We start from the raw sequence: 267,471 nt of genomic DNA on the forward strand, positions 1-267,471 counted from the left end.
CATGTGTGGATGTGAGAGTTGGACTGTGAAGAAGGCTGAGCGCCGAAGAATTGATGCTTTTGAACTGTGGTGTTGGAGAAGACTCTTGAGAGTTCCTTGGACTGCAAGGAGATCCAACCAGTCCATTCTAAAGGAGATCAGCCTGGGTGTTCTTTGGAAGGAATGATGCTAAAGCTGAAACTCCAGCCACCTCATGCGAAGAGTTGACTCATTGGAAAAGACTCTGATGCTGGGAGGGATTGGGGGCAGGAGGAAAAGGGGACGACAGAGGGTGAGATGGCTCTGTCATCGGTGGATGGCATCACCGACTCGATGGACATGAGTTTGAGTGAACTCAGGGAGATGGTGATGGACAGGGAGGCCTGGCGTGCTGCGATTCATGGGGTTGCAAAGAGTCAGACACGACTGAGCGACTGAACTGAACTGAACAGCATTTATTACACTTTGAAATCTTTTTTTTTTTAATCTTCCTACCAGATCAAATCCTTAGTACTTCATTCACTGAATGAAGAAATAAATCAATAGCTTACTCCTTCTGTACCTGGAGATCCTAGATAGTACTGTGTTATACCAACAGGTATACATCGAAAAGCCATAAGCGCTACTTAGAGAAATATGTATATTCTCTATTTTACTCTCATATTAATTTATTACATTTCTTTAGTGGTTCCAGGACAGGATGACTTAAAAACACCAAGGCTTCTCAGGGGACAGCGCCCTGCTCTACCCAGGCCGACCAGCAGGGGACGGTGTAGGTGGAGGTCTCCTTCCGCGGGCTCCGGCGCCCTAGACGCAGAAGTTGGAGAAGTGCAGTGAAGAGGCGGAGCCAACCGGAAGGGGCGGGGTCACCTGCGAACCTGCCCTTCCAGGGAGGCTCTTCTCCCTCGCCCCGCCCCTTCCCCCGCCCGGGCGGCCATGGCCATTCCCGGCATCCCCTATGAGCGACGGCTTCTCATCATGGCGGACCCTAGAGATAAGGCGCTTCAGGACTACCGCAAGAAACTGCTGGAGCACAAAGAGATTGACGGCCGTCTCAAGGAGTGTGAGTGCACCTTTCTTTCCACGTAATCTCGTACCTGGACCCGCTTCTGTCTCTGCCGAAGCGGAGGCCTTTTGCCGAGTTCGGCAACCGAGTCCCGGGGATGAGAAGGCCTCAGTCCAGGGACAAGGCGCTTTGTCATTCCGCCCAGTACTTGGGAAGCCGAGCCTTTTCGGGCGTGGAAATGATCTAGTCTGGTCCAGGTGACATACAGAACATCCCCAGTTCTGAGATAAAAGTGGAAAATGACCCGACAAAGAGTGGGGAAGAAGTTGGTCAGAGATGTTTCCCAGGTTGAAGTGCAAGGAGTGCAGTATTGGTGGAGCCCCGGAACCCGGAGCGCGGAAAAGACTTGAGTCAAAGAAGCTCAAGCAAGAGATGAGATTCTAGGGGGATTGGCTTGTTAGTGGAGTAGAAAACCGAACATGGGGTTTAAGGGATAAGGCGTATCAGTCAGAGTAGCCCTTTTCATCTTTACTCGTGTTTTGAATTGTACTGCATTAATTACACGTTTCCCTTACCTCCTGAACTAAATAAAAGAGTTGCATTTTTTTCTTAATGCACCGTCACCGACGTAATAAATGAAAACCTTAACCATACTTCTGTGGAGCTTTATTTAGGTTAAAAAGCCAGAGGGTAACAGTGCATGTAAATAGATGAAGTGAGGAGGGTCTAACTCTTATTCGGATTTGTAATCTCAGATTCGGAAATGTCAGAAGGTCAATATCTGTTAAGAATGTTACCTAAAATGTGCTCAAAGAAGTAAGTATTGCCGATCAAGAAAATAAAAATACGTGCTTTCTCTGTAATATTTCGTTTTGAAACATGTCATCTACAAACAGCATTGTTACTTTTGTGTGGTTTGATTCAGTGGATATAAAATATATGTAAAGTGAAACAGACAAAAATTAAGATTTGGTGGCTTAAACTCGCGAAGATTACTTAATTCAAAATGTTCAAATTATATTATTTCAGTAAGGGAACAATTAAAAGAACTTACCAAGCAGTATGAAAAGTCTGAAAATGATCTGAAGGCTCTACAAAGTGTTGGGCAGGTAGGTAATGGAGTTCGGGATGTAGAGGGTGATGGTGATTTATTTTTTTAAGCTCTTGGCAAAAAATAATGCTCTCTTTTTTCTTTATTAGATTGTGGGTGAAGTACTTAAGCAGTTAACTGAAGAAAAATGTAAGTGTATTAGATTGTTAGTAAAGAGAAAAAGAGCAGGGTTACCTCCTTTCTGTCACCAGCTTTGAATGCTTATTGCTTAAATGATTATAATGAAGGTGGATGATATTCTTGCATAGACTGAGTTTTCTTTCAACTCTTGTCTTTTGGAGAACAGAAATAAAACTCAACGTGCCATCAATGTGGATATATTTAGTTTTTACTTTCTATGTTTCAATTTGTTTTTTCATTTCTTTCTTCCCCTTTAGTCATTGTTAAAGCTACAAATGGACCGAGATATGTTGTGGGTTGTCGTCGACAGGTAACATTTTATATTTGTATAGTGCTTCATAATTGACAAAAGTGCTTTGAGATAAGTTATTTAATTTTCCAGGTAGGCAAGTTAGAAATTATGCCCATAACTCCCGAAGGTGGCTTGTTCAGATATAGCTAATTATTAGCAAAGCCTAAACTCAAACCATGGGAGAAGGCAATGGCACCCCACTCCAGTACCCTTGCCTGGAAAATCCCATGGATGGGGGAGCCTGGTAGGCTGGGGTCCATGGGATCGCTAAGAGTCAGACATGACTGAGCGACTTCACTTTCACTTTTCACTTTCACGCATTGGAGAAGGAAATGGCAACCCACTCCAGTATTCTTGCCTGGAGAATCCCAGGGACGGGGGAGCCTGGTGGGCTGCTGTCTTGGGGTCGCACAGTCAGACATGACTGAGCAACTTCACTTTCATGCACTGGAGAAGGAAATGGCAGCCCATTCCATTGTTCTTGCCTGGAGGATTCCAGGGACGGGAGAGCCTGGTGGGCTGCCGTCTTGGGGTCGCACAGAGTCGGACACGACTGAAGCAACTTAGCAGCAGCAGCAAACTCAAACCATGGATTTGACTCCTGATGAAAGCTCAGCCGTGTCCGACTGTTTGCAACCCCATGGACTATACTGGCTATGGAATTCTCCAGGCCAGAATACTGGAGTAGGTAGCCTTTCCTTTCTCCAGGGGATCTTCCCAACCCAGGGATTGAACCCAGGTGTTCCGCATTGCAGGCGGATTCTTACCAGCTGAACTGTCCTGGTAGTCTACTTTTCTGCTTGATTGCATTAGCTCAGTCAACTCTACACACAGAGAAATCAAAGAATCTTAGAACTGAAAAATAATTCAGATTATTTTATTTTAATGTCTCTTTTTGAAGAAGACTTAAAAGTATTAAACCTTATAAATTGCATTTTAAACATTCAGAAATATTACTTATCAACTTTACTATAGGTTGAATTGATTTTGTGTGAATTGGTTTAGATTAGAATAAGCAAATGGCAACCCACTCCAGTGTTCTTGCCTGGAGAATCCCAGGGACCTCGGAGCTTGGTGGGCTGCCATCTATGGGGTCACACAGAGTCCGACACGACTGAAGTGACTTAGCAGCAGCAGAATAAGCAAATTGAGATAACTCCAAGTTTTATTTTGCAGTCAAAAACTGACAAATAGATTTGAATTATTTAGTAACCACTGAAGCCAATTTATGTACTACTCTATTCTTTAGGAAATGCCTTTAGCAGATTTTTAAAAACTCATTGGAAGAGCTTTCTCTGAGTATTTGTTATATCAGGTTCAGGTTTTAAAACATTGACCCGACATGACTATAGAATGGAATTTTACCCAGGGACAAGGTTCAGTCTTAAGATTTTGCTTACATATAAGTGGGATGATATTTTCTAAATCAAAATTTTAGATGCCTAATCCTATAAAGAATATTTATGTCCCTTTCAGGACCCTTTGGATGCCAGAAGTTGGCATTTACAGATATTTCATGATTATATGAGGGCAATAGAGCATTTGAATGCTGAAAAATATTAGAAAGGCCAGAGTATATATTGCCTATAGATATAAATGAAATAACTTCTTATTGATCTCTGTTTAAGCTCTTGTTTCAAGTACAGTAGTCCCTCATCCGTGGGGGATATGTTCCAAGACTCCCAGTGGATGCCTGCAACCTAGGCATGTAACCAAACCTATATGTGCTGTATTTTTTCCTATATATACATACTTATTATGATAAAGTTTCCATTTATAAATAAGGGAGGGGGAACTACTGTATCTGGGAAATACTTTTAGTTTAATCCATTATATTAAACCTAGTATTTAGCTTGCTCCCACTTCAAGTTGCTCTATCTTATCCAACTCTTCGCAACTCTGTGGACTGTTGCCCTCCTCTGCCCGTGAAATTTTCTAGGCAAGAAAACTGAAGTGAGGTGCCATTTCCTCCTCCAGGGGATCTTCTGACCCAGGGATTGAATCCATGTCTCCTGCATTTCTCTCCTGCACTGGCAGGCAGATTCTTTACTATTGAGCCACCAGGGAAGCCTCCCACTTCATTTTAACTGGCACTAAATCCTAAACCAAGCACTCTCTGCAAAATTCTGTGAAAAGTGTTCAGTAATTTGTGTGATTCTGAAATTGTATTAACAAGCAGTTTTCTAAACTATTGAAAAGTAACTCTTTTTGACAAACAGCCTGAGCATGATTGAATCTCTTTGGATAGATTCTATCCAGTTCTACCCAAATAAGTTACACTGCCTAAATATGCCAATAAATTATTTAGTATGATTCAACTTAACATAAAATATATTTACCGTGGTCTCTGACATGTAGCAAAGGCATAAATGAAGGTTGCTGGGATTTTTTTTATTCTTTAGGATTTTACTAAATCTCTAGAGGGAAACAGTGCATTTCTCCCTTATCTACTGTGATCATAGAGTATATTCTTCTCAAAACCATAGTTTTTAAAATAAATTTAATGGACGTACTTGTAAGATGCTTTCCTTTCTTTCTTCACAAATGTTCACTAAGGAATCTGTATATATACTTTGCTACCAGTTTCCAAAGTCAAAAGTCAGTGCCTAAATCAAAATGATGAGCAAAACTATTAAATAGTGAGCCTTTGAAAGTAAAATATTGCAGTCAGTTCCTGCTTCAAAAACAAAGTCGTTGCCTCCTCAAATTTTGTGTATTAGGGGTTTCACAGTGAGACTGCACAAAAGGGCACTTTTTTAAGAGGCAGAACTCCATGTTGTTTATAATCTAATATTAGTGTTCTCTCTGAAGGGTAAAAATGATTATTTGGCTTCTAACTATGCTCTTGTTAGACTGTTATACCCCCTTTCAAGTGTTTATGTGACACTTTCTGTTTTATAAAATTAGCTTGACAAAAGTAAGCTGAAGCCAGGAACAAGAGTTGCTTTGGATATGACTACACTAACTATCATGAGGTAGGTATCTTATACTATTTAGTTAACCTTTTATTGTCATGGAGGGAAGATTTTATCCAAAATAGATGCTTCCTGAGATCACTGAATATTTTGCCACTTTTCTGCTTTTATTAATTTCAGATTAGTTTAAACATGATTTTATAAGATCTCCTACACGTTCTTGTATAAGCAAATCATTTATACTCTTTGTAGGCTGAGACAAAATACATCTTTTAAAAGAAAAGTACACACTTTATCATTACAGATATTTGCCAAGAGAAGTGGATCCATTGGTTTACAACATGTCTCATGAGGACCCTGGGAATGTTTCTTATTCTGAGATTGGAGGGCTATCAGAACAGATTCGGGAATTAAGAGAGGTTGGTAGTGTATGCTTTGTTCTCTGAACTTACCAAGGAATAGTACTGGTTTTAAAATGCCTGAAGGCCAGAGCCTGTGGTGTCTGGGTCTCTGGAGCCTGAGCGGCAGTCGGGAGGCTGAGAGGCAGATGGCAGCGCTACCAGCTCCTCTCCCTGCCCTACCTCTGTCCTAGTGGCCACGCCCTACCTGTGTGGTGGTAGGTGGGCTGTCTGTTAAGACGCATCATGTACATTTGTATCAAAAATAAATAAGTGACCATGAAAAAGAAATACCTGAAGGAAGGGAGAGGATGTAAAATTACTTTGTCCAAATAATGTTTACTGAATACTATACAAATAGTATTTTTGCTGAGAGAAAAATAGCTCTGAAGCTCTAGCTATAAAAATTACAGGTTTTTGTAATTTGGAGATAATTTGATGTTAGAAAAATCTTACCCTTTTTTTTTTTTATGACAAAGAAGGGGAAAAAAACTAAGAATAATTGACATATACTGAATATATTAAATAATGGATATAATCCAATGCTCATGCCATCTGTTAGTTTGATTATCTTGTAATTTACTTGGGTTGGAGCACATTTGGATGGTGTGTGTAATGTAGTTTTTTCCCATAACCTCGTTATACTATTATCCTTATAATAGAGTAAGTTATCTGTGTCTTACATATTTTATTTTGTTAAAACTGTTTACTGTCATTTAAGAAAAATACTGGCTTTGGATGGCTTAAATGGTGTGCTGTTGTCCATGGGGTCGTAAAGAATGGGGCACAGCTTAGCGACTGGATAACAGAAACAATTAAGTTCTTAGGTGAAGAATCAAATCAGGATTGCCTTGCTTCACAGCACAGATAGCTTCTTAACATTTCTCTTTTAAGCAGATTAAATTGTCGTATTGATTTCATCCTAATTTAGGATGGAGATACTCAGGAATGAATTTGGTTAGTCAGAAAAGCTTACATTATCTGATTTCAGCACTTTAAATTTCCTCGAACTCTTATTAAAGGTACAGATTCATAAGCTCTCTGCATGGTTTTGATGTAACGGATTAGGGGTAGAATCCACAGGAATTAGCATTGAAACAAGCATTCTGGGGGCCTTGCGTTACTGTCCAGTGGTTAAGACTCTGTACTCCCAGTGCTGGGACCCTGGGTTCCAGTCCTGGTTGGGAAACTGAAATCCTATGTGCCTCATGGTGTGGCCTAAAACGCAAAAATAAGCAAGCATTCCAGATGATTATGAAACCAAGCTTTTTTATTTTTTTTTTTTAACCATACTTGAGGAAGCACTGGCTTAAGCATAAATAAAAGCCTGTTATTTTCACTTAGTAGTTAATGAAAGGGCAGAGAGAGAACTGGTGCTTCATGAAACACTGAAATCTTTTACAGTGGTTTGCTGCATCAGCCATAGGAGCAGAATCTCTCTCTGTGTCTTCTCCTCTCTCTCACACACACACATACACACACACCACAGACATGCAATCCGTTTTCCATCTGCAGACAGTTGAGAATATTAATTACACACACACACCATGGACATCTGTAGACAGTTGAGAATATTAATTAAACACACACACACACAGTCCATGAACATGCAGTCCCCCTTTCCATCTGCAGACAGTTGAGAATATTAATTGCCCACAATTTTGGTATGTCTTAATCATACCTTGGAGAAGGCAATGGCACCCCACTCCAGTACTCTTGCCTGAAAAATCCCATGGACGGAGGAGCTTGGTAGGCTCACTTTCATGCATTGGAGGAGGAAATGGCAACCCACTCCAGAATTCTTGCCTGGAGAATCCCAGGGACGGGGGAGCCTGGTGGGCTGCCGTCTATGGGGTCACACAGAGTCGGACACGACTGAAGTGACTTAGCAGCAGTAGCAGCAGCAATCATACCTTAAGTGCAAAACTACTCAAAAAAGTTTCTCTCTCAAGTTACTGGTAAACAGTGGCAGACTTCATTTTCGGGGGCTCCGAAATCACTGCAAATGGTGACCACAGCCATGAAATTAAAAGACACTTGCTCCTTGGGAAAAAAGTTATGACCGACCTAGACAGCCTATTAAAAAACAGAGACATTGCTTTGCCAACAAAGGTCCATCTAGTCAAGGCTCTGGTTTTTCCAGTAGTCATGTATGGATGTGAGAGTTGGACTGTGAAGAAGGCTGAGAGCTGAAGAATTGATGCTTTTGAACTGTGGTGTTGGAGAAGACTCAAGAGTCCCTTGGACTGTAAGGAGATCCAACCAGTCCATCCTAAAGGAAATGAGTCCTGAATGTTCATTGGAAGGACTGATGTTGAAGCTGAAACTCTCAATACTTTGGCCACCTGATGTGAAGAGCTAACTCATTGGAAAAGACCCTGATGCTGGGAAAGATTAAAGGCGGGAGGAGAAGGGGATGACAGAGCATGAGATGGTCGAATGGCATCACCAACTCATTGGGCATGAGTTTGAGTAAACTCCAGGAGTTGGTGATGGACAGGGAGGCCTGGCATGCTGCAGTCCATAGGGTTGCAAAGAGTCGGACATGACTGAGCGACTGAACTGAACTAGTTACTCGGACTGAAGAGTTTAAATTGGACAGTCAAATCCTCACCTTTTTGGTCCCTCACTTTGCTTTCTTTGAATCAGTCTTAGGGCATTGAGCTGACTGTGGCTCAATAGCAAGGAGAGATAAGGGAAAGCCTTCCTCAGTGATCAATGCGAAGAAATAGAGGAAAACAACAGAATGGGAAGGACTAGAGATCTCTTCAAGAAAAATAGAGATACCAAGGAACATTTCATGCAAAGATGAGCACAGTAAAGGACAGAAATGGTATGGACCTAACAGAAGCAAAAGATACTAAGAAGAGGTGGCAAGAATACAAGAAAGAAGTATACAAAAAAGACCTTCATGACCCAGATAACCACGATGGTGTGATCACTCACTTAGAGCCAGACATCCTAGAATGCAAAGTCAAGTGGGCCTTAGGAAGCACCACTACGAACAAAGCTAGTGGAGGTGATGGAATTCCAGTTGAGCTATTTCAAATCCTAAAAGATGATGCCGTGAAAGTGCTGCACTCAATATGCCAGCAAATTTGGAAAACTCAGCAGTGGCCACAGGACTGGAAAAGGTCAGTTTTCATTCCAGTCCCAAAGAAAGGAAATGCCAAAGAATGTTCAAACTACTGCACAATTGCATTCATCTCACACACTAGTAAAATAATGCTCAAAATTTCCCAAGCCAGGCTTCAACAGTATGTGACCCAAGAACTTCCAGATGTTCAAGCTGGATTTAGAAAAGGCAGAGGAACCAGAGATCAAATTGCTAACATCCGTTGGATCATCAAGAAAGCAAGAGAGTTCCAGAAAGACATCTATTTCTGCTTTATTGGCTATGCCAAAGCCTTTGACTCTGTGGATCACAACAAACTGTAGAAAATTCTGAAAGAGATGGGAATACCAGACCACTTGACCTGCCTCCTGAGAAATCTGTATGCAGGTCAAGAAGCAACAGTTAGAACTGGACATGGAACAACAGACTGCTTCCAAATCAGGAAAGGACGTCAAGGCTGTATATTGTCACTGTGCTTATTTAACTTATATGCAGAGTGCATCATGTGAAATGCTGGGCTGGATGAAGCACAAGCTGGAATCAAGATTGCTGGGAGGAATATCAATAACCTCAGATATGCAGATGGCACCACCCTTATGGCGGAAAGTGAAGAAAAACTAAAGAGCTTCTTGAAGGAGAAAGAGCAGAGTGAAAAAGTTGGCTTAAAACTCAATATTCAGAAAACTAAGATTATGGCACCCTGTCCCATCACTTCATGGCAAATGGATGTGGAAACAGTGAGAGACTTTATTTTGGGGGGCTCCAAAATCACTGCAGATGGTGACTTCAGCCATGAAATTAAAAGACGTTTGATCCTTGAAAGAAAAGCTATGACCTACCTAAACAGCCTGTTAAAAATCAAAGACGTTACTTTACCAACAAAGGTCCGTCTGTTCAAAGCTATGGTTTTTCCAGTAGTCATGTATGGATGTGAGAGTTGGAATGTGAAGAAAGCTGAGCGCTGAAGAATTGATGCTTTTGAACTGTGGTGTTGGAGAAGACTCAAGAGTCCCTTGGACTGCAAAGAGATCCAACCAGTCCATCCTAAAGGAAATCAGTCCTGAATGTTCATTGGAAGGACTGATGTTGAAGCTGAAACTCCCAATACTTTGGCCACCTGATGTGAAGAGCTAACTCATTGGAAAAGACCCTGATGCTGGGAAAGATTGAAGGCGGGAGGAGAAGGGTATGACAAAGCATGAGTTGGTTGGATGGCATCAACAGTGCAATGGATATGAGTTTAAGAAAGCTCCAGGAGTTGGTGATGGACAGGGAAGCCTGGCATGCAGCAGTCCATGGGGTCACAAAAAGTCGGACACAACTGAGCAACTGAACTGAATTAGAACATTAAGAGCAGAACTTATGGTTTTATTAAGACTATGACAAATGGCAACCTCAGAAAATTTTAAATAACATTTCTTTCAGTGGCAATTTTATCATTATTTTTGTTGTATTCAAATGCAAAATAGTGTGGATCTTTTTGGGATTTTTTTGCTTAACTGATTTCTTGTATAATTTTTTTGTTGATGCAGAGGTTATATTCAGTGAAATTATAAATGTACAAGTGTTTAAATGTACAGCTCAAGTATGTTTTGACAGGTTATATGCCTGTGCAACCATCACTTCTGTTAAGGGTGTGGTTATTTTAACAAGTGTGTTAAATAAGTAGTACAAATTACCACATGCTTTTTTTACAAAATGAGTATTTTTATGTATTTATTTGACTGTCCTCATCTTAATTGTAGCATGCAAGATCTAATTCCCCAGCCCAGCCTTCTGCATTGGGAGTGTGGAGTCTTAGGCACTGGACCACCAGGGAAGTTCTGCCACATGCTTTTTAATTAATTTTTAAAATATTTTAAGCTCTTTAGATTTAAGAGATATCATCTGCCTGATAAAAGACCTCTAATATAAATGGTTTTGTATAGCACCGAATTCTAGATCTTTTATGAATTATGCATGTACGTAATAGCTCATATTGTACTTAAAATATTTGAAAGTATGTTAAAATGTTAACTAACTGTTTAAGAACCTGTAACTTCTTTTCCAGGTAATAGAATTACCTCTTACAAACCCAGAATTATTCCAGCGTGTAGGAATAATACCTCCAAAAGGCTGTTTGTTATATGGACCACCAGGTTGGTATTAAGCTTCATCTGTCTCAGTATGAATCAATGAATAAAACAATAAGATGGAAATATTTAATGTTGCCATTTCAGCCTTCATTCTGTTCAGAGTAAGGAAGCAACTGGAGATGTGTGTCTATAATTTTATTAGGCTTGCTTAGTCTTACGTTTCATAAGTATATATCTTAACATGTTGTGTGATTCTAGCCAGTTTTCCCATGTGGTTCACAGACCCATGGGTATCCCAGAGATACTTTCAGGGCATCTGCAAGGTCAGAACTTACTCTTGTAATACTAAGATGTCAACACAGTGAAAAAGGCAGCTAACATCTGTGTTGATGGTACAAGGCTGCTCATGATGTAGCATGAATCAGTTAAGTCAGTGGCACAAAATGTTACAATAGTCATTGTCTTTGTGGCCATTCAACATGTGCAGTATGAAAAGAGGCCAGTTTCACTTTAAAATGTCCTTGATTAACTGGTAAAAATATGAACTTTTGATCCTTGAATAATGTCTTGTATTTTGTGAGGAAATGGAAAATAAAGTACTTCTGTTGCGTTCTTAATAGGGTAGATATCTCCAGGAAAACCATTTGTGCTGTTATACAGTTGCCTGCTGAATTCGCTGCTTTTCACAGAGTGCCATTTTACTTGAAAGAAAAATTTACAATTAATTATCAGACTGGTTATTGGTAACCTTGCAAATATTTTTTAAAAAATGAAGTTAGCCAATCATGTTAAACAACTGACCCCATCTGTAACCATTGATAAAATTGGAACTTTTCACATGAAAATTTTTGAAAACTTTATATCTGGTACTATGAGCTTGACAACTTTTTCAGTGTGTTAATACAGGACAGGATGAGATTGGTGATGTTATTAGCAAATGTGATTTTTTAAATATTGTATAATGGAAAATGCCAGTATTTGGAAGATTTTAATAACCCACTGAATCAGTAGTTTCCAAATAGCCAATACTTACTATTACAATATCATACCAAAGTAAAGATCCACTCAGTGTGCAGTATAGACTAATGGATTTTAATATGCAAGTTTCCATCATAGTTTGTTAGTACGTAGGGTTTGGTATATTTCTAGAGTTATGTATTTGGTTGGCTTAAAATAAAATTAGAAAGGATATTTTGAATAAAATGGAAATTCTGTTCAGGACTTAGCCTCCTTTTGCAAAATTTACTATTCAAAGGATTACATTCTTAAAAGCTTTTGAAAATTTATCTTATTTTCCCTCAAATTTATATTACTTTTCAAAAATTACTTCTTTTTTTATTCCCAGGTACAGGAAAAACACTCTTGGCACGAGCTGTGGCTAGCCAGCTGGATTGCAATTTCTTAAAGGTAAAGGGAAGATTCTTTGTGTAGTTGTTGAAATTAAATTTGAATTGTCTTATGTTTACCTTAATGTTTTTCCTTTAATCAGGTTGTATCTAGTTCTATAGTAGACAAGTACATTGGTGAAAGTGCTCGTTTGATCAGAGAAATGTTTAATTATGCCAGGGACCATCAGCCATGCATCATTTTTATGGATGAAATAGATGCTATTGGTAAGAATAACAGTTTTTAAAATTTATTTTAAACTTTACTTGAAAGTGTTAGGAAAACTTTTTTTAATCTAAAAGAAAATTTTCCATCTCTTTTCACCTCTAATTGCAACTTCTGTGAAGTAGCAAGATGAATGTTACTGTTTTTTGGTTCTTAAAGTTTAACCAATCTTAATAAATAAACTTTAACATTGAGAAAATGAGAAACATACCAAAATCAATTCTATCAGTATAATTTTTGTTAATTAATTTTCATCTTAATACTTTAAACCCTAGAACTATCATTTTCATATTGTTTTCTTAAATGATGCTTAAAGAGGAAGAGTAACACATAAGTTTCCATATCATTATTTCAGGTGGTCGCCGGTTTTCTGAGGGTACTTCAGCTGATAGAGAGATTCAGAGAACTTTAATGGAGGTAATATTTGGTAAAAGTGGTTTAGAAGAAAATCAGTATTTATAAAATGAATAAGTATACATTGGATATTTGAAAGTCAAAATATGTACAATGGTTTAAATGAAGAATGCACTTACATATGAACTTAGAAAATATTGCCAGGAATGAGCACTTTTCTGTGGCACAGTCTCTAGTAAGAAAATGAGTCCTAGAAAACAATAGGGATATCCACAGATTTTCATTTGATTTATTGCTGGCTGTACTGTTCTGTTTTTTGAGCAGACTGGCCATTTAATATTTAAATTGTATATTGTATTTATGTTGTGAATGTGATCTTGTATTAGTTTTATAAAGATATTTTACAAGTGGCAAATATATTAAAACTGATAACAGTAAATGAGTTGTGATTATGTCTTAGGCTATTCTGAAAATTACTAATACTTTGCTCTATTGTTGACAACGAAAGAAAGCTAAAATTGTTTTGATTATTGAAGATGGATGCTGGGATATTGAAATGTTTATTAAAGCTTTTTCCCACTTTTAAGTTCTGTGAAAGTGATGGCAAGATTTTAAACACATTTTCCAACTTCTGTAAATAGATAGGTAGCATAGGTAATACATTGTCAGTTTGTGTCTTAGTGGGGATATTGGAAAACTGTTTTTTATAAATGTTTCTGGTCTGCTCAGAATATACACAGTAGTTCAAAATTAGTTGTAGAGTCTTTTAGAAGCCTTAAATTGAATTATTTTTAAAGCAACACATGCTAGTTTTATTCATGTAGCTGATACGTTATTAGCTAACATTTTGGGAATGTTAGACATGTTGACATGAAGAAATAGACATATTGTTAGATTAGCTTTGTTTTAAAGATGTTATTGAATGCAGTTTTTTCCAGCATTTACTCAAGAAGACTTTAGAAATCGAAGGAAATATATTAGGTGTCTCAGTATTTCTATGTATAATAGAATTATTTGAAAAGATATTTAATGGATTTATTATCAGATTTGTAGAAAATCATTGTGTCCAGTTATACTAATGTAAATTTTATATCTGGCATACCATAAGCACTTGAAACATTAGTTATTATTTTTACTTTAAAATTAATTCTATCAAAAAATTCGAACATTGGAAATCAGAGCCACATAGTTTAGTTTCATAATTTTTGATTAGATGGATGCCTTCAGATTTATTAGACCTAGTCTGAAAGCTGTAGAAAGGTGTATAGTTAAATAATCTATCTTGGAACTTTTAGCATGAAAGATATATCCCTTTATGTAAGAAAAAAATATTCCATCAAATGATCATTCTGTACCTCATATATCTATCTGTAAGCAATACATTTCATGGCTTTAGGCATATAAAAGTTCTGTCTTGAGTTTTTTAATGGTTGGGATATTTTATAAAATGTATCTTTGATTTATATTCACAAATACATTCTTAGCTACTGAATCAAATGGATGGATTTGATACTCTGCATAGAGTTAAAATGATCATGGCTACTAACAGACCAGATACACTGGATCCTGCTTTGCTTCGTCCAGGCAGATTAGATAGAAAAATACGTGAGTTAAATTTCTTTGCCTGTTGTCCATTTCTCTTCGTCTATGTCTATTCTCTATCCCAAACCTCCTCCTCACCCCCTACTCTATTTAACAAAGAAAAAACCTGACTGTAATAGAATTTTTTATAATTTTCTGATTTTCAGATATTGATTTACCAAACGAACAAGCAAGGTTAGATATATTGAAAATCCATGCAGGTCCCATTACAAAGCATGGTGAAATAGGTAAGGAAATAACTTATTTTTTATATATTCACATTTCGTAACCGTGAAGCAAAATACTACTGGATATTACCGATAGTCTACCAAATTGAGTTTTAGATTCAGGAAACACGGTGGTCTTGAATTCAGCTAATAGTTATTGAGCATCTGCTCTATGCTGAGTTGTTCTAAGTGCCTAGGATATAGCAATGAACAAAACAGACACGTTCCTGCCATCATATGACTTGTCAGGAGAGACAGGTGAAGTGAGTAAAATATTCAGTTGACTCTTGAGCAACGTGGGATTGAACTGTGTGGATCGGCTTATATGGGGATCTTTTTCTCTAGCAAATGCTGTAGTACTACCTGACTGGCTTTGGTTGAATAAACAGATGCAGAATCATGGATATGGAAGGCTGACTATAAGTCATGCACAGATTTTCGATTATGCAGAGAGCTAATGCGTATACCCTTTGTGTTCTTCAGAGTCAGCAGTCTAGTATGTTCAGTTCAGTTCAGTTGATCAGTCATGTCTGACTCCTTGCGAGCCCATGGACTGTAGCACACCAGGCTTCCCTGTCTATCACCAACTCCTGGAGCTTACTCAAACTCATGTCCATCAAGTCAGTGAAGCCATCTAAGCATCTCATCCTCTGTCATCCCCTTCTCCTCCCGCCTTCAATTTTTCCCAGCATCAGGGTCTTTTCCAATGAGTCAGTTCTTCGCATAAGGAGGCCAAAGTATTGGAGTGTCAGCTTTAGCTTCAGTCCTTCAAATGAATATTCAGGACTGATTTCCTTTAGGATAGACTGGTTGGATCTCCGTGCAGTCCAAGGGACTCTCGAGTCTTCTCCAACACCACAGTTGAAAAGCATCAATTCTTCGGCACTCAGCTTTCTTTATAGTCCAACTCTCACATCCATACATGACTACTGGAAAAATCATAGCCTTGACTAGACGGACCTTTGTTGGTAAAGTAATGTCTCTGCTTTTTAACAGGCTGTTTAGGTAGGTCATAGCTTTTCTTCCAAGGAGCAAGTGTCTTAATTTCATGGCTGCAGTCGCCATCTGCAGTGATTTTGGAGCCCAAAAAAATAAAGTCTGTCACTGTTTCCACTGTTCGCACATCCATTTGCCATGAAGTGATGGGACTGGATGCCATAATTTTACTTTTCTGATTGTTGAGTTTTAAGCCAACGTTTTCACTCTGCTCTTTCACTTTCATCAAGAGGCTCTTTAGTTTTTCTTTGCTTTCTGCCATAAGGGTGGTGCCATCTGCATATCTGAGGTTATTGATATTTCTCCCAGCAGTCTTGATTCCAGCTTGTGCTTCATCCAGCCCAGCATTTCACATGATGCACTCTGCATATAAGTTAAATAAGCACAGTGACAATATACAGCCTTGACGTCCTTTCCTGATTTGGAAGCAGTCTGTTGTTCCATGTCCAGTTCTAACTGTTGCTTCTTGACCTGCATACAGATTTCTCAGGAGGCAGGTCAAGTGGTCTGGTATTCCCATCTCTTTCAGAATTTTCTACAGTTTGTTGTGATCCACAGAGTCAAAGGCTTTGGCATAGCCAATAAAGCAGAAGTAGATGTCTTTCTGGAACTCTCTTGCTTTCTTGATGATCCAACGGATGTTAGCAATTTGACCTCTGGTTCTTCTGCCTTTTCTAAATCCAGCTTGAACATCTGGAAGTTCTTGGGTCACATACTGTTGAAGCCTGGCTTGGGAAATTTTGAGCATTATTTTACTAGTGTGTGAGATGAATGCAATTGTGCAGTAGTTTGAACATTCTTTGGCATTGCCTTTCTTTGGGACTGGAATGAAAACTGATCTTTTCCAGTCCTGTGGTCACTGCTGAGTTTTCCAAATTTGCTGGCACATTGAGTGCAGCACTTTCACAGCATCATCTTTTAGGATTTGAAATAGCTCAACTGGAATTCCATCACCTCCACTAGCTTTGTTCATAGTGATGCTTTCTAAGGCCCACTTGACTTTGCATTCTAGGATGTCTGGCTCTAAGTGAGTGATCACACCATCGTGGTTATCTGGGTCATGAAGGTCTTTTTTGTATAGTTCTTCTGTGTATTCTTGCCTCCTCCTCTTAGTATCTTTTGCTTCTGTTAGTTCCATACCATTTCTGTCCTTTATTGTGCTCATCTTTGCATGAAAATCTTCTCTTGGTATCTAATTTTCTTGAAGAGATCTCTAGTATTTCTGATTGTATTGTTTTCCTCTATTTCTTTGCATTGATCACTGAAGAAGCCTTTCTTACCTCTCCTTGCTTTTCTTTGGAACTCTGGATTCAAATGGGTGTATCTTTCCTTTTCTCCTTTGCCTTTAGCTTTTCTTCTTTTCTCAGCTATTTGTAAGGCCTTCTGAGACAACCATTTTGCCTTTTTGCATTTCTTTATCTTGGGGATGGTCCTGATCTCTGCCTCCTGTACAATGTCACGAACCTCCGTCCATAGTTCTTCAGGTACTCTATCAGATATAATCCCTTAAATCTATTTGTCACTTCCACTGTATATTTGTAAGGGATTTGATTTAGATCATACCTGAATGGCCTGGTGTTTTTCTCTACTTTCTTCAATTTAAGTCTGAATTTGGCAATAAGCAGTTCATGACCTGGGCCACAGTCAGCTCCTGGTCTTGTTTTTGCCGACTGTATAGAGCTTCTCCATCTTTTGCTGCAAAGAATATAATCAATCTGATTTTGGTATTGACCATCTGGTGATGTCCATGTGTAAAGTCTTCTCTTGTGTTTTTGAAAGAGGGTGTTTTCTAAGACCAGTGTTTTCTCTTGGCAAAACTCTGTTAGCCTTTGACCTGCTTCATTTTGTACGCCAAAGCCAAATTGGCCTATTATTCCAGGTATCTCTTGACTTCCTACTTTTGCTTTTCAGTCCCCTAAAATGAAAAGGACATCTTTTTTGATGTTAGTTCTAGAAGGTCTTGTAGGTCTTCATAGAACCGGTCAACTTCAGCTTCTTCAGCAGCATTGGTCGGGGCAGAGACTTGAATTACTGTGATAAAAGAGATCATTCTGTCGTCTTTGAGATTGCACCCAAGTACTGCATTTTGCACTTTTTGGTTGACCATGAGGGCTACTCCATTTCTTCTAAGGGATTCCTGCCCACAGCAGTAGATATAATGGTCATCTGAGTTAAATTCACCCATTCCAGTCCATTTTAGATCACTGATTCCTAAAATGTTGATATTCACTTTTGCCATCTCCTGTTTGACCACTTCCAATTTGCCTTGATTCGTAGACCTAACATTCCAGGTTCCTATGCAGTATTGCTCTTTACACTTTCAGACTTGACTTCCATCATCAATCACATCCACAACTGGGTGTGTTGTTTTTGTTTTGGCTCCGTCTCTTCATTCTTTCTGGAGTTATTTCTCCACTGATCTCCAGTAGCGTATTGGGTACCTACCGACCTGGGGAGTTCATCTTTCAGTGTCCTATCCTTTTGCCTTTTCATACTGTTCATGGGGTTCCCTTCTCCAGTGGACCATGTTTTGTCAGAACTCTCCACCATGACCCGTCCATCTTAGGTGGCCGGTACACTCATGTGTCAAAGTTCTTTGATTTAGACAAGGCTGTGGTCCAGATCAGTTTGATTAGTTTTCTGTGATTGTGGTTTTCATTCTGTTGCGCTCTGCTGGATAAGGACAAAGGCTTATGGAAACTTCCTGATGGCAGAGACTGACTGAGGGGGAAACTGGTTCTTGTTCTGATGGGTGGAACAAGCCCTGGGACAATGCTCAGTAAATCTTTAATCCAATTTTCTGTTGATGGGCTGTGTTCCCTCCCTGCTGGCTGGCCACACTATGGTGGAGGTAATGAAGGTGGTGGTGACCTCCTTCAAAAGGTCCTGTGCACGCTCTGCTGCACTCAGTGTCCCCGACCCCACAGCAGCCACCGCTGACCCATGCCTCTGCCAGAGACTCCTGGACACTCGTGGGCAAGTCTGGGGCAGTTTCTTGTTGGGTCACTGCTCCTTTGTCCTGGGTCCTGGTGCGCACAAGGTTTTGTTTGTGCCCTCCAAGAGTCTGTTTCCCCAGTTGTGTGTAAGTTCTGGCAGCTTTATAGTGGGGTTAATGGTGACCTCCTCCAAGAAGGCTTATGCCATACCCAGATCTGCTGCACTCAGAGCCCCTGTCTCTGTGGCAGGCCACTGCTGACCTGTACCTCCACAGGAGACGCACAGACACTGTTCTGGCTCAATCTCTGTGGGGTCTCTGGGTCCTGGTGCACACAAGGTATGTTTGAGCCCTCCAAGCGTCTCTGGTTGTATGCGATTTGATTCTAAACGCAGTTTTGCCCCTCCTACCGTCTTGCTGGGGCTTCTCCTTTGCCCTTGGACGTGGGATGTCTTTTTGGTGGAAACCAGCATTCTCCTGTCAACAGTTGTTCAGCAGTGAGTTGTAATTTTGGAGTTCTTGGAGAAGATGAGCGTACGTCCTTCTACTCTGCCATCTTGACTTGCCTAATAAATAGTTACTGGATGATGATAAGTAGTATGGAGAAAAATAAAGCAAGAAAAGGGGAATAGGTAATGTCAGGAGCAGGTATGAACATGTATACAGTTTTGAATGGAGGTAGGGAGGGGGAAGCATAGGGAAGGCCTTACCAAAGTGATTTTTAAGTAGTGACCTAGAAGAATATTTGGGGAAAGATCATGCAGAAGGATCATCAAGTAAGAAGACCTTGAAGTAGATGCATTCCTGGGCCAGCATTGAGATCAGAGTGTCTGTGGCAGAGTCAGTGGGACAGTAGCAAGTGAAGTGGGCTTCCCTGGTGGCTCAGCAGTAAGAATCTGCCTACTATGCAGGAGAGGTGGGTTTGATCCCTGGGTTTGCGGAGATTCCCCTGGAGAAGGGCATGGCAACGCACTCCAGTGTTCTTGCCTGGGAAATCCCATGGACAGAGGAGCCTGGGGGGCTACAGTCCTTAGGGTTGCAAAGAGTTAGACACAACTGAAGTGACTTTGCAGCAGCAGCAAGTGAAATAAATCATAGAAGTAATGGGAATCAGGTTGTGTAAAGCCTTACTGAGGCCACTGAGTAGGAACTCTGGCTTTTGTTTTTAGTGGTATGGATACCATTGGAGGATTGTGAGCAGAGGAATAAAATGACCTTTTTATTATTTAACCTTCTGTTGCAGAAAATTAGAAATACATAAAAGTAGAGATGAGTATAATCTTATCAAGTATTAATTCCCCAGCTTCAGTAATTAACTCTTGGCCAATCTTGTTTCATCTGTAATCTCTTCTACCTCTTAATTTCCCTTTGGCTTTTTAAATTCCAGGCATTATATCATTTGTAAATTTTTCAAATTTCACTTACCTTAATTAAGATCATTCTGGCTACAACTAGAGGGACAAGGATATAAACAAGAGGATCAATAACGTTATTTCAGTAATGCAGGCAAAAGATGATGGTGGCTTGGTTTAAGGAGGCAGCAGCATCTTTTGTACTAATGTGATTCTGGACATATTTTTAAGATAGAGGTCATAGGACTTGCTAATGAATCAGATGTAGAGTGTGAGCTAAAGAGAAGAACCAGGAATGACATAGGTTTTTGATTCATGCAACTGGACAAATGGAATTGCCATCAATTAAATTTGAGGTAAGACGGGAAAGATTAAGTTTTAGAGGGAGAATGAAGAATTTTATTCTGGCAGTATTTAATCTGAGATGCCAGTTAGATAGCCAAATAAAGATGTTGATTAGTAATTCTTGGTGCATCAGTAGTTCATTGGAGAGGTCTGTGCTGGAGCCAGAAATATGGGTAATGTCAGCATAAAAATGGTTCTAAGGAAGTGACCATGGATAGAGAAGGGTTTTAAAAACTGAGCTAATTGCAGCATTAAGAAGTTGAGAGGAAAAACCATCAAAGGAGACTGAGAAAGGATAGTCACAGAGGTAGGAATTAACCAGGAGCTGGTGGTATCCTGGAAGATAAATGAAGAAATTATTTTAAGGAGGGACTAATTTCCTGTCAAATGCTGACAGTGGGCCTGATAAGAAGAGTTCTGAGATTGATTTACTAGGTGAGGATCATTGGTGATCTCAAGAAAAGAAATTGGAGTGAGAGCCTTATGCAGATGGATGTCAGAGAGATGAGGACATGAGGCATTGAGTTTAGACACTTCTTTTAGGACTTCTTTAGCAAAGGGGAGAAGACACGGAGGTGCAGCAGAAATGGAGAATAGGAACTGGGGGAGTTTTCTTTAAGATGGAGGAATTTACAACACTTTTTTTTTTTTTTTTTTTGCTGATGATAATGATCTAGGAGAGAGAGATAAGTGAAGACTAATTGATGAATTGTCTATGTGATTTCAAATAGAGATTCACATATTCTAGATTGCCTGACAAGGATGTCTTATCACAGATTTTCACATTGTAGTAGCCTTTGTTGCCTCTTTTCTTCCTATCCTTCATCAAGTCTATAATTGCTTACCCTAATCAGCAGCTCTTCAAGTCTCATATGGACAGAAAGGTCATGTAGCTATTACTGATATCATAGATCTCACCACTTGTAACTTTCACAGAAACCAGAAAATGTAGCCAATAGTCATGCTAGCATTTAAAATTGTGTGTGGTAAAATGATGTCTGATGACTTATTTTTGGTGTAGTTTGTATTTATTTTAATGATTCAATTCCATTGTGGTTACAGTTGGTTTTGAATGTTCTGAATTTGTTCAAATTAGATACTTGGTTACAGTTTTAGAGTCATAACTTGACAGATACGTGAAGTTCACATGTGTTTAATTGTGTCTCTGTGTACAAACAGGTTAAGATGCTTTCAGATCTTGATTGTTTCTTGGTTTTAGAGTTTTACAAGTACATTTATTTCTGCTTGGTGCTGGTTTACTTAACAGAAGTATTGCTTTTAGTTGTTGATATTGTGGAATATTGACACAGATGTTGCCTAGCTGACTTATTTCAAAGCAAGCTCTTAAGTTAAATTTTCTATATGGTCATAAATCAAGTAAAGGTCTACTGTAACTATTTTTTTTTACAACTAATTTCCAGTATTTTTCTTAAACAGATTATGAAGCAATTGTGAAGCTTTCAGATGGCTTTAATGGAGCAGACCTAAGAAACGTTTGTACTGAAGCAGGTAAGGCTTTAAAGTACAGTTTTTACTCTTGATTTTGATTTGTTTAATTTACTAAAAATGTGCTTGTGTTTGTCTAGATGCAGAGCCTGGACTTTGCAAGGTTTTGAGTGCTTGTTATTTTCTGGGAATTGATTCCAAGAAGTAGGAGAGAACAGGGCAAGTGAGATGCGAAGAGGGAAGGCTGTTACAAGGGTACATCGCTAAAGTAACTGTTGTAGGCAGGAGGTGTTTGATTCTGATGAAGCTTCAGAGAAACATACAGAATTCTTTCCAGGATTGTCTGGCTGAAATATGGGAGACCAGAGCATTTATTTACCAGCTCTTATCCTCTATTCCTCCATGGGATGAGATCCCCTTGGGAAGGTTAACTTCTTGGCACTTAGAGATGCCTCTGGGTAGGGTATGGAAAAACATGCATGTGATAGCATGCTGTCCCCCTGGAGTAAGTCTGAGACCGTTCAGAACTGCCACGCCTGCAGAAACTCAGCCGGGCCAGCACTGGGGGTCACTCCATCCACTGCGAAATGGTTGACAGGCCTTCTGACACTGGTCAGCCAGTAGTTCAGTTTCAAAGCTGGATTTATGAGTTTTGTGTTCATGCAGTTTGTGGAAATGTAGTAGTTTTTTAGTATGATTTTCTCTGTGAATTGTGTGATTTTTATTTCTGGTACCAAGTGGCTTTAAAACCCTATAGAGTCACTTAGATTTGTCCTCCACACAAAATTTTTAATTAAAATTAATATCTACAGTATATTTTAGACTTTCATAGGTTGCATATGAACAGTTTTTAAGTATTACAATATGTGATTTCCTCTTGTTTTCATTTTACCTTTAGCCTTATTTTTACGTTTCTTGTAAATTCACCAGTGTTTAAAGAGGCTGCTCAGACATGCTTCTCCATAGGAGTATCTTCGGGTATACTGTGAATTAGTATCTAGATCAAAATCTGCAGGTCCAGAAACTCTGAGTAGAAGTCACAGTTAATCATGCTCACAAAGACTTACTAATAAGCCAAAATATTGAGGTAAACTCAGTAACCTACACTAAAAGCAAACTAAAAGTGAAGTCGCTCAGTCATGTCAGACTCTTTGGAACCCCATGGACTCTAGCCTACCAGGCTCCTCCGTCTATGGAATTTTCCAGGCCAGAGTACTAGAATGGGTTGCCATTTCCTTCTCCAGGGTATCTTCCCAACACAGGGATCGAACCTGAGTCTCCCACATTGCAGGCAGATACTTTACCAACTGAGCCACCAGGGAAGCCCACAACTTAAATTATGATTCATTCTCCTTTCAGAATCTACATTGGACCAAATTATTGGAAGATTATTTTGGTGAAACTGAAATCTAAACAAAAGCAGTATCATAATCTTAAAAGCTGATACCATTAAGTTATATTCTTTCCCCCACATTTTTTAAAGTTTATTTTTAGCTGTTTCCCAATAAAGAACTGTAACTTGTGTGTGGATTAAAATTTAAGCTTTTTATGCTTCTCATATGGAGACAAACTGAATTTCTTTGGTTTTCTTTTTATTCAGCTTCAAATTTTTTTTGTTAACATATCTTTCTGTGAGTTAAAATATATTTAATTCAATTATAGTTGTCTTTTTCCATTCAGATCCTGAGATTATCTTTCTTTTTGAGAATGTATCTCAGATTCACTCATTCACTAAAAATTATTTGGAAACAGTAATATGCACAGGGTTTGGAAAAATAGCTTGCTTAATTAAATTACAGCCTTCTAAACAGGTTTTAAAACTTCACTATTAAAAAAACTAGTCATTTCCATTCACCTAATTTCTGAGGATAGCACAGAATAACTATTGCCAAGATTTCTTATATAGAAATCTTAAAAGGGAAGACAGGAAACAACCCTTGAAATTTTCTATTGCAATCCAGTCATTTAATGTTAGTGAAAATTCAGTATAAGCAGATTCTCAGTGAAAATAGTAGTAGGATTCATTTATTTAGTAGATTATTTTACCAGTTTTAACTTATTATGAAATTAGGTTTGTCTAAAAATCTGGGACCTACATCTATGACACAATTAACGTTTTTTAAAAACACATACAAACCTTTACCTCCTTGTCAAGTAGTATTTGACAAGTAACGTGTCAAAATTTGAAAGCAAAAATTGAATTGTGGTATTTGAATTGTGAAAGTCATATTATCAATTTGTACATGAAAAAGGTAAATTTTCTTATATGAATATGCCATTGGCTTTTGTTAAAGCCCACTATTGACTTTAATTCTTATTCTCTAAGTTTTTGATTATTAACAAGGAAAAGATATCAAAATTACTGGAGTTGTTTTGTGTTTTCCCAAACCATAGATGGGAGAAGGCAATGGCAACCCACTCCAGTACTCTTGCCTGGAAAATCCCATGGACAGAGGAGCCTGGTAGGCTGCAGTCCACGGGGTCACAAAGAGTCGGACACGACTGAGCTACTTCCCTTTTACTTTTCACTTTCATGCATTGGAGAAGGAAATGGCAACCCACTCCAGTGTTCTTGCCTAGAGAATCCCAGGGATAGAGGAGCCTGGTGGGCTGCCGTCTTTGGGGTCGCACAGTCGGACACAACCGACTCGACTTAGTAGCAGCAGCAAACCATACATGTGCTTCCTCCTTCCAGGGGATTGCTGCATGTAGAGTTAGGAAAGAGCTGCCTAAAATGTGTATGTATGTATTGTTGATACTTGGGTTTTGTTCACTGGCTGACTGGTGACTCAGACGGTAAAGCATCTGTCTGCAATGCAGGAGACCTGGGTTCTATCCCTGGGTTGGGAAGATCCCCTGAAGAAGGAAATGGCACCCCACTCCAGTACTCTTGCCTGGAGAATCCCATGGACGGAGGAGCCTGGTAGGCTACAGTCCATGGGGTTGCAAAGAGTCGGACACGACTGAGTGACTTCTCTTTTACTTTCACTTTTGTTTTTTCAAGATGCCATTGGATACAGGGACTATGTGAGCTGGAGTTAAGTATCCAGATAATTTTCTCATTGTTTCCTAATTTTTGGTTTGGAAAATAATGCTCACTATAGCTATGGAAATTAGTTGAACAATGATAGTGGTTTTTAACAAATTGGAACTGCTTGCTGAGAAGTAGTACCTCTGGGTTCCTTCACATTTATTCCATAGAATAATATTACATTATTTACTTTTCTTTTAAAGGTTTTTAAATTGAGATATAGGTTTAATTGATATATAAACTAAATTGACATTTAGTCTCATGTGTACAACATAATGATTATTTGTATATATTATGAATGACCACCACAGAAAGTCTAGTTAACATTCTGTCATCACACATAGAAAAATATTTTTCTTGTGATCTACTGTTAGCAACTTTCAAATATAAAATGCAGTGTTAATAAGTATAGTTACCATGCTGTACATCTCCAGGACTTACTTTTTTAAGTGGAAGTTTGTACCTTTTGACCACCTTCACCCATTTCACTTACCCTTCTTCGTTATTTTATAATAAATAATCACATATTAAATATAGCTTCATTATTTTATAATAAATAATCACATATTAAATATAGCAGTCATGTTGTTTTATTCTCCACAGGTATGTTTGCAATTCGTGCCGATCATGATTTTGTAGTACAGGAAGACTTCATGAAAGCAGTCAGGAAAGTGGCTGATTCTAAGAAGCTAGAGTCTAAATTGGACTACAAACCTGTTTAATTTACTGTAAGGTTTTTGATGGCTGCATGACATCTACTGGCTTAATTTTAAAAAAGTTAAGGAAAATAATGTATTGGCAATGATCTCATTAATAGCATATGAATAAAAATGTGTATGAATAACATTGTAAAAATTAGTAATTCAGTAATTCTGCTTTTAAGAAGTACAGAGGAAATTTGTATGTTTGTTAATGTTGCATTTATTGCAGCAGAAGTCAGAAGAGTATGTTGAAGCTTTTTGTATTTGCTGTGTGAGTATTTTGTAAAACCTTGAAAATGGTTTGACATAGTAGTACCAGGGAGCATTTCTTATGACTTATTTTATATCACTTGTTTTCCTCATCCTAAAAAGTTTAATAAAATCTGTTTAATTTAGTTCTCCTACAAATATTCTTGTCTTTTATAAGACTACATTTACAATGGTCTATTAGGTTCTTTAGTAAGTATAATAAACTAATAACCAAGATGAAGTTGTATTTAGATTGTAGATTTTTGAACTTTAAAACAGTACCTACACTCAGTGTTCAAGACCATTTTATTACATGTAACATAGGTGTGTATGTGTGTGTGAGAGAGAGAGAGTCTATATCTGTATATCCCTCCTTCCAGAAAGTATTTATTTCTTTGCCTACTATGATTAGGCTGTATGATAGTTGATTGATATCGTACATGCACATCCATACCTTTTTTTTAAGATTATGATTAAAAGTAATGTTTGCTATTAAATGTGACTTGGTTTTCTTGATTTTTGTAAGATGATAATTTCCTTTTGAGGAGGTTTGTACACTCTTCTCAGAAAAATTTACACATAGGTACACACAATTTTGCATATATTAAAACTTACAAGATGTATTATTTCCCAAGCTCACCCATGGACTCCATAGGTATCTATGGATACCAGGCTCAGAGTGTCTGATGTAGGGGATGTTGATGTCAGAAGTGTTCAAAACAAAAGTTCTGTTACCTATACACAATTCTTTCTCATATTATGTGGCAATTAAAGCTTTAACAAATTACAATAGGAAATCATCATTGGGCATCAATTAAGATTATGTTATTAAAGGTGCAGTTAAAAAAAAGAAACTGTCTTCAGTTTAGTAAACACTGAAGAAGTGAGTATGACTCAGGTAAGTATAAAATCATTCTTCTAATAAAAAACTTGCTAGCAGAGTAATATGTACCTTTTTATAACTAAAAGAGAACTGTTTATAGATAGTGATAAAGAAAATGGAGCCCTCAAACTAGCCATTTAATACTCAAAATTAAACAGTTCTATTTCTCTATATATTTAGCGTGTTTCATAAATATGACTATAAAAAGTAATAGGATGTCAGGTTTCGGTCAAATAACAATGTGCTCTTTTTTATTCTTTCCATTGTAATTCGCAGTTCAGTTATTGAATGATTTTCTCACTTTTTTACTTTAGTGGGGGGGGGTGGAGTTTTTAAAAGAGTAAGTTTGGTGTACAAATCTTGAATGTTTTAAGTGTGGGTTCTTCCACTAATTTTCTTAATTTTCATCTGTTTAAAAAACAAAAAAGATACCATTATCTCCCTAGGCCCAGAGAAAGTGTTATATACCTGAACTTTATAAACAATATAGTATTAACTGATTCAAACTCCTTTTAAAAAGATATCGAAAGCCATGTAGTTTATAGTTTACTAAAACGTTGAAGTCTAATCTTAAAATTAAAGAGACCTTCAGTATTATGTACAAATTAGTGAGCTATCAATTTTTCTTACTTAAGATTTTTTCTTGATATTTTCCAATTGTCGTATTCCCAAGTATTGTTAAAAGTACACCGTTTCGATTTGCTTAAAAGTGATAGTGTTTCATTCTCTGTGTAGCATTACATAATTTTCAGGTGAACTCTTCATTACTCTTTTTTGGTTATAACCTCACCACAGATTGCGCAGGATTCTCAATAGAGGAGAAGACTATAGTTTCCTTTCGTATGCCAGTTTATGGTGGCTAGGATGTCTTCCCGGTTCTTACACCAAAGTAGGGATTTGCGTTGATTCCAGAAAGGGCATTGTCGTTTCAGATTATCCCACTGCCTTTCCCAGGACAGTCCTTCCTTCTCCGTCCTGCGGCAGCCCCACCTCCTCCGCACCCGGCAAGCTCCCGCCCGGGCGCCTCCGGGGCCCCGCCCCCCCGCGTCTGCGCGCTCGCGAAGGGGCGGGGCGGCGGCGCGCTGACACCTGGCGGCTGCAGCGGGGGCGGGCCGAAGGCAAGCGTAGGCTGGGATTGGCTGGGGCGGCGGGGGGACGGCGGGAGGGGGAAGGAGGGTAGACGGTTGTAGGGCTCGTGTTGGTGCCAGAGCCTGGGCGGCCTGAGGGGCGCGGAAGCACGGGGGGGAGGAAGACGGCAGCAGCATGGCGGCCGGATACGAGCCGCCCAACCTTCTTCCCGGCTGTCGCCGCCGCTGTTGCCGGAGTCGCCGGGACCCTATAGTCTGCGTGTGTTAGTTGTAAGCCCGCTGCCTGCCGGTCAGTCCTCCGGTCTACCTTTCCTTTCACCGCCACTGCCTGCCCGAGGGTCGGCCGGCGGGTAACTCCCACTCCTACCCGGCCCCACCCACAAACCCGAGGGCCAGGACCATGGAGGACGTGAAGCTGGAGTTCCCCTCGCTCCCACAGTGCAAAGAAGACGCCGAGGTGAGTCTGTCAGTGACTAACACGCACAGGCCTCAGTGGCTCTTCGCCGAGGGGCGGACCCCAGGCCCCAGCCGTCGGAGCTTTCACCTACTGGTACCCCTGTTGCCTCCTGAGGGCGTCTTGGGACCCCGGGGCGGAGTCTCTCGCTCCGGGGCCGTCTGCCCCGACCATGGCTCCGGGAGTTCCTCTTCCCCTCCGAAAACGCCGGGGCCGGGTCTGGTCTACTTACTTCAGTCCTTTCTTCCCCAGATTCGGCGTCGAGGACTTACTTGAAGTAAGGTAACCCTTTTATTGCCAAAGCAATGCAAGGGTATGTTTTTAATCTCATTTTGAGGGGTAATCTTTGGTGTCATCGATTGACTTGTGGGACACATGAGCCCACGTGTGGAATTGATGTGGGGCCTGAACTTGGAAGTGTGCCTTCAACAAGTTTCCAGAAGCAGTTGGTTTGTTTTGATTTGATTTGATTTTGGGTGTTCTTGAGGCAAGCCGTGATCATCAGAGTAAAATGGCACGAAACTAGCTCATTTGAATCTGAAAACTTCAGTCAAAAAACTTGCCCTTTGGAGGGAAATTAATATGGGGATTCTTTATAACTTGGTCTCCTGATTTCTAACTCGGGGTTCTTTTTATCCCATCTTACATCTTCCCTCCCTAACGTTTGTATTGAGTTTTCCCCCATCTATTCCTAGTTTAAAATTCTTTATGGTATTGCTGCTGCTAAGTCACTTCAGTCGTGTCCGACTCTGTGCGACCCCATAGACGGCAGCCCACCAGGCTCCCCCATCCCTGGGATTCTCCAGGCAAGAACACTGGAGTGGGTTGCCATTTCCTTCTCCAATGCATGAAAGTGAAAAGTGAAAGTGAAGTCGCTCAGTCGTGTCTGACCCTAAGCGACCCCATGGACTGCAGCTTTCCAGGCTCCTCCATCCATGGGATTGTCCAGGCAGGAGTACTGGAGTGGGGTGCCATTGCCTTCTCCGCTTTATGGTATTGGAGACTACTAAATTAGAAATTTTCTGAAGACAAAATGCGCTCTAGTAGTCTCAAGAAAGAAATGTTAAATTTCTACTTTTAAGAGATCATTCAGTTTATGGCAGGTATTCATTCTATTGAATGTCTTCTTTTGTGGTTGGTTCACTTTTTTTGATTTGGGGGATCATTGCTTGTGATAATAATCCTTGAGAATTTCATGTTTTAGGAGATTCAAATAGAAAAAAAAAGTAGAATTTAGGTTAGGTTAAAAATGATTTTATACTTTTTTCTTTTATATGGAATAATGTGAATGAAGAGTATGCTTTTATATCCTTGAAATGATTCAGTAATTTCAACACTAGGCAACCTTAGAAATAATGTAGAGCTTTCCCACTTTTAAGATGAAGAAATAGTAGCTTACTAAGAATAAATGGTATTCCTAGTGCACCTTGGTCTCCTTGTTCTCAGTTCATTGTCCTTTTAAATACACCTCAATTCTTCCCTGTTCTCGTCTTAATAGTTCTAGTTTAAAATGTTTACAGACTTTGCATCTAATCTCTTATTGAATAATAATATATCTTATCCTTGCAAAGATTGTAAAATTCTTAGGAATGCAGCTTCTTTCCTGCTTGCTGCTTTTCTTGTGTTGGAGAGAAGTAATACTTAACCCTAGTACATAATGATATTCATATCATCCACTGAAAGCCAGTTCGTTCCTTATTCTGTAGCATTGGATGTTTGTTATCTCTCAGTTACAAGTGACAGAAACCAGAGGAGCTTAAGCAACACAGAAAAGAAGTAACAAAATCCAGAAAGTTTGGAGTGCAAACTGGTCTCAGAGACTTGACTAGATGGTATTAAAAATGCAGCAGTACAGCCCCTGCCTTTCATTAATGCCTGTCTCTATTTTCTGTCAAGATCTGTTCTTTTTCTTGGGCTTCTCCACAGGTATCAAGTTTGACCATCAGTTGCTTGAGGGTCAGACCCTTAGAGCATTCACATTAAGGGGGGAAAGGCACTTTTCTCTAAGCTTTAGTGTTCAAAATCTAGTGGATTGGCTTATCCTTGGGATCAGTCAGGAGAGCCAGGAAGGGGTGAATATAGTGAGGGATCCAGTCTAGGTCACATACTTCTGGGCTGAGGGGACTGAAGTTTATCATTGGTAGTCCTCCCACCAAGATGATAGGAGCATTTCACAGAAGATGGAAGATGCTTTCTGGCCAGACAGAACTGTAAATAATCGTAAATAGGGCATCTAGTTAATTACACATGGTAAAGTGACTAATTGGAGAAGGCAATGGCAACCCACTCCAGTACTCTTGCCTGGAGAATCCCATGGACGGAGGAACCTCGTAGGCTACAGTCCATGGTGTCGCTAAGAATCGGACACAACTGAGCGACTTCACTTTCACTTTTCACTTTTCATGCATTGGAGAAGGAAAAGTGACTAATAAAACAATGTTAATTTTTTAATTTCCAGTGAAATATGTAAAGTGGCAGATGTTCTTACACAATTATGGTGACCAGCCAGCATAATTTTTTCCACATAGGAAGCACTCCCAATCACATTCCAGTCTTGCTTAAGTAAAAAAGAAATTCAAGTACAGTAATTTCAGTGAAGACTGTTAATGATTGATGTAATCAGGATATGATAACTTTATGATCCTGTCACCTCTATAAAAATTTTTACCTCCAAGTTTCTTGAAATACTGGATAGAGCACTCTTCCCAGAATGGTTGCTAGCAAAAATTTAGGTCAGCTTGCAAAAAGATTGTCATTCCTTTAAAATTGCTGTAATTTCATGTTGTTTTGAGGATGAAGTTCAAACCCTAATGTCATCAGCATGGTCCTGTGTGAACTGGCATCACCTGCCTCTCTTAATCATGTTATGAGCAACTCTTCCCCTTGCTCCATTCGGGCCCTATCTATAGTCACCTTCTCTCCGTTTCTGGAATGCTTCTATGTTTTTCCCCCTACCTTAGGAGCTTTAAGCTACAATTTTCCCCTGCCATGACTGCCAGCACATTCCCCTTGCCCTCTCCTGATTAACTATTTATTTTTGGGCTAGATCCCACATGAGGCATCATTTCTTCTGAGAAGCTTTCCCTGATTTTGCCAGTTCCTCGTGTCCACTCTCCCATCTCCAGAGGAGTTCGATCCCCAGGTTTCTAAGCTTCTGTAGCACTTGCTGGACTTCCCCAGTGGCTCAGCTGTAAAGAATCTGACTGCACTGTAGGGTACTCAGGTTTGATTACTGGATTGGGAGGATTTCCTGGAGGAAGAAATGGCAACCTGCTGCAGTATTCTTGCCTGCGAAATCCCATGGACAGAGGAGCCTGGTGGGCTAGAGGAGTCCATGAGGTCACAGAGTTGGGAACTACTGAGTGACTAAACAACAAGAGTAGGATCACTCAAGGAACTTTTAAAAAATAACCAAGGCTGGACTCCTTTTCTGAGTTAATTGGTTTAAGATGGAACTAGATAATTCCAGTGGCAGTTAGGTTTAGAAATAACTGATTTGGAAGCATCTTACTTAAATACTTCTTTGTTTTTCCATATCCTCCCAACCCTCTCATTTTTAAAGTAAAAATTGCTTTTGGTCCTTTGGTTTAAGCAGAGCTTGAGCTAGGCCAGAAGGAAAGAGCTTACTCTGAAGAGGATCTTTTTTGGGGGCAGGGAGCGGTGAGAGAAACTATAATACTACTTTTTCTGTTTTCTGAAGTGTCCCAGCTCAGGTATAGTATTCTAATTTTTTTTTTCCTTAACTGCCCCAACCTGTTGTTTAAACAGTCCTCTTGGTATTTGTAAACATTATGTTTCAACCAGCCTAAGTTGGTACATTTATTTGTTTATTGGTCTTTGAACATTTTTATAGCATTTTTTCTGTCCCCTAAGTGTGATTTTATAGGTCATGTAATTGCATTTGCTTGAGAAGTAAGAAGAGAGCCTGAAAGATGTTTTAATATGTGGTATCTTATAGCTCATATTGATTGAAGGATTTTCACTTGTGAATTCCCATCAGAAGCATGGTGTGTTTCACAATTAAGGATATTTTGGCTTAACTGGCTTGCTTTGGTTTGAGAAACATAGTTGGACTGCTCGGCTAATCAGCAGAGTTTGGGAAATTGATTCTACTAATTAATTATAGGAGTAACTCAAAATACATCATATCAGTTATAATGAGAGTCTGCCTTATTAATACTACCATCTCTAAAGAGATGAATTTTTGAAACAATGTGAGCAGGCTGAGATTAAGATTGAGTGTGATATATATGCAAGACTTGGTTATTAGATACATGTTCAGACAGATACATGTCTGGTAGAGCAAGACTGTGAGCATAAATGACTTTCAAAGTCCTGATCTAAAGGCAGAGTTGGTAGACAAGACAAGTTTAAGATTTGTTCTGTAGGTAGTAATCAGGCTAGATAAAGAAGGTAAACTTCTGAGATCAGGATCTGATGCTGGCACCAGGAAATGCTCCAAATGAAATTTTCTATGAGAAAAGACATTCTAGGTTTCAAAGGAACCATGCCTGTTACAGCAAGTCATATAACAGGTGAATAAGAGTAATTTTTATCTGTCCAGTGAATAGGAGTAATTTTTCATTCTCTTCTATACAGCTTGCTTCTTACTCCTTTATTATCTCTTCTATAAATACAGTATATGTGTTCTATCGAATACAACCTTATGAGAAGCTCAAAATTTATTTGAAGCCTCTTGTTTCACTTAAAAATTCGTATAAATTTTGGATTCTATTCATATGGTCATGTTTATTTTAACATGAATGTTCTAAGTTAGTGGTCAGTGAAAATATTTTTTTCCTGAGGGGGGGGGTGGGGGTGGAATTTATGATAAAATTGACACCAGAAAGAAGCACATGTTTATCCTGTGGCTTTAAGTGCCATCAGGTATATTGCCTCATAGTCCCTAGAATATATGTACACCACTTCTCTATATATGGTCCTCTTTTTTTCTTCTTTTGTCACACATAATGTAGAAATTTCAGTTTTGGTAAATTCAAACGTACATATTTCTTTAATCACATCCTTTCTCACAACTCTGACAAGTTTTTTCAGGAATATAAGGCTGCTAGAGAATCTTTAAAAAAAAAAAAAAACGATCCATAGAGTCTAGTGCCATGTATCTCCTCAATGCATATTCTGTATAGGTACTGTGCTCAATGGTTAAGGGTTCTGTGACTAAAATGACAAGGTTCTGTGACTAAAATGACAAGAGTATTTGACTTGTTTAACATTTTTTCAATATAAGAAGGTTATAATATATTGGTAAGTTATAAAAGCAGATAAACATTCAGTTTGTACAGTTTGATTACATTTGCCCCTCTACTGGCTTGTAAATTACATACTTTTTTCTATTCTATTAATCTCTATAAGCTAATCATATAGTCTATATTTGTTAAAATATAACTATATGTTTGCTTATAGTTCCTTCTTACATTGAGAGACTGTATAGTGTAGTGATGAATAGAATGGACTCTATAGAGTCAGACTACTTGAACTTGAAGTCAGGTTATGTATGCTCTCAGTGCCTAAAGTAGAAATGTAAAATAGAGACAGCAGTACTTTTTCTTCAAAAAAACATACTTTAGATGTTCTTTTAATAAGAGTCTGCTGGTAGTAGACTCTCTTTTGTTTATATGGAATTGTCTTTTATTTCACTTTTGTTCTTGAAAGATGATTTTCTCAGTATATATCCTAGACTAACAGTTACTTATTTCACCATTTTGAATGTATTACTCTTCTGGCGTTTCATTCTTGTAGTTGAGAAATCAGTCAGTTGAATTGTCTTTTCTTTATATGTAATCTGTCGTCTTTGTCCGGATTCTCTCTCCTTTTGATAGAGATTATAAAATTTACATAGAGTATAATGCAGATATTATGTACAATCAGTGAGTTTTGTTAAATATATACACCAGTGTTTACTGCTTCTATCAAGATATAGACCATTTCTCCCAACATAGGAAGTTACCTCATATTTCCAAGCAACGCCTACCACACCCCACATTAGGCAATGAATATTATGATTTCTATAACCATAGTGTAGTTTTGTCAGTTCTTGAACTTCATATAAATGGAATCATGCAAAAGAAACTGTTTTGTTAATGACTTTTTTCACTGATCATAGTATCTGTGAAGTTCATCTCTGTTGTGTTTATGAGTTGTTGATTCTTTTTTATTGCTGAGTACTGTTTCATTGTATGAGTATACTATGTATAGACGTTTGGGTTACTTGGGGTTATGATGAATAAAGCTACTTTGAATATTCTTGTACAAGTCTTTTTGGTGGACATATGTTTTCATTTCTCTTTAGCAAATCTTTGTTAAGAATTGCTCAATTAATAGAGTAGGTGTATTATTAGCATTTCATTTTATACTCGCATCAGCAGTGTTTGAGAGTCCCACTGGCTCCACATCAACACTGACTTATATAGTACTGTCACTTTTTAACATTAGTCATTAGTGGGTATGTAGTGGTTTTAATTTGAATTTCCTTAATGACTGACTAATGATGTTGAACATGTTTTCGTGTGATATTGACCTTTTAGTTATTTTCCATGAGATGTCTCTTCACTTATTTTCCCATTTTAAAAATTAGGTTTTCACTTTATTGTTGGTATTTTGTATTTTGGATACAAGTCTTTTGTTGAATATATGTACTACAAATATTTTCTTTCAGTCTGTGGCTTGATCTTTTGTATTCTTAGCAGTATATTTCAGTTGATTAGAATTTTTTAATTTTCATTAAATCAAATTTACTAAATTGTTTTTCCTTTGTGCTTAGTACCTTTTGTGTCCTCTTTAAGACATTGTTCCTTTCCCCAGGTTGCAGATATTCTTCTATGTTTTCTTCTAGAAATTATATCATTTTTGCATTTATGTTTACACACAAACACACATATACTTTTTTTTCATTCATTCAACAATTATTGAGTGCCCACTGGCTTCCCCAGGTGGCATTAGTGGTAAAGAACCTGCCTGCCAATGCAGGAAATGGAAGGTAGGTTTGATCCCTGGGTTGGGAAGATCCCTGAAAGAGGAAATGACAGCCCACTCCAGTGTTCTTGCCTGGAAAATTCCATGGGCAGAGAATCCTGGCAGGCTACAGTCCATCGGGGCTGTTGAGAGTTGAACACAACTGAGCTCCTAAGCACACAGGAGTCAAACATTGTTTGGGTCAAGTCTCATAGACCCACACAAAGCTGCATCTCTTTGACTGATTCACTATGTGCCGAGCACTGTCATCAAGTACTGGAAGTAGATTACAGCAATGAAGACACATGAGACATTTGTGTGTGTCTGTCTGTGTGTATGCACATGTGTGCATGTGTGGTCAGGATCAAAATTTATTTTATTTCCCAGACATTTATTCAGTTATTTCCAGCATCACTTGTTGAAAGACTTCTTTCTCCATTGAATTACATTGGTGTCTTTTCAGGAAAATTAATTGGCTGCATATATGTAGGTCTTCTGGCCTCTATTCATATTTTCCATTCTTCTATTTGCTTTTAGTCTGGAAAAAAAAAATCTTCTTTCTGTGTTTGCTGTGCTGAGCAGTTTCCTCTTTTCCTGTTTACCTGTGCATTTCTTTCCCTTATGGGCTGCCTATTTCTAAGGTACCTTTAACTCGTTTTGGGAAATTCTTATTAATATTGTGTGCAATATTTCCCCTTTATTTTTTCACCCCTCCTTCTAGAACTTAGATTCTATGGATGTTAGACCTTTTACTTCTATCTTACCAGTCTGTTAACTGCTCATATTTTCCAACTCTGGATTTAGGTCATTTCATTAGTTTTGTTTTCTAATTCACAAATTCTCTCTTTAACAGTATCCTTTCTTCTGTTTAGCCTATCTGATGACTTTTCATTTCAATTGTACATTTTCAGTTCTACATATTCCTTTTGGGTCTTTAAAAAATTGATTTCTTAATATTTGATTATACTTAAGGGTACTTTTTTTTTTTGCATTCCAGTCCCCTATAATGAGAAGGACATCTATTTTGGGTATTAGTTCTAAAAGGTCTTGTAGGTCTTCATAGAACCGATCAACTTCAGCTTCTTCAGTGTTACTGGTTGGGGCATAGGCTTGGATCACCGTGGTATTGAATGGTTTGCCTTGGAAACGAACTGAGATCATTCTATTGTTTTTGAGATTGCGTCCAAGTACTGCATTTCAGACTCTTTTGTTGACCATGATGGCTACTCCATTTCTTCTAAGGGATTCCTGCCCACAGTAGTAGATATAATGGTCATCTGAGTTAAATGCACCCATTCCAGTCCATTTTAGTTCGCTGATTCCTAGAATGTCAATGTTCACTCTTGCTATCTCCTGTTTGACCAATTTGCCTTGATTCATGGACCTAACATTCCAGGTTCCTATGCATTATTGCTCTTTACAGCATCTTCAAGGCTGTGTATTGTCACCCTGCTTATTTAACTTCTATGCAGAGTACATCATGAGAAACACTAGGGTGGAAGAAGCACAAGCTGGAATCAAGATTGTCGGGAGAAATATCAATAACCTCAGATATGCAGATGACACCACCCTTATGGCAGAAAGTGAAGAGGAACTCAAAAGCCTCTTGATGAAAGAGGAGAGTGAAAAAGTTGGCTTAAAGCTCAACATTCAGAAAACGAAGATCATGGCATCTGGTCCCACCGCTTCATGGGAAGTAGATGGAAACAGTGTCAGACTTTATTTTTCTGGGCTCCAAAATCACTGCAGATGGTGATTGCAGCCAGGAAATTAAAAGATGCTTACTCCTTGGAAGGAAAGTTATGACCAACCTAGATAGCATATTGAAAAGCAGAGATTTTTTTTTTGCCAACAAAGGTCCGTCTAGTCAAGGCTGTGGTTTTTCCAGTGATCATGTATGGATGTTAGAGTTGGACTGTGAAGAAAGCTGAGCACCGAAGAATTGATGCCTTTGAAGTGTGGTGTTGGAGAAGACTCTTGAGAGTCCTTGGGCTGCAAGGAGATCCAGCCAGTCCATTCTAAAGGAGATCAGTCCTGGGTGTTCATTGGAAGGACTGATGCTAAAGCTGAAACTCCAGTACTTTGGCCACCTCATGTGAAGAGTTGACTCATTGGAAAAGACCCTGATGCTGGGAGGGATTGGGGGCAGGAGGAGAAGGGAACGACAGAGGATGAGATGGCTGGATGGCATCACTGACTCGATGGACATGAGTTTGAGTAAACTCCGGGAGGGAGTTGGTGATGGACAGGGAGGCCTGGTGTGCTGTGATTCATGGGGTTGCAAAGAGTCGGACACGACTGAGGACTGAACTGAACTGAACTGAAGGGTACTCTTATAGTGAATGTTTTATCATATCCACAAAGACAGCAATATTTTTTATTGTTGTAATTAATATCTGAAGTTTTTGTGGATGTGATTCAGTTGTATGGCTTCTGATACTGGCTTATTTCCTCCTTTTTTTTTTTAATGAATTTTTAAATTGTGAGTTCTTAGAACTTAACTTTTGAATTATTTCTGATTTAGGTTTAGAGTATGTTCCTCCAGAGAGAAAATGCATTTACTTCTCCCAGGACACTCATTCAGGACCACTTGACATTAAATTTTCACTTGGTCTCATGAATCAGACTGGTTAACACCCCTCCCACTATTACCACCACCACCTACTCAGGCCCAAAGATAGGAAAGGCAGGGGTACTCATTTTTATGGGGATGAAGTAAGCTTCTACTCCCTCCAGTGTGTCTTCACTGAAGGTATTGCCCTTTGGGGACCCAGTGTTTTGGTCATGATCTCGCTTTCCACTTTGAGCAGGTCCTAGGCTTTCTCTCAAATGCAGTGCCATTTAAAGCAAGACCATGGTGAGAATGTGGAACAACTAAAACTCCCATCCATTGCTGGTGGGCGCATAAATTGCTTTTGGAAAACTTTTGACACTGTCTGGTAAAGCCAAATATAGGCCTACTCTGATTGTCATTTAATTGCCACATATATTCAAGAGAAATAAATGCATATGTCCATCAAAGGGCATATAAAAGAGTTTTCACAGCACCTTTATTCATAATTGCCAAAACCAGAAAGCTACTTAAATCTCCATGAACAGGAGAATGAGTCAGTTGTGACTGCACAGCAATAAAAAGGCATAAACTACTGACATACACAACAGCATAGATGAATCTCATAGACATTAGGTTGAGATAAACCAGACCTAAAATAGTACTGCTGTATGATTCTTTCCTGGTGGTTCATTAGTAAATAATTCTCCTGCCAGTGCAGGAGATGAGGGTTTGATCTCTCGGTTGGGAAGATCTGGAGAAGAGACTGGCAACCCACTCCAGTATTCTGGCCTTGGGAATCCCATGGACAGAGGAGCCGAGTGGGCTCTGGTCCATGGGGTCATAAAAGAGTTGAACACGACTTAGTGACTAAACAACAAATGATTCCACTTACATGAAGTTTTGGGACAGACAAAACTAAAATCTGTAGTGATAAAAGTCAGTCTGAAGACAGGAGATACTGACTGAGAAGAGGAAAGAGGGAACTTTCTGGGATGATGGAAATCTCCATCTAAGTTGTGATTTTGTGGGTAGGTATATTTGTAAAGAAAGGCAATGCCAAAGAATGCTCAAACTACCGCACAATTGCACTCATCTCACACGCTAGTAAAGTAATGCTCAAAATTCTCCAAGCCAGGCTTCAGCAATATGTGAACTGTGAACTTCCTGATGTTCAAGCTGGTTTTAGAAAAGGCAGAGGAACCAGAGATCAAATTGCCCACATCCGCTGGATCATGGAAAAAGCAAGAGAGTTCCAGAAAAACATCTATTTCTGCTTTATTGACTATGCCAAAGCCTTTGACTGTGTGGATCACAATAAACTGTGGAAAATTCTGAAAGAGATGGGAATACTAGACCACCTGGTCTGCCTCTTGAGAAATTTGTATGCAGGTCAGGAAGCAACAGTTAGAACTGGACATGGAACAACAGACTGGTTCCAAATAGGAAAAGGAGTTCATCAAGGCTGTATATTGTCACCCTGTTTATTTAACTTCTATGCAGAGTACATCATGAGGAACACTGGACTGGAAGAAACACAAGCTGGAATCAAGATTGCCGGGAGAAATATCAATAACCTCCGATATGCAGATGACACCACCCTTATGGCAGAAAGTGAAGAGAAACTCAAAAGTCTCTTGATGAAAGTGAAGGTGGAGAGTGAAAAAGTTGGCTTAAAGCTCAACATTCAGAAAAGAAGATCATGGCATCCGGTCCCACCACTTCATGGGAAATAGATGGGGAAACAGTAGAAACAGTGTCAAACTTTATTTTTCTGGGCTCCAAAATCACTACAGATGGTGACTGCAGCCATGAAATTAAAAGACGCTTACTCCTTGGAAGGAAAGTTATGACCAACCTAGATAGCATATTCAAAAGCAGAGACGTTACTTTGCCAACAAAGGTTCGTCTAGTCAAGGCTATGGTTTTTCCTGTGGTCATGTATGGATGTGAGAGTTGAACTGTGAAGAAGGCTGAGCACTGAAGAATTGATGCTTTTGGTGTGTTGGAGAAGACTCTTGAGAGTCCCTTGGACTACAAGGATATCCAACCAGTCCATTCTGAAGGAGATCAGCTCTGGGATTTCTTTGGAAGGAATGATGCTAAAGCTGAAACTCCAGTACTTTGGCCACCTCATGCGAAGAGTTGACTCATTGGGAAAGACTCTGATGCTGGGAGGGATTGAGGGCAGGAGGAGAAGGGGACGACAGAGGATGAGATGGCTGGATGGCATCACTGACTCGATGGACGTGAGTCTGGGTGAACTCCCGGAGTTGGTGATGGACAGGAAGGCCTGGCGTGGTGCGATTCATGGGGTCGCAAAGAGTCGGAGATGACTGAGCGACTGATCTGATCTGATATTTGTAAAAATTATTTGAGCTCTACATTCAGATTTGGTCGTTTTAGCACTTCATTCTTACATCCATTTTAAAAGCCGACTCACGGGAAAAGACCCTGATGCTGGGAAAGATTGAAGGCAAAAGGAGAAGGGTGTGGCAGAGGATAAGATGGTTAGATAGCATCATCAACTCAGTGAACAGGATTTTGAGAAAATTGTGGGAGATAGTGAAAGTTGCTCAGTCATGTCCAACTCGTTGCCACCTCGTGGACTATACAGTTCATGGAATTCTCCAGAATACTGGCGATTTGCCTGCCATGTGGGAAATCTGGGTTCAATCCCTGGGTTGGGAAGATCCTCTGGAGAAGGGAAAGGCTACCCACTCCAGTATTCTGGCCTGGAGAATTCCATGGACTATACAGTCCATGGGGTTGCAAAGAGTCAGACTCCACTGAGTGACTTTCACTTTCACTTTCTGGGAGATAGTGGAGGACAGAGAAGCCTGGCCTGCTGCAGTCCATAGGGTCACCAAGAGGTGGACATGAGTTAGGCACTGAACAACAGTGCTGCCCTCATAAAATGAATTTGAAAAGTGTTCCCAGTTTTTTTGTTTTTTGGAAAAGTTTGTAAAGGATTGATATTAATTTTTCTTTGAACGTTTGGTTGAATTTACCAGTGAAGTTGTCTGGTTCTGGACTTGTTTGTTGGGATGATTTTGATCAGTAATTCAGTCTCTTCGTTGTTTCTTCAAATCTTATTGAGTTTTAAGAGTTCTTTTTATGTTCTATATAGATATAGTTTATTTATCAAATACATTCCTTACAAGTATTTTCTCCAGTTCATGGCTCCAAGTTTCAATTTTTAACTATGAATGCTTCTTATAAAGAACAGATATTTGTATCATGATGGAAGTCCAGTTTATTGAATTTTTTCTTTTATGTATTGTGATTTTGGTGTCATATTTAAGAAGTATTCGCCTAACCCAGTCACAAAAATATTCTCATATGTTTTCTTCTAAAAATTGTTATTTTGGGTTCACATCTAAGCCTACAACATTTTTGTTAAGTGGAAGATATGAATAAAAATTTGTTTTTTATTTAAAAGAAAAAGAACAGAAACATAAGACTGAAAAGACTAGCAGATTTTCTCAGGATGCTGTGTTTCAGTGTTTACTGCCCTTACTGGGTTTGTGCTTTCTTATGTTTGTGAGTGTGTGTCTGTCTGGGGACTTTCCTCACTTCTTAGTTCATCTGTGCATTTAAAGATACTTTTGAATCAAAATTAACATGCCTCAGATTGGCTATCATTGGCTATGATACTGCCACTGTGCAAAGCTAAAGATACTTTGAAAGATGTATTTTAACAGTCATTTTGTAGATGGTTTCTCAGGGTTTATAGGCCAGTTCTACATTGTTGAGACCAGTTTTCAAGATTTGAAACAAAAAATGTATTTTGTTTCTCTTTATTAAAAAAAAAAAAGGAATGGTGATGGTCATTGTAGGAGTATATATTCTCTTTCCATTACAGAAGTATAACATTTCTACCTTCTGTGTTAAAAATACTTTTCTGACTTGGGGAATCTGGGTGGAGGGTAAAGGGAATTCTTTGTACTGTTTTTTTAACTTTTCTGTAATTCTAAAATTTTCTAAAGAAATTTAAAAAACCTTTTTGCAGTTTTAACTTTAGAAACCTAATTACTATTTTTAATTCTGAGTTTTAAACAACTAAGCTAGAAACTTTTAGAATGTAGTCCATTTACAAATGAAGACTACCTGTAGTGTATTTGATTTCTCATTTCAATTCACTGTAATTGCTTTTATCTTCTTCTAACTTTTAAAATATTTTCTGTCTTTGCCATTTTGCTTTGGCATTTTTCATGGAGAAGGAAATGGCAACCTACTCTTGCCTGCAAAATCCGATGGACGATGGATGGAGGAACGTGGTAGGCTACAGTCCATGGGGTTGCAGAGTCTCACACGACTGAGCAACTTCCCTTTCTAGCTATTTTATTTTGGTCTGCATTCCAAGAATGAACTCTGTACTGACGTAAAGTGTATCTTTAAAGGGACTTGAACTAGACAGAATCAAGCCCAAGTAAGATATGGGAAAGGCTATTTGATAAGCATCTAGCAGTTTAGATCAGGCATGGCAGATAAATACCTATCACATTCTGTTCTTTTTTCATCCGTTGCAGATGTTGCTCAATGATCACAGCACTCTTTTCTTCCTTGAATTTTTCTCCACAAAAGGTTTAATTAATAGCTGTCTGAAAGTGAAAGTTGCTCAGTCGTGTCCAACTCTGCAACCCCATGGAGTATACAGTCCATGGAATTCTCCAGGCCAGAATACTGGAGTGGATAGCTTTTCCCTTCTCCAGGGGATCTTCCCTACCCAGGCATCGACCCAGGTCTCCTGCATTGCAGGCAGATCGTTTACCAGCTAAGCCACAAGGGAAACCATGAATACTGGAGTGGGTAGCGTATCCCTTCTCCAGCGGATCTTCCCAACCCAGAAATTGAACCAGGGTCTTCTGCTTTGCAGGCAGATTCTTTATCAACTGAGCTATCAGGGAAGCCGATAAAGTGAAAGTCACTCAGTCGTGTCCGACTTGGCAACCCCATGGACTATACAGTCCATGGAATTCTCCAGGCCCGAATAGTGGAGTGGGTAGCCTTTCCCTTCTCCAGGGGATCTTCCCAACTCAGGGATCAAACCAAGGTCTCCCGCGTTGCAGGCAGATTCTTTACCAGCTGAGCCACAAGGGAAGCCCAATAGCTATCTACTGTCAGTTGATTAGAGGTGGCAAAATGACAAGGTGTCTGTTTTACATCTCTGATTTAGAATATCATTTTTGTGAGAAACATCTGGAATACCTATACTTTCAATTACTGAACTATTCGGTCTGTTATAAAGTAACATAATCATAATTTTGGAAGCCTGACTACTTAAGAGTCACCTTAATCGTTGTTTCTTATCACTTAAATTTTCACGTATTTATGAAGCCAGTTGATCTGCTTGTGTTTATAGAATATTCGCCAAGTATAATGTATTTTTAAAAAATCCGTACACTTGTATATCACATCTTTGACCTTTACTTGGGTGACATTTTTCATAATGTTATTTACTTTTCTTATGTTTTCCTTCCATTTTTAAGGAGTGGACCTACCCTATGAGACGAGAGATGCAGGTATGACAACCTCCTTGTTTATTCCAGCCAACCTGTATTACTGTTACTATCATTATTAAATAATTTAACCTAATTTCACAAAGGATTTGAGCCCTATTGACTCATAATCTGTATGTTCATCACTGAGTATTTTAAATACTCATATTAACTTTTAACATGTTAAAAGTTAATTGTGGCTCTTAAAAAGATGGGAGATGAAATTTCTTAGAATCATTGAAATAGTTACATATGTATGTGTTTAATGAGTCACTTTGGTTTTCTTCATCTGAAAAATTGGGCACAGTATTTGTATTATTTCTGAAAGCAGTTTGCTTTCTGTGTTTGTGTAGTTTAGATAAACTCTGGAGAGTAGACTGTAAAGCATATCACCGTTTTGACTTAATTGTTTACATTTGTGTCTGATTTCCAGTCAACTTCAGTTAATTTAGTGAAATTCTCCAGAAGATTGAGTTGAATACTCACACTATGTGGAGGAGGAAATGGCAACCCACTCTAGTATTCTTGCCTGGAGAATCCCATGAACAAGGGAGCCTGGAAGGTTACAGTCCATGGGGTCGCAAAGTGTCAGACATGACTTAGCAATTATAAAGATACAGAAAACGAACTAGTGGTTACCAAAGGAGAGAGAAAAGTGTGGTGGGACAAATTAGGTGTATGGGATTAAGAGATTAAAAACACCTATGTATAAAATAGCAACAAGTTTTTATTGTATCAGATAAAGAATTATAGCTATTACTGTATAATAACATTTAATGGAGTATAATCTGCAAAAATACTGAATCACTATGCTATACACCTGAAACTAGTATAATATTGTAAATCTACTATACTGAAATTAAAAATTTTTTAATTTTAAATAAAGAATAAGCAGGTGAATTTTTCACAGGGAATTGATAAAGACTATTTTCTGGATGGTACAAACCAACATTTAATAAAGGGAATTTATGGAAAAAAAATACAGTATGGAATGAATGAATTAGTGATAGCTTGACATTGTACAGGAGGCAGTGATCAAGACCATCCCCAAGAAAAAGAAATAGAAAAAGGCAAAATGGTTGTCTGAGGAGGTCTTACAAATAGCTGAGAAAAGAAGAGAAGCTAAAGGCAAAGGAGAAAAAGAAAGATATACCCATTTGAATACAGAGTTACAAAGAATAGCAAGGAGAGATAAGAAAGCCTTCCTCAGTGATCAGTGTAAAGAAATAGAGGAAAACAATAGAATGGGAAAGACTAAGGTCTCTTCAAGAAAATAAGAGATACCAAGGGAATATTTCATGCAAAGATGGGCAAAGTTGGGCACAATTACCGGGGTCCAGCCCCGGTTGGGTCCAGGGATTCCCTCGGGAGGACGGCGTTGGCGATTAAAAGGATAGATAAAAGGAGAAAGATCAGAGGCTTAATATAACTGGTTTACGCGGAAAGCCAATAAAACCTGTGACACCAGGCTTGCACTGACCATGGAGGCCATAGGCGCCCTCTCGAATAGCAGAAGGTACCCCACCTTAGGCACCTTCTGGAGTGGGTCTTAGAAGCCCGGGCAAATAAATGGTCTCAGAGGGCCCCCACGCTCCCAATTATTTGTCCTGAAGGAAGAACAGAGAAGAAAATGAGAGAAAAGGAAGCAAGAAAGAACGACACGGGGAGACCAAGCTTTGAGCAAGGCGCGTAGCTTTATTTTCAAAGGGAGCTTATATACCTTAAATTGTGCATAGAGGATAATAGGGGGTGTAAAATCATGCAAAGTCAGCAGTCTTTGATCCTTATTGAGACCAAGTTTTCTTTTCTGCAGACTTATCGTATACAAATGGTTTAGGTGATTTACATCATCTTCTGGCCAGAAGGCCTGTTAACATTTTATGACTCTGATAAAGGCTTGTCAACCATAAGACTTATTTTCTCTAAGAGTAATTATTTTAAAGTTTGGCGCTATCCTCTGAAGGCGTTAGATAAAGTTGCATTCCTGTAGGGCAGAGGTGCAGTGGGTTTACAACAAGGAAAGAATTTATTACCTTAAGGGTCTAAAGTTGTTAGCACCAAGGCCACTACTTACATTTTTCTATATACCAACTATATTAATTAATACACTTTTAAGGATACAATACAGGGGATTTGGAAACTTGGCAGCAAGCATTGGCTCAACAATGAAATCTTCTACTAGTTCTATTCTAACAATTTCTAACTCTCCGAGAGGCTCTATACTATTTGAATATCTTAAGCTTCCCATGCCTCTCAAGGTTGGGAGGCTGTAAACAATCATATTCGTAGTCCAGATAAACCTGTCAAGCAAGTTAGCCATCTGAGGGGTTTGAATTGAAACACTCCTATTATGCCCAGGAGGCTAATTAGCTAGAGCTCTAAGTTGATTTCCTTCAAAGAAAGGTGGTCAGGGATGGCCCCCCGTTAATGTCAGAGGAGTTGGTGAAAGTCGTAAAATAGTAAGACAGATTCTGGTTTTGGGGTAGACGCTTAGGCAGATCCAGGGGGGGCCCTCAAGCCCTGACTTGCCTTGCCCGTCAGGGCTCTCCTGTATGACCTTGTCATGGGTAGGAACTCCCGTGCTGGCTCCCGGCACACAGTAAAGGACAGAAATGGTATGGAACTAACAGAAGTAGAAAATATTAAGAAGAGGTGGCAAGAATACATAGAACTATACAAAAAAGATCTTCATGACCCAGATAACCACGATGGTGTGATCACTCAACCTAGAGTCAGACATCCTGAAGTCCAAAGTCAAGTGGGTCTTAGGAAGTATCACTGTGAACAAAGCTAGTGGAGGTGATGGAATTCCAGCTGAGCTATTTCAAATCCTAAAAGATGATTCCGTGAAAGTGCTGCAGTGAATATGCCAGCAAATTTGGAAAACTTAGCAGTGGCCACAGGACTGAAAACAGTCAGTTTTTATTCCAATCCCAAAGAAAGGCAATGCCAAAGAATGTTCAAACTACTGCACAATTGCACTCATCTCACACGCTAGCAAAGTAATGCTCAAAATTCACCAAGCCAGGCTTCAACAGTATGTGAATGGTGAACTTCCAGATATTCAAGCTGGATTTAGAAAAGGCAGAGGAACCAGAGATCAAATTGCCAACACCCGCTGGATCTTCAAAAAAGCAAGAGAGTTCCAGAAAGACATTTACTTCTACTTTATTGACTATGCCAAAGCCTTTGACTGTGTGGATCACAACAAACTGAAAAATTATTAAAGAGATAAGTATACCAGACCAGTCAGGAAGCAACAGTTAGAACTGGACATGGAACAACAGACTGGTTCCAAATCATGAAAGGAGTACGTCAAGGCTATATATTGTCACCCTGCTTATTTAACTTCTATGCAGAGTGCATCATGCGAAATGCCGGGCTGGAGGAAGCACAAGCTGGAATCAAGATTGCTAGGAGAAATATCAATAACCTCAGATATGCAAATGACACCACCCTTATGGCAGAAAGCAGAGAAGAACTAAAGAGCCTCTTGATGAAAGTGAGAGTGAAAAAGTTGGCTTAAAGCTCAACATTCAGAAAACTAAGATCATGGCATCTGGTCCCATCACTTCATGGCAAGTATATGGGCAAGTAGTGAGAGACTTTATTTTGGGTGGCTCCAAAATCACTGCAGATGTTGACTGCCACTATGAAATTAAAAGACGCTTGCTCCTTGGAAGAAAAGCTATGACCAACCTAGACAGCATATTAAAAAGCAGAGACATTACTTTGCCAACAAAGGTCCGTCTAGTCAAAGCTATGGTTTTTCCAGTAGTCATGTATGGATATGAGAGTTGGACTATAAAGCAAGCTGAGCGCCAAAGAATTGATGTTTTTGAACTGTGGTGTTGGAGAAGACTCTTGAGAGTCCCTTGGATTGCAAGGAGATCCAACCAGTCCATCCTGAAGGAAAACAGTCCTAAATATTCATTGGAAGGACTGATGCTGAAGCTGAAACTCCAGTCCTTTGGCCTCCTTCTGTGAAGAAGTGACTCATTGGAAAAGACACTGATGTTGGGAAAGATTGAAGGTGGGAGGATAAGGGGACAACAGAGGATGAGATGGTTGGATGGCTTTACTGACTTGATGGACCTGAGTTTGAATAAGCTCCAGGACTTGGTGATAAACAAGGAAGCCTGGCATGCTGTAGTCCATGGGTCGCAAAGAGTTTGGCTACAACTGAGCAGCTGAACTGAACCTACATAGCGAAACTTTTTGTTTCGTTTTTCATCTCTGCCACTCCCAAGGTCAAGGAGTGTCTCTCCTCAGGAATTCCTTGACCTCTAAAAAACCTGTTTCTCTTAGTGAAAATTCACTTGTTAAAAATATGTGATTACCAATGAGGTATTTTATTTGGTGCTATGGGGAATGCAAATATGAGTAAAATTTAGTTTCTGCATACAAGAAGCTATGAAATCAAATCTATACACAAATAATTCTGATATCCCATAGAATTGAAGTATAAAATTGTGTTAGTATATAGGGTATGATATATCCCTACTGAAGAGTTTCTATATTGAATTCTCATAGAATAAATTTTAATTCATGGTTCAGATGTTATTTATTTAAATTGCTGAATCTTAAAAAATAAAAATAAAATAAATTGCTGAATCTTGTGCTACTTTTCATTTGATTGAATAAGATTTTGTGTAATTCTAAAAGGGTGATTTTTTTTAATACCTGTTTTATTTCTAGACTGTAGCAGAGAATAGAAGTAAAATTAGAGGTATTTTAGTAATCGAAAAGACAACAATACTAATTATACTAAAAGACAAAAGTACTGATTCTCAGACTGCTTATAAAAAAGCACTATGGAAGTTCAAATACCTGACTTTTCAGAATTAATTTAAATTTTAAATGTGTCATCATGTTATATAAAGCACATCTGCATTTCTCTTCCCAGTCATTTGCTCAGTGTTGCTAGAAAATTCTCCCTAAATAATAAACTTTTTAGCAAATTATTATAACAGCTATGAAAATACTTACATGGTACGTGTTTTGTATAGATTTAAATTGCTGGTGGTAAATAGCTCAATATTTTTTTCTAGGAAATTCTGCCTGGTTTGTTTTTAGGCCCATATTCTTCTGCCATGAAAAGCAAGGTAAGAACTTTAAATTAGATTCATCAATAGACCTTATTAACCAACTTTTTCGGGTGAGTTTTTGTAGTAGAAAGAGTTTTGTTTGAGGAAGGGCCACTGATATTGCATATTAGCAGTAATTGTGACTCTGGAGTACCTACTTCTTTTGAAATTTTAATGGACCAGTGATTCTCAAGTGTTTAACCACAAATCACAAGTGAGGTTTTATATTTTTATTTTCCTCATGAAATCCATGTGCTTAAAATACTTGCCCTAACTGACCTTTAATAATTTATTTACCTTCCAAGATACCTGGAATTGCTAATCTGGATATTGGACATCTGCAATTGCTAATCATAGTTTCTGAGAAATATGAGATGTAATTAAATCCCCAAATAAGATTATTTTACATATTAGTTAAAGGGTAAAATAGAATGTGCGTGATGAGCGTGTACAAATACATTCATAGAACCCACATATTTTAATTGAAGTGACTCAAATTTTATTTCTGTTTTTCCAAACTATGGAGATCTAGAACCTCCAGGTTGTAAAGTATTGTATTATATATCTAGGTGTCCTGTATATTTACACTGAAATGTATTTCTTTAGTTACACAATTGAAAGGGTAGATCTCATTCAGATATATGTATTAATAGCAGTGTTACCAATTCCTAGAGGATTCAGCCCTATGAATTATGGCAATGCTAATTCTCTTTGAATTATAATATAAAACATTATATCACAGATGTTTTCCCTAATACCCTGCCTATTTAGAAGTCGGTTTGATACCTGCATAGGTTTTTTTTAAAAACTTTAGAATTAAAAACTTTTTTGAAATAATTTGGTAATATTTATGAACTTTAGGTGATGGGACGTTTTGTTTTTTAAAGTTAATGTCATTCATTTTGAAACTGGAAAGCTTTTTGACTGTTGAGGCATATCTAAGAATAATAGTAGTAATTTGATGGCCTGCAACTAAGTTGAGAAGGTGGGATGTTGATAAAAATATATATCTAAATAAGTACTTAGAAAAGGATATGGTAGATAACTATAGACTTAAATGTGATCTACTTTGTAAAAACACAGTTATTGCCCAAATAATGTAATATTCACAAATACTGGGATTCAGAATGATTTTAGACTATTTGCTTTTGGTATTCTCACTGTGCTTTATAAATATATATATTATACTGTTTGTCATATTAATTTGTAAGTATTTGTTTACAGATACATTGTCTCAAAACCTCTTCCCTCCTAACTTCACCATGGTCTCATTAGATTGCAGAAAAGCTTCTATGGCAAAATTTGATTATTTCCCACCATAAATCATTATAGTTCAGCCCATATTTCTTTTCATATCATCTTAAACAGTAATAGCAGAAGAGTAATAGAAATAAAAAATCCTTAAGGAATAAGCTCTTTATAAACTCATTTAGTTTGGCCTTTTATTACATTCAAATACAGTTTTAATAAAAGGGACATATTTAGGGTCTTTGTAGGTAGTGAACTGTTTCTTTTTATAAAATTTTTTCTGTTTGTGAGATAAGGTTATAGTTTGCTTTGTATAAATAAAAGTCTGTTGAAAACGAAAAAAAAAATTTATGTGCTATTATATTTGGGTTCCGTCTTAAGGTTTGTTTTTACTTAGTAATCTAATGTGCCTTCCAAGTTTGTTAAAACAAACAGGTTTTATCCCTGATTATATATGTCTTCTTGTAGTTTCTCATATTCATAGAGTAGGTACGAAAAGTTCACATATCATAGATCAGTGATAGACAAGTGAATGAATATTGAATTCACTTTGGAGGTTCTATAAATGTGAATATGAAACATTGATTTATTATTAATCCTACCAAATTCTTAACCTCCTTTCCCCTGTCTCAGGATGTATTCAGGAAATACAAAGATAACTGAACTGTAATCTATGCCAGACATAGGAAATTTTGCTGCAAAAATTAACATTTAGAAACAACACTTTCTTGGCTTAGGCTGCTATAATAAAATACCATCGAGTGGATGGTCTCAGCCACAGACATTTATTTCTCACAGTTCTGGAGGCTGGGAAGTTTGAGATGAGGGCACCATCATGGTTAAGTTTTGGTGAGGGCCCTCTTCATGGTTTGCTGCCTTCTTGAGGTAGTCTCACATGGCAGAGGGATGAAGCTCTGATCCCTCTTCCTCTTGTAAGAGCACTAATTCCAGCATGGGTACTCCACCTCATAGCCTCATTTATATCTAATTACCTCCCAAAGGCCCCACAAACTAATATTACCTTGGAGGTTAGGGCTTCAACGTAGGAATTTTAGGGAGACACAAGCATTTGATCTGTAATAAGTAGAAATTATTCTTGAACTTTTTTATGCATTATTAGTATTACTGTTCTATTAATATAGAAAGGGAATTAAATATATAGGATTATAAACTGAAAATAGAAAACACAGGCTTATTAATAATTCTGATTCATCATGATTTGTTCATTCATTTCTTGAACATGTAATTATTGAACAACAACTGTGTTCCAGGCACTGCTTTACACATAGTTAGCATGAATCAGTGAACAAAGTCACTGATGGCATACATATTCTAACTATTTAAATAACATGTTGTCTGTAAATTTCACTGAAGCCTATGGTCACTTACAAATAAAAACTTAAGTTTTTAGAGTTATCATGTTAAATTTCTTTAAATATAGAGCCACAAAGCACCACAGAATACTTTGGAGTCGCCAGTTTTAACTTTAGGAGAATTTTTAAAACCTAGAAGTTAGTTTTTGTGAATTGTATAAATTAATTCTGGCTTAAAATAGAAAAAGTATCCTGGGAGATGCAGAGAGCAGTCTAGAGATTTGGGCTCCAGCACTGCTATTAACTAGGTCAGAAATGTTGAATAACTGTTTATGTTAGAGTAGTTCTCTCTAATAAATAAGAATTGTAACCAATATATATAACTGCCATTTACTAAAAAAACTTGCTATGTGTCCCAGCCACTATTCCAAAGATTATCTTATAGAATTCTCACAACTATTCAGTGAATAGGTAGTGTTTTCCTAGTTTTCACATGAGAAAATTGAGCCACAGTGCTCAGGTCATTAGCAGAGCTGGGATCTAGAGCTTGGACTCCATAGCTCATGACTCTGTACGTAGCCCATGCCTTTAACCACTATATAGTATTAAAAATAAATAATAAAGAGTATATAAATGTAAATTATAAATAAAGTATGTTATACATAATATAAAGGTCAAAGGGTTAATATATATAATGAAGGTAGAGTATTGTTTCCCAAATAAATTATCTTTAAGGTCATATCAAACTCTAAAATTATAGATATAAAATAATTCTATAAGCCTTTTGAGAACATGTAGTGTGTTTATCTTGAATCATTGAAATATTTTGCTGATGACTTTAAGCATGTTATTATGAAATTAGCTTTGATTCCCTGTATTTAAAGCTCAGATGTGGCTATACTAACTATAAAGTTGAGTCCTATGTATTTTCAGATCTCTATTACAGTAAGATGATGTTTTGTATTTCAAACTATTTCTCTTTTTTTTAATAGCTACCTATACTACAGAAACATGGAATAACTCATATAATATGTATACGACAAAATATTGAAGCAAACTTTATTAAACCCAACTTTCAACAATTATTTAGGTAAGAATTGTTGATATAACATAAAAATGTTATGGGTATCAAACATGTAATGTTTTTATTTTAAATTGATTTTATTATATTGGACTTCTGTATATATATGTTTTATAAAGATGGGTCATACAGTACATCATTTAAAGAATAAACTTCCCTTAAAATATTTTAAATAAGTAATTTATGCACATAATGTAGAATTCTAAATGTTCAAAAGAATGTATACTGAAAAGTAGTTTCCCTATTCCTGTCCTATAAATAGTCTATTCCCCTCACTACAAGTATCTATTGTTACTTCTTTTTGAGTATCTTTTTAGATTTATGTTACATATATATTCACAGATCAACTTAGGCTTTTTAAAAAAAATTATGTATTTAGGAGATTGCTTCATATTATTACTTAGCTACATTCTTCTTTTTTTTTTTTTCTTCATTGCATCTTCTGGCTGGTAGAACCTCAGTTCCCCGACCAACTGGGCCACATCAATGACAGCCTGGATACTAACCACTAGCCCACCAGAGAATTCCTGTGTTGTTCTTTTTAAGTAGACAGTAATCTATTGTATTACTCCACTAAAATCTATTCAAACTATCTCCTATTGTTAGACATTTAGATTGTTTCCAGACTATTGCTAATGTAGTGACTATCCCTCTATGTCATTTAATTCATATGTGAATATATCAGTAGGATAAATTTGTAGTAGAATGACTGGATTAAAGAATGTGAGCATTTAAATTTTAATAGATGTTACAAATTGCCCTCCATTGAGTTGCATCAGTTTGCATTCCCAGTGCAAAGTAAATGACAGTGACTCCTTCCTTGGTATCTCTCTCAGACAGAATTATAAAATATTTTTAATTTTTTCCAATCTTGTTCATTTGCTAGTTCATGTCTGACTTTTTGCAATCCATGGACTGTAGCACACCAGGCTCCCCTGTCCTCCACTGTCTATTGGAGTTCACTCAAATTCATGTCCATTGAGTCAGTGGTGCTATCTTAATCATCTAATCCTCTGCTGCCCCCTTGTCCCTTTGCTTTCAATCTTTCCCAGCATCAGGGTCTTTTCCAGTAAGTTAGCTCTTCGCATCAAGTAGCCAAGGTACTGGAGCTACAGCTTCAGCATCAGTCCTTCCAATGAATATTCAGGTTTGAGGTTTTTTAGGATTGACTGGTTTGATCTCCCTGCAGTCCAAGGGACTCTCGAGTCTTCTCCAGCACTACAATTAGAAAGCATCAGTTCTTCATCACTAAGTCTTTATGGTTCAGCTCTCATATATGTACATCAGTTCAGTTCAGTCGCTCAGTCGTGTCCGACTCTTTGCAGCCCCATGAATCGCAGCACGCCAGGCCTCCCTGTCCATCACCAACTCCCGGAGTTCACCCAGACTCACGTCCATTGAGTCAGTGACGCCATCCAGCCATCTCATCCTCTCTGGTCCCCTTCTCCTCCTGCCCCCAATCCCTCCCAGCATCAGAGTCTTTCCCAATGAGTCAACTCTTCGCATGAGGTGGCCAAAGTACTGGAGTTTCAGCTTTAGCATCATTCCTTCCAAAGAAATCCCAGGGCCGATATCCTTCAGAATGGACTGGTTGGATCTCCTTGCAGTCCAAGGGACTCTCAAGAGTCTTCTCCAACACCACAGTTCAAAAGCATCAATTCTTCGGCGCTCAGCCTTCTTCACAGTTCAACTCTCACATCCATACGTGACCACAGGAAAAACCATAGCCTTGACTAGACGAACCTTTGTTGGCAAAGTAACGTCTCTGCTTTTGAATATGCTATCTAGGTTGGTCATAACTTTCCTTCCAAAGAGTAAGCATCTTTTAATTTCATGGCTGCAGTCACCATCTGCAGTGATTTTGGAGCCCAGAAAAATAAAGTCTGACACTGTTTCCACTGTTTCCCCATCTATTTCCCATGAAGTGATGGGACCGGATGCCATGATCTTCTTTTCTGAATGTTGAGCTTTAAGCCAACTTTTTCACTCTCCACTTTCACTTTCATCAAGAGGCTTTTGAGTTCCTCTTCACTTTCTGCCATAAGGGTGGTGTCATCTGCATATCTGAGGTTATTGATATTTCTCCCGGCAATCTTGATTCCAGCTTGTGTTTCTTCCAGTCCAGCATTTCTCATGATGTACTCTGCATAGAAGTTAAATAAGCAGGGTGACAATATACAGCCTTGATGAACTCCTTTTCCTATTTGGAACCAGTCTGTTGTTCCATGTCCAGTTCTAACTGTTGCTTCCTGACCTGCATACAAATTTCTCAAGAGGCAGATCAGGTGGTCTGGTATTCCCATCTCTTTCAGAATTTTCCACAGTTTGTTGTGATCCACACAGTCAAAGGCTTTGGCATAGTCAATAAAGCAGAAATAGATGTTCTTCTGGAACTCTCTTGCTTTTTCCATGATCCACTGGATGTTGGCAATTTGATCTCTGGTTCCTCTGCCTTTTCTAAAACCAGCTTGAATATCAGGAAGTTCACGGTTCACATATTGCTGAAGCCTGGCTTGGAGAATTTTGAGCATTACTTTACTAGCATGTGAGATGAGTGCAATTGTGCAGTAGTTTGAGCATTCTTTGGCATTTCCTTTCTTTGGGATTGGAATGAAAACTGACCTTTCCCAGTCCTGTGGCCACTGCTGAGTTTTCCAAATTTGCTGGCATATTGAGTGCAGCACTTTCACAGCATCATCTTTCAGGATTTGAAAGAGCTCAACTGGAATTCCATCACCTCCACTAGCTTTGTTCGTAGTGATGCTTTCTAAGGCCCACTTGACTTCACATTCCAGGATGTCTGGCTCTAGGTCAGTGATCACACCATTGTGATTATCTGGGTTGTGAAGATCTTTTTTGTACAGTTCTTCTGTGTATTCTTGCCATCTCTTCTTAATATCTTCTGCTTCTGTTAGGTCCGTACCATTTCTGTCCTTTATCCAGCCCATCTTAGCATGAAATGTTCCCTTGGTATCTCTCATTTTCTTGAAGAGATCTCTCGTCTTTCCCATTCTGTTATTTTCCTCTGTTTCTTTGCATTGATTGCTGAAGAAGGCTTTCTTATCTCTTCTTGCTATTCTTTGGAACTCTGCATTCAGATGCTTATATCTTTCCTTTTCTCCTTTGCTTTTTGCTTCTCTTCTTTTCGCAGCTATTTGTAAGGCCTCCCCAGACAGCCATTTTGCTTTTTTGCATTTCTTTTTCATGGGGATGGTCTTGATCCCTGTCTCCTGTATAATGTCACGAACCTCAGTCCATAGTTCATCAGGCACTCTATCAGATCTAGGCCCTTAAATCTATTTCTCACTTGCACTGTATAATCATAAGGGATTTGATTTAGGTCATACCTGAATGGTCTAGTGGTTTTCCCTACTTTCTTCAATTTAAGTCTGAATTTGGCAATAAGGAGTTCATGATCTGAGCCACAGTTAGCTCCTGGTCTTGTTTTTGCTGACTGTGTAGAGCTTCTCCGTCTTTGGCTGCAAAGAATATAATCAATCTGATTTTGGTGTTGACCATCTGGTGACGTCCATGTATAGAGTCTTCTCTTGTGGTGTTGGAAGAGTGTGTTTGTTATGACCAGTACATTTTCTTGGCAAAACTCTATTAGTCTTTACTACTGGAAAAACCATAGCTTTGACTGTAGGGACCTTTGTCAGCAAAATGATGGTTTTGCTTTTTAATATGCTGTCTAGGTTTGTCGTAGCTCTTCTTCCAAAGAGCAAGTGTCTTTTAATTTCATGGCTGTGGTCACTATACCATGCAGTGATTTTGGACTCCAGGAAAATAAAATCTGCCACTGCTTTCACTTTTTCCCCTTCTGTTTGCCATGAAATGATGGCACTGGATGCCATAATCTTAGTTTTTGAATGTTGAATTTTAAGCCAACTTTTTCACTCTCCTCTTTCACCCTCATTAAGAGGCCCTTTAGTTCCTCTTCATTTCCTGACATTAGAGTGGTATCATCTGCATATCTAAGATTGTTGACATTTTTCTTGGCAGTCTTTGATTCCAGCTTGTTGTTCATCCAGCCCCACATTTCACAAGATGTAGTCTATATATAAGTTAAATAATCAGGGTGACAATATACAGCCTTGTTGTCTCCTTTTCCAGTTCTAAGCCAATCAGTTTTTCCATTTCCATTTCTAACTATTGCTTCTTGCCCTGCATACAGGTTTCTCAGGAGGCAGCTAAGGTGGTCTTGTATTCCCATCTCTTCAAGAATTTTCCACAGTTTGCTGTGATCCACACAGTCAAAGTTTAAAGAAGTAGAAATAGATGTTTTTTCTGGAACTCCCTTGCTTTCTCCATGATCCAGTAAATGTTGTCAATTTGATCTCCAGTTCTTCTGCCTTTTCTAAATCCAGCTTGTACGTCTGGAAATTCTCAGTTCACATACTGTTTAAGCCTAGCGTGAAGGATTTTGAATATAACCTTACTAGCATGTGAAATGAGCAGAATTGTATGGTAGTTTGAGCATTCTTTGGCATTACCCTTCTTTGAAATTGGAATGAAAACTGACCTTTTCCAGTCCTGTGACCACTGCTGAGTTTTCCAAATTTGCTGTCATATTTAGTGCAGCACTTTAACAGCATCATCTTTTAGGGTTTTAAGTAGCTCAGCTGGAATTCCATCACTTCTACTAGCTTTAGGCTTCCCAGGTGACACTAGTGGTAAAGAACCTGCCTCCCAAAGCAGGAGATACAAGAGACGCAGGTTTGATCCCTGGGTTGGGAAGATCCTCTGGAGAAAAGAATGGCAACCCACTCCAGTATTCTTGCCTGGAGAATTCCATGGATAGAGGAGCCTGGCAGGCTGCAGTCCATGGGGTCTCAGAGAGTTGAACATAATTGAGCAACTAACACACACTACTAGCTTTGTTCTTAGTAGTGCTTCCTTAGGCTCACTTTACTTCACACTCCAGGATATCCTGCTCTAGGTGAGTGGCCTCACCATTGTGGATATCCAGGATATTAAGACCTTATTTGTATAGTTATTCTGTGTATTCTTGCCACCTCTTCTTAATCTCTTCCGCTTTGGTTTGGTCCTTACAGTTCTGTCCTTTATTGTGACCATTGTTGTGTGAAATGTTGCCTTGATATCTCTAGTTTTCTTGAAGAGATCTCTAGTCCATTCTGTTGTTTCCTCTGTTTCTTTGCATTGTTCATTGAAGAAGGCCTTCTTATCTCTCCTTGCTATTCTCTGAAATTCTGCATTCAGTTGGATATACCTTTCTTCCTTGCCTTTCACTTCTCTTCTTTCCTCAGCTATTTGTAAAGCCTCCTCAGACAACTACTTATCCTTCTTGCATTTCTTTTTCTTTGAGATGTTTTTGGTTATTGCCTCTTGTACCATGTTATGAACCTCCATCCATAGTTCTTCAGACACTCTGTCCACCAGATCTAATCCCTTGAGTCTATTTGTCACCTCACTGTATAATCATAAGGGAGTTGATTTCGGTCATAACTGAATGGCCTGATGGTTTTCCCCACTTTCTTCAATTTAAGCTGAATTTTGCTATAAGGAGCTCATGATCAGAGCCAGTCAGTTCCAGGTCCTGTTTTTGCTGACTGTATAGACCTTCTCTGTCTTCAGTTGCAAAGAACATAGTATGATTTTGGTGTTGACTATCTGGTGATGTCCATGTGTAGAGTCATCTCTTGGGTTTTTGGAAAAGGGTGCTTACTATGACCAGCGTGTTCTCTTGGCAAAACTCTTTTATCCTTTGCCATGCTTCATTTTGTATTCCAAGGCCAAACTTGCCTGTTATTCTGGGTATCTCTTGATTCCCTACTTTTGTATTCCAGTCCCTTATGGTGAAAAGGACATCATTTTTTGGTGTTAGTTCTAGGAAGTGTTCCAGGTCTTTGTAGAACTGATTGTCTTCAGCTTATTCAATATCAGTTGGTTGGGGCATCGATTTGGATGACTGATGTTGAATGGCTTGCCTTGGGGACGAAGCAGGATCATTCTGTCATTTTTGAGGTTGTACCCAAGTACTGCAGTTTGAACTCTTTTTTGGCTTTGAGGACTACTTCATTTCTTCTAAGGAATTCTTGCTCATAGTAGTTGATATAATGATCATCTGAATTAAATTCACCCATTCCAGTCCATTTTAGTTCACTGATTCCTAAGATGTCAGTGTTCAATCTTGCCATCTCCTGCTTGACTGTGTCCAGTTTACCTTGATGGATGGACCTAATATTCCAGGTTCCTATGCAGTATTTTTCCTTATGGCATTGGACTTCACTTTCACTACCAGACACATCCACAACTGAGTGTCATTTCCACTTTGGCCCAGGCACTTTATTCTTCCTGGAGCTATTAGTAATTGCCCTCTGCTCTTCCCTAGTAACATATTGGACACCTTCCAACCTGGAGGCTCGTCTTCCGGTGTCATATCTTTTTGTCTTTTCATAGTGTCCGTGGGGTTCTTCTGACAGAAACACTGGAGTGGTTTACCTTTTCCTCCTCCGGTGGACCACATTTTGTCAGAACTCTTCACTCTTCACTATGACCTGTCTCTCTTGGTTAGCCCTGCATCTGGAGTAAATTGCCCTTCAGCTTTGTGATCTCCTGGAGTAAAAATTGTGTTGTGTAGTTTTAGTTTGCCTTTCACATTTATCTTAAAATGATGAGGTTGAGCATCTGATGGTTTTTAATGTTCTTTATTTTGGCTTCACTTAAAAAACAAAGCATATATTACACATGATACAAAGACCAAAGGGTCAAAAAGGTATGAGAAGAAAGGTTTCTTTCCTTCCCTAAACCCAGCTACCTAATTTATCCCTGGCTAGCAGGCAGGTACTGTTAACTCTTCTTTGGATATCATTCTAGAAGTATTAGTATAAAACCGTATATGTTAGAAATCTTTTAATGTTCTGCTTTATTTTTGTAAAAATGAAAGCAACCTGAATGTCCCTCAGTGTAAAATACTCTTAAAATATATTTTGTGAATACATAATAGACTATGTAGTCAGGCAAAAGAATGGAATATTTGTGTATGTGCTGATATAGACTAATCTTTACAATTTATTGCATGAAGGAAACGATGCAGAGCCACATGTGTACTCTCCAAGTGTTTAAAGTATGTGCAGTACATTAGGCATTATTCTTGTATAGGAAACTTCTGGACTGACAGACTAGAAACTTGACAGTGGTTATTTCTGGGAAGGGAAATTTAGGGTCTGGGATGGTAGGGAAACCTAGTTTTCATTGCAGATATCTTTATGCTGTTAGAATTTTTTACTGTGCATACACATTTTTCAGTTAAAGAAAATTAGTTTTAAAAAGGGGTTGCATGTAATCTAAAATGAAATAGATTGAATTTTTTCCAATTGCAGAAGATACACTTGTTCTTTATACATATTTATGAAAATACAGAATAACACCAAGAGAAATATTTAAAAACCCAGCCATAATTCCACAACCCAGAGGAGCTTGACATTAACATTTTGTTAAATTTCCTTCTAAATTTTTTGTGTTATGTGTGTGTTTCATGTATACACGGGCTTCCCAGGTGGCACTAGTGGTAAAGAATCCACCTGCTAATGCAGGAGACATAGGAGACACAGGTTCGATCCCTGGGTCAGGAAGGTCCCCTGGAGAAGGGCATGGCAACCCACTCTAGTATCCTTGCCTGGAGAATCCCCATGGATAGAGGAGCCTGGTGGGCTACAGTCCATAGGGTGGCAAAGAGTTGAACACGACTGAAGCAGCTTATAGTGCACGCTTGCATGCACATCATGTATACACACATTTAGACTTGTATATATTAAAGAAAATGACAATGTTATATTTTAAAATGCCATACTATACCTTTCTAATTTTTGTTGTTAGTGCCAAAACGTCCTGGGTATAGCTTCTCTGTGATAAGTCCTGAGTTTATTGAAGTTGCTACCACCAAAGTAATTATTAAAGCAATATTGACTTTACATTTTGATTTTATAACTCAATTACTTAACTAAGTTGTGTTAATAAACAGATGGTCTTGGATGGGTTAGAAATGAAAGTTTTCTTTGTTTTTTGGTTGGGGGTGGGGTGAGGGGAGCAGTTGTTGAGGCTGTATGACAAGGCTTGCAGGATCTTAGTTCCCCGACCAAGGGAACTGTCCCTGTCCCTGTCCCTGACAGTGAAAGCACTGAGTCCTAACCATTGAACTGCCAGCAGATTTCCAGAAATGGCAGTTTTTCACAAAAGTAAGGCTTGTATATTGAAATGACTTATTTTAAATGTTTTTCAAGTGTAAAATTTGAGGACAGGTTAGTTGTCCTCTGTTGTAGGTTAGTTCAGACAATGAATGTTTGACTCACGGCTCTGTCAGACTGCTGCATTCTATTTCTGTCAGTTTTTTCTCTGTCAGGCTTTGGTCTGTCTCTGAATTGTCCTCTGTAGGGTTGTGAGGAAGGGTGGCAGGGCCATCCAAAGAAAACTCTTCTAGTCTTAGGGAAGTTGCTAGAAATGGAAGAATAACAAAGAGGAGAAAATAGGTAATTTTTGTCTTTATTTTCTAGGTCTACTCTGATCTAGAGGAAAATTTCTTACCATTTATGATTTTTCTATTTTAAGAAGATAGATTTTTTTTATACGTAAGATATCAGAGAAATGTTAATGTGTTAACTGTTATTTAGGGCTTTAAATGCTGTGCCTTCAAGCATTATAAAATATATGGCTTGGTCCTTGGGAATATGATATTTTGAAAGTTACTTTCATGGTTGTCAAGAAATTTTTGTATTTTTTATATATGAAGAGTTTTATCTGAAAGTGTGCTTAATCACACAATATTCTATTTTCAGATATTTAGTCTTGGATATTGCAGATAATCCGGTTGAAAATATAATACGTTTTTTCCCCATGGTAGGTAACAATATTTTAATATCATTTAATATTTATGATTTGCTTTCTTAATTGTGGTTTTAAAACTTAATGGGACATGATTTTCTCCTATTCTGCTATTACTTGTAATGTCTGAAAATTGTGGGATTGTATTTTAAAGAAAATTGACTATTTTAAAAATCTTTTTTATGATCTCAAAATATTTGAGAAATTATATTTCAGATTTCTTAAATGCAAAATATTTAAACTTATAATAATGGTATTTGTGGCATTTTGGAAATTTTTGATGCAAGGTAATTTTTATTCAAATAAGCAGAAAAATATTTTCAGTATATTTTGTTTTGTGTATATATGTTTGTATTTTATGCTTATGTTACTCCATATATTTTATTATAACACACTGTCTTTCCTTCAGACAAAAGAATTTATTGATGAGAGCTTACAAAGTGGAGGTAAGTAATTTTTCTTTCATTTAACTTATGTTTATTTTTAGGAAATTATTCATTATAGTTAATTTTTAGTTATTTAAGACTAAATTCATTTAGTCTTAAATGAATATGAAAATTATAATTATGTATAATAGACTTTCCAAATTTCCCAAAACTTACTTCATTTGGATAGACTTTCTTAAATATCTCTATAGAACTATTTTCATATTGTCAGCTTTAAATCTTTTTAATCTAAAAGTCTATTGTAATCTCCACACAGTTAATATAAATAAATTCAAGGATTTGAAAATTAGTAAGTATCCAAGTTGTATATACAGAATACATAAAATGCTTAAGATAAGATTTATTTTACTGTGGTATGATACATGGTTTCAGTATATTTTAGCTGCTGCATCAGGTATCTTTCTATCAGAATAACTATTTCTTGTTTTTCAGGAAAAGTTCTTGTCCATGGGAATGCGGGGATCTCCAGGAGGTATGATGTTAGCAATAATCTTTCTTTCTCCAGCATTTAATTAATGAGTATGTTTTCTGTTTTTTTTTCTAAAATATTTTCCCCCTCTTTAGTGCTGCCTTTGTTATTGCATACATTATGGAAACATTTGGAATGAAGTACAGGTAAGAAAGTATTCTGAAACCTAGCCAAAGTTTAAATTCTCATTAAAATGAAGCTTAATGGAGACAGTTTGGGCACTGGAAGTTAATAATCTCTTGATTTTTGTCATCTAGTTATGGTTGATTAATCAGTCCCTTTTATCCTGTGGTTAGTCTCTTAACCTCTGTAGCTGGTCTACCTTGTATAGATCCACTTAGGCTATTTTGTTACTTTATGAAGCTAGTTCTCTTATTATTTTAAAAACCCAAGATAATTACAGTTGGAGTAACCCTTGGAAAACTGCTTGCTTACTACTAGGAAATTGGTTTATCTAAGTTTTAAAATTCTTATTAGACAAAGATGTAATTGCTTTCTTTGTTAAAAAGGTTAATTTATTATGTTTTCCTTTAACAGTAGTTGGGTGAAAAATTGCTTAAGAATTGTTTTATTGTCTATTCACAATTTATTATTTGTTTTACGCAAAATCATCTTTTCCAAGCATATTGCATAGACGAAAGGGAGAGAGAGGCTAATGTGCTTTTCACCCTAAAACAAAGCTGGCCAATGTACAGTATTTCCTTTCTTAGAGTGTCTAGTACAAGTTACCAATCTACTGTAGTCATTGATACTCTTGCACTCATGTCCCAGACTGATCCATTACCAAATTCTGTTTTATGTCCTAAAATTTTCCTTGATTCTGGCTCTTTCTCATTATTGAATCTCCCTAATCAAGCTCTAGTCGTGTTTCATTATTTAATCTCCCTAATACAAGCTCTTCCAGTAGTTATCTTAGTGGTCTTGTGTTTTCTTTCTTTCTCTAGTCTGTTCTGTTCTTCACACTGCAGTCAAAATGATTGTTTCAAAAGATAAATCATATTTCACCTTACCCTAAAAAGCTCTCAGAGGTTTCTGATCCTTAATAATTCTAAATGTGGCCAGTGAAACTTCACATGACATGTCTGTATAAACCTTCCGTTCTTATGCTGTGTACTCCGTTAACCTTGTCCATTTGAGCTGTGTTCAACATTGGATCCACATGCCTGACACATAGTGGACATTCAAATCTTTTATTTCATTTGGTATTTTTATCTTAAAATTATAATGGAAAAATTTGCTTAAAGGTGTTCTTAAATATTATTTGAATACAAATGTTTTGTGTTTATTTCATTGAAAAGATTAATGCTTGGTAGATTTTGTTTTATATATATTTTTTATTATCTGGTGCCATGTCAGCAAATAATAACTTAATTTATTGGGTCTCTGCCAGATGCCAGATACACTGCTGGACACTTTTATCTCAACAACACAAGGAAGTCCATATGTTTCTAATTTAACCAGTAATAAAATCTGAACATGGAGTGTATGTGACACATGCTATACATGATATGTTATACTTACTATCTTCCATATTCATAGTAGTGCTTAAAGATAGGAATTGTTATGATCCCCAATTTACACATGAAAAAAATAAACTTAGAGAAGTTGAAAAGTATCCCCTAGAACACAGCTGGGGAGCAAAGGATTTTCCCACTGCAGTTCACTACCTTTCTGTAGTACAAGCTGTCTGATTATGATTTTCTGTTTTAGGTAAATTGTTAGGTAAGTTCCTACTTTAGATAAATTCTGGAAAAATTGAGATTAATTCATGAAATAATATTACCGCCTTAGTTTTCCTATTTTTTTGTTTTCAGAGATGCGTTTGCTTATGTTCAAGAAAGAAGATTTTGTATTAATCCTAATGCTGGATTTGTCCATCAACTTCAGGTAACTTCTCTATTTTTCCTCTTTAAGGCAGTCAGCTGCTGCTGCTCAGTTGCTTCAGTCGTGTCCGACCCTGTGCGACCCCACCAGGCTCCCCCGAACCTGGGATTCTCCAGGCAAGAACACTGGAGTGGGTTGCCATTTCCTTCTCCAATAAGGCAGTCAGAAAGTATGATAATTAAAAGCTTGTATTCATATGATTTAGTTGTAGTACTTGGTAAATACTTAAAAATTGCCATAATCTGACTAATTTCTTTGTTCAAGTTTAAATCTATTTAAAAGTATTTTTTTTAAGCTGCCATTGACAAGAAAAAAAGGATTAAAACCACATTGTTAAATCTAAAGTAAAATAGTTGATCTTAGACGTGTCTTCCATTTTCCCTCTATTTTGATTACATACAGAGCATAAGAAAATTTTGGTTCTAAGTGTGTTACATATAGCAGCTTTTTCTATTTTATATGCTTTATCTTCTCCATGTTCTTTCACACTTTGATGATGTGTAGAAGATACACTAAAAAGAAAATAAAACTGAATTATCTGATTAATTTTTTCCAAGATGAAAAATCATAAGTCAAAGAATGTGCTCTGGCTGATTGCATCCAGTTATGCAGGAATAAATCTTACATTGAAATACCAAGAGCACTACAAAATGTGTTAGTTACCAAACTTAATTTACTTTGTTTTTATTTTTAATTCACTTTTGGTTTTTATTTCATTTTAAAAAGAGAAAAATAGTCATGATTAAAAATATAAAAATTCAGTAATGCTTAAGAAGAATACTTGAAAAGTAAGTCTCCTTAATAGTGTATCTTGAAGATTATATATAGCTCTACCTTAATAATATTTGTGTGTGTGTGTGTATATCACAGTTTTATGTGACCAGTTCCTCATACATTGGAGAAGGCAATGGCACCCCACTCCAGTACTCTTGCCTGGAAAATCCCATGGACGGAGGAGCCTGGTGGGCTGCAGTCCGTGGGGTCACTAAGAGTTGGACACGACTGAGCGACTTCACTTTCACTTTTCTCTTCATGCACTGGAGAAGGAAATGGCAACCCACTCCAGTATTCTTGCTTGGAGAATCCCAGGGACGACGGAGCCTGGTGGGCTGCCATCTATGGGGTCGCACAGAGTTGGACACGACTGAAGCGACTTAGCATAGCATAGCATGCTTATACATGGAGCTTTAAGTTGTTTCCAGTCTTTCATGATTTTAAACAACATTGGAAAGAATGTCCTAATAGGTGTATCTTTGTTTACATGTGTGAATGTACCTCTAAGATAATTGATCAGAGTGGAATTGCTGGGTCAGAGGGCATTTGAAAGTTGATGTTGCTAAATTGCCTTTAAAAAGACTCCAGGGAACAAAGAGTACCTACTTACCCATACCTAGTCAATACCAACAGCAAGTTTCATGAAACTTTTGGACCATTGTTGTCATGGTGGTAAAAGTGGCAGCTGCTTGTAGTTTGCCCGTTTTTCTAACATGTTGTTGGTCTTTTTCTCATTGGTTTATAAGGATTCTTTGTAGAAAATTTATCTGTAGCCAGTGATTTGAAGGCTTCCCTCGTGGCTCAGATAATAAAGAATCCACCTGCAGTGCAGGAGACTTGAGTTTGCTCCCTGGGTTGGGAAGATCCCCTGGGGGAGGGCATGGCAACCCACTCCAGTGTTCTTGCCTGGAGACTCTCCATGGACAGAGGAGCCTGGTGAGCTACGTACAGTGCATGGGATTGCAAAGAGTTGGACACGACTGAGCGACTTAAGCACAGCACAGCCAATGATTTGAAATGCCATTTTTATTATATACCAAATTTTAAATCCACACGAGTCTGTTTCTGACTTTGTATTTTGTTCCATTGATCTGCTTATTGCTGCCTTTGTATCAAAGTTTTAAATGCTATAATATTTGTAAGTAGTCTGTATTACTTATATTAAGTAATTTAATCAAGATTTCCTCATTAATGTTCTTTCCGAAAATTTCCTGGCAAGTTCTTAACACATATTTTGTGGTGTGATCTTTACTGGAAAGGGTGCAGAAAGAATTGACACCTTTAAATTTTTCAAAGAGTATGTTTCTAAGAGTATGTTCCATTTATTCAAGTCAATTTCTGTGTCCTTTAGTGTTTTAAAGTTTTCCTTGTATAAAATATATGTTTTTCTTATGAAATTTATTCCTAGCTATTTTCTTTTACTCCATTATAATTAAAATTGTTTTTTCAAATATCTTTCTAGTGTGTTTTCTAATTGCTTATTTTTTTTTTTTTATAGGAAAGCTGTTTATGTTTTTAATTGGCAACCTTACTAAACTCTAGGACCAAATTTAAAGAATTTTCCAGTTGATTATCCTCCATTTTCATCTTCAAATCATAATAATTTTGCCTCTTTTCTAATTTTTTTTCTTTCTCACTTGATGGTCATTGTATCACAACAATTGGATAAGTAATAGTGGTGTGATATTCATACTTACTTTATTCTTGATTTCAATTTCATTGCTTTTATTATTGCACTGTGTGTGTTTCAGTGATTATTTGCTTGTGCATATTTAAAAGATTTTTTTATCGGGAATAGATACTGATTTTTAACTTAAAACATTTTTTTATGAAATGACTCTAGTTTCGGTCCTTTAAGTAATTAATATGGTGAATTGAATCACATAATGCTAGACCTAGACCATTCAGGTATGACCTAAATCAAATCCCTTCTGATTATACAGTGCAAGTGAGAAATAGATTTAAGGGCCTAGATCTGATAGATAGAGTGCCTGATGAACTATGGACTGAGGTTCGTGACATTATACAGGAGACAGGGATCAAGACCATCCCCATGGAAAAGAAATGCAAAAAAGCAAAATGGCTGTCTGGGGAGGCCTTACAAATAGCTGTGAAAAGAAGAGAAGTGAAAAGCAAAGAAGAAAAGGAAAGATATAAACATCTGAATGCAGAGTTCCAAAGAATAGCAAGAAGAGATAAGAAAGCCTTCTTCAGTGATCAATGCAAAGAAATAGAGGAAAACAACAGAATGGGAAAGACTAGAGATCTCTTCAAGAAAATTAGAGATACCAAAGGAACATTTCATGCAAAGATGGGCTCGATAAAGGACAGAAATGGTATGGACCTAACAGAAGCAGAAGATATTAAGAAGAGATGGCAAGAATACACAGAAAAACTGTACAAAAAAGATCTTTGTGACACAGATAATCACGATGGTGTGATCACTGACCTAGAGCCAGACATCCTGGAATGTGAAGTCAAGTGGGCCTTAGAAAGCATCACTACGAACAAAGCTAGTGGAGGTGATAGAATTCCAGTTGAACTATTCCAAATCCTGAAAGATGATGCTGTGAAAGTGCTGCACTCAATATGCCAGCAAATTTGGAAAACTCAGCAGTGGCCACAGGACTGGGAAAGGTCAGTTTTCATTCCAATCCCAAAGAAAGGCAATGCCAAAGAATGCTCAAACTACCGCACAGTTGCACTCATCTCACACGCTAGTAAAGTAATGCTCAAAATTCTCCAAGCCAGGCTTCAGCAATATGTGAACTGTGAACTTCCTGATGTTCAAGCTGGTTTTAGAAAAGGCAGAGGAACCAGAGATCAAATTGCCAACATCCACTGGATCATGGAAAAAGCAAGAGAGTTCCAGAAAAACATCTATTTCTGCTTTATTGACTATGCCAAAGCCTTTGACTGTGTGGATCACAACAAACTGTGGAAAATTCTGAAAGAGATGGGAATACCAGACCACCTGACCTGCCTCTTGAGAAATTTGTATGCAGGTCAGGAAGCAACAGTTAGAACTGGACATGGAACAACAGACTGGTTCCAAATAGGAAAAGGAGTACATCAAGGCTGTATATTGTCACCCTGCTTATTTAACTTCTATGCAGAGTACATCATGAGAAATGCTGGACTGGAAGAAACACAAGCTGGAATCAAGATTGCCAGGAGAAATATCAATAACCTCAGATATGCAGATGACACCACCCTTATGGCAGAAAGTGAAGAGGAACTAAAAAACCTCTTGATGAAAGTGAAAGTGGAGACTGAAAAAGTTGGCTTAAAGCTCAACATTCAGAAGACGAAGATCATGGCATCCAGTCCCATCACTTCAAGGGAAATAGATGGGGAAACAGTGTCAGACTTTACTTTTCTGGGCTCCAAAATCACTGCAGATGGTGACTGCAGCCATGAAATTAAAAGACTCTTACTCCTTCGAAGGAAAGTTATGACCAACCTAGATAGCATATTGAAAAGCAGAGACGTTACTTTGCCAACAAAGGTTCGTCTAGTCAAGGCTATGGTTTTTCCTGTGGTCATGTATGGATGTGAGAGTTGGACTGTGAAGAAGGCTGAGCACTGAAGAATTGATGCTTTTGAACTGTGGTGTTGGAGAAGACTCTTGAGAGTCCCTTGGACTGCAAGGAGATCCAACCAGTCCATTCTGAAGGATATCGGCCCTGGGATTTCTTTGGAAGGAATGATGCTAAAGCTGAAACTCCTGTACTTTGGCCACCTCATGCGAAGAGTTGACTCATTGGAAAAGTCTCTGATGCTGGGAGGGATTGGGGGCAAGAGGAGAAGGGGACCAGAGAGGATGAGATGGCTGGATGGCATCACTGACTCGATGGACATGAGTTCGGTGAACTCTGGGGGTTGGTGATGGACAGGGAGGCCTGGCGTGCTGCAATTCATGGGATCGCAAAGGGTCGGACACGACTGAGCGACTGATCTGATCTGATCTGATGCTAGACTTGTTAATTTTGAATCATTTTGATTCACAAATGAATCTCACTTTGCTATGGTAGACTGTATTCCATTAATGTGTTGCTAGATTCTGTTTGTCAAATTTTTTTTTTTTTTTAAGATTTTGGAATTAGTTGAATAAGTTATACTGGTTTGTAATTTTTTTTTTCTGTACTACCATCTTCTGGTTAGAGTGTCTGTCACATTTTTCTCATGTTTAAAATGAAAACTTGCTTTCTCTTTATTTGCTCTAGAACAATTTAAATTAGATTGGAGTTACCTGCTTCTTAATGTTTGATATATAGTACCTGTGAAATCACTGGACCTTGATTTTTTCAATTTAATTCAGTTATTCATTATTACATTCATTCATATATTTTGAGGGTGAACCAATTCTTGGACAGCTTTCTTCATTTGGTTAATGGCTAGGTCTGATTTTCATAGCCTGTTTAGGTCACTTTGGATGATTTCATAATCTTCTATATAATTTCACTGGATTTGAGATAAAATTGAGGAAAATAATGTTTTGCATTTTTTGATATCTTCTAATTTCTTTGGTTATTTTTTTCATTCTTTTTTTCTAATTTTGTATATCAGTGCTTTCTTTTTCCCCTTTATCTGGTTTGTTTATATAATTTCTGTATTTGAATTTCTTCTTGCTTTGTGCTTTCCTTAGGTTTTTGTTGTTTTTGCTGCTGCTGCTGTTATTCTTTTGTGGATTTTCTCAGTTGCATGCTTAGTCGCTCAGTCATCTCTGACTCTTTGTGACCCCATGGACTATATATCCCTCTGTTCTTGAGATTCTCCAGACAAGAATACTGGAGTGGGTAGCCAGTCCCTTCTCCAGGATATCCTCCCAACCCAGGGGTCAAACTCGGGTCTTGAGCTATAAGAATTCAAGACTGTAAATTATCCTCTTAGCATTTCTTTAGCCATATGACTCATTGGAAAAGACTCTGATGCTGGGAGGGATTGGGGGCCGGAGGAGAAGGGAACAACAGAGGATGAGATGGCTGGATGGCATCACTGACTCGATGGACATGGGTTTGGGTGGACTCCGGGAGTTGGTGATGGACAGGGAGGCCTGGCGTGCTGTGATTCATGGGGTCACAAAGAGTCGGACACGACTGAGCGACTGAACTGAACTGAACTGATTCTATATATCCTCTATAAATTTTGCTATGTAATGTTTTTATTCTTGTTATAACTTGATATTCTGTCATTTCACTTTTGATTTTATTTTTACTTCACGTTTGAGAGTTTTTTTCATAAATCATATAACTAAATTTTAAATGTTTTCTTTGTGGTATAATAAACAGTTGTTATTATGACTATTGGAAAAGAAGATATATTCTCTGTTTTCAGGGCATAAAATTCAGTCTGCAGTCGTCCTTCTATATCTGTGAGGAATTGGTTCCAGGGCCATACACACTCCCTCACCATGGATTCCAAATCTCATGTAAAATGGCATAGTACAGTCAGTTCTGTGTATCTGTGGGTTCTTCATTCATGGATACAGAGGGTACATTGTATTTGTTCACTTCATCTTTTGGGGGCTTAGAGGTGAACTGAAACTCCCTTTGTTCTGTTTCTGTTTACTTCTTTATTTCCTCTAGTTTCTTTGCCAATTTTAGTGCTGCATTATTTCATAGATAAAATTCAAGTTAGATCTTCATTGTAGTTATATGTTTATTGTCCAGTTATTTTACTTTGAAATTAACCTTAATATTGTGATCCTTTTTTGTTTGCATTTGTCTTGTGAGTTTCTTCATTGCTTTTCTTTCCACCTTTCTAAATCGCTTTGTTTTACATGCATTTCTTGTATGTGCCCTATGGCTGGATTTTGTTATTTTGATTTTTTACTCATATTTTTCTTTAATAGGTGAATTTATCCCACTTTTTTGTACTAAAAATGACATACACTTTTGTCTGTCATTTTATTTTCATATCATGCTTTCTCAAAATACATCTTTTTTGAACTTTTCACTATAAATTGATGAATTTTTTGTTTGTATTTTGATACTTTTAAATTTATAAGTTGTTTACTTAATGGGCACAATCTAACTTTATAGTATATACATATGTTCCTTGAGTTATCACATTTAAATAACTATCAATGGATTTCCAGTATAAAAGATAAAAATTTATATACCTCTACTTTCCTCCTTCCCCTCCACAACCTATTTTGTTGATACTAATCTTAGTTCTTCTAGGAGATACTGCTTACACTTTTAAAAATATTTAAATATGGTACCTCTTTTTACTTAGCAATATAGGATCATCCACTTAAACTATGTCCTGTTACATTTCCCGGCTTTTACTTTTTCTACATTGTTACAAATTATAATATTTGCATTCTATGCTATAACCGCATTTTCTCATTGTTCATGCTGAGTTCTATATTTAAGTAGGATTTTAGCCTCCTTATTCAACTCCTGGAGTTTGAACATTATTTTCAAGAAGAGTTCTTCGAAACTTAAGTCCTAGCATTTTGGAAAATGTTTTTCTCTTGCTCTTATGTTTGTTTTGGCCACACTGCATGGCATGTGGGATCTTAGTTGCCTGACCAGGGATCAAAGCCATGCCGTCTGCAGTGGAAGTATGGAGTCTTAATCACTGGACCACCAGGGAAGCTCTGTTGTGTTTATGTTTGAATGGCACTTGGCTAGATTAAAAAAATTTTAATACTTTTTCTCTTATGAGTTTCTACACAGACCTAACATTGAATAATTGTCCTAGAGAAGTCTGAAGGGAGCTTAATTTTTAAAATTCTTCCCTCTTAGAAGACTTGATTAGAAGGAGGAGCTGTTTTCTGGATGAGCATAGGATGCTTTATTAAGTATATCTTTTTGATTGTTCTATATTAATTTCCTTTTAGTCATAATATGCCCTTACCACTTAGAGATTCACATCTTCCCTTATTACAGAAAGTTTTCTTCTATACGTATTTGGCTATTGTTGTTCTTTTTCACTTGCCTGTTTTTTTCTCCCAGAGACATATTTTATATTGTTTTCTTTTTTTCTTCCATATCTACCATTTTCTCTGTATTTATTTTCAACTTTGTTTTTTTGTCTTTTGGCTTGATTTTTGGCAAGCTTTTCTTTCCATTCCCATGCTTTGTTGTTTCATCAGATGTTTATTTGACATTGTTATAAGCAGTGGCAGTAAAGCAGAGAACAAAACAGACAAATCCCTGACTTCATAAAACTTATTTTAATGAATTAGACAGTAAACCAACCTAGTGGGCTGCCATCTATGGGGTCGCACAGAGTCGGACGTGACTGAAGCGACTTAGTAGCAGCAAACTAAAATATAGGAGGTTATGGAGAAGGAAATGGCAGTATCCTTGCCAGAGAAATCCCATGGACAGAGGAGCCTGGTGGGCTTCAGTCCATTGGGTCACAAAGAGTCAGACGGAATGACTAAACTACAACAACACAAAAGTAGTAGATCATATGGTAATAGGTCACAGAGGAAAATAAGAGAGCCGTTAAGGTCATATAAAGAAGTGAGACATTAATTGCATTTTTGAAAGGTGATAAGAAAAGGCCTTATTGCAAAAATGTTATTTGACCAAAGACCTGAAGAAATTAAGAGAATGAGCTATTTCGGTACTTGGGGGAAAGCATTCTAGATAGAAGGAATATGTGCAGGTGCCTTGAGATGGGAGTATGCCTAGTATTTTCAAGAAGTGTGAGGAGGTCAGTATAGCTGGAACAGAGTGAGCAAATGAATAGTAATAATAGATTAAACCTGGGAGGTAAGGGGCCACGTGATAGGCATTTATAGGCCATTATAAATAAGGCCTTTAAGTGAAGGAATAAACTGGGTCATCTGTGTTAAATGTAGTATACCATGTATATATACTGTAAGGGTTGTTGGGGTTAGGGCAGAAGCAAATACATAAATTACGAGGCTATGGAGTGATGGGAGTTAGGAGAGAATACGGATTTAGACAGAGGTGATTGTTGATGAAAAGAGATCAGATTCTGGATTTACTTGACAGTATAGCTTACAGAATTTGCTGTTGGATTGGAGAAGAGAGACTGGGATGATTCTAAGCCTTTTAGTCTGAACAACTGGAAGAGGAACTGTTGCTTACTTGTATAGGAGAAACTGCATGAAATTTGAAGGGAATAAAATTGAGACTTTTTGGTCATGTTAAGGTTAAGAGAGCTATTAGATAGTGGGCAGGTCTGCATATAAGCCTGGTGTTTATGAGAAAGAACCTTATATATAGGGGTTTTCGGTATATGGATGCTATTGAAAGCTTTAAAACTGAGTGAGATCACCAGAGAAGGGAGTGTGGGTAGAAAAGGACTTCAAAAACAGAAACTTAATGTACTCCCAACATGTAGAGATTGGGGAGATGGGGAATCAGCAGAGGAGGCTGAAAAGAGTGGCCAGTGAGTTGGGAAGAAAACCAGGATGGTCTGGTGCTTGGGAAGTCAAGTGGAGAAGGCATTTTAAGAGTAGGAGATGATCCTTTGTTTCAGAGGTTGATAATAGGTTAAGTAAGGGCTGAGAACTGACATTGAGTAGGAGCACGAAGTGATCAGTGCCCTTGACAAACAAGTTTTTGTGGAATGGGGCTTATAAGCATAATGGGAAGAGAGGAATGTGAACAGGCAGAACAGATATTTCCAGAAATTAAAAGGGGAAAACGGAAAAACAGTAGCTGGAGGGGAAACTGGGATTAAGAGGGGCATTTTGTTTGTTTTCTAATATGGTAGGAAAGGGCATATTCATGTGCTGTTGGGAACAATCCAGGAGAAAGAGGTACATTAATAATGTGCTAGAATTGCATGGTATGGTCCGTTCTCCTCTTTGTTGATTCTCTTACAGTCATTATTTCTGTGGTTTATTTTCTTCTTTCTGTTTTTCTATTGAGCTCTAAGAGTTACGTCATCTCTTTCATTGTTAAATTTCTTCCATGAGTCCTTTTATCTCTTCTTTGAACTTGTTTCAGAAATGCCGTTATCTCATTGATTTTATGGAGAATTATTCACAATTTTCACCTGCCTCGTGTAATTTTCATGCAGTTTTCTTCATATATGGACTTTGGTTATAATGTTGCTTTTTTCCCCTTAGAAACACTTTTACATAAGACTTATATTGGTTCATTTTTGATTATTGGTCATCTTCGAACTGGAGGCATTCTTCTTAGATAAGCCATTTTCCCAATAATAAAGTTTTGGGGAGAGATTGGGAAATATAGGCAGCTTAAATTTTCCCAGTTGTTTTGGAAGACCTTCTCACCAACAGTTTTTCCCACTAGTATGAATCTACTCAGTGAGTGGAGAAAAGGAGCCCCTCTGTCACAGGTTTTTCCTTTTTAGGTTCATAAATACTACATGCACATTGGAGTCACCTGGGGAACTTTACCCATACCATTAAATGAGAATCACTGGAAAGGGGGCAGCCAAGGAGAGGGGTAAGCTGAGTATATATATACTGGTTTTAAGACTTTTCAGGTGATCCTCAGGTATAGTCAGCCTGAGAATTAGTGATTTAGTTTTTACTTTTAGCTGACCAAGATTAGCAGATGCTTGGCAACAGTTTCTCCTCCACCAGGCTTGCTTCTTGCAAAAATGCCAGGTGTGGATGTTCACATTTTCCTTGATAGACCCACACATACTTCATACTATGCAGGGGCTTCTAAGATTTGTCTTAGGTCTGCCACCCTTTTTGGAGAACTCTAAATTGTACCCACTTTGTTTGATATATGCAGCCAGGTATTTTCTGTGCATAGCTTAGTCTGGTTCCATTTTTTTAATATTATTGTGAAATATAATACACATATGTAAGTGCATAAAGTGTAAACAAACATCCATGTAACTACCATCCAGATAATGAAATTGAACATTTTCCAGAATTCCAAAAGTCCTCTTGAGGCCTCTTCCTAATTCTCTTTCTTCTGTCATAAAGGTAGGCACTGTTCTTTTTTCCTTACTCTTCTTTCTCATATTCAGGGTTATCGATGTTTTATAGTTTCATCAAATCAGGAGTTCTCTATATATCTTGTTCTATCTCCTCCCTTTAAGGAAAGAAGGTACATGAATGCTTTTATTATTTCATCTTTAACTGGAAGTCGAGGACTATTGATTTTAAGAAATTAGAACCAGATACATACTTGAACCAGATATATGCTTGAAGATTGAAGGTGGGAGGAGAAGAGGACAACAGAGGATGAGATGGTTGGATGGCACCACCAACTCAATGAGTTTGAGCAAGCTCCAGGAGTTGGTGATGGGCAGGGTGCGGTCAATGGGGTCACAAAGAGTCAGACATGAATGAGTGACTGAACTGAATATACTTGAATCCATTAAGTACTTTATATTAGTCTGATTTTTTTAATATTTTATTTCATTTTCTTCTTAAGTCAGAGATCTGCCCCAGTGGCAGGGAATATGTCCTGATTGCTAGTTCAGTGTGTGATACCCTAGTGCAGGCTATTGGCTTGATTTGATTTATAGTCTCATCAGTATATATGAAATTATAAGATAGGAATTTTAAGCATTTCTCTTACAGCCATATGGCACTGGAGTTTTCAGTATAAACTAAGAATACCAATAATGCATGCATTAACCACTTTTTAAATTTCATTTTGTTTTGGGTATCCAAGAATTTAAATGTATACTCAAGTTAATTGTATACTAAAGTTAAATGTATACTCAAGTTAATTAAAATCTTTTCTAGGAATATGAAGCCATCTACCTAGCAAAATTAACAATACAGATGATGTCACCACTTCAGATAGAAAGGTCATTATCTGTTCATTCTGGCTCCACAGGTAAGGATTTTTTCATTTTGGAGAAATTTGGGGAGATAGATGATATGAAAAGTAGAAGAGAAGATGCATCTGTCACTCATTAGCAAGTTACACTGAGCAATTTAAATTGTTTAGAAACTTTTGGATGGGCTATTGAATTAAAATAATTTCTAATTTTAATTTTATAATTAATTATATATTATACTGAGCTTCTGTGTGTATGCCACTAGTTAAGTAGAACATGCTGGTTGGAAGATCAGATTTCCATTTTGTTGACCTTTAAATCTTTAAGTAGTTTAAAGTGAAAGTGTCAGTTGCTCAGTGGTGTCCAACTCTTTGTGACCCCATGGACTGTAGCCCACCAGGCTCCTCTGTCCATGGAATTCTCCAGTCTAGAATATTGGAGTGAGTTGTCATTCCCTTCTCCACAATTAAGTAGTATAACTGTGTTGGAAAGATTAAAATAATAAGAGGGGTCTGGTACCGGAGGCCCTAAATAGACTTAGGTGATCTTATTGAAAATAAAAGGTGGCTAGTAAGTGAAAGCAGGGTGACTCAGTTTCTCTGTTGCCATAAATATCTGTCCTTTTTTCCTCCCTATTTTAGAGTGTTTCCTCCCCCATTTAATGATTCAGGCATGCTCTCAAAATCTTTTAACGTTTACATTCCTCTCCAAGACCTTGCTACCCTTTTTTGTCTCCTTTCTTTTTATTAGAGCATTCATGGAATTTATTAGTTTATTATTTTTCTCTCCCAGAGTTCCTTTCAGTCTTATTTGCACCAACAGCCTTTTAAGTTAGGAAAAATAGGTTACATACCTGGTTAGTGTTGGATTTAGAAATTGAACACTGGTGATCTCATCCACAAGTCCAGCACTATATTGTACCTCCTTAGTTGATGAAACTATGTAACCACACTTCAAGCTTAACTTCCTACTTGTCATTGACTCTTTAGTTTGCAACTTCTATGTAATCATTTTCCAAAATGGGAGGCTCTGTTTCTTCAGTAACAAAAATTCTTTCTTTTTATAATACCTTTAATCTCAGTATAGTTCAGGTCTGTATTGGCCTCCCATCCTACATGTTCCATACATTGTGGCCAGACATATTTTCATGAAAGATAATTCTAATAGTGGTTTTCTTCTTGTCTAAAAGTCTTCGTTGGCTTAATTTTTTACTGAAGCAAACACATCACAGATAGTAATTAAAGGCCCTTTTGATCTTTATTTGTATCTCTCACTGTACCTCTATATATGTACTGCAGAAAACTGAGCTACTAATGGTTACCCGTGTGTATTCTATTCTCCACCTAGAAAGCATCACATCCAGTCTCTCCATAAAAACTTGGTTCAGATGTCGTTGCCTCAAGAAAACATGATGATTAACTTATTCTTCCTCTAACTTCTAGTTATTCTGCCATAGAACTTTATCTGTACCTCCTCACTTTCTGCCTTGAATTAGCTAGCTATGTCTCTCAACCTCCTTTAGTAGAATGCAGATGTAGCACTGCATCTGAATCTGTTATAACAGCTGTATTTAGACTTAAGGCTTTCCAGGTGGTGCTAATGGTAAAGAGCCTAGCTGCCAATGCAGGAGACATAAGAGACACAAGTTCAATCCCTGGGTCAGGAAGATTCCCCTGGAGGAGGGCATGGCAACCTACTCCGGTATTACTGCCTGGAGAATCCCATGGACAGAGGAACCTAGTGGGCTGCAGTCTATAGGGTCACAAAGATTGGACACAACTGAAGCGACTTAGCACGTATGCACACATTTAGACTTATTTTAATGACTAGCATATTTTCTTCTTTATTCCATCAGTACTATATTTCTGTTCTTTTTTTATTAATCTTGTAGTGAAATACTAGTTTCCCTTCGGAATCCAATCCACCCTCTGGACTAACACTAACCATGATTTAGCACAACTTTTAGGGCATAAGTTTAAGGTGATGTAACTATTTGGCAGATAACGCAGCAAACCCTTTACCAGTTCAGTTGTTCCCTAAAGTTTTCCTCCATTGAGACTCAAATTTCTTGATTATGATTGTTGGGCATATACAATCCCACACATACTCTGTGTGGGAAATTCCTGTACTAGCAGACTATGATATGAGGAGTAGATAAAAGAAATTCTCTTATCTGCTACATGCCTTCCTTCCAATTCTACACTTGTTGATAACAATCAGTTTCACTGGAAAAACATTTTTGACAGCATCTGTGAAGCAAAAGGATAATTACATCTACAAAATAAAATTATACAAATTATAACTTCATAAAGTTATATGAAGTTCATAAGTAATATGTTCAGAGTCACATGTTTATGATGGATGCCTAGAAAATGGTAACCAAATATTTATGAACCATTATTTTAAAAATTAATGTTCATTATATAAAATACCTTAATAATTATTAAGAGGGATGATGTCACGAAGATACAAAGTTCTTTGGGTTATTTGTAACAAAAGTATTTTATCAGTACAAAGGTTTATTAAAAATTCAGTCATGAAATTTTCATTGTCATATATATAACACTTCATGAAAAATGAAGCCTTTCCTAGCTGTAACATTCTAATGAATGAATTTATTTAAGTTCCCATTATACCATATGTTGTGTTCATGCAATAACTTTTAGGCAGTTTGAAGAGAACACATGAAGAAGAAGATGATTTTGGAAACATGCAAGTGGCAGCTGCGCAGAATGGCTGATTCAAGAGCAGCATTATAGAGGATGTGAATTTCTATTTGAGGAGAAAAATACTACAGACAGTAATAATGTAAAATGGTAAAAACACAAGTAGTTTCTTTTCAATTATATGTTGCTTCCAGACGTGTTTCTCTGCGACTTGTTGAGCAACATTTTAAGATGTTGGACTTCTGCAATAGATGGCACTGATGGTTTTACTCCTTTTTTTTTTTTTTTTTAAATTCTTTACAGTTTTATTATAAACCAAGAATTTTGGACTTGCAAAGAGGTATTATTGCAATAATGCACTTTTCATACTTGAAATTTATTTGTATGATATAAAGTTGTTACTTTAAACAAAATGCAAGTTAGGGGGGATTTGTTTATAAAATCTGGGTAATTTATAACAAAAGAATTTCCTAAAGTTTGCTAAAAATTCATTTTATGTTCTACATATTACATTTTAAAAATAATTTTACAGTTCAATTTTATGATGGAGCCTCTTACAGAAACATTAACAAATGTAGGAATCTGCCACATTTCTTTTTTAGTATAATTCAATAGTTTATCTTTTTTTAAACTTCTTGATCCCTTATTAATAATCTTTAAATCATGACAGCCAACTGTCCTTATTTTAACATGATCCAAGTATTGCTTCCTTTCCTATTACCTTCCTAATTTTATTCTGTAGAAAGAAAAAGTTTAATGAACAAAGGAAAATGTTTGCTTTATAATACCAGATGTTCACCAATACAAGGAGAGTTTTCAACTTTCAAGTGACTTTCCTTTAGCGTTCTTAAAAGCCAAATGTTCTGTTTCTTCTTTTCGGAGTCGTGTAGCCGATTTTTTCTTTGTCCAAAATGGTTCTAAATATAATAAACCAATGTAGCACTATTTTTCCTAAACAAAGCCCCAAAAAGAAAAGTGCCTTGCTTCATTAGAAAAAATAAGTAAATAAATCCTTATGACCTCTAAATTAGTATGTAGAACAGTGAAAAGTTTTGAACATTTTTCTATAATTTTTTTTAACCATAAATTAAACTGAAAGTCTTAAGGCTTGAAGAAACCTGAGTAAAATTATTTGGAATATGGAACATTTTACTCCTTCATTTTATGTTGTCTTAATGATTCTGTGAGATTGTTCTGGCTCAGACAGTAAGTTTTCTTTGAGGATGCATTTTTTGTAGAAAAGTGATTGTGGAAGACTTCAGTGTATACAAATTAGTGTTGTAATCAGTTCTTTCTTTACATTGAGTTAATCCAGATTTCCCCCATAATTTGCATTAGCAAAGTCACTTTATGGATCCTAGGTTCTCCATGTTTTTATTTATACATATAAAAATTGTTCTTAAAAAAACATTTTTACTACTTTAAGTATGATGTTGGGGAGGAGAGGAGTGTTTTAACTTTTTATAGTTGATGATTTAGGGTAGCACGAATGAAACTCCTTTGTATTTCATTTTTCTCAGTCCTCTCTTGAGGTGCTTTACTGATGAGAGTGATTTCCATACCTTCCTTTGGTACCAAGAGGTACCCCATAAAGTAACCTATTATACCAACTTACCTACTTTGCTTTCCTCCCTAAGGTGAAATAATACAGTAAGTTTTTTTATCCAGCATAACAGGAGAGTGGAAGTGAATCAAAACTGCTTTGTTAATTAAGCGTTAATTCTGTTGACCCAGGTGGTTTTCTTCTGATTCCTCTTCCCTTCCCCTATTTTACCACCCTAAAAACAGCATATTGTCAGTCCCTTGAGGTCTTGTATTCTGTTGTATGATTGGTGTGTTATATCATTTGGTGTGGTGGTCTAGTATAGTCAAGATTTGCATTGAGTGTTCAGAAATTCCAGTTGGTAAAGTGCCAGATAACACAGCTGCCCTGTATATAGATTACTATTGGGTAGGTCAGCAAAGATCTCTTTTGCAAACTAATAATCTATGATGCTCCTTCCACAAAAACTGCTTAAAAGAATCTTCATAATAGTCCATTTAGATTTTAAAAATGAGACAGTTAAGATTTTCTAAATTAATTTCTTAAAATATACATATCTTCTCTAATAGTCTGGCCAAGGATACAGGTTTGGTTATTGAATTATATTTGGTAATTTTCCACTTTTAATCACTGTAATTTTTATGTTGTCACTAAAGTGCCTGCCCAGCACTGTAAAGACAGACACTAGAAAAAGGGACTTCATTTTCTTGAGGACAAATTAATATGGACAAAAAGTTTAACTTTTCTTTCATATAAGAACACTGCAAGTTTAAGTATATTCTTCCATCCAGTGTTTAACTGGTTCTTCTGGTAGCTCTTCCTATTCTTTTTATTTGGTTCCATTTCTATAATTCCTCTATTTCCTTTGATGTTTTGTGATAGCTAATTATAGTACATTTAACCAATCATGATTTATTTTATAGAATATTTGAATAATATATGAGTGACTCAGCACCCAATTATAAGCATTAAATATTAATCTGGGCACAGAATTTAAAATGATATCACATCAGAACATAGGAGAACTGCTTTATTGTCCATTTTGAAAGTATGAAACTTAAATATTGAAAATATTCAACTAGAATGGCAGTATTCTTACCTTGTAATTTCAGTCCATTGGTCTGTGTTAATTTCATATCAGATGTATAAAGAGCAGTTACCTTTGTTTATTTGTATCTACTCTGTGGTGGAAATGTTAAACCATGATAGCTTTTGCTACCAACTTTCAACCACTTAACTTTCAAAGCAGTATATTTGTTTTGGGAGGATTTTGTGCTTCATCTGAGTTTAGAAGTAATGTCAGAAAATGTTAAGCATGTCCTTTTAAAGAAAATATAAGGTTTCTAATTGTCTTATTACCATGGTAATTTAAGTGAATTTAGAAGTATTTAACTGCAATCTTGAATTATAAAGTTGGGATGCATATATAGAGATATATATCAAAATCTCAACTTGATGTAAAGTAAATGAGCAGTTACCTGGCGGATTTTTTTTTTTTCAAATAACTGTTTAATCCATAATTCCATAGCAGACTTAGCTTCACCTCAATATTTTTGTCCATTCATCAGTGCTCCAATAAGAAAATGATAGGAAATAGCTGAAAATTACTAAAAGATCTTTTTTTTTTTTTTTTTTTAGAAAAATAAGTTGCTAGGGTCTTTGAATGCTGGATTTTTTTTGTCTTACCCATCCATGGCAGCTAAAAAAAAAAAAAAAATCACTCAAAATATTCAGGTTTACATGTTAGCTCTCTCTCATAGGGAGTTGCCATACCTCACAGTTCAAAGTGTATTCTATAGATCAGTAACATTATACTGACATGTAATTGCAATTTACTATGCAGCAAAAATGATTCAAGAAAAAAATAACCTACAGTGTCTATTTACCTTTGTATAGACAATTGCTTAAGTTACTCTGCTTTTAACATTTGTACTTGGATAAAATGCTTATTATGTATGTATAGGAATGTCACAGTGCAAGATGCTGCTAGCTCAGGCACAAAGTATTAAAATTATTTTGTGAAAATTGGTGGTTGTATTAAAACTGTTGTGCCATTATACCTCAAAAAAGATTGAAAAGTTCATTTATACTGCTTATGCCATAACCGCTTTACTTAGATTGTTGTCTTCTAGGTAAAAGTAACCCAGTTTTAATCCCACACACATATTAAATCTGAAGGACAAATGAACACTGGATAATGAGAAGCACTTAAGGGTATTTTCTAAAACACTGTGATTACACACATAAAAATTAAGGTCAGTACAGGGAGGTCCCAAGTTTAGGCTCAAGATATTTTTTAATGATTATTTGAACAAGTTTGGAGTTGAAAGTGAGGGAATTTGTGTCTGAAGGCAGAGGTAAGGCCATTCATAGAACAGCTTCCAGCTCATTTAAAAAAATCCTTCATGCTTTTAGTTTTCCCCTTGTTAGCCTACCTACATAATATCCTTCATCAAATCTGAGATGTCATCATCAGCACCACTACACTATCTTTTTGATCCCACTAAAAGGCAAAAATATTGCTGAATAAATCATGACAAACAATTGATCATAAAATGCATCCAGATTTCCAAATGCTACATGTAAAAAAAGATGTGCATTTTAGTCAGTAAAATACAAATATATAGAACACATGGAACAAAATAAAAATCACAACTGCCACTTCATTATACCTTTTCAAAAGTGAAGAGCACCCAAAAATGTATTACTGAAATGTATCTGCAGTTTTTTTCATACTCAAGTTTACCCACAGGATGCCTTAGTAAAATCAAGCTTTTCTGGTTAACTAAAGCTACGTGCAGATCATCAATTCCTCAGGGACACAATTTTTATGTGTTATACCTTACCTACAACTTTTGTTTCCTATCGGGGGAATTTAAGATAAGACTGTAAGAACATTATTTAAAGGGATTTATTGAAATAGCCAGCTTATATTACTTCACATTGTTTAGTGGTAAGAATTATAATAAAACATTTGCCTTTTATTAGGGTCCCAGCCACGCAGGGATCTTAGTTCCCCAACCAGGGATCAAACCCATGCCCCTTGTATAGGAAGCAAGGAGTCTCAACCACTGGACCACCAGAGAAGTCTCTATTAGGTTTATTTTTTAACATGGGTTTTTAATTACCAGGATATACCTAGTGAAGCTACTGTTACCAAGGTTATACGACTCCTTTTTCTTAAAAAGCAAAATTAGTTTTGTCGCTTTCACTAGGGACACACCAATTCATGTGCTTAGGTCATCAGCAGGTAAGTAGCACACCCTCTATTGGTAAAGAATTTCTGTTATTTAGAAAGTTAACTAGCTTTACTGCATGGAGGGAAATAGGAAATCTCGTTGAACCAGGTGTGGGTCAACAGGATGAGAAACAGGTGGTTTTTACTTTCTATGCTCCTTTTACAAAGAGTACACAAAATTAAAATTTTACAAACCCTGACTCGACCTAATTGTTTCAATAGACAACTCAAGAAAAGCACAGAAAACGTTAGGATTCTAACAAAATTATTCATATGAACAGGTTTAATGTAACATGGAATGCAGAAGATAAGAACCAGTTGTGAAGTATCTAATTCTTACTTACTTAAAAAAAAAATTAAAATCAAAATAGGATAGTGACAAGAATAATAGTACCATTATAGTCACATTAAATAGAAAAGCTTCCATCAACATTTTAAGGATGTAATAAATGTAGTATGATACATTTTAAAATGTTCCACAACTTTGTAATCCGTTTTTCATAAAAATGTTAGAAGACAGGCTTTGGACACCCCATGGAAAGATGAGAAATAAGGTTAGAAATATATAATATACCAGGATTTATTTACTAACTCACTGTTAAAAAGTACCTTATATTTCTCTTAGATATTTAAACATGAATAATTATTATATTTCACATATAAGACAGGTAGTACTTCAGCTACATTAGAATTATAACAACTTTTAGATGTATATTTAATTGTCACGTTTTATAAGTTAATCTTCATTTCTACTTCTTTTAAAGGCTCACCAGGTTGTCTGCCAGTACAGTATTAGGATAGGCAAGTGTTGGACTGTACTACATTTAGTTATATCTAACATCCAATTTCATGTAACGTGTGAAATGACATACCCATAAGTGGTATTTAGATATATTTCTTTGAAACAAAAATATTAATTTTATGAAGTGATAAGAAACAATCTTATTCACTGTATGCTTTTTTTCTTTTAATGAGCAGTACAGATAGCAGACATAACTCCTTACTACCTATACTCTGACTACTAAGAAATGAAGCCAAACTTTAGAAAAATACAATGCAAGAAAAGATTCAAGTTAAAAATATACTCCTTTGGTTAAAAATCATCCCCTTAATAATTTATTTGTAATCTAAATTCAGCATGTCCCACCAGCCCAAAGTAATCTTCTAAGTGTCATTATACTTGTATCACAATCCAGTATTTATGGAGGTCACCTGGTCGCAGCAACAAAATATTTTAACTCAAGGAACAGAGGATAGGCTTGCTGCATCAGCTCCTTTGATAGATGTCTTTCTTAAAAGATTTTACTTTAGAAACCTCCGACACATGTAGTTTTCTTCAGATACTGTATATCCAAACTTTTTATAGAAACCAACATTTTGTGGTAGACATTCCAGGGTAATCTTATAACAGTTCAGTTTCTTGCTTAGCAAAGTAAGGGTTGATAATAACCTGAAATTTTAAAAAGGGTTGGGGGGAGAGGCATAGAGCATTTGTTAATAAAAATGGATATTAATAACAATGTGAGTGAATAGTTTACAAAACTTTGTTTACATTACAAATAGGTTTATATCATGGCCTTTCTCACTATATTCATTTAAAATTCAAGTTACAAATATATAAAGCATTTAAATCACCCAAAGCATTTTATTTTGTTCCAGATATACTTTATGTAGTAATCTCTGGTCTATTAATAAAAAGAAAACTCACCCCAAACCCTCTTTACAAGTAGATTTTAAAATTGTTAACACCAAAGACTGGCAGCCTTTTAAAAAATATGGCCAAAATTAGCCTTTGTATCTAAATTCTATTCATACTATTTAGTCAGTGTTGAATAGTCAAAACTATTCAGTCAACATTCCCACATAAAGTGGATAAATAATTGCTTTGTTCTTTATCATTTTAAAAGCTACCTAAATATCTGTGAAAGAATGTATCAGGTTACCTATGGATTTAGTCTAATATGAAGTGGAAACAAAAACATATACATCTTTATAAATTCTTAAAGAATCCAAACCAAGTATAAAAATGTGATTCTAACTGCCTTGAGAGAAAACTAGGAATTTCTCAGGTTGCCCATACAGAAAAAAACCTCATCATTCTGAAGACAGAACCTCTTGCTTGAAGTTACACAATTACAAAAGGTATGGCTAAGTGAACGTGCATCAGAAATACTAGAAATTGGTCTGTTTTGTTCACTGATAGGTATCAAATACTTTGAATAGTATCTAGCACATGTGCTTAATATTTACTGAGTGAATTCCGTAAAACTCAGAAAATATTAAAAAGCAAATTCTAACCTATGAAAGTTAAAAGACTTAGATAAATGTATAGAGGATTATACAGTGAAGGCCGGTTCTAAAAGTCATATGACTGAGAACATGTCCTGTGTTTTTAAACGTGATAGACAAATTACTTGACTCAACAAAAGTTTCTTCTTCCTAGTAATATGAAAAAGTGCTACTATTAAAAGTTAATAACTTTAAGATGTTGGCTGTTTTAGCAGTACAGTTCCAATTTCCAAACTTTATGACAAAAGTTATATATAAAAATACTTTTCACTAAATTCAGTCTAAGCTCGAGTGAGAATGGGTTCATAATTAATGACACTTAAAAAACTTCAAACAGGGAAACATTTTTAACAAGTATCTTGGCAAGAAAATGTAAACTGAAACACAGAGAGTAGCTGCTTTATCCACGGTTACCTTGTTTCTGCCTACTTACAATTTGCCAAGCTGCTTTCCTCTGCATTCATCACTAACAACAACATCTTCTACTCGTCCTCTCTGAAAATATACACAATGTTTAAAAGACTAAGCATGTAGGTTTTGTTTTTAGTTAAATCAACAAATGATGGTAAGAATTCACTGATGAATGTTTTATAAACCTTAACTTCAAAAATTGCAAATTTTTTAAACTTATTATAGAAGAAATAATATAGTGAATCAATTTGTGGCCTAATTCACCCATATCCCGAGCCATCCCATCCCATTATTTTAAAACAAATCTCAGAATCCACATCACCAAAATGTAATCTTGTTACTAAAGGTACTACATCCATTATCCTATTCCTGCTTAAAAGCAATTTATTTCAGACATAACAAATACAATATACTAACTTCTAGTACAGAAACCACACCAAAATTCATACCTCACAGAATACATTCCAAGTGTTTATCATATTCTCACTGGGTTATCTAGATCTTGTTTTCTTTACTATTTCCTGTGAATCATGAGGAGTGAAGGGACTCTACAGGCATTAGAAGGGTCATGATTAGAACATGTTATTCTGAACTCTTTACCACTGGGAAACTGATGGGAATTTGTGTTAATGTAGTACATTCCAAGTATCATTTTTGAAAAAAATTAGCATTAGTGATTCCAAACACTAATTCCACAAATTCCACAATGCTGACTTGATTTTTCTACGTCTATACCAATTCTCTTCAAGAAAATTAGAGATACCAAGGGAACATATCATGCAAAGATGGGCTCGACAAAGGACAGAAATGCTATGGACCTAACAGAAGCAGAAGATATTAAGAGGTGACAAGAATACACAGAAGAACTGTACAAAAAATATGTGATCACTGATCTAGAGCCAGACATCCTGGAATGTGAAGTCAAGTGGGCCTTAGAAAGCATCACTATGAACAAAGCTAGTGGAGGGGATGGAATTCCAGTTGAGCTATTTCAAATCCTAAAAGATGATGCTGTGAAAGTGCTGCACTCAATATGCCAGCAAATTTGGAAAACTCAGCAGTGGCCACAGGACTGGAAAAGGTCAGTTTTCATTCCAATCCCAAAGGCAATGCCAAAGAATGCTCAAAGTACCGCACAATTGCACTCATCTCACACGCTAGTAAAGTAATGCTCAAAATTCTCCAAGCCAGGCTTCAGCAATATGTGAACCGTGAACTTCCAGATGTTCAAGCTGGATTTAGAAAAGGCAGAGGACCCAGAGATCAAATTGCCAACATCCGCTGGATCATGGAAAAAGCAAGAGAGTTCCAGAAAAACATCTATTTCTGCTTTATTGACTATGCCAAAGCCTTTGACTGTGTGGATCACAATAAACTGTGGAAAATTCTGAAAGAGATGGGAATACCAGACCACCTGACCTACCTCTTGAGAAACCTACATGCAGGTCAGGAATCAACAGAACTGGACATGGAAGAACAGACTGGTTCCAAATAGGAAACGGAGTACGTCAAGGCTGTATATTGTCACCCTGCTTATTTAACTTCTATGCAGAGTACATCATGAGAAACGCTGGGCTGGAAGAAACACAAGCTGGAATCAAGATTGCCGGGAGAAATATCAATAACCTCAGATATGCAGATGACACCACCCTTATGGCAGAAAGTGAAGAGGAACTAAAAAGCTCTTGATGACAGTGAAAGAGGAGAGTGAAAAAGTTGGTTTAAAGCTCAACATTCAGAAAACAAAGATCATGGCATCTGGTCCCATTGCTTCATGGGAAATAGATGGGGAAATAGTGGAAACAGTGTCACACTTTTATTTATTTGGGCTCCAAAATCACTGCAGATGGTGATTGCAGCTATGAAATTAAAAGACGCTTACTCCTTGGAAGGAAAGTTATGACCAACCTAGACAGCATATTAAAAAGCAGAGATATTACTTTGCCAACAAAGGTCCATCTAGTCAAAGCTATGGTTTTTCCAGTGCTCATGTATGGATGTGAGAGTTGGACTGTGAAGAAGGCTGAGTGCTGAAGAATTGATGCTTTTGAACTGTGGTGTTGGAGAAGACTCGAGAGTCCCTTGGACTGCAAGGAGATCCAATCAGTCCATCCTAAAGGAGACCAGTCCTGGGTGTTCACTGGAAGGACTGATGCTGAGGCTGAAACTCCAATACTTTGGCCACCTCATGCAAAGAGTTGACTCATTGGAAAGACCCTGATGCTGGGAGGGGTTGGGGACAGGAGGAGAAGGGGACGACGGAGGATGAGATGGTTGGATGGTATCACTGAATCAATGCACAAGAGTTTGGGTGAACTCCGGGAGTTGGTAATGGACAGGTATACCTGGCATGCTGCGATTCATGGGGTAGCAGAGAGTTCGACGTGACTGAACTGATACCAATTCTAACACCTTACAGAACAATTTTTAGCAAACAATTCATATTAATAACATTTTCTGTCTCACAACTCTTAAGAGAATGGGAAAATGACTAAGTGATTTCTAGAAAACAAAACTATTCCAGGCTATATTTTGCTCTCTCATTTTGCAGTAAAAAGCAGTGGGAAAACAGACTTGTCTGATGGAAACTCAAAGTTGATATCCATTTTACTCATAAGCATTAATGTGAACACATACCTTAGCACAGGAATGGATGAATTTATGTTCTATTATCAGAGTTGCTGTAGCAACTATCTGGCCTAAAGTCACATCTTCCACAACTGTAACATAGTAATCCCCAGATTTCTTCATGTGCTCAAAAGATTCTGTGGAAATTGGAAAAGTGTGTTATATGGACATTAAACTTTATTAGGTACCAAAAAAAAAAAAATACTAGAATTAACCAAAATAATTTAATGAATATTTAAAGCTATTTTATCACAGTAAATTACAACTTTGTGTCTAGAGAAAATGTCAGTTATTAAGCATGACCATGTATTTGAAACATCAGCAGTCAGTACTGACTAGAACATAGTCCATACATTTAAAAGATCTGCTAGCAGAATGAAGGAAGGCTAATACAGCTATTTTATAATCTGACAAAGTAGTTTTCAGTTTTCCTCTTGTGATCCCAAATGTTTCATGATTATATGACCCGTTTTAGAAATACAATCATCATTTTTGTTTGCTTTGAAAGCACCCTGTGAAATAGATAAAAAATAAGTCTCCGTTTCCCAGTAATTTTTCCAAAGCCACATAGCAAATAGGAGCAAAAATGGAATAAATACCTTCCCCTCAAACTGACTTATATTGATGAAATAACATGATTTCTCATCTAGTATTCCCACAAAGAAGAATTTAGGAATAAAAACTGAGCCCAAGAGTATTAACATACTGTTTATTTCCACAGTTGTATTCTAGTAATGGGTCTGAAATGGGATGAAATAGATTCAAAGAAGGAAAACAGAATCACAAAATAATAACCTTTACTTCAAGAGGGTCATATAGAGTACAAAATAAAATTACCTATTGAAGAAAATGAAGAAGATAGGAAGACAGTGTTAAGAGCACTGGATGGAATTAGGAAGGTTGTAGTTTTTTCCTTACCAAAAACTCCCTGTGATTTTGGGTAAGTCAACTGACCCTTCTGGGTTTCTATCGTCACATATTTTTATTACATTTTTGACAATGAAGTTTCTGTGAAATAACCTAACTACGTGGAAGGAAAATACTATAATGAAAATCTCTAAAACTGCCACCCAGGTCCTATGCTATAGTAATTATCTAAAAATAGCCAGGTATTTTGTAAAACATAGTAGTAGTTACTTTTGGATTCTAGAATAGATTGGCCACATTAAACAAATAATAGCTAATTTGTTATTTGAATATTTTCCAGCTATTTGAACAAAACAAGTAGACAGTGAACAGAGTTTGAAACAAAAATATAATCTTGTTTCATTTCTTTTTCTTCAGGAAAAAGAGGCTGTAGGACTTACTCATAAATTGTTCTGGGTTGACAACTCCAGTCTCTGTCAGCTGACCTAGTACCTTAAAAAAACCTAGTTTTGAAAAACAGATTTCAAGTCATGAGAAGAGCAAATATATATTAAAAGAAGCAATGTGTCAAGCTGGTGGGCATTATTTTTTCAAAACTTTATGTAATGAACCATTCTTAAATTATTTTAAAAGATTAAACAAACCCATTCTTTCTATATAATCAATATGTAAAACAATAATAGATTTTACTAATGTTTTTGCCTGCATAAGATTTTTGGAATAGTGCTGACCTTAAGACTCAGTATATAGAACCAGCATATACAGTTTTAAATGTAATTTGCAGTAGATTCAATGCAAGGGATGTCAAATTTTCCCAAATACGTGCTTTGGTTTTACTTAAAAATGCAAGATTCTCATTGTGATCAAATATGATATTATTTGTAAAATATAACATTGTTGAGACAACAGTTTTTTTTAAAGATTCCTGATTAATGTTATGTTAATATGAACAGCATAGAACTTTGGGAATCTTAACTTTTATATATTGAAGAACTGATTTGACCAAAATAATTTAAGATTTCCTGCCAAAAAAATGAAAACTGTAAAAAGTTGATTTTTGGTTACTGAAATTTAAGGATATTATTTTGGAGAATTTAGATAGTAAAAAAAGGAATATATGTAGACAAAACCTTTTGCAACTATCCGAGGCAAATTATCTTCATTCTCATTTTCCATCCAGCTTCTTAGAGAAGATTCTTACTTTTGTGTCATTATACAAGGTAATTTCCCCCTTTTTGCTGCTTAATTAGGAAGGAGCACTGTTGTATATAAGTCATTTGAAATGGTGTAATTCAGTACTGTAGTACAGTAATATCTGGCCTATACACATTGTAATTAAGTTCTCAGTCACTTTAAAATTTAAGCACAAAAAACTAATATGAAAGTCAAATATTTAAAAAAATTATCAGCATCATCATGTATGTGGAAAAAACAATGCTAATTATAAGTCTAAGTAGCATTTATAAACTGAGCCCATACCTCTATTTAAATCAGCAGTACAAAGAGGCCTCAAAACCAAACCTTCTCCAGGATGTGTTGGGGAAATGGCTGGAGAAAATGTAGCTGTATTCTGACTCCAGTCCACTTCTTTGAGTAGACTTGGGTCAAACATAGGAGTTTCATCAGGTTTCATCTTTGCAGTAAGATCTAAAACAAAATTTTAAATGTTAAGGCATTTTATTTAATAGAAAATTTTTGATTGGCAAAATTGTCAATTTCTTAATAAAAATGAATGGCACTTAGAAAAAATCTTTAACAGGTATGCCAGGTACTTATTTTAGTCTATCCTGAATGTAACATCAAATGCCACAGCTAGAGCTATATAGAAAACTCAGAAATTCTGTCATATAGTAAATGAACAACTAAATTTAGAAGTTGTTACACTTTTAAACTCCATTTTTCTAACAGGACTTTTAAAACATTTTTTCCTATGGGCCAGTGCTACTAGCGTAGCATTTTGAATATCTGACTTTTAAATGACTTTTTTTTTTTTTAACATTATTGGATTAAGGAATAATTTGTTGGTTTTATCTGATACTAAGGAAGACTACTGAGCATGTAGCTTTAAAAAAAATATGAACCATGAACAGAAGATTCTCTGCATTCACTGGAATATTTGGTCTCAGCTATGATAAATTCACACTAAGTATCTATTGGATTTTGTTTTCATAGCAGGTTTTCTAAAAATCTAGAAGTTGCTCAGCTGCATCTAAGCAACTTTTTAAGAATAGCCTGTGTTTTTCATGCTATTGGAAAATGATTAATTACGGTATTTTTCTCTTTTTTTGAACATTCAGAAATGGTCAGGTTCTTACTAGGTGTAGTCTTAATAAAACTGAAACTAAATGAAAGCTAGAATGCTAGAATGAAAAACATGAAGCATAGAAACAGGTGGGGGGGCACGCTTCTGTAGAAGAGGATTGCTGGAGGGAACAGTCTTCCAAACAATTACCAGGAGACTGTGTGGTAACACTAAACTTTCATTTCTAACACCACACCCAGTTAAACCAGAGTTGGTCCTTGACCAGCACGGGTTTAGGGTGCAAATCCTCCATGCTGTCAAAAATGCACAGTAGAAAATTCGCATATAACTTGTACTCTGCGCTCCGTATCTCATCTATCTATATGCATAATATACTACCATAAAACAAAGCAATACAGGAAAAAATTAAAGTCCACTTAATAACAGAATAACTTCCACCAATAACCCAACTCCCAGATGTTCTCTTATTTCATAAATCACAGTATGTCTAAGGGCAACTACTTTTAACTTTTCCATAAACCTAGATTATATTGCATAACCCGATGTAACTATATAGGGAATGCTGCAATCTAGCAGAGGCTTTGGGAAGGTAGTGTGGTGTAATAATAGAAGTTATTATTTGTTCAGCACTTATTATGTGCCAGGCATTGTTCAAAGAACTTTACACGTTACTCACTCACTGTAACAATCCTAGAGTACTGATGATGATCTCCATGTTAACAGATGAGGAAATGCAGGTGTAGACAAGTAACTTGCCCAAGGTCACAAAATTATACCAAAGCCGAGACTGAAACGTAGATGAGGAAAGACCATGAGCTCTAGAGTCAGACCTGATATTCAGATGTCAACTGTCTGACCATGGCCGTGTAAATTAAACAATCTGTTTCGTCATTTGTAAAATGGAGATGAAACTGGTGAAGAAATGGCTTAGTATATACAGACACCTACCAGTGCCTCGCACACTACACATGCTCAACAAGATATAATTTAGCTACTAATCTAAAATTTATTTTTGTGTATGTTCATGTTAACTTATTTTTATATATTCATGTTTTTTCACTTTTAAATTAATTCATGAGTCACACTGCTGGGTACAGCGGCTACAAAAAGGTTATGCTTATGTTAAACTGAAAACATTCTTGGAAAGGAAGAAAACTTGCTCTAAACACTATGCTTGGATCTAAGAACAGTAAAGAAAGGAAATTGTGATGATTAAAACAATCATTCATAAAATTTAACCAGCTTATGGTCTATCTGGGGACTTCCTTGGCAGCTCAGCAGTAAAGAATCCACCTCCAAAGCAGGAGATGCAGGAGGCTTAGGTTTGATACCTGGATCAGAAAGATACTCTGGAGGGGGCATGGCAACCCACTCCAGTATTCTTGCCAGGAAAATCCCATGGACTGTAGTTGGACTTGACTGAAGTGACTGAGCACACACCCATGGTTCATTTGAAACAGGTTTTATTACAAGTAATTTTAGTGTGTGCACTTTAGTATTTGTTCCAGATAATTGGGCCCCTGAAGCTCTTGATTAATCTGAAAGAAGGGGCTTCCCTGATAGCTCAGTAGGTAAAGCCGCCACCTGCAATGCAGGAGACCCCGGTTCGATTCCTGGGTAGGGAAGATCCTCTGGAAAAGGGATAGGCTACCCACTACAGTATTCTTGGGCTTCCCTTGTGGCTCAGCTGGTAAAGAATCTGCCTGCAATGTGGGAGACCTGGGGTCGATCCCTGGGTTGGGAAGACCCCCTGGAGAAGGGAACAGCTACCCACCCAGTATTCTGGCCTGACCAAAGAGTTGGACACGACTGAGCCACTTTCACTTTCATTTGGGCTTCCCTTGTGGCTCAGTTGTTAAAGAATCAGCCTACAATGAGGGAGACTAGGGTTCAATCCCTGGATCCGGAAGATCCTCTGGAGAAGGGAGTGGCAATCCAGTCCAGTATTCTTGTCTGGAGAATCCCATGGACAGAGGAGCCTGGCGGGTTACAGTCCATGGGTTGCAGGGTCGTACATGACAGAGCGACTAACACACACACAACATTTAGTCAAAGCAGCACTCATAACCTATATTTGGAAAATAAGAATTTCAGGCTAGTTAAAATTCTTAAAGCATTCTGGATAGAAGTTAAGAATCCGTATCCTTACACAATCAAAAATTAATATCAAAATGTTTATATGAGCTATTTTATAAAACAGAGCCATACTTAAGGTTACTATCTTTTATTTTACTATGTCCCCATGTAGTAAAATTCTGTTGGTGTCCAATTAATATATTGAGCAAGTTAAAGTAAGGTGTGATTTGATACTAAATTTCAAAAGATTTTAGAAAACAGCAAAATTGTTAAGTTTATTTGGTTTGCAAAAGATAATTTTCAGGATCTTAAAGTGGCCCCAGGTACCACATTAGGAATTTGAAGCCGAATTCCATCATTATCACTGGAGTCTATTTGGGATTTTGGGTTTTTTGGCCAGGGGTCGGGGTGAGGGGTGTGCTGCTTGTGGGATCTTAGCTCTCCAACCAGGGATCGAACCTAGGTCTATGGCAATGAAAGCACCAAGTTTTAACTGCTGGACTGCCAGGGAATTCCCTTGTTGGGGTCTGTCTTTGAAGATTTTAGACTAATTTTAAAAACAACCCTAACCGTTAAGTATTTCTCAAAAACCTTTTCTGTTTAACTACTAAGTTAGCAGGTATTTAAAGGCCCTTAATGCGTAAGATTAGCACAATAAATGCCTAGTGAATAACAAATAGTACAAGACTTATCTGGAGGTCATTCAGAAAATCCAGAAGAAAAAAAGATTTCCAAACTGCCACAAATGATATCACAAAAACCATACAGCCAATTCATTTTTACTAAGATCACATCAGTTGGTTGACCATTCTCTGGACACAATTTCAACAGGTTTCTCACCATCTTTACTGATACACAAGGGGATGAGCTGCTGCTAGGAACAAACAACTGAGAGCAACAAGTAATAGATACTGAGAATGAAGATTTCAGAAGTTGATACAAAAATTTTAAAAACAATCTAAGGTCAAATCTAAACTTGTCTTTGTATCTCATGAGCTCTTGGAGCATTACTTTATTTAGTACACGGTTAAAGCAGGAAGGGGGACCTTGTGCTGTTTGAGACTTTGGGGTTCGTCTACATACATTTCATAACAATTTCAATTTGAATTTTGTTTGAACCTAAGAACACTTCACTCACTGATGATTTTAATAGGCCTGGCTATATTAAATTATGCAATTACACTTCAGTTGAGAATTTTAAAATTTCTTGATAGTTTATTTGATCCCTATAATTTAGGCATTATTCCCAGTCTATCCATGAGCACCCTATATAGCACGTGGCGCTTTCGGGACTTGACCTCAAGGTAATAGCCAATGAGTGAATCTTAAATCCTCCAATGTCGTTCTTGCCCTCCAGTATCAAACTCAGTAGAGGCCAATCTTTACATCATCGTGCCAGACTGGGAGCTATTTCCCCTATTCTACAAAATGTCAGTGAATCCTGCCTAATGAAACTGACCTAAATGATTTCCTGAGATCCATTCTAGGATTCATTCACGAGTGTATATCCTAACAAAACTAGTCGCCCTTCAATTTTGTATGGCATTTTAAGAGTTCGATTTACATAAATGTTAGCTCCTGTAAGAGAAGTCACAATACTTAGTGTCTCTAGAGGGTACAATTCCCCCGGAAGAGACAAAGGATGTCCGTCTTTCCCACAGTGAAACCCCAATTTAATCAGTGCAGGAGGTGATCTTCGGAGCAGAATCAGGTCCTCAAGTGGCTCCTGACCGCCGTGGGGTGCTCCTCCGAAGGGAACAGGGGGGCCAACAGCGTTCATGCCCATTTCAAAACCGAAGGCGGCAGAGACTGTGAACAGCTGTTTCAATTCCCCACGTTAAAGCTGCCGAACGGAGTCAATTTCACCCTAGTCTCTGCTCCTGCCTGGCTAAGGCCACCTCCTGCATGCCTGGACCACTGACCACCATCCCTAACCTCTGCTCCAGGCGTGCGTTCTCTCAACTTGCTCCAAACTGCCCTCTACGCCCCCATGTGCACCCAGCTGGCGAAGATAAATGCCTGGATCCCCGAACGGAATCTGCTCCCGCCCCTCGCCGGGCCTAGCTCGCCTCGCCCGGGGGTAGCAGTCACACCTGTTTGATAAACCTGAAGGCAGGCCCAACCTGGCACTCAGGGCATCCGGTCCGGACCTGCTCTCTCTCCCGACCCCCAGACTCTCACCCGCAGAGGTCAGCAGTCTGCGCTCTTCTCCAGGCTCGACGGATTCTCACCCACCCGGGTACACTGCACTGGATCCGGATCCGGCTTCAGAGCCAGCCCCACCTCTTCCCGCCTCCCGCGCTACAGCCCGCTGCCCCTCGGCCGCTACGCTCGCAGCCGCCAAGACGTGGCAGCACCAACGCCTCCAGCCCGCCCCTGCCCGCTTACGCAGGGCCGCGAGCAGGGCAGGGGGAGGTGCCTGCGGAGGGGGCGGGGGCGAGGCCCGGAGGACGGGGCGGAGTGGAGGCGGGACCTGCGGCTGACGTCAGCACGTGGGGCGGGGGCCGGGAGGCTGTGGAAATTTCTCTGGGACTCCACCCGGCCGGCGCGCCGGGAGGCATTCTCAACTCGGCCCGCACCTCCTCGCTTGTCAGGCTCCCACGGCCTCGGTGTCTCGGTTTAACTGGAAAATAATCTTGCCTCGGAATCAGCTAAGCACTGTGAGTGGTGACTAGGGTGTGTATCTTTGATTCGAAGACCAGTCTCAGCGCCTTGCCCTCTTGTTTGCCCCTTGTTGCACCTTCCCTTCAGAGTCAATTCATTTATTGATTAGGACTTCGGGTACTCACTGGAGGCTCGAAGCTCCTCATCCCTAGTTTTCTGAGTCACAAATCCTGCCTCTGTGTGGTGGAGCCCCTGCATTCTACTCCCAGACTACGTTTTAATTCCCGCTCAAACCCTTTGGATGAACACTGTGACTCTCAGCTGCAGCGACTTTGCCTCCCAGAAGGCAATTAACAATGGGTGGTCATTTTCAACCTTGAGTCTAGGAGAGAAGTGTTACTGGCCTCTCACATGATGATAGAGAGTGATGTGGGTAGAAGTCAGGGACGCTGCTAAATGTTTTACAGTATACAGAACAGCTCCCCACAGCAAACAATGACCTGGCCTGAATGTCAGTATTGGTAAAGTTGAGAAACCCTGGATTAGGATAAGAAAACTGACTTCTCTGACTTCCCACCTCCCAAGCGACTTACCTAACTAGCAGGTGTCCTCATTTCACAGATTGGGAAACAACTTCAGAGATGTTAACTACTTTACATAACCAAAGTTATATAGCCAGTAGCTCTTCTTCTTTGTCTTGTACCATAAATTTCAATTTATTGACCTTTTTTTTAATACTGTTCAAAGGATTAGCATTTTCTGCTTATTTGTGAGACTTAAATTTCAGATAACTTTCTGATGTGTTCTCAAACCTTCAAATATCTCTATCCATCCTTGTTTTTGCCTTCATATATACAAAACAATTAAGATATAAAGAAAAGTAAACACTAATCTTAAGAAAGGGGCTTCCTAGGTGACACTTGTTCTATTGCTCAGTCGTGTCTGACTCCTTGAGACCCCACGAAGCACGCCAGGATTTTCTGTTCTTCACCATCTCCCAGAGGTTGCTCAAACTCATGCCCATTAAGTTGCTGATGCCATCTAACCATCTCGTCTTCGGTCATCCCCATCTCCTCTTGCCTTCAGTCTTTCCCAGCAATTGGTCTTTTCCAATGAGTCTGCTCTTCCCATTAGGTGGCCAGAGTATTGGAGCTTCAGCTTCAGCATCAGTCCTCTCAATGAATATGCACGAATGATTTCCTTTAGGATTGACTGGTTTGATCTCCTTGCAGTCCAAGAGACTCTCAAGATTCTTCTCCAGCACCACAGTTTGAAAGCATCAAATCTTCAGCACTCAGCCTTCTTAATGGTCCAACTCTTACATCCATACATGACTACTGGAAAAACCATAGTTTTGAATATACAGACCATATTTATTGGCACAGTAATGTCTCTGCCTTTTAATACACTGTCTAAGTTTGTCATAGCTTTTCTTCCAGGGAGCAAGCATCTTTTAATTTCATGGCTGCCATCACTGTCGCAGTGATTTTGGAGCCCAGGAAAATAAAGTCTCTCACTGTTTCCATTGTTTCCCCATCTATTTGCCACAAAGTGATGAGACCAGATACCATGATCTTTGTTTTTTGAATATTGAGTTTTAAGCCATCTTTTTCACTCTCCTCTTTCACTTTCGTCAAGAGGCTTTTTAGTTCCTCTTCACTTTCTGCCATTAGGGTGGTATCATCTGTATATCTGAAGTTATTGATATCTCTCCCTGCAATCTTCATTCCAGCTTGTCCTCTATTTAGTCCAGCATTTTGCTTGATGTACTCTGCATATAAGTTATATTCAACTTACATAGCAAAGTGGCAATATACAGCCTTGATGTACTCTGTTCCCAATTTGGAACCAGTCCATTGTTCCATGTCCAGTTCTAACTGTTGCTTCTTGACCTGCATGCAGGTTTCTCAAGAGGCAGGTAAGGTGGTCTGGTATCTCTTTAAGAATTTTCCGCAGGTAAGGTGGTCTGGTATCTCTTTAAGAATTTGACTGTGTGTTTTTGTGATCCACACAGTCAAAGGCTTTAGTGTCATTAATGAAGCAGATGTTTTTCGTGAATTCTCTTGCTTTTTCCGCTATCCAACGGATATTAGCAGTTTGATCTCTGGTTCCTGTGCCTTCTCTAAATACAGCTTGTACTTCTGGAACTTCTCAGTTCATGTTCTATTGAAGCCTAGCTATAACGATTTTGAGCATTACCTTGCTAACATGTGAAATGAATGTAATTGTGCAATAGTTTGAACATTCTTTGGCATTGCTCTTTGGGATGGGAATGAAAACTGACCTTTTCCAGTCCTGTGGCCACTGCTGAGTTTTCCAAATTTGCTGGCATATTGAATGCAGCACTTTAACAGCATCATCTTTTAGGATTTGAAATAGCTCAGCTGGAATTCCATCACCTCCACTATCTTTGTTCTAGTGATGCTTCCTAAGGCCCATTTGACTTCACACTCCAGGCTGTCTGGCTCTAGGTGGCACTAGTGGTAAAGAACTTGCCTGCCAATGCATGAGATGTAAGAGACATAGATCCCTGGATCAGGAAGATCCCCTGGAGAAGGAAATGGCAACCCACTCCAATATTCTTGCCTGGAGAATCACCATGGGGAGAGGAGCCTGGTGGCCTACAATCCGTAGGGTCACAAAGAGTTGGTCACAACTGAAGCAACTTAGCATGCATGCAATAAAGAAACATACAACCTTGTTTTCTTTCGACTTCTGGCCCTATGTTTACAACAGGTTCCTCCTGAGCAAAAGAACCCTGTGGATTTTATAATTTATCAGTGAAATAATCAATTACAAAATTGATCACAAGCCACAGGAGTTCTAAGAGGTACCCCAGAAGATCTGCGTTCAAGACATACTACTCCCTCATTGTACCATGGGAACCCAGTTCTTCCTCAACAGTCAGATTCAGTCAGTCTGGCCAGACAGTGACCCTCTTTTCTTTGACTGTCACGATGAGCTCAAGGTAGCCCAGTGACAGTATCAACTTATAGTTTAGTAGAACCATTGATGTGTCCTCTAATGATTTTTTTTAATGGTTTTAAAAAAAAATAGAATTGGCATAAAACATTGTATTAAATATTAGTTTTAGGTCTTCAACATGATGATTTTGATATATGTATTATATATGTGGGGAATTGATCACCACAGTAAGTTTAGTTAACATCCATAAACCTCACATTATTGCAAATTGTGTGTGTGTGCGATGAGAATTTAGGATTTGTTCTCTTAGCAACTTTCAGATATACAGTACAGTGTTGTTAACTATGGGCTTCCTGGATGATATAGTGGTGAACAGTCTGCCTACAATGCAGGAGATGCGAATTCAGTCCCTGAGTTGGGATCCCCTGGAGAAGAAAATGGCAACCCACTCCAGTATTCTTGCTTGGGAAATCCCATAGACAGGAGACTGGCAGCCTACAGTCCACAGTATCACAACAGAATCAGGCACAAGTTAGCAACTAAACAACAATTGTTAATTATAGTCACCATGTTGCTCAGTTCAGTCACTCAGTCGTGTCTGACTCTTTGCAGCCCCATGGACTGCAGTACACCAGGCTTCTCTGTCCATCACCAATTCCTGGAGCTTGCTTAAACTCATGTCCACTGAGTCGTTGATGCCATCCAACAACCCTCCCATCCTCTGTTGCCCGCTTCTCCTGCCTTCAATGTTTTCCAATATCAGGGTCTTTTCCAGTGAGTCAGTTCTTCCCATCAGGTAGCCAGAGTATTGGAGCTTCAGCATCAGTTCTTCCAATGGATATTCAGGACTGATTTCCTTTAGGATTGACTAATTGGATCTCCTTGTAGTCCAAGGGACTCTCAAGAGTCTTCTCCGGCACCACAGATCAAAAGCATCAATTCTTTAGCACTCAGCCTTTTTTTTTTGTTTTTGTTTTTGTTTTTCAGCCTGCCCAGCTGCAGTCAGTGATTTTTTTTTTTTATTGTTTTTTTTTTTCAATTTTTTTTTTCTAATTTTATTTTATTTTTAAACTTTACATAATTGTATTAGTTTTGCCAAATATCAAAATGAATCCGCCACAGGTATACATGTGTTCCCCATCCCGAACCCTCCTCCCTCCTCCCTCCCCATACCATCCCTCTGGGCCTTCCCAGTGCACCAGCCCCAAGCATCCAGCATCGTGCATCAAACCTGGACTGGCAACTCGTTTCCTACATGATATTTTACATGTTTCATTGCCATTCTCCCAAATCTTCCCACCCTCTCCCTCTCCCACAGAGTCCATAAGACTGTTCTATACATCAGTGTCTCTTTTGCTGTCTCGTACACCGGGTTATTGTTACCATCTTTCTAAATTCCATATATATGCGTTAGTATACTGTATTTATGTTTTTCCTTCTGGCTTACTTCACTCTGTATAATAGGCTCCAGTTTCATCCACCTCATTAGAACTGATTCAAATGTATTCTTTTTAATGGCTGGCACTCAGCCTTTTTTGTAGTCCAACTCTCACATCCATACATGACTACTGGAAACACCATGAAGTGAGGTGAAGTCACTCAGTTGTGTCCGACTCTTTGTGACCCCATGGACTGTAGCCTACAAGGATCCTCAGTCCATGGGATTTTCCAGGCAAGAATACTGGAGTGGGTTGCCATTTCCTTCTCCAGGGGATCTTCCCATCCCAAGGATCGAACCCGGGTCTCCCACATTGTAGGCAGACGCTTTACCGTCTGAGCCACCAGGGAAGCCAGAAACACCATAGTGAAAGTGAAAGTGAAGTCACTCAGTCATATCTGACTCTTTGCGACCCCATGGACTGTAGCCCACCAGGCTCCTCCATCCATGGGATTTTCCAGGCAAGAGTACTGCAGTGGGTTGCCACTTCCTTCTCTAGGGGATCGTATCTTCCTGACCCAGGGGTCAAACTCAGGTCTCCTGCACTATAGGCAGGTGCTTTACCGTCTGAGCCAACAGGGTAGAAGAGTGATCCATAGCTTTGGCTATACGGACCTTTGTTGGTAAAATAATGTCTCTGCTTTACAATATGCTATCTAGGTTGGTCATGCCTTTTCTCCCAAGGATATATATTTTTTTGGTGTTAGTTTTAGAAGGTCTTGTAGGTCTTCATAGAATCATTCAACTTCAGCTTTTTCGGTTTTAGTGGTTGGGGCATAGACTTGGAATACTGTGATATTGAATGGTTTGCCTTGGAAACAAACAGAGATCATTCTGTCATTTTTGAGGTTGCACCCAAGTACTGCATTTTGGACTCTTTTGTTGACTGTGAGGGCTACTTCATTCTTCTAAGGGATTCTTGCCCACAGTAGTAGATATAATGGTCATCTGAATTAAATTCACCCATTCCAGTCCATTTTTGTTCACTGATTCCTAAAATGTTGATGTTCACTCTTGCCATCTCCTGTTTGACCACTTCCAATTTACCTTGATTCATGGACCTAACATTCCAGGTTCCTATGCAATATTGTTCTTTAGAGCATCAGATTTTACTTTGATCATTAGTCACATCCACAACTGGGCACTGTTTTAGCTTTGGCTCAGCTTCTTCATTCTTTCTGGAGCTGTTTCTCCACTGTTCTCCAGTAGCATATTGGGCACCTACCAACCTGGGGAGTTCATCTTTCAGTGTCCTGTCTTCTTGCCTTTTCATACTGTTCATGGGGTTCTCAAAGCAAGAATATTGAAGTGGTTTGCCATTCCCTTCTCCAGTGGACCATGTTTTGTCAAAACTCTCCACCCTGACCCGTCCATCGTGGGTGGCCCTACAAGGCTTGCCTCATAGTTTCATTGAGTTAGACAAGGCTGTAATCACTTGTTAGACAAGTGATCAGTTTGGTTAGTTTTCTGTAATTGTGGTTTCCATTCTATCTGTCCTCTGATGGATAAGGATAAGAGGGTTATGGAAGCTTGCTGATGGGAGGGACTGGCTGTGGGGGAATCTGGGTTTTGCTCTGATGGGCGGGGCCATGCTCAGTAAATCTTTAATCCAGTTTTCTGTTGATGGGTTGCTTCAAAATCACTGCAGATGGTGATTGTAGCCATGAAATTAAAAGACTCTGGCTCCTTGGAAGAAAACTATGACAAATCTAGATAGCATATTAAAAAGCAGAGGCATTAGTTTACCGACAAAGGTCTGTATAGTCAAAGCTATGCAGTTTCCAGTGGTCATGTATGGATGTGAGAGTTGGACTATAAAGAAAGCTGAGTGCTAAAGAATTGATGCTTTTGATCTGTGGTACTGGAGAAGACTCTTGAGAATCCCTTGGACTGCAAGGAGATCCAACTAGTCAATCCTAAAGGAAATCAGTCCTGAATATCCATTGGAAGGACTGATGCTGAAGCTCCAGTACTCTGGCTACCTGATAGGAAGAACTGACTCACTGGAAAAGACCCTGATGCTGGGAAAGATTGAAGGCAGGAGAAGGGGATGACAGGATGGGATGGTTGGATGGCATCACTGACTCAATGGACATGAGTTTGAGCATGCACCAGGAGTTGGTTATGGACAAGGAATCGTGGCTTGCTGCAGTCCATGGGGTTGCAAAGAGTCAGATATAACTGAGCGACTGAACTGAACTTCTTCCAAGGAGCAAGCATCTTTTAATTTCTTGGCTGGAGTCACCATCTGCAGTGATTTTGGAGCCCAAGAAAATAAAGTCTCACTGTTTCCATGTTTCCCTATTTATTTACCAGTAAAGTAATGGGACCGGATGCCATGATCTTTGTTTTTTGAATGTTGAGTTTTAAGCCATCTTTTTCACTCTCCTCTTTCACTTTTATCAAGAGGCTCTTTAGTTCTTTGCTTTCTGCCATAGGGTGGTATCATCTGCGTATCTGAGGTTATTGATATTTCTCCTGGCCATCTTGATTCCAGCTTGTGCTTCATCCAGCCCGGCATTTCGCATGATGTACTCTGCATATAAGTTAAATAAGCGAGGTGACAATATACAGCTTTGACGTATTCCTTTCTCAATTTTGAACCAGTCCATTGTTTCATGTCTGGTTCTAACTGTTGCTTCTTGACCTGCATGCAGGTTTCTCAGGAGGCAGGTCAGGCGGTCTCGTATTCCCATCTCTTTAAGAATTTTCCACAGTTCCTATGTTGTGTGTGTGTGTTTGCTAAGTTGCTTCAGTTGTGTCTGACTCTGCGCGCCCCCGTGGACTATAGGCCACCAGTCTCCTCTGCTTCAATGTTAGATACATGTAAATCTATAAATGCTATATCTTCTTATTGGATTGACCCCTTTATCATTCTTCTTCATCTCCTATTATAGGTTTGTCTTTAAGTCTTTTGTCTGATGCAGATATAGCTACCACAGTTTTCTTTGGTTTTTGTTTGCATAGACTATTTTTGTCACTTTTTGTCTCTGTGTATTCTTAAAGCTGATGTCTCTGATAGACAGCATATATTTTTATCCATCAGCCATTCTGTATATTTCAATTGGAGAATTTATAACATTTATATATAAAGTATTAATAAGTATGAGCTTATTGCCATTTTGCTGATTGGTTTCTGGGTGTTTTGTAATTCGTTTGTTCTCTTCTTCTCTTGCTCTCTTCTGTTGTGATGGGTGATTTTCTGTAGTGGTAACCTTTAATTTCTTTATCTTTTGTATACCTACTATAGTTTTTTGCTTTGTGGTTATCATAAGGCTCACATGCAATATGCTATATTTGTTAACAGTCTATTCTAAGTTGATAATAACTTAAGTTTGCACACATTCTGAAGCTTTACCCCCCTTCACATTTTATATTTTTGATTTCACAATTTGCATCTTTTTATCTTGTGTATGCATTAACAAATTACAGTAGTTGTAGTTATTTTCCATGTTTATAACTGACTAACCCACCACCCTTACAACATTAGATTATTCTGAATTTAACTCCATGTCATTAAAGTCTTTTTCTGGGATTTTATCTTGTTCTTTTCCTTGGAACTTATTTCTCTGTGGATATAATTTTCCCTGACTGTCTGTATTGGCTTAATGCCATGTCTCAGTCTGGAAGGAGTGGTCTGATTCAGAAGATGGAATTTCTTCAACCCTGTAGTAGCTCATGCCTCTCACTTAAACCTTTGTGGTTATCCAAGCAGCCCTCTGTGTTCTTACAGGCTCCCAGTAATTGAGGATCTGCCAAGATTTGTCTGCATGCCAAAGGGGAGGATCTCAGTCAGCACCTAGAGGCGGACTAAATGGAAGCCAGACTCTCAGGCAGCACACTTTAGTATGTGAATATTTTCCTTCAGGGGAGGACTGGTAAATGAATCTGTCTGCGTCCTCTCTGCTGAGCCCTGAAGGGATAGCCAGTTTAAAACTTTTTTTCTTTTTTGCTATCATCCCATTGAACCCATGAACACAGGGTCCACTGGTCACTGGTGCCAGACCTCTGAGGGGCAGTCAAAAAACCCCAGGTGGCAGATGTGTGCAAAAGCGCCTTTCTCAGAGACGCAAGCAGTATAGAGTGGGGCACAGAGACAGCATTAAGGTGGTGCCCACTGGCCTCCCTAGTCTGTGGAGAGGAGGGTAGTCATCCCCTCTGGCCACAGCTATTAACAGAGCTAATAGTCTTCTCTCATAGAAAGACTGGTCAGTTCAGTCTGCTCCCTCCACCCTGGGCCTGGGAGGGATAACTAGTGAAAAGGTGTTTCTCTGTTTGTTACAGTCCAGTGAGACCCTTAAGCAGAAGCCTCACTGGCCACCAAAGCCAGGAGAGCAAGTGGCATCCTCTGGGCAGCAGCCACAAAACCTGGGGCATCAGACATGCACATGAGCCCCTTTCTGAAAGATCCTGGCAACCTGGACGAGGCAGGAGGAGAGCAGGAAGATGAACCTACCAGCCTCCGCGGTTTCTGGAGAGCAATAGTCAGCCCTTGGAAGCCTTTTAAGTTAGAAGCCTGTCCCTTGGGCTTTTAAGGTTAGTGACTAGCCTCTTTCACGGAAAGACTAGGTTCATTTCAGTCTGCTGCCCCTGTGCTGGGCCCTGGGGTTTAACCACAGGGAATCCACACAGTCTAAGAACTATCTATTGGATTAGTTTGCTATACCCTTGTGGGTCTCATGTCTGCAATCCCTGTTGGCTTTCAGAGCCGATGTTTTGGGGTCCTTTTCTCAGGTGGAAGTCGTAAGAGTTGTGATACCAGCAGTGGGGTCCAAACCCTTCAGTCCTCTGGGGGAAGCTGAGTTGTGAGTTCTCTGCTGGTTTTATGTCACTGCACGGGATGAGGTTTATGGTGAGATTGTGTCCCACTTACCCATTTAGATGTTGGGGGGTTTGGTTCATCTGATGTGTATGAGTTGCTCAGTTAGTTTCCAGATATCTTTCGAAGGAAATTGGTGTGTGTGTAGCTATAGATTCAGTGTGTCTGTGAGAGGTGGTTTCAGGATTCTCCTGTGTTGCCATTTTGAAGCAGAAAAACATTTTTCAGTTTGTTATAACAAATACTGCATCACCAACATTCTTGTTGGGATGGATAATGATATTATGTGGGAAAAAATGAATATCAGTGATTGAATTGAAAAGTGATTCAGGATGTTGGATTCAGTGAGAAGTTTTAAGAATACCTTAACCGATTTATTTTCTTCATATTTTTCTCTCAGTGTATGCACAAGAACTAGGTATAATGATCCATGTTTAGTTAAGTATAAAGGACTCTTTTACTAAGAGTTAACATTCCAAAGAAGTATGTGTTATAGAAGAAGAAAGTATGTGTTGTAGTTTTTAACTGGCCATATTTTTCTTTCTTAGTGGTTTATAATAAACTAGTTTTTTATTATATACCAGTAAGAAAAACTAATAGTGCATCTTACAGTCGGTATATCTTAAATAAATTGCTTCATTTGGTTCTCAAATGAATACTGTGAGATCAGGCAAATGAAATTTGGGGAATTTTCATTTTCTTACTGGTGAGGTTGTATTTTATTTTATACTTTTGAACCTAACCTAAAAAACTAGTTCAGAGATTTGTTTTCTGTAACATTCAACCACAAACTTAAAAGCATTTTTACTGTTGAGTAGATCATGTTCCATAATGACACCTGTCTGAAACTGGGATATTACAAATGAAAGATGAAAGATGGGAGTTAAGCATAGGTGTTTTATGCATGGAGTCAGGGAACACTCAGAGATGACAGAAAATCCTGGATAGGAAGCAAAAGGCTGGGAGAAATGTGGTGGTATGCAGTGTATCTCAGGTCTGGTCAAAGTGCTTTCATGGCATTTATTGTTGCGTTATAGATTTAGGTCTTCTTCTTGAATCTTTCAAAGGTGGTTCATTTCTCCTAAACTGTGCCTTCAGATTATATAGCTGTCAGTTTGCCTGGGTTGGTAGTGAAGTTCTTCCTTCTATGCAGGAGAAACCAATTCTGGAAGGATTACTAGTTTACGGAATCGGTGGGAAGCCTGGTGAGACCCGAGATCAGACAATGATGATAGAAGCAGCCAGTAGCCCAGTGAGCTGCTCAGAATCTGGGACAACCAGAATTTTGGCCTTTCAGTTTCCCCTTGTCCAAAGTCAAATGTTGTTCAGTTCCCAAAACGGGGATTCAGATCATGGGCAGCCAGCAAAGCTACTTATACACCGTATTATTATATATTATGCCATATATGTTTTAATATCACTGAACAGAGAAGTTAAAAATACATTTAATACAGCCATATTTAGCTGTAAGGAATTATTTTTTTATTATTGCATTTTTTTTAAAGACCACTGTTAAATACAGCTGTTGTTGTTCAGTCACTAAGTCACGTCTGACTCTTTGCAACCCCATGAACTGCAGCCAGGCTTCCCTGTCCTTCACTATCTCCTAGAGTTTGCTCAGACTCATGTCCATTGAGTCAGTGATGCTATCTAACCATCTCATCCTCTTCTGCCCCCTTCTCCTCTTGCCCCCAGTCTTTCCCAGCATCAGGGTCTTTTTCAATGACTTGGCTCTTTGCCAAAGTATTGGAGCTTCAGCTTCAGCATCAGTCCTTCCAACAAGTATTTATTGTTGATTTCCTTTAGGATTGACTGGTTTAATCTCCTTGCAGTCTAAGGGACTCTCAAGAGTCTTTTCCAACACCACAATTGGAAAGATTCAGTTCTTCGGCACTGAGCCTTCTTAATGGTCCAACTCTCACATCCGTACATGACTACTGGAAAAACCATAGCTTTGACTATTGGACCTTTGTCAGCAAAGTGATACTTCTGCTTTTTAATATACTGTCTAGGTTTATCATAGCTTTTCTTCTAAGAAAAGAGCAAGTGTCTTTTAATTTCGTGGCTTCAGTCACTGCAGTAATTTTGAAGCCCAAGAAAATATAGTCTGTCACTGTTTTCCATTTTTTCCCCATCTATTTGCCATGAAGTACAGTTGACCCTCTGTATCTACAAGTGTGCATCCATGGATTCTACCAAATATGGAGCAAAACCTTAAAAAAAAGAATTCCAGAAAGTTCTAAAAAGCCAAACTTGAATTTGCCAAGCATCAGCAACTATTTACATAGCATTTGCATTGTATTAGGTATTATGAGTAATTCAGAGATGATTTAAAGTATATGGGGAAAAAAATAAAATATATGGGGAGGATGTGTGTAGACTGTGTGCAAATAACAGGCCATTTTATATAAGGGACTTGAGCATCTGCATATTTTGTTATCTCCAAGATAGCCCAGTTGGAACCAACTTGTTGCAGGTATTAAAGGATGACTTTCCTGGGAAACCTGCAAAACATTCCCTGAACTACAATATTCATAATGCTATAGGCATGGCCATTTTTATTAATTCCTTTCTTGCCAAAAGTTAAAATATATAAGAATATTATTCTCCTAGAAAAAAATCCGGTTTTATTATGAAATATAATATGATTCCCATGCTGAAATTCACCTATAAAACCAGGCATGCCTATATGGATGGTAGAGGGCCATTTTTAGACGTTTCTTAATTACACCAAACTCCAGCGGTCACTTGACTTCCGTCTCTGAATTCACAGTCTTTAAGTATCTAACACGTCATTTATCTGTTTGCTTATTGCTTACTGCAAAGGTAATGAATGATTATTTTAAAATTTGCAACATTACAGAAATGTAGAACGAAGAGTAGTAAGTCCCCATAACCCTGCCCTCAGGGATAACTCCTGTTAACAGCTTGGTAGCTTGTACTCCAAACTGCCTGGGTTCCATTTCCAACTTCTGCATTTAGCTGGCAGCCTTGGACTGGTTATTTGCCCTCAGGCTGCCTCACTTTCCTCAGCGTGATAGTAATGGCTTATGGGGGTTTGTGAGGGTTTTAATAAGATAATGTGTAAAGTGTTCAGTGTAGTTCCTGGCATATAGAAAGAGCTTAATGAATACTAGTTTTTCTACATGTATTCATCTGGATAAGCTAGATTATGTCTCTATTAACAAACAACCCCCAAAATCTCAGTGATTTAACACAGCAAAGGTTTATTTCCTGCCAGTGCTACGTGTCTTACACAGATTGGCAGGACCGTTTCCTCATGCAGTCATTCAGAGACCCAGGGTACTGGAGAGTCCACATGCTGCAGTCACACCCTGGAATACAAGGCCCCTTTGGTCACCATAGCAATGAAAAGAGACTGTAAAATCTCACATGGACTTTTTACTGCCTCGGCCCATAATTCTCCCCTTCCAATTGCAGTTTATTGGCCATAACTGCAGGTAAGCTGAGAAATGTGGAGTGAAGTGGGTGAGTGCTACTGCCTCTGTCACAATCCACTTCTTTCCCCTCAGCATGGTATATTATTATTTAAACTGTGATGTAGTTTTATATTTCTTTAAACTTACCATATCATGGACATCTCTCCATATCAATACACGTTCATTTGTTAATCATTAAGCCCTTCTGTGTGCCAGGCGTTGTTCTAGGTATGGGGTATACCAATGAAAAAATTTGATAATCTCTGTCTTCATACAGTTTAATGCATTGCAAACAGGAAGTGTAATATTGTTAAGTATAATATGTTAGAAATAATAAATGTTATGATGAGAAATAGGGACAAATAGGGATGTGTTGGGAATACAGTCTTTAAAAAATTTTTATTGGAGTATAGTTGCTTTACAATGGTGTGTTAGTTTCTGCTGTACAGCAAAGTGAATCAGTTACACATATATGTGTATCCTCTCTTATTTAGATTTCGTTCCCATTTAGGTCACCACAGAGCATTGAGTCGAGTTCCCTGTTCTCTATAAAGTAGGGTCTCATGTCTATTTTATACACAGTAATGTATATTTTATCAGTCTGTCTCCTAAGTCATTCCACTCCTCCTTCCTCCCTTGGTAGTTGTAAGTTTGTTTATAAGTTCATCTGTACCTTTTTTTTGGATTCCACATATAAGGGATATTATATGTTTGTTTTTCTCTTCCTGACTTACTTTAGTAAGCCTATGACAGTCTGTAGGTCCATCCATGTCTCTGCAAATGGCACTATTTCATTCCTTTTTATGGCTGAGAAATATTCCATTGTATATGTGTACATGTCTTCTTTATCCATTCCCCTGTCGATGGACATTTAGTTGCTTTCATGGTCTGGCTATTGTAAATAGTGCTCAATGGACATGGTGTGCATGCATCCTTTTGAATTATGGTTTTCTCTGGCTATATGCCTAGGAGTGGGATTGCTGGGTCATATAATAGCTCTATTTTTAGTTTTTTAAGGAACCTCCATACTGTTTTCCATGGTGGCTGTGCCAGTATACATTCCCACCAACAGTGTAGAAGGGTTCTCTTTTCTCCACACCCTCTCCAGCATTTATTATTTGTAAACTTCTTGATGATGGCCATTCTGATAAGTGTGAGATGATGCCTCCTTATAGTTTGTATTTGAATTTCTCTGATAATCAGTGATGTTGAGCATCTTTTCATGTGCCTATTGGCCATCTGTATATCTACTTTGGAGAAAGGTCTTTTTAGGTCTTCCACCCATTTCTTGTTTGTTTTTTTAATATTGAGCTGCATGAACTGTTTGTATATTTTGGAGATTAATCCCTCATTAGTTTTTTTGTTTGCAAATATTTTCCTCCATTCTGAGGATTGGGGATACAGTTTTAAGTAAAATGGTCATGGAAGACCTATATGAGGTGACAAGGGCTTCTCTGATGGTTCATATGGTAAAGAATCTGTGTGCAGTGCAGGAGCCCAGGATTCTATCCCTGGGTTGGGAATATCCCCTGGAGAAGGGAATGGCAACCCACTCCAATATTTTTGCCTGGGCAATCCCATGGACAGAGGAGCCTGGAGGGCCACAATCCATGGGGTGTCAAAGAGTCGGACACAACTGAATGACTAACACTTTCCCTTTTACTGAAAAGTATGATGAAGTAAGTTTTGTGATTATTTTCAGAGGATGAATGTTCCAAGAAAATAAAATGATGTGTGGTTTGGTGATGTGTACATGAAAATGCATTTTTCTATTTTTGTATGTGTTTAAAGTTTTCCATGAAAAAAATTAAAAACAAAAAAGTAGCCATGACTCTTTTGTAACCCCATGGAGCTTGCCAGGCTCCTCCTCTGTTCATGTGATTTTCCATGGGTTGCCGTTTCCTCCTCCAGGGGATCTTCCCAACCCAAAGATTGAACACACATCTTTGTCTCCTGCATTGGCAGGCGGATTCTTTACCATTGGCACCACCTGAGAAGCTAAAAATTTAAAGGCATGAGCAGGTACCAGGAATGGAATTCTCCAGGTAAGAATACTGGAGTGGGTAGCCATTCCCTTCTCCAAGAGATCTTCTCGATCCAGGGATTGAACCCCAGTCTCCCACATTGCAGGAAGATTTATTACAGTCTGAGCCACTAGGGAGGTCCAGTTGTAAGACTCACATCTAAATTTTATGTCTGCATTTTGGAAAAGAAAAATCATGATAGAAAATTTAATAGATCTTCAAAATTTTCTTAAAAAAAAAAAAAAAGGGTTTATCAGTTAACTTCCTCAGTAACAGTGTTTTAACTTGTTTATTTCTCTGCATCCTCACTAACTCTGGGTACCGTACAGTCTAGCATTTGATTACATTTTGCTTTTTATCACTGCATACTTGAATATGTTTGTCTTGTTTTTCTAATTATTTGTTAAACTCTTGATCATTACTTTATTATCTCCCTTTCAGTCATTCCTTTAACATGTTTAGACATATTAGAAATTCTCTGTGGAAATTATGGAATGAGAAATAAAACTTAATGATGACTTTGTTAAATACAATATCAGTCACTAATCATTCTCACAGCATTTTGCTATGTTGAGAATGTAAAAGAAAAAAGCAAGCCACATGAAATAGTATATCCACAAGCGACTTGAAAGTTTTGAGGATTAGAGAGCTCAAAAATACTTTAGGCACTTTTTTCAAGTAATTGGCCAGTAAAAGGTACAGTTGAATAGAGACTTTTCTTAGTCACATACTTGCCATGATTCTTCCACTAGAAATTTTGTTCTTTCAGTGATTTCCTTTCTGTTGCCATAGAATTAGGCTACATTATGCAAACATTTGAGTAAATTCTGTCAGTTTTTCCTTAAAATGACCAAGAGTCTCAACAGTTAGATGACTATGATTGAAACAAAAAATGAAATCAGCCCAGTTCGGCCCAGAGTTTACTGGATTGTCTCACACTTACTGGACCAGATTGTGAGGGCACACCCAGGCCCCAAGGAGGAGTGTCTGAGAGAGCACTCACTTAGAACCACCCTGCATTTAATGGAAGTGGTGATAGGCTTGGTCAAGCAGTGAGTAACTCTTGTCAAATTGGTCTGTTGTTAGTCACACAACTGGAACATCATGTTTAGAGGAAAATGCATGATGCCGCTAGGAAGCTATGTTGGAAGAGCTGTGGCCAAAGAAAAGAGAATTCAATCTAGAGAGAATTGCACTTCATTGACCCAGATGACTTGGAAGTCTGATGCACAGAGTCTTGTTTTCATAACTTAGTTCACCCTCATTATGATGTATTCTGTGAGGCAGAATCTCTATTTTGAGAACAGTGTTGTTACCTCAGGAAGGAAGGATGACTGCATTATACTGACATTCAGTTGGAAACATTTTTAGGATTTAGAATCAAACTGTCTACTCACCGGCCTTATTTAATCATGAAAACAGCTTTAGAATAGTGGCCATACCTCAATGTCAAACACAGAAAACATAATAGCATCATTATAATTCAAAGGTCGCAAAACTGCTTTGAGACAATAAACAGTTATTTTGATCTCTGAACTTCAATTTCCTCCTGCGAAACGTGGAGACACAGATTATCCTCCTTCTGTATTTTACTGGTATGGTTTGAGTATACGAAAATCCCAAGCCTGGTTCTTCCAGGCAGAAACCCGAACAAAGGGAAACATAAAGAATCATAAAAGAACCATTCATATGGTCCTCATATGTTCCCTATGTTAATTACTAATCCTCCTCTGAAGGAAGGATTTCCTTAGATTTCTGAGGATAGAGCTTTGCTTGATACTCCTCTAATATATCACAGATTCTCTATTCAGTGATCATTCATTCAGTCTTTGGTGTGTTGATCATTTGCCAAATATTAAGATCCTACCGTGTACCAAGAAACAATGCTAAAGACTGGAGATCTAAAGAGAAATAAGATAGACAACTTCCAGCCCTTATGGAACTGATAAGAGAGCAGGGGACACCAGTGTTACACAAGTATCTATAAATGCACTGAGATTATGCAGACATAGTACAGGGTGTTGTGGGAGCTTTCAACCTATTTGGGAGATCACAGTGGATTTTTAGAGATATCCAAGCTAAACAAGAAAAATGAGAAGTAGGCTAGGTGAAGAATAGAGGGGAAAGTGCTTTAGGCAGAGGCAACGGCACTGAATTGATTTTGAAGTACTGTGAGAGGAAAGCCAGAGGGGCTGTGGTGAGAGGCAGGAGCCAGTTCTCAGGGGCCTCACTGAGGGCTTCGTCTCTATTCTGGGAGTGATGGGAGGGAAGCCATTGGAGTTCCCTTTTTATTTATTTTGTTGTTTTATATGTTTAATCAGGGAAGTGACATGGGCACTTGCATTTTTAAAAGATCATTCTAGGCACTATGTGCAGAATGGAGGACATGATCCTGTACAGATACATGTAGAGAAAGCAGTTAGGAGGCAGTTAGAGGAAATAGATTAGGAAGTTGGCGGAGAAGAGGAAGAAAAAGTGGACTGAGTCAAGAGATACTTAAGAGACAGAGTCAATAGGATTTGATTGTGAAGAAAGGATGAATCAAGGCTGACTTCTAGATTTCTGGCCAAACCGAATGGGTGGATGTCATTTATTTAAATAAAGAATCCTGGAAGAAGAGAAGGTTTGGGAAGGAGAGTCATGAATCATAGTTGACCAGCACATAGCATACACAGTAAGACATTTAGAATACAAAAACCTTAGGATGCAAATTACATATAGATATACAAATATAGGTTCTCATCATTTATGTTTATTACTTAATCCCAAGTCTTGCTTTATAAGTTCTGGATATTTATATCCTTTTAGTGGTCGTTTACAGTCCTATTCTTGGGTATTTTATGTCCTTTTAGTCCAGGCATTCAGGCTTGTACTATATTGCATCAAGTCTACCCATTCTTATAGAAGTCTTCGCAGGCGGCACTAGTGGTAAAGAATCTGCCTTCCAATGCAGCAGGTGCAAAAGACTCAGGTTCAATCCCTCGGTCAGGAAGATCTCCTGGAGAAGGAAATGGCAACCCACTCTAGTATTCGTGCCTGGAAAATTCCATGAACAGAGGAGCCTGGCAAGTTACAGTTTCTGGGGTCACAAAGAGACAGGACTGAGCACGCGCACACACATCTGTGCACACATTTTCTTATAGATTCTAAAACTGTTGCGAAGTCAAGTGGGCCTTAGGAAGCACCACTATGAACAAAGCTAGTGGAGGTGATGCAATTCCAGTTGAGCTATTTCAAACGCTAAAAGATGATGCTGTGAAAGTGCTGCACTCAATATGCCAGCAAATCTGGAAAACTCAGCAGTGGCCACAAGACTGGAAAAGGTCAGTTTTCATTCTAATCCCAAAGAAAGGCAATGCCAAAGAATGTTCAAACTACCGCACAATTGCACTCATCTCACACACTAGCAAAATAATGCTCAAGATTCTCCAAGCCAGGCTTCAAAAGTACTTGAACTTTGAACTTCCAGATGTTTAAGCTGGATTTACAAAAGGCAGAGGAACCAGAGATCAAATTGCCAACATCTGCTGGATCATCCAAAAAGCAAGAGAGTTCCAGAAAGACATCTACTTCTGTTTTATTAACTATGCCAAAGCCTTTGACTGTGTGGATCACAACAAACTGTGAAAAATTCTGAAAGAGATGGGCATACGAGACCACCTTACCTGCCTCCTGAGAAACCTGTATGCAGGTCAAGAAGCAACAATTAGAACTGAACATGGAACAACAGACTGCTTCCAAATCAGGAGTACGTCAAGGCTGTATATTGTCACCCCACTTATTTAACATATGTGGAGTACATCATGTGAAATGCTGGGCTGGAAGAAGCACAAGCTGGAATCACGATTGCTGGGAGAAATATCAATAACTTCAGATATGCATATGACACCACCCTTATGGCAGAAAGTAAAGAAGAACTAAAGAGCCTCTTGATGAAAGTGAAAGAGGAGAGTTAAAAAGTTGGTTTAAATCTCAACATTCAGAAAACGAAGATCATGGCTCCAGTCCCATCGCTTCATGGCAAATAGATGGGGAAACAATGGAAACAGTGACATTTTATTTCCTTGGGCTCCAAAATCACTGCAGGTGGTGACTGCAGCCATGAAATTAAAAGACGCTCCTTGGAAGAAAAGCTATAACCAACCTAGACAGCATTTTAAAAAGCAGACGCATTACTTTACTGACGAAGGTCTGTCTAGTCAAAGCTATGGTTTTTCCAGTAGTCATGTATGGATGAGAGAGTTGGACTATAAAGAAAGCTAAGCACCAAAGAATTGATGCTTTTGAACTGTGGTGTTGGAGAAGACTCTTGAGAGTCCCTTGGACTTAAAGGAGATCCAACCAGTCCATTCTGAAGGAGATCAGTCCAAAATATTCCTTGGAAGGACTGATGCTGAAGCTGAAACTCCAGTACTTTGGCCACTTGATACGAAGAACTGACTCATTGCAAAAGACCCTGATGCTGGGAAAATTGAAGGCAGGAGGAGAAGGGGACGACAGAGGATGAGATGGTTGGATGGCATCACCAATGTGATGGACATGAGTTTGAGTAGGCTCTGGGAGTTGGTGATGGACAGGGAAGCCTAGCGTGCTGCAGTCATGGGGTTGCAAAGAATCAGACACGACTGAGTGACTGAACTGAAAACTGTAATTTCTTGTTTTCTCTTAACTTGATATGTCTCATATAGTATCTGATTCATTTGAAGATCATTCCCACAAATTGATGTTTCTTTTTTTACTATACTTTTTTTCCCCATGACCTTCTAATAGACTCAAACACTTTCTACCCTCCAGCTACTAATCTTCCCTATGTTTTACCAGTTTCCAAAGCTGAACAAAAAATGAGAAAGCTATTATGAAGCTTCATCACAAGCTACTATGCCAAGTGTTGCTGGGGGACAGTAATGAAACAGTAATGAAACAGGACTGAACTGAATGTCTATAAATGTTCACAAAAGATACAGCTAAAAATAAGAATATAAGAAGGTTGAAAATAAAAGCATGAAAAGTATACATCAAGCAAACAGAAAAGCTAGTATAAATCTATCACTATCAGAAAAAGTAAGATTTTAAAGCTAAGAGCATTACTAAAAATAAAGAGAGTCACTAGATTTAAGAATCGAATCAGCAGAATCAACAGAGAACTGTAGAGAAGTCCCACAAATTATAATGAATGATTTTACTACCAATTTCTCAGTGGTAGATCAAGCAGACAAAAATCAAAAAGAATATAGAAACAATGAATATATTTGATTCAATGGACACACAGAACATTCCACCCCAAAACTGCAGAAACACATCTTTCAGTGGAATATTTGTGACCATATATTGATATATAAAGGAAGTCTGAACAAATTTCAAAAGAATGGTATCATACATATTGCTTTCTTTGATCACATTGGGATTAAATAAGAAATATGCACTGAAAAAACATGAAAAGCTTATGTTTGGAGACTAAGAAACATACTTATGAACCACTTAGAAAATAGTGGGAATTTGAGAGTCTTTAAACTGAGTGTTAAAAATGTTGCATATTAAGAAATGATGGGGATTGCTGTTTCTATACTTGATGTAATAACTGATGTTAGGCTTTGCTAAGTTGCTAAGTCACTTCAGTCGTGTCCAACTCAGTGCCACCCCATAGACGGCAGCCCACCAGGCTCCCCTGTCCCTGGGATTCTCCAGCCAAGAACCCTGGAGTGGGTTGCCATTTCCTTCTCCAGTGCATGAAAATGAAAAGTGAAAGTGAAGTCACTCAGTTGTGTCTGACTCTTAGCAACCCCATGGACTGCAGCCTACCAGGCTCCTCCACCCATGGGATTTTCCAGGCAAGAGTATCAGAGTGGGGTGCCATCGCCTTCTCCGGATGTTAGGCTTAGCTTCGTGCCATAAATGAGTATGAAAGTGGCAAAGCACAGAAGATGACTGCTCTCCAGCAGTGGACAACAGCACAGGTCAGTGATCCTTAAACACAAGGGAAATGTGAAGTGACCTTTATGATTGCCTTCCCTTTTGGGAACAGGAGCACTTTTTGGTGTGTGGAGCAAGAGGTGGGCCGAAGTGCAGAGCAGCTGAGTAGAAGAGGCAGAGATCAGATTTGAGTTGCTGAGGTGACTGTAGTTTGTGAGCCAGTACCCCCAAAATGATGGAGCTGTGAAGAGGGGAATCTCATAGGAGGTTGTGTTCAGGAGTGTGGCTAAGTGCTTGACTCAACATATGTAAGTCAAGGCCATTGTGAGATCAGCCAGGAGTGACTATTAGGGGACTGAGAACTTAACAGAAACACCATTGCTGGAAGATTGTGGAGTTCCAATCCATCCAGACTGGAGGGATCTTATTGAGTACCTGGGCATTCAGTTGAAACTCCAGTAAGGTCCATGCCTTAAATTAAGGACAAAACCAGAATAGGATCAAGGCAAATAAGTGTAATCAACAATGTGCCAGAAAAAAACTCAACAAGCTTTAAAGAAAAACAGTATCATAGAGTTCCTCACAGTGTAGCAGCCAAAATTGTTCCATGCACAGGAAGAAATTATTGGACAACTAACTCAAGAAACAAGGGAATGTGACCCTTAATCAAGAGATAAGTAGCCAATAGAAACAGATATGACCCTGGATGTTGGAATAAGTACACATAGACTTTAAAACAGCTTTTACAAATACATTGTTCAAGGGTTTAAAGAAAAAGATGGATTTTTCCTTGAAAAATGTGAGTAAACAGATGGGGAATCTCAGCAGAGAAATGGAAACTAGAGAAACAGAACCAACTGGAAATTTTATAAGTGAAAAGTGACAGCTAGACAGAGCATTGAGGGAAACTTATTGTCTTAAATGCTTCCATTAGAAATGAAGAAAGGCTAGCAATTAATGCTCAGTTCATAAAATTTAGGAAATTAGAAAAGAAACAGCAGAATAAACAAAATGTATGTGAGGAGACAGTAACAGTAAGAGAGGAAAGTAGTAACATAGTAAACAAAGGTCAGCATGAGGCCTTTGCTGTACAAGGCCAATGTAAGAATCATAAAACAGCAAACTTCTAGCAAGATTCATCAAGAAAAAAAAGAGAATGCATAAACAAATAATAATAGGAATGAAAAAGAAGGCTTAGAAATGCTTCCAACATTTAATAAGATAAAAGATATTAAGTTTATGATAAAAACTTTGAAAATTAGATTACAATTGGTAGTCTTAGAAAATGTCTTCCTGCAGCTATCTCTAGAAGAAATTGAATCTCTGAAAAGTAGTTCTATAGCCATGAAATACATAGTGTGTGTATATGTATGTATGTAATTTTGTCAAGGTGTATCTATAATTTATATATAAGAGCCAAAAATACACTCGTGAAGAAGAACAAGATGGGGAGAATTGCTTTACAGATTACCTTCTTAAAATCTTCAGTAATTAAGGAAGGGTGATGCTGGTTCAGGATAGAAAAAAATGACCAGTGGAACAGAATAGGATCCCCAAATAGAGGCCTGCCTAGATGGAGAGTTGATTTGTAAGAGGCTTGCTTGGTGGGTCACTTGAAGAAAGGACTTTAAAAAAAAAAATGTTAATACAATTTAGATGCATGACTTTAGAGCCCTGCCTCCCACCATGTGCTAAAATAAATTCCAAGTAGATAAAAGGTATAAGTGAGAAGGGCAAAAAATAAAAGTTTTAGAAAACCATATAAAAATATTTTATGGCTTTGGAGTCCAAAAGCATTTGGAGAACTTACACTTCCCAACTTCAAACTTTACTACAAAACTACAATAATCAAGACAATGTGTTTTTGGCACAGAATAGACATACAGATGGGCTTCCCAGGTGGCGCTAGTGGTAAAGAACTCGCCTGCCAATGCAGGAGACGTAAGAGACGCGGGTTTGATCGTGGGTCAAGAAGATCCCCTGGAGGAGGGCATGGCAACCCACTCCAGTATTTTTGCCTGGAGAATCCCATGGACAGAGAACCCTGGAGTGCTACGGTCCATGGAGTTACAGAGTCGGACATGACTGAAGCGACTTGGCATGCACGCATGGCACAGGCATATAGATTAATGGAAGAAAATGGGGAATCCAGAAATAAACCCTTAGGTTTGTGGTCAGTTGATTTTCCACAAGAATGCTAAGACAATTCAATGGGGAAAAAATTGTCTTTTCAATACATGGTGCTGGGAAAATTGAATATTCACATGTGAAAGAATAAAATTGGACCCTCTATCTCAACTATACACAAAAATTAACTGATCTAGATCTAAATGTAAAGAAACTATAAAACTACTAGAAGAAACATTGGAACAAATTTTAGTGACCTTGAGTTAGTCAATAATTTTTTATATATAACACTAAAAGGACAACTGATAAAAACATAAATTGGATAAACTGGATTTCATCACAATTAAAAGTTTTATGGGGAAAACTGTACCATCAAGAAAATTTAAAGACATCTCATTTAAGAGAGAAAATATTGGTTGAGGGTGGCAAAGAAAGCCCTCTAGCAGCACATGAGATGCAAATGCTGGCAGTTAGGAAAGCAAGTCCTGTTAATACGGAGGCCTCGAGGCACATGGGCTGGGCACCAGTAGTACCTGCAGCACAGTCCCAGACTCTCTTCGGTAGTATTAGGCAGGCCCAGTCTTAGCTGGGGTTTCTGCATCAAGTAGATATCGCCTGAGGCACAAGGCTTATGTGCTATCCCTGTATCAGGGCGACTGGTCCAAGAAACAGAAATAAGAAAAAGAGTGAAGCAAGGAAGGAGGGGGAGCTAGTATGAAATTGCATTATGGAGCTGGCCATCATTACATGCCAGAGGTTGCTAGATCTCTTGGAATAGTCCTTCAATTCTGTCGCTCAGTCGTGTCTGACTCTTTGTGACCCCAGCAAAGACTGCAGCACGCCAGGCTTCCCTGTCCATCACCAACAATCTTTCCCAGCATCAGGGTCTTTTCCAATGAGTCAGTTCTTTGCATCAGGTGGCCAAAGTATTGGAGCTTCAGCTTCAGTCCTTCCAATGAATATTCAGGACTGATCTCCTTTAGGATGGACTGGTTGGATCTCCTTGCAGTCCAAGGGACTCTCAAGAGTCTTCTCCAACATCACAGTTCAAAAGCATCAATTCTTCGGCGCTCAGCTTTCCTTATAGTCCAACTCTCACATCCATACATGACTACTGGAAAAACCATAGCCTTGACTAGACAGACCTTTGTTGGCAAAGTAATGTCTCTGCTTTTTAATATGCTATTTAGGCCGATCATAGCTGTTCTTCCAAGGAGCAAGCGTCTTTTAATTTCATGGCTGCAGTCACCATCTGCAGTGATTTTGGAGTCCCCCTAAAATAAAGTCTGCCACTGTTTCCATTGTTTCCCCATCTATTTGCCATGAAGTGATGGGACTGGATGCCATGATTTTAGTTTTCTGAATGTTTAGGTTTAAGCCAGCGTTTTCACTCTCCTCTTTCACTTTCATCAAGAGGCTCTTTAGTTCTTCTCTGCCATAAGGGTGGTGTCATATGCATATCTGAGGTTATTGATATTTCTCCCGGCAATCTTGATTCCAGCTTGTGTTTCCTCTAGCCTGGCATTTCGCATGATGTACTGTGCATATAAGTTAAATAAGCAGGGTGACAATATATAGCCTTGATGTACTCCTTTCCTGATTTGGAACCAGTCTCTTGTTCCATGTTCGGTTTAACTGTTGCTTCTTGACCTCCATACAGATTTCTCAGGAGGCAGGTCAGGTGGTCTGGTATTCCCATCTCTTAAAGAATTCTACACAGTTTGTTGTGATCCACACAGTCAAAGGCTTTGGGATAGTCAATAAAGCAGAAGTAGATGTCTTTCTGGAACTCTCTCGCTTTTTCAATGATCCAATGGATGTTGGCAATTTGATCTCTGGTTCCTCTGCCTTTTCTAAATCCAGCTTGAACATCTGGAATTTCATGGTTCACGTACTGTTGAAGCCTGACTTGGAGAATTTTGAGCATTACTTTGCTACCATGTGAGATAAGTGCAATTACGCTGTAGTTTGAACATTAAGGAATAGTCCTTATGAAGCCTTGAGAAGCCTTTGGACTTTTGCACCTAAAGACCCAAAAAGCACCTGAGTACAATTTTTAAAAGAATGATTTAAAAATTTTTCAAAGAATGATTGATTTTCTCCCAAAGGTGGGTAGTTGGTATCTGTAAACTAAGATCCTCCTAGACCTCATTCATATCTCAGGTTCCCTTTAATCAACATCCAACACAGAACTGGTGGAAATGAATAGCGGGAATAATTGAAATCCATAGAATAATAGCTACCATTGAGTAAGCACATGGCAGTATTATATAATGTCTGATCCTCACAAAGTAGCTTTTGTTATACTGATTTTATTAATGTGCAAAATCACACATTAAACTGAGATTCAGCTAATTTAAGGAACTTGGCCAAGGTCACAAAACTAGTAAGAAGCAGACCAGGTTTGGGAACCAGGTCTTTTATTTTTTGTGTATGTGAACTCCTAAAACAATGCTTTTTCTAGTATCCCACAAAGCCTCCTAGAAGAAAGGATTGAGATTCCTAAATCTCCTTTTAGCCAGTACTCTTTTAAAAAAGCTTATTTGTTTTTAAAAAGTAGGTCATTCAAATACATGGTGCAAAATTCAAGAAATAACAAGAGCATCCCGTGAAAGCTCTTCTTTTTTTTTTTTTAATTTTATTTTTAAACTTTACAATATTGTATTAGTTTTGCCAAATATCGAAATGAATCCTCCACAGGTATACATGTGTTCCCCATCCTGAACCCTCCTCCCACCTCCCTCCTCCTTCCTCCCTCCCCCCTCCCCATACCATCCCTCTGGGTTGTCCCAGTGCACCAGCCCCAAGCATCCAGTATCGTGCATCAAACCTGGACTGGCAACTCGTTTCATATATGATATTATACATATTTCAATGCCATTCCCCCAAATCATCCCACCTCTCCCTCTCCCACAGAGTCCAAAAGACTGTTCTATACATCAGTGTCTCTTTTGCTGTCTCGTATACAGGGTTATTGTTACCATCTTTCTAAATTCCATATATATGCGTTAGTATACTGTATTGGTGTTTTTCTTTCTGGCTTACTTCACTCTGTATAATAGGCTCCAGTTTCATCCACCTCATTAGAACTGATTCAAATGTATTCTTTTTAATGGCTGAGTAACTCCATTGTGTATATGTACCACAGCTTTCTCTTCTTTTAACCCTGTCCACTCAGTTCCTCTTTTCAAGAGCAACTAATGTTACCAGTTACTTGTGTATCTTTCCCAAAGTATTTATAGAGAAATATAAATGTTCTTTTTCATATGTTTAACAGAATGGCACCCCACTCCAGTACTCTTGCCTGGAAAATCCCATGGGTGGAGGAGCCTGGTAGGCTGCAGTCCATGGGGTTGCTAAGAGTCGGACACGACTGAGCGACTTCACTTTCCCTTTTCACTTTAATGCATTGGAGAAGGAAATGGCAACCCACTCCAGTGTTCTTGCCTGGAGAATCCCAGGGATGGGGGGAGCCTGGTGGGCTGCCGTCTATGGGGTCGCACAGAGTCGGACACGACTGAAGCGACTTAGCAGCAGCAACAGAAATAACAAACATACACACTAGTCTCACCTTGTGTTTTTGTTTTTTTACTTAACATCTTGGAATTCACATCCATATTCCTACGCAAAGCTTAGCTAACACTTTGAAATACTCTCATCACTGGACCTTTTATTATTAAAGAATACCAGAGGTAGTATACTAAAATTTACCTGCTGTTTCCCTTGTCCTACTTATCCACTCCTGAAAGAATAAACAAGAAGCAAAATAGTTAAGCATCAGGCAACAGGAAAGGAATGGAGAAACATGAAATGCAAGCTCAACAGTGGCTCTTAAAAGACTTCTTTTGTTTTCTCAGGTTGCTTTGGCCCTAATGCATTTGCAGTTTTCAGGTGTGCTGCATAAAGTAACTTCTGTTACTGTTCCCTACTGTGTTTTTGTTCATATGCATGAGTGGAATGTGATTGTGTATTTGTCCTTCTGGTATCTCAGACCATCTGGCCCCCAGTATTCCAAGATGAAAAGATATTGTGAAAATGAGTGGGAAGCCTAGATCTTATTTTCCAAATTTCATAGTCCTAAAGTCTCCATCACACAGTGTGACACTTGATTGCATTTAGTCTAATGCTTTTCACTAATTGTTTCTTTAATCTAGAGTATTACAGCCTTCAGGGCTGAGACCATACCTCACAGCATGCTACCAAAGCCAGAGTAGGTGCATATTAGTGAGTCCTAGAGGACAGAAGATGGATTTTGTGATCTTGATACTTACTTCTGTATTGACAAGATACTAAGAGAGCTGCTTGGGGATATGGGGAGAGGTGAGGATGGAAGTAGATTGGAATCACAGGAAGATTTCTTGGGATATATGTGCTAGTTCACCCACATTCCTATCAGCATCTCAGCTGGAGGAGGGAGAGAGAGAGAGAACATATTTTGAGAGAGCTTCTTAGGTGATTCTCATAGTCCTCCATCCTCATACCCCTAATTGACAACTGTGGCTAAGAGAAAGGAGAGGCACAAAGCCTCTCAAATATCCTCTTAAGCTGAAAAGCATTAAACAATTTATTTTTAAAATACTTATTTGGCCATGCTGGGTTTTAGTTCTGGCATGTGGGATCTAGTTCCCTGACCAGGGATCGAACCCAGGCCCCTTGCATTGGGAGTGCAGATGTGCAGTCTTAGCCACTGGACCACCGGGGAAGTCCCTTAATTTATTTTAAAGGGAAGAAGATGGGGTTTTCTTTTTATTTCCTAATTTTCTTCTTGTCATCATAGTAGCGCACAGAAAGAGCAAACAGTAATAGTGAAAGCTGCCTATACACATAATCTAGGAGGCTCAGATGGCTGTGTTTGTGGTCTCCAGGTATTCTAATTTGTTTGGTTAGGGTTGTTGTATCTTCTTTGTCTTTCCTTCCCAAAAGATTCACTCAGAAAGATGTTAATGTCTAACAACATATACACTAATATTTACTAATTTTCTAATTCAGTGCTTCCTAAACTTAAATGAGCACCATGATCACCTAGAGGATTTGTTAAAGCACAGATTTCTGGAATCCATTCTCAGATTTTCTGATTCAGTACATGTAAGGTGGCATCTAAGAATTTTCATTTGTGACAAATTCCCATTTGATGCTGATGCTGCTAGTTTGGGGACCACACTTTGAGAATGACTGTTCTGGTGACTAATTTCATACTTACCACTGTAGAGGGGGAGGGAATCCTAGGAACTAATAAGAGTGATTGAGAATGACAATCACAATACATGTCAATAGGAGAAGATGTTGTAATGCACATTAATGAAGAAGAAATGCTCTTTTAGCATAGTCAAGTCCAGAAGTGTCTCCAGCATTCAGATGAGATTCCTGTGTAATGAGAGCTTTTGACCTAAAACATCGTTCCAATGTGAGAATTCTCATTAAAAAAAGGGGGGGGGCAGAAGGAGAAGTTACCACCCATCTTGATGTTCTTTTTTCTCAATCCAGCATAAAATATGTTATGGATACACTTACTTTTCTCTATCTTTATTGTCATGACCCTGTTCCTAATTACAATCATCTCCCAGAGATCAAATTGCCAACATGCACTGGGTCATCAAAAAAGCAAGAGAGTTCCAGAAAAACATCTACTTCTGCTTTATTGACTGCACCACAGCCTTTGACTGTGTGGATCACAACAAACTGTGGAAAATTCTTAAAGAGATGGGCATCCCAGACCACCTGACCTGCCTCCTGAGAAATCTGTATGCAGGTCAGGAAGCAACAGTTAGAACTGGACGTGGAACAACAGACTGGTTCCAAATAGGAAAAGGAGTATGTCAAGGTTGTATATTGTCACCCTGCTTATTTAACTTCTATGCAGAGTACATCATGAGAAACGCTGGGCTGGATGAAGCACAAGCTGGAATCAAGATCACTGGGAGAAATATCAATAACCTCAGATATGCAGATGACATCGCCCTTATGGCAGAAAGCGAAGAACTAAAGAACCTCTTGATGAAAGTGAAAGAAGAGAGTGAAAAAGTTGGCTTAAAGCTCAACATTCAGAAAACTAAGATCATGGCATCCAGTCCCATCACTTCATGGCAAATAGATGGGGAAACAGTGGAAACAGTGGCAGACTTTATTTTAGGGGGACTCCAAAATCACTGCAGATGGTGACTGCAGCCATGAAATTAAAAGATGCTTGCTCCTTGGAAGAACAGCTACGATTGCCCTAAACAGCATATTAAAAAGCAGAGACATTGCTTTGCCAACAAAGGTCTGTCCAGTCAAGGCTATGGTTTTTCCAGTAGTCAGGTATGGATGTGAGAGTTGGACTATAAGGAAAGCTGAGCGCCGAAGAATTGATGCTTTTGAACTGTGATGTTGGAGAAGACTCTTGAGAGTCCCTTGGACTGCAAGGAGATCCAACCAGTCCATCCTAAAGGAGATCAGTCCTGGGTGTTCATTGGGAGGACTGATGTTGAAGCCTACACTCCAGTACTTTGGCCACCTGATGTGGAGAGCTGACTCATTTGAAAAGACCCTGATGCTGGGAAAGATTGAGGGTGGGAGGAGAAGGGGTCCACAGAGGATGAGATGGTTGGATGACATCACCAACTCAATGGATATGAGTTTGAGTAAACTCCAGGAGTTGGTGATGGATGGAGGCCTGGTGTGCTGCATTCCATGGGGTCGCAGAGTCAGACACGACTGAATGACTGAACTGAACTGAACTTACCTGGATACTCCATGGTCTCCCAGTAACTTGCCACTAAAAATGTGGTTCATAGACCAACAGCATCAGCATCATGTGGGAACTAGTAGAATTTCAGGCTCTCAGTTCCCTGTCCCCCATGCAAGAAACAGCACTTTAACAAGGTCTCTAGTTTATTTGTTTGCACATTAGTGTTATAAAGTAATGTACGTAGCTGTTCTATCAGATTTCCCTTTTCAGTCCATTCTCCTCAGCTGGAGGGTGACCCTTTCAAAACAAATTAAATCATAATGTTCCCCTCCAACAAAACCACTCTGATGGGGTCCCATGGCTCTTGAAAGTCAAGCTCAGTATCTTGGCCCATAAGGCCTAAGGTGAGCCAGTCCCTTCCTCTCTAATCCATCCTCATCCTGTGTCTTGTTCCTCTCTCTCACTGGGCTCCAGCCAGACCTTACTTCTCAGTTTCTCTCACAGATCAAGATTGTTCTTACCTTCCAGTAAGTTGTTCCTTCTGCCTGTAATGTTCTCCCCCAGCATCCACTGCAAATCTAGCTCCTTCTCCTCTTTCAGCTCTCAGCCTCTGCAGGGAAATCCACCTTGGCCTTGTGATTAGAGCTCCATTTCCACCATTATTTATTTCCTTCATAATACTAATTTATAATCATTTCATTTGTTGACTCCACCTTGAAAAAAAGGATTAAGCCTCTCTTGGTCCCAGTGTCTGGCACCCAGTATGCACTCAGGAAATATCTACTCAAGGAATGACCCCTTATTTCTTTACCAAGCAATGGAAAATTGGGTTGGAGGTGGGGAGTAGCCTTGGATTTTAAAGATAACACAGGAGACGACCTGTGTGTTTTGAGGGAAAGGAAGGAAGTGGGGATTTCAAGAAAAAATGAAGGACAGAAAACAAGGTGAAAGGATGCAAAGGGGAAATTTTTGTTGGTTGAGGCATTATCCACATGGGGACACTCTGACGGGACAGCTGGGTGGGCCCACTTCACCTGTGAGGTAACACAGCTAGGTGGTGAGTGATTTAGGTCATTAGTTTGGTGCATGGTCCCATCACTTCATGGCAAATAGATGGGGAAACAGTGGAAACAGTGGCTGACTATTTTTTTGGACTCCAAAATCACTGCAGATGGTGATTGCAGCCATGAAATTAAAAGACGCTTACTCCTTGGAAGGAAGGTTATGACCAACCTAGATAGCATATTCAAAAGCAGAGACATTACTTTGCCAACAAAGGTCCATCTAGTCAAGGCTATGGTTTTTCAAGTAGTCATGTATGGATGTGAGAGTTGGACTATAAAGAAAGCTGAGCACCAAAGAATTGATGCTTTTGAACTGTGGTGTTGGAGAAGACTTGAAAGTCCCTTGGACTGCAAGGAGATCCAACCAGTCCATCCTAAAGGAGATCAGTCCTGAGTGTTCATTGGAAGGACTAATGCTGAAGCTGAAACTCCAATACTTTGGCCACCTGATGCGAAGAGCTGACTGATTTGAAAAGACCCTGATGCTAGGAAAGATTGAAGGCGGGAGGAGAAGGGGATGACAGAGAATGAGATGGTTGGATGGCATCACTGACTCAATGGGCATGGATTTGGTGGACTCCGGCAGTTGGTGATGGACAGGGAAGCCTGGTGTGCTGCATTCCATGGGGTTGCAAACAGTTGGACACGACTGAGCGACTGAACTGAACTGATACCACCTACTCCCAGCCTCTTGTCAGCTGAACAGTTAGCGTTCAGTGGTCTGAATTTGAAATTGTTGGCTACCCAGACAGAGAAGGAGGGAAATAGGCTTCCACTTCCCCAGCAGCCACCTAAGATGCACTCCGTGCCAGTAACAGGGACACCCAGAACCCCAGTCTTTGTGGAGCTGTTACTCAAATGGTTAAACTTATATTTGTAACTAATGCTTTTCTCTCACTTGTCAAAGGATATCTCCCTTCAGTCTTTCCCCACTTGCCCAGATTTTTTTTAATACAGTGATACAGTTCTCATGTGTGCTACTACATCCTGTGTTGTGGTTGATGAAGTTAGTTTGAAGATTAGAATGCTGATAGGTTCCTTAAACATATGTACTTTGTTCTGTTCCTAAACATCTTGAATTTCTGAACTAACAAGAAGACATACTTCATTCATGTGTCAATTTTGTTAATGCTGACTTCTAAAGTACTGAAAAGGCGGTTGTGAGTGGTACACCATAAATAAGGTAGTGTGGGTTTTATTCTGTACTGGTCACTTAGATTTTTAGAGAGAAAACCTGACGTGGTTATAAATATCTCAGCCAGTTATTCAGAACAGCGTTTTTCAAACTTGAGAAACCAACAGCCCTCCCGTCAATGCTCCTTGTAGATCTCTAAGAGTATGTCAGCAGAGGAATGTTGACTTAATAAGCTAAAAGACTTTTTATATAAAAATACTTTTTAATTGTGAATTATGATGAGGGAGAATTTATAAGTGATAGACAACAGTTTTAAAAACAGGGATTTGGGGACCCTAGTTTACAAAATCTTGAACTATGTACATAGTTCATAGTTGAGAGAGTGAAGACATAGTTACTCCTCATCACTGATGGAAAAACAGTGCCATAGGCTTGTCTTTCTCCCTCAACTAAAATAAATAATCATTAAAACAATGTGGAAAGTTCCCTAAAAGAAGTGGGAACAGTAGACACTTAACTCTGAAGATGATAGAAATTTTCCTGGAGGATGTGACATTTGAATCAAGTTTGGAGTTTATGCAGGACTTTAAAAAGCAGATGAGAGAAGGAAAAAAAATCCATCTCAGGTGGCAAAAAACAAAAACCAAAAAACATTACATGCAAAGGTGGAGATGACAAAGATCATGACTTACTAAATAACTGCAAATTGTGCAGAGTATTTGAAGTGCAAGACACATGGGGTAGTGGTAGGCAGTGAAGCTATAAAGATAGAATTTAGACCTCCGAGTTCCTGTACTTCATCCAGAGAAAGGTAGACTTAATGCTGTAAGTGATGGGGAGCCCCTGGAAGAGTTTAAGCAGGGTGCTGTGGTCAGATTTGCACTCTCAGGAAGTGTACACTGCCGGCAACATGGAGAATGAACTGAAGGGAGACAAAACAGAAGCTTGGAGACGAGTTAAGAAGTTATTGTTATGGCTCTGCATGAAGATAAGGAGTATCTGAACTACATTTAAAGGGGAATGAATAAGAGAAAGAAATATTTAGACATATTAATGGAGTATAATTGCTAGGACTTAGTAAAATTTGGATATGACTATGAACGTGAAGAAAGACTCAGAGGTGAATCCCGAGAGTCTGTCTTGGATTACTGAGTGGTTTACAGTGTCATTAAACAATAGGAGGAAATAATGAGAAACTGGTTTGGGAAATGAGCTGATGGTTTAGTGTTGGGTATGTCATCTTAGTTGCTGGGAGATGTCTATAGATAGAAATGTGAAACATGGGTTCAGATAGGAGATCAGGACTAGAGAAGGAAGATCCTGAAAATTCTTAGTGATCCCTACCATCATAAGGTTGCTGTCCATACTCTTAACCTTATCAATGGGCCTGGTAGTTCAAGTTCAGTTTGTGCGTATAGATGAGGTTGTCCAGTGAGAGTTATAAACCATGAGAAGAAAGCCAAAACTGAGACCCTGAGAAACACTAGTGTTTAAGAGAGGGATGAAGGAAAAGAACCTGCAAAGGAAAATGGAAAGCAGTGAGGAAGAACAGTAATATCAGCTGCCTTGGGGATGGGAGAGGGTGGTGCCAAGAAAAAGAAATATAAATGAAAAAATTGGAATGTTTTAAGTGTCAGAAATTAGTAGGTACTGATGGGTGATTTGGAAATTTGTATGTTACCTCCAAACTGAGTAGCTGCACGTTGTCACAGGAATGTAGCCCTGATGTCAGATATTTTGATTTTTTCAAAAGACATCAGGAATTTCAAGTTTTATGCCAAATATTTTCTTACACAAATGTTTATTCCAATTAAAATGCAAGCAAAAACTATGTATAGCCGTACTTGGTAGGATATTTGAGGTAAGAAAACCAAAGAATGGCACCATCATTGGATATACACTGTGAGAATACTACCTATCTGTAGCCAGCTTCCCTGGTAGCTCAGTCAGTAAAGAATCTGCCTGGAGTGCAGGAGACCCGGGTTTGATCCCTGGGTCAGGAAGATCCCCTGGAGAAGGAAATGGAAAACCACTGCAGTATGCTTGCCTGGAAAATCCCATGGACAGAGGAGCCTGGCGGGCTGCGGGCCATGGTATCACAGAGTCACACTTATCTGTACAAAACTGCTTAGACAAATCGAAACTGAAAGAGTTGTATCTGATGGTGCCATTTTCTGGGGTTAGTCTACCAAACGTACACCACTGTCAAAACATCTGAAACTATTAAAAAGAATGGCTATGGATTTTAGGTTTTTTATGTATCAGAATGTACAAAAAGAACTTCTCCAAGATGGAAGTTTCTGATGAATTCTATTCAAATGATCATTTATTACTGTTTGCCATATCTGACTTATTTCCTCTGCTAAATATAGCTTTTGTTTGCTCTGTCTTTTCTGGTAGAGCCAGATAGTAAGTATTTTAGGCTTTGTGGTCTCTGTTGTGACTGTTCAACTCTGCTGTTACAGCACAAAAGTAGACATTGACAGTATGTAAGCAAATGGGCATCGCTGGATTCCAGTAAAACTTTATTTGTAAAAGCAGGCTATGCAGCCCTGTTTACAGTAGCTAGGACATGGATGCAACCTAGATGTCTATCAGCAGACAAATGGATAAGAAAGTTATGGTAGATATACACAATGGAATATTACTCAGCTATTAAAAAGAACTCATTTGAGTAAGTTCTAATGAGGTGGATGAAACTGGAGTCTATTATACAGAGTGAAGTAAATCGGAAAGAAAAACACCAATACAGTATATTATTGCATATATATGAAATTTAGAAAGATGGTAACAACAACACTATATGCAAGACAGCAAAAAAGAGACACAGATATAAAGAACAGACTTTTGGACTCTGTGGGAGAAGGCGAGGGTGGGATAATTTGAGAGAATAGCATTAAAACATGTTTATTACCAAATCTGAAACAGATGACCAGTCCAAGTTCGATGCATGATACAGGGCACTCAAAGCCGGTACACTTGGACAACCCAGAGGGGTGGGGTGGGGAGGGAGGTAGGGGGGAGGTTTGGGACAGGGGACAATGTACACCCGTGGCTGATTGATGTCAATATATGGCAAAACCACCACAATGTTATAAATTAATTAGCCTCCAATTAAAATAAATAATTTTTTAAAAAAAAGGGACAGGTACACTAAGCTTGCTAGTCAAAATAATCAGGAACTTCTTAAGACATCACTTTTTATGAATGTGCCAGTGGCTGGAGGGGTAGCATAAGAATATGAGCAGGAGCTTTGGGGTAGTCTGAGCTGTGCCCGAATTCTAGCTCTGCTATTTCCCACGGCATAACCTTAAGCAAGTTACTTTGTCCCTTTGGTCCTCAATTTTCCCATCTGTAAAATGAGGATGATGATAATCTCGTAAGGTCAGTGAGTGGTTGATTGACACGGTGTCTGTAAAGCTTTCGTAGTGTTTGTCCTACGGAAAATACCAAGTGTGGATGATGGCTTATTAGCACCAAACACTACTGCTGCCCTATGAGTTATAAGTTTTCAGGAAACAGTTTTTTCCTCTTTTTCAAAAGCGGTCTTTAAATAGTTTCAACTAAATGTGTTCCATTTTCAGAAATACATACTGAAGAATAAGAGCTGTATGAAGACAATTATCTGTGAGAATGTTCACCATGCTGTTACCTGTAACAGAAAAAAGGAACCTGTGTAAATTCCTAAATTTATTTCACGAATTGGTAAAATAAATTATGGTACACCAATAAAATGACTAATCACTGTTCCAAAAAAAAGGGAAAAAAGCAGGCGATGGGCCAGATTTGACCTGCTGAACTGCCACTCTACTGGAAGCATACCTCTGGGAGAATCAGTGTTCTGTGAATATAGGTAAAGCCAAAGAAAACACAGGGAGAAAAAAGTTTATCTTTTTTTCTAAACTCTTAGCTTAATGCACACAAATGAGCAAAATTAGCTAAATGTCCTTTTCCATATTCACTAATGTTTATGTAGTTTTTTATTGTAAAACAGATGAAACTAACTTTTATGGACATGAAGTGATCACTTTTGCATTATCAGGAGATCTGGTGGCATTAGCACTGAAGTTAAGTGTGGCTCAGCTGATAAAAAATCCGCCTGCAATGTGGGAGACCTGGGTTTGATCCCTGGGTTGGGAAGATCCCCTGGAGAAGGGAAAGGCCACCCACTCCAGTATTCTGGCCTGGAGAATTCCATGGACTGTATAGTCCATGGGGTTGCAAAGAGTTGAACATGACTGAGCAGCTTTCACTTAAGTCAAAGTAAAAAGGGCTGGGACAAAAAATGTGTATGCCTGTGTATATAGTATACACACATATATATTATGTGTGTATAAAGAGCACATATTTTATATATATATATCAATTTCAGTCCTTTTCTGGTTCAGAACTTGTTACTTTTTTCTATGTCTAGTGATTTTTTGTTCGATATCATAGATTATAAATGTTATGCTATTGAGTGTTTGCCCTCTGTTGTCTTTCTTCAAAGAGTTTTAAAGTTTGTTTTGGCACAAGATTAATTGTTAGGTTACTTGTGGATTGACCTGATATCCTTGAGGATTATTTTAAACTTTGTTGGAGTGTGCCTAGAATAGCCTTTAGTTTAGCTTTAATAAGAAGCCGTGACCCACCCTGGGGTTTCCGTCGATCACCCTATGGCTCAGTGAGGTCTCTCTACTCTGGCTGGCTAGAACTTGAACAGCGTCTGACTCCCTGTGTGCTGAGAATTGTCCAGTGTATGTAGTCTGGTAGTCGTTCTTTGCCTGGCTGTGTGGAATTTCACCCTGTGTTTGTGCAGACTGGTGTTCAGCCAAAGATCAAGACCTCTGTGCAGATTTTGAAAGTTCTCTCTCTGTATAGCTCCCTCCTCTCTGGTACTTTGTCCCACAAATTCTAGCTCCCTCCCCTCCTTGAAACCCCGTCTCTGTCTCCTTAATTTCATGAGACCACTGTGCTCTGCGTTTTTCTTTGCTGTGCTGTAGTCTCAAAGTTGCCACCGTGTGGGACGCTGGGGCATTTTATTTTCCTTCTCTCAGTTATCTGTCTTTCCCTGTCGTTTGCAAACAGTTGTCTCATATCCTTTGTCCAGGTTTCTGGAAGAGCAAGTTCTGTGCTACTGACTTCTTTATGATCAGTAGTGGAGCTCAGCCTCTTTAAGATGCTGAATCCTCCAATCCTGGTATATTTATTTGGGTCTTCTTTGAGATTTTAGATAAGCTTTTCAAATTTTCTCCCTAAATTCTCTCCATAGAATCTAAAATTTAGAGCTTGATTTATTTCCAAGTTTTCAAACTTTAATGTCATTGCAAATGGTATTTTTTAAAATTATTTTTTACGTACTAATTGCTAGTATAAAGGAAAAAATAAAATTTTCATATTGCTTTTTCTATCCTACAGTGATGTAGTATACTGATTTTCCTATACAACAATTAATTGAAGTATTATTTTGAATTACTTAACTATAATTTTCAAATAATTAATGATAGTTTAGTTTAATTCAAATCCTTATATATATATATATATATATTTTTTTTTTTTTTTTTCTTTCTTGCTGTCCTTCACTGTTTAAGAACTACAGTGTAGGGACTTCCCTGGCCATCCAGTGATTAGGACTCTGTGCTTCCAATGCAGTGGATGTGGGTTTGATCTCTGGTTGGGGAACTAAGATCCCACATGCTGTGTGACATGACCAAAAAAACCCTACAATGCAGTGTTCAATAGATGTTCCTTTCTATTTCTACTTGACTAAGATTTTTTTAAAGTCATAAATGTTGAGTTTTATTGAACACTTTCTGCATCTATTGAAATATTTGTATGCTATTTCACTATAATTTCATAAAGTACATTGTTTGGTTTTTATTCCAACGTGAAACCAACTTTTTACATCTGAAATAAAACCAACTTGGTCATGTTACATTTCCCTTTTAATACTGTGCTTGGTTTGCTTTGCTATTATTTTGCTAAAAGATTTCTGCATTTGTATTTGTGAGTGAGATTGTCCTGTACTTATCCTTTCTCTTTCTGTAGGCTTTCACTTATATGTTACACTAGCCCCGAAACATTTTGGAATTAGTTCTTGAATATTTAATAGAGCTTGTCCGGTAAGCCATCTAGGACTGGAGTTTTCTTTGTAAAAAGTTTGAACCTCTTTATCTCTGGTAGGGCTTTTTGCCTTAAAGGTTTTTTTTTCCCTCTCATATTAATATGCCATGCTAGCTATCTTTTGGTTATATTTGCAAAATGTATATAGTTTAACATCTTTTTACTTTAAACTTTTCTGTCTTATGTTTTGGGTGTCTTTCTTTTGCAGAGGGTATCATTGTTTTGTAAAATGAGTTTCTTTTTGGCTGTGCTGGGTCTTCATTACTGTGCCAGGCTTTCTGGCTCTGTGGCGAGTGGGGGGTACTCTCTGATTTTGGTGCACGGGTTTCTGTTGCGGAGCATGGTCTTCAGTAGTTGCTGCTCTCAGACTTAGTAGTTGTGGGTTTAGTTGCTCTGAGGCATGTGGGATCTTCCCAGACCAGCGATGGAACCCATTTCCCCTGCATTGGCAGGTAGATTCTTAACACTGGAACCACCAGGGAAATCCCATGGGTTTTTTAATTTTACTTAGTCTGATGATCTAACCTTTTCGTTGGAGCATTTAGTGCATTATCATTAAATATAATTTCTTATATATTTAGGTTTAAATCTGTCATTTTACTTTGTGGTTTCTTATACAACATTTTTTCTCTTTATTGAATTCTTTGGGCTTGGTTGAGGTTTTTGGTATAATCACTCCATGTTTTCCCCTTTATTTGAAAGGTATAGTGTACTGTTTATCATCTTTAGTGGTGACTAGAAATTTTAACAGGTTAATTAACTTACCAAAGTCCTAAAAAGCAATACTTTTATCTTTGGTATAACATAAGAACTTTAGAATATCTTAACTTCATTTATCTTCCTCCTTATTTACCTTATTGTTGTTGCATATTTTAATTCTCTCTTTTCAAATTTTACTCCATAAGAGATTATTATTATATTACATCTGTACAGGATTTACCAATAAATTTTCCACTTCTTTTTGCATCTCAGAACGTACAGACAACTCCTTTAGTTAATTTCAGTCTTCATGAGTTCTTTTCTGCTGTTTATTTCTGTTGGTTCTTACTCATGAGTCCTTGTTTCTTGTGTGCTTGTTTTTGTTTTTTTTCCCACTGCAGGCTGCTCATTTTCCTGAAAATTATTTCTGGCAATTCTGTGAGGCCTCTGATTAAGGTGAATTCCCTCAAAGAGTCTTGTACCTCCTCCTACCAATCCAGTCCCACTTTAACACTGTAGCTTGTAGTGTCAGGAATCGTCAGTGGTGTTTTAAAGACTATTTTAGATGCTTATTAAGCATTTTTAGTTATCTGTGGGAGGAACTGTCTGTACAAACAAGTATGCAATATTGAAATGGAAGGCATTATCTGTATTTTCTTCTGAGTTTTTAAATTGTGGTAAAATGTACCTAACATAAATTTTACCATTTTCACATGTGTTCAGGGGCTGTAAGGACGTTCACATTGTTGTGCAACCATCACCACCATCTGTCTCCAGGATTTTTATCATCTGGCAAAACTGAATGCAACTCTACCCATTAAGATTAACTGTCCTGTCCTCTTCCCCAACCCCTGACGATTACCACTCGACTTCCTGTCTCTGTGAATTTTGACTAGGTACTTCATATGAGTGGAATAATATGGTATGTTCCCTTTGGGATTGGCTTATTTCAGATGTCTTTCATCTATGTTGTAGCATTATTCTTCTAAGGGTTTTAAAATGATTTCTTTCACAGTCAGATCCTCAGTGTACCTAGGATTAATTTGTGTTGAGCTGTGGGGTACAAATCTAAATTTACTCCACAATGGATATCCTGTTGTCCCAATACCCTTTATTAATTATTCCATCCTCTTCATATTGATTTGGATGTCACCTCTGTCATATATCAAATATCCATATAAATATAATATAAGCCTGTTTCTAAGCTGTCTGTTTTGCTCAGTTGGTCTATTTATCTTTTCTTACACCAGAAAATAGTATTAGCTCTTAAGGCTTGAAAGTAATTCTTTTTTTTTGTCATGTGTTAATAATTTTAAAACATTTTTTTTTATTATCCTGAATCCATGATCCATTTTATTTTTCACAAAGCACTTTATACATTTATGATAATAGCAAACCTTGATCTGTTATTTAAATCCCATTTCAAAAGACAGAAAGTATTTCTTAAAGTACGGTAAGACAAATCCATTTACTAGGTCTGGGGGTTCCTAGCCTCACTCAGGTCACAGAGAGCTGCCCGCAGTCCTGTAGGTGAGGACTGAAGAACAGGATCGTGGCAGCATCTGCGGGCCTAGAGTGGAAGCCGCCTGCATTGTTACTTTGCTTGAGCCTTCAGGTCTTTTGGGCTCAGTTCAGATGTATTGTTTCGATGTGATTTCTGGCGATGGCTCAGGTTAGAGCTAAGTGGAGGAGAAAGTACCCACATCATGGCACTGCTTAGACTCAATAGTCTGCCCCGGTCCACTGTTTTTTCAGAGCTTAATAGCTGCCTCAGGAGTTAAAAACATTCATCATATCCCTTGAGCAAATATTTATCGAATGCCTACCATATGCTAGCACAGTGTGTATAGTAACGATCCACACAGAGTTAGTCTCTGTTCTCATGAAATTTATATTCTAGTTAAGAGGGAAGCAGTCATTTTTTTTGTTGGGTTCAGCGCTTTACTAAAAAATGCTAAAGGCCTTCTACATGATTATTAATGAAATTTGAGCCTATCAGCCTTTGTTCTCTATAGTTTACATATTTCTGGGGACATGAAGACATGTCCCCAGATTTGAAACCTGCTCGATTGCTGGTGATGAAATTTTCAAGAATCATACTGTATCATAGTGTACAATAGGTACTCGGTGTACTGGAAGTATTCTGTATGCTTCAGGGCTTTGTGGACTTGATGAAAACCATGGTCAGAAAACAGTCTCTCCATGATTAAAACATAGTGTCACTCCCTGGCTTCAATTTCAGAGAAAATAATGCCTGGGTTGAAAATGCAGGCAGCATCAAAGATTTCCAGTGATGGCGCACTGAATCTACTTGAACTGGAAGAAAATTTTGGTCGATGGAAAGGTATGAGGTCTATGGAAAGGTATGAAGTCTATGGATGTCCAGTTGCTGTCCATAAACATCTAGAATATTACAACAGTCTTGTTTCCACACTGATACTAAGGACAGCTTCCTCTTTGTAACCCACTCTGAAACTGCACTGATCTCATCTATACTTGCTAAATTGTGTTTTTGAAAGGACACTTTCTAAAATGTTTTAAAACACTTTCTAAGTGGTTTAAAGAGCACAGTATTCACTGGGCAAAAATGTACAGATACCTGCATAACTGAAGCCACGTTTATGACAGCAAAAAAAAAAAAAGCCCTGCAGGAGTCTGCCACCAAAAAACCTTGGCACACTCTGCCTCCCTGCACCCTTCCTGAAGATGCCTTACCCCAGAAAATGTCTCTTTTGGCTTTCTCAGCCTGTGAAGTGGGATGGTTTAAAAACAAGAGTAAATTCTGCATGCAGTTTTACTAATACCAGCCTAATGCAAAGTATTCACACAAAGAAGTACCTGAAAAATTGCTTCTTTGGATCGATGTATGCTGGCTCAGGGGAAGGTACTGGTAGGAATTTCTTTAAACAGGTTTAAACTGTTTCCCTTCATAGACAACCAAAAAGACATCACAGCAAACTGGTAAAATCCAAATAAGATGAATGGCTCCATTGTTCGGCTTTACAAAGTTGGCTTTATTCAGCAGATTCAGCTAGCAACTGGAGGGCCGAATTATACATTTCTGTACAAAATTACTATGATGAATATTTATCATGGAAACTATGAGTTATTTCAGATTCTTCACTCACACATCATAGAAATTACAGTATTCATGGTAAAAAATCATCATCTTTCTGAAACAGTTGTTTGATGGATAAGTCTCTCAAGATTCTACAAGAGGCTGACAAAGTATCAGAGAATATTTTAGCCCAATAAATGACATAAATGACTTACCTTCTTACCAGGTAATACTTATCAAAATATCACCAAAATTAGGCAGAAATTGTTGCAGTCTATCACCTCTTTTGCAGTGTTCTGTGTATATGTTTTCAGGGATTAGCCTGCCATAATTCACAAAGATTAAAAAATTGTTTGCTATTTGTATCTATATTGTTAGGTGAATCTGAGTTCTCAAACTCCTGTGACTCAAAAAAGAGAAAAGAAAGTGCTTAGATGCTAAACTTATGTTTTCTATTGGCTACCATTTAGTTTGTGTTCCATATTTGTGTCTGATATACCCTGTAGCCTGACAAAACAAATGGGAAACTGTTTCCTCCTTGATGCTAAATTAAAAATAAATTTTAATATTAAAACAAAAAATGGATCTATTGAATAGAAGCAAAGTTGGCATAAACTGTCATTGTTATCCTGTAACAGGTCACTGAAGGCAGCTAAGGTGGACGGCTCCAGTGTTCCCACCAAAGTGCCTGGAAAAGCAGGGGGATGCGGAGAGGGGCTGCTTCTGCCTAGGTGTGTCATCACAACACATTAGGTCCTTTCCATCGTGTTTTTAGTTGTAGTTTTCCATCAGAATGGACAAGTACACCATGTTCCATTTATTTCGTATTTAGTATGTTCAAGGCTCTGTGCTAAATTCTGTGAATAAAATGGTGAATAAGTAAAATATATCAAGTGTTCACAGGTAAAGATTTTATCACCATTTGACATAGTATCAAAAGCTATAGCAAGTTTTCTTGTGAAAATTAAACCAGAAGGCCTGTGTAACCTAGTAAGCACCCAATAAACGAATGCAACATAAATTGTGTGCAACCTGTAATCCTTGATTAGATCTTGTTTGTTTGTTTTTTTAACAACTATAAAGGATCTCCTTGGAACAATTATGGACATTTGGATTTCAGGTAGATATTAGAGCATTCTTGTTAATTTTCTTGAGTGTGACGGTTACACTGGGTTATGGAGAATATCATTGTTCTTAAATTTTTGCTTGAAGTGTTTAGGGGTAAAGTGTTATGTAACTCAGTTTCAGAGTTTCAGAAATAAGTGTAGTTACATAAAGAATGTTAATAATGGTTAAAGGTAGGTGATAGGTGTATGGCTGCTTATCATACTATTCTTGCATCTTTTCTGGATGTTTCAGTTCAGTTCAGTTGCACAGTCATATAACTTTCAAAATAAAATGTTGGGAAAGCTTTTAGTCCATTTTGTCTTCCCTGTTAAAAACAATGTATGATTGTGCAATTCCCCAATGGTAATCTATTCCCAAAAATATGAATTAGAAATTGGAGACCGTACAAATTTAAGGCAGTTTCAGAAAGGATTTTTGTTGTTTTTCTTTTAAATCTAAGTTACATCAGTCAAGGATAAACTCAGATCTTAGGCAACACTTTCTGAACTTTGTCACAATAGTTACTTAACCTTTATTTGTCCGAGCTTCATTTTACCTGGTACATTCACATTTGCCAGAGAAATTGTGTCTTTATACCCACCAGCAAGGTACTTGTCACTTAGTCCATTCAAACGTTCCCAATATGGGAGGCCTAGAAGGTGGGAGGCTGGACCCAAGGCCTTCAGGAGATGCAAATTCATTGGTGAGCTTACAGCTTAATTGGAAGGTTAAGCATGATGAAGCTGAAAAACACACTCAGAACAATCTAGAAGGCACAGATGAAACCAGTGCCATTCCAGAGGAGGCTACAAAGAGGAAGCTGTCCTTAACAGCAGCGTGGAAACAGAGCGCTGTAATATTCCAGATGTAAACAGCGATCAGACATCCATAGACATCATACCTTTCCATAGACCAACATTTTCTTCAGATTCAGGTAGATTCAGTGCGCCATCACTGGAAATCTTTGATGCTACCTACATATTCAACCCAGGCATTATTTTCTCTGAGTTGAAGCTGACACTATATTTTAATCATGGAGAGATTGTTTTCTGACCATGGTTTTCATCAAGTCCACAAAGCCCTAAAGCGTAAAGAAATCCTCCAGTATACCAAATATCTATTGTACACTAGGCTGCATCATATTATCTAGTAATCATGACATCTGTGGGCCTCAGAGTCAGACTTAAGATAGTGTCATGGTTTCTTTCAAGCAATGCCAGTTTTCTCAAGGTTTATCCCCTAAAAAAGTGACAGTAGGAAAAAAAATGAGTTAAATTTGCATAGGAGCTAAGAAGTCTTGAAGATGCTGTGACAGATTCATTTTAAGAATTTGATCCTCTATTGTAGAGACTATGAAAATTCCAATACATTTACTCAGGCAACTTCTGCTAACATAAAATTTATTGACTTGATATTTTGCTGAAGACGAAAGATTCTTTAACTTAGGGAAAATGTGTAAAAGTATTTCTTTTTACCTCTAGGTGGTGCTGTGTATTGTTTTATGTTAGGCACAAGATTGCCTACTTTTGAAGTGTTGTGTTTTATTTTACAGGTGAACACACTGAGACTCATTGAAATTTTGTCTCAAGATAAAGAAAACTTGATTTGAGGCTGATCTTGGACTTTTTTTTTTTTTGCAAAATGTTTAATGTATGGTTTATTTGAGGAAAAATTAGACATCCCATCATTATTTCATACAGTTCTATGTATACTGTTTGTGACAGGTTTAAGAATTTATTTCACTTTATTGATTCATAAAAGTTTCTTTAAGACGTTCTAAAAGAAAATAATTTGTCCAAGTGACAATAGATTGTAAGGAAAGATAATGAGCTATCATATACATAAATATATATATATATATCTAAATACTTTACTCAATGGTTGGAGGATACAAAGAGAAAATATAAATTACTAGTAATTATGTAAAAGTCATTAAAACTTATTAATAATCAAATCAAAACTGAAGAGCAGTATAGTGCCTCTTTTTCCTCCCAGATGAGCAAAAAGTCTGTAATGTTCACCCTCAGAGATACGAAGGCATTGGTAAGACAGGCTCCTTACCCACTGGCAAAGAGAGTGTAAATCAGTGCAACTTTTCTGAAAATTAATTTGACAGATGTCAACAAGAACTTTAAGTTGTTCAAACCGATCTAGTAGTTCAAAGTCTAGGCTCCTCTCTGTAGGAATAATATAGGAATGTGGACAGTGATTTGTTTATTTATATTTTTAAAGAATTTTTTGTATTGCTGCTGCTGCTAAGTCACTTCAGTCATGTCCGACTCTGTGCGACCCCATAGACAGCAGCCCACTAGGCTCCCCTGTCCCTGGGATTCTCCAGGCAAGAACACTGGAGTGGGTTGCCATTTCCTTCTCCAAATGCATGAAAGTGAAAAGTGAAAGTGAAGTCGCTCAGTCCCTAGAAATACAACTGATTATTTATCTTTGGCTGCTCTGAGTCTCCTTTGCTGGGCACAGCCTTTTTCTGGTTATGGTGAGTGGGGGCTACTCCCTAGTCGTGACGCGTGGGCTTCTCCTTGAAGTGGCTTCTCTTGCTGTGGGGCACCGGCTCTAGGGCACCAGGCTTCAGTAGTTTGGCATGCGGGCTCTAGAGCATGGGTTTAGTGCTTGTGGCTCACAGGCTTAGTTGCCCCTCGGCATGTGGAATCTTCCCTGACCAGGAAGTGAACCTGTGTCCCCTACATTGGCAGGTGGATTCTTAACCACTGAACCTGCAGAGAAGTCCTATTTATTACTATTGTTTTTTGGCTGTGCTGGGTCTTCATTGCAGTGCATGGGCTCTTAACTGCAGCGCACAGGCTTCTCTAGTCACAGTCTGTGGGCTTCTCTCTACTTGTGTAGTAGGTTTCGTTGCTCCATGGCCAAAGGGATCTAAGTTCCCCCACCAGGGATTGAACCCTTGTCCCCTGCATTGGAAGGCAGATTCTTAACCACTGGATCACTGGGGAAGTCCCTGGACAATGATTTATATACAAATATATTGATAATGGTATTATTTATAAACATTTATAAATAAAATCATTATATAAAGTGGGCTTCCCTGGGGGCTCAGACAGTAAAGAATATGCCTGCAATACAAGAGACTGGGGCTCAGTCCCTGGGCTGGGAAGATCTCTGGAGGAGGGCATGGTAACCCACTCCACTGTTCTTGCCTGGAGAGTTCCATGGACAGAGGACCCTGGCAGACTACAGCCATGGGGTCACAAAGGGTGGGACACCACAGAGCAACTAACACACTTTTTGATATACGGCAGCCATGTACAAATTACTTGCAAAATAATGTTAAATGACAAAAAGAGGTTCATAATACTTTACTGAGTTAAAGGTGAGGTTAAAAATCTATAAACATATTATCTCGTATAAAATATTACTGCATTTGGAGAAAAATGATGAAAAACATAAGCAAGCATTGATAAAGGTCATCTGGATGTGTCCCAAGAAGAATGAGTGCTTTTCTTCTTTTTCTCTCTGTCTTTTAAGTTTTCTGCAAAGTATACTTTCTACAGAAGTACAATAAGTACATTTATAGACAGAAAAAAAATGTTATTTTTTTAAAAGAAACAGGTAGCGTTTTAAATGATTTTGAAACCTGTCACTCTGCAGGTCATCTGAGGCCGGCAGCCTTTCTGCCTTCCTTACTTGAACTGATGGTCAGAGGGAGGAAACCCTACCACATCACTTCCACGGAATTCCACTCCCACAGAATTATTACATACATCCCACTCGTTTTCCCTTTTAACTCTGATTAAGAGTGACATTTGTAAACTCCAGAGTCTGACATTCATTTTGGACAGTAGTGAGTAATCACCACATCTCAACAAACTTCCCTGAGTGTACGTTGTCCACTTTTCTTCTTCAGCATTTTCTTTCTCTTTTCTTCATTGTGTTCTGTGGTTTTTATTGACTCAGGTTTTGAGATCTATTTTTGTGCCTTACAATGCTTGTCAAGTTTTCTAACTAATATAAAGGGTCACATATTTAGATATTTTGCTAGCTGTTCCTTAGTTCATACTTGAGCTGGTTGACTGAAATGTTCTCAGTTTAATTGAAACAGCCTCTTGTTAGTTCCCAATCCACAACTTAAAGCCCTTTATTCTTTTCATTGGAGGAAATTTTAGCTCATCTGAACCTTCCTTTCTTAATTCAGATTGTCTTGTAATGATGCAACTCTTAAAAAGCATATTTAGGGTTATATAGTGAGAAAGGACTAGAAGTAAATTGTGGGAGACCTTGACTTTGTCCTGGGGCTCAGTTAGAAGGACAGTGAGGAATGAACTGGTTGAACATTTCCATCTGGCACTGATTACTTGTGTGATCTTTGGAAAATTATTTATTCTTGATTTCTTTGCCTATAAAGTTAAGGTGTTGGCCCAGATGACCTACAACTTGATCTGACAGAGGAGCAGCATGTTTGAAATTGTGCTTGCAAGGAAAAATCTGGGTCAACAAGGCTCCCATACATTTAAGGTTCCTTCTGATTCTGAAATGTTTTTCTGGTCACAGTGTTCCTTTGAAACCACACAACTCAGGTTGGGACTTGAATCCACTGCCTTTTAATTGATCACATACCTGGCATCAGGACTTGCTTCAGGTTCTTTATGTCTCAAAGCAGAAGAAATTCAAATATTGTTGGCCTAAGAGGCAAAGTGATAGTTAAGAAGTTGATTTACTGAGAGAGAGACATACTCCATAGACAGAATGTGGGCCATCTCAGAAGGCAAGAGGCCCCAAAATACGGGGTGGTTAAGTTTTCTTGACCTACGACTTTCATAAACTAATGAGTAGGACGATTATTCCAACTGCTTTGGAGAGAAAGGGCAGGGATTTTCAGGAACTGGCTACTTGCCCTCTTTCTGCCTTTTGTGGTCAGCTTTGGAACTGTCATGGCCCCAGTGGATGTGTCATTTAGCTGATGTATTACTGTGCGTGTATAATGAGGCTCAAGGTCCACCGGTGCTGGTGCCAGCCGGCAAAGTTGATCAGGTCCCGAGAACGTGCACGGCGCGGCTGAGAAAGAAAACTACAGCAAAAGAATTCTACAACAAAGATGGGGTCGAGAGGTTCAGACACGTCTCCACAAAGGGAAGCGGTCTGACACCGGCTTTATTCAGCATCTTATATTTATACAGGAGAGCGTGAGAAAGACAAGACAGTTAACTTTTTCTTGGTTGACCTATACATCTTACAAACAGTTACAAGAAATCTTGAGAGCATGGGAATGCACCCTGTTATTATTTCTTACACCAGATAACGTCTCCCTGTGCGTGAGAAGTTTGCCCAGAACTCCAGGTGTCTGCAGTAAATAATCGCCTAATCTCTGGGGTGGCAGGACAGAGAGCTGTGTTTGCAAGCAAACCCTCAAGGACTGAGGCAGCTCCCAGAGCTGTGTCCTTCAGACAAAGGACCCCGTTCTCACGGGCAGCTCCCCGCACACCGGCAGTCGAATCTTCCACTATCTTCCACCTAGTTGGCTCTAACCAGTTTATGTCATATCCTCAAGGGCTATTTCATCCTGTTTTTTACAAAACGTATGTATTTTTTTGGCTGCATGCACGGCATGTAGGATCTTAGCTCCCTGATCAGGGATTGAACTCTTGCCGGCTGCAGTGGAAGCCTGGAGTCTTAACCACTGGGCTGCCGGGGAAGTCCCTACTGCCATTCTTTTAAAGATTGTGTTTTGTCCCCTTATATCCTGTTTTACCTCTAAAACCTTCATAATTTCGCCTTTATCTACAGTAGGTGCCTTGTGGGTCCTTGTCTTTCAAGGTTTCTCCCGTAGTTTAGAGGCCACTGTTTGCTTTTATTTCTTAGTTATTCAGAGAAGGAAGTATTTAAGTGTTGGAGCTGGTGGCATAAAAGCTGCTACTAAAGCCCTGGAATAATATCTTGTATCAGCCACAGCCATGAACACGTCTGGAAGGGTACAGCAGCATATGCATGAATGTCCCTTTGTTTTACCCAGGGATGTGTTAGCAGAAAGCCTTAAGTGTAGCCATTCCCTAATCCTCCCCATCCAGGACCTGCCTTAAAGTGGATAGAACACATAGATGGTATGATTTGAGGGGACGCCAGGCAGGATGCTTCATTCAGAAAAGCTTATTCCACTGCCTCTTAAGCCAACATTATTAAGCTTAACTTTGGCTCTTGAAAGCTACCACAAGTGCTTACAAACACACCTTTCAAAAAATGGAAAGAAATCTTATCTTAGAAGAACAGGAACATTCATAGAGTACAGTGGGTTAAGTTCAAACTAAAACTTTCAGTGAGACATTAAGAAAGATATTTCAGTGTATATTTCCTCTGACAGGAGGCCAAGGTCATCTACTTCTCATCCCGCAAATAGCACATTAACATCTTCACATTTCTCCCTACTTGTTCCTGGGTTATCAAATGTACCATTCTTTAGTGCTCAGTCACAAAGTTTACTGTGAGTAAGCTGAGAGTTCTCAGTTTACCTGTGTGTGTGAGTTGCTGTTGAAAAAGATTTCAGATTAAGATTTCCTTTGTGCCTGTTTTTAGAAGTATTTATTTGGTCTGAGTCATATTCCATTTTTGGTGTGTTTATAGGCAAACTTCTTACACTTGTCTCTGGGTGTTTTGTTTAACTACATTTAAAGGCATTAATAATGAAGTAATGTTTAAACAAGAGATTATGAAAATGTATTAAATACAGGGGAAATTTTTATACCTTTTTATTATAAATTGTAAGCAATGAACAGCTTTATTTTCTGTCAAAGTTTTAGCATTATAATCTATAAACATAGTGTTATATAAGCTTATAACATAAACTTATACTTTTAAACCGTTTATATTAATTAGTGAGGAAGACAAAAGTAGATTCTGAGAAAACAGAACTGTGAGCATCCCAGATGAAGAGTGTGACCTTGTTTGGCCAGAGCTTACCTCGTGAGGTTTATGATGTGCTTGACCCGTTTTGTTGATTTTTCTGTGATTCTTCTGCCTCCTGTTCATTAAAAATATTCTCTGAAGTTTTAGACACTTATCCATTTGTTCAACAAATTCTGTCTTATTCACCCACTGTGTTCTGGACACTGTGCTTGTACCTGCAGCTATGAAGATAAGGAGTCCCTCTCAGTGTAAGTGGGTGACAAAGACAATGATGACGTGATGATTCACAAAATATGCTTGAGATGCCAAGAGGTTCCTGGGAAGGAGCTCCTGGTTCTGCTGGGAGAGTCAGGGGAGGCCTTTCCGAGGAGGGAGCACACCCTCCCTAAGGAGTACACGCCCGCCGCCAGGAGCTGGAGCGGGAGGAAGCAGGTGTGTGTGGTGCACGCTTGGCTGAGAAGCCCTGGGATGCTGGCTGCAGGGCACCTCGGCCTGCTTGAGAGGTTCTGGGAAGGTGCTTGGAGGAGGACCATTAAGGGTTGGAGGAAAAACATGGAATAGGGGAATCTTCCAGGAGGTCCAGGGCACAGGGGTGTTTGCATACTCTATTTAAGGAATGACAATTAGCTCAGAAAGGCCAGGTGACATGGTTTGTGAGGGGAGTTGATGAGGGAGGGTGTGGAATTTTAACAGTAGCTAGTACTTAGTTCTTCGGAGAAGGCAATGGCACCCTACTCCAGTACTCTTGCCTGGAAAATCCCATGGACGGAGGAGCCTGGAAGGCTCCAGTCCATGGGGTCGCTAAGAGTCGGGCACAACTGAGCAACTTCACTTTCACTTTTCACTTTTCACTTTCATGCACTGGAGAAGGAAATGGCAACCCACTCCAGTATGCTTGCCTGGAGAATCCCAGGGACGGGGGGAACCTGGTGGGCTGCCGTCTATGGGGTCACACAGAGTCGGACACGACTGAAGCGACTTAGCAGCAGCAGCAGCAGCAGTACTTATTTCTTACCACATGCAGGGCACCATTCTAAACCCTGAGCATCCATTAGATCCTTTACTCCTCATATAACTCTATGAAATTACTATTATTATCTCCATTTTTCAGACAAGGACATTGTGGTAGCATTAAAATATGTCCACAAACTTTTTAATCTGCTTCCCTATAAGTAGACCCTAATTCCTCTCCCCTTGAGTCTGGACTGGCTAATGACTTGCTTCCAACTAATAAAATATAACAGAACTGACAGTTTGTGACTTCTGAGACTAGGTCATAAAAGGCATTAAAGTCTCCTCCTTTTTGCTGTCTCATTCATTCTGGAGGAAGCCAGCAGCATTTTGATAGGGACGCCTAAGCAGCCTTATGGAGAGGCCCACATGCCAAGAAATAGAGCCCTCCTGCCAGGAGCCTCCTGCCCCGTGAGGGAGCCATTTTGGAAAGAAAATTTAGCCTCCGTCTGGTCTTCAAAAGACTGCAGCCCCAGCCTCGACCGCAACCTATATAGTGCGGCTGCTTCCAAATTCCTGATACCCCAACGTCTCTGGGATAATAAGTATTTGTTCTTTCAAGCTACTAAGTTTTTTTTTCCTTTATGGCTGTGCTGGGTCTTCGTTGCTGTGCGGGCTGTTCTCTAGATGTGGAGAGCAGAGACTACTCTCTACTTGTGTGATAATGCTTATTACGGTGGCTTCTCTTGCTGCGAAGCACAGCCTCTAGGGTACTTGGGCTTCAGCAGTTGCTGCACCTGGTAAGCTACTAAGTCTTGAGATAATTTGTTACACGGCACTAAGTAACTAATACATACACTGAAGCATCACACATTTCCGGGGTCACATACGTTATAAGTTATGAATTTGAAATTTGAACTCAGGCATTCAAACTTCAGGCTCTATTCACTTCAACTATACTATTCTGCCTTGAAAAGTAGGTGGCGATCTAGTACTTATGTTAATATTACACTTACACAGACACGCACACCATCTTCCTTTCTTTCTGTTTGTTTTTTTTCGAACTTGATAGTGATAGGAAACCTCCTATCACTATCCAGTACACAGCAGCTGTGTATTGGAAAGATCCTTTGGCGCGGAGGCCTGACTGTAAGGAGCTCTAACTGGAATCAGGAAGAATAGTGTCAGGTGATGGGATAATCCAGATGGGGAATGTGAGGTCCTGAACTAAGGCATGGGTTGGAAAGGATTAGGCAGGTTCAAGAACTCTTTCATGGGTAGACCTGAAGGACCCTAACGTGGCTGACTAGATATTTGTGATGCTCGGCTGTGAGAGGGCGGGAAGTCACTGGATAGATCTGGTGCCGGGGTGGGTGGGTGGGTGGGGCGGGAGTGCTGACAGCTGGTAGAAGAGTAGGGGAGGGTTGTGAGGAGCTCTGCCTTGGCCTCGGTGCAGTTGAGACATTTACGAGATACCTGAGAGGTGGGGTCCAGCGCCACTAGAGAGGTCTGAGCTGAGAGGGGGACCTGGGAGTCCTCAGCCCTCCTCTCAAGGATGCTGACGTGATGGCATGGACCGCTGCACCCTGGGAGAATGTGTGGAATGAGAGGACGAGAGTCTATCCAAGGAGGCCTGGCCTAACCTTGACGGGGGCTGGGCAGAGAGAGGAGCCAGAGAAAGGAGAACCAGGGAAAATGGCATGAGAAAATGTAGGGAGAGAGAGGTTTGAGGAAGAGAGTATTATTCCAGTGTCAGATGCTGCCTCTGTATATGATAGGTGCCACTTTCCGAGTCCGTGAAAGCTGACCACTGTGACCTCTAGGCCTGCCCCTAGAAGGAGCACCCCCCTCCCCCATGGGCATCTTTCCCCAGTGCCGCAGGTTGAGGCACCCCCAAAGGCTCCCTGGGGAGCTTCATGTGGTTGCCTGGCCTTGCAGATCAACTTACTTAACATTTCAGTTCAACCAACGTTTATGTAAAGTTGAGCACATAACAAATGATTTGTTGGATGACTAAATACTTACTAATAATACATGCAGGACACTGGTAGGGCAAGGCGTTACTCTCTTCACACGTGCAAAAGTAATATAAGAAGATTGCTCCACAAGTCCATTGACTTACTAAGTAGCTGCAGATTTTAATGAGGGCTTGATATCTCCTATAGAGACACGGAATTTTGTTTCTGTTGTGGAAGAACTATTCATGTTAATAACAACAGAAAAAGGAGGCCATTGAAATTTTTCCTAATATTTTACTATGTCTACAAAGGTAATCTCGAAAGTTAACATGGATTATTAAGCTGAAATTTTTAAAAGGGTGTCTTTAATAAGCTTCTTTCAACTCCAGCTGTTCTAATGGCAGCTTCCTGGTTTAGCTGACAGTCATTATTTTTTTAAATGTATTTAAGTTAACTGAAATGTCAGTACTTAAGCTCTCTTTGTGATTAGATATGGTGATTAGAGTCTCTTTTAAAATTATGCTCGGATTTTCTATTAGGAAAACCACAGCAGAGCCATGACACAATAGGTCCATAATAAAGTTTCAAAGGTCTGATAACTTTTATGTACTAAATACTGAATTTTAAGAAATTGAATTTTGTGACTTTCCTATTAAAGGCAAGCAGAAGTTTCCTACATCTTTAAATAATTAAGACAAACTTTTACTGAGTCCAAGCTCACTCTTATCACTGCATGGCGGGTCAGTGAATTCATTGAGAGATGACGTGTAGAGGCAAGGAAGAGATTTTAATCAGGGAGCCAGCTGACTGAGAAGGCAGGCTGCTAAGTCACTTCAGTCGTGTCCGACTCTGTGCGACCCCATAGATGGCAGCCCACCAGGCTCCTCCGTCCCTGGGATTCTCCAGGCAAGAACACGAGTGGGTTGCCATTTCCTTCTCCAATGCATGAAAGTGAAAAGTGAAAGTGAAGTTGCTCAGTCGTGTCCAACTCTTAGAGACCCCATGGACTGCAGGCTACCAGGCTCCTCCATCCATGGGATTTTCCAGGCAAGAGTACTGGAGTGGGGTGCCACTGCCTTCTCCGGAGAAGGCAGGCTAGCACCCCAAAATAAACATCTTGTCAGGGCCTGGTTGCCAGGTCCTTTTATGGATCAGAGATGGCAGGGAAGTGAGGCAATAAAGAAAAAGACTATTCAGTCCTTGCAAATGTCCCTAGAATGGCAAGCCTCAGGCAGGGGAATGTGTTAGTTTCACTTCCTACAGTCCTTCAAGGATGGGCCGCTCAGATCGCAGGCCATTTTGTATGCTTACAGTAACAAATAGGGTTAAAGTCACAGAAGCAAATCTGATGTAAATTTAACACTTCTGGGTTACACTTCCAATAGCAGAGACACAACCAGAAAAATTCCCAGCAAGAGGTTAAAGCTGGAACAAGATGTGGTACATATATACAGTAGACTATTTCTCACTCATTAAAAACAGCTACTGAAATTAGGGAATTAAGACACTGTTAGCCACAGGGATGGACGTTAAAGGATCTAGGCCAAGGGAAGCCAGGGAGGCAGAGGAAGACTATGGTATAGGATTTACCTTCCCAGCAGAAGAAAAATAGACATACAAGGCAAAAAATTTACAATCCAAAAAGAGACTCAGAGAATTCAAAGACAAACAAAGGGTTCCAGGAAAAAAAAAAATGTGAATGGCCTTGAATGAATTAGGAAGTCCTTACCCTCATAGACAAGAAATGTGAATCTGTAATAGGTAATCCACAAGGAATATTCTTTTCTCTCCTTCCATCCTTCCTTCCTTGCACAGATCCACAGAAATCTGATTATCTTAAGAGATAATCCACAATAATTATCTAAGTTTGTCTATGTATACACAGAAAAGTATAACTGAGATAGATAATTCAGAAGGACCTGATGTTCAGCACTCTTCTCATCCTTCTATGGCAAAAAAAAAAAAAAAAAAAAAATAGAGATACCCTACCCCATAAATACATAGGCCTGAGTCAGGAGGCTGTATGCTGATGACAATCCCAAGACTGCAGATCGAGTGTACTGCACTGCAGCATTGACAAGATGGGAAGAAAAGCAGAGAAAAGCAGTGCCTACTCTCTTATCTCCGCCCTCCCTGACTTGGGATGCTATCACGTCCCTGGAGCCTGGACAGGCTTGAGTCCCACTGCTGAACTGGGCATGGTTGACAATCCGGCGGGGTGCCCTTGGTTGACCCTTTTAAAGGGCTAGTGTCTCCTACATTCTGGCTGGGACCAGAGTCCCACGTGGCATCAAGGCCTCAAGGGATTTGAAGGCAAGGTTCAGCTAGCCTTGACCTCTCCTGGGGCTGGGGATCCCAGCTCAAGCCTCATTCCTGAGGGTGCAGCCTCCTAGCACTAGCGCCTAAGCACCCTCAGCAGTGTACTGAGGTCCTGGGAAGATTCGCCAGGGCGGGCTGTTTGTGCGATGCTTTAGGGGGAAAGATTACTGAGATGCAAGCCCTTTTGGGTTAGCTCAGGCACATTCCTCCCAATTTCACTGCCCAAGAAGCAAACTTTCCCTAAGGTTTTTGTTACCCCAGGAACCAAAGGTAGGCCTGAATAATGCTGCTACCCTGTGGACATTTTCTGTAACTACAGCATTTTCTCTGGTGTTTGCTGCTGCTGCTGCTAAGTCACTTCAGTCGTGTCCGACTCTGTGTGACCCCACAGACGGAAGCCCACCAGGCTCCCCCGTCCCTGGGATTCTCCAGGCAAGAACACTGGAGTGGGTTGCCATTTCCTTCTCCAATGCATGAAAGGTGTTCCCTGGCAACTCAAATCACAGGGCTGGATTTCTGTTAATGACAGAAATTAACATTACCCGCCTCAGGAAATGACCTGGGGTGGGTGATGGAGAAATAAATTTCAAACACAGCTGAGTTTCAGTGGCCCAGTTGTCAAAGGCAAATGCTCCTGACAACCTTTTAGAAAAAAAAAAAAAAAGCCAAAACAAAGTCAAACCTCCACAACAAGACAACATACTAAGGATCCCTAATTGTTGGAGGAGTGCCATTCAAAATGACAGTGGGAAATCAAATCCCTCCAGGCACAGTGGTCATCAGCACCAATCTACAACCGATAAATGTGGGAGAGCGCCTGGAGGAAAAAGAATCCTCCTAAGCTATCTCTGGGAATTTACATTGGCAACAGTCAGTAGAATGGACAGTTTCTGAATGCCTGAAAAAAAAAAAACCTCTCAGATTAAAACTAGGATCTGACATTCCCACACCTTGGCCTATGTCCTGAGAAAACCACTGATCAAAAGGCACGGACACCCCAACAAAGCTTCAGCCCTGCTTCCGATAGCCGAGCCACACTACCAGCAAAATCGACAATGAGGGACTAAAGCTGAAACGAGGTGTGGTACGTGTATACAGTAGACTGTCTCACTCATAAAAAACCATCGCTGAAATTAGGTAATTGTGACAGTACTAGCCACAGGGATGGTCCTTGGAGGATCATACACTAAGGGAAGTCTGTCAGGCAGAGGAAGACCATGGTATATGAGGTACCTTCCAGGCAAAATAAAAGTAGACATACAAGGCAACAAACTTACAACCCAAAAAGAGACTGAGAATTCACAATCAAACGAATGGTTCCAGAGAATCATAAGTGACAGCCCGGGGATGAGTTAGGATATCTGTGCCTATATACATGAGAAATCTGTATTGTAATAGATAATCCACAGTGATTATCCCCTTCCTTCTGTTGCAGAAACCAGTAATCAAGAAACCAAGCACCACACTCGGAGAGTTGGAAAACTCAGGTTTATTACACCGGCAGGCCCAGAACACTAAGCGCTGAGCCCTGAACAAAGGGGTTGCAGAGTTTTTATAGACAGACTATAGTGAGCAACACTACCTGCTAATAAGCTGGTTTAAACTAAGGGGTTTTGTGTGTGTGGGAACAGCAGTCAGGATGGGGTGGGAGATGCCTGACCTTTACACAGACAGGCATGGTTGAGCCTGCAGGGACTGGGCAATTGCAAAGAGCAGGACAAGGGTGAGTGAGATAAGCTCCAGTTCCTAGTACTGTTAAGTCCCGACTTTCTGAGACTACGTGACCTACGTGATCCAGACTTTGCAAGGAGAAAGCTGAGTTACAGAAGCAGAAGGAGCAGGAGGTTATGTAAAATTCTAACTTTTCCTCTTCATTCCCCCTCTTGATGCTTCTATCACTTGTTGTAGAAAGCATCATCTCATGTTTTGGTAGGACATTCAGAGCTCCCCATCGTTTAGGAGTCTATATTGAGCTATTACCACTTGTAACTTTATAGATTCAATCCGAGAACTGGGTTATGAACTGGGTGATTGCATTGAGAACACAGGGCCAAACAAGAGGGCCGCAAAGAGCATGAGAGAGAGGACCCATTAAAGGGAGAAGCCACGATGCCAGCTCCAGATGTTGTTCCAATTAGCCCAGGAATTGGCTAGTTTCTCTCTCCTTTTTATGATTTGTTCCCTTAGCTTTTGGGCCATGTCCCTGACTATTTCTGATTGGTTTACATAAAAGCAGCATTCTTCATTCAAGAAGAGGCAGAGTCCTCTCTTTTCAGCTGTCAGTAGGTCTGCTGCTGCTGCTGCTAAGTTGCTTCAGTCATGTCCGACTCTTCGCGACTCCATGGACTGCAGCCCACCAGGCTCCTCCGTCCATGGGATTTTCCAGGCTAGAGTACTGGAGTGGTGCCGGGAGCCGGCATATTGCATATTGAGTGCAGCACTTTCCACAGAATCTTCTTTCAGGATCTGGAATAGCTCAACTGGAATTCTATCACTGCCGGGAGCCAGTGTGAGGAGCTCCACCCATGACAAAGGTCATGAGGAAGGAGGCTCCGCATACGCAAGGGTGGGATCGAGCCTCAGGAGTCCCCCTGGAAATTCTCAGAGTCTGCCTACTTTCTGCTTTGTGCTTTCCCCTACACCTCTGACTTTACGGGGGGCTGTCCCCCACTACCTCTCTGAAAAGAGTTAGCTTACAGCTCCAGTTAATAATTCCTGGGTGTGACAGTGTTTCAACCTACAAACTCCTTTGGAAATCCTCTAGCCTGCCTGAATAGGTTTTTCCGGCCACATGTGATTGCTCAGAGCCTCCCAACTGTGAGAGGCATGAGATGTTCTAAACTGTCTAAATACAGATTCCTTTGAGCAGTTAAAAGATTGATTAGAAATTGTATTGGTGAAGGATTTTCACTTTTTGGGCCAATGTTTGCTGCTAAGTTTCCATATCCCTTACCTGCTGTGTCCCTGGCAGTGTATTGATTAATAATTGGTGTAAATAGTAGCTTTAATGTTTGTAACCTGGGACCCTTGAGTTAATTCTTTTTCTTGTTATAGCCCACCACACCTTTGCTCTGTAGGAATACAACTTTATCTAATGCTTTTGGAGGGTGGCGCTTGACTTATCACCTTTAGAGAAAAATAAGTTTTCTGAAGAAAGGGTCTTAAAATGTTAACAGGCCTCCGGGCCAGAAGATGATGCAAATCACCTAAGCTTTTGCATATGATAAGTTTGCCGGAAGAAAGCCTGGCTTGCTTCATGACTCTACCCCTTCCCCCATTATCCTCTATGCATAACTTAAAGTATAAAAACTACTTTGGAAAATAAAGTGCGGGCCTTGTTCACTGAAACTTGGTCTCACCATGTCGTTCTTTCTCTTACCTTCTGGCTGAATTATTCAGCCTCTTTTCTCCACTGCATTTCCTCACTGAGCTATCCTTATTCTATTACTCTTTATATCCTTAATTAACGTTTAATTAAGCAGTTGTTTCCTGATCCTCGCCAACGCCGTCCCCGCTTCGAATACCCTGGATCCACCGGGGCTGGACCCCGGCAGAGTGGGGTGCCATTGCTTTCTCTGGTCAGTAGGTCTAGCCCTCTCCTATTCTGTAAAACCAGAGTCTTACAGTTCTGTAAAGCCAGGGAGTCTAGTTGGTCCTGTAACAAAGAGCACAGCAATAATACTGATTAGGGATACAGGCCAGGGTTGACAATGAAAATCCATCAATATCTTGATAGCCAGGTCCTCAAGCTTCCTCCATGTGTTGACCAGCCAGCTGCCGGAGTGTGGCTGGAGCAAGGCTGAAGAATCCTCAAGCTTCTGCTGTGCACTGACTAGTCAGCTTCTGGAGTGGCTACAGCAGAGATCAGCATCCTTTGTGGGTGAGGGCTGTTGTCTTTGGAACTGGACCTTGGGGAGTTTTTTGGGGTCCTGAACTGTTTTCCAGGTGTCTTCATCACAGGAAGCCGCTGCCTTCTTGACTCTGGTGCGGTGGATCCAAGGGATGACGCCTGTAACTTTATCAGCAGTAGGGGTTGCCAGGACGACCGTGTGAGGGCCTGTCCAAACTGGCTTAAGTGGTTCCTTCTTCCAATCTTTAACCTATACCTCATCTCCTGGCTGATAGGGATGAACCCAATTGCCCAAATAAATGGGTGTCCTTTCTAAGGTTTCTCGGGCTATATGGCAGAAAACTTTTCCAGGGCCTGGAGGTTTCGGGACATCTCCAGGTCAGCTAGTTGCTGGTGGTCTCCCTTGAGCTTTTCTATCACTGGGGGTGATTTCCCATATAAGACCTCAAAGGGAGACTAGCCTGAGGACCTCGGGGTGCATTTACAGAGGGAGATGAGAGTCCGCAGAATGATAAGGCAGCTTGTTCTAGCATTGTCTGGGTGTTGGCTGGGGGATATTCTTGTCGTACTACTACTTGGAGAAACAAACTTAACAAGAAAGTTAAAGATATATGGCCCAAAGATCAATAGACTTAGGAAAGCTGCTGAGGGGCTAGCCAGGAGAACCAGGTCCAGACACTGATTCGTGACATTAGTGTTTCTCTAGGTATGAGAAGATGCAAGAATTTGGACTCATAAAAATCTTTACCTGAAAACATCTGACTATCTGAAGGCCTGTTTGTGTGTGTGTGTGTGTGTTTTCTTTTTTTTTCCAGAGCACAGAGTGCCTTATTTTTTGTCTCTATCCTGAACTCCTTTCAAAGGGGGTGTTGAAGGTCAGCATCTTGTAGTGGTCATGATTCAACCTTTGTAGAGGCAGCCAGCAAGGGCCAACTTTCAATCAACAGGGCCCCTTCATAGCCACATATTTGACCATGTTTGGGGGCCTTTCATGGTCACTGTGACCCGCGGTGCTGGGAAGGCTCATTCCCAGGTCTAACAAAAATTCCACTGACAGGTCACTCAGTGTGTTGTCACTAGGCCAGGCCTTGCAAGTAACAAAAGTCTCTGCACCATACCTGTCTTGCTAGCCTCTTGGTCCACGGCCTTTCCTCTTGCTGCTGCTTCTCATATCTAGAGCTACATTATTACCGTTATTGATCTCATATGGAACTACATATCAGCATTTTATCACAGGCTCAGTCACACATTTGGTAATGTAAGAAATAATCTTCTGAAACAAGCTACATAGAAAATAATATAGCTAGCTGTTATTAGTAAGGTCACAAGCAAGAATTCAAGTCAAGAACTTTCACTGGGTATAGCCTGGTATACCCCAGGTCATCCGACTCAGTTAAATGATAATAGCCAAGTGTTCATCTCCTGGTGTATGGAGCATGGAGCATCTGACCTTTATCCAAAGACTGGTTACTGAGACAAGCTTTAGAAACAATCTTAGAGTGTCCTTTTTAATAACTTAATTAAATCTTTTAGCGACGTAACATAACAAGGAACTATTTCAGAAGTGAGTGTTAGTAAGCACAGACCTTAATTAACAAAACTAGAAGTTAATATTCAGTGAAACATAATTTTTTCTTTCTTTTTTTTTTTTTTTAGAACTCATTCTGAGGGCATTAACACTGTAGCCAGGGAAGTCTTTAACCCATCAAATAAAAATAAGGTCTGTCAGGGAGCCGGGAAAAGCCAAGTGGCCATCCTGGATTTCCTATAGCCCTGGCTCTTTGATTTTCAGCTGTTGTTCATCCATTTTTAATTTCCTGATTTAGGAGCAGACTATTGCCATGTTTTAAGGCTATCTGGATAGCAAAAGTCTAACCTTGAGGAGTTATTTTTTGTAGAAGCAGAATGAGCTTTGTCTACATGTCCCGCAATCTTAAATAATGTTTATTTACTTTACCAAAGTAACAAAAACATTTTAAAAACAAATATAAATCACTTAAAGACAAAGAAATTCATAATCTGTTATCAAAAGCTGCATTCTAAGAAAACTTTGTTCTCTAAACAGAGAAAAGACCAAATTCCAGTCTGGTACCAGCTTACTGTTAATAACAAAATTTGTTTATCTGCTTAATGTTAGAAAGTCTTTTCCAAAAATCTTGAAGAACTAGCAGTATTCTTCTAAAGGCTTGAGAGTAAAACCATAGAAGCATGTTTAAAATCTGATTCTATTGCAATTGATAAAGAAACCTGGTCATAACAGTTTAATACAGTATCAGGGCATATCAGATGTATATGAATTTCACATAATTCTAGGATATCTATATTAGTAACATCAACCATACAGTATAACCTGAAAAGATTTATCACCCCTTCAACACTACTTCTTATGTAATTTAACATGTGCAGTGAACCCAGGTAGCTTAATAGCTCTCTGGGATGTCTCAGGGGCCCTCTGAAGCATCCCAAAGTTAGCTAGAAGTCAAGTTATTTAGGAAGTTTTGTCAATAAATGTCGAAAGGGTTTATAACAGTCAAGTAGGCTCGTATAAGTTACTGTGAAATAATAGTTATTTACTTAGCCAAAGTTAACAAAAGATTTCAAAGGTAAATATAGAATAGATCAATTAAGAGGTAAAGAAACTTTGATCTATTATTAAAAGCAGTTCAGCATCTGAAGAAAGTATGTCCTCCTAACACAGAAAGACCAAACTCAAGTTTTTGCACCAACTTACTTTAAACTCATTTATGTAAACTTAATTAAATTTATTTTAAACTTAGTCCTAACCATGCCCCAAACTTTTTTTCAGGGTCCACTTTCCACCAACCTTTTAATCACTTTCTGTAACAGCCACCTGTAAGTCAAACCTACTGTCTTTTCCCCTTATAAAATATAATTTTATTTTTTATACCTTCTTTACCAAAAACACACACCGTACTTTCCTTATTAGATTAGCAAACAAACATTAATACTAGATATTTAATATTGAATATTTTTCAGTTCATGTGAATCTGAAATTTATTTAGGTTAATTTTTCTTGTACTTGGAATTGTTTGATTTATAAGCACTTGCTTTTGTTCAGGCCAATTAGAACTCATTTAAAACTTCAACAGTATTATCAGAAAAAAACAAAAGACATACACTGAAATATACATAAATCCAGACAGTCAGACAGAGAGAGATCTTACAGTTTTCTGTTTGAGATTTAAAATATCTCTTTGACCCCTTTTTTTTTCTTTGCTTGAAGTTCTAATTTGCCCAAGGCTGAGGTCTTAGGCAAAGTGGGTTATGTATTTCAAGGACCTGGAAAGGGTTAACTTCAAGCTTTTTCCTAGGCAGGCCTTTTAACAAGCTAAATATTTTTAATTGAGTATGCAAAAAGAATTGGTTTTGCAGTTTCCAAAAAAGAAAAATTTCTCTCACTCCGTTCAATCAGCAGTCATGCACTCACAATCTTTCAGAGGCTATCACAATGCCTCCCTTCTCCCAAGTCCCCAGGTTTCCTTAACTGTTACTCCCTTCCTGGAAGCTCCAAGGAGGTTCTCAGTCACAATGCCTCCCTTCTCCTGAGTCCTCGGGTTTCCTTAACTGTTGCTCCCTTCCTGGGAGCTCCAAGGAGATGATCAGTCTCCTCTCCTACCCGTTGGGGTAGGACGTGACTGGGGAGTGGCCCTGGGGCCTTACCTGATCCTGTGGCCATTCCTGGTGAGTTGGTCCGTCACTCCAATGAGTCCAGTCGGGGCTCGGCTGTCTGGAGAGTCAGAACAGCACTCTGAAAGAGACCCCGGAATACTGTCAGGCGGCAAGCCTCCTTGTTCATCTTGGAGTTCCTTTGCTCCAGCCCAGCCGAGCCACCAGTCCAATGGCTCAAGGGGCTGGCGTGGTTGGAATCTCGCTGGGGCCTCCAGAAACGTTGCAGAAGCCAGTAATTGAGAAACCAAGCACCATACTCGGAGAGTTGGAGAACTCAGGTGTATTATGCTGGCGGGACCAAGGAGTTAACAGTCTAAGCTCTGAGCCCTGAACAAAAGGGTTACAGAGTTTTTATAGACAGACAGTTGCCGGGGACCAGACCCAGCTGATCCAGGGTATTCGAAGGAGAGACGGCCTAGGCGACTATTTATATGCTAATTAGAGATATAAAGAATAATAGAATGAGGATAGCTCAGTAGGAAAATTCAGTGGAGAAAAGAGGCTGAGTAGCTTGGTTTACGCGGGAGACCAATAAAACTTCAAGACAAGAAGTTTGCACCACTTACGTAGGCCGCAGGCACCCTCTCGAATAGCGGAAGGTGCCTCACCCTAGACACCTTCTCGAGTGGGTCTTAGAAGCCCAGGCATAATTAGTAAGCGTGGTGGGTTCCGCGCTCCAGATGGAGACTCAGCTGGAAGTTAAAGGGAAGAATGACATGGGGAGACCAAGCGCTGGTGAGCAAGGCCCGTAGCTTTATTTTCAACAGGGGCTTTTATACCCTAAGTTACACATAGAGGATAATAGGGGATGCAAAGTCAGCAGTCTTTGATTTTTATCAAAAACCAGGGTTTCTTTCCTGCAAATTTATCGTATACAAATGGTTTAGGTGATTTACATCATCTTCTGGCCAGAAGGCCTATTAACATTTTATGACTCTTGACAAGGACTTATCAACAAAGACTTATTTTCTCTAAGAGTAATTATTTTAAGGTGTGGCGCCATCTTCCAAAGATAAAATTGCATTCCTATAGGGTGGATGTGTAATGGGTTTACAACAAAGGAAAGAATTTATTACCTTAAGGGTCTAAAGTTACTAACACCAAGGCCACTACTTATTTTTTCTATATACCAACTATATTAATTAATACACAATTCAGGGGATGTGAAAACTTGGCAACAAACATTGACTGATCAATGAAATCCTTTACTAGTCTTATTCTGACAGTTTCTAATTCTCTGAGAGGCTCTAAGCTATTTGAATATCTTAAGCTTCCCGTGCCTCTCGAGGCTGGGAGACTGTAAACAATCGTATGCATAGCTGCAGGAGTCCAGGTAAACTTGTCAGGCGAGTTAGAGAGCCATCTGAGGGGTTTGGATTTAAACACTCCTAATTGCCCAGGAACTTTATTAATTGGAGCTGTAAGTTAACTCTTTGACAGAGAGAGCGAGATGGTGGTAGGGGACAGCCCCCAGTAAAGTCAGAGGTGAGAGCACAAAGCAATAAAGTAGGCAGACTCTGGTTTTTTTGGGGGAAGATACTCGAGAATATCCGGGGAGACTCCCGAGGCTCGATCGTGCCTTTGCGTATGCCGAGCCTCCTTCCTCTTGACCTTTGTCACGAGCGGAATGTCTCTCGCCGGCTCCCGGCAGACAGTGAACACAACTAGCTGCTAATAGGCTGGTTTAAACTAAGGGGTTCCGTGCATGTGGGAACAGCACTCAAGATGGGGAGGGAATACCTGACCTTCACGTGGGCAGACATGATTAAGCAGGTTTTCAGGGGCTGAGCAATTGCAAAGAGCAGGACAAGGGTGAGTGAGATAAGCTCCAGTTCCTAGTATTATAAGTCCCCACTTTCTGAGACTGTGACCCACGTGATCCAGACTTTGCAAGGAGCAAGCTGAGTTACAGAGGCAAAACGAGCAGGAGGTTATGTAAAATTTTAACTTTTCCTCTTCGCTTCCTTTCTGCCTCCCATATATAGACAGCAATCTGTATCTCTAAAGACAGAAATCTGTATCTAAGAGATAATCCACAAAAATTGTCTCCTAACTTCTTTATATACACAGAAAAGTGTATCTGAGATATATAATTCACAAGGACCTGATGCTTGGCTCTCTTCTTGACCTTCTATCTATGTTAAAAAGTTCAAAACCGCAATAGAGATACACTGTGGATACGTTATACCTGAATCCAGCGGCTATACACTGAAGACAAGCACAACACTGCAAATCGACTGTCCTCCAACATAGCATCGGCATGATGTTAAAGAAAAAGAAAGAAAAGCGGTGCCTGCTTTGTTCCCCTGATCTTCCTGACTTGGCGTGTGATCCATCCTGGAGTCTGTGCAGCTTGGGTGTCCAGGCTAGACTGCTGTGTTCTTGAGACAGTCTGGCAGGGTGTTTGTTGAGCCCTTGTTAAGCATGTGCCCTGCTGTGCTCTGGTTGGGACCAGAGACTCGAGTGGGATCAAGTCCTTGAAGACCTTGGGAGCAACAGTCTCCTAACCTCCATGGCTCCTCGTGCTGGAGTTCTCAGCTCAAGCCTCCTTCCTGAGAGTGCAGACTCCTAGGCACTGAAGCACAGTCAGCAAGGTGCTGTGGCTTCCGTTGGGATCAGTCTGGAAGCCGTGTGTGTGTGATGCTTTACGGGGAATAAGTAGTGAGACACAAGCCCTTAAATGTTCACTCAGGTACTTTCCACTCTATTTCACAACCCTGGAAGCCAGCTTTGCCTAATGCTGAAGCTGAAACTCCAGTACTTTGGCCACCTCATGCGAAGAGTTGACTCGTTGGAAAAGACTCTGATGCTGGGAGGGATTGGGGGCAGGAGGAGAAGGGGACGACAGAGGATGAGATGGCTGGATGGCATCACTGACTCGATGGACGTGAGTCTCAGTGTACTCTGGGAGTTGGTGATGGACAGGGAGGCCTGGCGTGCTGCACTTCATGGGGTCGCAAAGAGTCGGACAGGACTGAGTGACTGATCTGATCCGATCTGCTTGCCCCAGGAACCAGAGTGGGCATCAACAAGTGCCGCCACCTGTGGACCTTTTCTGTAACTACACCTTGACCAAAGGCATTTAATGCCACCTCCAATTCAGAAGGGGGCCGGGGGTGCTATCAATGACAGCTTGCCTCAAGAAAGGTCTTGAGGTAAATATTAGAGAAATAAATTGCAATGGAAACAGTGAGAGACTTTATTTTGGGAGCTCCAAAAGCACTGTAGATGGTGACTGCAGCCATGAAATGAAATGACCCTTGCTCCTTGGAAGAAAAGCTATAACCAACACAGACAACATATTAAAAAGCAGAGACATTACTTTGCCGACAAAGGTCTGTCTATTCAAAGCTATGGTTTTTCCAGTAGTCATGTATGGATGTGAGAGTTGGACTATAAAGAAAGCTGAGCACCAAAGAATTGATGCTTTTGAACTGTGGTGTTGGAGAAGACCCTTGAGAGTCCCTTGGACTGCAAGGAGATCCAACCGGTCCATCGTAAAGGAAGTCAGTCCTGAATATTCATTGGAAGGACTGATGCTAAAGCTCCAATACTTTGGCCACCTGATGCAAAGAATGGACTCATTGGAAAAGACCCTGATGCTGGGAAAGATTGAAGGCAGGAGAATAAGGGGATGACAGAGGATGAGATGGTTGGATAGCGTCACTGACTTGATGGACGTGAGTTTGAGCAAGCTCCGGGAGTTGGTGGTGGACAGGGAAGACTGGCATGCTGTAGTCCGTGGGGTTGCAAAGAATTGGACATGACTGAGCAACTGAACTGAACTGAAATTGCAAATACACCCAACTTACAAGATGCCAATCAAGACATAAATTTTTCCACACATGCCTAAAAGAAAACAAAAATGAAAGAAAAAATACCCTAACCACCACAAGACAAGATTCTTAGTATCCCGAATTATTGCAGGAGGAATGCTAGTCAAAATGACAACCAGAAATCAAATTCCACCAGTCAAGAATGACTATTCTCACAAGTCTACAAACAATATATGTAGGAAAGAGAAGGGAGGAGTGGGGAACCCCCCACATGCTTGGCCGAAGGAACACTGGCAACAGCCACTAGAACTGAAAGCCTCTGCGTGGCAGGAAAAAAAAAAAAATTCAAGAGAGCTAACCCTAGGATCTGACATTCCCACATCTCAACCTATATCCTGAGAAAACCATTATTCAAAAAGTCCCGTGCACCCCAACATTCACTTCAGCACTACTTACAAGAGCCAAGACACAGACCCTGCAAAATGTCCACTGAGAGACTAAAGCTTAGCAAAGACCTGGTACTTACAGACAATGGACTATTATTTAGCAATGAAAAACCGCCACTGAAATTATGAATCATTCCACTTGTAGCCATAGAAATGGATGCTGGAGGATCACATACAAAGCGAAATCAGCCGGACAGATGAAGACAAGGGTGTGTGATGTCCCTTCTAGGCAAAATTTAGAAAGAGATACAAAGGAACTAAATTACAACACAAAAATTGACTCTGAGAATGCAAACACAAGAATTTTTTGAAAATTGAAAAGCCCAAGGAATTAATTAGGAGGTTGGAAATAACAGATATTTGTATCTATACTAGATACTCCACAAGGACCTGGTGATCAGCACAGGGAACTATGCTGACCTTCTGCAAAAAACCTCTGTGGCAAAGGAATAAACAGAATTTGTAGGTATGTATATGTACATATATGTCATAAATGAATCAGGCAGCTATACACTAACAACAAACAGAAAACTGCAAAATTAATATACTCCAACATAGCACAGGCATGCAATTAAAGAAAATAAAAGCATCGCCTTGTTTATTCCCTCCAACCTTCCTGACTTGCACTGCTATTCCATCCCTGGAGCCTGAGCAGGCTTGGGTCCCATCACTGGATTGGGGTGGAGTCAATACAGCCGAGCATCAAGCCCTTAATTGAGACCCCTCTTAAACGTCTTCTGTCTGGTTTCCCTGACTGAGACCAGAGTCCCTAGTGCTCCCCAAGGATGGGAACCCGACCCTCTATCTTCCAGGACCTTGGAAATGTTACCTAACCCCCAGGACCTCTGGTGCTGGGGTCCCCAACTCAAGCTTCCTTCTTGAAAGTACAGCCTCCTAGGCCCCTCAGCAGGGTACTGTGGCCCCGGTTGGAAAGAGTCTGGAGGGGAGGGGTGAAGCTTTAAGGGGAAGAAGTGAGACCCAACCCCTTAAATTGCTCAGGCACATTCCATTCCAATTCACAGCCCAGGAAGCCAAGTTGCCCAAGGAACCAGAGGTGGCCAGGTAAAAGTGCTGTCACCTTGTGGACACTTTCTGTACCTACAACTGCACCTCCACGCTTACTGGCACCTGTTTCTCTAGCGTTGGGGTCTGTTAACGACAGCTGTCCTCAGGACTTGTCCTGCGGCAGGAATTGCAGAAATAAATTCCAAACACAACCAGCTTTCAGGAAGCCAACTGCCACAGGTAAATTTTCCTCACACTGTTCACGGAAAAAACTAAGACTCAAACTTCTACTACAGGACAAGATGCTCAGGCATCCCTAAATACTGCAGAAATGTCAATCAAAATGAAAACAAGAAATCAAGTCCCATCAGTCCCATCAGAGCATCCTCAGGAGGCTATAAACACTAAAGGCAGCAGAGCCTAAGGAAAGGGAATGCCCCTACACAGTAGGTGGGAAGGCACGCTGACAACACCCAGTATAATGCAGTCTCTGAATGCCTGAAAATACACTATCAAGAGAGGCTAGGTCTCAGCTCAGTCACTCAGTCGAGTCGGACACTTTGCGACCCCATGGACTGCAGCATGTCAGGCTTCCCTGTCCATCACCTCCCAAAGCTTGCTCAAACATGTCCATCGAGTTGGTGATGCCATCCAACCATCTCATCCTCGGTCATCCCCTTCTCCTCCTGTCTTCAATCTTTCCCAGCATCAGGATTTTTCCAATGAGTCTGTTCTTCACATCGGGTGGCCAAAGTCTTGGAGCTTCAGCTTCAGCGTGTCCTTCCAATGAATATTCAGGACTGATTTCCTTTAGCACTGACTGGTTGGACCTCTTTGCAGTCCAAGGGACTTTCAAGAGTCTTCTCCAACACCACAGTTCAAAAGCATCAATTCTTCAGCACTCAGCTTTCTTTATAGTCCAGCTCTCACATCCATACATGACTACTGGAAAAACCATAGCTTTGACTAGATGGACCTTTGTTGGCAAAGTAGTGTCTCTGCTTTTTGATATGCTGTCTAGGCTGGTCATAGCTTTTCTTCCAAGGAGCAAGCGTCTTTTAATTTCATGGCTGCAGTCACCATCTGCAGTGATTTTGAAGCCCAAGAAAATAAATTCTCACTGTTTCCATTGTTTCTCCATCTATTTGCCATGAAGTGATGAGACTGGATGCCATAGTCTTAGTTTTCTGAATGTTGAGATTTAAACCAACTTTTTCACTCTCCTCTTTCACTTTCATCAAGAGGTTCTTTACTTCCTCTTCACTTTCTGCCATAAGGGTGGTGGTGTAGGGGGGGCATGTAATTTCCTCGGTTCTGTCTCGCTGCAGCAAAAATTTGAAGCGATGGATGAATCGGTGTTACAGCTCAGTTTTCTTAGGAAAACCAAAGGATAGTACATCCTCGAGAAGTGAGGCCGGGCTGACCCAAAAGACAAGAGAGGCCTCAATCCTTCTAGGCTTCCTCCTTTTATACACTTGTCTCCTCCCTGCTCAGCCTGCCCTATGTAAATTGGGCTAGCCAGGAGGGCTGTGTGTTTTACCTGAGGTCTTCACTCCGGTCCTGGACCTTCCTTTGTTCTATTTTTGTGGACCTTTTTTTTTTTTTTCCTAGTCTAACCACCAAACAGTGTCATCTGTGTGTCTGACATTATTGATATTTCTCCCAGCAATCTTGATTCTAGCTTGTGCTTCATCCAGCCTGGCATTTTGCATGGTGTACTCTGCATATAAGTTAAATAGGCAGGGTGACAATATACAGCCTTGACGTACTTCTTTCCCAATTTGAAAACAGTCTGTTGTTCCATGTCCAGTTCTAACTGTTGCTTCTTGACCTGCATTCAGATTTCTCAGGAGGCAGGTAAGGTGATCTGGTATTCCCATCTCTTGAAGAATTTTTCACAGTTTGTTGTGATCCACACAGTCAAAGGCTTTAGCATAGTCAATAAAGCAGAAGTAGATGTTTTTCTGGAACTCTCTTGCTTTTTCCATGATCCAGCGGATGCTGGCAATTTGATCTCTGGTTCCTCTGCCTTTTCTAAATCCAGCTTGAACATCTGAAAGTTCACAGTTCATGTACTGTTGAAACCTGGCTTGGAGACTTTTGAGCATTATTTTGCTAGCGTGTGAGATGAGTGCAATCGTGCAGTAGTTTGAGCATTCTTTGGCATTGCCTTTCTTTGGGATTGGAATGAAAACTGACCTTTTCCAGTCCTGTGGCCACTACTGAGTTTTCCAAATTTGCTGGCATATTGAGTGCAGCACTTCCACAGCATCATCTTTTAGGATTTGAAATAGCTCAACTGGAATTCCTTCACCTCCACTAAGTTTGTTTGTAGTGATGCTTCCTAACGCCCATTTGACTTCGAGTTCCAGGATGTCTGGCTCTAGGTGAGTGATCACACTATTGTGGTTATCTGGGTCATGAAGATCTTTTTTTTGTATTGTTCTTCTTCTGTGTATTCTTGCCACCTCTTAATATCTCCTGCTTCTGTTAGGTCCATACCATTTCTGTCCTTTATTGTGCCCATCTTTGCATGAAAAGTTCCCTTGGTATCTCTAATTTTCTTGAAGACATTTCTAGTCTTTCCCATTCTTTTGTTTTCCTCTATTCCTTTGCATTGATCACTGAGGAAGACTTTCTTATGCCTGAATAAGACATTTCTGAATGCCTGAAAATACACTATCAAGAGAAGGTAGGTCTAGGATCTGACATTTCCACAATGATAAATCCATCATTCAAAAAGGCACATGGACCCCCAACTAGCACTGCAACATTACTCACAATAACCAACAGAGACAGCAAAATCTTCACCAATAGATTAAGCTTAAACAAGATATATATGTATGATATACATATATATGATGGACTATTAGCCATAAAAACCAAGACTGAAGTAAGGAAATCATGTCACTGGTAGCCACAGGGATAGATCTAGAAGGATCATACCCTAAAGGATCTCACACAGACAAAGGAAGCCAATAACACAAGATGTCCCTTCTAGGCAAAATAAAAAAGGTGAAACAAAAGAATTTACAACCCAAAGACAGACTATAAGAATTCAAATTCAAACCAAGAGTTCAAGAAAAAAGTGAAGGGCCTGGGATGAATTAGGAGGTTGAGACTAATATAGACACAGAAATCTGTATCTGTAATAGTAATCCACAAGGATTATCAGCTTCCTTCCTCCCTTCCACATATACACAGAAACGGGCATCTCTAAGAGATACTCCACATAGACTATTTTCTTCCTTCCTTCCTCATATACACAGAACACTGTATGTGAGATAGATAACCCACAAGGACCAGATGCTCAGCACATTGCTCAACCTTCTGCAATAAACTCTATGGCAAAAAAAAAAAAAAACCACCCCCCAAAATTAGACATGTTCCATGGATATGCCATACCTGAATCAGCTGACTGTACACTGACATCAAGCACAGTGGGCAGGTTGACTCTACTCCTGCTTCATCGGCATGAAGTCAAAGGAAGGGAGAGAAAATCAATGCCAATTTTATTGTTTCCAGCCTCCCTCATTTGGGCTTCTATGGCATCCCAGGAGCCTGACTAGGCTTGAGTCCCAAGGCTGGACTGAGGTGGGGTCCAAACAGCCTGGCAGGGTGCCCTTCATTGAGCCCCTTTTTAGTTATTATTACTTTTTCTGAATGCCTTTGAAAATCACAACCGTCTGCTTATCTCAGCTGAGACCAGAGTCCCAAGTGGGATCAAAGCCTGGAGGATCATGGCAGCAACAGTGACCTAGCCTGCACATCCCCTGCTGCTGGGGGTCCCAGCTCAAGCCTCTTTCCTGAGAGCGCAGCCTCCTAGCACCTAAGTACCCTCAGCTGGGTGCCGTGGCTGTGGTTGGGGTTAGTCTGGTGGTCGGGTGTGTGAAGCTTTAGGGGGAAGAAGCAGTGAGTCACAAGGCTGCAGGTATTTTGCTCTGGCACATTCCACTTCAATTCACAGCCCAGGAAGCCCACTTTCCCTGAGGCTCTGGTTATCTGAGGAACCAGAGGCGGGCAGGGGAAAGTACTGCCTTGTGGAGACTTCCTGTAATGACAACCACACCACCTGTTCACTTCAGTTCAGTTTAGTTGTTCAGTCGTGTCTGACTTTTTGCGACCCCATTGACTGCAGCACGCCAGGCCTCCCTGTCCATCACCAACTTTCAGAGTTTACTCAAGCTCGTGTCCACTGAGTTGGTGATGCCATCCAACCATCTCATCCTCTGTCGTCCCCCTCTCCTCCCACCTTCTGTCTTTCCCAGCATCAGGGTCTTTTCAAATGAGTCAGCTCTTTGCATCAGGTGGCCAAAGTATTAGAGTTTCAGCTTCAGCTTCAGTCCTTCCAAAGAATATTCAGGACTAATTTCCTTTAGGATGGACTGGTTGGATCTTCTTGCAGTCCAAGGGACTCTCAGGAGTCTTCTCCAACACCACATTTCCAAAGCATCAATTCTTTGGCTCTCAGCCTTCTTTATGGTCCAACTCTCACATCCATACATGACTACTGGAAAAACCATAGCTTTGACTAGACAGATCTTTGTTGGCAAAGTAATGTCTCTGTTTTTTACCATGCTGTCTAGATTGATCATAGCTTTTCTTCCAAGGAGCAAGTGTCTTTTATTTCATGGCCGCAGCCACCATCTAGAGTGATTTAGAAGCCCCCTAAAATAGAGTCTGTTACTGTTTCCATTATTTCCCCATCTATTCGCCAGGAAGTAATGGGAGTCATGTATGGATGTGAGAGTGGACTGTGAAGAAAGCTGAGCACCGAAGAATTGATGCTTTTGAACTGTGGTGTTGGAGAAGACTCTTGAGAGTCCCTTGGACTGCAAGGAGATCCAACTAGTCCATTCTAAAGGAGATCAGTCCTAGGTGTTCTTTGGAAGGAATGATGCTAAAGCTGAGACTCCGATACTTTGGCCACCTCATGTGAAGAGTTGACTCATTGGAAAAGACTCTGATGCTGGGAGGGATTGAGGGCAGGAGGAGAAGGGGGACGACAGAGGATGAGATGGCTGGATGGCATCACCAACTTGATGGTCGTGAGTTTGAGTGATCTCTGGGAGTTGGTGATGGACAGGGAGGCCTGGCGTGCTGCAGTTCATGGGGTCGCAAAGAGTCGGACACGACTGAGCGACTGAACTGAACTGAATGGGACCGGATGCCATGATCTTTGTTTTTTGAATGTTGAGTTTAAACCAACATACAAATGTCTTGGGGGGGTTGTCAATGACAGCTGCCCTCAGGCCATTTCCTGGGGTGGGTGTTGCAGAAAGAAATTCCAAACACCATGGACTTTTCAGGAAGTCAACAGCAAAGGGAACTTTTCCACACAACCTTTAAGAAATAATACAAAACCCAAATCTCCACCACAGGCCAAGATGCTCTGCATCCCTAATTACTGCAGGGATGCCATTGAGTAAGAAGAACCCCCTACACAGTCGGTGGGAAGGTAGTCTGTCAAAACGAAGGATAGTTGACAGTCTCCGAATGCCTGAAAGTAAACTATCGAGAGAAGCTAAGCCTGGGATCTAACATTCTCCCATCTGGTCTTAGATCCCAAGAAAGCCATCTTTCTAAAGACGCATGCACCCCAATGAGTGCTGCAGCACCACCTACAAGAGCAACGATGATAAACAGCAAAATCCTCACCAACAGATTAAAGCTTCAACAAGATGTGCTCCGTATGTATGATGGACTATCACTCGGTCATATCAAAACAACACTAAATGAGGATATTGTGCCCCTGGGAGCTGATCAGGCCTACATGGGGGCTTGTGGTAGAAATGCCTCATTATGTTGACCTCAAAAACAAGAATAAAATCACAGCGACCCTTGAGACTGACCAAATTGCCCAAATGGCATTCTGTTTTCCCACTGGCACCTACCTTCTCAAAGCTAGGAGACCACAGGATTCCAGACCTCTGGCTATGTGACCACAGGACTCAACTACAGGCTAAAAATTAACCATCCCTTCAGAGAATTTTTCATTGGCAGGGTATAAGAAAGACCCCATCAGAAAGGGAGGACACTGGTTCTTCTTAACAGCCAGTCACCCTCTCATTTCCCTCTAATAAATTTCCTTTTCTTGCCTGACTGCCCGGCTTGCTCTCCTTTTCTCTGCACTCGCTTTGCATTTTGGTGCTGAAACCTGGGAGGGAAAATCCACCACAACTGGGTCTCAGGAGCCCACCTCCGGTGGTCCCCTCCCTTGGACCTGTCCGAGAAACTGAGACGAGCTCCGGGATGGTACCATCCACTTGCCTTGCTGGACTGACATCCACCCACCAGCCCAGATTTCATCCATCTGTTTCAAGGGTGAGTGAAATCCCATTCCCTTGGATCCTCTCTCCCTCTCTCTCTAGCCTCATTTCCAAGCCCTAGCGCTAGGCGGGAGGATCCCCACGGCCCTTGGGCCCTCAGCCTTGTGCTCCGTCTGACTTTGAAATAGGGGGCACCCATTTCAAAGCAGACTTATTACTCTCTGAGAAGGTCCTGAGAACAGGGATGCCTTTTCTCTCAGACCTTTCTCCTCGCTTTCCCTCGCCCTTGTCTACCCTTCCTATTCAGCCGCAACGGGAAATTCTTAGTCCCAGCCCTCAAAATCTGCTCCTCTAGGATGCCTTCTCCAAAACCTAAAAGCCTTGGACTTCCAAGGGGCAATTGGACCAAAAAGACTTATTTACTATTCTAACACTGTCAGGCCACAATACAGACTTGATAATGGGTCCCTATGGCCAGAAAACAGAACTCTCGATTATAATCCTCTACGGGACCTCAGTAACTTCTGCCACCACAACAGCAAGTGGTCAGAGATCCCTCATGTCCAGGCTTTCTTTGCTCTCCGCTCACGACCCTCCCTCTGTGAATCCTGTTCTACTTCTCAGACACTCTTAGCCCACTCTGGGCCACATCCTCCTCATACAATGTCTCCTGATCCCTGTTCAGACTTTTCTTCTTCTTCCTTCGATCCTTCTGACCACAGTCCACCCCCTATTGCTCCCAATCCCCTTGCAGCTGCTCCAGATCCAGTTTCACAGCATCCACCTTATGCCCCCTCCTCCCTCCCTCCTTCTCTGTGGCTCCCAGCCCCCCTCCCCAGCCTGTGCCTGAGATAAGCTCTGAGACCTCAGCCCCACCCTCTACTGGAGGGTCCCAAGGCTTTACCCCGACCTCCCTAGATCCCCTCCCCATATCTGGTCCTGAACAAGCAGGAAACTTTATGGCAGGACCCCTCTCCTTACCCTGTTCCACTTCTCCTGTATGGGAAGCAGCTGGAGCAGAAGGCATTGTTGGGGTTCATGTCCCATTCTCCCTCACCGATCTATCTCAAATCCAAAAGCAGCTTGGCTCTTTCTCTTCAGACTCTGATAATGATCTAAAAGAATTCAACCTGGCCCATGGCCGCCCTCTCCCCATCTGAGTCCCTTATGTGTGATGCACGTGCTGAGCGAGGTCACAGCGTCCCCACTGCACCAGCTTTGAGCATCCCCCAGTCTCTGACCCCCTTCTCACTGGCATGTTCTGGACACTTTCCCTCCCCTGCCACCCTCCAGGGTTTACAGACAATAACTAGATGCAAAATCAGTGCAGGTAGCAGCCTGTGGAGCATTAGACCCAGCCCAGGGAAGCTGAGCTTTAAATGGTCAATTCTAAGCTTCATGCAGAAAAGATGTGGCCCAGCCCCTGGCAGCCGAGAAAACTAGCTTGGCGTCTGCATGCCCCCCTCCTCTAGAAGGAGGTGACGAGGGAGACCCCTCAGGACACCAGGCAGCCCGCCCCTCACGGCTGCCGCCTGCACCACAGACCAGGAATGTTGCTGCTCTTCTGTGAACCCTCCTCCTCTCAAGAACATCCACCTGTTCTCTCATAAACTCAACCTCTTCCCAAAAGTGGAAAAAGAATCTCATGGAACTGGGTGGAGACACGCCAGACACCACCCCGGGGCCGGGTTCTGTCTCAGCCACAGAGGTAAGGAAGGGACCCGCCCTCGCCCAGGCCCACCTCAAGAAGAAAGCAAAATTTAAAAAAAAAATGTACAAATAGAGAAAACTACCTCAGTTGACAGGATTCCACCTTTAGGGTTTCTTCAACTTTGACGTCTTACCTGTTGAGTGTACCTCTTGTAGCATCTTGCTTGTCCAGGCGAATGGGAGGCAGACGGAGCGGGTGTGCGCCAGCGTTGCCGTGCGGGCCTTCCTCCAGCATGTCGAGGCTTAATTTTTCGTAGATTGATGAGTGATATGAATGTAAAGATACTTGTGTACGTTTAAACATGACAATGAAAACTTAAAATGTAGCTTCCATACTTGTGCATAATTCCAAAGTATTTTATTTTTATCAGTGTTAAATAGCTTTTTGTACAGGCTCCAATCCATTTTTCTGAAGTGTGCTGTTTTTTAATGAAAGTAACGATAAACTTTTCACATCCCATGAAACTGCCGTTTACACATTGCAACTTTTTAAACTTATCATATTTTTCAAAGTTAACTTTTTTCGAGGGAGGAAAATCCCCACCTGCTAAATGATACTAAACTCTTGTTTTGGCTCTTCTAATTAGGTCCTGAGATTTTATAAAATTCAGTCTGTAGCTTTTTAGGTTCCTCACTGGAGTTGGTTGTACATAAAAATAAAGAATATAAAGTGACCCTACAGTTCTTTTAAATATCTGGATTTTTCCACTTACATGTGCTTTTGAAAGTATTTTGTTCATGCATACTTTCACCAATAAATTGAAAAAGTCTTGAGCTTCTTGGTAAATGTGAACCATTTGTTTCCTATTGTGCTTTGGGGGCAGGAACCTTTTAATATAATATTTGCCTAAATCAAGCAGCCCCCTCTGAATGTTAATTTTGAAAAGTCCATATTTGGTGAACCATAAATCTTGGAAGCAAGACTGCAATATGCTTAAATTTAAGTGATGTTTTAAAAGGAGAAAATTCCAGGGTTGATTTGTTATCATTGAAGTTCCAATACAACAAATTGATAGGACTTTGTTTTTGATCAGTTAAATAGATATCAGTATCAATGTATGGAAGTCTTTTTTCTTAAAACTTGTTCACATATTACTTTGATCCATTTTTCTGTGGCATCTGGTGCAATAAACCTTTTGAATTTATCTTGAAAAAAATAAAATAAATAAAAGAATTCAAGTATCTTACCCAGTCTTACAACTTAACCTGGCATGATATTTTCATCATACTTCCCTCCACTCTTCTCCCAGAAGAGTAGGAACGAGTATGAGTATAGCAAGCCTCTCAGGCACATCTGATGAATACACAGGACAGACAACACTAAGCCCAGAGGGGCCACAGCTGTCCCCCGAGATGATGCCAACTGGGATTATCAGGCAGAGAGACCTGGAGGAGCAGCCTGTAATCACATGCTTGCTTGCCTCATCATGGGCCTTCAAATGGCAGGACATAAAGCCATCAACTTTTATAAGCTCCAGCTAATAACTCAAGGACTAGACGAAAGCTGGGCACAATTTCTAGCCAGGTTAATGGAAGCCCTACAAGATTAGACCCCACTTCAACAGAGGGCATCATTGTCCTTAACAGCCATTTTATCTCCCAGTCATCCTCAGATATCTGAAAGAAACTAAAAAAGGCAGAAGGCCCTCAAACCCCTCAATGAGACCTTTTAAATTTAGCCTTTACGATTTTCAATAACCAGGAAGAGAAGACAAATCTAGAGAAGGCCCAGGGGGATCAGATTAAATGCCACCTATTGGCCATTGCCCTACATGGCTCCATGTCTCCACCAATCAACAAAGACAGGCAGCCCCCTGGGCCTTGCTTCAACTGCGGCAAAGACGGTCACTGGGCCCTCTCATGCTAAACCAAGGCCCCTCCAGGTCCGTGTCCCAGCTGTGGCACAAAGGGACATTGGAAGGTCAATGGCCCAAATCCCCCTCCAGGGATCCGGACATCCCCTCCTGGTCCCGAGCAGGAGTCCTCCGACCCAGCTCTGCCCAGCCTCCTTGGACTCGCCACTGAAAACTGAAGGTGCCCAGGGCCCTGACTCTCATCACCTCTATGGAGCCCAGGGTAACTTTCTCAGTCTCAGTTAAGCCGATCTCTTTTCTCATCGACACGGGTGCCACTTACTCTGCTGTGCCTGCCTACTCTGGAAAAACCAAGGTCTCTCAGGTCTCTGTTACAGGGGTTGATGGTTTAATAGCTACACTATGAATAACCGAGCCTCAACTTTGCACGCTTCAACATACCCCATTTTCCCATTCTTTTCTCATACTCCCAAAATGCCCCACTCCTATTCTTGGAGAGACCTTCTCTCAAAATTTAAAGCCTCTATTACTGTCCCAGGCCCATCTTCTGATCTAGCCTGGCTACTGCTCCTCAACCCCACCTTCTCTTCCCCCACCCCATTGCCCTCCTCGTCCATAAACCCCATAGTTTGGGATACCGACAACCTATCTGTCACCTCTCACCATGCTCAATTCATATCCACCTCAAAAATCCCTCTAAATTCCCCAATCAGCCACAATATCCAGTCCCCAAAAAACATCAACAAGGGTTAAAGCCTATCATCACTAAACTCCTACATCAGGGTCTCTTGCGCCCAAGCCACTCTCCCTATAACACCTCTATCTTACCCATCAAAAAGCCAAATGGCTCCTATTGCCTGGTCCAAGACCTGAGAGTTATCAATGTGGCTGTCATTCCCATATACCCAGTAGTTCCAAATCCCTATACTCTTCTCTCATTCCCTCTTCCACTACACACTTCACTGTTCTACACCTCAAGGATGCCTCCTTTACCATCCCTTTACACCCAAACTCTCAAGACCTCTTTGCCTTTATCTGGACCGATCCAGACAGTCATCACTCCCAACGGCTGACAAGGACAGTCCTCCCACAAGTCTTTCATGATAGCCCTCATTTCTTCGGCCAAGCTCTAGCATCAGACCTAACCTCTCTTGACCTTACTCTGAGTGCTGCTGCTGCTGCTAAGTCGCTTCAGTCATGTCCGACTCTGTGTGACCCCATAGACGGCAGCCCACCAGGCTCCCCCGTCCCTGGGATTCTCCAGGCAAGAACACTGGAGTGGGTTGCCATTTCCTTCTCCAATGCATGAAAGTGGAAAGTGAAAATTGAAAGGGAAGTTACTCAGTCATATCCGATTCTTAGCAACCCCATGGAGTGCAGCCCACCAGGCTCCTCCATACATGGGATTTTCCAGGCAAGAATACTGGAGTGGGGTGCCATCGCCTTCTCCCTTAATCTCAGTACTGTCCTCCAATATGTGGATGATCTCCTCCTTTGTAGGAGGAGGCTTACACACTCTCAACAACACACTATACAACTCTTCAATTTTCTAGCCAATCGAGGCTATTGAGTATCTCCCACCAAGGTTCAGCTCTCTCTTCCTAGAGTTCACTTATCTTAGAGTCCTCTTATTACCAACCAAAAGATATATTACTACTGATAGAAAGTCCCTTATATCTACCCTACCACTCCCTTCATCAGAAACAGAGATCCTGTCCTTCTTGGAGTTAGCTGGATATCGACACCTCTGGATTCCTAATTTCGCCCTCTTGGCACAACCCCTGTATCAAGCCACCCGAGAAGATCTTTCAGAACTAGAGCTAAAATCAAATATCCATTCAGCCTTTAAAACCCTTAAGCAAGCCATTCTCTCAGCCCCAGCTCTCACACGTCCTGACCTTTCTTGCCCCTTTATACTCTACTGAGAGACACAAAATTGCCCTAAGAGTTTTGAGACAAAATTAGGGCCCCTCCTTCACCCCTGTTGCTTATCTGTCAAAGCAATTAGATGCCAGAATTTGAGGATCGAGAGCCTGCCTACCTGCTCTGACAGCAGCTGTGTTCCTCACTCAGGAAAGTAAAAATCTTCCTTTTGGAGCACCCACTGTCATTCATTCACCACGCGACTTTAAGGACCGTCTCACAAATCCATGACCCTTCTATCTCCTTCACGCTTTCATCTAATTCATGTCACCCTTCTTGAATCTCCCGTTTTCCTTTGAACTCTGTCCTACTCTCAACCCTGCCACCCTCATCCCGAGGGTGAGCCCCACCCATACTTGCAAAGAGGCATTAGAGGACCTGATGCCCCATTTCTCCCACATTTCCCCAACACCTTTAAATAACCCTGACTTTACTTGGTATACTGATGGCAGCTCCTCTACCACATCAGAAGGAAAAAAGGTAGCTGGATGTGCAGTTGTCTCTGACACCGAAATTATTGAATCCCTACCTCTCCCCTCGGGAACCTCTTCCCAAAAGGCAGTACTTATTGCACTAACTAGAGCACTTACCCTCACAGCTTACAAGAGAGCAAACATATACACTGATTCTTTCCACATCGTACACTTACATGCTGCCATCTGGAAGGAGCGAGGGCTCCTATCTGCCAAAGGTTCTCCCATAACTAATGCCCTGCTCATATTCCAGCTTTTAAAAGCAGCTAATATGCCAACTGAAGTCGGCATCATACATTGCCAAGGTCACCAGGGGGCCTCAGACCTCATTTCATGGGGCAATGACACCACAGACAGAGAAGCAAAACAAGCCTCACTCCAATCACCAGCTCAACAAATTATAGTAATCTCCAACATAAAACCCCTTCACCTCCCCGAAGAAAACACACGATTATTGCAAGAGGGAGCACAACTACAAGCAGGCTGGTTACAAAAACAGGGCTGCTCTGTCCTTCCCCAATTTCAGGCCACACTGATGCTTACAGACGCTCATCAGGCCCATCAAGTAGGCACCAAACCTCTTTATCATCTCTTAAGGCCTCTTATGGCATCACTGACTCGATGAGCATGAGTTTGAGCAAGCTCTGAGAGTTGGTGATGGACAGGGAAGCCTGGCGTGCTGCAGTCCATGGGGTCACAAAGAGTCGGACACGACTGAGCAGTTGAACTGAACTGAAGACCTCTTATCACCTATCCTAACATTCTTTCACTCCTACAGTCACTTACTCTTGCATTATCTGCTCCTCAGTCTTACCACAGGCGACCCTAAAGCCTATTCCCTCACTCTCAAAATGTCAGGCTTGAGGGCATATCCCAGGAGAGGACTGGCCAATTGACTTCATGCACATTCCTCCAACACGAAAATTAAAACTCATGTTCACTGTCAGAGACACTTTTTCAGGGTGGATTGAGGCTTTTCCTATGAGATCAGAAACTGCCTCAGAAACTGAGTAACACTGAGTAACACTTCTCATATGAGAAGTCACCCCTCACTTTGTCCTCCCACTCTCTCTCCAATCCGATAATGGGCCAGCTTTCATTTCCCAAATCACTCAACTAGTAGCCCAATCCTTTGGCATAACCTGGCAACTACATATTCCTTACAGGCCCTTCCTATCCCACTAATTCATAACTGACCCAAATGGGCAATTCAATTCATTCCTTTATTAAGAAGTATAGGAATAGTGGCTGGGATTGGAACAGCGACTGCAGGACTCACAACCTCTTTAAATTACTACCAAAGCCTTTCTAAAGACCTCACTGAGAGCCTAGAAGAAATAGCTACTAGCCTTATCACTATTCAAAACCAGCTCGATTCCCCGGCAGTCGTGGTCCTCCAAAACAGAAGAGGATTAGACCTTCTCACGGCAGAAAACAGGGGCCTGTGTCTATTTTTGGAGGAAGCATGCTGCTTCTACACCAACAAATCAGGCGTTCTAAAGAAAGAAAGTGAAAGTCGCTCAGTTGTGTCCGACACTTTGCAACACCATGGACTATGCAGTCCATGGAATTCTCCAGGCCAGAATACTGTAGTGGGTAGCCTTTCCCTTCTCCAGGGGATCTTCCCAACCCAGGGATCAAACCCAGGTCTTCCGCATTGCAGGCAGATTCTTCACCAGCTGAGCCACCGGGTTGTAAAGGAAGCAGCAAGAGATCTAACAAACAGGGCCTCTAGAATATATAAACACCTCAGTCATTCATGGGAAAACTGGTGAAGCAATTGGAATTGGTTGCCCTGGGTCCTACCTTTGCTAGGCCTTCTTCTTCTGCTTACCCTTATTTTAACTTTTGGCCCATGTTTAATGCATCTTTTTCAAAATTTCTTCAGGACCGTTAATGAGCATTTACCAGCTGAACTATCCATGAGCTACTTCTAGCTCGCTCAAAAACTTTGACCTCACACAAATCCCCTTGACTCACATTCCAGACTTTCCTCATCTCACCCCGATGTGCCTCTGTCCTGCAGGAAGCAGTTAGGCAAAATTGACCTTTGGCTCTTATCCCAAATCAAAAAGGCTGAATGTTAGAGTCTATTTGGGGGTTCACGGTAGAAATGGCTCATGATATTGACCTTGCAAACAAAGAATAAAATCACAGTGACTCTTGAGACTGACCAAATTGCCCAAACAACATTCTGTTTTCCCACTGGCGCCTACCTTCTCAAGGCTACGAGACCACCGGATTCCAGACCTCTGACTATGTGACCACAGGACTCAACTGCAGAGAATTAACCATCAGAGAATTTTTCATTGGTGGGGTATATGAAAGACCTCATCAGAAAGGGAGGACACTGGTCCTGCTTAAGGGCCAGTCACCGTCTCTTTTCCCTCTAATAAATTTCCCTTTTCATTGCCTGACTGCCCGGCTTGCTCTCTTTTCTCTGCACTCGCCTTACAGTAGCCACAGGGATAGATCTAGAATACTCATACACAAAGGAAATTCAGCTAGCCAGAGCAAGGCAATTACTCAAAATGTCCCTTCTAGGAAAAATAAAAAGAAAGTGAAAAAAAGAGCTAATTTACAACCCAAAGAGGTTTTATTGAGTCCCAGCTTGCTCTGGTCACCACAAAGTGATGTCTCTGCTTTTTAATATGCTGTCTAGGTTTGTCAGAGCTTTTCTTCCAAGGAGCAAGCATCTTTTAATTTCATGGTTGCAGTCACCATCTGCAGTGATTTGGGAGCCCAAGAAAATAAAGCCTGTCACTGCTTCTACTTTTCCCCCTTCTATTTGCCATGATCTTGATTTTTTGAGTGTTGAGTTTTAAGCAAGCTTTTTCACTCTCCCCTTTCACTTTCATCAAGAGGCTCTTTAGTTCTTCTTCACTTTCTGCAAGTAAGAGTGGCTTATCTTTAGGAATGCAACCTATCACATTAAGGATCAGAGGGGGAAACCACTGTAATTTCTATTAAGAATTACACTTGACATAGAGTGTTCTGCCTGTTTTCCTCTAAGAGTTTTATGGTTTCTGGTCTTACATTTAGGTCTTTAATCCATTTTGAGTTTATCTTTGTGTATGGTGTTAGGAACTGTTCTAATTTCATTCTTTTACATGTAGCTGTCCAGTTTTCCCAGCACCATTTATTGAACACACTATATTTGCCCCATTGTATATTCTAGCCTGCCTCCTTTGTCAAAAGGCAGACTTCCCTAGTGGCTCAGACAGTGAAGTGCCTGCCTACAACGTGGGATACCCTGGTTCAATCCATGGGTCGGGAAGATCCCCTGGAGAAGGAAATGGTAACCCACCCCAGTACTCTTGCCTGGAAAATCCCATGGATGGAGGAGCCTTGTAGGCTACAGTCCATGGGGTCACAAAGAGTTGGACACGACTGAGCCAATGGCACCCCACTCCAGTACTCTTGCCTGGAAAATCCCATGGACGGAGGAGCCTGGTGGGCTGCAGTCCATGGGGTTGCTAAGAGTCGGGCACGACTGAGCGACTTCACTTTCACTTTTCACTTTCATGCATTGGAGAAGGAAATGGCACCCCACTCCAGTATTCTTGCCTGGAGAATCCCATGGACGGAGGAGCCTGGTGGGCTCCCATCTATGGGGTCACACAGAGTCGGACACGACTGAAGCGACTTAGCAGCAGCAGTAGCACAACCATTTCACTTTCACTTTGTCAAAAACAAGGTACCCATAGGTGCGTGGGTTTATTTCTGGGCTTTCTATCTTGTTCCATTGGTCTATATTTTTGTTTTTGTGCCAGTACCATACTGTCTTGATGACTGCAGCTTTATATTTTAATCTGAAGTCAGAAAGGTGGATTCCTCCAGCTCCATTCTTCTTTCTCAAGACTGCTTTGGCTATTCAAGGTCTTTTGTGTTTCCATATGCATTGTGAAATTTTTTGTTCTAGTTCTGTGAAAAATTCCATTGGTAATTTGATAGGGATCGTATTGAATCTGTAGATTGCATTTGGTAGTATAGTCATTTTCATAATACTGATTCTTCCTACCCAGGAACATGGAATTAAAGACCTAAATATAAGACCAGAAACTATAAAGCTCTTAGTGGAAAACATAGGCAGAACACTCGTTGACATAAATCAAAGCAAGATCCTCTATGATCTACCTCCTAGAGTAATGGAAATAAAAACAAAAGTAAACAAGTGGGACCTGATTAAACTCAAAAGCTTTTGCACAGCAAAGGAAACTATAAGCAAGGTGAAAAGACAACCCTTGGAATGAGAGAAAATAATAGCAAATGAAACAACTGACAAAGGATTAATTTCCAAAATATACAAGTAGCTCATAGAACTCAATACCAGGAAAACAAACAACCCAATCGAAAAGTGGGAAAAAGACCTAAACAGACATTTGTCCAAAGGAGACATACAGATGGCTAACAAACACATGAAAAGATGCTCAACATCGCTCATTATTAGAGAAATGCAAATCAAAACCATAATGAGATATCACCTCACACCTGTCAGAATGGCCATCATCAAAATGTCTACAAACAATAAATGCTGGAGAGGGTATGGAGAAAAGGGAACACTCTTGCACTGTTGGTGGGAATGTAAATTGATTACAGCCACTATGAAAGATGGTATGGAGATTCCTTAAAAAACTAGAAATAAAACCACCATGTTACTGTTGCTGTTAAGTCGCTGTATGACCCAGCAATCCCACTCCTAGGCATATACCCTGAGGAAACCGGGGTTGAAAAAACACATGTATCCCATTGTTCATTGCAGCACTGTTTACAATAGCTAGAACACGGAAGCAACCTAGATGTCCATTGACAGATGAATGGATAAAGAAGTTGTGGTACATATACACAATGGAATATTACTCAGCCATAAAAAGGAATGCATTTGAGTCAGTTCTGATGAGGTGGATGAACCTAGAACCTATTATACAGAGTGAAGTGAGTCAGAAAGAGAAAGATAAATATCATATTCTAATGCACATATACGGAATCTAGAAAAATAGTTCTGAAGAATTTATTTACAGGGCAGAAATGGAGAAACAGACATAGAGAATAGACTTATGGACATGGGGAGAGGGGAGGAAAGGGTGAGATGTATGCAAAGAGTAACATGGAAACTTACATTACCATATGTAAAATAGATAGCCAACAGGAATTTGCTGTATGGCTCAGGAAAGTCAAACAGGGGCTCTGTATCAACCTCGAGGGTTGGGATGGGGAGGGAGATAGGATGGAGGTTCAAAAGGGAGGGGATATATGTATACCTACGGCTGATCGAGAAACGCTGGACTGGAAGAAACACAAGCTGGAATCAAGACTGCCGGGAGAAATATCAATAACCTCAGATATGCAGATGATACCACCCTTATGGCAGAAAGTGAAAAGGAACTCAAAAGCCTCTTGATGAAAGTGAAAGTGGAGAGTGAAAAAGTTGGCTTAAAGCTCAACATTCAGAAAACAAAGGTCATGGCATCCAGTCCCACCACTTCATGGGAAATAGATGGGGAAACAGTGGAAACAGTGTCAGACTTTATTTTTCTGGGCTCCAAAATCACTACAGATGGTGACTGCAGCCATAAAATTAAAAGATGCTTACTCCTTGGAAGGAAAGTTATGACCAACCTAGATAGCATATTCAAAAGCAGAGACATTACTTTGCCAACAAAGGTTCGTCTAGTCAAGGCTATGGCTTTTCCTGTGGTCATGTATGGATGTGAGAGTTGGACTGTGAAGAAGGCTGAGCACTGAAGAATTGATGCTTTTGGTGTGTTGGAGAAGACTCTTGAGAGTCCCTTGGACTGCAAGGAGATCCAACCAGTCCATTCTGAAGGAGATCAGCCCTGGGATTCTTTGGAAGGAATGATGCTAAAGCTGAAACTCCAGTACTTTGGCCACCTCATGCGAAGAGTTGACTCATTGGAAAAGACTCTGATGCTGTGAGGGATTGGGGGCAGGAGGAGAAGGGGACGACAGAGGATGAGATGGCTGGATGGCATCACTGACTCGATGGACGTGAGTCTCAGTGAATTCTGGGAGTTGGTGATGGACAGGGAGGCCTGGCGTGCTGCGATTCATGGGGTCACAAAGAGTCAGACACGACTGAGCGACTGATCTGATCTGATGGCTGATCGATGTTGAGGTTTGATGAAAACAACAAAATTCTGTAAAGTAATTATCCTTCAATAAAAAATAAATTTAAAAAAGTATATTAAAAAGAGAATTACACTTGAGCCAGTGTAATTAGGCTACAAAGAAAAGATGAAAGTCATAGGAATTGGAAATACAAAACACAAAACCATCATATATTGTATACAATATGATTGTGTCAAAAATCCAAATAATTTTTAAAATAAATTTAAATTTAAGATGATCTCTGGACATAGGTCAGTGATCCATTGTATTCCTTTATAAAAATAAAAAGAAATTGAAAACAAAAGAATTTTAAATATGATTTACCAAAAATGCATAAAAGACCAAATACCTAGGAATAAATCTAGTACCAGTTAGACTGCAAAGTACAAAATATTATTGAAGAAAATTAAAGGGGAAACATTTAAAAACCTAAATAGAGGTTACATCAGATTTGTGGGTTAAAAATTTCAATATTGTAAAACTATCAGTTCTCCCCAGATTGATCCATAGATTTGATCTTAATTAAAATCCCAGTAGAATGCTCCAATAATTTTTTTTTAATCCCAATAGAAGTTGTTGTGGAAATTATCAAGATGGCTGTAAAATCATGTGGCAAGTCTAAGGGTTTAGTGTGTCCAAGCAAGAAGAAGAAACCTGGAGAATTTACATCATCATCTATGGAGAATTTTTATTATAAAGTAATTAACACATTAGGAAATTGATCCATGGAGAGAACTGAGGGAACAGGATTGAGAATTTAGAAGGAAATACCCACAGAGAGAGAATTACCTGATTTATGATAATAGGGACGATGTAATGGAAAGAGTGACTGGTTCTGGGTTGATTGGCTCACTATAGGGGAACAAAATGCCTTGAAACCCAGCATTAAAAAAAAAAAAAAATCAATGTCCAGTGTATTCCAGGTGTAAAAGTGAAACATGAAATCATGTGACTAACTGCCTGGGAGTGTTAAATATGCCATAAACATTGTTGTATTATATTGCTTCCCCATTTCTGTTTATGGTGTGTGCATGGGTGCTCAGTCATGTCTGACTCTTTGAGGTACTTACTCACTACTTGCTAACTGAATGGAACAGTGGTTTAACTAAAAATAAGAACTGGAGTCTCACATTCTTTCTTGTATAACTCCAACTATAACATTATTAGTCTTTTTGCTATAGACATCTTTCAATTCAGTTCAGTTGCTCATTCGTGTCCAACTCTTTGTGACCCCATGGACTGCAGCACCCCAGGCCTCCCTGTCCATCACCAAATCCCAGAGTTTACTCAAACCCATGTCCATCAAGTTGATGATGCCATCCAACCATCTCATCCCCTGTCGTCCCCTTCTCCTCCTGCCCTCAATCTTTCCCAGCATCAGGTTCTTTTCCAATGAGTCAGCTCTTCTCATCAGGTGGCCAAGGTATGGGAGTTTCAGCTTCAACATCAGTCCTTGCAATGAACACTCAGGACTGATCTCCTTTAGGATTGCCTGGTTGGATCTCCTTGCAGTCCAAGAGTCTCTCAAGAGTCTTCTCCAACACCACAGTTCAAAAGCATCAATTCCTCAGTGCTCCACTTTCTTTATAGTCCAACTCTCACATCCATACATGACTAGACAGAACTTTGTCAGCAAAGTAATGTCTCTGCTTTTTAATATGTTGTCTAGGCTGGTCATAACATTTCTTCCAAGGAGTAAGCGTCTTTTAATTTCATGGCTGCGGTCACCATCTGTAGTGATTTTGGAGCCCCAAAAAATAAAGTCTGTCACTGTTTCCACCATTTCCCCATCTATTTCCCATGAAGTGATGGGACTGGATGCCATGATCTTAGTTTTCTGAATGTTGAGCTTAACATACTCCTTTCCCGATTTGGAACCAGTCTGTTGTTCCATGTCCAGTTCTAACTGTTGCTTCCTGACCTGCATACAGATTTCTCAAGAGGCACGTTAGGTGGTCTGGTATTCCCATCTCTTTCAGAATTTTCCATAGTTTATTGTGATCCACAGTCTGTGTGGTATTGAATGAGGTAAGCCATCCATTGATGTAATACATGTGAATGATAGGCATTCTACTTTAAATTATATACTAATCTCATTAGAATGGTTTAAGAGAAAAACCTTTACAATGCCTTCACAAATGTTGTCATCTTTATGCATTTCTGTACACCTAAGAGGAATTCAGGATGCTGTATTTTCTCCATCTAGAAAGGTCTGCTTTCTCTTATCCCTCTACGGTATCCAAGAGACACATCATGGTTATCCTGTCCTGAATAACATCAAGGACATGATTTTTGCTTCCTTCCTGAACTTCTGTACTCTCTGCACTTGTTGGTCACTTATCAAGCACTGCCGTTCTTTGTCAGAAAATTAAAGTATTAGTCATTCAGTCATGCCTGACTCTTTACGACCCCATGGACTGTAGTCCCAGGTTCCTATGCCCATGGGATTCTCCAGGCAAGAATACTGGAGTGGATTGCCATTCCCCTTTTCCAGGGGATCTTCCCAAACCAGGGATCAAACCTGGATCTCCCACACTGCAGGCAGATTCTTTACCAACTGATACACCTAGTGTAGTATAATGCTGTGTGGCTCCAGATGAATTTAAACCCCTTTGCTGAAAGTAGAAATCAAGCCAACCTAACAATAATCTAACATTATATTTTGGACATAGCATAATTTAACCGACTAGTTACAAAGACTGATCAAGATTGAGCTCTCAAGATCTAATATATGAAACAAATCTTCAAATATTAGGAATACTATCTCTTGAAGATAAAAGTTGTAATCAACTTCCAAGTAAGTCAACTTCCAAGGAAGTCACAAGGAAGTCTGAGGTTGAAGAACAAAAATAAAGCCTATTCACCAAGTGAAAGTTGCTCAGATCAGATCAGATCAGTCGCTCAGTCGTGTCCGACTCTTTGCAACCCCATGAATTGCAGCACGCCAGGCCTCCCTGTCCATCACCAACTCCCGGAGTTCACTCTTTGCGACCCCATGGACTATACAGTCCATGGAATTCTCCAGGCCAGAATACTGGAGTGGGTAGCCTTTCCCTTCTCCAGGGGATCTTCCCAACCCAGGGATCAAACCCAGGTCTCCCTCATTCCAGGTAGGTTCTTTACCAGCTGAGCCACAAGGGAAGCCCACTATTCATGGAAATCTGGGTTTGAAAAACAAAAATGAAACCTATTCAAAAACAAATAAATAAAACTGCTTATAAACCTTCCGAGATGGTAGAATGCTAAAGTGTTGTGAAAAATCAAATATACTCCATTTAGTTCCTGACATATTCCAAAAAGGCAGCGAGGAGATCCAGTAGGTTTCATCAACTAGTCAGTTGCTAAGCAACTCATCGTTAATATGGATGTAAAGTGCCTTGATAATGATAATGGGCATCAGAGGATGTCCTTGCATTAGTACAGTGACCCAATCATAGAGAAATGCAAAAATAAAGAAGGATAAAAACCAGGTAGTCCTCAGATGCTAACCTCAAACAACAGACCTTTAAGAAGATCTTATGTCTTAGCACAAATATACGTACTGAACACGTGACCATTTCACAGCAGATTTCTTCATTATAGAAGTACTACACAAGTCACAAGAGTACTACGAAAACAATCTGAGTAATGACATGCTTAAAATAAAACAAAAATCTTTATTTCGATTCTGTTTCCATATTTTCAATTTATGTTGTAAAATAGTATTCTTAAAATTAAATCCCAAGTTCTCAAGTTATTATCACTGTCATTTTCACTGCTGATGAATAAAAAACTTCATTTATGATAAAAAAAAAGAGTCCTAAAAAGTGTACCAGTCGCATGGGAAGGTTTTTGAAAATGCACCAGGTATCCTTTACTAGCTATGGCCATCACATTTTTTATAATTATACAGTCATGCAGAGACATAAGAGCATACTGAAATTAAAGAGAATGATAAAATAGCAGAGCCTTTCTACTTGATCATAAATTCTCATGAGACACAGATGGAGACCCTCTACAAATTGACGACAGCCTGAGATAATCTTGTGGCTTCCCTGGTGGCTCAGACAGTAAAGAATCTGCTGCAGTGCAGGAGACATGGGTTTGATCCCAGGGCTGGGAAGATCCCCTGGAGGAGGGCATGGTAACCCACTGCAGTAATCTTGCCTGGAGAATTACATAGACAGAGGAGCCTGCTGGGCTACAGTCCATAATCTGGCTGTGTGAGCACACGGCCATTAACATCATGAGTTGTTTCTGCTTTGGGGTTCACCCCAGAACATTCTACATATATAGAGAGCTTATATATGTCTTATATATATATAACAGAGCAGACTTCAAAGGAAAATGAACGGTACTCCTCAGTTTTCTTCCTCTCGGGGTAATTTTAAGATTGTTTTCACTCTGATTCACTTATGGCCTCAAAAGTTAGACCATCTTACTACCAATAAGAGTTGCCAAGAGCTACACAGAACAAGGTTGAAAAAAGGTGGGACTAAAAGAAAGTGTAATTTTTTTTAATAACAAATACAGAATCTTTCATGGAAAGTTTTCTAAAAGTTACATTTGTATCTCAATTTCTAAAGATCAATTTTTATAATTTAACAACAAACTAAATTAAAAGTGAAATGTCTTTGATAAATTAACTATGTGAACACTTGAAATACATAAAAATGATAAGCTAGTGTTCATGGTGTTGACTGAATTCACATGTCAACTGTCAGGTACAGTGTGAGTGCCTCTGAGCTGAGAGCTCTCTATTGCTGTTGTTCAGTCGTTCCGTCGTGTCTGACTCTGCGACACCATGGACTGTAGCCCACCAGGGTCCTCTGTCCATGGGGTTCTCCAGGCAAGAATACTGGAGTGGGTTGCCATTCCCTTTTCCAGGGGATCTTTCAGACCCAGGGATTAAACCCACGTCTCTGACATTGGCAGGCAGATTCTTTACCAATGAGCTACCTGGGAAGACCCCAACTCCTCTGAGCCAAGGTTACTGGCCTGCTCTCTGTTTATTCTGTAGAAGCTGAGATGGGAACCACAGCCAGCTCCCTGCCCCTCCTCAGCCCACAGGGCAAGTGGGCAGCTCACCACTCATGCCCCATCATGCCTCACCAAACATCCTCTGGCCAGCATTTTTCCTTTGGAGAAATTGAACAGGCCATTTTCGTATATTCGGTGTGGATTAAGTACAAAGAGCACTGTGCACCTCCATTAAAATAGAAACCTAATTGTTGTGTTGTTAACAAACATAACTCAAGTGTTAATTGTTAACAAATAAAAAGACCAACACCTTTGGGAGCTGCCAAGGGTTTTCACAGATTTCTACCTTCAGCGAGTCAGTTCTTCTTTCTCCCTTTTCACTCCATTTAACCAATGAGAAAAGGCAAGTCTGCTTATTTTCAAAATCCACATTATTGAAAGCCCAGAAAACAATTATGGAAAATGGGGCAGAGCAAAATGCCACAGTCATTCATGCTGTTTGAAGTTTTCCTGAACATCTGTTTTCTGTTACTTCTTTCTCACATAAATGTGTTATATGTATGCCCTCAAAATACTAGAGTCTGGAATATAAAGAATTGTTTTGGCACAAAGCTAGTGGAGGTGATGGAATTCCAGTTGAACTATGTCAACTCCTGAAAGATGATGCTGTGAAAGTGTTGCACTCAATATGCCAGCAAATTTGGAAAACTCAGCAGTGGCCACAGGACTGGAAAAGGTCAGGTTTCATTCCAATCCCAAAGAAAGGCAATACCAAAAAATGCTCAAACTACCACACAATTGCACTCATCTCACACGTTAGTAAAGTAATGCTCAAAATTCTCCAAGCCAGGCTTCAGCAATATGTGAACCATGAACTTCCAGATGTTTAAGCTGGTTTTAGAAAAGGCAGAGGAACCAGAGATCAAATTGCCAACATCTGCTGGATCATCAAAAAAGCAAGAGAGTTCCAGAAAAACATCTATTTCTGCTTTATTGACTATGTCAAAGTCTTTGACTGTGTGGATGACAATGAACTGTGGAAAATTCTGAAAGAGATGGGAATACCAGACCACCTGACCTGCCCCTTGAGAAACCTGTATTCAGGTCAGGAAGCAACAGTTAGAACTGGACATTGGAACAACAGACTGGTTCCAAATAGGAAAAGGAGTACATCAAGGCTGTATATTGTCACCTTGCTTATTTAACTTATACGCAGAGTACATCATGAGAAACGCTGGGCTGGAGGAAGCACAAGCTGGAATCAAGATTGCCAGGAGAAATATCAATAACCTCAGATATGCAAATGACACCACCCTTATGGCAGAAAGTGAAGAAGAACTAAAGGGCCTCTTGATGAAAGTGAAAGAGGAGAGTGAAAAAATTGGCTTAAAGCTCCACATTCAGAAAACTAAGATCATGGCATCTAGTCCCATCACTTCATGGCAAATAGACGGGGAAACAGTGGAAACAGTGGCTGACTTTATTTTTCTGGGCTCCAAAATCACTGCAGATGGTGATTGCAGCCATGAAATTAAAAGACGCTTACTCCTTGGAAGGAAAGTTATGACCAACCTAGATAGCATACTGAAAAGCAGAGACATTACTTTGCCAACAAAGGTCTGTCTAATCAAGGCTATGGTTTTTCCAGTGGTCATGTATGGATGTGAGAATTGGACTATAAAGAAAGCTGAGCACTGAAGAACTGATGCTTTTGAACTGTGGTGTTGGAGAAGACTCTTGAGAGTCCCTTGGACTGCAAGGAGATCCAACCAGTCCATCCTAAAGGAGATCAGTCCTGGGTGTTCATTGGAAGGACTGATTTTGAAGCTGAAACTCCAATACTTTGGCCACCTGAGGCGAAGAGCTGACTTACTGGAAAAGACCCTGATGCTGAAAAAGATTGAGGGCAGGAGAGGAAGGGGACGACAGAGGATGAGATGGTTGGATGGCATCACCAACTCAATGGACATGGGTTTGGGTGAACTCTGGGAGTTGGTGATGGACAGGGAGGCCTGGCGTGCTGCGGTTCATGGGGTCGCAAAGAGTCAGACACGACTGAGCTACTGAACTGAATTGAACTGAATACAGAAAGTACTTCCTTACCATATCAGAAGTAAAGGTCAGAGTCTTAGAGAGTAGGTAAAAACATCCTTTCTCTTTCGGTCTACTAATTTCTTCAGTCTGATGAAGAATGATCTGATTTCTTCAAGCTGATTTGATCCAAATCAAAAATAGAGCTAATGTACATAGTTTTGAATTTGAACTGTTAATAAATCAGTTTTAGCTCATAGTTACTGTTTTATGTATCTCACAAGAACTTTCACCAACTGATCCATAAATAAGGTGACTAAATAGAGTTTTGTAATTATGTTTTTGAAAAAAAGTTCATCATCTTCAGGTAGTTGTATTATATCTTTATTTTGAGGATTATTAGTTTGGATTATTTTAAATCAGGACACAATTGAGAAAAGCCATAATAATGCCTTTCAGAGAAGTAAGAAGCACTACGCACTCTTGTGTTTCAGTCTCTGCCCAGCACCGTGAAGACAGGGCTCAGCACATAAAAGAACTGTCTGCTGAAGAACAACAACTTATCTATGCTCAGTATTAGCAAGAGCCCCAAGGCAACACCAAAGATGTTGTCAAAGTGTAGCTGGGAACCTGTTAGCTGGGAATCTGTTGATGGCAGCTTTACAGTTATCACTTTGAAACTTGTAAGCCAGAGTTTTGGTCAGAGTGCACGCTTTCTGCAGATGTATGAAGAAAGCTTTTGTGCTCTGGCTGTGTGGGTCTAAAACCTGATGAAATGACTGTGTGACTTGACACGTGCACTCAACTGTACACTTAGGTAACACCCAAATCAAACTGGTTATCTCAGTTTTCAAAAGTGAAATTTTCAGGGACCTCACTGGTGGTTCAGTGGTTAAGAATCCACCTGGCAATGCAGGGGAACTCGGGTTCAGTTGCTGATCGCTGATCAGAGAACTAAAATCCCACATAAAAAGGGGCAACAGAGCTTCCATGCTGAAGGTAAGTTACAGGGCTCAAAATAGCCTGGAGTTAAAACTCCCCGCCAGGTCCTCCCCACCATTCTATGCAAAACAAAGAACTCTCTCACCCGAAGGAAAAAATGGACATTAAGGCTGATTATGCCCAGCTCCTAGCCAGTTCCATCCTCTGGCTGATCTCCAGAATTCCCTGCCCCAGCTGTTTAAGAGATAACTAATCTGAAACAACCTTGGAGAAGACCAGGCCCCCTCAAGACAGTTTTCCACATATATACCTATACTTACTTTTTTCTTGGGTTAGTGCAGCAGCACACTAATCTGACTGCTGCCCCTTCTCACCTCATTAAAGGTAATTTGTTCCTGGAAGGGGCCGGTCTCCTTCTTTTTCCGAACCAACTCCCTTACCCTACACATGCCACAGCTCCTGAGTCGCAGAGCCACAACTAGAGTTTGCACAGTGACTCAAAAGATCCCACATAACGCAGTGAAGATACCCTGTGCCCCAACTAAGACCTCATGCAGCCAAACACATAATAAATAAATAAATTCTTTAAAAAGGTGAAATTGTCAGCCATTTGGAAGAATAATACATTTGAAATCTGGGTGAGTTAATACATTTCTGAAAGAGCCGATTTCCTTGCACCACATGAGGGGGTTTTACAAGTCTGGAGAGAGTGGGAGCTACGGGAAACACATGGGGTTAAGGGAAGGCCACTGTAGCCAGACACATGGGTGGAGGAGGCTAGACCAATTGCAGAGGGGAGCGGCTAAGCGTAGAAACTCAGTTGGGAGGATGCTACCATCACCACTGTCTGCTTCCTGACAGAATTTAGAAGCTTAGGAAAGAGTTTTCTCACTATCTCTTTTAATGAGATGCTTGGGGCAGGATGTCTGGGAGTCTGCGGGATGCAGGTGGAGTGTCATGGGCGCTGCAGGCATCAGAAGGCTTGGCCGGAGCTGGGTGTCCGCCTCTGTGGACCACGCAGGTGAAGGTGGGAGGGAGGCCCCACTTACGGGTCACCTGTGTCTTTCCAGAGCTGCTGTGTCCCCCCTCACAAGGCAGCCACTTCCCCCCAACAAGGGTCCCAAGCGGAGGCGGAGGAAGTGGCCAGTCCTATATCAGGAAAAGAGTATGTCAAGGCTGTATATTCTCACCCTGCTTTTTTAACTTCTATGCAGAGTACATCAGCAAAATGCTGGGCTGGATGAAGCACAAGCTGGAATCAAGACTGCCAGGAGAAATATCAATAACCGCAGATATGCAGATGATACCATCCTTATGGCAGAAAGCGAACAGGAACTAAAGAGCCCCTTGATAAGGGTAAAACAGGGGAGTGAAAAAGCTGGCTTAAAACTCAACATTTAAAAAATGAAGATTATGACGTCTGGTCCCATCACTTCATAGCAAATAGATGAAGAAATAATGGAAACAATGAGAGACGTTTATTTTCTTGGGCTACAAAATCAGTGTAGATGGTGACTGGAGCCATGAAATTAAATGATGCTTGCTCCTTGGATGAAAAGCTATGACCAACCTAGACAACATAGTAAAAAGCAGAGACATTACTTTGCCAACAGAGGTCTGTCTAGTCACAGCTATGGGTTTTCCAGTAGTCATGTATGGATGTGAGAGTTGGACCATAAAGAAGACTGAGCATCAAAGAATTGATGCTTTTGAACTGTGGTATTGGAGAAGACTCTTGAGAGACCCTTGGATGGCAAGGAAGATCCAACCAGTCCTTCCTAAAGAAAATTAGTCCTGAATATTCATTGGAAGGATGGATGCTGAAGCTGAAGTTCCAATACTTTGGCCACCTGATGCGGAGAACTGACTCATTGGAAAAGACCCTGATGCTGGGAAAGATTGAAGGTAGGAGGAGAAGGGGATGACAGAGGATGAGATGGTTGGATGGCATCACCAACTCAATTGACATGAAGTTCAGCAAACCCTGGGAGATGATGAAGGACGGGAAGTGTGGTGTTCTGCAGTCCATGGGGTCGCAAAGAGTCAGACACAACAAAGAGACTGGACAACAACAAATCTACAGAAAACTGTACAAGATCATATTCATTGTGAGCTGCTCTTATGTCTAAATTAAAATGTTCCTACTGGGATAGCAATGCATTTTCACTTATTCTTTTTTGGATGAAGAATAATGCTTGTCCACCACCTCCCATTGATAACATCAAAGGTGAGCAATGAGCAGAGAAAAGAGAAAGAGGTGAAAAGGCAGGACTGGGAAGGGAAGAGAAGAGCCTGTAAGTCAGTTATTGGACCAGACCTTCTGCTCTATGGGCTGCCGTCACCATCAGTCAACAGGGAGGAAGGGCATGGGGACAGAATTCATTAAAGTAAGGAGCTCAGAATCTGCCTGCAATGCAGGAGACCCCAGTTCGATTCCTGGGTCAGGAACATCCCCTGGAGAAGGGATAGGCTACCCACTCCAGTATTCTTGGGCTTCCCTGGTGGCTCAGCTGATAAAGAATCTGCCTGCAATGTGGGAGACCTGGGTTCGATCCCTGGGTTGGGAAGATCCCCTGGAGAAGGGAACAGCTACTCACACCAGTATTCTGCCCTGGAGAATTCCATGGACTGTATGGAGGTTGCAAAGAGTCAGACACAACTGAGCAACTTTCACTTTCAAGGAGCACAGGAAGTCACAGAGATTTAGAGTCAGTGGGAGGTGAGAACTTCCTGTCACAGCTCCTGAAACCCTTGGTCTCTAGTTGATAGAAGATTATGGTCAATGACATGTGTGTACATCAGTGACCCTTCATGCTTATGAGGGCTATTACACGTCAAGCCTCGCAGTTTCTTGTGAGACAAATCACTTACCAGACTGTCTTAGGACATCTGAGGTGTCTCATTTTTTTTATCTCTTTTATCAAAATGCCTGAGCCTAACGGGCAAAAGCACTGTGTGATTTAGTTTCTCAGAGAAGAGTTTAAAATAAACAGAAAGAATGTTGCAAATTTTAACACAGAAATGCAAGATCAACCAAAGTTTAGGTTATTTCAAAATCATTCCTTTCAAAAAGAAAGTCCTAACTACTTCCAGATAATTTGGAACATGTTATTTCATAATCAGATTTCTAACTTTGGTGATATTATTTTTTCTGCTAATGCAGATGAAGGACTTCCCCACTGGCTTAGACGGTAAATTTAAAAGAAACAGAAGTTACATTGTCTAGAATTTAATCAGGGTACAATGGTGAGAAAGCAGAAATAACAGCAAAATAGAAAATATATTCAGGTCACCTGCCACTGACACACATTGTGTATCAATGTTACTATAATATGGACTACAGGTTAATTTAAAAAAGAATACTCAGGAAAAACACAAAAGCTTTTGGGTTTTCTTCAGGTACATTCCACATTAAATTAACAGCCCTGAATTAAAATTCTGGAAAGCTTTGATTTCCCAGGTAATCACAATTGGGCTTGAGAAAAGCCTGTCACCTTGTGGCCATTCCCTGCAATAGCAACCGTAAAACTTGCTTGTGAGTCCTTGTTCAGTCACTCAGTGGTGTCCGATGTTATGACACAAATTATTCACAGCACATACAGCTCACTGTGGGGCTTCAGCGTAGTGGGTCGCCAGGCTGGGCAGGCTCCAGGGCAGGAAAAGCAGGTCCAGGGTCCAGAAAAATCCTTTCAGGGGAGGCGCTCAAGTACACTCCCTGAAAAGGATTCAATTTAGGGAAGTTAACACTCAGGTTACCTCTGAGAGGATACTGGGAGTTTTCCAGGCAGTCAGGAAAGAACAATGGATGCAGAGGTGATGAACAGAAATAATCACAAATGACTCTGCATACCTAAGATGAAGAAGTGTTTGGGTATAAGAGAAGGTGAGGGCGATTTACAAGGTTCAGATTAGGAGCACTTCTGTGTACCATTTCAGAGGCTTTGATTTTGTACATAGGAACTGAGGAAACCCTGAAACTTTGGAAGGGGAGGTTGGTGCTTGAAGGAAGACCCCCTGAAGACAGAAGGCTTCTCATGGGGCTGATCTAAATGACCCCAATAAGACCTGTTTTTTGTTTTTTAATTTTAAAATTTATTTTATTACTTTTACAGCTTTATTAGGAAATAAATGACATACATCACTGTATAAGTTTAAGGCATACACCACGACAGTTTTGATTGATATGTATTGAGAAATGATTACTACAGTAGGCTCAGTTAACATCCATCTTCTCATTCATCATTTTCTTATTTCTTGAATTATGCTTTGAGTACTTCATAAGACTTTAGAAGATTCACATATCTCTAGCTGAGTTATGTTCATTCTAATGCCTTTAAACAAAATTGGAACAGTCACATTATTTTTCTTTACTTTTTTTTTATTGGAGTATAGCTACTTTACACTGTTATGTTAATTTCTGCTGTACAGCAAAGTGAATCAGCCACATGTATACACATATCCCCTCATTTTCGGATTTCCTTCCCATTTAAGTCAGCACAGAGCACTGAGTAGTTTCCTGTGCTGTAGAGTAGGTTCTCCTTAATTATCTATTTTATACATCACAGCCTTGTCCTGGCAAAGGGGCTTGCATAACTCAGTGGAACTATGAGCCATGCCATGCAGGGCCACCCAAGACAGACAGGTCATAGTGAAGAGTTCTGACAAAATGTGGTCCACTGGAGGAGAAAGTGGCAACCCATTCCGATATTCTCGCCTGGAAAACCCCATGAACAGTGTAAAAAGGCAGCAGTCCATGGAATCGCAAAGGGTTGGACACAACTTAGCAACTGAACAGCAACGAAGTGAATAGAAGACCCAATTTTTAAAAGAGTATTTCCTGTTACTTTCATAGAAGTACAATGGAAATGTCTAGATTACTGGTGGTTACTGTTTCTTAAACTGTTTCATTGAAGTACTGAAGTGTAATTTTCATATGCATGGGTGTAATTGTCATATGCATGTCTATATTACTGGTAATTACTGTTTCTTAAACTGTTTCATTGAAGTACTGAAGTGTAATTGTCATATGCATGGGTGCCTGCTTTAGTCCTGCTCTTTGTGATCCCATGAACTGTAGCCTGCCAGGCTCCTCTGTCCATGGGATTCTCCAGGCGAGAATACTGGAGTGGGTTGCCATTTCCTCCTCCAAGGGATCTTCCCAACGCAGGATCAAGCCTGCATGTCCTGTGACTCCTGCACTGCAGGTGGATTTTTTTACCCACTGAGCCACCGGGGGAGTCCTGTAATTGGCATAGAAGCAATGATGTTCTGTGCTGTGCTTAGTTGCCCAGTCACGTTCGACTCTTTGTAACCCCCATGGACTGTAGTTCGCCAGGCTCCTCTGTCCATACAGATTCTCCAGGCAAGAATACTGGAATGGGTACCATGCCCTCCTCCAGGGAATCTTCCAAACCCAGGGATCGAATCCAGGTCTCCCTCATTGCAGGCAGATTCTTTACTATCTGAGCCACCAGCCCATAAACAATGATAGTTTGGAGGAAAATAGTAAAGCTCTATTTGATCAGCTGTGCTTGGTGTGTCCCACAAAACAGACTGACTCAGAGATGGAGGCGTGAAGTGTATTTCTAAATTCATGTTTAGGAAAACCGGGACTGATGGTACTATTAGCTCCACACACACTTCATCACTCACTCTCATCTCCATGACCTAAATAAAGCAGATGGAATCTAAGATACCATGTTGCAGTAGAGAAAAGTGTGTAAAAAATGGAACTACAGTGAATTTATTTCAAATAGTAAATGCTCAAGTACAAGACTGAATGTATCATAAAAGAAAGGACAGCGGCAATTAGATGAATCAAAAAAACTGAGTCCAGGTACTTCCCTGGTGGTCCAGTGGCTAAGACTCCACAGTCCCAGTGCAGGGGCTGTGGGTTTGATCCCTGATCATGACAGGTTGTTGCTGAGCCATTAAAGATGCTGGGATTCTTGGCCTCCGGAGGAGAAGAATTCAACCTGGGGCCAGTGACGAGGCTTGATCGCTCAGAGCTTTTGTGTAATAAAGTTTTATTAAAGTATAAAACAGGTAGAGAAGGCTTCTGACATAGACATTGGAAGGGGGCAGAAAAAGTGCCCCCCTGCTAGTCTTAAAGAGTCGGACACGACTGAGCGACTGAACTGAACTGAACTGATATACCTACTAGCAGGCTGCTAATTAGAGAAAGGAAACATCTCGAAACTCAGAGAGTGGCACCAGGCCTCTCACCCACAATATGCATTTTGAGATAACATTGGCACAAGGTGAATTGGCCCAGGCCATAAAACTATTGACATGAATCTTGAAGCAAGGCAGGTTTCCAAGCAAATATATAGTCTCATTAACATAGCTTAAGAGAACACTTGCATAATTAAAACACACTGGTTTGTTGAATAAAACATACTGGTTTGTCAAGTCAGTTCTGAGTCTTATTGACTTGAAGAAAGACAGAGTCTTAGGTAAATACACAGTTCATTAACATAGCTTAAGAAAAACATTTCCATAAGAAAACACATTGGTTAGCTCAAGGTTTGAGAATAGTTCAGGTGGAGCCAGGTGTTGTCATGGCAACACAGAAGGACCATGGCAACAACAAAGAAATCTTTTAATTTTGTGTAGAGAAGGGGAAAAAATCTGACACTTGTGGTTTGTTTCCTCCTGCCACTTAAGAGAGAGATAAAAAACATCTGACCCTTGTAGCCTATTTTCTCCATTTGGAGACCCCTCGCCTTTCTGCCTGGAGAAGGCAATGGCACTCCACTCCAGTACTCTTGCCTGGAAAATCCCACGGACGGAGGAGCCTGGTGGGCTGCAGCCCATGGGGTTGCTAAGAGTCAGACACGACTGAGCGATTTCACTTTCATGCATTGGAGAAGGAAATGGCAACCCACTCCAGTGTTCTTGCCTGGAGAATCCCAGGGACGGGGGAGCCTGATGGGCTGCTGTCTCTGGGGTCGCACAGAGTCGGACACGACTGAAGCGACTTAGCAGCTTAGCAGCAGCAGCCTTCCTGCCTGTTACCCTCTCAGTCAGGGAACTAGATCCCACATGTCGCAATAAAGAGTCCGCACACTGTAATGAAGATGAAACAGTCCACACACTGCAACTAAGGCCTATGGCAGCTAAATACATTTTAAAATAAGTTTTAAGAAAAAGAAATATTGAGTCCATTTTTACTAAGTAAGAATATTGAGTAATGTTATTATATGATTGCAAATAAATGTTACAAGATGGTGAAATGTGCTGAAGGAAAATATTATAGTAACAACATTTAAACACTTCAGATAAACAAGGACTATAACCATCATTTTATTGCAAGCAAACTATGCATGCTATGGCTGACAAAAGCGGCCCTTATTTTTGTCATGTAATTGGCTCTTTTTATCATGCTATTCTGCCAACTAAAGAAGCCCACTGAACTGCGTCCTGAAGGTTTGCAGCAGGCTGAGTCTGCACTCCTGGAGCCCAGTAATTTTTCCAAGTGAAAACAACTTGGTTGACTTATAAATCTTGACTTATAAAAATGTTACAACATATTCCTAAAGTGTAGCATAGGGAACTGTGACAATTCCCACAATTATAATACAATGTAACAGGATCTAAAATGGAAATATTTTGGTGCATGTTACATAAATGGCAAGAGAATAGTAGAGGTTCAGCTCTGTACTTACTATTATAAAGTCATCATAAGCAGAAATAATGGCTATATTTCATTATTATCATTTTTAGTCTCACTGTTTGTGATCTTAAGCACAAAGTCAGTTAAGCACATATTAGACAATTTACAATTTCGTATGACTCATAAGAAAGGATTACATCTGAATTATTTACCCAGATGTGTTGAAAAAAAAAAGATTACACTTGTTTACTCATGACTAGTAATCTAATACAAAATAAAGGAAAACTTTTTCTCCTCAAGCATCGGGGTCGACAGAAACGTTTCAGTGCCTACTGGGGTTCACCGTGAATACTAGTGTGTTTACATCAATAAAAACTAGACTAACGTTTCTGAGGACTGTTTCTCGGGAGTAAGTAGACTGATAATCATCACAGCTTTATTTCCAGGGAGACACACTTGGAGGAGATGAGCCCGAGGTGCCTTCTCTCATGAAGGAGGAAGCACACTGCTCGGATGACTGTGGGGCTGACCTGCACTCCCTGGCTTTGCTCTCACCTAAGGAGCGGTTCGAACTTCCCAGGTGACTCAGTGGTAAAGGATCTGCCTGCCAAGCAAGAGACATGGGTCGGAGCCCTGGGTCAGGAGGATCCCCTGAAGAAGGGAATGGCAATCCACTCCAGTATTCTTGCCTGGGAAATGCCGTGGACAGAGGAGTCTGGCGGGTTCCAGTCCATGGGACCCCAAAGATCTGACACAACTGAGTGACTAACACTTTCACTGTGAATGAGCAACCGCTAGGCAAACGGAGGCACTGAATCACATCCACCGACCACCAGCGTTTACAGCCTCAGCCAGACCTGGGCTGTGAGGTCACCCAGCCCCGACACCAAAAGCATGAGATGAAGAAGAGGAGCAACGAGTGCCTGTGTCCTGTGTCGTCTGCCCTCAGGTATGTACGTCTGTCTCCTTTTTACAAGATGACATTCGGAGTTCCTGCTGCAGTTGGGTCCCTAGCGTCCATTAGGTAACTTGGATTAGCTGGCCCCACTCCAGCTCCCGCCCCTGCACGGATGCACTCTCTCTCATTCAGGCACCAAGTGGAACCTCAGAGTTCTCCATGCACAGTGGGCATCTCCACCTCCATCACACCTGCATAGAGTCAGGGGTGTGAAGCCTTTGTGAGTCTAAAACCAACACATCAAGATCCAGGGGCACAGTGTCAAGTATCAGGACTAACAAGTGGGACTTCCCTGGAGGTCCACTGGGTAAGCTTCCACCTATCAGTGCAGGGGACACAGGTTCAATCCCTGGCCTGGGAAGATCCCACATGCTGCGGGGCAGCTAAGCCTGAACGCTACAACTACTGAAGCCCGTGCACCGAGAGCCCACAACATACTCCACAAAAAAAAGAAGCCACCGCAATGAGAAGCCCTGGCACTAGCAGGAACTAGAGGGGAGCCCCCTGTCGCAGCAACTAGACAAAGCCTGAATGCAGCAAGAAGACCCAGTACAGCCGAAAATAAAATAAAAATCAAAGCCAAAACATAAGACTCACAAGTGGTCCATGCTGTGTCTCAAATAGCAAAATATAACTGTGCTGAAAAGTATGAATAACACATTTATTGACTGCAGTGACCTACTCTTAGAAGGGAGTTTAAAAATAAACCATTTTAATGATCTTTGCTGACTGTTTATCTGCTTTTTAAAAGCAACTTTCTGTTAAATAAATGTTTTCAATGATCAGTAAAGCAAGCTAGTACAAACTTACATTCTTTACAACAGAAAGAACACACACACATGAAATATTTGAAAGTGGGAAAGTGCCTTTTGTAGAGTTCTATGGTTATAGAAGGATTTGTATGCTAGAGAAAGTGTGTATCATCTCCTAAGATGGTTTCACATTCATGGGACAGTCAACATCTCCTTCTCCAGCTGCTATTGGACCCCTGGGCATTTCTAATACTTTTCTTCATTTGACAATATGCTCAGTCGCTCAGTCATATCCGACTTTTTGAGACCACATGGACTGTAGCGCACCAGCCTCCTCTGTCCATGGGATTCTCCAGGCAAGGATAGTAGAATGGGTTGCCATGCCCTTCTCCAGGGGACTTTCCCAACTCAGGAATCAAACCCGTGTCTTTCGCACCTCCTGCACTGGCAAGTGGATTCTTTACCAGTGCACCACCTAAGAAGCCCTAATATGATGTTACAAACTTAAAAACAAATCCCCTGTGTGATAGAACTGGAGGCTAAATGTAAATCTACCGGCTGTTCACACTAAGTCGACAAGGCCTCTCTTTACCACCCCCTCCAAAGCCATCCTGTCACTGGGAGCAGGATCCACAGCCACCACAATACATAACCTGTGAGCCGAGTCTCCTCAGTCCTGCTCCCTCTCCCTGGCCCCAGACAGACAGGCTTCCTCCCTGCGCCCCTGCCTTGGGGTCTTTGCAGGTTCTGTTCCCTCGCCTGAGAACAAGCTTCCACAAGTGTCCCCCTCATCTCTGGCACACAACGAGCTCCTGCACCCTCAGGCTGTTGTTCAAATGTTACCTTCTTAGAGAGATAACCCTTAACCATCTTTACAAACACTGTATCAACACCAGAAATTCCCTAAATAGCTTCCCTGCTTGTTTCGTTCACAGTGCTTAATGACATATATCTCTGCAGTTTCCTTTATTTATAGATTTATTAATCCCCCGTCTTCTCTTTCTCCTCACTAGACCTTGAGCTCCATGAGGACAGGTTTTGATTGCTTATCCATTGCTTGCAACCCTAGGGCCTACTCAAATGCCTAATGTGCAGTCAGGTTTTTTGTTTTGTTTGTTTGTTTTCTAATGGGGTATAGATGCTTTACAATGTTGTGTTCATTTCTACCATACAGCAAAGTGAATCAGCTATACAGATACATAAATCCCCTCATTTCTGGACTTCCTTCCCATTTAGATCATCACAGAGCACCAAGTAGGGTTCCCTATGCTGTGCAGTAGGTTCCCCTTAGTTATCTATTTTATGCACAGTAATGAGGGCTGAGGGGTAATTTCATATCAAGGGAAATATTTTTTTTTTTTACTGCTCAATTATGTCTGCCTCTGAAGTCGCATCTTAGAATGTGAACCATCACCAGCACATCAACTTAGAGCAACCATGCTCATCCCAACCCTATTCTGCCTGAGGCCTTGCAATGTCTCCCGCATTCTCCCGTGGTCCACACCGAAATGGGGACGCACAAAGCCTTACTAGTAAAATTCCACCACCCAGTTCCGGTGACTCAGCCCTGACATGACATTCAAAGTCAGCATCAGTGCCGTGGATGGAACTGTTTCAAAGGCTGAATGTGGTAATCAGAGCCAATATTTAATCAATATACTATTCAAACAAAAAGTGAATACTCTCATCTCCTCACAAATATGTTTTTATTGATTCTTCTCTTTCTTAAATCTTTGTCCTTTTTATTTCACTACTACAACATTAGGCCATTTATTTGAAAGGCTTTTTTCTTTTTCATATCATTTTAAAATTGTCTTATGAAACTATCATCTTTATTCATGCAAATATAATGCCATAATCAAACAGTTTAAACTTGTGTTTAATTTAAAACAGTTTCTGCTCTGTTTTCCAGATGATTGTACAGGAGGCAGTGATCAAGACCGTTCCCAAAAAAAAGAAATGCAAAAAGGCAAAATGGCTGTCTGAGGAGGCCTTACAAATAGCTGAGAAAAGAAGAGAGGCTAAAGGCAAAGGAGAAAAGGAAAGATAAATATATACCCATTTGAATGCAGAGTTCCAAAGACTAGCAAGGAGAGATAAGAAAGCCTCCCTCAGTGATCAATGCAAAGAAATAGAGGAAAACAATAGAATGGGACAGGCTAGAGATCTCGTCAAAAAAATTAGAGATACCAAGGGAACATTTCATGCAAAGATGGGCACAGTAAACAACAGAAATGGTATGGACCTAACAGAAGCAGAAGATATTAAGAAGAGGTGGCAAGAATACACAGAACTATACAAAAAAGATCTTCACGACCAAGATAATCACAATGGTGTGATCACTCACCTAGAGCCAGACATCCTGGAATGCAAGGTCAAGAGGGCTTTAGGAAGCATCACTACAAACAAAGCTAGTGGAGGTGATGGATTTCCAGTTGAGCTATTTCAAATCCTAGAAGATGATGCTGTGGAAGTGCCGCATTCAGTCAGTAAGTCATTTCAGTTGCTCAGTCACGTCCAACTCTTGGCAATCCCATGGACTGCAGCACACTGGGCTTTCCTGTCCATCACCAACTGCTGGAGGTTACTCAAACTCATGTCCATTGAGTCAGTGATGCCATCCAATCATCTCATCCTCTGTCGTCCCCTTCTCCTCCCACCTTCAATCTTTCCCAGCATCAGGGTCTTTTCAAATGAGTCAGTTCTTTGCATCAGGTGGCCAAAGTTCTGGAGTTTCAGCTTCAGCATCAGTCCTTCCTGAATATTCAGGACTGATTTCCTTTAGGATGGACTGGTTTGATCTCCTTGCAGTCCAAGGGACCCTCAAGAATCTTCTCCAACACCACAGTTCAATATACCACCAAATTTGGAAAACTCAGCAGTGGCCACAGGACTTGAAAAGGTCAGTTTAATTCCAATCCCAAAGAAAGGCAATGCCAAAGAATGCTCAAACTACCACACAATTGCACTCATCTCATATGCTAGCAAAGTACTGCTCTAAATTTTCCAAGCCAGGCTTCAACAGTACATGAACCGTGAACTTCCAGATGTTCAAGTTAGATTTAGAAAAGGCAGAGGAACCGGAGATCAAATTGCCAACATCTGCTGGATCATCCAAAAAAGCAAGAGAGTCCCAGAAAAACATCTACTTCTGCTTTATTGACTATACCAAAGCCTTTGACTGTGTGGATCACAACTAACTGTGGAAAATCTTTCAACAGATGGGAATACCAGACCACCTGACCTGCCTCCTGAGAAATCTGTATGCAGGTCAAGAAGCAACAGTTAGAACTGGGCATGGAACAACAGACTGGTTCCAAATTGGGAAAGGAGTACGTCAAGGCTGTATATTGTTACCCTGCTTATTTAACTTATTGTGCAGAGTGAATCATGAGAAACGCTGGGTTGGATCAGTCACAAGCTGGAATCAAGATTGCCAGGAGAAATAGCAATAACATCAGATATGCAGATGACACCACCCTTATGGCATAAAGTGAAGAAAAACTAAAGAGCCTCTTGATGAAAGTGAAAGAGGAGAGTGAAAAAGTTAGCTTGAAACTCAACATTCAAAAAACTAAGATCATAGCATCTAGTCCCATCACTTCATGGCAAATATATGGGGAAACAGTAGAAACAGTGGCAGACTTTATTTTGAGGGGCTCCAAAATCACTGCAGGTGGTGATTGCAGCCATGATATTAAAAGATGTTTGATTCTTGGAAGAAAAGCCATGACCAACCTAGACAGCATATTAAAAAGCAAAGACATTACTCTGTCAACAAAGGTCCTTTTAGTCAAAGCTATGGATTTTCCAATAGTCATGTAAGGATGTGAGAGTTGGACTATAAAAGAAGCTGAGAGCTGAAAACTTGATGCTTTTGAACTGTGGTGTTGAAGAAGACTCTTGAGGGTCCCTTGGACTGCAAGGAGATCCAACCAGTCCATCCTAAAGGAGATCAGTCCTGAATATTCATTGAAAGGACTGATGCTGAAGCTGAAACTCCAATACTTTGGCCACCTAATGCAGAGAACTGACTTATTTGAAAAGACCCTGATGCTGGGAAAGATTGAAGGCACAAGGAGAAGGGGACGACAAAGGATGAGCTGGTTGGATGGCATCACCGACTCAATGGGCATGAGTTTGATTAAACTCTAGGAGTTGGTGATGGACAGTGAGGCCTGGCGTGCTGCAGTCCATGGGATCGCAAAGAGTCGAATATGGCTGAGTGACTGAACTGAATTGAACTGACAGAAGAGTGTTTTAAAAAGATTCTGGGGGCTTCTTTGGTGGCTCAGTGGTAAAGAATCCACCTGCCAATGCAGGAGACACGGGTTCCATCCCTGGTCCAGGCAGACCCCACACGCTGCAGAAGAATTAAGCCTGTGCCATAACTATTGAGCCTGTGCTCTAGAGCCTGGGAGCAACAAGAGAAACCACCACACACCACACCTAGAAAAAAGCCCACACATCAGTGAAGACCCAGCACAGCCATAAGCAAATAAATAAAAAAAATTTTTAAAGATTCTGTGCTGTACAGTAGGTTCTCATTAATTATCTATTTTATTCATAGTATCAATAATGTATATATGTCAATCCCAGTCCCCCAAATCATCTCACTCCTCTGTCCCCCTTGGTGACCTAAATGAGAAGGAAATCCAAAAGAAGAGGGGATATAGTTGTACATACAACAGATTCACTTTGCTGTACAGTAGAAACAAACAGAACACTGTAAGGCAATTATACACCAATAAGTTTTATTTTTTTTAAAGGAAAAAAGAGATTCAGGTCTCATGCACCATTTAAACCCTACCTTAAAAACAGATCTCTCTAAAAAGAATGAGTCAGGTGAAAGCAGAAGTGGCCTTGAACCTGCTAAATTACTTTAGCTGGCTTGTACAGTCGCCCGAGAGCACACTTGTGAATTTCTATATCACACAAAAATAGCGTGTCAAGGATTCAGGGTGGTTCAGTATCTCAGGCAATGATTTGCTATGTAAACAAACATCTGATGAGGAGACTTGCGTGTGGTTCCCAGGAACAGACTACTTATTCTTCGGAGTCTGTCATTTAGGAATCGCCCTGTTGGGAAGACCTCGGTCAAGACAATGTCTGAACTGTCTTTCTATGTGGCCCTGAATATCTCGTCTCCAAGACAACCAGTCACTCACACACACGTGTCTGTCACGGAGTCATCACATCCAGCTGACACAGTCACAAGTCTCAAGCTTCCCTGAATTACTTGCACAGATATCCTCCCAGCTTGTACTTATAATGTGTGGTCTCTGAGTATAGAGAGGATGAAGTTAGACTAACAAAACTGCATGTTCAAAGCTTTAAAAGTTTTTATCATATAAATGTCACTGGTGACATCTTGCTCCATTACACTGGATAAGAAGCAAAAGTGTGTCAATCGCTTCAGTTGTGTCCGACTCTTTGTGACCATATGGATCCTCTGTCCATGGAATCCTCCAGGGAAGAATACTGGAGGGGTAGCCATTCCATTTTCCAAGGGATCTTCTCAACTCAAGGACTGATGATCAGTAAATCAAGTCAAAACCTAATGTGCACTTTTTATTGGCACTAAGGAATGTTGCTTTTGCTTATAAGGTCCAAGGACTTCTTCATAACACTTTTGTTTCAGTGTCATTTTCCCCCAATGCTCCAGGCCTTCACCAGACCTGACCTCAAGAGAAACCACTTTACAGAGGCTGACTTACTCAGGTTTCCTCACTGCCTAGCTGCCCCGGAGCCAGGAATTACCCACCTCTGTTCCGGTTCTGAATCCCACATGGGGTAACGAAACATCTGGAGTGGAGACACACAAGTGGAAATTACCACAGGAGCCAGTCCTGGGCTAGGAAAGCCTTAACTGTAATTTATGAGTTGCCTGAGGCTCATGGGCGACAACCTGTGTTAAAAACTCCAGAAGGACCTAATGATGGAGGGACACCCACAAGATTGTGGGCTTTTCCCTGAGGAGTTCAACCTGGTCCTCACATTAAATACCAGTGAGAAAAGCCTTTGTGCTCTAACAGAGACAGCACTCTGTTCTTCTTAACGAGGCTGCACTTGGGGAATCCTAAGAATGAGAGCCTAACCCACCTGGGGTCATCAGGGCCTAACTGAAGGAGCAGAAAGAAAGAAACAAATGAAATGTATGAACCCATTTGTTGTTGTTCAGTCATGAAGTCATGTCCGACTCTTTGGAATCCCATGGACTGCAGCACGCCAGGCTTCCCTGTCTTTCACTGTCTCCTGGAATATGGTCAAACTCACGTTCACTGAGTCAGTGATGCCATCCAACCATCTCATCCTCTGTCGTCCCCTTCTCCTCCTGCCTTCAATCTTTCCCAGCATCAGGGTCCTTTCCAATGAGTCAGTTCTTCGCATCAGATGGCCAAAGTATTGGAGCTTCAGAGTCAGCCCTTCCAAGGAATACTCAGGGTTGATTTCCTTTAGGATTGACTGGTTTGGTCTGTTTGCTGTCTGAGGGACTCTCAAGAGTCTTCTCCAGCACCACAGTTCGAAAGCATCAATTCTTCGGTACTCAGCATTCTTTATGGTCCAACTCTCACATCTATACATGACTACTGGAAAAACCATAGCTTTGACTTGATGCATCCCTGTTGGCAAAGTGATGTCTCTACTTTTTAATATGCTGTCTAGGTTGGTCATAGTTTTTCTTCCAAGGAGCAAGTGTCTTTTAATTTCATGGTCCAGTCATCATCTGCAGTGATTTTGAAGCCCAAGAAAATAAAGTCTGTTGCTATTTCCATTGTTTCCCCATCTATTGCCATGAAGTGATGGGACCGGATGCCATGATCTTTTTATGACTGTTGAGTTTTAAGCCAGCTTTTTCACTCTTATCTTTCACTCTCATCAAGAGGCCCTTTAGTCTCTCTTTGCTTTCTGCCATAGGGTGGTATCATCTGCGTATCTGAGGTTGTTGATATTTCTCCCTGTAATCTTGATTCCAGCTTGTGACTCATTGAGCCCAGTGTTTCTTATGATGTTCTCTGCATAGATATTAAAGAAACAAGGTGACAGTATATGGCCTTGACGTACTTCTTTCCCAATTTTGAGCCAGTTCATTATTCCATGCCTGGTTCTAGCTGTTGCTTCTTGACCTGCATTCAAGTCTCTCAGGAGGCAAGTAAGATGGTCTGTTGTTCCTATCTCTTTAAGAATTTTCCACAGTTTGTTGTTATCCACACAAACAAAGCCTTTAGCATAGTTAATGAAACAGAAGTAGATGTTTTTCTGGAATTCTCTTTCTTTTTCTATGATCCAATGGATGTTGACAATTTGACCTCTGGTTCCTCTGCCTTTCTAAATCCAGCTTGTACATCTGGAAGTTCTTGGTTCACGTACTGCTGAAGCCCATCTTGATGGATTTTGAGGATTACCTTGCTAGCATGTGAAATAAGCACAGTTGTGTGGTAGTTTGAACATTTTTTTGCATTGCCCTTCTTTTGGATAAGAAAGAAAACTGATCTTTTCCAGTCTGATGGCCACTGCTGAGTTTTTCAAATTTGCTGGCACACTGAGTGCAGCACTTTAATGGCATCATCATTTTGACAGTTATGAAACAATACCGGCTGGAATTTTATGCTCAATCTCCATAAGACCAAAGATAGACAAGAAATCCTGAGAGACACCAGAGCGGGGGAAAACAAAAACAAAGCACCTTGTCTGGTGTTGAAATACCTTTCTAGGTCCAAGATGGAGCTTTTAGAGAAGGAAAATAATAAATTATTTAGACAGAAGGAAAAAATAATTGTTTAGAGAGAAGGTCAGAAATTTAGGCCTATATAAAGGAAGAAAGAGCACTGAAGAAAGAATAAGTGAAGTCAAAATAAACTTTTATTTTTCTTAGTTCTCATGCATCTATCAAATAACATTTTGTTAAAGAATACTACCAAGAATATATTCAATTATGTAATCATATATAATATACTTATATATGCTTGTGTATGCTTGTATACGGGCTTCGCAGGTTGCTCAGCAGTAAAGAATCTGCCTGCCAATGCAGGAGATGCAGGTTTGATCTCTGGGTTAGGAAAATCTCCTGGTAAAGGAAATGGCAACCTGCTCCAGTATTCTTGCCTGGTAAATCCCACAGTCCACGGGGTCACAAAGAGTCAGACATGACTTAGTGTCTAAACAATAACAACATGCTTGTATATATATTTTAAAAATGATAGCAAAGATTCAAGGGATTGAAGGAAGGGACTAGGATTATTTTGTTGCTGCTGCAAAGCTGCTAAGTCACTTCAGTCGTGTCCAACTCTGTGCGACCCCATAGACAGCAGCCCACCAGGCTCCCCCATCCCTGGGATCCTCCAGGCAAGAACACTGGAGTGGGTTGCCATTTCCTTCTCCAATGCATGAAAGTGAAAAGTGAAAGTGAAGTCACTCAGTTGTGTTCGACTCTTAGCAACCCCATGGACTGCAGCCTACCAGGCTCGTCCATCCATGGGATTTTCCAGGCAAGAGTACTGGAGTGGGGTGCCATTGCCTTTTTACTTTAAGGTATTTATACTACCTTTGAATTATGACATTATTTGAAAGTGGCCTACTATTAGCTGTAAATGTATGATGCAAACTCTAGGGCTACCACTAAAACAAGTAAAAAAAGAATATTTAAGTGACATGCTAATAAAAGGGAGAAAATGACATCATACAAAATGCTCAGGTAAAGTCACAAAAAGCAGGAAAAGTGTTGAAAAAAATTAGATGGTAAAGGGCAACAAATAAACTACAGTAAAAACATGGCAGATACGAATCCAGCTACATCAGCAACCACTTTGAACGTCAGTGATCTAAATGACCAATAATTGTTTGTAAGCTGGGTCAAAACAGCAGACTTAATCACACATTGTCTAATGAAACTCACACTGAGTGTAAAGACAAACAGATGAAGGAAAATCCACATATAAACAGCAGTCCAGAGAAAACAGGAGTAACCTATTAATTTCACAGAACAAGCTTCAAAGCAGGGAAAGGTATCAGGGATAAAGAGGGTATTAAATAATGATAAAGGAATCAATTATCAAGAAGACATAACAATCCTTCATGTGAATGAACCTAACAATGGGCAAACTGTGTGAAGGAGCAACTAATAGAATTGCAAAAGACGTAGGTAAATCCATTATCTGAGCTGGAGATTTCAACACAAGTCTATTAGAAATGGACAGATCATCAGGAAGAAAATCAGGAAGGAAACTCAACCATAACATCTAGGAACTTCCCTCGTGGTCCAGTGGTTAAGAATCCGCCTTGCAATGCAAGGGACACACATTCAAACCCTGGTTCAGGATCTAAGATCCCACATGCCATGGCGCAACTAAGCCCGCATGCCACAACTCCTGAAGCCACGTGCTTTAGAGCCCACACCCCCAACTCCTGAGCCTGCACGTCACAACTAGAGAGCCTGTGAGCTGCAGCAAAGGATTCCACGTGATGCAGTGAAGATCCCGCATGCTGCAACTAAGACCCGACACAGCCAAATAAATGAATGTTAAACACATAACATTCGTCAACTGGATACAATTCACATCTACGAATTATGGCAACAATAGAACACACGTTGTTCTCATGCTCACCTGGAAGACTCACAAAGATACACCATGCCACATTCTGGGCCACAGACACACTTTAACAAGTTTAAAACAACAGAAACAATATAACGAACCTCCCTGTTGGTACAGTGGAGAAGAGCCCATGTGCCATTGCAGGGGCACAGGTTTGATGTCTGGTCCAGGAAGATTCCACAGGCCACAGAGAGACTAAGCCCACGCACCACAACCACTGAGCCTGTGCTCTAGAGCCCGTGCTCCCCAAGGGGAGCCACCTCAGAGAGAAGCCGCGCACCACAGATGGAGAGGAACCCCCGTCTGTCGGAACTAGAGAAAAGCTCACACAGCAAGGAAGGCCCAGCACAGCCAGAAGCAAATTCTAAAAAATGAAAGGAAACTACAGACCGAGATCTCTCATGAACATAAACGTGAACTATTGCTACATGAAAATATTAGCAAATAGAACCCTGCCGCTAAGTCACTTCAGTCGTGTCTGACTCTGTGCAACCCCATAGACGGCAGCCCACCAGGCTCCCCCGTCCCTGGGATTCTCCAGGCAAGAACACTGGAGTGGGTTGTCATTTCCTTCTCCAATGCATGAAAGTGAAAAGTCAAAGTGAAGTCGCTCAGTCGTGTCCGACTCTTAGCGACCCCATGGACTGCAGCCTACCAGGCTCCTCCGTCCATGGGATTTTCCAGGCAAGAGTACTGGCGTGGGTGCCATTGCCTTCTCTGAAATAGAACCCAACAATGTATAAAAATAGTTATACACCACAATCAAGGGTGGTTTACCCCAAGTATGCAAAGTTGGTACAACATTTCTATTAATTTTAATTTTACAAAGAATAGTAATCCTGGTTGATCACATCTGGCTTTTAAATTTATCTTGTTAAGTAAAAAGGTGAAAAAGTAATAACTCAAAAGTATGGCCCAGGGATGTTCAGTTCGGCTCCTGCTACGTTTGTGTCTCCCCCAGATTCACGCATTAGATCTTGATGCCCATGTGATGGTACTGGGAGGTGGCCCAGGAGAGACACTTCATCGTGAGAGTGGAGCCCTCAGGAATGGGGTCAGTGCTGTTACAGAAGGACCATGGAGCCCCTGCCCCTATCTCCCTGTGAGGTCCACCTGGACCCGACCCTGACCCTGACCCCAACCACACTTGGCCTTCAGCCTCCAGAATGGTCTATTGTTTATAAGCCTCCATGGCTGTGGTCTTTTGTTACAGCAGCCCAAAGGGACCAGGGCCCTCCCCTCACTCTACTTCTGTGAAAAAGGTTGTGTGTGTGTGTGTTGTGTGCATATGTTGTGTGTTGTGTATGTGTGTGTGCGGTGTGTTGTGCAGAATAAGGCCACTGACTCTCACATTTTACATGGATGAGCCCTAGAAGGTGATCAGACAAGCACGGTTTCCTCGATCATCTCTCATTGTCATGAGGGTGACACTCTCTCATCCATTCAACAGTTTAATCGTTTGTTGCATGCTGGGAGACGTGGTGGGGACTGAAGTCTGATACTCCAAGTTGGGTGGCCCCTGGCTGTGGCTGTGGTCCTCCTGCTGGGGTTCTGGGCTCTGGGGACCGTCTGATGTAGGCACGTTCTCCATGTTGTCATGTCTACCACCAGAGACCATCATAAAGGAGCTGGTGATGAAGTTTGCTTTGTCCTTTCATGATCTCTCTTTTCCTTCAGGATCTCGGGCAAATGTTCAGGTGTCCTGGGTTTGAGAAGCAGATTAAATCACACACATTCATGCTCAGGAACTTCCATGTAAAAGCCAGTCTGACGGATCTGAGGGATTATTTTCTTTCTGCATGAAATTCTGTGGGCATGCACTCTAGTTCTCTAGATGAAACTTGCTTACCTACGCTCCTTGATTGTAGCATGATGACTAACTTACTCAGAGACGTGAGATTTAAGCAAAGTAACAGCATTGAACTTGGGTTTACAGGAAGTTCTAAAGCTCCATGTGCCCAAAGGAACAGAGTTACAGCATCCTGCTCATTGCCCTGAGGACTAAGAGCCTTCCAGTCTTTCGGATGTAGAATAACCAACGTCCTTTTCATGCAGTCACGAACTATAGCAGACAAAAGATGTGCTGCTTCTTTCTCACATCCTCAAATTATTGCAATTATCTGATAAAGGAAGACACTAATTTAAAATACCATACCATGCCTGGATCTAGTCAGCAATTTTCCAATTAAAAATCCCATGGCAACTAGCTAATTTGCTGTTTCATTGGCTGGACAAATGTTTTAATCTATTGTTCTGCGCCCTATCTTAAATTTACAGTGATACATATTAGCAAACAAATGTTAGTTATCTGCATGTCTGTATAACTGCTGCTATATATGTAAATCCCACCTACATGACATTTTACAAATGTATGAAATAGCCTCCCTCAGCATTAACACTGTTGGAGAAATCTAATTCCAAGATTATCATCATTGAAATGCCATTAAACATTTAATACTCTCTCCCTGAGATTGACCAAAGAGTTCAACAACATTTGCATCAGAACTTCTTCAGTTCCTTCTTTTTCATAATTTTATATTTAATATCATCTTTCCATTTTATCTAAAATAAATATGTTGCTAGAAATTCTCATTTGGTGAGAATAAAGAACCTTTCAAAACATCATGCTACTTTCTGCCTCTCTGCTATTCACCACTTTTACGAATGAAAGATACAAATAGGTACAAAGATACATCAAGATCCCTGACTTGTGTCTTGTCTACAAGAATGGTTGGACAATGGCCACTCTGACTGGTGTGAGGTGGTATTTCATTGTGATTTTGATTTGCATTTCTAGTAATTAGTGATGCTGAGCATCTTATTATGTGCCTATTGTCCATCTATTAATTTGGGGCAAGCATAACTGTGGTTTTGAACTGTGAGTTTTAAATCATTATAACTAGGCTCAAACATATCTTTATTAATCAAAATAGGAACCATTAGAATCAACACATTTTTGCCAACGAGAAATAAGTTTGTTTATTCCTGTAGCAAAAAAAAAAAAAAAAAAATCCATGCTTTGGGATATGATGAACTCTTGGACAGCTTGTTTTGCATCCCGCTGGTTGTGGAAGTGTTTTCCCTGTAAAAAGTTATCAAGATGCTCGAACAAGTGGTAGTTGGTTGGTGAGAGGTCAGGTGAATATGGTAGATGAGGCAAAACATCATAGCAGTTTGTTCAACTTTTGAAATGTTAGTTGTATGATGTGCAGTGGGGCATTGTCATGGAGAAGACTTGGACCCTTTCTGTGGACCAATGCTGGCTGCAAGCTTTGGAGCTATCGGTGCATCTCATTGATTTGCTGAGCATACTCCTCAGATATAATAGTTTTGCTGGGATTCAAAAAGCTGTAGCGGATCAGTTTGGGCAGCAGACCACCAAACATTTACCATGACAATTTTTTCTTATAAGGGGTGGCTTTGGAAAGTGTTTTGGAGCTTCTACTCAGTCCATCCACTGAGCTGGTCTTCAACAGTGGTCTTCAACAGTTCATATTTTCAAAAATGGTACATATTAAATAATTTGAGATTTTTGATATTATAAGTCCATCTGGACAAGGTGTATGCTATATCACACACACACTCTCACCAACTGACTACCACTTGTTCAAGCATCTTGATGACTTTTTGCAGGGAAAATGCTTCTACAACCAGCAGGATGCAAAAGAGTCTGTCCAAGAGTTCGTCATATCCTGAATATGTGTTACTGTTGCATTACCTGAAGAGAGAAGTTACATTTTTAAAGGCTCTCATTTGAGATTCAGTAGAGAAGAAAGGCTAAACCCTTTTGTTAAGTAACGATTATAGAATAAATAGAATACAATAACATTTACAGGGCCTTGGCTTTCATCAGGGAGAAAGAAAAGCAGTAAACAAAGCAAGCAAAGCCTCCTCTCCTTTACCTCAGATCCCCAGAAACAGCGGGAATGAGAACAGCTGTCCTGCTGGGGCTGTTGTGTAGGGAGCAAAGCCTTCCTCCTCGGGTCAGAGGGACACGGTGTCTCAGAGGTGGCCGAGGCTGTACAAAATGAGAGCTGAAGCATTTCAGCCTCAGAACCAGAAAAGACAGATGCACTGGCCAATCACAGTCCATAAAAGGACTACAAAATGGATTTCACTGTGTGTGTTCGTTCCAACTTGGCCAATTCTTTCTGTATTTTCTTAGAGTTTCCATAGAGACAGTCTCACAAAATGATCCTCTTCTAAGCCACAGAGAAAACACACAGACAAGAGCACAAGGAAACAAAGAGAAGACAGAATTTAATTTGAACTTATAGTGATGGGAAATGGAAGAGAAATCCTTTTCTTTTGCTGGTGTGATTACTTGGAAAGGCAGTAATTTTGCTAAACAGACTTTTCTGATAGCACTCAGGAATGGCCTTGCACTTACTGTTCTACTGCAAGCCTCGAATAGTGGAATTCTGTAGAATGAAAATTCTGGGGAGAGCTATCTAAATGCTGTTTTACAGGGATGCATTGATTTTTCCCCCCCAAGTAGTCTCTTTTAAAAGTTATCAAAGTTTTACATATATGGGAGAAAATTCATTACTTACTGCAAAGCAAACAGAAAGTTTTAATCATTTTCTGTGATTCCACTACCCAGAGAAAACTGCCACTAATGACATTTCTGATTAGTGTGTGTGTGGATAGACACACAGTTCCTTGTTCTCTCTCCACAGCATTCCACTACATCAGCTTCCCGCTTAGAGGCATGTGCATTGCTGTGTTTTTAGGAAATGATTTTAAACTATTATGCAAGCAAAGCTTTAAATATAAACCTGAAATGATACACTCATTACTTCCTTCTGAAGAATTCCAACTACTGGACTTGTTTGCATGTATGGCTTCCATAAAATTCTCTTGTGCATAAATTACATCATGAGTTTCCTTGGTGTCCAGTGGTGAAGAGTCTGCCTGCCAATGCAGGGGACATGGGTTTGATCCCTGCTCCAGGAAGATCCTACATGTCGTGGAGTAATTAACCGTGTGCCCCACAACTACTGAGCCTGCGCCCTAGAGCCTGTGCTCTGCAACAAGAGAAGCCACTGCAATGAGAAGTCCACACGCCAGAGCTAGAGAGTGGTCTCCACTTGCCACAGCTAGAGAAGAGCCTGAGCAGCAATGAAGACCCAGCACAGCCAAACATAAATAAACAAATTCATTACTTGAAAGTGAACTACTTCATTTGATTTTTAAAACTATCCTGTGACCTGGATAAGCCCACTCTGACCATGGTTAAAAGTTCATCGTACGGATGAGTAAATTGAAGCTGTTTAATGGAAACGCAGAGTCGGACATGACTGAGAGTCTGAACCAAACTGAATTGAATGGAAAGCCACACTTGAACTGAGCTGTATTTCCATAGATTCTGCATGATTTTACAATAGCAAATGGCAGAGACACATGGTATATCAAAGTGTTGTCGAGTGTAGCAGTTGTAAGAAATTGACAAAATGAAAGTAAAAGTCTCTCAGTCATGTCCGATTCTTTGCAACCCCATGGACTATACAGTCCACAGAATTCTCCAGGCCAGAATACTGGAGTGGGTAGCTGTTCCCTTCTCCAGGGGATCTTCCTAACCCAGGGATTGAACCCAGGTCTCCTGCACTGCAGGCAGATTCTTCAACAGCTGAGCCACCAGAGAAACCCAATAAATTGACAAACTCCATGTAAATGACCGTGTGGTGACGTGCCGAGAGTGGCGTGGCTGGGTTTAATACAGATGCTCTGTGTCCGCTGCCGGCTTGGTTCCTGGAGAGGCTCCTGGAACTGGGATTTTTTTTTTTTTTTTTAAACAAAAGCCACCATACAGAGTTGCTTTAAATTATCACAAATTTGCCTTCCTTGCTGTCCCGTTTTCCAGTTAATTCTGCTGAATACATGCCCTTCCCCTCTAGACCAGCTGCTGGGCAAGAAGTAGACAGCAGGAGGAGCTAATGGTGTTCCAGCTAATAAAACCCTGTACAAACCCCCATGTCCTTTTCTTGTAAAATGTTGACTCAAGGTACTGATGAACCTATTTGCAGGGCAGCACTGGAGACAGGGACTTAGGGAACAGACTTGGGGACACAGTCTGGGAAGGAGGAGGCGGCACAAACAGAGAGAGTAGCATTGATGTATACTCACCACCATGTGGGAAGCTGCTGTCCTGCACAGGGAGCTCAGCTCTGTGCTCTGTGATGACCTAGAGGGGTGGGATGGGGAGGAGGGAGGCTCAGGTGGGAGAGGATATATGTACACCTCAGCTGGTTCACTTCATTGTACAGCAGAAACCAGCACAACATTGTAAAGCAACTATACCCCAATAAAAGAGATAATGGATGTAAAAAAAATATATATATATCCCTCTGGATCTGCCATGTACCTCAAACAAAATAACCAATAAAGTACATTTTAATGATCTTCAAAAGAAAAAATGTTAAATATTTCAATTCTAATTTTAACCCAACCCAAACTACTATACTGAATATCAATATATCACCTAAATGATAAAACTTATACTTACAAAATCCTACTCAACTTGGTGATGTAGCTTAACAATTAAAGTGAAGCCCTATGAACACCTGGATGGATTTAATAACCCTATAAACACACAAGTTCCAGTCTACTAATGTCTGATATTGATACAGTTACACATGTAATTATCTGCATCTGGTGAGGTCTCTAAACACAGAAGATTAAAAGGAGCAGACACCAGGTACACAAAGACGATGGCTGAGTAACCCTGCCCCATGGGAAATGGCAGGGATGAAAGGTAAGCCATAGAGGAGCCTCAGCAGGTAGAGAACCCCCTGCAAGGCAGGAGACACAGAAGACGCAGGGCCCATCCCTGGGTTGGGAAGATCCCCTGGAGGAGGAAATGGGAGCCTACTCTAGTGTTCTGGCCTGGAGAATCCCATGGACAGAGGAGCCTCGCGGGCCACAGTCCACGGGGTTGCAAAGAGTCGGACACGACTGAGACCAAGCACACACAAGAGGAAGTCTGAATGAGTTATGTTAACTAATTAGGGTTGGCACATGTCAGCTACTTTGGCCCTAAGATTAACTCATATCAGTAGAAATCCAGTGTAAAGCATGTTAAGGATTACCTCAAAATAAAGTTAAGTCCTAGTGAAGCTGTAAAAATCCATAGCTAAAAGAAAATAAACCACGAAATAAAATTAACACTGTGTATGTTACCTATGAAAGTTAAGAGAATCTTGAGTTCTCAACACAAAGAAAAAATATTTTTTATATTTATTTAATGTTGTTTTTACATAAGACTGGATGTTCAATAATTTTTTTGTGATAATCACTTCATCATGTATATAAGTCAACTTATTACAGTGTATATTTTAAAATTATACAGTCTCTATATGTCAATTACATATCAGTAAAAGTGGAAGACAAGTTTTCAAATTAAAAAATAAAATAATAAAAAAATATAAATAAGCCATGAAGCTGACTTTAACACTTCTGATGACACCACAACGAAGACCCACACTGGGATTAGATATCCCTCTATGCTCAGCCCTACATCCACATAATTATAACAACAAAATTATTCACCAGAATAGGACGAGCATCAGCCTAAAAGTCAGAGAACTTGGCAGTGATTCATGTTCCTCTAGAGAAGCCTGTTTGATCATTGACAGGCTCTGGTAAACCCCATCCTCAGGGAACCCGGGGGAGGAACAGCAGAAAGCATAATTACCATAACTGTCAGATGTTTGGTCAAGGCATAGCCCATGGGAAGGGAAGACGTAGGCTACATTTTGTACCTCAGGAACATAACGTATACAGAAGTGTTTAGAAAATAAAAAACCAAAGGAGAATTTAGTGGTAAATAAGGAATATCAATAACCTCAGATATGCAGATGACACCACCCTTATGGCAGAAAGTGAAGAGGAACTAAAAAGCCTCTTGACGAAAGTGAAAGAGGATAGTGAAAAAGTTGGCTTAAAGCTCAACATTCAGAAAACGAAGATCATGGCATCTGGTCCCATCACTTCATGGGAAATAGATGGGGAAACAGTGGAAACAGTGTCAGACTTTATTTTTCTGGGCTCCAAAATCACTACAGATGGTGACTGCAGTCATGAAATTAAAAGACGCTTACTCCTTGGAAGAAAAGTTATGACCAACCTAGATAGCATATTCAAAAGCAGAGACATTACTTTGCCAACAAAGGTCCGTCTAGTCAAGGCTATGGTTTTTCCAGTGGTCACGTATGGACGTGAGAGTTGGACTGTGAAGAAAGCTGAACGCCAAAGAATTGATGCTCTTGAACTGTGGTGTTGGAGAAGACTCTTAAGAGTCCCTTGGACTGCAAGGAGATCCAAACAGTCCATCCTAAAGGAAATCAATCCTGGGTGTTCATTGGAAGGATTGATGCCAAAGCTGAAATTCTTTGGCCATCTCATGCGAAGAGTTCACTCATTGGAAAAGACTCTGATGCTGGGAATGATTGGGGGCAGGAGGAGAAGGGGACGACAGAGGATGAGATGGCTGGATGGCATCGCCAACTCAATGGACGTGAGTCTGAGTGAACTCCAGGAGTTGGTGCTGGACAGGGAGGCCTGGCGTGCTGCAATTCATGGGGTCGCAAAGAGTTGGACACGACTGAGCGACTGATCTGAACTGAACTGAACTGAAGGAATAGAGGCTTGACTGAGCCATGAAGCACATAGTCACCCCTCCTATATCAGTAACTTCACAACCCATTAATAAGCTCCCAACATACAAGAGGAGATAAGTCCTGACAAGATGAGCATCCTGGAAAGTGTGTTTGGATGGATCGAAGTGAAGCCTAGAGGAGATTTTAAACCTCAGAACACTGAGCTAAAACCAGACCAAACTTCCCACCAGACTCAACTCTCATAAGTAAATAAAAGACTCACTTAGCATCTATTTGTAGAAGATGGAAATTTAAAGCTGATGCTACAGATGAAGTACCATAAATGATGCCTGAACTAAACTGAATTTATTAGTGAATAGAACCAATACTGTTCATACTAGTAACAGGAAATGTTTCTCCTTGTGTAAAGCTTATATCAGAATGCATAAACCCACTGATAGTTAACAGTAAAATAAACCTAAGTGAAGTGAAGTGAAGTCGCTCAGTCGTATCCGACTCTTTGTGACCCCATGGACTCTAGCCTACCAGGCTCCTCCATCCATGGGATTCTCCAGGCAAGAATACTGGAGTGAGTTGCCATTTCCTTCTCCAGGAGATCTTCCAGACCCAGGGATCGAACCCAGGTCTCCTGCATTGAGGGCAGATGCTTTACCCTCTGAGTCACCAGGGAAGCCCCAAATAAACCTAAACCAATACCTAATTATTTAATAAAACAATTGTGAATCAGCATGTTACTGAAAGAGTACTTGGAGTCTGGCTGCTCTCTGCTCAAAAGCCAATAAACAGGCCAGGCTGGTGGAAAGGAACGTGTGCTTTATTTTAGATGCTGGCAATTGAGGAGAGTTGGTTTATGGACGTCTGTCCAATGGCCATTCCCACCACCGCCAAGCAGGGGATGAGAGCTTTTATAGACGGCTGGGGGAGTGGGGAGGAGGGGAGAGTGAGTGGGAACAGGGAGAGGGGCTACATGCAGAAACAGCACAGTCAGCTCTGACAGTCATCTTGAAATTGGTCATCTGACCAGCATCATCTTGTTTTAAGGTCAGTTAACTTTCAGTTCCAGGGTCAGTTTGTTCCCATTTCTTTGTGGCCAGTTCTCTGAATTGTGGCAGCTCGTGTCCTGGGTACAGTCTGGTCATCATGTAGTCAGCTTCTACACCTGGGGTTTCAGTACCTATAAGACAGCTCACAGGATGTGGCTCAGAATATTATCTACAGACCTTGAGAAAGAACTAAAGGCCCTCGACGATGCTTACTGACAGCATTATTATTGTTTAGTCTCCTTTGAGTGTTTTCCTTTCTTTCAGCATTTCTCATTTCTCTGATTAAACTTCCTTTTTGACTGAAACTTTCCACAAGCAAAAGGCAGATGGAGGATGTGGGGGTGGGGGGCAAGGATGACAGGGTCCTGCTCTGTTTCAAGCACAGACATACATTCAAGGAAAGATTAAAACAAGTGCATGAACTCAGCAATCACAAATCCCGCCTGTTTTTTCAAGAACACTGCCTCTTGTAGTTCTGGTATTAGAGGCATGGCCTGTCTGGTGACATCCCTCTAACTGTCACAGGATCCTGTCTGCAGATGCGTAGCATGGACACGTAGTATCTGAATAAGGACTTGCAAGAATGGCTATATATGGGTTTTACCAAGTATTTTATTTTTAATTAAAAATTTTTGTTTTTTATATTTGTAATTTTTTGATCGTAATATTTGGCTGAGGCTGGTCCGGCACAAGGGATCTTTTAGCTGTGGCATGTGGGATCTAGTTCTCTGACCAGGGAATGGACGTGGGTCCCCTGCATTGTAAGCACAGACTGTTAGCCACTGGACCTCGAGGGAAGTCCCTACCCTGTCCTTTAATTGCTGAAATTGACCTTCCTGGGAAGAGGTGGGAATAAAACAAGAGAAGATCCTACAAAGTTTTGATTAATCCATTAATCCAAATAATAATCAAATTTTAAGGGAAACCATAGCATGTCCTCTGCCTGCCTCCTGTCTGTAGAAAACCTTTAGACTCCCAGGCTTCTCTGCGTTCCAAAGAGTACATTTAACCAGAGAAGTGAGAATATGCAGAAAGAAAGGAAAACTGTCAAAGAAGAGAAAACAATAACTTAGCCATTAAACAAAGTCAAGGATCTGTGTTCCTCCTCAAGGGCTGTAGAAAATGCTCTGAGCCATATCCTGTGAGCTGTCTTATACACGCTGAAACACCCATCAGGTGGAGAAATTGACTGCGTGCTGCCCACAAGCACGCAGATTCCAGACCCATTAGAATCAGAAGGTGATGATGCTCACTCTCAATGACCTCACCACCAGCCAGTCAGGAGACAGTCCCTGAGCAGATCGCCCACTCCATAACCCCTGCCTTCATGGAGCGTGAGCCTTTTAAGCACGGCCTGCCCTGGCCTCCTTGCTCAGCACCTGCAACGCATACTTCCTTTCCTTCCCCGCAAAGTGGGATGAGTGGACAGGCTTCACTGTGCTGGGACCAGAGTCTCAAGTGGGGTTCAGAAACTGTACACCAAGGGTTATCGGTCACTCAGCAGAACACGGAGCACAGCTGCCCCAAGGTGCCTGACCTCATGTGAATGCAACAAGAGGAGACAAATGACCACAGGTAAATCAGGGCGCCACCCTCCGCTCAGATGTTGGAAATCTCAGGGGAACACGACAGGCTACAGGAAAAGGGGAGAGAGGCAGTCTCCAGGTACACACAATCCTGAATTGTGGAGAGGGGTGAGACCCACACAACCCCCAGACCCTGCACCTGAGGTCACACGTGGACACTCTCAAAGGTGACCCCATCCCCAGACCCTGTACCTGGGGTCACATGACCACAGGTATCCACACAGATAGACCTTAAAGGATCGTTTCTAAGAGAAGTCAGTCAGGCATAGGAAGACAATAGTGTATAGTGTACCTTCTAGGCAAAATATCAACAGCTTCAGTTCAGTTCAGTTGCTCAGTCGTGTCCAACTCTAGGCAACCCCATGGACTGCAGCACGCCAGGCATCCCTGTCCATCACCAACTCCTGGAGTTAACTCAAACTCATGTCCATTGAGTCGGTGATGCCATACAACCATCTCATCCTCTGTCATCCCCGTCTCCTCCTGCCGTCAATCTGTCCCAGCATCGGGGTCAACAGCATCAACAGCTTACAAAGTATCAAGTTTGTGAGCCAAAAGAGACTCTGAGATTTCAAACACAAAGTGTTCAAAGAAAAAGAAAAAAAAAAGAATAGAACATGAAGAGCCTGAAGATGAATTAGAAGATCTGAACTAGCATAGACATAGAAACCTGTATGTGTAATCAATAATCCCCAAGGATTACCCTCTTCCTTTCTCCCTTCCTTCCTTCCCCATACACATGGGAATCTGTACCTCTAACCTATACACAGAAATCTGTATCTCTAGGAGAGAATGCACAGAAAGTATCTCCTACCTCCCTTCTTTGTATACACAGAAAACTGTATCTGAGATACATAACCCACCAGGACCTGATGCTCACAAATCTGTTTGACCTTCTATGGCAAAAAAGAATAGACATATCTCATAGATATGTTATACCTGAATCAGGCAGCTATATATGACAACAATCAGAATATTGCAAATGACTATACTGCAACATAATATCAGCATGATATTAAAGAGAAGTAAAGAGAAGCAGTGCCTACTTTATTCCCTCAACCTTCCTGACTCGGGCTGCTACCCCATCCCTGGAGCCTGAGTAGGCTTAGGTCCCACTGCTGGACTGGGGTGAGTTTGACACAGCCTGGCAGGGTGGCCTTCGCTGAACCCTTTTTAGACATCTACTACCTGATATGTTCTGGCTCGGACCAGACTCCCCAGAGGGATCCAGGCCTCCAGGGACTTGGGAGCAAATATTACGAACCGTGCATGTGCCCTGGTGCTGGGCATTCCAGTTCAAACCTCCTTTCTGGAGTGCAGCCTTTCTAGGCACCTAAGCACACTCAGCAGGGTGCTATGGACCCAGTAAGAATCAGTCCAGTGTGTGTGTGTGTGTGTGGGGGGTGTGGGGGGGTGTGGGGGGTGTCTGTGTGTGTGGGGGGGTGTGTGGGGTGTGTGTGGGATGTGTGTGTGTGTTTGTGTGTGTGGTGTGTGTATGTGTGGGGTGTGTGTGTGTGTGGGGGTGTGTATGTGTGTGGGGTGTGTGCATGTGTGTGTGTTTGTGTGTGTGGGGTGTGTGTATGTGTGTGGGGTGTGTGTGTGTGTGATGCTTCATGAGGGAAAAATAGTGAAACACAAGCCCTTAGGTGTTTGCTCAGGTACAATTCAATCTGCTCCACAGCCCGGGATGCTGACTTTCCCAGGAACCTGAGATGTGCTTTAAAAAGTGCAGTTGCCTGTAAACATTTCCTGTAACTGCAACTTGACCAAAGAGGCTGACCAGCACCTCTAATTCACACGGCCTGGGGTTTCTGTTAATGACAGCAGCTCTCAGGAAATCTCCCAGAGTGGGGCTTGCAGAAATAAATTACAAACACAACAGAGTTTCAAGAAGCCAGTTGTCACAGTAAATTTTCCTCACACCCTTTAATGTAAAGGAAACAAGAAAAAAAAAAAGTAAACCTCCACCACAGGAGTAGATGAGCAGCGTCCCTAATTGCTGCCGGAGCACCAATCAAAACAATGATGGGAAATCAAAGTCCACCAGTCAGACTGGCCATCCTCACAAGTCTACAAACAATAAATGCAGGAGAGAGCCGCCAGGTGAGGTAACCCCACTCCGTGTTCAGTGGAAATGGACATTGACAACAGCCACTAGAAAGCACAGCCTCCGCATGTCAAAAAAAAAATCTCTCAAGAGAGCCCATCCTAGGACCAGACATCCCCACACCTGGGCCGATATCCTGAGAAAATCATCATTCAATAAAAATACATGCATCCCAACATTCACTGCAGTTCTGCTTGCAACAGCCAAAATAGAGCTTGAGAAATGTCCACTGATGGATTAAAGGTTAAAAAAGATGTTACATATAGACAACAGCCATAATAAAGCACCACTGAAATTATGAAATTATACCACTGGTCACTTGGAGGATGGACCTTGAAGGATCATACACTAAATGAAATCAGCGAGAGTGAAGAAGACAACAGCATTTGATGTCCCTTGTAGGAAAAATTTTAAAAGAGATACAAAGGAACTAACTTACAACCCAAAAAGAGACTCTGAGAATTCAAACACAGAGGGTTCCAGTAAAAAAAAAAAAAAAAAAAAAAAAGGGCAGGAATGAATTCAGAAGTAGGGACTTACATGTACGCAGAAATCTGTAGGTATAACAGATAATCAAAAAGGATTATCTCTTTCCTTCCTTCCATATATACACAGAAATCTGTAGCTGTCAAGGATGCTCAAGAAGGACCTGATGTTCAGCAAGTGGAATTTTGCTTGAGCTTCTGTAATAATCTCTATGGCAAAAGAATCCAAAAAGGAACAGATACACTGTATAGATATGTCATAGCTGAATCAGGCAGTTGTACACTAACAGCAAGCACAAAACTGCAAATCGACTGTACTCTGACATGGCTTCAGCATGAGATTAAAGAAAACAAAAATCAAAAAGTCAATGTCTAATTTACTCCCTGCCACCTCCTAGATTTGGGCTGCTATCGCATCCCTGGAGCCTGAGCAGACTTGTGTCTCATGTTTGGACTGGGGTGGGGTCGAGAATACAGCCAAAATATTAAAAAAAAAAGGGGAGGAGCCAAGATGGTGGAGGAGTAGGAAGGGGAGAACACTTTCTCCCCCACAAATTCATCAAAAGAGCATTTAAACGTCGAGTAAATTCCACAAAACAACTTCTGAATGCCGGCAGAGGACATCAGGCACCCAGAAAAGCAATCCAACTCTTCGAAAGGAGGTAGGAAAAAATATAAAAGACAAAAAAAGAGACAAAAGAGGGAGGGACAGAGTTCCGTCCCGGGAAGGGAGTCTTAAAAAGAGAGAAGTTTCCAAACACCAGGAAACCTTCTCACTGCCGAATCTGTGCCGAGCTTTGAAAGCACAGAGGGCAACATAACAGGGAGAAAAAATAAATAAACAATTAAAACTCGAAGATTGCGAGTCCTACGGGTAACTCCCCCAGCGGAGAAGCAGCGCAGACGCCTGCACGCACCATTAGCAAGCGGGGGCTGGGCAGGGAGGCGCAGCGCGGGCTGCATCGCTTAGAGTAGGAATCTGGCCTGAATACCCTGAGCACTATCTGAGCGAAATAATTTGGGCTAGCAAACCAGACTGTGGGATATCTACCACGCAAAAAGCCAGCCCCAACCTAAGACTCCGCCAGGCCTGCGCACGGAACTAAGAATTGAACAGAGATAGCCGGCTGCAGACCTTCCCCCTCCGGTGACAGGCAGCCAGAGCTGGAAGGGGGCAATCGCAGCCCCAGAGAGACATTATCTATAAAACTGTAAGCAGGCTTCTTTGCTAACTAAAATTTCTTGGGGGTCTGGACGGTTAACATCCGCCTGAGAAAGGGCGCTGGATGTACACCTAGATAACCGAGGGCGGGGAGGCGATAAGTCGCAGCAATCGCGCTTGCCAAACACCTCATCACCTGAGCTGCTTGGACCTGGGAAGGGCACAAAACGCAGGCCCAACCGAGTCTGAGCCTCTGAGGACTACCCGAGTGCCTGAACCTGAGCGGCTTGGACCCGGGAGGTGCAAGCGGCCCAGGGCCGGCCACGGATGGTTCCTGGTGGAGCAACCTAGAGCCTGAGCAGTGTGGGCAGGGAGGCTACATGCGCCGTGAGCGGAGGCAGACCCAGTGTGGCTGAGGCACTGCAAGCACACGCCAGTGTTATTTGTTTGCAGCGTCCCTCCCTCCCCAAAGCGCGACTGAACAAGTGAGCCTAAAAAAAAAAAAAAGTGTCCACCACCGTCCCCTTTGTGTCAAGGCAGAAACCAGACACTGAAGAGACCAGCAAACGGAAGAAGCTATAACAGAGGGAACCGCCTTGGAAGCTACAGGCAATAGATTAAACCCTGTGGTTAGTACTGACTACATAGGAAGGGGCCTATAGATCTTGAGAAATATAAGTCGGACCAAGGAACTAGCTGAAAATGAACTGACCCCACAATACTCACAACAAAACCAGAGAAAGTCCTAGATATATTTTTACTATTTATACGATCATTCATTCTTTCTTTTTTTTTTAATTTTTTAAAAAATTTTAAGTCCTCTATTATTCCTTTAATTTTCACTTTTATAACCTACTATTACTTTGCAAAAAAAAAAAAGACCCTATTTTTTTTTAAAGCAAACTTCATATATATATATATTTTATAATTTTTTCCCCCTTCTTTTCTTTAACATTGTATTTTTGAAAATCCAATCTCTACTCTAGATTTTTAATTTATGCTTTTTGGTATTTGTTATCAATTTTGTACCTATATTTTCTTTATAATTTTTGTGACTTTGTTTGTTTTTGTTTGTTTGTTTTTCTCTCTTTCTTTTTCTTCTTCTTTTTTTTAACATTGTATTTTTGAAATTCCAAACTCTACTCTAGATGTTTAACTTTTGCTTTTTGGTATTTGTTATCAATTTTGTACCTATTTTTCCTTTATAATTTTTGCGACTTCGTTTGTTTTTGTTTGTTCGTTTTTTCTCCCTTTCTTTTCCTTCTTCTTTTCTTTAACACTGTATTTTTGAAATCCCAAACTCTACTCTAGATTTTTAATTTTTGCTTTTATGTATTTTTTACCAATTTTGTACCTTTAAGAACCCAATCTTCAGTACCCATTTTTCACTAGGGAATGAGATTACTGGCTTGACTGCTCTCTCTCCCTTTGGACTCTCCTTTTTCTCCACCAGGTCACCTGTGTCTCCTCCCTAACCCCTCTCTACTCTACCCAACTCTGTGAATTTCTGTGTGTTCCAGATGGTGGAGAACACTTAGGGAACTGATTACTGGCTGGATCTGTCTCCCTCCCTTTCATTTCCCCATTTTATCCTCCTGGCCACCTCTGTCTCCTTCCTCCTTCTTCTCTTCTCTGTATAACTCCGTGAACATCTCTGAGTGGTCCAGTTGTGGAGTGCACATAAGGAAGTAATTACTAGCTAGCCCACTCTCTCCTCTATTGATTCCACCTCATCTCATTCAGGTCACCTCTAACTCCCTCCTCCCTCTTCTCTTCTCCATGTAACACTGTGAACCTCTCTGGGTGACCCTCACGGTGGAGAAACTTTTCATCTTTAATGTAGATGTTTTATCAATGGTGCTGTATAGAAGGAAAAGTTTTGAAACTAGTGTAAAAATAAGACCGATAACTGGAAGCAGGAGGCTTAAGTCCAAACCCTGACTCCAGGGAACTCCTGACTCCAGGGAACATTAATTGACAGGAGCTCATCAAACGCCTCCACACATACACTGAAACCAAGCACCACACAAGGGCCAACAAGTTCCAGGGCAAGACACACCAAGCAAATTCTCCAGCAACACAGGAACACAGCCCTGAGCTCCAAGATACAGGCTGCCCAAAGTCACCCCAAAACCACAGACATCTCATAACTCATTACTGGACACTTCATTGCACTCCAGAGAGAAGAAATCCAAATCCACCCACCAGAACTCCAACACAAGTTTCCCTAACCAAGAAACCTTGACAAGCCACCTGTACAAACCCACACACAGTGAGGAAACGCCACAATAAAGAGAACTCCACAAACTGCCAGAATACAAAAAGGACACCCCAAACTCAGCAATTTAAACAAGATGAAGAGACAGAGGAATACCCAGCAGATAAAGGAACAGGATAAATGCCCACCAAACCAAACAGAAGAGGAAGAGATAGGGAATCTGCCTGATAAAGAATTTCGAATAATGATAGTGAAATTGATCCAAAATCTTGAAATCAAAATGGAATCACAGATAAATAGCCTGGAGACAAGGATTGAGAAGATGCAAGAAAGGTTTAACAAGGACCTAGAAGAAATCAAAAAGAGTCAATATATAATGAATAATGCAATAAATGAAATAAAAAACACTCTGGAAGAAACAAATAGTAGAATAACAGAGGCAGAAGATAGGATTAGTGAATTAGAAGATAGAATGGTAGAAATAAATGAATCAGAGAGGAAAAAAGAAAAACGAATTAAAAGAAATGAGGACAATCTCAGAGACCTCCAGGACAATATTAAACACTACAACATTTGAATCAAAGGGGTCCCAGAAGAAGAAGACAAAAAGAAAGACCATGAGAAAATACTTGAGGAGATAATAGTTGAAAACTTCCCTAAAGTGGGAAAGGAAATAATCACTCAAGTCCAAGAAACCCAGAGGGTCCCAAACAGGATAAACCCAAGATGAAACACCCCAAGACACATATTAATCAAATTAACAAAGATCAAACACAAAGAACAAATATTAAAAGCAGCAAGGGAAAAACAACAAATAACACACAAGGGAATTCCCATAAGGATAACAGCTGATCTTTCAATAGAAACTCTTCAAGCCAGGAGGGAATGGCAAGACATACTTAAAGTGATGAAAGAAAATAACCTACAGCCCAGATTATTGTACCCAGCAAGGATCTCATTCAAATATGAAGGAGAAATCAAAAGCTTTACAGACAAGCAAAAGCTGAGAGAATTCAGCACCACCAAACCAGCTCTCCAACAAATACTAAAGGATATTCTCTAGACAGGAAACACAAAAACAGTGTATAAATTCGAACCCAAAACAATAAAGTAAATGGCAACGGGATCATACTTATCAATAATTACCTTAAACGTAAATGGGTTGAATGTCCCAACCAAAAGACAAAGACTGGCTGAATGGGTACAAAAACAAGACCCCTACATATGCTGTCTACAAGAAACCCACCTCAAAACAGGGGACACATACAGACTGAAAGTGAAGGGCTGGAAAAAGATTTTTCATGCTAATAGGGACCAAAAGAAAGCAGGAGTAGCAATACTCATATCAGATAAAATAGACTTTAAAACAAAGGCTGTGAAAAGAGACAAAGATGGTCACTACATAATGATCCAAGAAGAAGATATAACAATTATAAATATATATGCACCCAACACGGGAGCACTGCAATATGTAAGACAAATGCTAACAAGTAAGAAAGGAGAAATTAACAATAACACAATAATAGTGGGAGACTTTAATACCCCACTCACACCTATGGATAGATCAACTAAACAGAAAATTAACAAGGAAACACAAACTTTAAACGATACAATAGACCAGTTAGACCTAATTGATATCTATAGGACATTTCATCCCCAAACAATGAATTTTACCTTTTTCTCAAGCGCACATGGAACCTTCTCCAGGATAGATCACATCCTGGGCCATAAATCTAGTCTTGGTAAATTCAAAAAAATTGAAATCATTCCAAGCATCTTTTCTGACCACAATGCAGTAAGATTAGATCTCAATTAAAGGAGCAAAACTATTAAAAATTCCAACATATGGAGGCTGAACAACATGCTGCTGAATAACCAAAAAATCACAGAAGAAATCAAAAAAGAAATCAAAATTTGCATAGAAATGAATGAAAATGAAAACACAACAACCCAAAACCTGTGGGACAGTGTAAAAGCAGTCCTAAGGGGAAAGTTCATAGCAATACAGGCACACCTCAAGAAACAAGAAAAAAGTCAAATAAATAACCTAACTCTACACCTAAAGCAACTAGAAAAGGAAGAAATGAAGAACCCCAGGGTTAGTAGAAGGAAAGAAATCTTAAAAATAAGGGCAGAAATAAATGCAAAAGAAACAAAAGAGACCATAGCAAAAATCAACAAAGCCAAAAGCTGGTTCTTTGAAAGGATAAATAAAATTGACAAACCATTAGCCAGACTCATCAAGAAACAAAGGGAGAAAAATCAAATCAATAAAATTAGAAATGAAAATGGAGAGATCACAACAGACAACACAGAAATACAAAGGATCATAAGAGACTACTATCAACAATTATATGCCAATAAAATGGATAATGTGGAAGAAATGGACAAATTCTTAGAAAAGTACAACTTTCCAAAACTGGACCTGAAAAAAATAGAAAATCTTAACAGACCCATCACAAGCACGGAAATTGAAACTGTAATCAAAAACCTTCCAGCAAACAAAAGCCCAGGTCCAGACGGCTTCACAGCTGAATTCTACCAAAAATTTAGAGAAGAGCTAACACCTATCCTGCTCAAACTCTCCCAGAAAATTGCAGAGGAAGGTAAACTTCCAAACTCATTCTATGAGGCCACCATCACCCTAATACCAAAACCTGACAAAGATCCCACAAAAAAAGAAAATTACAGGCCAATATCACTGATGAACATAGATGCAAAAATCCTTAACAAAATTTTAGCAATCAGAATCCAACAACACATCAAAAAGATCATACACCATGACCAAGTGGGCTTTATCCCAGGGATGCAAGGATTCTTCAATATCTGCAAATCAATCAATGTAATACACCACATTAACAAATTGAAAAACAAAAACCATATGATTATCTCAATAGATGCAGAGAAAGCCTTTGACAAAATTCAATATCTATTTATGATAAAAAAAAACTCTCCAGAAAGCAGGAATAGAAAGAACATATCTCAACATAATAAAAGCTATATATGACAAACCCACAGCAAACATTATCCTCAATGGTGAAAAATTGAAAGCATTTCCTCTAAAGTCAGGAACAAGACAAGGGTGCCCACTTTCACCATTACTCTTCAACATAGTTTTGGAAGTTTTGGCCACAGCAATCAGAGCAGAAAAAGAAATAAAAGGAATCCAAATTGGGAAAGAAGAAGTAAAACTCTCACTGTTTGCAGATGACATGATCCTCTACATAGAAAACCCTAAAGACTCCACCAGAAAATTACTAGAACTAATCAATGATTATAGTAAAGTTGCAGGATATAAAATCAACACACAGAAATCTCTTGCATTCCTATACACTAATAATGAGAAAACAGAGAAATTAAGGAAATAATTCCATTCACCATTGCAACGGAAAGAATAAAATACTTAGGAATATATCTACCTAAAGAAACTAAAGATCTATATATAGAAAACTATAAAACATTGGTGAAAGAAATCAAAGAGGACACTAATAGATGGAGAAATATACTATGTTCATGGATTGGAAGAATCAATATAGTGAAAATGAATATACTACCCAAAGCAATCTATAGATTCAATGCAATCCCTATCAAGCTACCAACAGTATTCTTCACAGAGCTAGAACAAATAATTTCACAATTTGTATGGAAACACAAAAAGCCTCAAATAGCCAAAGCGATCCTGAGAAAGAAGAATGGAACTGGAGGAATCAACCTACCTGACTTCAGGCTCTACTACAAAGCCACAGTTATCAAGACAGTATGGTACTGGCACAAAGACAGAAATATAGATCAATGGAACAAAATAGAAAGCCCAGAGATAAATCCACGCACATATGGACACCTTATCTTTGACAAAGGAGGCAAGAATATACAATGGATTAAAGACAATCTCTTTAACAAGTGGTGCTGGGAAAACTGGTCAACCACTTGTAAAAGAATGAAACTAGACCACTTTCTAACACCATACACAAAAATAAACTCAAAATGGATTAAAGATCTAAATGTAAGACCAGAAACTATAAAACTCCTAGAGGAGAACATAGGCAAAACACTCTCTGACATACATCACAGCAGGATCCTCTATGACCCACCTCCCAGAATATTGGAAATAAAAGCAAAAATAAACAAATGGGACCTAATTAAACTTAAAGGCTTCTGCACAACAAAGGAAACTATAAGCAAGGTGAAAAGACAGCCTTCAGAATGGGAGAAAATAATAGCAAATGAAGCAACTGACAAACAACTAATCTCAAAAATATACAAGCAACTCCTACAGCTCAATTCCAGAAAACTAAATGACCCAATCAAAAAATGGGCAAAAGAACTAAATAGACATTTCTCCAAAGAAGACATACAGATGGCTAACAAACACATGTAAAGATGCTCAACATCACTCATTATCAGAGAAATGCAAATCAAAACCACTTTGAGGTACCATTTCACGCCAGTCAGAATGGCTGCGATCCAAAAGTCTACAAGCAATAAATGCTGGAGAGGGTGTGGAGAAAAGGGAACCCTCTTACATTGTTGGTGGGAATGCAAACTAGTACAGCCACTATGGAGAACAGTGTGGAGATTCCTTAAAAAACTGGAAATAGAACTGCCTTATGATCCAGCAATCCCACTGTTGGGCATACATACTGAGGAAACCAGAAGAGAAAGAGACACGTGTACCCCAATGTTCATCGCAGCACTGTTTATAATAGCCAGGACATGGAAGCAACCTAGATGTCCATCAACAGATGAATGGATAAGAAAGCTGTGGTACATATACACAATGGAGTATTACTCAGCCATTTGAATCAGTTCTAATGAGGTGGATGAAACTGGAGCCTATTATACAGAGTGAAGTAAGCCAGAAAGAAAAACACCAATACAGTATACTAACGCATATATATGGAATTTAGAAAGATGGTAACAATAACCCTGTATACGAGACAGCCAAAGAGACACTGATGTATAGAAGAGTCTTTTGGACTCTGTGGGAGAGGGAGAGGGTGGGATGATTTGGGAGAATGGCATTGAAATACGTATAATATATATGAAACGAGTCGCCAGTCCAGGTTCGATGCACAATACTGGATGCTTGGGGCTGTTGCACTGGGACGACCCAGAGGGATGGTATGGGGAGGAAGGAGGGAGGAGGGTTCAGGATGGGGAACACATGTATACCTGTGGTGGATTCATTTCTATATTTGGCAAAACCAATACAATATTGTAAAGTTTAAAAATAAAATAAAATTAAAAAAAAAAAGGACCGCAAGTTAATCAGGGCAACACCCTCCATTCAGGTGTTGGAAATCTCAGAGGGGACAAGGCACACGTATGTAAAGAGCACATGTGGGGTCTGCAGGTACAGGACCTGACTTGTGTGGATGGGATGAGACCCACACAATCCTCAGACCCTGCGCCTGGGGTCACATGCCCACAGTCTCCAGGGTGATCCCTTCCAGACCCTGCACCTGGGGTCCTATGTCCACAGTCTCCAGGGTGACCCCCCCCCAGACCCCATACCTGGGGTCACATGTCTACTACAGTCTCCAGGGTGACCCCTCCAGACCCTGCACCTGGGGTCACATGTCTAAAGTCTCCAGGGTGACCCTCCTTCCCAGACCATGTACCTGGGGTCACATGTCTACAGTCTCTAGGGTGACCCCCTCTCCCAGACCCTGCACCTTTGGTGGCAAGACCCTTGGTTAGGACACCAGGCCTCTGCTGGTTGGGCCCCTTCGGTGGAAATCAGTGAGTTCCTGTAAGCTCCTGGCTTGGCAGATATAGAACTATCAGGTCAATCTCATTCCCCAACACTTGTCCCATAGTCGTCCTCCTCTTTTCCCTTCAGTTCTACGTTATATTAACTGGTTTTACAGCTGTCATGATAATGACAGCTACTTGAAAACACTACCTTGGTGCTGGCAGTCTCAGTCTTTTGTTGTCCTGCTGAGGTGCTGTGAAAACACACCAGACGCTGGGCTGGAAGACGAGGGGCAGGTCTGGTCTCTGCTGAGTAAGGACACTCTGCTGGAAGGAGAGCAAAGCAGCAACCTCACCTGCTGCCCATTGGCTTTTTGCCTGATCCATGTGCCCTGCAATCAATTGCCCAGATAAACCTGCTCCCCTCTTGCCATGCTCGTGCTGGTGAATTGGAATAATTACCAGGTAGCTCACCTGAGATGGAGAAGGCAATGGCACCCCACTCCAGTACTCTTGCCTGGAAAACCCCATGGAAGGAGGAGCCTGTAGGCTGCAATCCATGGGGTCGTGAAGAGTCGGACACGACTGAGCGACTTCACTTTCACTTTTCATTGTCATGCATTGGAGAAGGAAATGGCAACCCACTCCAGTGTTCTTGTCTGGAGAATCCCAGGGACAGAGGAGCCTCATAGGCTGCTGTCTATGGGGTCGCATAGAGTTGGACACGACTGAAGCAACTTAGCAGCAGCAGTAGCAGCAGCAACTCACCTGAGGAGTCTCCAGGAGCCCCATGGATAGGGAATCTTGCAGGGGTAAAGAGGGAATAGGCACTGCTGCTGCTGCCAAGTCACGTCAGTCATGTCCAACTTTGTGCAACCCCATAGATGGCAGCCCAACAGGCTCCCCCGTCCCTGGGATTCTCCAGGCAAGAACACTGGAGTGGGTTGCCATTTCCTTCTCCAATGCATGAAAGTGAAAAGTGAAAGTGAAATCTCTCAGTCGTGTCCGACTCTTAGCGACCCCATGGACTGCAGCCCACCAGGCTCCTCCGTCCATGGGATTCTCCAGGCAAGAGTACTGGAGTAGGGTGCCATTGCCTTCTCCGGAATTGGCACAGGCCTGTGTAAAATGATACTGTAAAGCATTAATTACTAAACACAGGTCAAGTGAAGCTCACATATATTCTTCCCTTTTTCTTGGCTTTGAGTGTATGGTCTCCCTCTGCACATGATTCTGACCCACACAGATGGAGTGAGATTCACACAGACCCCAGAGCCTCCTACCTGGGGTTACACATTCCGTGGTCAGGATACCATGGCTGTGATTGGTGGGCCTCCAAAGTGTAAACAAGCCAGGTCCATGTAGTCAAAGCTATGGTTTTTCCAGTAGTCATGTATGGATGTGAGAGTTGGACCATAAAGAAGGCTGAGTGCTGAAGAAATGATGCTTTTGAACTGTGGTGCTGGAGAAGACTCTTAAGAGACCTTGGACAGCAAGATCAAACCAGTCAATCCTAAAGGAAATCAACTGTGAATATTTATTGGAAGGACCGATGCTGAAGCTGAAGCTGCAATACTTAGGCCACCTGCTGGGAAAAGCTGACTCATTGGAAAAAACCCTGATGCTAAGAAAGATTGAAGGCAGGAGGAGAAGGGGACAACAGAGGATGAAATGGCTGGATGGCATCACCGACTCAACCGATGTGGGCTTGAGCAAACACCGGGAGATAGAGAAGGACAGCGAAGCCTGGCATGCTGCAGTCCGTGGGGTCACAAAGAGTTGGATGGACTTAGAGACTGAATGACAGCAAGCAGGTAGCCCACCCAAGGTGTCTCTATGAGCCCCAGGGGAGGTGAACTTGTCAGAGGGAAAGCCTCAGAGCCCTACCTCAGCACTGACCCCTGGGAGGGCCTTGGAACACCATTCAGAGAAAAGCACGGTTACCCAGAGAAACCCACCTCAGTTCCAGACCCCAGCATCTGAGCACTGACATTCAGATGCAGGCACGGAGTTTTCTGGGACAGAGGCCAGGTGGGGTCTCTACCCAGTTCTCCATGTCCTACTGCACAGAGAACCGGGTCAGGTGTAAATATTCTCATTATAGAAGCACACGGTCTCATCTAAACATAATCAGGGTAGACAGGACTTGGAGAGGTCTGAATCTACCATGTAGACAGAACTTGGTCAGGTTAAAAGTAGCTTAGGGCTGTGCTCCCAGGAGGCACACCCCTGGGGTCTCTCATCGTTGGACGGGGGCTCACCCCTACGTGGGAACTAGGATGTACCCTTCTTGAAGAAGAGATCATCCCTGGGCTCCACATTTCACCCACGTCAGAAAACGGAACAAAAGCTTCGTCACTAAACATCTCAAGGGGCAGAACAAAGCTGTGAGCAGGTTCTGCGGCCACGTGGTGGTCAGGGCCCAGGGGAGAGCCAGGAACCTCGAGCGCAGCCCAGGGTCCTGCAGGGACAGACTGGAAGTGGCTTGGCTGCAGCGTCGCAAGCTTCCAGCAGGAGGCGCTGCCCCGGTCGCCCAGGAAGGACAGTCCCCTAAGGTCTGGCAGGGAGAGCGGGTCCGTCCATCCTGATGGTCAGTTGGAGTGGAGCATCCTCAGGTCCTGCTTCCCCGCAGGGTTGGGGGAGGGTGGCTGAAACCTCCTAGGCTCCCGCTCAGGTAACATCCTGCTGGGGCTGATGCCCACAGGATGGTGAGTGCCAGGAGATGAGGGAGGGGAATGCAGACTGCGTGTCTCATGGGAACTGTTTTGGTTTTGCAAGATAGAAGTAGCGACTGACAGCAGTGCACACAAGCATGCACTGTGCAGCATTTACAACAGCTGAGACATATAAGTAACCAAGATGTACATGGACAGATGAATGAAGAAAGAAGTCATCTATGCATAGAATGGAATGTGATTGCCATGAAAACAAAATCCCATTTACAGGGATAATCTAGAACAATCATAGATTAATCTAGGACAATCATATTAAGTGAAGTACTTCAGAAGGAAACTGATACCAATGAGCTATTTTATAAAAGCGAAATACACGCACAGTCTTAGGAAACAAACATGGTTACCAAAGAGGAGTGGTGGGTGGAAGGGATAAATTAGGAGGTGGAGATTCATTTATATTCACAAATACATATAGAATATAGAATCAGCATGAACCTACTTTAGAAAGGGTAGTGTACTATACACTCTATAATAATGTTATGTGAGAAAAAAAAGATGAATCAATATGTTTATGGAGACAACTGATGAAGAATCTCTACACCCACTAACACAACGTTGTAAGTCAGCTATCCTCCTAAAAACGTAAACGCTAACTTAAAAAGACAAAAAAAACAAGGATTAATGAGACACAGGCTTCTGGCCTGTGCCAGAAGAAACCATGGACTAGGAATAACCCTAAGGCTCTGGTTACTATAGTAACAGGAGTAGGGGATGAAGAAATCCTGTCTCCTTGTGGCCATTTCCCACAACAGAAACTGTAAAGCTATTGCTTATGCTGCAGTGAAATAAGAAACAGTTTTTTCTCTTTGGTCTTTTGATTCCTTCTCTACTTTAGCTGTTCCTGATCTATAGTCTGCATTGATAACTAAGTTTTCTTCTTTTCAGAAGATTGAGCTATTGACTTTTTTGAAACAATGATAAAAGGAACAAGAATATAGGAACCTTATACCTTTGTGGAAATACATGTGTTTTGGAGGAAATAGAAAGGTGGCTTTAATCCCTAAGCTGGCAGAGACAAAAACACAGTATGCTTGTGCCTCAAGAACTGTGTCTCCCCCACGATGGGGAATCAAGGGGATCACACAGTTTGGGCTTGTAGTTAGAGGTTGGAGATAAAGAGCAAAAGAGCAAAAAGAGTATTCTTTCTTTTTGCATTTTTGTTTCAAAACAGTCACTAGGCTGGCATCAGGGAGCCCAGTAACTTGGGTCCGGCAAGGCTCAGGAGGTGGGTGCCTTGACTTTTGTGGATTGCACTGCGGCTTTCTCCCTGTAATGCAAAAAGAGGGGAAAACAAACTATAAGGGGAGTTTTGCAGAGAGAGTACCATAAAGTTAAGCATTAGGATGTGACTAGCATAAAATTAAAAGATAATAGAAGCAAAGTATGGCTCATGCAGAGATAGAGGGCGATAGGTGTGGGATATCCCTGGAGAAGGGATTGGCTACCCACTCCAGTATTCTAGCCAGGAAAATTTTATGGATAGAGGAGCCTGGTGAGCTACAGTCCATGGGATCACAAAGAGTCAGACATGACTGAGTGACTAACACACACACACGTGTAGGATATAGCTTGTATAACAGGTTAGTCTTCTGAAAAGAAGGAAACTTAATTATCAATGCCGTCTAGATCAGGAACAGTTAAAGTAGACAAGGACTCAAAAGGCAAAAGAGAAAAAGAAAACTATTTTTTATTTCACTGCAACACTTATAAACACTTCATATTCACAAAGACTGCTGGGCTCTAAATGACACCGGCACTTTAAAAACTTCCATGGGTAACTAATTGAAAATAAATAAAAACTGGACAGAGGGTGAAGAAGAAAATTTCCACAGTCAATTCCGCACACACTAGTTAAATCAAAGCCCATGAAAACGTGCTGCACATCAGGAATTGTTAGAGACGTGCAAATCAAAACCACAGCGAGGGAACACTGCACCTGTTTGAGGCCATCCTCAGTCTACAAAGGTGAATGGTGGAGAAGACACGGAGGAAAGAGAACACTCACGGTGCTGATGAGCTATAAATGCTAAGAATCACTGTGGAGAGGAGTATGGAACTGCTTTTGATCTGTAGTCAAGTTGAGCTTCCCTGGTAGCTCAGTTGGTAAAGAATCCATGTGCAACGCAGGAGACCCTGGTTCAATTCCTGGGTCAGGAAGATCCATCCCCTGGAGGAAGGATAGGCTACCCATATCAGTATTCTTGGGCTTCCCTGTGGCTCAGCTGGTAAAGAATCCGCCTGCAGTGTGGGAGACCTGGGTTGCATCCCTGGGTTGGGAAGATACCCCTGGAGAAGGGAAAGATTACCCGCTCCAGTATTCTGGCCTGGAGAATTCTATGGACTGTATAGTCCAAGGGGTCACAGAGTCAGACACAACTGAGAGACTTTCACTTTCACCAAGACAAACATCGATTCCAGCCCAGGTCACAGGATGACTTAAAACATGTCCTGCTCAGCGTTCCCCCATTGTCAGCACCAATAAGGGCAGAAGGTGCCTGAACAGCAGCTCTGCCTGAAGCCGGCAGACAGCCTCGGTGGGGGACACATCAGTCAAGTCTCTTCCTTGTCAGATGGTTAACGAGGCTCCCCCTTCATAGCAAAGGGCTCCTTAACTCCAAATTCATTTTGCATAGAGAAGAGGAAAGAATCAGACATAAACTATAAACTAAATCAAGTATCTTTATTTTTAACTTTAAATATAAAAAGTGAAGGATAAAAGCAGTAAAAATCACACTTTAAGTGAATAAATTACAAACTAAATCAACTATATATTCTGACATATTAAAAAAGAGGAGGAGGATGGAAGCAACACAAATTTCTATAAGTGACTATGTGGGTACCACCCAAGTTCTCTAGTCAACTCCACCGCTAGACTCGGCTGCAGACACCATCCGGGAACCAAAGCTGCTCTTACCATCACACTGGGAGGAGCCCTCTTTGTCACCAGGGCACAGAGAGAACCCAAGTCTGTGCCTTCAGGCACCTCTTCTGCCAGGCTCCAAGCAGAAGGCTCCACTTGAGTTGTGTTCTTCATCTTCTCCTGCAGGTTAATGATGGGAAAATGGGGCAAAGGAAGCACCTAGAACTTGGGCACCTCCCCTTTCTGCAGTTGTTTTATTTTCTTCTCTTTCTGTAAATGACTTTTTTGAATCAAAAGAGAAAGGATATATTTCCACAGTTCTCCTCACTGGGATTTTGGGCTTCAAAGGTACTCCGTCAAGGGGCAGTTATCGAGCTCTTATTATTACTGGCTGCTCCTCATCCTCATCTTCTTGGGTGGGTTTTGGGGTTCTCTTCTTCTGAACAAAGGCAGGAGTCCTGGGGACAGTGAGTGGAATTTCTTTCTTCTCAGGAACACTCACAACACCTAACAAGATGCGATAAGGGCAAGGCTTCACATAAATTTAAAGTGTTTATCCTCTTTGCTTCTCCCTGTTTGATTTCTTTTCTCCGTTTCAAAGTCAAAGCCAATAGGCACTGCCTGCTTCTCTGGCAGTTTCTTAGGGAAAATGCCCCCACTGTAAAGAATTCTAGAATCCAGTTTCCATGCTTTAACTTTGTAGAGCCCTGCTTCTACAGGATTACATTTCTTGGATTTTGCATTTGTTTCCAACACCTCCGCCACCTCTTCCTGCATTTTTTTTCTCTTCTCTGATTCTTGCTTCTCGGTACTTTTTAGGCTCTTCTATATATGGGAAGAAGAACCTGAAAAAGAATAGATACACATTTATGCATGACTGAATTAAGTTCCTATACACCTTACACAAACACAACATTGGAAATCAACTCTATTCCAATATAGGATCAAAATGAAATTGCACAGAAAGAAAAAAAAAAGGGGCATGAAAAAATGCTGCTGGCACTTTCCATGACAGCAACGTGTAAAGCTGTGCTGATGGGCACTTAATATTCAGAAGACCCATGGGGTTGTGAGTAAACAACACCTGCCTTCAAGGACTGTTCTAGCAGTGTCGGTCGAAACACAGGGCAGACATTCAAAAGCCAATTGCTAGATATTTCACTCATACCCTTTAAAAAACAATCACAGAGAATGATGTTAACCTCGCTAAATATTAGAGAAATTCAAATCAAAACTATAATGAGGTATCACCTCACACCGATCAGAATGACCATTGTCAAACACTCTACAAAGAACCAAGGCTGGAGAGGGTGTGGAGAAATGAGAACCTTCCTCCATTGATGCTGGAATGCCAACTGGGAACAGCCACTATGGAGACAGTGTGCACACGTGCTAAGTCATTCCAGTCGTGTCTGACTCTTTTTGACCCTATGAACTGTAACCTGCCAGGCTCCTCTGTCCATGGGATTCTCCAGGCAAGAAATACCGGAGTGGGTTGTCTCTAGGGGATCTTCCCCACCCAGGTATCCAACGCACGTCTGTTTCCCGTGTGGGCAGGAGGGTTCTTTACCACTAGCGCCACCTGGGAAGCCCATGGAAACAGCTTGGAGGTTCCTTAAACAAGGAAAATGGGAACAAAATTACAACAGCCCTGTCGACTTAAAAAATATTCAGAACCTAAAAGTTGAGAGTTATGTTTTATTCAGTAGGAATTTTTAGGACTTCGAGCTCAGGAGACACCATCTCAAGCAACCCTGAGAGAACTGCTCCCGGGATGGGGAGGGGAGGAGCCAGCTTACACAGAGCTTTGTAACAAAGGGCAGGTAGTCTGAATATCAAAAGATTACTGCTAAAGAAAGCCAGACATCCTGAGTCAAGGAATTTAGTGCTTTTCTGAGTAAGGGAAGATGCAAGAGTCAGGGCTCCCTGAAATCTTTCCTTTCATATGCACCTCACCAATCTGGGCCAGCATCCTGAGCTTCCTTTCCTCAGGGCTCACCTTAGGGAGTGTCTGCAGTCTGATGGCTGCTAGAAAGCAGATATTCTTCTTCTTGAGTTCCTGAAGTCTCAACGGCTCATATTGAAGAGCTGCAATTGCTGCTGTATATTGTCACCCTGCTTATTTAACTTATATGCAGAGTACATCATGAGAAATGCTGGGCTGGAGGAAGCACAAGCTAGAATCAAGATTGCTGGGAGAAATATCAATGACCTCAGATATGCAGATGACACCACCCTTATGGCAGCAAGTGAAGAGGAACTAAAAAGCTCTTGATGAAAGTGAAAGAGGAGAGTGAAAAAGTTGGCTTAAAGCTCAACATTCAGAAAACGATGATCATGGTATCCGGTCCCATCCCTTCATGGCAAATATATGGGGAAATGGTGTAAACAGTGTCAGACTTTATTTTTGGGGGGCTCCAAAATCACTGCAGATGGTGACTGCAGCCATAAAATTAAAAGAAGCTTACTCTTTGGAAGGAAAGTTATGACAAACCTAGACAGCATATTAAAAAGCAGAGACATTACTTTGTCAAGAAAGGTCCGTCTAGTAAAGGCTATGGTTTTTCCAGTGGTCATGTATGGATGTGAGAGTTGGACTGTGAAGAAGGCTGAGCACCGAAGAATTGATGCCTTTGAACTGTGGTGTTGGAGAAGACTCTTGAGAGTCCCTTGGACTGCAAGGAGATCCAACCAGTCCATCCTAAAGGAGATCAGTCCTGGGTGTTCATTGGAAGGACTGGTGTTGAAGCTGAAACTCCAATACTTTGGCCACCTGATGCGAAGGGCTGACTCCTTGGAAAAGACCCTGATGCTGGGAAAGTTTGAGGGCACGAGGAGAAGGGGATGACAGAGGATGACAGGGTTGGATGGCATCACTGACTGGATGGACATGAGTTTGAGCAAGCTCTGGGAGATGGTGATGGACAGGGAAGGCTGGCGTGCTGCAGTCATTGGGGTTGCAGTGAGTCAGACGTGACTGAGCAACTGAACTGAACTGAATTGGTTCTGAATATTCACAAGGCAGGCAGGGCTGGAAAGGACACCTGCCCTCAAGTGAAGTCCTTGGGGTAAATCACCAAAAAATGAATTCAAAATAGGGTTGTCGTTCAAGAAGCCAATTTCAACAGGCAAACTGTACTCTCACTGTATAGGATCAAAAAGCACATGGAAACATAGTTCACATGACTAATTATCAAATCAATGCAAATCAAAATACTGAGGAATCACCTCACCATGGTCAGAATGGCCATCATCAGAAAGACCCACAAAGAATAAACGCTGCAGAGGTCAGAGACAAAAAGGAATCTTCCTTCTTTCTTGGTGGGGGTGTAAATGGGTGCAGCCACTGTGGAAAACAGCAGGAGGTTCTTTAAAAAACTCAACACACAGGTACCATATGATCCAGCAGTCCCACTCCTGGGTTCAGATACAGAGAAAATCATAATTTGAAATGACTCGTGCACTCTTATATTCAGAGCAGCACTATTTATTAGAGCCAAGATGGAGAATCAACAAACATGGCCAGAGATAAAAAACGGAAGACTTAGTGAGACAACTAGACACTAGAATACTCCTCACTCATAAAACAGAATTAAGTAAATCCATTGGGAGCAGCAAAGATGGACAAAGACATTACCATGTGCATGGAAGTAAATCAGAGAGAGAGAAATATCATCTGATATCACCTACAGGAGGAATCTATCAATTTATACCAATGAACTACTATAGAAAACAGAAAAAGACATATATAATAAAGAAAGTCAATACCAAAGAATGTTCAAACTACCATACAATTGCACTCATTTCACATTTTTGCAAGGTAATGCTTAAAATCCTTCAAGTTATCCTTCAACAGGATGTGAACTGAGAAATTCTAGATGTTCAAGCTGGATTTAGAAAAGGAAGAGGAACCAGAGATCAAATTGCTAACATCCACTGGATCGTAGAAAAAAGGGAATTTCAGAAAAACTTCTACTTCTGCTTCATTGACTACACTAAAGCCTTTGACTGTGTTCAGTTTAGTTCAGTTCAGTCACTCAGTCGTGTCCGACTCTTTTCAACTCCATGAGTTGCAGCATGCCAGGCCTCCCTGTCCATCACCAACTCCCAGAGTTCACTCAGACTCACATCCATCGAGTCAGTGATGCCATCCAGCCATCTCATCCTCTGTCGTCCCCTTCTCCTCCTGCCCCCAATCCCTCCCAGCATCAGAGTCTTTTCCAATGAGTCAACTCTTTGCATGAGGTGGCCAAAGTACTGGAGTTTCAGCTTTAGCATCATTCCTTCCAAAGTAATCCCAGGGCTGATCTCTTTCAGAATGGACTGGTTGGATCTCCTTGCAGTCCAAGGGACACTCAAGAGTCTTCTCCAACACCACAGTTCAAAAGCATCAATTCTTTGGCACTCAGCTTTCTTCACAGTCCAACTCTCACATCCATACACGACTACTGGAAAAACCACAGCCTTGACTAGACGAACCTTTCTTGACAAAGTAATGTCTCTGCTTTGTAATATGCTGTCTAGGTTGGTCATAACTTTTCTTCCAAGGAGTAAGCATTTTTTAATTTCATGGCTGCAATCACCATGTGCAGTGATTTTGGAGCCCCAAAAAATAAAGTCAGCCACTGTTTCCACTGTTTCCCCATCTATTTTCCATGAAGTTTTGAGAGTCCCTTGGACTTCAAGGAGATCCAACCAGTCCATCCTAAAGGAGATCAGTCCTGGGTGTTCATTGGAAGGACTGATGTTGAAGCTGAAACTCCAGTACTTTGGCCACCTGATGCAAAGAGCTGACTCAGTGGAAAAGACCCTGATGCTGGGAAAGATTGAGGGCAGGAGGAGAAGGAGACGACAGAGGATGAGATGGTTGGATGGCATCACCAACTCAATGGACATGGGTTTGGGTGGACTCTGGGAGTTGGTGATGAACAGGGAGGCCTGGCGTGCTGTGGTTCATGGGGTCACAAAGAGTCGGACATGACTGAGTGACTGAACTGAACTGAACTGAACTGATGGGACCAGATGCCATGATCTTAGTTTCTGAATGTTGAGCTTTAAGCCAACTTTTTCACTCTCCTCTTTCACTTTCATCAAGAGGCTCTTTAGTTCTTCACTTTCTGCCAACAGGGTGGTGTCATTTGAATATCTGAGGTTATTGATATTTCTCCCAGCAATCTTGATTCCAGTTTGTGCTTCATCCAGCCCAGCGTTTCTCATGATGTACTCTGCATATAGTTTAAATAAGCAGGGTGACAATATACAGCCTTGACGTACTCCTTTTCCTATTTGGAACCAGTCTGTTGTTCCATGTCCAGTTCTAACTGTTGCTTCCTGACCTGCATACAGGTTTCTCAAGAGGCAGTTCAGGTGGTCTGGTATTCCCATCTCTTTCAGAATTTTCCATAGTTTGTTGTTATCCACACAGTCAAAGGTTTTGGTGAGGTCAATAAAGTAGAAGTACATGTTTTTCTGGAACTCTCTTGCTTTTCAATGACCCAATGGGTGTTGACAATTTGATCTCTGGTTCTTCTGTCTTTTCTTAATCCAGCTTGAACATCTGGAAGTTCATGGTTCATGTACTATTGAAGCCTGGCTTAGAGAGTTTTGAGCATTACTTTACTAGTGTGTTGTTGGAACATTCTTTAACATTGCCTTTCTTGGGATTGGAACAAAAACTGACCTTTTCCAGTCCTGTGGCCATGGTTGAGTTTTCCAAATTTGCTGGCATATTGAATGTAGCACTTTAACAGCATCATCTTTTAGGATTTGAAATAGCTCAACTGGAATTCCATCACCTCCACTAGCTTTGTTTGTAGTGATGCTTCCTAAGGCCCACTTGACTTTGCATTCCAAGATGTCTGGCTCTAGGTGAGTGATCACACCATTGTGGTTATCTGGGTCATGAAGATCTTTTTTGTATAGTTCTTCTGTGTATTCTTGCCACCTCTTCTTAATATCTTCTGCTTCTGTTAGATCCATACCATTTCTGTCCTTTATCGAGCACATCTTTAAATGAAATGTTCCTTTGGTATCTCTAATTTTCTTGAAGAAATCTCTAGTCTTTCCCATTCTATTGTTTTCCTCTATTTCTTTGCATTAATCACTGATGAAGGCTTTCTTATCTCTCCTAGGTATTCTTTGGAACTCTGCATTCAAATGGGTATATCTTTGCTTTTCTCCTTTGCCTTTAGCTTCTCTTCTTTTCTCAGCTATTTGTAAGGCCTCCTCAGACAACCATTTTGTCTTTTTGCATTTCTTTTTCTTAGGAATGGTCTTGATCACTGCCTCCTGTACAATGTCATGAACCTCTGTCCATAGTTCTTCAGGCACTCTATCAACCTTTGAATCTATTTTGAACAGTATGAAAAGGCAAAAAGATGAGACACTGAAAGATGAACTCCCCAGGTCGGTACTTGCCCAATATGCTACTGGAGAGGCGTGGAGTAATAACTCCAGAAAGAAGGAAAAGATGGGCCCAAGTGAAAACAACACCCAGTAGTGGATGTGACTGGTAATGGAAGTAAAGTCTGATGCTGTAAAGAACAATATTGCATAGGAACCTAGCATGTTAGGTCTACAAATCGAGGCAAATTGGAAGCGGTCAAACAGGAGGTGGCAAGAGTGAACATCAACATTTTAGGAATCAGTGAACTAAAATGGACTGGAATGGGTGAATTTAATTCAGATGACCACTATATCTACTACTGTGGGCAAGAATCCCTTAGAAGAAATGGAGTAGCCCCCATAGTCAACAAGAGAGTCCAAAGTGCAGTGCTTAGGTGCAGTCTCCAAAATGACAGAATGATCTCTGTTCATTTCCAAGGCAAACCATTCAATATCACAGTAATCCAAGTTTATGCCCCAACCAGTAATGCTGAAGAAGCTGAAGTTGAATGGTTCTATGAAGATCTACAAGACCTTCTAGAACTAACACCCCAAAATGATGTCCTTTTCATCACAGGGTACTTGAATGCAAAAGTAGGAAGTCAGGAAATACCTGGAGTAACAGGCAACTTTGGCTTTGGAGAACAAAATGAAGCAGGGCAAAGGCTAACAGACTTCTGCCAAGAGAAAGCCCCGCTCATAGCAAACACCCTCTTTCATCAACACAAGAGACGAATCTACACATGGACATCACCAGATGGTCAATACTGAAATAAAATTGATTATATTCTTTGCAGCCAAAGATGGAGAAGCTCTATACAGTCAGCAAAAACAGTACTGGAAGATGACTGTGGCTGAGATCATGAACTCCTTCTCTATGAACCATGCATATTTATTGAAGAAGAGAAAATAAAACTAACTGTCAATAATGAGTTAATGTTGAAATTTACTGCGGGAATAAGCTCCGTAAAGGGGCACAGGATCAGACAAGCTTCGTTGGGGTTGGGTGCCAAGAAGAAGGTCAAATCAGTGGCAGGAGATAGGACACAAAATTCGGAGGTTGCACAACTCTCTAAATAGCCTCCATCAATGTCTTTAGAGCTAGAGCATTTCCCAGCCAAACCAAGACAAGGAGTTCATGACCAGGTTATAATCTACGTTAGAGAGTATGGGGATCCATCTTGTGCCTGCTATTTTGATAAGCACATCTTCAGCAATATAGTATACATCCTGCTCTCTCTCATTGTCTTTTTCCCTCTCACTCTTAGGGACACCCTCACTGTTAGAACACCCTTTCTCTGCGTTCACTAAATAATTTACAATAAGGTATACTAACTACTTCAGTTGCCCTTTGTTTTAAAAGTCAGTCACTACCCTGCTGGCCTTTCAGGTGAATAGGACTTACCTAAAACACTTAGCAAAGTGCTAAGACTTATATAGTTACAGAAGAATCAGGCTTGTCCTCTATCAGTTGTAAAATTTCTATTGTTTGTAAGCATGAAATTAAAAGATGCTTGCTCTTTGAAAGAAAAGCCATGACAAACCTAGATAGCATATTAAAAAGCAGAAAGACTACTTTGCCAACAAAGGTCCATATAGTCAAACTATGGTTTTTCCAGTAGTCATGTATGGAGTGAGAGTTGGACCATAAAGAAGGCAGAGTGCCAAAGAATTGATGCTTTTGAACTGTGGTGTTGGAGAAGACTGTTGAGAGTCCCTTAGACAGCAAGGAAATCAAACCAGTCCATCGTAAAGGAAATAAATTCTGAAAATTCACTGGAAGAACTGATGCTGAAACCGAAGCTCCAATACTTTGGCCACCTGATGAGAAGAACTGACTCATTGCAAAAGACCCTGATGCTGGGAAAGATTGAAAGTGAGAGGAGAAGGAGATGACAGAGTATGAGACGGTTGGATGGCATCCCCAACTCGATGGACATGAGTTTGAGCAAGCTCTGGGAGATGGTGAAGGACAGGGAATCCTGGTGTGCTCCATGGGATCACAAAGAGTCGGATGTGAATGGCTACTGAACAGCAACAGCAAAGCATGAGAGGCTATTCTCAATATGCAAGGGTGAGAATGGATTTTTTACTATGATTTAGCAGTTTCATGGGGTCGCGAAGAATCGGAAACGACTGAGCGACTTCACTTTTACTTTTCACTTTCATGCATTGGAAAAGGAAATGGCAATCCACTCCAGTGTTCTTGCCTGGAGAATCCCAGGGACGGGGGAGCCTGGTGGGCTGCTGTCTATGGGGTCGCACAGAGTCGGACATGACTGAAGTGACTTAGCAGCAGCAGCAGTTATTTCAATAAAATACTTAAGAATTGTCTCAGGAAGAGTGAAGAAACAAATGTTGACCAATATTTACTTGTCCTTTTAAAATGCACCAATAAAAAGTTGAATCATTAGCCATTCTGACTGATTCTGAACCAGGTGGAACCATCTTATGCCCTAGCATAACTATTCTGATTTCTGAGGATAAGCGGGCATATGTAATCCCCCCAAACCATAGCTTTTGCTCTCAACAAAAGATTATAATCAACAAAATACAATTATCAACAGATCAGATGTCTTACTTCTGTTAGAATATGTAAGAATGAGGCCTATTCAGGAACTCTTACAAGGACAAACAAATGTAATCGGCTTTGCTGAATGCCATCTTGCTTTTTTATTTCTTCTTTCTCCCTTTCTCCTCTCCTTCCTTCCTTTCTCCTTTCTTCAGACACTCATACTGAGCACACTTGTTTCTAAGCTTACTTTACAATTGAAGCATAGTTGATTACCAAAGCTGTGTTAGTTTTCAGGTGTACAGCAAAGTGATTCAGTTTTGCATACATATATATCTATCTTTTTTCAGATTTTTCCATTAGAGGTTATTACAAAATATTGAGTATAGGTCCCCATACTACATAATAGGTCTTTGTTGATTATCTATTTTATATATGGCAGTATATATATATATATATGTTAATCCCAAACTCCTAACTTATTCCCCCTCCTTCCCCTTTGGTAAAAATGTTTGTTTTCCATGTCTGTGGATCCATATCTGTTTTGTATATAAGTTAATTTGTATAATTTTATTAGATTCCACATATAAGTGCTGTCATGTGATATTTATCTTTTTCTGTCTGGCTTACTTCCCTTAGCATGAAAATAGGTCCATCCATGCCGCTGCCAGTGGCATTATTTCATTCATTTTGATGGCCAGAAATATTCATTGCATATATGTAGATATATGGGCTTCCTAGGTGGCTCAGACTGTAAAGAATCTGCCTGCAGAGAAAGAGACCCACGTTTGATCAATGGGTCAGGAAGATCCCCTGGAGAAGGGAATGGCAACCCACTCCAATACTCTTGCCTGGAAAATTCCATGGACAGAGCAACGTGGCAGGCTACAGGTCATGGGATCTCAAGGAGTCACTCACAGCGAAGTAACTTCACTTCTCAAGAATCAGACTGCTGGTCCCTTCTTGCTGGGAGGTCATCTGACAGTATGTTTCATCTAATCAGGGTAAACACAGGCATGGCTACCCACATTCCCAGAACACTCTCCACCAGTATTTTTGTTCAGAATCGGTGCGCTGTGTGTATGCTACGAGTGTCTTTACACAGCTCTAAATGAGGAGGGAAACGTGTTATCTTCAAGCTGGAAATCCAGGCAGTAAGGAAAATCACTATATTCTTCCTGGGAAAGCTGGATTGTTGCAGCGCTGCTTGCCACTTCTTAGTGGGAAGTCATCGCCCAGTGCACTTTCACCGAATTCAGCTGAGAACAGATGTGGAAGTCAGCACTCACAGAACACCCCCCACGGAACTCTTTAATCAGCGAATGGTGCAATCTGTCCTTGGGCTCCCTTACACAGCTTTCTAACTACAGGGACATTTGCTTTTCTTAACACAGGATATGGAACCTAATGGTAGAAGCAGCATTTCTTCGTGTGGCTGCAATTCCTTGCCGCTGGATCATTTCCAGTGGAATGTAAACTCCTTTGGTAACAAAACTAGATGCGCTCAGCACTCGCAGACACAGCCTGTTTCCTCAGGGGCAGTCCCAAGATGACCTAGGTATGGGTTCACAAGGCTCAGAAATGCAAGGAAACATACTGGATGTGACTTTGGAAATTAGGGCCTCTGTGCAAACCTGGAGTTCTCACATCTTAGAATCTAGACTGTTGCTGATTGACAGATGCCTGAAAAACACTCTCTTTTTTGCCTTTCATTCATCAAAGGAACATAGATTTTACAGCATTCTGTTTGCTGAGAGTAACAGACTGCTCGTAAATCCTTGCTTGGAGGTCATTTTTAAGTAAAAATTTCCCCTGACTGTGTTACAGTAGGGAAAGCCCCACACTCACTGGGACAAGCAAACAAACATCAAAATGTCTGTTCCATCGAGTTTTCTCTGTAGGAAGGATCCAGTGATCCTAGGTCTGTCTGGAAAATTCTTGGATACTCCAGGGACACATACTGAGTGTGAACCTGGATACTGGACCTTCTTGGCAAACTTAGCATTTTCTCTCTGTTGGCCCTAAAAAGGTGCCACCTAGCAGTTGCCCGAAAATCCACCCAATTGCTGTTTTCTTGCTTGTGACAGCAATATCTTTGGTCAACCTTTGGGATTTCTGAAGCAAGCAGGTGGTTTGCAACTCCCTGCAGCAGGATCATTTCCATTAGAATGTCAACTAATCTAGGTAACAATAGTATGGCACTCACACTATTACACAATCTCCCAAAGCCTGTTTCCTCTTGGGCAGACCCAATATGACCTAGGAATGTGTTCGTAAGACTTGAAAAGTACAGGGAAACATACTCACTATGAGTCTGGAAATTAGGTCCTCTGTGCAAACCTGGAGTTCTCACATCTTAGAATCTATACAGCTCCTGATAGATAGATGCCTGAAAAACACTCTCTTTTTATGTCTTTTGTCGAAGAAACATAGCTTTCCCAGCATTCTGTGTGCTGCGAGTAACACACTGCTTGAAAATCCTTGCTTGCAGGTCATTTTTCAGTAACAATTTCCCCTGACTGTGTTACAGTAGGGAAAGCCCCCACACTCACAGGGACAAGCAAACAAACATCAAAATGTCTGTTCCATCAAGTTTTCTCTGTAGGAAGGATCCAGTGATCCTAGGTCTGTCTGGAAAATTCTTGGATACTTCAGGGATACATACTGAGTGTGAACCTGGATACTGGACTTTGTTGGCAACATTAGGATTTTCTCTCTGTTGACCTTAAAACAGTGTGGCCTAGCAACTGCTTGAAAATCCATCCAATTGCTATTTTCTTACTTGTGACAGCAATATCTTTGGTCAGACCTTTGGGATTTCTGAAGCAAGCAGCCGGCTTGCAATTCCTTGGCGCTGGATCATTTCCAGTGGAGCGTCAGCTAATCTAGGTAACAACTCACAGACACACTCTTACAGCCTGTTTCCTCATGGGCAGTCCCAGGATGACCTAGGAACAGGTTCACAAGACTCCAAAGTGTGAAATGCAATGTGGGGAAACATACTGACCTTGACTTTGAAATTAGGGTGTCTGTGCAAACCTGGAGCTCTCACATCTTAGAATCTAGACTGTTGCTGATTGACAGATGCCTGAAAAACATTCTTTTTTTTGGCCTTTCATTCATCAACTTTCATCATTGACTTCCCTGGTGGCTCTGATGGTAAAGCGTCTCTCTACAATGCGGGAGACGAGGGTTCAGATCGCTGGGTTGGGAAGATCCCCTGGAGAAGGAAATGGCAATCCACTCCAGGACTATTGCCTGGAAAATCCCATGGACAGAGGAGCCTGGTAGGCTACAGCCCATGGGGTCGCAAAGAGTCGGACACGACTGAGCTACTTCACTTTCTTTCTTTTCTTTCTTTCATTCATTGAAGAAAAATGGTTTTCCAGCATTCTGTGTGCTGAGAGTAACACACTACTTAAAAATCCTTGCTTGGAGGTAATTTTTAAGTAAAAATTTTCCCTGACTGTGTTACAGTAGGGAAAGCCCCCACACTCACAGGGATAAGCAAACAAACATCAAAATGTCTGTTCCATCAAGTTTTCTCTGTAGGAAGGATCCAGTGATCCTAGGTCTGTCTGGGAAATTCTTGGATACTCCAGGGACACATACTGAGTGTGAACCTGGATACTGGACCTTGGCAAACTTAGCATTTTCTCTCTGTTGGCCCTAAAAAGGTGCCGCCTAGCAGTTGCCTAAAAATCCACCCAATTGCTGTTTTCTTACTTGTGACAGCAATATCTTTGGTCAACCTTTTGCGATTTGTGAAGCAAGAAGGCGGCTTGCAACTCCTAGCCGCTGGCCCATTTCCAGTGGAATGTCAGCTAATCTAGGTAACAACAGTGTGGCACTCGCACACACTCCCACAGCCTGTTCCCTCATGGGCAGCCCCAGCGTGACCTAGAAATGCGTTTACAAGGATCGGAAAGTGCAGGGAAACATACTGCCTTGACCCTGGAAAGTAGGTCCTCTGTGCAAACCTGGAGTTCTCACATCTTAGACTCTAGACAGCTCCTGATAGATAGGTGCCTGAAAAGCACTCTTTTCTTGCCTTTTATTCTTTGAAGGAATGTACGTTTCCCAGCATTCTGTTTGCTGAGAGTAACCCACTACTTGGAAATCCTTGCTTGGAGCTCATTTTTAAGTAACAATTTCCTCTCACAGGTGTCACAGTAGGGAAGGATCACATAACTACAGGTAGAAGCAAAGAAAAAAACCCACGTTTCATCAGTTTTTCTCTGTAGGAGGGATCAAGTCATCCTAAGTCTGTCTGGAAAATTCTTGGATAGTGCTTGGACACATTCTGAGTGTGAACCTGGATACTGGACCTTGTTGGCAAATTAGCATTTTCTCTCTGCTGGCCCTAAAAGGGTGTGGGCTAGCCGCTGCCTAATAATCCATCCAACTGATGTTTTCCTATTTACGACATCAACTCTTTGTGACCCCATGGACTTCAGCCCACCAGGGTCCTCTGTCCATGAGATTTTTCAGGCAAGGATACTGGCGAGGGTTGCCATTTCCTTCTCCATATGACATCAATAGGTTTGGTCAAACCTTTGGGATTTCTGAAGCAAGCAGCCAGCTTGTAACTCCTTGAGGCAGGATTATTTCCATTAGAATGCCAACTAACCACTTACCATCACTTCCTCTGGGACATTCTCATCGTTCTCATTACAACCTTCCTCGTTTACGACGATAAGCTTGCCTGTGCTGAGATCCTCTATCTGCATATCTAGAGGCTCTAGAACAGCAGCAGGGCCAACATTCGCACAATGAGTGATTTCTTCTACAACTCCATCTGTGTTCAAGTCTCACTTCTAGCTTTATCGTTTTCATTTCTCCTGTGCACTTTCATCTCTACTGGCCAAATCTGGTTATCCACTTTGTAAAATGTCACTTGAGTAACACGGAGACAGAGCGACAGTGTGCTTTGCCATCTGAGGGAGCTGACTAACAGATGGGCAGTGACCAACCCCTAGCGGGATTTGAGAGAAATAAGGTGACTACTAGTCCCTGATCTTGAAGCACACGTGTTACATAGGGACGGATTTGTGGACTAAGAGCCAGCAGGGGAGATTGTACTTCATGCAACTACTTACAACTAATATACCGTAGTAACTGAAATTTGAACTGTGCTGTTAGGGAACTGGTTTCTTTAACTAAGTCATTGTCAGTGAAATTGATGGGCCTGGGAATTATATGAATCGAGGACTGCCTATACACTGCTTGTTTACATTGACCCAGTCAGGCTTGAAGCTGACTGACTGCTGAGTAAATAAATGATTACATTCTGCTAAGTCACTTCAGTCGTGTCCGACTCTGTCCGACCCCATAGACGGCAGCCCACCAGGCACCCCAGTCCCTGGGATTCTCCAGGCAAGAACACTGGAGTGGGTTGCCATTTCCTTCTCCAATGCATGAAAGTGAAAAGTGAAAGCGAAGTCGCTCAGTCGTGTCCGACCCTCAGCGACCCCATGGACTGCAGCCTTCCAGGCTCCTCCATCCATGGGATTTTCCAGGCAAGAGTACTGGAGTGAGGTGCCATTGCCTTCTCCGATGATTACATTGGGCCTGCCTAAATAATCCAGGATAATCTCCCATCTCCAAGTCAGCTGATTAGCAGCTTTAAACACTATCTGCAAACTTAATTCCCCTTTGCCATTTAACCTCATATATTCTCAGGATCCTGGGATTTGGCCGTAGACATCTTTGAAGGGCCATTACTCTGCTGACAGTAACTCCTGACTCAGTAGGATTAAGGGCCCTACCCTCCCTTTAACTCCCTGAAAACTCCTATCTTCTAATTTCTCTCATCTACACTTTGACATCACAAAGCTTCCCGTCATTTATATACTGTTCTGTACCCATAATTAAACCATTCATGGATTCATTCTAAAATCTGAAAAGTCAGTAACTTACTTAATTTTACTGTAATTTTCCCCTCAGAATTTTGAAGGTGTTGCTCCATTGTGTTACTAACATCCGGTGCTTCAAATGAGATGTCTGATGCTAATATGATTTTATCTGGGGGATTAGGGGTAGGAGGAACTCTGTTCCCAAGTATTCTATCCACATGAGGTTGGGTGGGGGTGCTGATGGGTATAATTTACTATTTAAGAATTTCTATTAATACTCTGGCTTTTTTGTGGAGTTTCAGCCTGGCCCTCCCTTGTCTCTGGAGGCCTTTCCGTGGTTCTCTTGCTGGGCTAGTGCCCTCCCTGGGAGCATTTCCCTGACCTGTGGCTCGTATTTTAAGCAGCAGCTTCCCCACCCAGCCTCAGGCACCACCATTTTCCTCCTCCAGTTTTCTATTTTTCAGAAACTGTTCACATCCGTCATCCACCCTCATTGGCTTTAATGTAAGGAACTTGTTCCTGTTATTGCTTCGAAAGTGAAAGCGTTAGTAGTTCAGTCGTGTCCAACTCTTTGTGACACCACGGACTGTAGCCAGCAAGACCGCTTTGTCCATGGAATTCTCCAGGCAAGTATATTGGAGTGGGTTGCCATTTCCTCTTCCAGAGGATCTTCCTGACCCAGGGATCGAACCTGGGTCTCCTGCACTGCAGGCAGACTCTTTAAGATCTGAGCCACCAGGGAACTATCATTTTAAAGGAATGAATGTAAGATCCCTATCTTATACCACTAAAATAACTCAAAACTAATTAAAGACACAAATACAAGATCTGAAATCATAAAACTGGAAGAAAACATAGGGGAAAAGCTCCTTGACTTCGGTCTTGACAATGATTTCTTGGATATGTCACTTAAAACACAAATAACAAAGGCAAACAAACAAACAAACAAACAAAAAAAGTGGGGCTACATTAAACCAAAAAGCTCTGCATAATTTTAAGTCAACACAACCTATGGACTGGAAGAAAATATTTGCAACACACGTATCGAATAAGGGGTTAGTATCTGAAATATGCAAGCAACTCAAACTCAATAGTAAAAAAATCAAACAATCTGATTAAAAATTGGGCAATGGACTGGAATAGGTACAGATACAATGAAACTCAATATTGCCAATCATCAGGGAACTGCAAATTGAAACTACAATGAGATATCTCATCATATTTGTTATGAAAGTGACAATAGATAAGACCAGCAAGACGAAGGCTTGCAAGGATGTGGAGAAAAGAAAACCATAGAACACTGTTAGTGAGAATGTAAATCGTACAGTCACTGTGGAAAACATTATGGAGGTTCCTCAGAAACTTAAAAATAGATCTACCGTGTGATTCAGCAATTCTACTTCTCAGTATATATCTAAAGGAAGTGAAATCACTATCTGGAAGAAACACCAGTGCACTTTCATATTCACTGCAGCATGATTTACAATAGTCAAGACATGGAAAAAATCTGAGTGTGTATCAGTGAATGAATGGACAACGGAGCTGTGAGATATATAATAGAATATTATTCAGGCATAAAAAGAGAAATCCTGCCATTTCTGACAACATGGATGGGACTTGAGAGTGTTACACTATGTGAAATAATATGACAGAAGAAGACAAATTATGTATGATCTCACTTATAAGTTGCTGCTGCTACTGCTGCTAAGTTGCTTCAGTCATGTCCAACTCTGTGTGACCCCATAGACGGCAGCCCACCAGGCTCCCCCGTCCCTGGGATTCTCCAGGCAAGAACACTGGAGTGGGTTGCCATTTCCTTCTCCAATGCATGAAAGGGAAAAGTGAAAGTGAAGTTGCTCAGTCGTGTCCGACTCTTCGCGACCCCATGGACTGCAGCCTATCAGGCTCCTCCGTCCATGGGATTTTCCAGGCAAGAGTTCTGGAATGGGGTGCCATCATCTTCTCTGCACTTATAAGTGGAATCCAATAAAAGTGAATTTACAGAAAAAAATAAATGTAGATATTGAGAAAGATGGATGATAAATGCTATCACTAAATCTGCCATTTTAACCTCAAACCTCTTCCCTTGTGTTTTAAAATTTTTTCACCAGAATGGAAATATAAGACAAGCCTCATCACATGAGCTATCCTCATCCTGAGGTGCCCTGGTAACCCCTTGTCCTGATTCGGGCATAAGAGATCAAAATGGGACATGATGGGGTTCCCTTGCCCCTGCCTCGCATCACCTAAGAGCTTGTAGTTCTTGGCTTACTCACTTCCCTGAAACCCAGGGACTCTACTCTATGGTAGTTTTACTACGGTAAAACTGAAGCCCAAGAGTTCATACCTTAACAATTTGATTCTACTAATATCTGAACTAACAGCTATTCAAAGGCCTGTTTGCCCTCTGTATAACTCCCTGTAAAACTCCTGTGTATCTCCTGTATAGTAACCCTGTACAATTCCCTGTATAACTGACTCATAGATAACTCTGATTAGGTTGTCAATGAGAAAATGTTCCTTGCTATATCAGTAAATAAATGATGTTGAGCCATCAAGACATCACATTATAGGGCCCCCAAAGTGAGCCCTGAGGGAACTCAGGATAGAAAGAGAATGCCTGCCATCTAGCAGTCAGCTGCTGCAGTCACCCTGATGGTGCACCTTGCGGAGACTCAGGATGGGAAAGTACAGGGTACTGGCCCCACACAGCTGAGGAGTGATTTCAGTGAGCCCGGACTCTTGCATCTTAGAAAAGTGCTAACTGTCTTAACTTGAGATATCTGGTTTTCTTTCATTAAGAGTAATCTTTTGCTATTCTGACTTCCTGGTCTTTGTTGCAAAAATATCTATATACCCTAGCTCCTCCCTTACCTTCTCAGAGTAGTCCCTTAGAGCTATCTGAGAGGCTGTGTCCCAGGCTTAAGTCCTCCACTTTGTCCATCAAGTAAAACATTATTTTCAACTTTTAAGCTGTGCATTTTTTTTTTTCAGTCAGCAAGGTCAAATATTGTCTCCTCTTGGAGATTTCCATGGAGCAGGCCTTGAGGAAAGATGGTAACAGGCATTACCTATTGACCAGGGTCCAGGCTGATCGCCCCCTGCATCTGGTTGCAGTGGACATATAGGTGGGGTCAGCATAAATTTGGCATTCTTAGAGACATAAAAGCCAAAAGACTTTACATTTACTGGTATTTCTTTCTCCTAAGCCCTGAATGTCACACCTACTCTTAGGGTAGAAGCTAACCTACCCTAACCAGAGTAGAAGTAAACATTCTACTCTGTCTACTCCTTTTCCAAAAGTCTCTGTGTTCCAGAGGAATTTAAAAGAAACAGCAGCAGGGAATCCAGTACTTCTAAAAGGGAAATCTCCCCAAGTAATCTCAGGATAAAAGTGTGAAGTCATTACTGTTAACTTGTCAGGGGCTAGAAGGTGAATCTGGAGACTGCCTGTGTAGAGCACAGGCACTTCACGAATTGGTGTCTAAGGTTTTCCTTGGGGGAGATTTTTTTTTTAATTAACTTACTTATCTTTATTTTTTGGCTGTGGTGGGTCTTCGTTAATGCGTGCAGGCTTTCTCTAGTTGTGGCAAGTGGGGGGCTACTGTTTGTGGAGGTGGCAGGCTTCTCATTGCAGTGGCTTCTGTTGCAGAGCACAGGCTCTAGGCACGTGAGCTTCAGTAGGTACGGCTCTTGGGCTCAGTAGTTGTGGTACACAGGTGAGCTCAGAGGCGTATGGGATTGTCCCAGACCAGGGATAGAATCGGGGTCGCCTGCATCGCGAGGCGGATGCTTAACCATTGGACCACCAGGGAAGTCCCCTTGGGGGAGATTTTAGTTGAGACTTTCGTCTGCTACATGGACAGTCCTCCGCTTTCCTCCTTCTCCTGTCTCTACCTCTGCACCTTTAAGTCTACAACATGGCCTTAACTCTGCATTTTTTTATTAATTGCCCTTACATTCCAGCAAAAAAACTAAACACAACAGAACATTGGTGCTTGTTCCGTTTCTCGGTTTACTGTGACTCAAGCCATGTGCCCCTATTTTGGATTTTATACTTTGAGGGATGGGTCAGAAATGATTGTGCCTAAGGTTTCATTGATTTCTTCCAATGATGTAGTCCAGTTATGGACCAGGAGCCCACTGCTTTTAAATAAAGTGAAGGAATAGGAGTGTTTAATCTTGCTTTCACTGCTAGAATCAGCATAGGAAAAACAAAATACAGAAAAATATAAAAAATTGTTGATTCATGATGTCAGTTCAATAAATGCATCCTTTGTTTTCCCCTTAAAGCAGCTGGTTTTTGTTGTTGTTTGTTTGTTTGTTTTGTATTTTAACTTTTCATTTGGGTTTCAGAGTTATTAACTTTCATTGTTGGGGCCAGTGTGAGGAAAGCAGGAGAGACTCCATCTTGAAGCCTGTCATCCATCGTATAGACAGGATGTAAACTGGGCCTGAACCCTGCCCAAGAGTGAGGAAACCATTGCTAGTGAAAACCAGGTCTCCTGGAGACTTCCCTCCCTACAGAAGGCAAATGGAGATTGTAGTTGAGCAGGTTGCTCCTGTTGGATTAACCATGGAGACATCCCCCCTTGATGTATAATCATTGTTCCCCGCCTTTAATGTTAATTGCTTGTCCTCCTAGCACCTACTTGTAAAACTCAATCATGTACAACAGACTGCTAACGTGTAAACAGTCACCTAGCGGGGGTTCAGTTCAGTTCAGTCGCTCAGTCGTGTCCGACTCTTTGTGACCCCATGAACCACAGCACGCCAGGCCTCCCTGTCCATCACCAACTCCTGGAGTCCACCCAAATCCATGCCCATTGAGTCAGTGATGCCATCCAGCCATCTCATCCTCTGTTGTCCCTCTTCTCCTCCTGCCCCCAATCCCTCCTAGCATCAGTCTTTTCCAATGAGTCAACTCTTCGCATCAAGTGGCCAAAGTATTGGAGTTTCAGCTTTAGCATCATTCCTTCCAAAGAACACCCAGGACTGGTCTCCTTTGGGATGGACTGGTTGGATCTTCTCACAGTCCAAGGGACTCTCAAGAGTCTTCTCCAACACCACAGTTCAAAATCATCAATTCTTTGGTGCTCAGTTTTCTTTATAGTCCAACTCTCACATCCATACATGACCACTGGAAAGGGGGTAAAAAACTGGGCCTCTCAGAAACATCAGGGTCCTTGTTGGGAACCGATTCCCCCTGGACCCACTGGCGTAATAAACTGTACGCCACTGTCTTGAGTGTCCTCCAGGTGTGTTTTGCAACTCCGGGTTCCACAACATTTCTGGCACGTTGGCCGGGAAGCCCTCGGAGACAGGTCCGTTGAGCCTCGGCCTGCGGCTCGCTGGGATGAGAGCCTCCGGGAGGGGAAGGCGCCTCCCGCTCTGCATCGGCTCTTGTTTTAGCGACTTGTCCTTCCAGGCAGACTTCACAAGACTGTCGTCAGTAGAAGGGAAGCGCACAGGTAGGTCCTACTGGAACGGTGGAAGAAGGGGCCTGATCAACCCCTTGGGGCTGGATGAGTGTGCGGCGGCTGTGTCCTGGTAGGCTCGGTGGGGAATTGTTTGCTGAGATAAGTGGTACTCTGTTAACTAGACCTGTACTGATTGTTTGTCAACGTATCTTTTGGTTTCCAAGGGACTGCCCCCTTTGCCGAGACACCTCCCATTCTCCTTAGGGACTCTGGGATCTCCCAAGCATTGTTTGGGGTCAGATTGGGAACCGTGGCTTTGGAAGCACGTTTGCCTGCACCACCCAGTGATAAGACGGTCTTGGATTTAGCAAGGATCAGACTTGTGCAGAGAAGAGTATGTGGAAGCCTTAACGGATTGGATCTGGCTGGCTACTGAGAGAGTGAGAGGAGCACGAGAGAAAATACAGAAGGAAAGTAAGAGCAGGATGGGTAGTGGAGAGTCCAAGCCGACCGTTCCTGGACGCATGATTAAAAGCTTCAGAAAGGGCTTTGGAGGAGACTATGGTGGAAAGTTAACCTAGAATAAGCTTAAAAGCTTTTGTGAGATAGACTGGCCATCCTTTGGGGTAGGATGGCCCTCAGAGGGAACTCTAAAATTGGACAAAGTTCGTGCTGTGTACTCTGTGGTAACTGGATAGCCAGGCCACCCAGATCAGTTTCCGTACATTGACTCATGGCTACTAATTGCACAAAACCCACTCCCTCGGGCCCGGGTATGTCACCCTGACAAAGGAGAAAGCAAGATTTTGCTGGCACAGGCAGAACCCAGGCAAGAAAAGTAAAAAAAAAATATATATATATATATCAAGATCCAGAGGAAGAGGAGCTTCCACTTCCTCCCCCATACTGGGAACACATGTGGACTCCCAGAGCAGGAGAAGGAAGTAAGAAAAGAGAGAGATTTTCCTCCCCCACCTCCCCCAGTGAAGGTCGTTCCTTTCCTTTCTACTGCAGCACCAAGTATGATGGGAGTGACTGTGCCAGCATTATACCCTCCTCCCTGGTTCAGAGGAAGGGAAAAGGGGAGAGCCAAGTGTTCAGAGCTGGATGAGGTCTATACAGAAATCTCAAGAGAAAGAGGTTTTGCAGATGCCTCTTAGGGAAGTCTAGGCAGCACCGCAGGTGGGGTCTGTTCAGTTCAGTTCAGTCACTCAGTCATGTCCGACTCTTTGCGACCCCATGGACTGCAGCACGTCAGGCTTCCCTGTCCATCACCAACTCCTGGAGTTTACTCAAACTCATGTCAATTGAGTCGGTGATGCTATCCAACTATCTCATTCTCTGTCGTCCCCTTCTCCTCCTGCCTTCAACCTTTCCCAGCATCAGGGTCTTTTCAAATGAGTCAGTTCTTCGCATCAGGTGGCCAAAGTATTGGAGTTTCAGCTTCAGCATCAGTCCTTCCAATGAATATTCAGGAATGATTTCCTTTAGGATGGACTGGTTGGATCTCTCTTCAGTCCAAGGGACTCGTAAGAGTTTCCTCCAACACCACAGTTCAAAAGCATCAATTCTTTGGCCCTCAGCTTTCTTTATAGTCCAACTCTTACATCCATACATGACTACTGGAAAAACTATAGCCTTGACTAGACAGACCTTTGTTGGCAAAGTAATGTCTCTGCTTTTTAATAAGCTGTCTAGGTTGGTCCTAGCTTTTCTCCCAAGGAGCAAGAATCTTTTAATTTCATGGCTGTAGTCACCATCTGCAGTGACTTTGGAGCCCAAGAAAATAAAGTCTGTCACTGTTTCCATTGTTTCCCCATCTATTTGCCTGCCATGAAGTGATGGGACTGGATGCCATGATCTTAGTTTTCCGAATGTTGAGTTTTAAGGTGGGGTCAGATGGGCACATTCATCCTGGCCCCACTGCTCTTTACTAGCAGCCATTCTCCATATATAAGGAAAGGGGACTATTAACTGCAACTGACAGATAAAAAACAAAGAGGCAATTCTGCTGCTGTTGGAAGCATTGTGGGAACCCGCTGCAGGGGCAGTAATGCACTATAGAGGCCACCAGAGGGCAGACACACCTCAGGCGAAAGGGAACTGTCTGGCCGACCGAGGGGCAAAGCAAGCAGCCGCCCAGGACAATATAGCAACCAAACTTACGGCGATGCCTGTGGTGTCTAGCCTACTAACTGCCCAAGCGGCCCCAGTCTGTGATGAGGATGAAACCACCTGGGTATGAACTGAGCAAGATTTTAGCTCGGTATTTTGTCATACCATGTCTAATAGCCTTTTGTGCAGATGCAAGCTGTGCCAAGAATAAGGAAACATCTAGAAGTGGGCTTCGCTGAGGTACAGCCATGCCAGGGATGCAAATATTTGCTGGTGATGGTAAGTACGTTTATGGGATGGGTAGAAGCTTACCCCACCAAGCTTCTTGAAAAAGCAAAGGAAGTGGCCCGATTCTTGCTGAGACACAGTATTCCAAGGTTTGGGTTCCCTCTGAGTATAGAATCAGATAGTGGGCCTGCATTTGTGGCTGAATTACTCCAACTGGTCTGCAAAGCAGTAAATATTAAATGGAAACTGCATGCAGTGTATAGGCCACAAAGCTCAGGAAGAGTGGAGAGAATGACCCGGACCATCAAGGTGACTTTGGCAAAATGGCTGCAAGAAACTGGTGCCCCCCTGGCTGGACGTGCTGCTAATGAAGCTAGTGCTAATGAAGATCAGAATGACCCCCTGGTCCCACGGGTATTCCCCCTATGAGATAATGTTCGGGAGGCCTTCTCCACTTATTCGGGAAGTAAAGGGAAATTTATTACCAAGAGGAGGGATGAGGTGTCACTGCAACTGGAACAGTTAGGGGAGGTAATCCATGATATCATCCCTTACGTTCAAGAAAGGATTCCATTTTCTTTAGGTACTACTATACACCCATACTCTCCAGGAGATTTAGTATCGGTAAAGGATTGGAAACAGCAGACGGTACCCCGCACCTGGAGAGGGCCATACACTGTTGTCCTAACCACTCCCAGTGCAGTTAAAGTTGCAGGTATCGCTCCCTGGACTCACCACACTCGGCTCAAGACAGCTGCGGAGGGAAAGGGACACTGGGCCGCCCACACTAATCCAGAAGAACCCCTGAAGACCCGACTCATCTTCCATCGACGACCACAGACCCAGGATGGAGCTGCTACAGATGACTCTGCTGTTCCTAGTTGGCATGACAGCCCTACTGGGACTGCAAACTCAGGATAAGATGTTCCTGTCCTGGGCCCACTTGTATGCGAACTTCCGTAACACTTCTAACTATTGTGTTTGTGGGGCCATGCCTTTGTCAGTGATTGATGGACCTCCTTGGTTGGTGTCTCCCCTCTGCAGAGGGGACTTTAGCCCCCTCTGTTCTTTTTTTGAGACAACACAGGAAACATTTCTTTGGTAACTCACAACCTGTCGCTTCTTTCTTCGTGTAAACTGGACTCTAATCAGATTGATCAAGGCCATGGGGTGACATTTAAAGTAAATGCAAGCTTTCCAGAAGTAACAAAAGCCTATACTTTTTATTTAAAAAATTTAAAAAAAGATAAAAACTCTATGGGCCAATCCATCAGGTACTTTGAACAATTTTACCAGATATGGGATAAATATATTTGGATGACTCCAGAAAAAGGCCAATCTATTGTCCCTGCCCCTATCTATTGGGAGCAAAGGGAATAAAAGATTGGATTTGGTGACTGTCCCATAGATCCAAAAGAATTAAAATATGTGCGATACTTGTCCTCTGAGCAACGTGAACAAACATAAGAGGTCACTTATCGCCCAGATTTACCAGCTCACTGGCCTGGCTCAGACTGGAAGTGCAACCCTGGGATCTGATGGGTGGCCCCAACGGCACCCAATGACTGTATGGATCGAACTTATGGCCTTGGCTTCCAGTCAGTTGGGTCGGCCGCTACACTTTAGGATTTGCCTTTGCTCATGGAAGTATTAAGCCATCCTTACAACAAGCCCCAGTAAATTTGCCTTATTGACATACAGTTGGCAAGGTCTGTATTTCAATGGTATGATTACACAGCTGCGTTGTTTGTACAATCTATAGAAACAACAGATATTATGATTAAAGTAGAAGCTCTAACTAACTTCATGAAACAGGCCCTCCTGGACAACACAAAGGCAATCCAAGTTTTAAATGAAGAACAAATACAAATGAGAAAGACAGTGATTCAAAATTTGATGACTTTTGACATATTTGGGCTTCCCTGGTGGCTCAGAGGTTAAAGCGTCTGTCTGCAATGCTCAAGACCTGGGTTCAATCCCTGGGTCGGGAAGATCCCCCTGGAGAAGGAAATGGCAACCCACTCCAGTATTCTTGCCTTGAGAGTCCCATGGACGGAGTAGCCTGGTGGGCTACAGTCCACGGGGTCGCAAAGAGTCGGACACGACTGAGCGACTTCACTTTCTAACTTTCACTTTCTTTGACATACTTATAGCTGCCCAGGAGAGACCTGTGCTACAATTAATGTTAAATGTTGTGTATATATCTCTGACTTATCTGGCAATGTATCAGCTGCTCTAGACAACATGAAAAACCTGGTAAAAGCTATGTCAGATGATAATCCTCCTTTTTGGACGTTTGGTATTTTCTTGGATCAAAGGTGACTGGTAGAAAAATCTTTTTGTAATTATTTTGTTCATCATTGTATTACTAATTTGGGGGCCTTGCATTCTCCAGCATATACCTCGATGTGTAGCCTCCAGACTGACAGCCCTGCTGCAGTTACATAGTCCCTGCGTACAATGCCTACCCACGACTGATGCCCATCATTAAAGATAAGATGAGCGTCAAGAGGGGGCAATGCTGGGGCCAGTGTGAGGAAAGCAGGAGAGACTCCATCTTGAAGCCTGTCATCCATCTTAAAGGCAGGATGTAAACTGGGCCTGAACCCTGCCCAAGAGTGAGGAAACCATTGCTAATGAAAACCAGGTCTCCTGGAGACTCCCCTCCCTACAGATAGCAAATGGAGACTGTATTGAGGTCAGGCTGCCCCTGTTGGAGTAACCATGAAACATCCCCCCTTGATGTATAATCATCGTTTTCCCTCCCTTTAACCTTAACTGCTAGTCCTCCTAGCACCTACTTGTAAAACTCAGTCATATACAACAAAGAGGTTGCTAATGTGTAATCAGTCATGTAGCGGGGAGTATAAAACTGGGCCTCTCAGAAACATCAGGGTCCTTGTTGGGAACCGATTCCCCTTGGACCCGCTGGTGTAATAAACTATACTCCACTGCCTTGAGTATCCTCCGAGGTGTGTTTGCAACTGCAGATTCCACAACAATAAAAAGATTGAATAGTGATTTTATAATGATTCTTTGCCTGATTTACCCGAATATTTATTTCTAAGAGAAGAAATTGGAAACTTTCAAAAATCTACTCAAAGCCTGCTACATATTTTAATTAGAAAGGCAAAGCCTCTCTATATTCTTCTACTGAATTTTCTTCAGTTCAGTTCAGTTCAGTCGCTCAGTCGTATCCGACTCTTTGCGACCCCGTGAATCGCAGCACGCCAGGGCTCCCTGTCCATCACCATCTCCCGGAGTTCACTCAAACTGAATTTTCTTAATGGAACTCAAATCTGAGTATATATTACACATCTCAGAGATGGTGGGGTAGGGTGGGGAACATATACATATTATATACGAAGAATATACATACATATTTGTCAAATTAAAAAGTCGTCACAACCAAAAGTTCAGAGTTACGTTTTACTTGGTGGGAATTTTTAGGACTTCAAGCCTGGAACACCAGCATCTCAAGGATCCCTGAGAGAACTGTTCTGAGGAGGGGAGGGGAGCGGCCAGGTTATACACAAGTTTTGAAAGAAAGGGCAGGTAGTCTGAACATGAAAAGACTGTTGTTATTTTAAGAAAACCAGATATCTCAAGTTAAGGCATTCAGTGCTTTTCTGTATATGGGAAGATGCCGAGAGTCTGGGCTCACTGAAATCTTTCCTTTCTTATGCGTCTCACCTACTTGGGGCCGGTATCTTGTGTTTTTTCAAATCCAGAGCTCCCCTTAGGGAGTGAGAGTCCTATTGGCTGCTAGTTATCATATATGTTTCTCCTTCCAGAGTGCCCACAGGGCTCAGGGACTCACACTGAGGGCTGGAATCACTTATGACTATGACATCCTTACTTAGTGAAAAGGCAGGAATACTCCATTTCCCAGAGTTTTTCCACTGATATGAAGACTAGGCCCTTAGTCCAAGAGAGCTTTAAAAATATTTGTTTGTTCCCAGAAGGGTTGAGCAATCCTGAGAAATCTGTTGAACAATGCTCTACCTCCTCATTAACTTGGAATTTGTTTTCCCTGCGGTGTTACACAGGAGTATTTCCCTTTGTATTATTTATACTCAAAGGGCTTATCAAGCAAATTAATAATGTGAAATGGATTAAAGGTAAAAATCTTTACAATACTGAGGCAAAACTTTTAAAGCACCCATTTGAGGCTTGAAAATTAGTTTTCTCTTGGCACAAAATAACAGGGTGATTACAAAAGATTTCTTCAGTTTCCCAAAGCATCTACCCTAAAAATCTTGACCAGGCAACATATGGTTAGCTTATTTGTTGCATTACCTGAATTTGGAAAAATAAAAGCACTTTTCTTTAAAAATTCCTCCAAATGGGAATTAGTGGAGAGATAAAAAGACAATGATTTTAAGGTGTTAAGGCAAACAGGAGGAGAACCTGGGGCCTCCAGTGACCTCAGAAGCTGCAGCTTCAGTGGCCTGGAAGGACAGAAGCCACACCAGAGAGGATTCAGGAGAGTGGAGCACCAAACTGTGTTTTCTAGAAGTTTTAAGACAAAGAAAAGAGCAATGGATGGTGCTGGGTTAAAATGAGGTTGCTTGTTGTTTAAGAAAAATCTGACTATGTTTGTAGCTTGAGACTGATTCAACAGGAAGGAAAGACTTAAAATGCTTGGAAGAGAGAAAATTGAGGAGACAGGAAGTAATGGAACTAAAGGTAGGATGAGGGTACAACGGAGTGATTAGAGTTAAAAAAGAAGCTGAATAATTTTTAAGTTGGACAGGTCAAGGAAGGTCAATACAGGGTTAAAAAAAAAGTCAGGGGGTGGGGAGGTTGGCGTCCTAAGGCTGCTAATGCACTCACCAAAGCAAGGGAATAAGTCAAGAAAGAGTACTCCAGAAGGCCAGATGTCCAAGAAGAGAGTGGCAGGGGTGACGCACAAATTGTTAGGTAGTCAATGTAGGGTTGACAGCCTTGGTCTTCTTCTAATTTCAACTTATTCCCTCACATAGATGTTTCGCTCCATTAGCCCAAAGCTCCAGTTTTCCAGGCATTCAGAGGAATGCCTCCCTGGTCTGGAGGGTCATAAAACTTTCAGATCCAGGACAAGACAATCATTAACTGCTGTCCAGTATATCAAGGAGAACTGCAGGTAAATCATTAACTCTTAAACAGGCATCTGGTTCCTAAATAATGGTCTGGGGTCTTGAGATAGGATTGAGGGATGGCATCTCAGTGTCTCAAAAACTGAGAAACTGGGAACCCAAAAGAAAGCCATAAAAATGAAAAACTGGACATTGCAACATTCAAACTGATTGGTCAAAAATGACATATATTAAAGTCACAAGCCAACCAAAAATGTACAGATCAATACTAGTAAAGATATAAGAACTGCTGTTATCTCCTTCTTTTTGGGTCTCTTCACCCCCTCTCAGGGTCTACGCTGAGAAGTTTGTATCTCTATCCTTTAAAATAAACGTTGCCTGTGTGTTTGCGAGTTTGAAGAATTCATTCTTTGGTTCCATGAACAGAAGTTGGTTTTCACATCTCAGGGGTAATGCCAGGAGGGCAACCATCAGTAGCAGCCTGGAGGGATCCAGGTTGCAATAGCTTGGAGAGCTCTTAGGGAAAGAAAAGGCTCTTGGAGAAAATGGAATTGATAGATTATCTGATATTGTTGATTATCTGGGAGAAAAGAATCTGACAGATCAGATGGACAACTGGAAAAAAGTCAAGATTAGGTACCAAGAAAACCATGCAAGTCAAACATAACTTCAGACACCTAATACATGCTGGATGCTATTTGCTGCTGCTGCTGCTGCTAAGTTGCTTCAGTCATGTCCGACTCTGTGCGACCCCACAGACGGCAGCCCACCAGGCTCCCCCGTCCCTGGGATTCTCCAGGCAAGAACACTGGAGTGGGTTGCCATTTCCTTCTCCAACGCACGAAAGTGAAAAGTGAAAACGAAGTCACTCAGTTGTGTCTGAATCCAAGCAGCCCCATGGACTGCAGCCTAACAGGCTCCTCCGTCCATGGGATTTTCCGGGTGTTCTTTAATATGTATACTTTTATTAATCCTCCTCATTTAAAGAGGAAGAAACTGAAGGACAGGGAGATGAAATCAGTTGCTTAAAATCACAGATCTAATAAGTGACAAAAGCAAAGGTCTAATCCCAATATAGAGACAAGAAAGAAATGCTATCATTATACACTCTGTGGCTATGCAATGAATAATTTTTACTAGCCATAACTACATATTAACTTCCTATTAATTTGTAAAATTAATTATGTTATTTTATGAAAAACGTGATGTGATTAGACTGTCAAGATAGCAGATAGAAGTGCTTAATAGGTTAAGCTTTCAGCCCACATGCAACATAAAAGATAAAACAAATATAGTCAACAGGTCAGGAAATAAAAGCATAAAATATTATTTAAAAATACGGAGTTGGGACTTCCCAAAGACTCTGCTTCCACTACAGAGGGCATGGGTTCAATCCTGGTGGGGAAACTAAGATTCCACATGCTGTGCAGTGTGGAAAATTAAAATAAAATAAAAATGTTTAAAAAAATATGGAAGTAATAAGGAAAAACTGCTCGAAAAATTGAAAGTGATTACCTCTGGGGAGGGGACAGAAAGGAAGGATATGAGGGAGATGCTATTTCTTTTTATTTTATGTTTTATAATATTTGCAACATTTAAAAAACATTGTATAGGAAATCCCCTGGTGGTTCAGTGGTTAGTGCTCCACACTTACACTGCTGAGGGCCTAGGTTTGATTCCTTATGGGGGAACTAAAACCCCACAAGCTAAGTGGTATGGCAAAAAATCCACAAACAAACAAACAAAAACCATTGTACATATATTAATTTAATAGAAATGAAGGAGAATGCAATCACCATAAGGACTGCGGTGGGGACACTATAGCGCTTGGATTGTTTTTTGCCTGAGTCCCCAAAATTTATAGCTATTTTTTCCTAAATGAATACTTCCTTGTTCACCTGTAACTGAAATTAATTAAACTTTTACTATCAGATTGAGGTCCCAGGACCTTTATAAGTGAAGATTGGAGAAATCTCTTCTTTTATATTTAAATACCAATAGAATACATCACTAGGTTTTCTTTTCATAGTTGAGAAAATTTTAGGGAATTAGAATAATTAATTTTGTTGGCTTTTAAGCCATTCTTGAACTGGAAATTAAAATTTGCAATGAAGTTTTCTAAAATCAAAAGTTATAAAACAGCAAGTGTATGACTATTTGTTTTCTTTAATAACATAGGTATATCAATATTGTTTTCAGTTCAGTGAGTGTTTTTAAACTCAACATTGCCTTCTCCTTCCTAAAACGGGGGAAAAAAAAAACGAAAAAAAAAAAAACCACTTCAAATTCACAAGGAGAAAAAAGCAAATTATAAGCTTGTTATTTATAGTATGTCTCATATATATATATATATATATATGCATGCATAATTAACCTGTATAAAAGGAGCTAATTTAGTTAATTTAAGAACATTTTTGTGGGGGGAATATTTCACATGGTCTGCCAAGAGCTACAGTCTTATTAAAACAGGCCTTTTATTGGTCATTCCTGAGAAAATCCACATCAAACGGGACAGACCGTAAAATTACCTACATGTGAGGAACACTGTGCAACTGTCTTTCTTGAAAAGGCCTGCAGAGTACTTAAAATAAAATTAAGGTGCCACTGTTTTCTGTCATGTCTGCTGACATTACGTCTGTTCTTTTTGACTCACCACAGATGCAAAGGATGTTACCTACCAGACATTAAGTAGTAACTGCAAAACCCTCAGAACCAGGAAAGGAGGAAACCTTCAGACTCAGCATGAAGAAAAAAAAGAGTTACCAGCCAGTCCATTTCTACAGAGATCAAGCCATTAGGCACTGTCGCCCACAACAGTGCACCCAGAAGGGACTTCAGGATGGAGAAAGCCAAGAAGCATTCTGCGTTTTACCCCAGAGATGGTTAAGATGCATCTCTAAGGTAAAACATCCTGGCCCCTATATAATTAAGAAGCATATCCATGAAAAAATTTCAAGAATCCCAGATTCCTACCTCTTCCCATTCATAGAAAAGTATTGAAATAATTAAAAATGTTGAAATTCCAATTATTTCAATAAAAATATTGAAATAATTGAAATAATAAAAAAGTATTGAAATAATTACCTTGACATTAGTAGTT

General features: G+C 40.6%; 4 protein-coding genes and 3 long non-coding RNA genes across 24 annotated transcripts; 4 read left to right on the forward strand and 3 right to left on the reverse strand.

The window, feature by feature from the left end:
* Window positions 1-903: 903 nt before the first annotated feature.
* Window positions 904-26,336, forward strand: PSMC6 (proteasome 26S subunit, ATPase 6). 3 transcript variants are annotated; one of them, XM_086323060.1, is made up of 14 exons: window positions 904-1,042; window positions 2,015-2,094; window positions 2,186-2,225; window positions 2,474-2,526; window positions 5,416-5,483; window positions 5,728-5,842; window positions 10,987-11,074; window positions 12,357-12,418; window positions 12,501-12,624; window positions 12,978-13,039; window positions 14,461-14,581; window positions 14,725-14,805; window positions 21,850-21,921; window positions 25,493-26,336. In XM_086323060.1, exons 1-14 carry the CDS (start codon window positions 916-918, stop codon window positions 25,609-25,611), a joined length of 1,212 nt encoding a protein of 403 aa, XP_086179186.1. In that variant the 5' UTR covers window positions 904-915; the 3' UTR covers window positions 25,612-26,336. The 3 variants fall into 3 exon arrangements, with proteins under 3 accessions (XP_086179186.1, XP_086179187.1, XP_086179188.1); XM_086323061.1 differs by having other exon boundaries at window positions 24,679-25,998; XM_086323062.1 differs by lacking the exon at window positions 25,493-26,336 and adding an exon at window positions 23,218-25,461.
* Window positions 26,337-27,772: 1,436 nt separating this feature from the next.
* On the forward strand, window positions 27,773-81,419 carry STYX (serine/threonine/tyrosine interacting protein). 8 transcript variants are annotated; one of them, XM_086323065.1, is made up of 12 exons: window positions 27,851-28,267; window positions 28,517-28,577; window positions 43,280-43,312; window positions 48,340-48,393; window positions 51,929-52,026; window positions 60,813-60,873; window positions 61,268-61,304; window positions 61,737-61,776; window positions 61,869-61,919; window positions 63,588-63,660; window positions 75,104-75,197; window positions 77,808-81,419. In XM_086323065.1, exons 3-12 carry the CDS (start codon window positions 43,295-43,297, stop codon window positions 77,879-77,881), a joined length of 600 nt encoding a protein of 199 aa, XP_086179191.1. In that variant the 5' UTR covers window positions 27,851-28,267; window positions 28,517-28,577; window positions 43,280-43,294; the 3' UTR covers window positions 77,882-81,419. The 8 variants fall into 8 exon arrangements, with proteins under 8 accessions (XP_086179189.1, XP_086179190.1, XP_086179195.1 ...); XM_086323066.1 differs by having other exon boundaries at window positions 27,926-28,267; window positions 28,517-28,541; XM_086323063.1 differs by lacking the exon at window positions 28,517-28,577 and having other exon boundaries at window positions 27,773-28,267.
* Window positions 81,420-82,842: 1,423 nt separating this feature from the next.
* On the reverse strand, window positions 82,843-95,444 carry GNPNAT1 (glucosamine-phosphate N-acetyltransferase 1). 5 transcript variants are annotated; one of them, XM_086323071.1, is made up of 6 exons: window positions 95,304-95,444; window positions 90,263-90,430; window positions 89,224-89,286; window positions 87,926-88,053; window positions 85,311-85,372; window positions 82,843-84,038 (listed from the first exon to the last, which is right to left on the reverse strand). In XM_086323071.1, the coding sequence occupies exons 2-6, from the start codon at window positions 90,414-90,416 to the stop codon at window positions 83,891-83,893; spliced, it is 555 nt and encodes a 184-aa protein (XP_086179197.1). In that variant the 5' UTR covers window positions 90,417-90,430; window positions 95,304-95,444; the 3' UTR covers window positions 82,843-83,890. The 5 variants fall into 5 exon arrangements, with proteins under 5 accessions (XP_086179197.1, XP_086179198.1, XP_086179199.1 ...); XM_086323072.1 differs by having other exon boundaries at window positions 95,216-95,354; XM_086323073.1 differs by lacking the exon at window positions 89,224-89,286.
* Window positions 94,901-169,205, forward strand: LOC147365365 (uncharacterized). The gene is made up of 3 exons (XM_086319062.1): window positions 94,901-94,933; window positions 95,187-95,782; window positions 168,666-169,205. Exons 1-2 carry the CDS (start codon window positions 94,901-94,903, stop codon window positions 95,754-95,756), a joined length of 603 nt encoding a protein of 200 aa, XP_086175188.1. The 3' UTR covers window positions 95,757-95,782; window positions 168,666-169,205.
* A 23,361-nt stretch (window positions 169,206-192,566) lies between these two features.
* Window positions 192,567-231,509, reverse strand: LOC147365366 (uncharacterized). 3 transcript variants are annotated; one of them, XR_015135467.1, is made up of 2 exons: window positions 231,396-231,509; window positions 192,567-193,068 (listed from the first exon to the last, which is right to left on the reverse strand). It is a non-coding gene; the product is annotated as an uncharacterized LOC147365366 (long non-coding RNA). The 3 variants fall into 3 exon arrangements; XR_015135466.1 differs by lacking the exon at window positions 231,396-231,509 and adding an exon at window positions 212,174-212,344; XR_015135465.1 differs by lacking the exons at window positions 192,567-193,068; window positions 231,396-231,509 and adding exons at window positions 193,504-209,973; window positions 212,174-212,344.
* Window positions 231,510-236,583: 5,074 nt separating this feature from the next.
* On the reverse strand, window positions 236,584-239,087 carry LOC147365367 (uncharacterized). Of its 3 annotated transcripts, none has more exons than XR_015135469.1 (3): window positions 238,779-239,087; window positions 238,350-238,393; window positions 236,584-237,624 (listed from the first exon to the last, which is right to left on the reverse strand). It is a non-coding gene; the product is annotated as an uncharacterized LOC147365367 (long non-coding RNA). The 3 variants fall into 3 exon arrangements; XR_015135470.1 differs by having other exon boundaries at window positions 238,316-238,393; XR_015135468.1 differs by lacking the exon at window positions 238,350-238,393.
* Window positions 239,088-257,478: 18,391 nt separating this feature from the next.
* LOC147365368 (uncharacterized) lies at window positions 257,479-262,314 on the forward strand. The gene is made up of 2 exons (XR_015135471.1): window positions 257,479-259,344; window positions 259,877-262,314. It is a non-coding gene; the product is annotated as an uncharacterized LOC147365368 (long non-coding RNA).
* Window positions 262,315-267,471: the final 5,157 nt, after the last annotated feature.

The sequence above is a fragment of the Bos grunniens genome, chromosome 10 (assembly GCF_055505025.1).
Source record: "Bos grunniens cultivar Pamir isolate PY7600 chromosome 10, Bosgru_T2T1.0, whole genome shotgun sequence".
Taxonomy (NCBI): Eukaryota; Metazoa; Chordata; class Mammalia; order Artiodactyla; family Bovidae; genus Bos; species Bos grunniens.

Bases quoted from the DNA above. Each gene is read 5' to 3' on its own strand.
- PSMC6 (XM_086323060.1), top strand. From the start codon at position 916: ATGGCCATTCCCGGCATCCCCTATGAGCGACGGCTTCTCATCATGGCG. The intron at 2,226-2,473 runs GTAAGTGTATTA...CTTCCCCTTTAG, and splicing joins GCAGTTAACTGAAGAAAAAT to TCATTGTTAAAGCTACAAAT. The intron at 12,625-12,977 runs GTAAGAATAACA...TCATTATTTCAG, and splicing joins GGATGAAATAGATGCTATTG to GTGGTCGCCGGTTTTCTGAG.
- STYX (XM_086323063.1), top strand. From the start codon at position 28,211: ATGGAGGACGTGAAGCTGGAGTTCCCCTCGCTCCCACAGTGCAAAGAA. The intron at 61,305-61,736 runs GTAAGTAATTTT...CTTGTTTTTCAG, and splicing joins TGAGAGCTTACAAAGTGGAG to GAAAAGTTCTTGTCCATGGG. The intron at 63,661-75,103 runs GTAACTTCTCTA...AATCTTTTCTAG, and splicing joins GATTTGTCCATCAACTTCAG to GAATATGAAGCCATCTACCT.
- GNPNAT1 (XM_086323071.1), bottom strand. From the start codon at position 90,416: ATGAAACCTGATGAAACTCCTATGTTTGACCCAAGTCTACTCAAAGAA. The intron at 89,287-90,262 runs GTATGGGCTCAG...TTTCAAAACTAG, and splicing joins TACTGCTGATTTAAATAGAG to GTTTTTTTAAGGTACTAGGT. The intron at 88,054-89,223 runs GTAAGTCCTACA...CAATTTCCACAG, and splicing joins CAACCCAGAACAATTTATGA to AATCTTTTGAGCACATGAAG.
- LOC147365365 (XM_086319062.1), top strand. From the start codon at position 94,901: ATGCCCATTTCAAAACCGAAGGCGGCAGAGACT. The intron at 94,934-95,186 runs GTGAACAGCTGT...CGCCGGGCCTAG, and splicing joins AACCGAAGGCGGCAGAGACT to CTCGCCTCGCCCGGGGGTAG.